The sequence below is a fragment of the Diadema antillarum genome, unplaced genomic scaffold (genome assembly GCF_040938485.1).
Source record: "Diadema antillarum isolate AM-2024a unplaced genomic scaffold, OU_Dant_1.0 seq00000814_RagTag, whole genome shotgun sequence".
In the NCBI taxonomy this organism is placed as follows: domain Eukaryota; kingdom Metazoa; phylum Echinodermata; class Echinoidea; order Diadematoida; family Diadematidae; genus Diadema; species Diadema antillarum.
In genome coordinates, this window is record NW_027271693.1 from 245,408 (window position 1) to 466,136 (window position 220,729).

At 38.8% G+C, this 220,729-nt stretch overlaps 3 protein-coding genes and 1 long non-coding RNA gene across 4 annotated transcripts; 2 read left to right on the forward strand and 2 right to left on the reverse strand.

Moving 5' to 3' along the window:
- Window positions 1-506: 506 nt before the first annotated feature.
- LOC139739740 (uncharacterized) lies at window positions 507-25,144 on the reverse strand. The gene is made up of 5 exons (XM_071650344.1): window positions 24,877-25,144; window positions 20,758-21,055; window positions 5,527-5,560; window positions 2,878-3,138; window positions 507-628 (listed from the first exon to the last, which is right to left on the reverse strand). Exons 2-5 carry the CDS (start codon window positions 20,845-20,847, stop codon window positions 507-509), a joined length of 507 nt encoding a protein of 168 aa, XP_071506445.1. The 5' UTR covers window positions 20,848-21,055; window positions 24,877-25,144.
- Window positions 11,651-14,339, forward strand: LOC139739746 (uncharacterized). The gene is made up of 3 exons (XR_011711524.1): window positions 11,651-11,750; window positions 12,293-12,398; window positions 13,618-14,339. It is a non-coding gene; the product is annotated as an uncharacterized lncRNA (long non-coding RNA).
- A 15,491-nt stretch (window positions 25,145-40,635) lies between the features above and the next one.
- LOC139739741 (xylosyltransferase 1-like) lies at window positions 40,636-172,760 on the reverse strand. Its single transcript, XM_071650345.1, has 10 exons — window positions 172,350-172,760; window positions 90,515-91,151; window positions 79,500-79,669; window positions 64,269-64,471; window positions 53,216-53,296; window positions 47,780-47,999; window positions 46,618-46,794; window positions 45,781-46,017; window positions 44,477-44,692; window positions 40,636-43,160 (listed from the first exon to the last, which is right to left on the reverse strand). Exons 1-10 carry the CDS (start codon window positions 172,587-172,589, stop codon window positions 42,471-42,473), a joined length of 2,871 nt encoding a protein of 956 aa, XP_071506446.1. The 5' UTR covers window positions 172,590-172,760; the 3' UTR covers window positions 40,636-42,470.
- A 13,994-nt stretch (window positions 172,761-186,754) lies between these two features.
- Window positions 186,755-211,496, forward strand: LOC139739747 (dual specificity mitogen-activated protein kinase kinase 6-like). The gene is made up of 11 exons (XM_071650349.1): window positions 186,755-186,920; window positions 193,934-194,139; window positions 196,242-196,311; window positions 199,189-199,351; window positions 201,529-201,648; window positions 205,872-205,991; window positions 206,991-207,170; window positions 208,131-208,208; window positions 209,139-209,278; window positions 210,224-210,269; window positions 211,145-211,496. Exons 2-11 carry the CDS (start codon window positions 194,127-194,129, stop codon window positions 211,247-211,249), a joined length of 1,035 nt encoding a protein of 344 aa, XP_071506450.1. The 5' UTR covers window positions 186,755-186,920; window positions 193,934-194,126; the 3' UTR covers window positions 211,250-211,496.
- The last annotated feature ends 9,233 nt before the right edge of the window (window positions 211,497-220,729 follow it).

Genomic DNA, 220,729 nt, shown 5'->3' on the forward strand with positions numbered 1-220,729 from the left:
ACAGCAAAGTTGTGAGAAGGTAGCAAACTTTGCTGTGACGTAAATTTCATGACAATGCTATGGCTAGAGCTATGACGCTTTTAATGTACTGTGGCATACTGCGATTTACCAATTGTTTTGTGCGCAGTTGCGTGTTTGCTGTTTGAGCAAAATTTGAAAAGTTGGCAAACTGTCTACTGAGTCAGGTGTGAAAACAAGGCATCCAAAGAGTTAACTAGTACCCCTTTCAGTAACTCTCTTGGCTTGGGCCAGGCCTGAGCTAAGTCGTAAAATTTTTAGTTTATGAATAGGTCGGGCCAAAATGGCTCGCGCCAGGCTTGGGCAATTTTGGCCCTGCCGTAAGCTAGCACCAGGAGTGGGCCAAGCTTGGGCCTGGTGCTGATTGAAAAGTTTATGAGCGATAGCAGTGCCAGGCTCGGGCTAAAATTCTTAGCACGGTCGAAGGTCACAATTACATGGCCATGCCTCCGTCAGAGCACGCATTTAGTTACCATGGTAGTTATCCCTTACACGGCCGAGTTGGGGGGACTGAGGAGGGCCAGTGAGAGGCTGGCAGAGTTCAGGTGGAGGATCAGCTTCGGGTGCTTGTGGATGGCATCGCCTTCCACTGGGGACACCTCCCAGCTCTCTGCGCAGGTGGAATTTGTGAAAAATTGATAAATGATGATGACTAATACTGATGATGACAACAATTATGACAATTATAATAAATGACAACAATTACATAGTCTCGTTTTCCAGGGTAGCCTCTTCAGTGTTTACATCATCCTGCCCTTGCTATCAATCTCAGCTGGCCAGATAGCCACTTATACCCCCGCATAAAAACAGCCAGAGGATGAGAAAATTTGGCACAGTACATGGGCACCAAATAGGGATTTGAACCCATGAGCACCTGCTTTAATAGTCCAGAGCTTTATCCCACCATACCAGAGAGCTCTAAATGAGTTGAACTCAAGGCATATGAGCTTCATTTCACCTCCTTTATACAGTTCGTATCCACTCATATGGGCAGTAGTACTTTATAAGGTTTGGGGAAAAAAAATTGACCATATGGAATATGTTTTAGTTAACATGGTGTATAATGTTAAGTCCATGCTTAATAATGATGATGATAATGATGATGATGATGATAATAATAATGATAATAATAATAATAATAATCACCTGATCAATACATCCATATGATCAACATGATTCTGCAAATTGATTATCATTTTAAACAGCCTTTGATATTGGTCATTACTATTAAACTTACTAAGGTCTTACTGAACTTAATCAAAGCTTGGACATTGTAGCTCATATATACACGTAATAATAGTAATAATAATCATAATCATAATACATTATTTATATTTGTAACATGGATCAAACATTCTAATGGTGAAGCTAACCATTTAAAGCCAGAGCTAATTATTATTTTCCCTTCTCATTTCATCTTTTATGCAAACAGCATTAGTATGCGACAAGTTACTGTTGCGCAATATCATATCGTCGCTGGGGCGACAAGACCTCGTATCTACAAAATGTCAAATGTTCAGGAGAGGCAAAAAACATGGCAGCCAAAGCACTGTGGCGAATGGGATAGCCTTTCCTTTGACATGCCGTGGTGGCTTCATTTTTGGAGTAAGACAGTTGGGATTTGGACAGGACATCACTTAATCCATTATTTGACCATTAATCCAAAAAAGTCATTTTCACCAAAATTGCAGATACAAGGTCTTGTCACCCCAGCGACGATATGTCAACTTTAACTTTGCATTAGCTTTAGATGATGACCATCAAGAGATAAAATTTGTTCTACTCCAAAGAGATGGATACAGGAATCGAATCACATGAAATCAAACACAGAATTAAAGTAGTAACATAATGCTGATGTCCCAATGGAAAGTGAAGGTCATATGGGTGATTCTGCTTATTAAAAAGAAAAGAAAACAAAAATTGGGGACAAACCATATGCAACTCCAGAAGAGAAGTCAAAATATTTGTGAGGAAACTGGGTCATAGAATTATGGCCTCCATGAAGGACGCTGAAGAATTCGCGGATTTTAATCTTTTTTCTTCTTTTTTTTTTTTGGTCACAATCTGTCGAGTCAGAGAGCAAAATGCAAGTATTTATGACACAATCAATGCATATTGTGGCTGTTTATTGATACCAAGAATACCCCCTGGCAGGTGGCAGTGGCAAAATAGACTCTGATTCAATAAGCATTCTTTGATGACTGCTCTTCTCACCAAATATGACGTAGTTTGTACCCCACTTCTTTTCACACTCACAGTATACCCTGAAGGACAATTCTTCTCTCTCTCTCTCTCTCTCTCTCTCTCTCTCTCTCTCTCTCTCTCTCTCCACATCTGCAGCATCGAAAGAATAGGATTAGTAGTTTCAAATACTTTTGTAAGAATGAGATGGGGTTTTCCAGAAAGGTTGAAAACTCTTGAGCTTATTGAGCTCAACATAACATGACAGCAAAACAGCCACACACACACACACATACACACACATACACCATCTAGACCATGGTTTCTGGCTGTAAACAGATCTATAGACTTTTGCTGCAGTGCTGGCTCACATTTCATGCATGCGAATGTTTCTGGCTTTACAATACCTATCTATCCTTAAATTGTGAGAGAAAAAGAAAAAGGAAAGAGAAGATCTTGACTGAAAATGACTACCAGGTAGATATCAATCTACCTGTACCTGTGCTGCAACAGATTGAAAGAAAGAAAAGACGACAAAAAAAAAAAAAGAGACTGAAATAACTAGCACAGATATCTACCTGTCTTTCTATAGATTGACGGAAGAAAGAGAAAAGGAGAGAAAGAATGAGAGAAGCGACAGAAAACTGACTAGATGTCATCGGCACTGTGCAAACTCACGGTGTTTCCACAGTTGCTTAATCGTGTCATTCCATTTCTCAAATAAGGACGTGGACTTGTCTGTGGCCTCCTTGTCCTTGAACAAGAGGGTCTCTCCCTTCAGGATGATGGCCCAGTAGAGGACGTTGTTGCGCCCGCCTTCCTTGATGGTGCCCCGCTCCGTGCCGATGAAGTTTGCCGCCGTCAGCTCGTAGCGCTTCTTGAGCTCCGACTCCGTCTGCTCGCCGTGCGTCTTCCGGTATATGCTCAGGTACATGTGACCTACGCATTGGAAGCCACAGAATGCATAGATTGATTCATTTTCAGTGTTAATCACAGGGATTCTTACAGTTAGGAAAATGGTTTATCTACCATGATGCTTGACCATGGAAATGCGGGAAATGAAATGCCGAAAATTAAAACGAAATACAGCAATTTATTTTGAATTTTAGCTGCCCGATCGGGCCACCAAAAGATAGCCTTTTTGGAAATTTGGTTGCCTGAATCAATTCTTAGTGGCCTGGGGCCACAGCTAATGTCGAGCCCTGTATTGCATTGGCAACTTTGAGTTTTACTGCATAACTTATAGTGTAGAAAGACTAAATGGAACCAGTTAAATTCATTTAATACATCTATACAAAATTAGACCAAAGAAAAATGCAGAACTTTGCTAATTTGAGAGAGAAATATTAGTAACTATAAATCTCCTAAATACATGTATGTTGTCAATTCTAGGATTGCCTGTAAATTTAGTGATTCAAAGACTTTTTTCATTAATCCTGCAGTTATAATAAACAATGGTATATGGCTTAAATGTCGTCCAAAAGACTGAGTATCTATTCTACCTTAGAAATACCAATAACTATCATAGTAAGAATTATAATAAAAAGATACAGGACCACACTAACAAATGTTGTTGTTTTTTTTTTTTGGGGGGGGGGTTGTTTTGTTTTGTTTTTGACTTGTTGGGATACTTTGCAGTGTGCCTTACTTTTGTTCATAAAACAACAAGTTAGAAGAGCTGAAATTCTGTGAAGCATTTCACATTTGACATACAAAACTGTGTGCATGGGCTGGGTTCTTATTAAGAACCCAATCCATGTATACAGTGTTAAAAATGGTACTTGGTCTCTCTCCTTCTTTCATACTAGCCCTGCAGTCACTACAGTAAAATTTTGCCAAGCACAAAGTGCGTTCACCTTATTCTATTACACCAACAGGAAGGTGGAACACACATGGCACTATTTTGCGGTGGATGTCCAGTTTACTTTATCGTACCAAATGCTATATGAAATCTGATTCTAGGAAGTGCACAGTTATTGTAACTCCATGTCACAAGATCCTTTCCAACCAAACAAACAAAAGTAGTTGTTCGATACCAGAAACCATGTCCTCTAGTGAGGGTTACAAGTTTTGATTTGGCTCACTGTGTAAAATACTTAACACACGCAATATCAAACACCTATAGGTCCGAATTCACGAAGGTGGTACAAATGAAACCATGGTTTAAACCATGGACAAAAACCATGGAGCACCAAGTGTCGCAGGGAACATTTCGTTACAAAATTGGTCATTTCGTCGACAAAATGACCGTTTCGTTAACAAAATTATCATTTTGTGGACGAAATGTTTATTTAGTTACAAAATATTGTCATTTCGTTACAAAATAATCATTTCATCGACGAAATGACTGATTTCGTAACGAAATATTCCATGCGACACTTGGCGCTCTATGGTTTTTGTCCATGGTTTAAACCATGGTTTCATTTGTACCACCTTTGTGAATTCGGGCCATAATGTTCCCATCAAATAGTCTTTTTCTACCTGTATACAGGACAATCTCCTCTGCAGCAGTAACAGTTTTCTTTTTGAAAGAGAATATATTCTATATCCACACAGTGCACAATTTCTGAATCAAATTTTTGATCACAATGGCTTGGCAGATCTTATCATCAGTCCTCAGAAATTTCTTTTTCATTTTCTAAATCCAACTAACGAAAACAAGGGGGGAAATTTGCAAATTCCATTGATTTATCAAAGCATAAAAGCATCTAAATTCAAGTAAATGTTTGAAGCCAACCACGATTTAAGTATTTAATAAATTCTTGTTTGACCACTGGCCATGGAAATGACACTTGTCGACTAAAACTGAGCACCAGTTAAGTTTTTTAGAACACACACAGTCCAAACATTAAGCAATTACAGTATCTATGAAATATCTTTTAGGTCAATATGAATGCATGCATTATCCCATTTCCTTATGATAGTGTTATTAAAAAAGCTCTATCACTGGTGTTTCATCTGGCCTTACTCTCCAGATGCCCAATACACAACTCAAGGGATATGGACACCAGCCATTTTCCTCCATCGCTCCTTGCCTATATATACATGGAACTCTCTCCCATCATTTCTCTGTGAAATAGATTTAAACTGGAGCACTTCAAAGCCTCACTCAAGACTCACATTTTTTTTACCATGCATTTAATTGCTAACTCTTGGAGGAGTCTGCTTTTTGAATGTTTCCAATAACAGATAAATGGTGCTATACAAATGCTGTGGATCATCATCATCGTCAAACTCATTCATACAAAAAATGTACCATTGTGATAACATAATTAAAAGGAAATATCGCTGGCACATATCGTAAGTAAAAAATAACGATTACAATACCTGTTTCATGATTCATCTCAAGTACCACCCATCTCTGTGGACACAAAAGAACAGAAATAAGGTATATTTTTTTAAAGCTATAAAGGTATTCAAGAAAGAAAAAAGCAATGTGTTGAATACTGTAAAAAAGCATTAACATTTCAACAATTTGCACAGCACAGCACATGATATGACATAATGCAAATTTGATGACGAGATGATGTCATAGCATCACAAGTTTCCCTTTCACTTGAACCATGCAACCCAGGAGTACACAATCTTAACTACAAAGTTAAGTTTCATTCACTAAATTTCCACAACTACAGTAGACACCAATATTTTTGCGCAATAATTTTTTCGTGCTGAGCAGCTCAAAAACATATACTGTAAGAGTGGATATTTTCGCGCGACTAATTTTTCGCGCTTGGCCGGGTAAGAAGAGTTTCGGGTGTTCCACGGATTCCGCGGAATCAAGACAAAACGTACAGGAACATATGGCAAGCAAAAATATTCGCGCGCCTTTATTTTCGCGTTAGTTTCTGGTTGCGTGAAATGCGCGAAAAATTTCAACACCGCGAAAATTTCCACTTTTACAGTACAGGCTTTTTCACAGGTTCTTGAATTCATGCAGAGCAATTGCTTTATACTTGTCCAAGTTCATCCATTCACAGAAAAACAAAATTGTACTGCCCATTCCATTTAAATGTATGGCCTGCACAGAAACTATGAGTACTGCACACACACACATATACTCAAATGAATATTACTGTATTTAAGCCGATATTTTCTTGAGAATCTAATTTTCGCAAATTTAACAACCCGTTAAAAATGACACCATCCCCTAGGGTAAAAGCACATTTACACAATACCCTCGGTGTCAATTTGCAAAAACAACATCTTGCGGAAATGTTTGTGATTTCCTCATTCGTGAAAATATCTGTATGCGAAAAAAACAGCTTCTACAGTACTAGGACACATGCACACACACTCGTACCATACCGGGGAGGCACCACTGACAAAGCCCACGATTCAACCCGTTCAAATTGTGCAGAGAAAATTGTGATGATATTTTCGCAGGTTCTAGAATCCGAGCTAGTTAAAAGTAGTGCAAAATACACTAAAATTTCAGCGTTTACAGTATTCTTTTCGAGTACCGGTAATCAGCATTTACAGTATTCTTTTCGAGTACCGGTAAGGAAAAAAAGGCATAATCTACATAACTTGTAAGAGGGCTGAAAGACTACAATGGGCTGTATATGGGAGAGCAGCTACAGCTGCTGCATTTATTGCCAATAAGAATGATTTTTATAGCAAGGGTTGCAATAAAAACTTTTTTTCTTATGTGGGAGGGCAGCTACATTGCTGCAAGACAATTTGATTTTATGGCATGCAATGCCTATGTTCAAATAGTACATTTGAGGAGATTTTCCAGGCAATGACAGCATGACCTAATCCAACTGAGAAATGTAGGCCGACATTGTACAAATAAACTTTGATTTTGGGTGCATTTATCAACTCTTTTTCTCGGCAGAAATAGGTTTTCCAAACGGCTTTCAGGGAATTTTTACGTGATGATAAACGCAAAGCTGTTTTGATTATGGGGTTCGGAAAGCCCTTTTGAAAACCGCAAATTTGTGCTTTCCGAAACAGGTTCCTTTGAAGTGAGATAAACTGCAGTTACGAACCATGCCTTCTCCTCGGGTCAAAATGCGCAGTGCAACTGCCCAGTGACAAAGCCAGTTTTCGTGTTCGCGATGAGTTGATAAACGCAACTATTTTGAAAGGGCTTTGAAAACGGCTTTTGAAAGCCATTTCAAACAGGGTAAAGATGATAAACGCAGCCTTTGATTACAATAAAAACACAATTCTACAGATCTATCTATAAATCTTTGTTTCTTATCCTACAATTTACTGAAACCTGCACTAATGTATTGTTTCATTACGTACCATATCGTATTATCATATACAGAGCTCAACTACAGTCGGCCCGATATATATAGAGAGAGATAGAGAGAGAGAGAGAGAGAGAGAGAAAGATCCATAGTCAACTTGAACATGGAGTGAACTTTCCATCTAAATGACCATGGGAGGAAGTTAAAACACACAATGCATTATAGGCCTATACATTATATTATAGGTCCATTTAATCCATTAGTCATGCACCAGTATTTCATTACATGTGCGGTGTCATAAATGTATTTGGCCTCTCAGATGTCAGTTTTCTGCGCATCTGTACATAATACTAAGTAGCACTTCCGACAGTTTCCACGAGTGGGCCAAAAGTGATTTCAGAGCTGTTCAATACATTTATGAAGTCCTCGTCATCACAAGATAAAATGCGCAGTATGTGAGTGCGTCAATCTCTCCCTAACTACATGTACATTTTTGATCACAGGCAACAATGACATATATCTCTTCAAATGTATTTCTTTGATTCTGCCCACGGTCTACCACACATCCCAATGTGCTCTGTGCGTGCTTGTGGGGTGCACCTACACGTGTACCAATACATTCATTCAGTATACTGTGTGCTACCCATTAAAAGAAATCCTGCCTGCCCTGTAGAAAATGTCCACTGAATGATATATGTTACACAGTTTCTTACCCCTGTCAATGTCGTGAGGAAGACATGTATCATACACAGCTTTGGAATATGTGCATAAGGGTTCCTGATACCACATCACGTCACGCTGAATCTATTTCAGAAGATATCTAAAACTCCAGATGTTGCGCTTCCGTGTGTGGTTGATCTTTTTTATTTTTATTTTTATTTTTTTTGGGGGGTTGGGTGGTGTGAGGGAGGGGAAACATATTAGGCAATCAAGTTCAAAGTACTTTGATTAGTCTTGTTCACCCTGAGAATTCACGATTGAGTTTGTTTTTTTCTTTCAGCTGTCCAATAAAAGTTTTGGATAGGAATCTGATTCTTTTATGCAACCATAGAAACTCTGTTAAAAGCTTGCATAATATACTTGATTTCTGTACAGGCTTGTTGCTTAGTGTGATACTTTGCCACATTTGTTGTTTTTGTTTCAAATGACCATTTTTACATTTCTTTGACCAAATGATGAAAACATTTTAGAGAATTTTAGAGACAATTTTCATTGTATGGCATTCATGGTCAGAACTTCAAATAAATAAATACACACACACACACACACACACACACACACACACACACACACACACACAATCTGATACTACTAACTTGCCATATAATCTGACTGAAATTTGGAATAAATGTTGGGCCAGCTTCTGGAGGAAGACTATTATGCTTTTGACAAACAAAAGACTTGTGAAAGTCTCTCATTTCTTGCAAGTCATTCATGGCAATTCAGCCGCTGCAGACAGTGACTTGTCTGTGAACAGGTTTTTCCCCCGACCTTCTTGGAAGATGGGTCTCCCTCTTAACGAGCCATAATGCAACAGGAAGCAGAAGGGCAGCGTGGGTCAGAGAAGGGTTGACATTTACCTCTTTTGGGAAAGGGGGGGGGGGGGAATTGGGGTGAGTGCTGTTTTTTGCCTTCTTTGCTGAAACATTCATGTCTACAAGAGGTCTTATACTGGGGGAAGGATCAGTCCTTTTGCCCTGTGTGTCTTTGCAGCCAAACTATATGGGCAATTCCACGGTAAATGGGTAGTTTTATGCACTCTAGACATAGAGCAATTTCATTTGAATATATTTGTTTTAATCATCTTTTTTTGTTTATTTCGTGAATAGATGTGGCAAGGTGAAATAAAGTATTCAACCTCGTTGAGTCTTTTTGTCATTTTTTTGTGATGTGCTGGTTTGTTTGTTTTTATTTAATATTGTTGATAATGTGCAAATTTGAAAATAATAATTGACATAAATTGTAACTTGTATAGAATAAATTTTCTTAGAAGACACGCACCCTGGATGGATTATAATTCAGAATTTATCGCCAATGCACCGAGAAATCATTTTCTTGTTCGCCCTGAACGATTACACGAGTTTTTGAGAGAGTGGAAAGCAAGCTGGACCAAAAAGGTCGGCGTTCTGTCCTACTTCAGTTACGTACGTTCGGCCTCAATTTCGTTTGGTTTCCAGGCGTCAGAGTGCAGTTATTTTGTGTTAAATACACTTTGCTGACCACAGTTTCAAGTTAGGTTTCACTAATTCAACAGAAAATTAAATCAAATATTTAATATCCGTATTCAAAGTTACCAAATTCAATTTTCTGTCCACGCCGCGAACGTACGTAACTGCTAGTTGAGACACTCCAGAGTCGTTCGATTTAACACGGAAACGCCGACACTACCCTGAAGTTAGACATCTGCTTTCGGTTTCGCGCCACAAGCATAGCTGTCTTTTCAGAACATTTAGTTATCTAGCTTCAGCTTCTGTTTCTAATTCTGTCCAGTATGTTGCGTGCGTTCAGTGGGTACGCTCCGCTTGGTGGGACGCACGAACGGTGGACAGAATCGACAATCGGTCTTCGTTACGTGTGTTCGCACGCGCGTAACTCAGACAGATCGTTCCCATGTCTTGCTTACCTCCTTGTTTCGCGCCGTTCTGTCCGAGGTTGCGTATCGTTCGCATGAACTTCCCCGTGTTATGTCTGCATTGCGTACAATCCAGTATCGACTGCTCAGATCTGAATATGACGGAGGTGATTACGACTCTCACTGACAAAAGGTAAATTTTGCATTCTAGAGTAGAATCTTCCGTATTTTTAGGATTAATGGCCCTGCTGGCATTATTAGAAATTCTTTTGAGATTCACTGTATGCTAGCTTTCACTACTCGTTTTCGAGTTCACACGGACGATAACTGAGCCGAGTCCCACATGTGTTATTTTTTGTCAGTAAATTCTTCGTTGCTTCCAGCTTCAAATAATCTTTCTTTTCATCCTTTCGTAATATTTTTTCCTCAAAATAAAACCAAACTGACAGTGACAGAACAGCAATGAACGAAAGCTAAGCCAAGAGTGGTACTTAAAATGGCTGAATACAAGTTTAACTCCACTGCACTGTCCATCGTGAGCTGACGCACTGTAACCGTGTTAACGTTAACTCGCTATTCAGTTTACGAAACGAGTGTAACTGTAAGATTTTAATATTGAATTTCGAAAGCCAGGCTAGCGCTAAGCTAGTGACACGAGTCCTAAGTGCAAGTGTAACCACACGATATCGTTAGTGTATGTAGACACCCATGATCAAACAAGTTAGAAAAGAAAATTTACCAGGCCTACATCGGGGCTTGACTTGATTTATTTCTGCCTAAGCAAAGTGCAAACTCGACTTCTAACGTTGTTAATGTTGTCCTTCAGCCACATGAGCTCATGGATTGCAGTTCTCTCATGATATGATTTATTTATTTAGATTCTATTTCTATGTTTTGATGTAGACTAGACAACTAGCAACTGATGTGAGAAGCTGTGCTGCCCTGTTGTGCACCTTTTAGTGGTGATTCAATCTGTGTCGGGAGTGACCAGAGCGTCCCTACGATCATCATGCTGGTGCCCAGCCTGTCTCCTTTTCAGTGTTACGATGAGGTGTATATACATATTTTTGTGATTTTGCGGGAGGGCTCGTTGGAGCTAAGTGACCCTGACTCAATGTACAATATGTCCATAACACCCTGTCTTTTGTGGCCTGGACAGTTAACTGTGCAGAGCCTCATTCCAGCTGTCGCACCATCCGCCATGTTTGCTCTTTGCTGGCCTGTGTCGTGTCCTAAAAACGATCCCTGTCATGAAATCAGCCCCAAATCTTTCTGCTCTAATAAATATATGACATGACCAAAGTTCCGCAACTTCACTTCGCAGAAATTCTGCGATGTTATGTTTATTTACAGAACTATTTTGTATTTATTTAATGAAGATTATAAATTTGTATGGCATACATGAATTAATGACCACTAAGCAAATTGTGTAGGAGATATTAAATCTCTTTCTACAGTGGAAAACAAACATTACAAGTAACAGTAATACCTTTCAAAGAAGCCATGACCTCCATATTTTTAATGCCATGCTATTATGTATTGTAAATATTTTATTTGTAGATGTCATAGAACTGGTACATGTGTAGTCTTCATTTTGTTGTCTTCCATGATATTTTGGTCCATTGTCATGTAGCCACATGTGTGCATATTTGGGGTTTTCTTCTGATACAATTATCACTATAGAAGCTGCGTGGCCCTGTTCTACAGCTTGTGGTGGAGATTTTCTGAGTGCCCAGAGCATCCCTTCATCATGACTAGCCTGTCTGCTTTTCAGTGATAAGGTGTGAATGCATATTTTCATTTCATTATGTAATCTTCATTTCTTTTTTTTTTTGGCCAAAAAGGCTGCTACATTGGCACTCTTAAATATATTAAGGGTGCATAATATATATATATATATATATATATATTTTTTTTTTTTTTTTTTTTCAGACCATGACAAAAAAAAAAGTTCCTTTTATGTACAGGACTATTTCTTATTCATTTTTAAAGTATATAAATTTATAGTGCATACATGAATAAATGATTGCAGGGCAATTTGTGTAGGATGTTTGTAAGAGATATTGAATTGCTTTCTACAGTGTGAAACAAACTGTGATTGTTACCCTTCAAAGATAGAAGCCATGGCCTCCATATTTTTTGACACTATGGCATATTATTTTCTATTATAAAGATTTTATCATAGATATCTTTTTGAATGATTATGTACAATTATAGTTAGCCCTCCTTTTGTCGTTTTTGGTAATATCTTTATCCGTTGTCGTGTAGCCATATCTGTGGTTATCGGGGTTTTCACCCGATGTTATTATCATTTTATTTATAGAAGCTGCATTGCCGTGTTCTACAGCTTTTGGTGGCAATTTTTTAAATCTCTGAGTGCCCAGAGCATCTCTTCATCATGCCAAGCATGTTTGCTTTCCAGTGATAAGGTATGTATGCATATTTTCATGAAGTTGCAATCAATTCTCGGTATCGCCAGTGCACAAAAAACTTCTGTGCATGCTGAAGAGCTCTGTCACAGATACACTTTGGGATTCTTTTGTGCCCTTGTTCACTTCTGGTTGTCTCACGCTAAGTAGAGGTCGCAGTTCCCATATGATTCAATGGAGTTAACTGTCTGCTTTTCCATTGCCATCCCTTTTTTCTTGGTTAAAATTCAGCTTAAAAGAGTTGGAAGTTTTTAAGTTTTACTGATTTGCGGTCACTAGAGTCCTGGTTCACTACTGCAAGGCTTCAATGTGCTGGTCACATGATGGAAAGCGAAGAAATCTTCAACAGAAATACCTCTGGATAAAGATAGAGCATGATCTGAGTGCATGAGCAGCCAAAACCAGGTCAAGTTTGTCCTGTAAGCTATCTCATAATGCATCTAAAACACTGCTCTCCGCACGGCAACTAGGTATTGGCGATACCAAGAATTACACCTATCCTTTTTTTTTTTTTTTGAAACTTTGGCCAGGAAAGGTTGCTAGGTGGGTTGATAGATTGGAGGTCAACTTTTATTTTCTATGACAAACATACATTGCTTTTATGTACAGAAGTATTCTGTATTTATTTCCCAAAATCTATAAATATTGCATACATTACTAAATAATCAAACAGAAAAGAAATTCAAGAGTGCAAACATTGTGCAGAGGTGTTGATACTTAATTGCTGTCTGCAGCAAAAAATAAATATTACACATTATCTTTCGAAGATAGCGATGGCTCACGGCCTCCTCCAAATTTCTATAATCCTATACAAGTGTATTCAAAACTTATTGGAAATGTTTTATTATTAGATGTCTTTGAATGAAGATTGTTAGATAAAACACAGCTCTTAAAATTGGATGGCTACACATACTTTTGTTGTCTACAGCAACAGTTGTTTTTTTGTAAAATTCCATTTTTTTTTTAAAATAAGAGTCTACTGTATTTGTAGTTTGTGTATTTTATTGCTTGGTTTACGGAATAACTACAATTTTGTATGCAGCAAAATGTTTAACTATATTTCAATTGCGGGTGACATGTACATGGCTTTTGAACAATCTTTTATCTGCACTCAGTATGTAGGAATATTCCAAACTTTCAAAAATTGTGATAAAATGAACTCAGTACATGTATATGTATTTGTTGATTATGTATGTATATATTTTTTTTTTTTTGACAGGTAAAAGACATCCTGGATGATGACTTGATGGGGAAACCAAGGCATGGAGTTTTCAAGTGGTCGTTCAAAGACGACATCTCCGGAGAATCTACAAACAATATCCTGTGCAGAATGCCTGATCCCATTCTCTTGGAGGAGCAAAGCACCACAAGACAGCAGTTGTTGTTGTTTTTTCCTTCAAGTTGTAAACTATATCAGATATGACTTGAGCTTTTAATTTTTTGCAAGATACAATGTACTAAGAAACCACTTATGAAATTTTTATGAGCATACAATTCTACAAGGAATTCAAAGTTTAGCTTATGAAACATGGTCTTCAAATGGCTGAGGTATGAAACCACAAAGTAAACCAATGTTATTGAAATAGAAGATCTGGGTTTCAACTTTTATGAGGATCACTTTGTTCAACTTCCTTTTTGGATATCTCAGCCTTTTCAAAACTGATTTTCACTTAAGTAAACTTTCAATGCCTATATGCTATATGCTATTTCAAAAAGTTAAAAGCTGAGTCATCACCTAAATCAATACTTACCATCCCTTTTGTTGTAAAGCAAGATATAAACAGGGATACAACTGAATAAAAAAAGTTGTTACATTAGCTGCTTTGTTTCTTACTGTGGCTGATGAACATTAAGGTGATACAAGAACGAACAATGTCAGTTTTTATTGTGTTCAGAGCCTGTATGTTGATTGAGTTTGGAATATGATGACTGAAATTCCAGGATGGGCCTTATACACCATTTGAATGCATATATGTATCGAATGGGCGGGCACATAAAAAGGGTGTGTGTTTTTTTGCGTGTGTTGTTGTTTTTTTGGTCTAATTTACAAATCAACTCATAGATTGTAAAATTAAGAGTTCTCCGACAGTACCTGAACATTTCGGAAAGTGTTATTCTTCGAAAACAGTTGATGGCACATTAACTTTTTTATGTTTCTTACTGTGACTGATTTACATTAAAGGTCCAGTTTACCTTTGGGAGCAGTGATTTGAAATATGTTCAAGATATCACATTTGATGCATATGTGTCAGTCTGTTGTATCACAATATCCTACCATTTAAAATGTTTGCAATAAAGCGGAAAGTATAAGGAGATATCAGTATTATTCTTGATAAACCATATGTTTCTTAACTATGGCTGATGGACATTAAGGCGATAGAAGAGTGAACAATGCAAGTTTAATTCTTGTTTATGGAGCCTTTATGAGCCTATATAAAAATGTACACTACATTGAATTGGCAGGCAAAGAAAAGGGCGCTTTCAAATTCATGGAATTTTTCTGTCAAGATGTTTTCATTGCTGTCAGGCAGAAGCTCGGTGGTCTAGTGGAGATGACGCCTGTCCGGAGATCAGGGGGTCGTAGGTTCAAATCCTGCTTGAGTATGTACGTCCATGATTTATTTTTTTTTTTTTTTCTGCTGTCAGGCAGAAACTCGATGGTCTAGTGGAGATGACGCCTGTCCGGAGATCAGGGGGTCGTAGGTTCAAATCCTGCTCGAGTATGTACCCCCATTATTTTTATATCATGGCTACTATAGAAACACTGAACAATTCAGAAAGTGTCATTCTTTGTGTATTGATTTCCTATTAGGATTATTTCCTTAATGAATGTTACAACTATTCATTTTCAAATGAATGTAAATTGAAATGAACAGATTTAACTGTTGCATTATCAAATAACAGTTTCTTTTCACATTGAAATCAGCTATTGGTACATTAACTGCTTTATGTTTCTGACGGTGGCTGATGGACATTAAATGCAATAGAAAAATGAACAATGCAAGTTTTAATTCTTGTTTCCAAAGCCTGTGTGTTGATTGAGTTTGGGATGTGATGACTGAAATTCTACTTAATTCTTTGTAAACTGTATCAATACATTTGTATGTAATTTTGTATCAGTAAAAAAAAAATCACTTTAGTTTTAAATTTGGACCTTAGGCAAATACAATCCACTTGATTTACATGTATGTGTTGTAGGAATATCAATTCAAGGTGTAATGGACACGAAATGGTAACTGCTGACCCAATGACAACAGCAAAATGCTCCTTTGCATACAGTATTTCGATATTTCAGCCTTTGTATATACTGCACATTGCGGTTTAAAATGAACTACACAATATACTGGAGAATGGGAGTGTATTGTATACCTTGGAAATTAGAAAACTGTAAAGTTCAAGTTTCTGTCCTACTCTTGTGTTACATACGTTCACCACTAATGCAGTGATACATGTCATATCATGTACTTTGGAATTTCAAGAAACTCTATGCCAATGAAGCTTTGGCTTTTCCTCACACACACACATGCACCCATACAGATATGAATATGACAACAGTTTGCCCGATTATGGAGGAACTTAGTACAAACATGATCTCACCTTTCGGATATAATGCACAAATTTTCTGGCATTAATCATGAATGCACACTTCAAAATGACACAAATAATGAATGTTTTCACAAATATGGACACCCTAAATTGTTCTTATCATAATATATCAGCACAATAAATAGTGTCAGATGATTTCAAATCAATATTTGTATTCTTTGTATGAGGAATCCATCATTCCAATATTTCTGTCCTACTCTATGTGTTACACGCGTTCGCCCCATAGCTATTACACATGTCTGTCTTACATACCCACTCAAGCTCTATCTGAATACAAAGTTATCTTTTCCTACTTAAAAATATTTAATATAGGTATTAGGCAACCAAACTCTGAAATATGGATACTCTGAAGACAATTTTAATTTTTCATGTTTTTCCAGCCTAAAACTACCCATTTACTGTGGAAATGCCCATATCAAGGGGTAAAAGCACATACCGGTAAAACATTTTCTCACAAGGGCTCAAAATTCATCTCCCACTATTTGGAATTTGCTTGCATTACATTGAAAGGATCCACCATGAAACTTGTCTGGCTAACGTGATTTGCCAGGATACTGAGTTGTTTTGGATTATCATGAGACTAAAAGTGTAAAAGAATTTTGATTGTAGTAAAGCTGCTTCTATTCCAACAGTGCCCTCCCAACTCACTAGTACATATAGGTAGGTAGGTAGAACGTTATGTGATGTTTGATCCTGCCCGACAGGTCGCCATCATATTTTCCTACAAGCTGCATGCAGTTCACTGTCACATAAAAGATCAGTGGATACTGCTGTGGCCCAATTAATGATAAATTATTCAATCAGTCTGTGTTAGTCACAATTTCAGACGTACTGGGTAGACAGGAAATGAAGTTAAAGGACAAGTTCACCTTGATAAACATGTGGATTAAGTGATAATGCAGCAATATCAGTAGTTCAACACATTAGTGAACATTTGAGCAAAATCAGACAATCCATTCCAAAGTTAGTTGTATGAATTTTTAAAGTTTCTGCACAGTCACTGCTGGATGAGCAGACTACTATACAGTTTATGATGCCACTTTTGTATTAAAAACAATATTGAGGGAATAAAAAGATAATTCCACAAAACTTTATTTAAAAAAAAAAACACACATTCAATTGACTTGCTCCTGATGTACAGTTTTATGTTGAGGGTAATACTTTCTCACTGCTTTATACGGTTAAAAGAGGCAAGTCAAGTGCTCTTTTATTATGCCAGAAAATATTTTCTTTATATCATTCCATGCTTGTGACACCACAAGCTGTAGTACTTACTGTAGCCTTCTCATCCAGCGAAGGAGGCACTGAAACTTCAACATTTCATAACTTTTGAACAGCTTGTCCAATTTTCCTCAAACTTTCACTGATGTGTCCTAGTAATTTTGCTACATTCTCTCTATCCCCACGTATGTTATGTTATGGTGAACTCGTCAGGGACTGTAATTTAATCTGGTCACGAACTCCTCTCCCCAAACTATACATGTATGTACAGTGTACCAGAGTCCCGTTTCTTAAAACTTGTTATCAGTGACAACTGCCACATTTCTGTGACAAATTTGCTCTTAGCCAATCAGACGCAAGGATTTCAGTAGCTTATAACAACTATGACAACTTGTCACTGATAACAAGTTTTATGAAACAGGGCCCAGGTCTGCAGTTGTAACCATCCCTATTTAATTTGACTTGATGCTGCTGGACATACATTGTAAATCTGCCTGCGATTGTTTGATATGAGAATGCAACATGAAGTCTGAATTAAAATACAAGTGTACATCGTACAGTTTATTCAAAGCCACAGTTAAGTCAACCAGATACAGGGTGCGGGAGAGATGGACAAACTAAGATCAAAGCAATGAGCTAATAGCAAGTCCAGTACAACTCACTGATGCCGAGCAGTTTATATTTTGCAGGAAGTGTAAACTCTGACTTTACACACAGGGGACAAAAAGTGTGACTTGGCTTCACAGCCACGCACAGTGTATCCATGTAAACACAGTGAAGTAAACTGTTGCCAACCACACAGCATCTTGGCTTCCTGTCTCCTTCCCACTACAAGCTGTTTTGGGGTTTAGGGTTAGGGTACACCATGGGCAGGGAACCCAGGGCAGCAGCAGCAGAGCTGCGCTGTCACAACAGGTCAAGAAAAAAAAGAAGACTCGAGAAGCAAGATCCGAAAGTGTTTGCAAACTGTATTTTGATAGTGGGTATTGAAACTCATTTTTAATGGGAAAGCTGATAAACGCAGCCCATGGTAATTAAGTAGAGATGTCATTTCCAGGAAATAGAGAGAAAGGACTAGAGCAATTACGGGTTATTACCCAAGCTAAATGTACTCTACAACAGTTGGACTTTGACATTATCTCATAAATTGATTGATAATAAGTCTACACATTGTACTCTTCATTTTCTCAAAACTCTTAATTGTGGCAGCACCAGAAATTTAGACATGGATGGGGTTAAAAAGTATCCTATAGCCTCAAAAAAAAAAAAAAAAAGAAAAGAAGCATGCAATTATCATGTCGGTATTAGTAACATGCAGTCTCATGTATACACATACTGTACAATATAATGTTTTGTATCTGAAGATGCTCTTACGAGGTAATATGCAAAGCCAGGAAATCTACTCAACACCTACTAACTTATTCATTATAACTTGTTTCACATAGCACAAACCAATGTTGTCAGGTACTTTTTGCCTACTTTGTAGAGATTTGCAAAGATGCTTGAGCGTGGTAACACTCACAGGCTCGGGTTGTTTTTTTAATATTATTTTCATATTTCATTATTGCCTAGTAGCACTAGGCAACAAAATAAGTTCTAAATTCATAGAATTTCAATTGGATAAAACTGTAGTTTATCAATAATATTTGGATAGCAGGCCAAGAGTACTTCCAACTTTCATAATTACCTGAGTTTCTCCTTATTAGCTCAAGAGCTAAAGTGCCAGCATGAGCCTAAAACAGCCATGCTTCTGCATAGTGAAACCAGCATTTCAAGCACAGCTTTCATTCTACTTGAAATCGACAACTACATGCGTGTTACATCAAGAGGATAAAGCCCAAATATAGTATGGACCACATTCATTTGACAAGATCTGTTTAAGGCTTGTTTCGATCGTATTTCAAAAGGCAAACCATGATAATTTGATCAACCATCAATCAATCAGTGTATAAAAAAAAAAAAACGTACAACGTAGCAAAGAACATGTTCTCTGGGGTTTCTAACCATTTTAAATGCTTAATGCAGGGCAATGTACTACAAGTGTGTGTACATCGGTTATACAGTCAACCTTGCTTAAGTCGACCTCACATATTAAAGTCGAATCATCGCCGAAGTGGAAGGTCTTTTCAAGTCCCCCTCTCTTTACATTCTATTGATTTGGATCCCTCATTAAAGTCAAAATTTATGATTTTTCTTCTGGCCAGAAACAGTGTTTTGAAACACTGTTTCTGGCCAAACAGTGATTCTAGCTCGAAAAAAATTCTTATAATCGCTCGCCGTGATTTGAAACAGTGTTTTGAAACACTGTTTGTAAACGCACAAAATAGTGCATTCAAAAACGGTGTTTCTGTAGAATCAGTGTTTCAAAAATCTTATCAACGCAACCGCGATCGCAAACACTGTTTATGTGACGTCACAATGCCTTGCGCGCACCCTGTTTGACTTTTGCCGAGGAAAAACTGGGCAGAGTGAGTTGCGCAATGGCACAGTCTGAGCGAGTGCCCCAACACGCTCGGAGAAAAAATCTTATAAACGCTCTCCTGACGAAAGTGTGATTTGAAACAGTGTTTCAAAACAGTGATTCTAGGCCCGCAAAATCTTATAAACACACCCTAAGCCGAAGCTATCTCTTCAGTCCAAATAGATTCGACTTAGGCAAGGTTGACTGCAATCTGTTTGAAGTCTGATCAATCTTGAATATCATGACCCAGCATCACAGTACCTCCCCCCCCCCCCAAAAAAAAAAGAAAGAAAGAAAGAACATACGTGTATAATGAGTAATGAATAAAGTCACCAGGTAAGGGTTGTGAAATAAAGGTTCCATTCTGAAACAGAGGATTTTCTGGTTTGTATGTTACTCATCAAGACTGGATGTTCCTAACTAATCAAAATAAATGATTGAAAAAGAAGCAATTATAAAATGTAGGAAACTTTTTTAAGAACAGGGGCAATGAAGAGTCTCTTCATGGGCATAAAGTCATCCTTTATTGTGTTTCAAATACAAAGGATGTTGAAGACTTCACGCCAATTGCTTGGGAGGAAATTTACAAGATAAACCCCAGACTTTGTACACTCATTCATTAAATTCTATCCATGATTATGTTTTATTGCAGCCACTGGTATTATTTATCGGTTTCTAAAGACATTTACACACATTTTCATACATTGTGGGTGAAAAAACAACCAAGATAACCAACTTGAGAGATTTAAAAAAAAAGGGAGTCAACAAAATGTGAAAAAAAGACTACTAGATGCTTAATGTCATTCTACCAAACTTTTAATTTAGACAGAATGAAAAATTATAACTCTTTGCAAAACATTCCAACCCAAAATCAGCCGAATTGACTCTAAAGTATAATTTTCTCTGCCCTACTGGAAAGTGAAGTCTTGAGATGTTTTGTGTGTTCTGTGCTGCTGAGTCACAGTTTGAACAGCACAATTCACATAAAGTATTGCAAAGTCATAGTTTTATACACACGAAGTAATACTTTTATACACATACATAGTAAATCAAAGAAAGTTCGTATCATACCAAAGCCGATCTTGATTCGTTCACATGGTGTAGAAAGCCATCCAGGATCCGCTGATTCCGGCTGGGTGGGGTCGTCATGACAACAGGCATTGGTGATGGCAGGTGGTTATCCACTCCTTAGGCTGCAATAATGTCTGTGCCACCATTAAAGGCAGATTTGTCTTCGTGCGTTTCCCCGTACTATTCTCCTCTATTTAGTCACTCACCGAACATTCATCCACGCAATATCTCAGGGTTTAGTTACATGTTGCAGTCGGCCAACCACGCTTGCTGCGATGACTCATCTTATAGATCACACCTGCAAATCACAAGATACGAAATACTGTAAAAGTGGAAATTTTCGCGGTGTTGAAATTTTCGCGCATTTCGCGCAACCAGAAACTAGCGTGAAAATAAAAGCATGCGAATACTTTTGCTTGCCATACGTTCCTGTGCGTGATGTCTTGATTCTGCGGAATTAAAAACACGCGAAACTCTTCTTGCGCGGCCAAGCGCGAAAAATTAGTCGCGCGAAAATATCCACTTTTACAGTACAAAAACAAATGCCAATATGACATCATAATATGGACTACACTTATATAGCGTCCACTCACTACCATTCATTGACTAATACCAGTTTCCCTCTGACATTGACTTTGCATTGAATGCAGATTTGACACCGATGCTCACTTTACAACGCACCTTCGGTGTCTCAAAGAGGAATGTGGTATCCCATATACTTCACGGGCATTCAATTGTAAATTGGGACTTGCAAACAATTTTGTGAGCTCTTTGATGAAATTGTTGTGTGGCACTAGCAAATACATCACTTTTTAGCTATAGATCTTTAGCTATAGATCAATATCTTGACAAAGTGAATCACAAACGCAATGAGGCTAAGCTGCAGCAAGCGAGCGCCTGTGCTGCAACAGCAGTCGTTAATAGTCAAACTTTGTACATCGTATGCATCGTGCATTCGGTGTGTGCGGCAGCTGTGCAGCAGACAGCCAGTTGGCCACTAATTGTACCATTGCATAAGTTTTTTATTAGAAAGCCTACACATTATTACGCCTCTGCCAAGGAAGGAGGAGGTTAAGTGATCATTGGTGTTGGTTTGTCTGCTTGCAAAATAACTCAAAAAGTTGTGTACGGATTAAAATGAAACTTGCATTAAGAAGTCGATATTGACACAAGGAATCCTTCATTCAATTTTGGTAGTGATCTGAGAATTTTTATGGATTTTTGAAGAATTTTTCATCTTTTGGCATGTAAGGTCAACGAACTTGGGGTTCAAGCTGCGCGTACTGGAGGTTTACATACGCGCAATAAAGCGCGTGCTCTGCTCGGGTAAGGCGCCGTACAATGACTTAATCAAAAGGCTTCTATTTTGGGAATTGAGTTGCTGGCTTGGCGGAGGTCTCACTGCTCTCCGAGTGCTTTTCTAGTTATAAATTCTTATTTTTATCTACTTCGAGAATTTCATGATGTAGGACATAAATCAACTATGTCATGAACGCTTTTCGAGGTACCATTATGGATTCTTCGGTGACAGGTATTGCACTAAATTCTTTGGGGCTGCACATCCCTCAGAAAAAGGTGCATTGCCAGTCACCTATTTAAGAATCCATAATTTCAACTGGAACCTCTCAGTGCACGGTATATTTTGATAAAGTTGAACCTCTCGTATCCGGACAAGTCGGGACCGGAGCTCATCCGGATAAGGGATTTGGCCGGATACGGGAGACTCAATGCTTTATACATGTACATAATTATACATACACATGTACTGATGTAGCCCATTGTAGTACCACATGTAGTACTGCAACCTTTTCATTGTTACACTCAGTAACAGACCCCAAAATAGAGGTTCGTGTTTGCAAGAATGAAATCATTTTCTTTTATAAATTCCAGGGATGATTTACCTAAATAATTATTAAGAAATGTATCAAGTATATGTAATTCATGTGTGTTTGTGTAGGAGTTCTCAAGGAGTTGGGAATCCCCCTTTCCTCCCGTAATTATTTTTTTTTTTTTAAATCACGGCGAGATTGCGTCCGTATAATAGAGAGATCCGGATAAAGGGAGGCCGGAAAAGAGAGGTTCAACTGTAATCATATTTTGGATCAAAAATTTATCCTCTAGTGATTGGCTGAAAGAGCTTCAGGTGATTGCAACTGATTGACAATGGACAATTGACAAATGATTTGACTTCACATGATGATAGGTATTTTCAACTTGACCTGTGTCACAATGTTGACATGGTTGATACTCCATGGCGTACATTTGCAAAATGACATCACTTTTTATGACATTTTCCAAACAGACTAGATGTGAAATGATGCTACAAAAGCAATAATGTGTCGCAAGCTCATCATTTGAATCAACTGCCTGTTTTCCCATCGAACGGCACATACAGTAAATCCAGTGAATGGGCAAATATGTTTTAACAATGAGGATTTTCTTCAAATTTTTTTCCTCCTGTTTCCTGAAGTTATTCACCTGTATCCCCATAGAATCTAATTTCTTTTGATTTGTATATATTCATGTTCGAATGTTCCAGCGTAGGTCTATTGCGCCCGTCCCATGTGTACTTTTCATTTTATATGTGAGAAAGCCATTGCGTGAGGGTGGTCAGATTTAAAAATAGATGGTCGATGAATAGCAGACTTTCTAGAATCTAACGTTATACCATTAAAGGGACTGTACAGTACTGGTTGAGGTGGGGATTCATGTTTTGAACATTCCTAAGTGAGATAATGAGAAACCTCTCGTGAAATATGAAAGAGCATGTAATCTTAAAAAGGATTCAATGTTTATTTGATGAAAATTGGTTTTCAAATGGCTGAGATATCCAAAAAAGTGATAATAGTAAAAGGCGACAGGTCACGCCTTTATTAGGATCTCTTTGTTTCACCTTGTTTTTGGATATCTCAGTCATTTCAAAACCGATTTTCATCAAATAAACTTTTGATACCCCTTAGAATTGCACACTCCTTGACATCTCGTAGAGTGATTATTGAATATCTGGCAAAACGTTAAAAGCTAAATCCTCACCTCAACCAGAACTGTACACACCCTTTAATATTGGAGTCACCTCTGCCCATTATAATATTAATAATAATATCAACTAGAGGTCTAACGTTAGGGATCTAACGTTAGAAACTCTCAAGGCAAGGTATGTAGGCCTATACCGATAACGGTAGGTTCCTACATCATGATGGCCGGTGGACCGGGGGCTGTGGGGGCCTCAGGTGTTGTGCACCATACAAAGGAATACATAAGGTGTCGTCACTTTGCCCCCCCCCCCCCCCCCAGTTTTTCTAACCCAGAAGTATGTAAGTGGCACTAAAAAGAAATAGATAGAGATCTAAGTGTGATCGCGGTAACGTTACGTTTTTCCACTGAAGACCCTTTTTTTTTCCTTGTTAACTCATCAAACCTGAAAGTGCCCCCCCCCCCCAGTTTTTCTAACCCAGAAGTATGTAAGTGGCACTAAAAAGAAATAGAGATCTAAGTGTGATCGCGGTAACGTTACGTTTTTCCACGGAAGACCCTTTTTTTTTTCCTTGTTAACTCATCAAACCTGAAAGTGGCCCCCCCCCCCCCCCCAACTTTTGAAAACGCTCCGCCGGCCCTGTACTCTATTTAAAGCTAACGTTACAAACTTCAGTGCACTTGTAGAAATCCTACACTGACCACTGTTTACTTTAGATCGTTCTATGCAAGACAAAGTTGGTTAAGTTGTACGTAAAGTTACGCATGATTTCGGGGATTTAATAGGTCTATATACCGATACACATGATTTGTTGGAGACTCACGCATCACTTTATCTTTCCAATTTAGAACTAAATTATAAGGTTAGATCCTAGTCAAACTTGATTCTTCACTGTTCACCCCCCCCCCCCCCGAACTTGAAGAGAAGATTAAAGATGGTTAAGGGGGTCTATTGTCAATTGATTGGTATCTAGCCAAGTTTCACAAAGATCTTTGAAATGGTTAAACTATGAAAACATTTGTGCACGTTCAAACCTATAAAACTGCGACCAGCCTGAACAAACCCAGTTCAAACCCATCTCTACAGGAGTAGGCCTACAGGCAAAGTGCAAAGAGGCCTCAGCAAGAGGCGAAGAATGAACTTACGTGGATTCTCGTTGTTGTGACAAAACAAGCGAAACGGCCCTTCGATCGTCTGTACCGGTACTGTAAAACTTTCTGTATCAAAGTAGCCTAACTTTATTGTAAGAATCAGAAAGAGCAGAACACTAACGCACTGTGTTTAGATAATAGGGCAAATAGATCCAAAATTTGTTGTCCGATCGCGTTTATAATACGAGAGTCTCTGTAGCTGTCATACAGTCGATGCAATGAATATCCACGATAAAGAAATCAGGCAAGGAGGCCATGCCAAACACCTCTCGACCAAAGTCAAGAACCAAAGGTTTACCAGTGACCCATAATGCAGCACAAAGTTTGCTTACACAGCTAGCTATGTATAGCTCGCTCGCAAGAGGCTAGGCGAGGGCACGTTCGGCACAACAACACACACGTACAATAATCATGGGATCAAAATAAATGTGAATGTGGTCGCATGGTGGCGCTTGTGGCCATCTGGCTGGGCCATCACCCTTTGAAACGAACACATCGAAATGGTAACCCCAGTCATTGTATCAGTTTTCTTACGATCGTAACAAAAATGAAGACTTTCAACCTTTCGCTAATTAACGTGAAAAGTACTGGGCGTGCATCCATATACACACATTTTAAAATACAAGCTTCTCCTTTTTAGGTGAACTCATACTTAAAAGAAAAGAAATTACATCTCAAGCGGGATCTCAAGTGCATCAAATCATTCTAGAGTTGTAATGAGTTGATTAGCAATGTGTATTTTTTTTTTTTTTTTACAGTATAGTGGCTACTATAGGATGGATAAAAAAAACTGATATTATATTCTTTAAAAAGTGTGTTGTTAATGTGAATCACTGGGGTAATGGCAGGAGGCTAGTATCGTCTCCACATCTTGCAACTTAACTTGTGAGTGCGATGTAAAGAGCATGAAACACTTTTTATTTTTATGTTTGCCCTGTTTAGACTGCTCTCTTTCACATTACTTTTTTAATGAAAGAGACACATAATTCTTTATTATTTATATCAAGTTGGATATAAAGTGCAGGATGAAATAACCCTAGAAAGGGGACCTTAATAAGATTGGGTAAGGCTTGTCACAGCCAAAATAAGAATTAAAAAGTCAATAAAGATTTGAATTCTTTATAATATTACAAATAACGATTATCAGTTCTTTATAGTAGTAGACCTTAATGCAAATCAAACGAGGCGATCGGATGATGCCACTGCTTCACATCTAAATGGTTTGTGCAAAAGAAAAAACCTTTCACCCGATAAAATCGTCTTTTTCTCGATGAACCCTATTTGTGAACTATAGTGCTTCCTGGGGTACATAACCATCATGCGCTAATTGTCACGCAAAAACATGCATGTATAGGGCCCATTTGATTATAGTGTACAAGTTGTTTTTCAACACTGTTCATAATTGTTATTTTGTAGTAATTAATATGATTGCTTTAAATAAAGTGATTTGATTTGCATGTAATTGAATCAATAGTTGAACTGAATTGAATTGAATTGAATTGAATCGAATTGAAATGAATTATAATGAATTGTTCAGGCAAATTAATTGAAGCATGCGTTGTTCTTCTGACTTTCCGTCATAAATCATTTGAACGAAGCTTTTTCTACTGACGAATTGACTTTCTTTGATTTTTTTTTTTTTTTTTTTTTTGAATGCAAAATTCATGAATCGGAGTGAATTTTCAATTCAAAGTCGAATTGCACACAGGGTGGAGGTTGTGAGATAACTATTCAAATTTTCAAACCAATCATGCGCCATCACAGTGAGGAAGTGCGCACTCAGCACTTCTGGGTTCGAACAGCGGTTCTAATAATGATGGATATAACATCAGTATTATGCTTCTTAGATCATGCAGTACTTATCTTCGCACTTAACAGAATATGATAAACATGAAAAAAAAATGACTTGAAAAAAACTGCCACACAGGCCCTAGAAGATTATCGAACGTGACAGACACAAGTAGGCCTATGGTTCATTGAAAACTCTCAGTGTGATTATACAATAACTTGGCATAGGAATCTATACATGCATCATTAACCATACAGATCACTAACATGGATACTATAGATAGACTAATCGATATGTCAATTCTAAGAAGTGATACATTTAAGGCCCTTAGGGGGTCTGCTGACGTCAATGTTGTGCCGCGGTTCCATCATAAATGCGTTCAACTGCTCCTGCTAGACGGTGTCATATCATAAAGATAAAACAAAACTATCAGTCAGTTGTGCATGGGTTTTATTGTATATTCCCAACATAAAGGAAGGGAAGCGCAGCTTATCATTAAACCACACACACACTCGGTGGACAAAGAGCTCAAGAGGGGATTATTTTCCGTCAGGTTGCTGTTATCTATATTGATATGAGGGGAGTGGTGGTGTTCCACCGCAAACAATTTTGAGGAGTCGGGCGCGAGCCACGCGTCAGAGTTTAGTGCGCGGCTCGCGACGGGGAATTTCCCTATTATATATATAGTGACATCAGCACCCCCCCCCCCCCCCCCCCTTGTTGCGGGTTCAAAGCACTGAAAGGTCAGTGGTTCAAAGCGGTCAACATCACCAGAGCCCAGGGCTCTAAACATTACATCACGCAGTTCCGTCCACTGAGAGATCAGTGGTTCCGTAAAGGCATTGGTAGAAGCAGGGAGCCGGGAGCAGGGAGGTTTCCACCTCCCTGATTGAAGCAGGTCCATGATGGTAGGAGTTCCTTTATAGTTCTCCGAGAAACTGCACAAATACTGACCTCCGCGATGACTTTGCAGAAATGAGCGGCGTGTCCAACCATTATGTACCCATTCATTCATTCATTCATTCATTCATTCATTCATTCATTCATTCATTCATCATTCATTCATTCATTCATTCATTTATTCTTTCATTTATCTATTTATTTATTCATTTTATTTATTCATTTATATATTAATTTATTTATTTATTCATGCATTCATTCATTCATTCATTCATTCATTCATTCATTTTGTCCTTTTCCAGCAGAACTTTTGAATGCATAAATTACATCACAATGTTTAACAAAAGAAATGAATAAGTTTGCAGAATACTGAAGTATACAGAAATGCTGGATATGGGGAGGAATGCTAAAAAGCAAGCACCCCCACACGTAAGACAACAAATAATTTTGATCGATATACTCTTATACATATAAGAAGCGGAATTACGAAACAAACTATAAGATATATGGAAACCTATAACCCGAAACAAACAACCTGGACTAACCCCTACACCTAGTCGCTGCCATGCAGTAATATTGAGAGAAGGAAGAAAGAAAGAAAGAAAGAGAGAGAGAGAGAGGGGGGGGGAGGGAGAGAGGGAGAGAAACTCGTGCATTGACAGGGGTGTTAACTTTTTTTTTATGCTTGGCATAAACTTTGCAAATATCACCACAACTACACAACCATGACAAAAAAGGACGTGGAATATATGTTATGGATCATTAATCGTAAAGATGGTATAAACCTATATACTTGTGGGATTCAAGATTTTTTTTTTTCTTTGTCCAAAATAGTTTTCGGAAACCCATCTAATCTATTTTTTAAAAAGTCCCGAAAATTTGAAGGAATAAAAATTGAAAATGCAATTAATTTCATTTGCCTGAGATCGAGGATATTTCAAAATGCTAATTGAAACGAGCACGATAGAAAGGAATATCGTAGATTAGATGTAAAGTACCCTTCTGATAATGTGGAAGTTTTGTCCTCTTGTTCATTTGGCTAATATTCTTTATATATTGTTATATATTATGATATCGCATTACGATCTTGATGAAATTAGAGACATGCACTGGGCAGACTTTTTATGTTTGTTTCTTTGTTTGTTTTGTAGGATTGTCCGGTAGTTCAGTGAGAATGAAGTTTGTTCACTCCTGAATCATTTTGCTGAATCATTTGAGTAGTTATGAAGTACAGGTACTCCATCAGTGGCGGATCCAGAGGGGGGCGCACCGGGCGCGCGCCCCCTCTTTTTTTTTTTTTTTTCCAACAAAAGACATAAAAAGAAAAAAGGGGGCGTGCGCCCCCCTTAATTTTGCAAAGGCACCTACCTTTTACGGAATTCCTGGATCCACCCCTGTACTCTATTATACCATCTTTTTAACACAATTCAGAAAAGAATTGGAGAACGTGTTGAAGGGGAAAATAAATTGGCAATCACCAGAGGGAAATAAGGTTTGCCTTAACCCTAACCCTTTGTGTGCTATACCGTTATTTCCTGTTCATTGAACCCGTGGGTGTCTGAATGGAGGTATGATTATAGGCTTCCACGATTCTAATAGAATGTATAAAAAAATGTGTATATTATTCATCACACGAATGTGGCATTCTGCATATTAACCACTCACGCATAGAGATTTAATCAGAATTGGTCAATATTTCGTGACGAAAATCCATGGAGATGTTTAATCATGGAGCTATAAGTAGCTCCATCTAATTAAATTGGCAATTCGTCACGGATGTATGAAGAATGTAGGCCTATGAATCAATGTGACTGATTAGAAGTGATAAAGTCTCATGAATATCAGACTGGTGTAGTCATATCATAACATTTTGAGTCATTAAGGTTATGCCATCTTGGTGAGAAACGCATGGTTCGATTTGAGAATTCCATCATGGTTTCCGTGCCTGAAGGGGCGGAGAAGAGTCCCGAGATAACCTCAATGCAGGGGCAGCGGAACCGAGGGGAGGGGAGTAGGTGACTGCAGGGGGTTGCAGCCCCCCCCCCCCCTCCCCCCCACACACACACACGTGCGCACAGTCTTTCTTCCATTGTTCTTTCTTTCTTTCTTTCTTTCTTTCTTTCTTCCTTCCTTTCTTCCTTCCTTTCTTTCTTTCTTTCTTTTCTTGAGAAAGGAATACAGAATAATCATGCTTGCCTCAAGTTGTTTCTATCTTGCACTGAGTAGCCTATTCATTAATCTAAATTCACTATTTTAAATGAATACGCATTACCCGCTGGTATTGAAAGGATATAAACCAGCGCTGACAGTCCCGCGAAACGAAGCTCGGTATAGTAAACATAAAGTGGACACGGCGCCGATCTATCCACTAGGGGCCTATACCCTGGTGTGTGAACACGATTTTTTTTTTGCTATCATCATGCTATACTACTGAAACACTGAATAACCGGTGCTTTTTCACGTCGATGAAGAGCAATTTGTCAATAAGTTCGGGGGAGAGAAGAAGAAGAAGAAGAAGAAGAAGAAGAAGAAGAAGAAGAAGAAGAAGAAGAATTAAGGAGAAGAAGAAAAACCACTCGCATTTAGACCAGAACCAGAATTTATCAATTCGAATGTAGGCCTATACATGTTCATACAAAAGGATGGTATCGTGTTGTTATTTCTCTCTCTCACACACACACGTGCAGAAACGTCTCGCCACTCTCCCAACGGTTTGTAGACATGAGGATTTCATAGAACGAATTAAATGACTGTCAAAAGTACTGAAATAACTGTTGATAATTATAAACAAATAACAACACCTGCATGGAGTCTACGCAAGGCTAACATTGATTGAGATTCACCCTTTGAGTATAATACCACTTGCGAATTCAACATCGCTTCCCCAATTTTTAGAATTGAGCGCATCTTTCCAACAGTCCGCAGATATGCACCTCATCAGTGGGAACTCGCTGAAATTGTTTCAATGTGAAAATGTCAATCACAACGTTACATCACTAAAACGTCCAACCACTCTATTGTATAACAGTTTCTTTGTCAAAATAGCGGAAACCTTCGGATCAAAATAGTAACTTACAAAGACATCTGCAAAATGGATTGATCATCAGCGATCAGTACATTCTAAAAGTGAAATGGTACATCAATATTTTGAGTGTTAGATTTAATTACGAAAAAGGTTCGAGGAGTGACAACATTTTAAAATGTTGGATTGACAATTTCATTTTCTGTAGAGTGTAAAATGTTTTTAAAAAAATGTATGACCGTGTTTTTTTGTATACATTGTTTTGTTGTACACTCAATTTGAGAGAATTTGTGAGGTTGGAAATAAAATGCGATTTAAGTCTAAATTGATTTGTATTGAATTGAAACTATCCCAGGGGATTAACACTCATGGTGTTTACTCTTCAAACACACGACCCCTTCTTGTTATGTCAATGGAGGTGATGTTCGTTATTCCGAACATTATAATGTGGCATTACTAGTATTCCGAAAGTTCGTTAAACCGAAACACACAAAGTCCCTATACCTAAATGATCGTTAATCGGATAATGAAAATAGGGTTCTTTAATCCGAATAATCAGTGGGGTTACTGCAAAGGTTCGTTATTCAAAAATGAAATAAGGTTCCTTAATACGAAAGTGAAAGAAGAAGAAGATTAAAGAAAAAAGAAATGTGCGTAAAAACGAGCCCTCGGAATTACGAACGTTATTTATTTTTTTTTGGATTATAATCTTAAACAACTGAATGAACCTTATAGTCCCTATTATATTTGTGGATTAACGAGTCTTCGGAATAATGAACTTTCGAAAAAACAAACCTTATTTCATTTTCGAATTAACGAACCATCGGAATAGCACGTAACCGTGTAATTGGATCTCTATAGGTGTGCAGTGGCTTCCTCTCTCTCTTTCCCTCTCCTTCACACACACACACACACACACACACACACACACACACACACACACAGTCTGACACACACACACACACACACACACACACAGTCTGACACACACACACACACACACACACACACACACACACACACATGTACACACACGGAAAAATACAACTTTTAACGTTTTGCGAGATATTCAGAAACCACTCTATGAGATGTCAAAGAGCATGCAATTCTGGATAAGGGGTATCAAAAGTTTATTTGATGATAGTCGGTTTTGAAATGGCTCAGATATCCAAAAACAAGGTGAAACAGAGATATCTTAATAAAAGGCGTGGCCTGTCACCTTTTACTATTATCACTTCTTCTTTTTTTTGGGGGGGGATATCTCAGCCATTTGAAAACCAATTTTCGTCAAATAAACATTGAATCCTTCTTAAAATTACATGCTCTTTCATATTTCATAACAGGTTTCTCATTATTTCACTTCGGAATGTTACAAACCTAAATCCTCACCTCAACTAGTACTGTATACAGTCCCTTTAAGAACCATTCAGAAGGGAGCTTGCATAACGATTATTGGCAAACATGAACCTCTTATTCATAATTGCTGCCCTATAGATCATGCAAGTACATCGGTATTGTACTTATTTCCACTCGAAGTACAACGGTTAGGCCTACCTGCAAAATCAATTCACGAAAATGTGTTGCATCTATCACATTTCAGGATTATAAAGATAGGACGAAAAACAAAGTCAGAATAGTGCAACACCTTAAAGGGATGGAATAGTATTGGTGAAGATGATTTAACTTTTTTTTTTTGCGAGATACTACGAAACCATCTACGAAATATTACAGAGCATATCATTGTAATAGGAATTGAAAGCTTATTCGATGAAAATCGATTTCTAAATGGGCGAGGTATCCAGAAACAAAGTAAAAAAAAAAGCGATCCTAATAAAAGGTGGGTCCCACTTTTTACAACAATGATCGCTTTGTTTTGGATATCTCAACCATTTCACAACCAATTTTCGTCAAATAAATGTTAATATCCTCTTGGAATTACATGCTCTTTCATATTTCATAAGAGAACGGTTTCTCATTATCTCATCAAAAATTTAAACACCTGAAGCCAGGTTTCAACCAACACTTTACCATCCCTTTAATTTTCAAGACTTCTCAATTATTACTGTTTTTTTTTTTCTTTTGAGCTTGTTTGTGTTTTGCGTATTTACTTCTTATTGAGGTACATTCATCTAAAGAATACCCAAGTGATGATGTCACAGTCTGTTGCTATAACTTAGGTTGAAACAGGTGCACACATGACATTAACCCTCGGGCCGGGTGAGGTTGTTTAGAATCAGTTCCCATGGCGATGAATTGCTACATGACATCACATTTAATGCTCTATGCCCTTTTCACTGTTCACCTGTTCTGTGTATAATGTGTACTATATCAGTTCCACTCGAAACTAATTTTGCAGAAAGAATACTACTACTTCTCAACTTCTAACTCACGTACCATCCTCTGAAATCTCTAACAGTCCTTCCATAAGGACCATACCACACGGTGTTACCGTGAAAATTCAAAATCTGATGCAATGCCCACAGTCCTATATATTATACGTCCTGTTCATCTGGATTTGCACTAAGTAACTTGATGGATATTCCATTTCATTGGAGGCAACTGAGCTTGGTGAACGTAAGAATGGGTGTACAGACTGTTTTCCGTTGTATGGTTTGAATGAGGTGTAGGCCTACATTGATTTGCTCTTGTTTTTCATGGAAAGAAAATGAGGACGATTGCAATGACAGTGCTAGATGATTTGACAGTAATGATAATGGTGAAGCACTATAGGCCTACTTGAACAATTGTTCTCTTTATCACCATTATAGTATAAGCACCATGCCGTAGCCATTCCATTCAATATTACTGTATTTTGTTTTTATAATCGTTTTGATCATTATGGCAATTATTGTAATATCGTAAAAAAGTCACTCCCTACCTGTAGTATTCTTCATATCAAGTACCGATGTCAATGCATTTTACCCTAAAATGTATTCTTGCTTCCAAGTATTAATTGCATTTTAATTTCTTTGTCCGACATTCCCATGAATTCAAAGAAATCGGCCCTCTCTTCAATGGATTTCCGCAGCTATTTTTGTTTTTGTGTCGTTATTGTTGTTGTTGTCATTATGTTTTGTGTGGCTGCATTTATATCTTCCTTTTTGGTCAATTTTCCAATACCTGGCCCAATAGTGTCTGTGCCATAAATGTGGCATGTTATATAGTTTGTTTATTATAGGCTATGTTTTATATTTGCATTCTAAAATCACAGTATTGTTTATAGTATCAGCATCTTATATCAATGAGTAAATGTACAATAGTATATAGAAGAATTCAATATGAATATATTTTATTGGTATCATAACAAATTGGTGCTGTCGCTATTTTGTTCCATGCAGTGTTCCACGTCTTACAAGCTTGGCTTTTTAGTGGAACACTGTTTTCCATCGTTATGATACTTGTGATTATTTAATATTTTTGTTGCCATGACAAAGTGCATTGTTCCTTTTTTTTATGACATCATTCGTGCATATACTTTTTATTGAATTTGAAAAAAAATGCCCTTCAGATGAATGAAAGACAAATCGACAACTTGTACCGTTTTGAATCAAGTTCTCTTTTTCTTTTTTCATGATGGAAATAATAAACTATTGAATTGAATTGAATTGAATTGAACTATATAATCAACAATGAATGCAGGTCCTAATCTCATATCGACTCATTCATGGTAGATCCATTACCAAATTGAGTCTTCTTCTGAATATTCTTTTTTTTTATAACTTTCAATGTTCCTTTGATAACTTCTCAATGTCGGTTAGATACTTGTGTATGGAGAAATGAGGCAGGTTATATGCAGAGGGAAAGTTTGAAATTCAAAACATGGATAAATCTTGAAATGTCAAAATTTTCTCAGGCCTTTGGGCCACTAATCCATTTTACCTATATAAAGTACCGGTACATGAGCATAGTGTAAATAGTATTAGTATATCGATGTCACTTCGCTCTTCAGATCCCATTCAAATCGTGCATTCTATATATCATGTATGTCAATGCGATGGCCCGTTTCACATCGAATTGGAGTAGCAAGGGTTAATCACGCTGGTGTCATTGAAGTTTAAAGGAGACCGCCGGATGATTTTTCAGACTTTTTCATATGAACAACTATAGATCGGTTACACTGAGTGCAGAGTTTCAGAATTCATAATATAGTGATTTTGATGAGGAATAGGACTGTTCTCAAAACTTATAACAAATCACAATGAACAAGGATGATGACATGACAGCCTCACAACAAGAATGCATGAGTAGGGGCTCAAGGAAGCAGAAATAAAGAAGAAGGCATGCATAAATTCTACACAGGTGAATCTGTTAAAGGGGATGGCTAGTAACTGATCAGTGGGAATGCTGAGGGATGATTGTTCCAATCCTTGTGGGATTCATTTAAGAGTACATTATATATCTACTGTTGTGTGAAAATTATTTGCTTCAGAATGGTCTCGTATTCAAGAAATGTGCAGTTTTATGCCCCGTCACTGACCAGGCATGCTAACCTGGAAACATTAAACTACACATTACTTACTAGTTACTAGCCATCCCCTTTAAGCATACAAGGATGATGTAATGGAATTACATTGCTACATTTCTGAAATATGTGAGGCTGCTATGTCATCATCCTTGTTCAGTGTAATTTGTTTTTGGTTTGTCGGAGTATTGATCTCTCTGAAGAAGGACAACAATAAATTCCACAAATCTATACATGGAGCTGTTGATTTATGTACTACAGAATATGAAATCATGAAAATCGTCTGGAATGCCCCTTTAAAGATGGCAGTGATGGCGCTAAAGATCTCATAATTGTAAATACAGTTGAGCCGGAACCTCATAGCTTTTTTTTTTCCTTTTCTTGTTTTTTTTAGTTTTTATTTTGCTACCAAAGATGCTGGAAATAAATCTGGAATAAAGTAGTATATAAAGTAAGTCATACAAATAAACCCTTTATGAACAAATAATCTGTAGTAAATGGGAGTAGGCATAAACCCGTCTACAATAAAGCTCTCATTTGCAGACTGGACACACTCTGTATCTCAATATCTTGACACACACTCTCACAGCTCAAATATTAATACCTAAGTACACTCTGTAAAGTGGATTTTGCCTCCTTTCAGTAAATATAAAGTATGCATGATTAAAATTTTGCTGACAGCCAATATGTTACTTCTAACACTTACACTTCTATGGTGTTTTTCATCAAAGTGTGTTCAGCACCTGGATGATTGTAATACATGAATTGAGATTTACAAGGACAGCATTCTGAGAACACAAATATCAGCATGACATTTTTTTTTCTATTCTCTTTTAAGCCAGTATGACAATGCTCAATCTGTGTGAATCCCCCCCCCCCCCGAATATGGTAACTTAAAAGGTGCATAATCCCAGTAGTGTAGAGGGCGCTGTTGATGATACTGCCAATCACTGTTGGCATTGATACGAAGATTACCGAAGTTGAGCTGTCATCAAGAGTAAAGTGTGTAGGTGTTGCTAAGTAACGTTGCCTTCGTTGTCTTCTCTGCGCATCGCGCAATCTGTAGTAATGCCAGGGTGCGTGCATATGTGCTTCTTATTATGACATCACAAAAGAAGTTCGCTAAAGCTGTCATCCCCCCTCAGCCGAATCATGAGCCGAACTGTGATTGGACCACTGACTACAGTGACTCGGACTTCTTCTGACTCGGGGGAAGTGGGCCACAGCGTAAGCGCTAAAGAGGAGTCGATAGCGTAGGTCTCTATAGGAAACTTGCGCCGTGCGCCCACGTACCCATTTGACTAAAACACAGGGACCATGCACCTTTAAGAGATACACGAAATAAAGACAGGGGATATACACAGACACAGTTTTTAAAAAAGACTCAATTTCTTATAATTCATGATGTCATTTGAGCAAAAACAAAAAAACAATAACAACATGGCATATACAATAATTTTCTCAACATCTGTAGATGTTATCACAATAAATGTTGAAACATGACTCATTCACCCTTGTACTCCAAAAAATGTGACCTCTGTGTTTTATCTTCACAGTACATACAAAATGGCAACATCCATATCTCGCCACTTACTGCATAATAATCAAATATGATTTCGCGTCATCAATGGATGCACACTCTCCTGTGCATCTCAGCATGGGGAGTGACTGTGAGTTATATTTCCATGCTTTCTTTTTCAGCCCCCATGGACCTCAGTGCAGCTAACCTCTTGCAGTTGTATAATTTGGGAGCACACGTCGCTACAAGATAATTTCAGAGTTGATTCGGGTAAGACTCTATGAAATACCCTCTATGCAATCGATTAGAGCTGTGATAATACATGTATATGATGAAAACAATAGGACAGATAACTGTGGCAAGAACACAAGTAAACCATAAATGAGTAATTTCTAGACATGCCAGGGGTATTTGATTAATTTCAGAGAGTTGTTCAAGATATCTTTTGGCATTTATCATTAAAGAACTTAACAACATGGGGTGGGAATGGGGACGAAGAGTGCTTTGTTCTAATTGCAAACAGACACATTTTTTTTTTTTTTTAAGGAGAAGCATGAATGTTAAATGAATGGTATTTCTGGAAAGAAGTGAAACCACATAATATGCTTCTAATGATATTTGTATTCCCCCAAAAAAAGAATTTGCAGAAAATCATAAGAAAGAGTTATTCTGCTTTAGAAGGGGAAATAAGAATATATGATTATCTAAAATTTTTGTATATTCATGCCAAATTTTTTTTTTATGTACTTCTGTAAAGGATATCACAATCTTCAAGCCACTGGCTTTTTAGTGGTTTCCTCGACATTTGATCATTGTACATAAAATATTAGTTGCACTGCTTTTATGAAATCAATAAATCAACTGAATTGAATTGCAATTGTATGATATCCGGAGTACCCTTTTGAGTTGTAATGAAGAACATGCAACTGATCGTCAGGTTTTATAGTGTAAACTGCCAGACACACGCTGGAAGATTTTGGTCACAAGGGGGCGCCATTCAGTTCAGACAAAATCTGTAGAATGCATTGTGTGACACGCAGCTAGCACAGCGTAGTACAAGCACAGACTATTGATGTGAATCATTCTACCAGAACACCATGTGTGGAAGTCAAATTGCTACAGTTTCTTGTGTCTTGTTTCATTTTCTTTTTCTGAAGAAGTTTATAACAAATTACTTAAATGACTTATTGCAGAGAAAGGTGCCAATTCCAATAGCAAGTCAAATGAAAACTTCCCAACATGTTCCCAGAATGCCTTACTGTGAGATTCAACTGAACTCATCACATTCTCAATTAATAAACTGCTCTGGTTCTATTCAAAACATGCTTTGCACCAGTTATAGGCCTACATCACTTCTCAATTTCCTTTGATATAAGTATATAAAACCCCCAAATAAACAATAACAAAACCAATAACACCCGACCACAAAAAAAAAAAAAATTATAAGTGAACAAAAAGGAACATACATGTAACAACATTTGGAATGTGTTCCACTAGCTAGCCATACTTAAAAGGGAGAATCTTACAATAACACAATCACCACAGTCAACTTTAAAGGGAAGCCTTTCATCTTTGATAACCCAAATAGAACAAATCTATATTAACTTCATAGCTCTGGAAGAAAAAGGAAACAAAAACAAGATCAATAATGCTCATGGTTCTGAAGTAGCCAATATTAACAGTAATCTTTTATCGTATTGACAAACCTGTCATAATACTTGCAATTAAAATGCACACAATCATAAAAATCCTCCTGCAGTGTTTAATCGACACACATCACATCATGTTCTGGGCACGCAATCACAACTACGGCATGTGACCAGCAAAGCAATTCTTCCATTGACTCGTACTGACAAAGCCAGTCTGAAAAGGGGTTACACAGAGAGCTGACATTAAATAGATTGATATCACTGCCTGATAATACTTTGGTTTGTATAATGTAGCACATCTACCGGTAGTCTCGCAAAAACAGAGAAGAAATGAGGGGCACAAAAATCTTTTGACTGATGATAAATCTACACACACACAATAAACAAACAAACACAGCAGTTTGCTCAGGAAATATTTGGTAAATCAATAGTGTGACTTCTCTCTGCATTTATCTTGGAAGACAGACAAAATATTGAAGACTAGCACAGAAGTGCTCATCCACAGAAAACAAACAATCAAAGAAGAAAGCCCAATACCCTGACAACTGACATCCAAATTTGATTGTAAATCTTATACATCGATTTGGGTTTGCTTAGTTCACGATCCTCTGCTTCTGCATGGTTTCTACAAAGTTTTTATGTTCTCTGTTCCTAAAAACACATCAATCTTTGCTTTCACACAACTCTAATATTATCACACGACAAAATAAATACTTATAAAAGCACGCGAATATTTTTGCTTGCCATATGTTCCCGTGCGTGATGTCTTGATTCCGTGGATTTAAAAACACGCGAAACTCTTCTTACCCGACCAAGTGTGAAATATTAGTCGCGTGAAAATATCCACTTTAACAGTATACTTCATTATATTAGGTCTCCCAATCCATTAGGGGATAAAAACAAAGAAATATAGAATTGGGACCTGCAAAATCACCTTGTTATCAGAGGGTTTTGTTGTATCGGACCCGAGATTCAATTGTATCCCCTAACCATTAAATACAAATGTATGAAGTGTTGGAGACTTACAGTTGTATACAGCAAGCACACACATTGGCAAATGCCGGTTCAAAATGCTCTTAGTACTTAAATCATTCATAATATGAAAAATTGTAATGAGCTGAGAAAATTACTCGAGATGTTTAACTGGAAAATGAATTTACACTGCATGAACACATCTGTGCAAAAGCAAAAATTCAGTGAAAATTCTGAGCAAAGAGTTGAAATACAGGAAATTCATGATCATCTAATAGGCCATGAGTCCCATAATAGGCCATGAACTCCTGGACAACATGAAGGTGAGATTGCTGCACAATATAAGTTTGGTTTTGTGTAAGAAATGTTGAGATATCATCATTTCCCACAAAGACACACCAAGTATGTCAATGCTAACATCAAAATACCGGTAGATGTCTTTTGCAAAAGCTATTTATTACTTTGGGTACTGTAAAACATGATATATTCGCGGCATGAAATTTTCGCGAATTGGAGCTGACAGCCTTTTTCGTGGCATGAAATTTTCACGAAGTGCCACTGGTGTTCAATGCATAAAGTGTAAACAGGAACTTTCGCGTGCATTTTAATTTCGCGAATCTCGGCACTTGCAAAATTTGCAAAATTAAAGTGCACGCGAAAATTCCTCGTTTTACAGTATTAGGATCTCATGATTGGTCTGTGCAGCTTTTCTGTTTTTTTTCTTTTTGTGTGTGTGTTTTTGTTTTTTTGTTTACCGCCATTTCCCCTCACACAGAAGACTGATTTTTTTTCCCTGTCATTTCAAATACAATCTTTCTAACTTGCTGTAAATGCTGCATCACAGTCACAAGACCATATCAGCAAGTTTGGCATTCCTTTAAGTATGACTGTATTCATGCCGTCATGATTTTTTTTCTCTTTTATTTTTAATATTTGGCAGATTTCACTCTAGCTTTCACTGATCTGTTGCTCTAATTCAGCCAGTTTCAGTCAAAATGATCACATCTCGGGGGAGAATTATCAAAGCCCCACCTTTCAGCGATACACAAGTAATTGCATGCCTTTATAACCTTGGAAACAATCTGAGATGATACATTCATCTGGTGATGACTACTGGCTATTCACAAGCTAGTACAAGCAATGAGACTAGCTAGACATATTCAGACCGTAAGCAGATGACAAGTTGTATAAATAGTTTTTTTCTAAAATGGACGAATACCCTGTTGTCACAACCTAAACCATGAACATTCTAGGTACCCTGGAACACAAAGCCTAGTTTTTCTCAATTCTGAATGGACAATTTTTATTCTGAAATAACAGGACATTACATATACACTGATTGTGCTGATCAGAAAAAAACAACCAAGAAAGATTTACTCCCCTCCCCCCCCCCCAAAAAAAAAGGAAAAAAACAAACAAACAAAAAAACACACCCCATAAAATAACTCATCTAAGTTGATTGCCTCATTTTTCAAAAATCTGTTCCATCATGATATCAGACACAGTTTGGCAAGTTGAGCGTATGGATCAGTGGCCTAATACCATTTTTTAAAAAACCAAATGGGACATACTAGCCAATCACAGTCAACAAAGCACACACATACACACACACATACACATATTAAAAAGCCAAACAAACAAACAAAACAATGAAAGCAATAAGGAAGTACACTTCAGATTGAGCAAAGGTTTCTTAAACCTGGCGCGAACTTTCACCTTAGTAAACTTCTATCAAACTTTGTATGTGTGCAGTCATTTGTCACCCACTGTTCTTAATAGATGTACAAATTTTCAATAGTACTTTGCATGAAGCCTCCCTCACAAGGATTTTTTTTTCCACCAGAGGATATTGTTTCCATCATATTTCATGTTAATGTACCTACAGAGCAACAAAATTTGGATTTAGCATAATTCAACACAGCAACTACATTTATGCAAATATATCTGGTAAAAATACAGCAACATTTGAAGAAAAAGAAAGTCAGTTCTGCTCAATAGTTTATCATGATCATCATCATCAAATGTAATCACGGAGAGGAAAAAAAAAAGAAAAAAAAGATCATTCATCTACATACAAAACTTTAGTACTTATGGAGTAGAAAAAGAAAAAGAAGAAAAAGGCCAATCAGTGCATGAACTGAGTACTGAAAAGTCAAAAAGTATTTTCAATGAGATATAAAGGTGAAAAAAACCCAAAAAGCTTTTTATAAATAAGTGTTTTCTCTTTCAATAATATTACTCTTTTATAATTTAATGCTCACTTGAAAATGTCTAATATTTTAGCAAGAAAAAGCCTACATACAAGAAATGATCATATGGATTCTTCACTCTTGTTATTAATGCAATGTTACATTTCCCTCTGACTGGCTTTAATTGAACACTGGATATTACTGCTACATGGTCCCACTGCATGATAGTGCTTTTAACATCAACATCAATGAAAATACAGACTTCTCATGAACAAAAATAGATATATTTCATTTTTTTTTTCATCTTTCTGTCAACCATACTCTCTACCTTTGCACAATAGCATAATGAAATGTCATGTCGAAAATGTATTCAAATTTGCTGAACAACCTCTTGTTTCTAAAAATGCATTAACAAATAACAGTGTTAATGTAGGAATCTTCTATTCCAGCCTGTTAGAGTGTACAATAGCAGCTGAACTATAGAAATGTACCCAAACTGCAATAATCTTTGCTCAAAGCTTCTCTTTGGAGAGCAATGGCTCATTCTTCCTTGAGCCTGGCACGAAGACTAACATCGGGCAAGGCCAAATCCTGCAGCATTCAGGGCAATGTTGCATAAAAGCTGAGATCAATCATAAGTCAGAAAATAGATCTTAAATCTCTGAATACTCAATTCTGATTGGTTGACACCTGACTTATGTTCGCTTTTTCTGACTTATGCTTGCTTACATCTTTTTATTCAACAGGGCCCACAATGATTGCAAATGTATGATTATTCATACATGACGTCTCCTCCACAAATATAATCACATCATACATCTGTATGTCAGTAACTCTTGATTTGCAGGGCGCTTTCAAATCAATGCTTGGTTGCCATAGCTAAATGGGCACTTCACAATGAGACATGGCTGTACAAATTTGAATACAGTTGTGACAGGCATATTGGCAGACCGTTTCACAACTTACATAATTGTTCAATAAAAAAGTACTGCATAAATGGCAAGTAGGCATTGTTGTTGTTTGTTTTTCAATTGTGTTTTTTTTTTCAGTTTGTGTTTATGTGAGTAAAACACAATTGGCTTTTCATCATCTAATCCTCCCATTTGCTTTCACGAGTCCAAGTTCTGATTTTGGGTCCGGTGATAATGTGCTCCATGCTTGCTGCTCGCAAGGTCTGAATCGGTCACACTGTTCCTCCTCGTAGTCATTTATATCTGTCCTTGATGGCGCTATTGACGTACAGAATGCCATGACTGTCCAGAATGGCTCCACCTCTGCGTCGACCCACGCCGCCAGCTCTGCCCCCTGCCGCCGACCGTTTTGCTCGGCAGTCGCGAGCAGCGCGGGCGTGTCGCGCAGCTGAAACATGTAGCGCATGGCGGAGAAGTCCTTTGCCACGTAGATGTTGTTCGGGGGCCCGTTGTTGACAGTGGCGCCGCCAGCGCCCTTTATGGCGAGGCCGTTCTTAAATGTGAGAGGCACGACGAGAAAGTCTACCTCCGCCACAATCATCCAGTTGAAGAGGAGTTTGACGGACCACTTCCCCGGTCGCAGCGGTTTGTTGAATTCCGGTTTGTGATGCGTTTCCTCCCTGTCGGTCTCCACGCCGGTGTCGTACGATGCCGCGATCTTGTCCGTGGGGTCGATCCACGTTAGAGTCACGGTGTATGCCTCCCCAAGCCTCCAGGTGACAAAAATGGTGGGGTCATCCATGGGGCCAATGATGCCCTCTAATTTCCGGAATACGCGCTCCTTCGGATCGAACACTTGACCAACCTGTGTCAGAGTATCATCAAAAAGGATGAAATCTTAATTTTTTACATATTTCTACATAACAAATTTTTCAAACACTTTTAACAAATATCTCGTAGAGGTGGTACACAAATCAAACTTAACTTGCTCACGTAGAAATCTCACATTCGCTTGAAAAAAAAAATTGAACAAACTGAGCAATAATATTCAACATCCTTGAGTCTCACAAGATTCAGAGTCATTGAATGACTCTGAATTTATTGACGATGGTAATTACTGTCATTGTTGTTCAGCATCATCATTTTTGTTTAGCATTTTCATGGCATGCCTGAGACACAACTATTTTAATAATAGAATCTATCAAATTTATTTCTGGGCTTGTGAAGCATATATTCACAAAGAATTATACAAATGCCTACTTGTCATTTTCTGATTTATAAGTGGGTGGGATAAAGAAGATATTTGTTGTTTAGCAGTTGCAGATTTAAACTTAAAGTAAATATCCCTTGCTTAAAGTATGACTCTTGTCTTTTGCCCCAGGGAAAGAATGATTCAAGGCACTAGTCTCCTGTGCTGTGCATGAGTTCACTCTGACCAAAATATTTGTCAAGTAAATCTCTGCTAAACTTGACCACAGCAAAGCGTATCACTTGGGGAAAACAGGATTTTGAGCAACATTAAAAAAAGTTACACCTGCGACATCCTTCGGGGCTTGGGCATTAAAATCTGATTTAGCAGAAAACCATAAATTTCTGTGTGCACGAAACTTTCGCAAATTTCGCAAGAAGCCAAGATCTGCGAGAGTTAAAAGCACCCAAAAAGTGTTTGTCAACACAATGCATTGAATGCCAGTGGTAATGCACACATGTTTCATGCTGTGAAAAAAAACGGCTGCTGGCTCCAATTCCCAAAAGCTTTACGATGCAAATGTTTCTAGTTTTACAGTAACCCTCTCTCACATTTCAACATTAATCAGACTGCTTGTTTCTTCAAAGATTTTCAGTCTTTTTTGCATATTTTGCCGGACTGATCTGGCACCATTATAAGCCATCAATTACTCCCCCCACCTCGCCCCCCCCCCAAAAAAAAAAGGAGAAAAAAAGACAACTCAAGAACAGCTCGCAACAGATTAACAAATTGCTCTTCATCGACTTAAATAACCACTGTCTACTCAGTGTTTTAGTAGGAGCCAAGATAAAAAGTCATGGGCATATGTAACATGGGTAGGACTTGTTTATAAATTTGACATAAAGACAAATTCATAAGGCATAAAGAAGAAAAGACAAACTCATAAATTTAAATCAATAATAGCTCTCTCGAAATATCAATATCTTTCCCACCTCCATCTTGACAAGTCGCTTGATGGGGCCGATCTCGTTGACGGTGCGGAAGTGTTTCTGGGGCGAGAGCCACGCCTCCATCACGGTGGCCTTGCCGTTCTCCGGGAAGGCCTTGACCGAGGCGACCACGCCCTGGAAGACGTCCTGCCGGAAGAGGTAGTGGACCTCGAACGGGAGCGGCATCACCTTGAAGCGGCACTCCTCCTGGTCACTGCCCTGGTGGACGATGTCCAGATTGGCATCAAGGGAGATGGAAATAGATTATAGGTGATTGAAGAGGAGAGAGGGATTATCAATCCAGTTGTACAGTAAATGAGTACATCTCTTCATTTCTAACGTCCTGTACACTGACTGCTATGCCACAACAAACTAGCCATTGAAATATTCCCCAATGTCACTGATAGTTTCATTCTTTCTTTCTCTCCACTTTACACCTCTCTTCTATCACAAAATCCTATATATACCATATATTTTGCAGAGTTGTCATTTTTGTAAAGTTTGAGTGTCCAACGTGGTATTTGGGAATGTAACAACATGTGAAAATGTCAACTCTGATCATAACATAATGTGACGCACATGTATATATGTACTGAGCAAGGTGCTTGATAATACACAGGAGTTTAGTAGGCCTAAGTTTTGGCGGGCCCACTGTGTTAATGGATGTGCACACTTCCCGATTTCCATTGCTGTACTCCGTGATTGCGAATTTAACCACTCGGGAAATTGTTGGAAAGTCCAGATTTGCGAAAAAAGTTAGACTTGCTAAATATATAACAGAAAAACATCAGCTTCTTATGCTAAATTTGCATGCTTTGCAAGGTGCTCAGTATCACCTTTACACTGCAGTACATTCTTCTTTTTTTTTTTCATGCCAGAAATAACCTCACAAAAGCACACTGCCCTCTTGTGATGATATCAGTAAATCTTTGCAGTACATGTTTGCAGCATGTCTGCTTATCTCGTGGCATTCTAGACATAACATGGCTGATATGCCTTGTTTACCATACCTTCTGGCCAACAAGGCATACCTTCTGGCTAAATACAAACACATTCGTTACATATGTAAAGACATAAGTGACACACAATTCAGTCCCACCTATTGCGTATGAAGTAAGCCTTGCAAAAAAAAAAAAAAAATGTCAAACTTCAAAATTACACATTTTCTCAGTCTGTTAGCTTAAACTTTCAGCATTCCATTTGTATGACTTGACTCTTCCTATAAAGTTAATGTCAACATCGAGCTCAATTTTCCTTTAAATTGAAATTCTACAAGAGCTGGTCTAAAAACTGCCATGTCTGCGTACCCTAATGGCAAGATTGATGTACTTGGCCATGAGCCGCACGAACGCCTGATACACGGACTTCTCTCCATCGGAAGCAATGGTCAGCGTGTCCTCCTCGTGAAAGCTGTTCTGCCAGTAGTATTCAACGCCCGGTGTCCCAAGGGGGTAGTTGCCGTACAGATACGTGTCCAGCTGGTTGATGACCTCCTGGTTGATGACCGGCTCAAACTTACGTGCGAAGAACGCGGGGCGAGTCGTCTGTGCAAAGTGCAGAGAAAACCAAAGGTTACTTAAAATGACAGAACTTGAATACAAAACACTCACATGTCTTATCCAAACTACCATTCACATTTTTTGACTAACGGTACTAAAAACTTTGTGGCAAGCATTTTTCGACATCACCAATGCAATTATTTGACGAGTTAACATTATAGGAACTGCAAAATTGGGGTTGGAGTAGTCCAACCTACACCAGCACAAGTACCTTGAACTTGAGATGGGGCCAACAAACTCACTACCAGGTAGGGATAGTGCCAAGATATGGGGTGTGTTTTTACATTTTCATTTTTGTGTGTGTGTTAGAAGTCTTGCAGCTGAATTGTGCATGTGTTGTATAATTTGACGGAACAGTGACTACTTAATTCCAAATAGCATAGTCTTATCTCTACCTAAATGACTAGTAATGAAAGCATCATCTAGTGTTTCTCGTCCAGGAAGAAAGGTATTTTGCAGAACTTTGAGGGTTGTTAAGTACCTCTGTCAATTTCCCTCTCTACTTCAATCAAGCAGCGATGCTCTGCATATAAAAAAGACAGAAAAAAAGAAAATGGACAGACATCCACGAGGGCATGTCCTCACCTTGATCTTGTAGAAGTCGGCGGGCTTGAAGTCGTTGGGGGAGCAGCCGCACCAGTCCACTATGTGCTTGTACTGGCACTGGCAGCCCAGCTTTCGCTTCCAGTTCGTGACCCGCAGGTTGTTGTCGATGAGCGTCTTGCAGGACTTGCTGTTCTGGATGATGGTGTGGAAGAAAGACTGCAGAAAGAGAGAGAGGAAAGATAAAAAAAAAGCAGAGATAACTTGACCATCCTAAAGGACTATGCAATGGACTTATATGTTGACCTGTACTGATTCATAATACTGTGATCATCATTCATGTGGCCAAAAGAATATCTAAATATTTGTCATATATTCTATAAAACTATTTCTACTACTTTTTTTCAGATTACTTGGATATGCCTATAAAAAAACCTTCTAAATCAGGACTAAATCAGGATTCTGACTGTGACATCATCTGTCAATCATTTCTAAAGTACTGATATGCAAATGCAGGAATGCATGAATGGATGAACGAATGAGTGAGTAAATGAATGAATGAGTGAACTAGAGAAGCACTCTGAGAGCGCAGACCTCCGCCAAGCATGCAGCTCATTTCCATCACTGATCTTGTTCTTCATAGAAATATCAGTGATTTCTACCCATACGTACTTATAACATGCTGAAAGTGTTTATAGTGTGCTGAAAGTCGCCCAATTTCCCAATATAGAAGCCTTTATTACGTCATAAACCCTCAGCTGCATGGCGCGCCTCGCCCTAGCAGAAACTAGAGCACGCACTTTAGTGCGCGCATGCAAACCTCAAATATGCGCAGCCTGAACTCCCAAGTTCATTGACCCTACCTGCCAAAATATCAAAAATCCTTCATAAATTCCCCCAAATTCTCGGATCACTACAAAAAGTTAATCGTTTGTTACTTGTGTCATTCTCAACCTTTCCTCAAAATTTCATCTCAATCCGTTAACTACTTTTTGAGTTATTTTGCACACGGACAAACTAACTAACTAACTAACGAACAAACACACAAACACACAAACCAACGGTAACGAAAAATTAACCTCCTCCCTTGGCGGAGGCAATAAATGAATGAATGCATGAATGAATGAGTGAATAAATGAATGAGTGCATGAATAAATGAATGAATGAATGAAGTACGTAGAAACCTGTGTCCTTCAACACACACCTCTGCAGGTAGGAGAGTGTACTTGTAGAACTCCTTCAGTCCATTCAGTAGGCTGTCGTTGCCCATGGAGATGTACTCGGCAAACTCACGGTTGACGGTCACCCAGTCGGAGCCCCCGTCCATGTGGATGCCCCGCGGCAGCTCGCGCTCCCCGAGGCGCCACATGTGGTTGTCGCACTCGTAGAAGAGGCGGTCTAGACCTTGCTTCTTGATGAAACGGCTGGAGGACAAGGTGTAGAAACAGAAACCAAAATTTAAAAAAAACAACAGAAACCAAAAGTTAAACCCCCCCCCCCCAAAAAAAAAAAAAAACATGTGGCTTCTATAGACAAAGTTCTGTGATGTCTAATGATGCATTGCCTGAAGGGCAAAAGCAAATTCATGTGTGTATTAAGCGCATAGCTCTAGTGCGAAGTACACATACCTCACATTGCCTGCCTGTCTACGGTTGGCTGGCTGTAGGGACGTATAACGCACTAACGCTTACACGCTTGCCCCCCCACATGCAGTTTCTACCCCTCAGCATGCAATGGCTTGATGACGTCATTGGAACCTGTCTATTTTGCCCCCATCCTGATGAATGTATGGTCCTGAAATTTCATCAGTTTTCATGTACGGTACCTAGTGATTCACAGCCTTGTTCACAATGTCTTCTCTGTTGAACCACTGTCCATTTTGTACTTTTCTTTGAGAGCAGAGAACATATCTACATACCAGGTATTTGGATGGTAGAGGGTAGCAACAGGTGTGTTCTCTTATAGAGTTCATGCTTAAAAGCATCTACACCCACACCCAAACACACACACCCACATAAAGGTGGCATACACATACTCTCTATACATGAACATACATGTACGCATGTACATGCACACAACACAGTCAAGAGCACAATTGGCTCTTAGAGGGTGCCATGTAGATTCTTTCTTGGACGAATGTGGTCCACCTGAAGGGGACCAGAAAGTACTGGTCCAAATGAAATATCAAAAGAGTAAGTAACTGTAAAACCAGAAATGTTCACTTACATATTTCAATTTCACAAATTTCGTGAGAGCTAAGATTTGTGACATTAAAATGCAGGCAAAAGTTCTTGTCTGACTATACTACACTGTATACGCCATTCGCGAACATTTCATGCCGTGAAAATCTCTTGCTTACAGTAGGTCTTTCTTCAATACCGGTACCACACTAGTCCACAGAAGAATCTACTTTGTGGGCACCAAACCATCTGAGCTAGAGCCTTCCAATATGCATGCCTTCAGAGAACATCTAACACACGCAAAACAACCTGACTTTCAGAGCAGCTACTAACTACCTAAACAGTACCAGTTACATTAGCAGTATAACAAAACAAAAACAAACAAATCTTAACCAGTGCATTTCTCAAACTAAACACACAAACACATAGAAGGACATTAATTGGTATCTTATCTGGAAAGAACATATCTTTTGCCAAATACCATGCAAAATGTATGGCTAGATATCAATCAAATAAACTCCTTTCTTTAACAAGACCATCACCAGTCAGTATGTAAGGTTTGTGAGTCATGATAAAAATTACCAAAAAAAAAAAAGAAGAAGAAAAAATCCCAGTAAAACCAGCAGCTAGGGAAAAATGTGGGACTGATCAAGAAATGGCCAATCAAACCAATCAAGTCTCTCTTAAGCCTCACAATCATGTCCTCCCACAAAGTCCTACTTTCTGATCGTGTTGTTTTCTTTCTCCACAAAGTTACAATTCAGTGATGAATTACTAGATTTACATGACCCTTCTGCAAAATTTTCTAGACAGAAAAAGAAGTGCTCATTGCAAAACTGGGATGCAAAACTAAATAACTGGATTTGTATGAACCTTCTGCAAAATTTTTCTAGGCAGAAAAAGAAAAAAATAGCATAAGCATTACTATTATCAGTGCTGAATATTCTCCAAAAATTAAATTTCTGAAAAAGACAGATATGGAATTTAAGTTTATCCCTGGTCCTAGACAATCTATAATTCAGGGATTTTCTAGGTAATGCCACACCTGTGGTTCTAAATCTGTGAACTCTATGAGAAGTGGGATACTTGCCTCATTAGTATGCGACAGTATAGCATTAATTGTAGAGACTGTAATAAACTACTTGGCGTACACAGTCAAAGCAATTAAGATGACCGTATTTGAGATTACAGTGCCATAGTTTTTTTTAAAGTGAAGCTTTTGCAAAAACAAAGTTGAGAGCATGATTTTCGTTCCTGGTTTGCTTGTACACTTATGCTGAAAATATGGAGTTACTGAAGCCACTGCAAACAATATTTGAGGTATTTTGAGCAATTTTTTTATTACCAAATTCAAGTTTTATGCTGAGATTTAACAAAGTTCCTGGAGATATCTAAAATCTTGGTTTTTAAAATGCATCATCAGGAAAACTACCTCACCCCCTGATTTCAAATAAAATATGGGGGTAAAATGCAATGGAATGTGTTTTAGATGTACCCGTACAAGAGTGAAGATGTGCAAACACTGTAAGGTTAACAGTACACACTGTATATGCCATATATTTAGCGAGACTAATTTTTCACAAAACAGGACTTCCCACACAATTTTGCAACACTGGTTATATTTGCTATTCATGGAGTACAGCAATGGGCGCAGAAATTGGTATCATTCACTCATTTTCAGGGAGAAGTACTGTAAAACGAGGAATGTTCGCGTGCATTTTAATTTCGCAAATTTCGCGAGCGCCAAGATTCGCGAAATTTAAATGCATGCGAAATTTCTTATCTACAATATATGCATTGAACGCAAGTGGCAATTCGCGAAAATTTCTTGCCAGGAAAAAGGTCGTCGGCTCCAATTCGCAAAAATTTCGTGCCGCGAATATATCATGTTTTACAGTATGCGCATCCACATTCACACAGTAGGTGCACCAAGACTCGGGCCTACTACACTGTAAATTGTATATCATGCACCTTGTTTATGTACAGTAATAGTATACTGCATACAAGTATACGTACATGCACACGTCACATTCATGTCAGGATCGGTTAATATTTTCCCATGTTGTTAAATAAGCAAATAGCACCCAACTTGCAAAATTCGTGTAAAATAAGGACCCGGCAAAATTCCCACAGGATGAATCTAGTAGGGTTGCCATGCAAATCATTGTCAGTGATGCCACACTAGCTACATTCAGACAGTATACAAATGACGCACAGGTCTGAGTGCGTCAGTCGGAATTGTGTGCATAAGGTAACTATGGAATGCTTAACCCACGAGGCGAAGCCGAGTGGGTTTAGGCTAAATTCCATAGTTACCGCATGCACACTATATTCCGACTGACACACGAAAAGACATGTGCGTCATCTGATTTATAGAATGGGTAATTTTCTTGTCAAAAACCCATTTTTCTATCGTGTTACCCGATGACAAAATTACTGGATGCATTTCCTTTTGGCTTGCCGTAAACAAGCATGCATCAGTTTTTACTGGACGCACGGCCAGCCATGCATCAGTATTTACTGGACGCATGGCCAACCTGAGTGTGCGAACGCTTGCTTAGTGCGCAAACCTTTGTTACAAGTACGCGTACTCTTGCTACAAGTGCGCGATAACATGTTTACCACGGTGACTCAGCGTACGTAGCGTGCAGCCAGTAAAAATCAACACATAGCTCTCGACCAATCAGATCGCAGGATTCTCGCTACCCATTCTATAATGATCCATAAGCACGAGGATAGCTAACCTCAAGGGCTCACACCCATAAATATTTCCCCATAGGGATGTGTGTTAAAAATCAAATTTCAAAAAATTATGTAAAATAGCTGGGAGAAATGAGGTGTTTCAGCTTCACTAACCTGGATAAGTTAGATATACCCTTTCATCCATCAAATTCTCAGGGTGGATATTTCAGTTCAAATTCTGTCCAGGGGTCCGCAAAGCCAGACTACGAGTTCTTGTCACTCAAAATATCACCCATTTTCCGTACACGTACCCAATGAAATATAGTCCCCTCAAATTCCACCAGAAAAGCTTTCATCTTCCAACCAAAATGCAATTTGTAGAGGAATTCATACTCAATATCTACAGCTATTCAGTTTTTTTTTGCCAAACTACATCATTGATTTTTAATTAATTTTTTTCTTCATTTATTTTGGTATCTTTGGTACGGATTTGTTAAGGGGTCTGGGACAGTCCATTATATTTATGGGTGTGAGCCCTATAGTGGAGGTCATATTTCTCATTTGACTTTTAAACATCATAAATGTGTTTTTGATGATATTTGCACTTACATCATATGGGAAATTACACATTCAAGGGTTATAAAGCTTCTCAAAGGGACACTTTTGAATCTCATGCCCTTTGAGGTTTTTAAAAAAAATAAAAATGTAGTGTTGATCAGTTCTTCATAAGATGAATACCTAGATGCAGACAGTAATCTTTGATTATGGGGGTGTCATCATCACATTATTGCCTACAAAATACTTGAAAAGAATTTGTTTTGTCAAACAGACTAACTTTATGAATTTTGACCTGTTTCAGTGGTAGCCAAACAAAGAAATACATTAAAATAACACAGTCATTCAAAGTTGTGTGGTACTGATGACTGCTATGTACAAAGATCTATCTGTACCACAACAACATAATAAGAAAACAAATTGTAGCCAAACAGAGTTAGGGGGGGGGGGGGGGTAGCTAGGAAGGGGAAGGGGGAGGGAGGAAGAGATCTGACACAATAGATCAACATAAACCAGCAGAGTTTGTATGGGATGAATACTTCCCATAGACTTGTGTGCATTGCATGCATCCTCTATAGGGCTCACACCCATAAATATTTCCCCATAGGGATGTGTGTTAAAAATCAAATTTCAAAAAATTATGTAAAATAGCTGGGAGAAATGAGGTGTTTCAGCTTCACTAACCTGGATAAGTTAGATATACCCTTTCATCCATCAAATTCTCAGGGTGGATATTTCAGTTCAAATTCTGTCCAGGGGTCCGCAAAGCCAGACTACGAGTTCTTGTCACTCAAAATATCACCCATTCTCCGTACACGTACCCAATGAAATATAGTCCCCTCAAATTCCACCAGAAAAGCTTTCATCTTCCAACCAAAATGCAATTTGTAGAGGAATTCATACTCAATATCTACAGCTATTCAGTTTTTTGCCAAACTACATCATTGATTTTTAATTAATTTTTTTCTTCATTTATTTTGGTATCTTTGGTACGAATTTGTGAAGGGGTCTGGGACAGTCCATTGTATTTACAGGTGTGAGCCCTATAGGATAAGTTCTATGGGGTGCCAAGTGTCGCATGGTCAATTTCACTACAAAATCAGTAATTTCATTTATGAAATTGACTGTGCGACACTTGGCACCCCATAGAACTTATCCTAGAGGTTAACTATCCTTGAGGTTAAGGATCACCGTCTGGATGTAACTACTAATAATGCACTAACCTGCTATCATCTCGTCCGTGAGACTTCAGGAAGTTGTACTGTCTGTTGGTGGTCAGGAATGACACTAGCAGCTCATTGGTCCTGTGGTTACATACAGAGGGAGAGAGAAAGAGGGGGAAAGATAGAAGAGATGAAGAGATGGAGAGATGGAGAAACAGACAGACAGACAGGCAGACATATGAGACAGATAGGCCGGAATAGACAGAAACAGAGATGGACAGAATCAGGACAGGAGAAAATAGAAAGCGCACAACGAAAGAAAGATGTAGATGCAGACACCAAGAGAGACAGAATGGAGGACAAACAGACATATTGGAAAACATTAGAAGTATATTTGGAAGGATCAAGACAAGAGGAAACAAAGAAGGCAAAGGAAGCAGAAAGGAGGCACGAAGAAAAGAGGAAGAAAACAGAAAAGAAACAATGGTTAAATCATCACATTTACAAGCTTTTCATATTTAGATATTAATCATAAACTCATCGGTAGAAAAGTCTGTTACCTTGCAAACCTTAATACTGGAACTTTGATGCATTTCTTCCCAGCATACACAACTTCTTGTCCTGGAAAGAGAGTGCCGTGTCTGAATATTTAAATGTGAACTCTGATCTTTTCCTCCTTGTACAACATACCTTTCCTACTAAAATATTGACCAGTTACATAAATTATATAGATTAGTATTCCACCAGAAACCTATCGGTCCCTGGACTAAAAGGGGGTGGGGAGGAAATGACAAGCTAAGAGATATCACAGTGTCACGTCAGTAAAAAAATTTCATCTTGACTGCATAACGCAATTTTTGGAAGTTTAGACTTTAGATGTTTAAGATGCATAGATGAAACCCAGGCAGCGCGCACAGCCAGAAATACCCGCCGGACAAGAAACGGCAGTCAACGAAATGTATTTGGTAGACAGTCTTCAGACTTTCCATAGCAAGAAGGATATGGCAGATCGCTATGTCTTCATAAACTGTTGATGGAAATCAAAACATCCTGTCTGCGAAGATGAAATGTGCCCATGTTCCCATCCGCTGTGGGAAGGAAGATGCGATCATGCCTGTGATGTCGAGCTCCATGCTGTGTATGAAATCTGCACATTCCAAGGCGTGTTCCTCCACCGGCGTTAACCTCTCCCTGAGGCCACGAGTGTCTTGTCTCAACAGCGGTAAACAACATCCCCACCACCGTCACCCCCACCCTTCCCAGTGAAGTCAAGACGACTTGGAAAAGACAAACAAACAGCAAAACTGAAAACACATACTGTACACGGTAATATTTTCATGTGCAGATATTTTTGCGAATGGCAATCGATCAGACGTTTTTCCAAGTTGTCAATTCCATGGTCTCCTCATCATGATAATAGCAAAAACAACAACAGCAACATAATGTTTGGAAGAAAGCGTGACTTTCGCGAAGCTGAGCGAGCATTTTAAAATACTCATACTGCTAGAATTTAGACTATATCAGGGACCGCTATTAATATATCCATGGCATCAGGGCTGTACACCAAATACAGGTAGCCACTTGATATTACAACGCTATTGTGCTGGCCTGGAACAACACATTGGGACAATTTTCTATTTTGAATCTTGTCAATATTTCGCGATTAAGGGCCCATTTTTTTGTAGACATTTACACAAATAAAACCACCACAAAATACACATGCATACACCCAATTGCAAAGACACCCTTTTCCCTGTCTATTTCCCCTTCCCCCATATTGCATATTTCCAAAATTGGCAACATAGTAATTATACTTCATAGAGTACCATTCCAGGGATGCCAAGTTCAAAAAAATTGTATGAGTGAGATTTTCATGACTCGGCAACTCGGCATGCGAATGTGCACACATGCGAGGGTGTGGGAGGGGTTTTTCCCCCCTGTGGCCTCCCACGGTAGGGAGCTTTTTCAATTTTAAGCCCTTAATGGTGCGATCAGGTGCATACTTACGTGACTATTCTTTACTTATTTTGAAAGACAACAGGGAAATATACCTCCAATTGCAACAATCACTTTAATCTTTTGAGCTAGGCTCATAATTATAGGCCCAAGTAGCAGACTTCGCCCGATGCGTGAGAAAAATGGGTGTCATGCGTGAGATGGCCCCTACATGCTTGACTTGGTAGCTCTGCCATTCCTTCAGTACTGCAGAATGAGGAATTTTCGCATGCATTTCAATTTTGCAAATTTCGCGAGAGCCAAGATTCGTGAAATAAAATGCAGACAAGTTCTTGTCTACACTATATGCATTGAATAACAGTGAGAATTTCCGGAAATTTTATGCCGCAAAAAAGGTTGTTGGCTCCGATTCCCGAAAATTTCATGCCGAAAAAATATCTTGCTTTACTGTTACAGTAGTTCACTCAGGAAGCTTCACGAGGAAGGTAAAACCGACATGAGCAAAGTGTTAAAGCCAAGACCATTGCTGTGCATTTCCACCAGGTCAAAGGGAAAAGGGAGGACCTACCAAGCAATGCATTCCATTCTAAAGTCATACAGGAGTACGTAAATCAACTGACAACGCCAAGTAGGTTAAAGAAGGACAAACTCATAATGGAATACTCATACTACATCAGCATAGAGGAAGGAAGATTGGGGTGTGTGGGGGGGGGGGGGGGGAGGCAGGATTTAAGGTGAAAGAGTACTTGCGGCAAAATAAGTCCAAACCTGAGGCTTTAGAACCAAAGCACCTGAGACCTAATTTCATTAACCCCATTCATCTAAATCAAAATGTATCAATGTGGAGCAGGAGACAGAAGGGTTAAGAAAAAAAAAAGAGGCATTTACAGGCAGACAAGGCTCAAGTAAAACATTATGGCCCAAGCATTTGCGGTCCTAATTCCATCAGTCCCATTCATTAACCCAGCTGGCGAGTGGGACATTCAGTAAAATTGCAAAACAGAAAATGAATAAATCATATCGCAGCTGGTTGCCTGGTATGCCAGCAGATGTGTATGGGGGTGAAGCCTTCTGAACAACATGACCAAGAAATGTTAGAATTTGAATTGTAATAACAATGCAACAACAACAAGAAAGAGCTGAGAGTAACAAAGTGAAAACAACCTTATCTTTACATTTACTGGGATTTAGGAAAAACCAACAACACCCAGCAAACATGAGGATAATGAACATGCAATGCAGGTAACTTGGTGCATACGAATATTAAACTCAGTACGAGGCCCAAGGAAACTTTTTCATATTATTGATATTCCTCACTATTTGGTGTACAACTCTTTTCATGGTCTAGACCTCAAAACCAAATTGAAAATAACGTCTCTCATTTCTCTTTAGAAAGACCTACAACAAAATTTCTGATAATGCATAAAACATGATCAAACCAGAGTTTATTGATCAATGGAAATGTATAGGATTTTATGTGTGCTTGGTGAATGTACGTAGCTTCTATTGTTGTGGAAAGGAAATCATTTCACATCGAACTTGAATTGAGTTCAACTGTGACATTTACACTTCTCTAGAGCACTATGGTAGGGTATCTTCCATAGTTACAGATCTCTGTGTCCAGTTTTGCAAAAACACTATCAAGACTGTGACTTTTCAACAAATACATGAGCTCCAAATGAAAATTATGAGTGTTTTCATGATTTTGTTAATAGTGAGCTTGAGATCTGCAACGGGAATGCTAAGACACTAATTGGGAAAAACCATGCGCAAGACAGGTGTTTCCATTGTCTAACTAGAGAGGCTGCTTTGTCTTCACCATTGTCTGTCCCTATTATAACCACACAGCAAGGACCAGTGAACAGAGAGATATTCTATGAAGCACTTATAAAGGAGCTGAATTTCAAACATTTGACCTGTTTACAACATTATTGATAGAGTTGCAAATTTACACACACAGGAGAGAATAAAAATCAATTTTTTAATTTAAGTGCAAATTTCTTTCTTTTTTGTTGTTGCATGAATACACAATAGTGTCACAAACATTTGCAATTCAAGACTTTTTTTCCCCAATTTGCCATTATATGTTGCTGTTTGTTTGGACTTGCTGCAATCATTTGCCAGGTGCTGCATATCTGAGCAGAAAAGAGAATTGAAAAAATCAATATTTTGTTTTAGCCCATGATTCAAAGCATGCAATTTAACATCTGGTATGTGCTCTATCACCTGTTTGCTTTGTTGCACTACTGTTGCAACATAGCCTGGTTTATGCAAGCAGGTGGATGAGAGAGAGAGAGAGACCAACTCCAGGGTTAACCCTTTCTCTACCAGGGACTTTGGACAGTGTGTATGATGATATGGGATTTTCTGTGACAACCAGCACTCAAAGCACGCCAAGGGTCAATGCCCGCTGCACAAAGGAACACATGCAGAGACCCCAACCCCAAGCACCTTCTGATCTGGAGATTCTCCCGCCCGAAACCCCTAGCAAACGGGAGACTCCAAGTTGATGTGTGCGAAGCGCGAAGTTCCTAGGGTTCTAGACCCTGTTTACAGTGCGAGGCTCGGCCGCGGCTCCACCTTCACTTCAGTGTAAACGCGCAAAAGGCCAAATGCAAGGTCAAAATTGGCCTCGCTCTGGAGGTGGTCTCTGCCGCGGCCGAGCCCGGCCTTTTCTTGGTGTAAACGCAAACTGGGCTAAATGCGCGGCCAATTTTAGTCTGGCTTCCAAACCCTCTGCCTGTATCTTTCGCTGTTCAGGATATTAACCCCCTCAATGTCGAAAGCTAGTATAGTTTAAGGTGGTTTTGTCCTGCAAAGGATTTTTTCCTTCGGCAAAGGTCTTTGCCAAACGGCGACTTCGTCGCCACGGAATCCACTTGGCAAAGGGTCTGAAAACAAGACTATACCAAATTGCGCTTGTTTACAAGCAAAGCGCCACTACGACAAAATATTAAAAGGTTTGAATTAAAAGCGCGGCTGAGCCCAGCAGTGTAAACGGACAAAATTGTGAGGCTTGGCCGCGCAATTGAGGCAGCGCTCGGCCGCGGGCAAGCCGCGGCCGAGCCCGGCCCCGCACTGTAAACGGGGTCTCAGATGCTCTCTGGTGCTATCTAAGGCTTATCTTTTCAACATACGATAGCAATAAATAAGAAATCCTTTCTACCGGGAGACACAGAGCCAGGGCGGGAGAAATCAAATCTCAAGCTGGAGAACGGGAGATTTTGCAAAAATGGGTTTTCGGCGGGAGATCTCCCGTCGAAAACGGGAGAGTTGGAGTCTCTACACATGTGTATAACCATTGGACGTGTGTAATGTTTTGGTACTGCTATAAATAGTATGTACTAGGGCCTAATTTCATAAAAAGTTGATATGAAAGCAGCTCTTGCTGGAATGGCAATTGTCATGGTAATGACAAGAAGCAAGCTTTCTGATTGGCTGTTGCTATGGGAAGTTGCCATTCCAGCAAGAGTTGCTATCATATCAACTTTTATAAAATGGGGCCCAGGTCTTGAATGTGATGTAGTCCTGTCAGACACGCAAATTAGATCCTTTGTTTTCTAAACAATAGCTGAAGTGTCAAGCCATTTCTGGTACACATTGGAAAGAGGAAAATGTAAAGGAACTTTAATACAGAGATACTAGCAGTATTCACACAGAGGAATGAATAGTTTTTGTGTTGCGATGCAAAACTTAAGTTTATTTGCCACCATTCACCCACACTGCGCAGGACAAAGTACTGTAAATATTTTGCTCCGAGGGGCTCAAAAAAATATTCACGAGTTCTTGAATTCACGCTGTGCAATCATCAACCTATTTAAAATGTGCAGATAAAATTGTGAAGATATTTTCGCGGGTTTTAGAATTGGCGCTAGCCTATTAAAAGTCGGTTGAAATATGTGAAAATTAATGCGTTGTAAAAATGTCTTCATTTACAGTTTAGCGATGTTAAAAAAAAAATAATAACCCTTGAATGGAACAGGCAATGGAACAGGCATCCGAGTGTGCAGACCTACAGTGAGTGCATTGCGTTGTGGGATTTAAAACTTAATTTTCTCTTCGTAAACCATTAACACAAATGCTCAGTGCAAATCATCATGATGTTTAAAAAAACAAATCAAGTGGGATCTAGTTTTGCATTGCAATGCAGATCGTGGAAATTAAAATTTTTTGTAGTTGCTTACACAGCGACTGCGTGAGCCCTCATTAGATCTTTATCTTCAGTCCATGCATGGGTCAATCTTGTATCATGTGAGGCCATTGGTAGAGGGCGTTGCACTAAAAGGTCTTTTCGGTTCTTTACCTTGCTGTATCTTGATGACTCATCGCGTTCGTGGATAAATTGTTAAATTACCGTCTCAACGTGAGAACTGAACATACGTGACATACGAGTTCTCATCACTGAAACTTGCCCGAAGAGGCGGAAGAGAAAAAAAACCTTGGCCATCTTTCAGGAAACAAACCAATTAATCACTGAATTACGATACTCCACTCTACTCCCACGTTGATTCAGAAAAAGACAGCTTGTTAATCTGTAATCTTGTATGGATGCACATCTGTATGTATGAATGTGTGTAAAGCAGGTATGTACACACTGAGTATGTATGCATGTATGTACATGTATGTTGGATGTATGTATGCATGCATGAATGTATGTTTGTTTATAGGCATACATATAAAGTAGTGTATGCAAATGTGTTTATATGTGTATGTGACAGTGATTGACTACCATGTTTGAAATCCGATCATTGAAATGAAGACAATGGTGTATTTGAGGTACATTTCTTTGGATATTTCACCTTTTCACTTAGTCTTTATTCTTCTTACCAAAATGAGCTGTAAATTTCTCATATATGCACTGAATTATTTATATGAGTGCATGTAAAAATTCAGGGGAAGTGACAGTGTTCTTCATCTAACACATGTTAAAGAAAATATTTCAATCAAAGGAAGAAAAGTTTTGAAGAAAATGCCAGCCCATAGCCATTTTCTCATATATTTGTTATATTCAGTGAAACATCAGTGTACACTGTATCTATTTCAAGCTTGGTAGTACAGGAAGATTTCAAACACATCTTGGTGGATGACACAATTTTGCTACCCTAGTGACATTATACGAATAATTTATGAGTTGTGAGTGCATAGGGCACGAATATCGCACGAGGCGCGAGATGAGCCACTGGTCTATTCAACAAGGCGCGTAGCGCCGCGTTGAATAGACCAGTGGCGAATCTCGCGCCGAGTGCGGTATTACGTGCCCCAATGCACGAACAAAATCATAAATTATTCGTTTTATACAACACCTTGTTCACAATCACAATACAAAATTAGTGACCGCCAACTCAGGAAGGCCCAAAAATAAATGTAACAATTAGGCAGAGAATTGTAAACCACCCTGTGTACTGCTTTCAAACACTCGTCATGATTCGACCACACAGTCACAGGAACCACGAACTCCGCAGGGTCTATACCCATTCTACGCTAACGTTAGATCGAGTTAGGCCTGACTGTTAGGTCGATCTGAGATGTCGGTAGATCTAGTAGTAGGTCTAGACTTTGTCTATTTCCGAAAATGATTTTGTATAAAAACACAGAAAAATAATCAAATTACGGTTTCTCAACTTGAAATGAAGTCTTGATGTTGGGATCACTGTGGTCCACGTAGCAGATCAGAGTCAAAAGTAAAAACACAGCAGTACCGCTAGGTGTATACAGGCCGCGATACATGCAACTAGCTAGGTAAAGTAACTGCGCGTACACGTTAACGTTGCAGTACTCCGCCGCGCCTGGTCTGTGAGACTTACCGGCAGCGCAGCGCAGCCGGCCAGCACGTACACTGTACAATGTAGTTTGCTGGCGCTTTGCTACGGGTGTGAGCCACAGAACTCTGTGAGCGGCCATGCATTAGTAGCCCCCCGCGAAGCCGTGCTATAGTACCTTCGAGCCGTGCTATAGGCCCATGCCAGGGGCCTATTGTATGGCTGTCACTCTCAATGAGTTTGATAGGTATTTTCTATTGAATGTCATGTGACATGTTCTTGGCCAATCACAATTCGACATCATTCTGAGGTGTTGTATAATGTCTGCTGTCTTTGAGGAAACTAAGAGTGAAATCATGCAATATCCAATTTGAAAGCATCCTGTAGCTTCACATGGCCTTGTGTGAACACGAACAATCAACTCCCATTGGAGACATGTTTTCTTATGGTCCCATCTGATCTCATTCAGGTAAATATGGCCGGCTGTCAATGCTAATCTTTCGTTTTTCGCGACGTGCAGGCATGTCTGTGCGGAAGTAACCCATCTAGGGCACATACAAACTTTAACAATAGCTGGTGAGAGGTGCTTGATCTAGAGCTCTGAGCAAAAAAGAAGAAGGGAAAAAAAAAGGATTTCCACTGAGTAATCTTGAATTTCAGCACACTGATGACCCAGAGGGGAAATGGGAGTAAGCTCTGGGGAGTAGGGAGGGCAGGGGTAAAGAAGGAGGGGGGAGGACGAGAAGATGGTAAGAGGAGATGAGGAGAGGTGGGGGAGGGGAGGTTGAAGGAAGGGGAGAGGAGAAGGGGAGATAGTAGGAGAAGATGGGGAGGAGATGTTGAGGGAAGGAGAAAATTGGAAGTGGAGATGGGGATATGAGGTTGAAGGGAGGAGAAAATGGTGAGAGGAGATGGGAGGGGATGGGGAGGGGTGGGAAGAAGAGGAGAGGATGTGGGTTGGGATGGAAGAAGGGGGCAGGGGAGGGGCTAATGGGAGGAGGGGTGAGAAAGGAGGAAAAGAAGGGAAGAAAAGGGATGGTAAGGGAGAAAGGGATGGGATGGGAAGAGGGAGAGGGGAGAAGGAAGAGTGGTGAGGGAGGGGTGAGGGGATGAGATGGAATGTGAGGGGATAGAAGAGAGGGCTGATGGGAAAAAAAGTTAAAGAGAAGAGAGAATGAGGGTGAAGGAAGGGGGAAGGCAGAGAGGAGATGGGAAGGAAAAGGAAAGGTGGAGTAGCTTTTCATTCATATTAAAGGACAAGTTCACCTTCATAAACATAAGGACTGAGAGAATGCAACAATGTTAGTAGAACACATCAGTGAAAGTTTGAGGAAAATTGGACAATCGATGCAAAAGTTATGAATTTTTAAAATTTTTGTGTTGGGACCGCTGGATGAGGAGACTACTACAGCTTGTGAGTCATATGCGTACAACAGTATAAAGAAAATATAAAGAAAATTCAACATATTTTCACTTTTTTCACATAATAAAAGAGCACTTGATTTGGCTCTTTCTAAAGGCAGGGGGAATGATATTACCCATAACATTTGTCGGTAACGAGTCGGGGGAATGTGAACTTTTTTCATAAGATGAAATTTTGTGAAATTCTCTTTATATTTTCCTTATATTGTTGTACGCATGTGACATCACTGCAGTAGTCTTCTCATCCAGCGGTTACTTCACAAAAACTTCAAAAATTCATAACTTTTGAACGGATTGTCCGATTTTCTTCAAACTTTCAATGATGTGTTCTACTAATATTGCTACATTCTCTCAATCCTTATGTTTATGAAGGTGAACTTGTCCTTTAAGGGAGGTGAAATAAAAATGATGATATCAATGTGAAGTCAGGCAGATGCCCCCAAAACTCTGTTCTCTTGAATATAGGAAAAATCTGGGAGAAAGCAAACCTGAAAGGCAGTACTCATGTGGAGGAAAGAGCAGAAAAGGGCAAGAGACTGGAGAGGCAAAGGAAAGGAGTGAAAAGAGGAAAAGAGAGGAGAGAGGATGGGAAAGAGATGGGATATGAGGGGAGGAGAGGGGAGGGGGGAGGAGAGGGGAGGAAGATTGGTGGGGGGGAGATGAAAGACGGGAGAGTGGTAGACAGGACAGCAGACAAGATGGACTGGGATGGACTTAGTGGTACTGTTTACCATTGGGAGCAGTGTTTAAAAAAAATGTTCAAGATATCACATTTGATGCATATGTGGAGGCCAGTGGTATCACAAAGCCTCCTACCATATAAATATTTTGCAATAAAGCCTAAAATATAAGGAGATATCACTATTTTTTCTCGATAAACCATAACTGTTGACAGTTTAGTCTAGAAACAATTTTATCATAACTATTGTTCACATTTTGTATAATTAACAATACTTAAAATTGATGATACTGATTAACTTTTTTTGTACACTTGTTGTTTCTATCCCTAACTCCCATTTTAGAACTATTTTGAAGCACTAAAGCTGTGTTTTTGTTTCATCTGCAAATGGTTAACAATGTCTTTAAGGAGAGGGGCAAGGGGAGGGGATTGGAGGAGATTGAAGGGGAGCAGAGCGGGGGAGCTAGTGATGGGGCGAGAGAATCCAACAATCCACAGATTTGGTGAGAGAGCACAGTTGTGACAGGAGCTTATCTCAAACATAAACATTTCTATGCAAAAAACTGGCAGCCACAAATACTCAAAAAGCTTTTCTTTCCTATAAAGACAGGGTTAAAAACTTCTGAGAAATTAAATCTGAAGGAACAAAATACCCATAACCCTTTTTCCCCCCTCAGAAGAGTGAAACCAAAGAGAACTTAATATATATGAAGTCAGGAAAATGCCCCAAAGCTATTCTCTCCTGAATATGCGAAAAAATCACACAGGAAGCAATGCTGACAGGTAGTATTCATATCAATAAACTGCCCCCATGGCAAACTCAATGCTGTTCACTTCAAATAAATCAGTGACACATTAAATTCCCAAGGTGATTGATTTACTTGTTCACTCCTATTAACTCCACTTGCCCGCATTTGAGGAAATGATTGGAACGAGGAGAGTGTTTTCAATCTGCACAGTACCTAGAGGTGACCAGCATTCATTATTCTGTGCAAAGCTTTAAAAATTACTTACTGGTACTCGCAAAGAATTGAAGATTATCAGTGATATAGAACATTGAATTGAGAGCAAAATACAGGGTACAGAAATGAATAAAACATTACTTTAAAGCCTCAGATTAGATTATTTACTTATTACTTGGCCTGAAAGTTGGCTTACCGTTCTCAAATCAAATCAAATGATTAGATAAGTTAAATTAGTATGATGAAATTCAGATATGATGGGTATGATACTGTCTGAATCCATTATGTGATTACTGCCTACTTTGGAGCCAGCTACCCTCGAGGGCTAAACTCACTTGATGGGAAAGTCGGACTCGCTGAGGTTGATGAAGAAGTCCCACTTGACTTCCTTCATGGCGACGAGGTCCTCCATGGCGCGCAGGTAGACCTGGAGAAGGCTGGCCCCGCCCCAGATGGTGGCGAATCGCCATGGCGTCAGCTGGATATTGGCAAAGCGCTGCGAGATCTTGCCCAGTTCGTGGTGCAGGTAGTCAGACCTCTGTTGTAGGACAAAACAAACAAACAAACGTACAAAGTGAGGTGGATGCTGGCAGACAGTGATGAAGTGAGATCAGATGAAATCACCATGGTAACGAAACATATTAGATGACGCTACTCATCACCATAGCATCATCTGGATGTGGCATAGAGCTGCAAGATCTTGCCCAGTTCACAGTGCAGGTAGTCGGACCTCTGTCATAGGGCAAAACAAACAAACAAACAAACAAAGTAAGGTGGATGCTGGCAGACAGTGATGAAGGAAGATCAGATGAAATCTCCATGGTAACAAAACATATCGGATGATTACTACTCATCACCACAGCATCAGCTGGATGTTGGCAAAACACTGTAACAACATCTTGCATGGTTAGTTAGTGCAGGTAATCAGACTGCTCTCATGGAACAAAAACAAACATACAAACAGACAGAGTGAGGCAGATGCCAAGACTAGTGAGGAAATCAAGGTAGGGAGATCGGAAGATATCTCCACGGCGACGAAACGGCAGATCAAATGATCACATTCATCCCACTGATACTGGCCTGATTGGAAAGCAGCCATCCGATATGATAATCCACCTGGTTTACCTCGACATCAAGGGAGACTCTGTTACCGGTATTCCTCTTGATGGACTCGCTTCATCCATGTCACTGATATTCAAAGCAGAGGAAGTAGAGATAGATTCAACATAAAACCAAAACAAAAACACTTGCAGTTTTGGTCACCTATGCATTTTGCTGTGCCTTCATACACAACTTTCTTTCATTCTCTCTTAGTCTTTTTCATAATTACAGCATATTTACAGCTTATTTCATAAAATTGTAAAAAAAAAACAAAAAAAACCAACATCAACCACTCTCTTACTATACTCTAAACACAATACCGTTAAATTCCCTTCCTTCTTATAACTTGCCTCACGGAAGGCTAAAGAATTATCAGCCTCCAGTCCGGTAGGGCAAACAAACCTGCCTAACTATGCCTACGTGATATGCAGCATATTAATATGCCTAGATGTGATATGCAGCATAATATGTATGTAATATTGCTTCTTCAGCATTCCTCCCCATCTCCTGCATTTTCTAAACTTCAAAATGTTTTGTGGGTTTTTTTTTCACCTTATCATTCATTTATCCTTAAATATCATTTTTCATATTTTGTAATTGTTGACACATATATGTACTTATGTTTTATGTGAGAAAAAAAATGTATTTACAAGTTCTGTTGGAGATGAAAAAAAATAAATGAATGAATGAATAATATACTGTAGACGATAGCATGCATGATAATAGGCAACATATAGTGTACATACAGTACTTGATCGAGCATTGAATATTGAGTGTGCCTGTGCCATGTTCCAAAGTGCTGAAGTTGTGCATTCAACATAATGAAAATGCTAGGCAGCTAATAATGAATCGCACCCCTGAAACCCACCCTCAGTCAACCTGGCAAGTTTATGGTACGTACATGTATATAGCTACAGTTGACACAAGACGCCGCGCACATACTACACACAAAGATCCACACAACCGTCGACTAACTAGTCTAAATTCAAGATGCATATATTTGGAGCAATTTTTAGTATTCTTCAAATCATTGTTTATACTCATAGAGAGCTTCACACTCCCATATTTTCTGAAAACATTGTTAAAATAGAATATGATGCACTTTAAAAGTGATAAGCCTTGAAATCGTACTAATCAACACTATGGTCTTTCCTATCAGTCATCAAGAGACAAAACACCTTCACAAGACACAAGGTAATTGATAACATGACCACTCAGTCTGTAAACAAGGCTAAGCATTGTAGATAGACAGTATATACTGACCAGTGAAAAAACAACAACAACAGAGGAAATGTGGCTAGGCTAGATGACCTATTGACCACCGCTTTAATTAATTGAGCCAATACATTCTTCAATGGAGAGCTACTGGTCTAATTACTAACAGGATGACACGGGCATACTTCAAGCAAACTGGCCTTTTATTGAGAAAATCCCATATCGGAAGTATTCAGGCAAGAATGTGTCCTTTGGCAAGGTATCAAAATTATGATAAGACAGGAAAGAAAGCTGTGCACACTTGATTTCCCTCTCCTACTAAAGACTGCTCAGTTCATACTGACAGTGACAACGTGCAATCATGTAAAGTTTAAATAATCCTCAGTAGTGTGGGGAGACTGTTACCCCATTGTATACTAAGCAAAAGGTGGGTTCAAAAGCCTCCTACAGCAACCCCAAGCAACCTTTCAGCTCAGTATACAGCAAAGAGTACAGTAAAGGAGATCCAATCTGATCAGGATCTGAGACCACCTATTGACCGATTCGGGTTCGTTGAGGGCAGCAGACATTTTACGGCACAGGGCGCAGCCATAGTGGGTGTATCAGCCGACCCCCCCCCCCCCCCCCTGCTCTCCGCCACCCCCGGGCAACATGTTTATCACGCACTTGTAACAAAGGTTCGCGCACTAAGCAAGCATTCGCGCACTCAGTACGAGACGCCCATTGGCTAAAGCGGTTTTTCATTCTGCGCGCGTGCTAATGTAGGGAGAGGGGTGGGGGAGTGGGGAGGGGGGGGGGTCGGCTGATATACCCACTATGGCTGCGCCCATGCCAAAAATACACATAGCGCGTCACAGAATCGGTCAATACAGCAAAGAGTACAGTAAAGGAGATCCAATCTGATCAGGATCTGAGACCACCTATAGGAGGTGGTTTCAGAGCCTCCTATAGCAATCTCGAACAGCTTTGGCTGCAGTATAAACGCAACGGACTTTGAGAAATCGCTTTTTTGCTAACCCGGAAGTTAATTACTGAAGGTTATTGCCAGCTACAAATGTATAGAGCATAAACAAACCAGCCATCCTGGCTGACCGCTGCACAACTGGCATACTTTGATGCTCAATAACAGTTTTGGTTATATTTAAAGAAATTCAAAAGCCTTCGCTGTTTATCAAATCTAGGGACATTTGGTTACCATGGAAATGGAGCCAGTCAGGGCCTGCTTTGGAGGGCGGCCGGAGCAGTATAAACAGACAAGAGATCGCCTTTTTCGAAAGGGTTTTTGAAATGGTTTGAGGTTCAAAATTTTGACTGCAGTATACTGTATAAACTGTTATTTTTGCGTACAAATATATTAGCAAATTAGGAGGTCACAGGCATTTTCACGGGATGCTGTTTTCGCAAACTGACAGCAATGCTATCTTACATGAATTGTGACCCTAGCTTTTGGTGACATTTTTGCATGTTGCTAAATTTGCAATCCAACAGTGATATGCAAAAATTAAACCCTCACTAAATAACCGCTTATACAGTAAATGGGGTATGTTTTGGCCTGACTGAATTCATCTTCAATCACTGCCCACCTGGCTACAATCCAAAATCGCAACTAACGAGTGAGGCCTGCTAGAACAAAATTTTCTATTTAATAATATATTAGCGATTATAGAATGGGTTCAAGAATGTAGCCAATTGGAAGCGCTGAAAGGAGTCACGTGTACGTGTATTAATTTCTCACTAACATGCACGGCCTGACGTCACAATGTTTACACTGGCAGTGCGCACTCAATCAGTTGTTACAAGTGCGTCGCGCACTACTAAACGCGCTGTCAATCCTGTAAACAACTTCTAGTTCGGGCTGCCAGCAGGCCTTTCTTGTGTGCATAACATGTGTGGCGTACGTATACTCTTATACGTACAGTACTTACATGTGCGGGATTTCCGAATGCGATGTGCATAAATGTTTGGGACGAACATCTTCGGACATCGATTCTTGAGCGAGTGCTACATGTAGCTGACTGGTATTGACCCACAAAGGTACGTGAAAAATGCTGTTAGTTTTCAAACCATTTTATAAAACAAATGATGCACAGGATTATTTCATCGTGCATGTTTCACAATTGTAAATACCCTCGAGTGCGCGACATCTCCACTAACGCACTCTATCCTGTGCATCATTTGTGTAATATGTGCACCGAAGCATATGCTTATCCCTAACATTCGACTCAAGTCGAGATTTTCTGGTTGCTTGTATGCCACATGTAAAGCTCTTCACAATTCGTTACGGGGATTCTCGAGTATATACCAGTTGGGCCAACCTTCAAAATAGACATTCTCTCCATGCTATCGGGTCTTAAAAAGTGGTTGATTTTGTTTTTGCTTTTTGTGTTTTAAACTGAATCTAAAAGCTGACAAGAAAGTATGATGAAAGCCTCCTGAAACATCTCTATGGGCATGTTTTGCTTCTTCTACAGAACATCCTGGGGGATAGCACGTAGCAGTAGAACCAAAGACCACACCTCCATGAAAATTGATTTTAAAAAAAAGTAGAAGAAGGAAGTTGTTTAATGAGGCATGTTTCAGTGATTCAGAGATATTGTTAAATGTCAACGTTGAATTTCACACTCTTTACGAAAAGTTTTGTTTGTGGAATTATCTACATGTGCTTGAAAAATCAAACTCAGAGCAGAACAGAGTTCTCACGTTCTGTGATAAAACAACATGTACTCTCCATTCTCTTAGACAAAGACACTGAATGTGTCACCTAAATAAATGACTTCATACAAATAAGAATCACCTTGGCAAAAGGCCCACTTGCACTTTAATAATTCACTTTACACGTAAATGTCATTACAGTCATTTCCACAGATATTGCTTCCTGAATGATGACGCATTCACCTTTATCATTAAAAATAATCAGTCCTGCTGGAAGGTGAAATGTATCAACGGTGCATTATGAGAGTCAAAAGTTCTCCTATTCAAAATGTGGTCATTAAGAGCCTGCTTCTTCTGGAGAGGGGTATACCTTGTTTTTTGTTTGTTTGTTTGTTCGTTTTGTTTTGTTTCTTTCTTTCTTTCATTCAAGTACCTCTGTTGGATACAGCCTATGATATCATAGAGGGCAAGCATCATTCCTCTTTGGTGTGTAACTGATGAGGCAACATTCTTTTGCATCTCCTGGAAACAGGATGCACAGGACATATGATGCAGTTTTTGGTACCCTAGGGTACCAAACAGAAATCTGCCATTTTGTTGAATTTTTTTTTTCAGCGCTGTACCCTGAGTTATTAAAAAAAAAATGGGTAAAAGTAATTTTTAGCTCCTTATGGTGGAAAATTTTGTTGCAACAATGAGCTCAGCAGCGCAGCAGCATCATAACATCAGCACTCATCACACACTCTACACCAGTTATCTCACTGTCACACACAGACAGCTGCACCACTGCACCAGCACTAAGCATTACCAGTCCACGGAAGACGTAAAAATCATGGGACAAGTTTGTGGATTAAAAGTATCTCATTCCAAATTACTTTTCAAAATTGTAATAACATGCTTCGAAAAAATTATCAAACAATATTATCATTATTGTAATTATGGTAAAAAATGTAAAAAAGCTGACTGAATTTTCATGGTATCATTATTGCCGACTGTTAAAATTTAGCCAATGAAGATGGCAGTATGCAATTGTACATCTCATGAACACAATATGGCGCTATAAAACACTGTATCCCCCCCCCCCCCCCCGAGGTACAGTATGGTGCATCATTTTATCATGCAGGATTGTGTCAATTCCTGATGCACTATCTCCCAAGAAGTCTCCATTTTGCGGGTGTTAGTTAAATGTTTGGACTTAATATTAAATCCATCGGCCAATAGGAAAAGGCTGTCACTGAGTCACGACCAGCCACATCAACATGGACGGGGGTGGAAATGATGCAGAATCAAATCAGTACTCTGTGCGGGAGACCAACAATTTCTCAATTCTTTCCATCAAACTCAGAATATTTCATAACCTGTTTTTAAACTATTACTCATCCCCCCCCCCCCCCCCCCGTTCATCAGAATACTTTTCTTGTGTAATGGGAAAGAGAGAGAGAGAGAGGAAGAGAGAAAAATAACAGACAGAGGGATAGAGATACAGAGAAGGGGGGGGGGGAGAGAAAGAAAGCAAGAGGGGGAGGGAGAAAAGGGAAATAGAATGATTCTTCTTTCCACCAACAGAGACACTTCACTGAACAACATACTTGCATTTCTAGACATAGAATAGATAATCATGACACAAGCATACAATCAGGACACGGCACTCACTTGAAACAGAAAAAGTTTCATAAACACACAAAGCAAATAGCAAAAATGTTGGGCATATGTATATAGATATATATTTGTCCTTTTTTTCTACAAATACACTTTGTGTTTTGTTTTGCTGGTTGTTTTTTTTTTGCTTTGCTTTGTTTCACTCAATTCTATGCTGTATATATTTTATATATTTTTGTACATATTGATTATATGTTTTGTAATATGTCATTTTACCTCATAATGCACGGACATGAGGAAGACAAACTGAATTGGCTGAATCATGTGCTGTGCTGAAATAAATAAATGAAATTATATATATATATATATATATATATATATGTATATATATATATATATATATATATATATATATGGAAAAAGAAGGGGAGAGAGATATACTTTATTGAAGAAATAATGCGACATCTAGAATAAGAAGGGAAGATACAAAAAGAGAAATACAGATAAGAGAGAGAGAGAGAACGAGAAAGCATGAGAGAAACAGAAAAAGAAAGAGAGATCAGGAGAGAAAGATAAAACGGCTAAGAGACAGGGGCATATAAAAACAAACATACTTGAGTATTTGAGACAGTGACAGGATATGAGAGTGTCATATGTCACCTTTGACATTTGACATGGGTGTTCGTGCTGTCAACTACAATTTAGGCTTGCGGAATGAATGCAGAATACTTGTCCAACCAAATCAAAGATGATGCAACCAGGAGAGAGAGATGGAGGGAGAAAAGAAAATGAGAAGACAGAGAAATAGAGTTATTATGACGGAAAGAATGAAAGAAAAAAGACGTATATTGAGTAAACCCCTTTTCGGACAAGAGAGTTTTTGTATACACGTACACGTATGGGTATGGGATGCTTTTATGTGTGTCTGAATGTCTGTACAATTGATACATCATATAAAAATATGTTGTATATCGAAATGATGGTTTGAGCATTGTTTTATTAGACAGCGTATATTCATACGACATATATATCATGTCTGAATGCTTGCATATCCATATGTCTTTTACGTAGGCGGGGCTTATTTGCAGCATGCGCATGGGTGTTAGTAAGAACTACTAATGAATGCAATGCAATGCAATATGTAATAATATTCATACTTTTACAGGCTTTTCAATGACGGTTTGCTTTGATGTCCAGCAAAATACTTCAAGTGAGTGTTTAAAAGGGCAATGTACTAAACTTAGCAGTAACTTCCTCAAACAACAAATGCCCTGGCAGCTGACAGAAATATATATATACAACGGTTGTATATATGAAAAATGATCAGCTGTTGTTGAAGAAGTTGCTAGGTTACCGTTCATCACAATGAGCCTCCTGTGTTGTTGTTGTTGTATGTAATTCTTTTATTTTTCAACACGGGAAAAAGTATTTTCTGAAACTGTTGGGAAATCCAATCCATTGCTCTCACTACCCAACTGTGCAATGCTCACATTATGTTTGGGGTTCAGCTTGCATTAATATCAAGTTATGACAGGAGGGAAAAAGATGAAAGGTCAGCTTGGCAAGTCAGAACCAATCACAGACAAGCATTGATCTAACAAAATTGACATTTTTGTGAGATCTTTACATCACAATAGCACTTTCCTGTAGGACATCATTTTTTTTTAAAAACTGAAAATCAATGAAATTATTCACATAGACAGCATTTCTTGCTGACAATACTGCAGGGAAAAAAAATCCCCTCCTAAACATTTCCTTTAGTTTTTCACACAAGCGAGATATGAGCTCAAGAAGAAAGTTTGACACAATGCGTGCCCACGGGGGATAGATGTCTCTTACCACTTCTCCTTGTTCCCCATACAAGCGCAGGAAATTGACACAAAGCCGGCTGAAGAATGTGCAGGTGTATGTGTGTAATTTCATGTGTGTAGGGATGTTACGGGAAGCACGCTATCGTGAGTTTCCCTCGCACGCTCACCACGCCCAGGATGCTTCCCGTCGCAGTCAATCACGACGATCGTCGGCAGACGAGGCACCCGGGCAGTGACACAACGACACCTCCAGCCATTCCCCCTGACTGAGTTGAACTCCTTACCAACTCTTGACGGGATGATGACCACACATGCCTGTCTCTCAGTTGCCATGCCGATGAGTGTCTGTGTCTGTGTGTGTGTGTGTGTGAGTACGTGGGGGAGGGGAAGATGTGTCATGGGTTCCTTTCCTAACTTCCCATATTCCTTCAGAGTCTATCAGAACACTGTGGTCTCAACGACCCTGGAGTCTGCACTGTGATGGCCGTAAGCTTTTGCAAGTTTTGCATCGTGTAACAAAGTTGTAGCACTTCTGCGCATGGATCAAACCTGAAGAACCATTACCTGGACATCAGGTCACTGTCAGGTCATATGAAAAAACAGGGCTGCAAACTAACCCATTTTTTCTACTGGTCCATTCCTGAAGAAGTTACTGGTCAGGGACCCTCGGACCAGTGCCAGAGTGCAGCATTGACTAAATGATCGATGGTATTTCATTACACAATTCATACTCAAGTCTTGAATGTGTATTTTGTGCTAAGTTTGAAATACAATGTACCACCGTAAATACCACAGTATTTTGCAATGAATTCTGTAGTTTCGTTGCATTCACACTGCGTATTACTGCACTAAATACCATGGTATGCAAACATGAATATGAATACACCCACAGTAGCACATCTTGTTAACACATCATGCGAAAGATGGTGTTTGTAATGTGATCCCGATCATCTGCCTGACCCTATGCAAACACGTATCATTGATTATCACCTTCTCAAAACGGCAACGAAGAATACAGTCTACGACAAAGCTCCTCAACACTGATTAAGAACAGCTCACTCCAAGATGTGATCAGGATGCACTGCCTGGCTGCTGACGACAGACAAACGAGATGCATCAAGACGTCTACAGTGGAAAAATATCTTGCAATTAGAAGTACTCTGGTGTAGGTGTTATCTGGCAAAGTGGTGACATCACAATTGCATTGTTTCCATACGATGAGAAGCAAAGACAAATAAAAAAACAAGTGTGAGGTCTTGGGCTGTCGGGGCGAACTCTTCTCTCCTCCAGCATTGCTTGGGTCCAATTCAGGCCCATCAGTCGGGGCAGGGAGGAGTCATTATATTCTCATTGAGCGACCGATTCCGACGCCCCATCACAAGTGATGATGGAGCAAGGAAGTCCAGAGACACAGAGCGACCTTTTTGATTCAAGTTTGATTAACCTGTACTATGGTGCCCGGGCATCAAACACATTTGCACACACAAGTCATTTCCTTTCATGCCCCCTTTCATAAAGCTCCTTCCTACATGAACTAACAAACAAACAAACAAACAAATACAACAACAGCCGACAGGAAATATCACTTTGAAACTGGGGAAAGAAAATGAGCTTCAACAATGTACAAAGTCAATGCTAAAAAGGCCACTCTAAATCCTACACCTACTGCTTCTTCAAATTTTTGCTGAAAACATGGCATATATACATATATATATATTTTTTTTTTTTTTTTTTGCAACCGTTTATGTAATTTGTATATTTACTTGTGTGTCAATGTTATGTATCATGTCTATTGTTCATGGTGTCATGGAAATGGAAAATCAATTCAATTCAATTCAATTCAATTTGGTACCGAAAAATAATGGGTGAACAGATTTCCCAGTGCAGAGAAAATGACTCAAGAACACCGTTTTTTTCTGACAGCAAAGAAAACAGTCTTTCCAAGCTCATGCTCATCATATCTGTTCTTATGTCAGACTCAATCAGCCTATGGAACTTTTCTTTTAAAAGTGATGTAAAGATTTTGTAAACTCATTTTACAAACAGGATAATCCTTGGGATACATCTATTATGCCCTGTAGAACACACAATAAAGATGAAAGAGGGCAATGGTTAGAATTGCTGTATATGCCAATATATATTTAGCGAGTCTAAATTTTCGTGAATCGGGACTTCCAAACAATTTGGCAAGCAGTTAAATTCGTGATTGTGGAGTACAGCATTGATCCCAAAAATGTATGCGTGCATGTTACATTCATGTCGAGATCAGAGTTAATATTTTCGCGTGTTTGGAAATTCCCGACTAGCACCCGACTCGTGAAGAATTTTGCAAAAATAAAAACATCACAAAATATTCGTCATATAGAGTATTAGGAGAATCAAGTCATGAAAGGATATCTCACTAGGCTCCTGAGTCTATTCACAGGTGTTGCCTTCTCCATGCTTTTTAAATTTCATGGGATTTTATTTTTGTCAATGTTTTTTCAGAGAAGACTGACGGATGAGACTCAAGAATTGCTGTCATGAGCAAATTACTTTTGTGTTATTTGACAGATAAAAAGAAACATAATTTTACTTTACGAATAAGCCATCCATTGTGCCACAAGCTAGAATATTAAAGGGATGGTATAGTATTGGTGGAGATGAGGATTGTGCTTATAACTTTTACATCCAAAAAATGGATAAAACAAAACGATCCTAATAAAAGGTGGGTCCCACCTTTTATTAGGATTGCTCTGTTTTGTATATCTAAAGCCATTTCAAAACCAATTTTTCTTCAAATAAATGTTGAATCCCTCTTGGAATTACATTCTCTTTCATATTTCACAAGAGGTTTCTCATTATCTCACCAAAAAATGTTAGAAACCTGAAGATAGGTCTCAACCACAACTATAGCAATCCCTTTAACGAAGAGACTAGGACATTTAGTCAAGAGAGCAAGAACTTATTGCAAAGTCTTCATATTTTGAACAAGAACAAAATGTTACCAGCAAGAAGGACGGAGCTAACACCTTGCTCTATTTGCCGAGAGAATGTCGCAGCTCAACGCAGAGCAGTGCTGCTCTTAATGACTAAATATCCAGTTTTCTCTGGGTCGAAAACTAATCTGGTCGTATTGACTCAAATGTCTTTCCAGGACCCCCCCGAGGAATGAATTGTGCAAACAACCACACCATCTTGTTAGATCTTTATGATACCTTTGCATCTTGATACCGTTGCCATTTTGGTTGAGAAAAAAATAGGAGAAAGAAGACGTACAAGAAAAAAAAGGAAAAAGCCACAGTCCCTGCATCCAGTATTACTTTTCCAGGTGCTACTGACGTGACTGGTGTAATCACGACCTGATCCCCGGCTGAAAATACCCGCCTGATGCTGTATTTTGCATCATCTCGCGGCCTGCCGCGGGTAATTACGGCGGGAAAAACTCATCTCGGTAAATTGGCAAGGCCCCGCGCCACCGGACTGCAGAAGAGATTAACGCGAACCGATGCCGCCGATGAGGAGTGTGAAGTTTAGGGGATCTTGCATGCATGTTGCATGAGGTAGAGACGAAGGGAGCACGCGGGGAATACGACGGGGAGAGGAAGACTGGAATGAACGGAACTTACCCAACCAAGGAAACATTCTGTTTTAACTTCCCACATAGTATATCTTTTCCCCCATCCCCACTACTCTCTCTCTCTCTCCTCCCTCTCTTAGCTCTCCCTCTCATGAACAGCAATCAGAATCTACCACTGCATTTCATTTAATGTACCCAATAGTCAAAATTCAATTGAACTCCAGCTTACCTCGTAGGAGTTTGAAAGTAGTGTCCGAGGGGTAGGGGGCTGCAGTTGCTAAATTATTGCTTTTAAAAAAGAAAAAAGCTTTAAACACACTATTTGCATATAAACCAATGGAGTTGCAAGGCTTGTGAGGTAGTGAAATAATTGCCTGTATAATTTGCACGTGAGGGTGCAACTAGTAATCACATAAAACACACACACACACACACACACACACACACAACCAACATACTCACATACACATGCATTTTTGGCAACAAATAATGCTGTTTGATAGTTCAAAATTGGCACGGGGCCCATAGCACATTTTCCTTCTTTCTCTGCTATTTCTACCCCAATGGTGGCAAAAGGAAATGTCATTTCCTAAAAGATGTCTGTGCTCAGCTCTATCTCAATCTTGCTGATGTAACCTGCTACGACCTCCTGTGGAGAAAAAAAAAGCGTGTAACCAATGTTGTCTGATCGACCGATCGCTCATTTGCCGCAATGAGACACAGCGCTGCAGCCTGTCACAACACCCCTAGAGACACGGAGACCTCATTACAACACCTCGCATTTTCTTGGTCTGCGCTCAACTCCATCCAGGTTATCCCCCCCCCCCCCCTCCTCCAATATCCTCTCTGTCATATCCCCCAAGTCAGAACAGGGATTTTATTTACTAGTCCACTGGTGCAGAACATCGGGGACCACAAACAAATTGAAGGGGGGGAGGGGGTGAGGGGGGATGAGCAGGCACGGTAATATCTAGTCCCTTTCACGCACGCACCCAAAATTAATGATTTTCAATGATTGATTTTTGCAACGTGATATACACATCGGTTCGTCTTGATTTGTTTTTCTGAAACCCTCTCGCAATAATTTGCCTCATACAGTGAGTGTGAGGGCACATGAAAAAAAAAAAGTTGGGTTTTTTTAATCCCATAATGTAACTCCAACACAAAGTTCCACACTAGGGTGCCCATGATTATGCTCTGGTATTTGCTTCAGTCCACTTGCAGTTTAGAGATTTCAAAAGCTTTGCTTGCAACCGAATGATTTTGTATTTTGTTTTTGTTTTTTTGCCATGATGTGAGTAGTGGCAAATAGCATAGACTTTTGAAATGCGATCCCCAAACCGGTAACTTATGTGTGTGAATGGACCTAAACGTTTCTCAACATGGCTTGCATGCCGAAAAGAATATAATTTTCCCTTGACCACCCCACCCCCCTCACTTCATACCTCTACCTCCCACAAAATAAGGGAGAAACCTTATATGATAAGAATTTCCCCCACTTCTACACCACATATGACTGAAGGTATATTAAGTAAAAGGGAATACTGGACCCATAATAATCATTTAGCACTGGCTAATTTGGGCTTCTGCTTTTCTTATCCTTAGGAAAATTCCTTCAAGACTGTCATTTACATATGCTGCACAGGACTAATTATAGCAAGAGTTTAAAAAAAATCAAGCTGGACTGATTTTACATTTCATGTGTATTGCAAGAATAATAATTTTGTTTGCATTCACAAGCAAGAATTAGCAGTTTTTGAATTTGTATTGTAAAAATAGATTTTTTTAAAAACTATTACTTTTGGTTTTGTGAGAGCATTGCCATATATTGCTTATATGATTGAATATTGAAAATGTGACTATTAAACTGCACCAGTATAATGCAACTGTGGCTATCATACGTGGTCTTGTAATATTCATTCTTCAACTTTCTCTGATATTTTCTTTTCCATCAGGCTTATCACTAGTCTTTACAATCTCTGTATCAACTGCTCTGACAGAACCTGATCTGACAGATCTTGCAATAAAACAATCTTACCATTAACATATCTAAGCCCAAAGCATATATATTTTGTATATCTCTATTCCTTTGGTATCCCAAATTACCCTGTCACTAGTCATTTATCCAATTGTGCTTACACTTGGTAAGTTTATATGATTGTATTGAATTTGTTCCTTTAATATATCTCAATTTCAGAAAGATGAAAATAAATGAATGAAATTAAATGAAATGAAATGTCCCTGTTTCAAATCCTGTTAGGTATGAACATCCTTGGACAAACTGGCTAACTCAAATGTCACTCTTGGCCAATGAGTACAAATGGGTATCTAGCAATGCCTGGAAAAAGACAACAACTGAGAATCTATCCAGGTTGGTCACATAAGATCATTAAAATTTACTACTATCACCAACATCATCATCGTCATCACCTCCTCCATTTTAATTATCACCACTGCTTTCATCATTATCATCATCATCAACATCATCATCTACTTCACCACCATTATCCACATCTGCATTGATCCTCCTCCTCCTCATCATCATCATCATCACCATCATCATCTTCATTCTCACCCACAACCTCATCATCTTCTTCATTATCAATAACATCATCATCATTTCCATCATCACCATACAAATGCTCATCCACATATTCATATCATCATCATCTCCATCATCATCTTCATCCTCATCTTCATCATTATCATCACCATCATCAACATCATCATCATCTTCATCATTATCATCACCATCATCAACATCATCATCATCAACAACAACAACATCATCATCCTTCATCATTTGCATTACCTTTGCATGCATTTGATCTGATCCATCACTCACCTTGCCAACACGGATGTAGAAAAAGCAGTCCTGGTGGTAGTGGGTTGGCCACACAATATCATTACAGGTGTTAATACTATCACAATAATAATTATCAACTTCACATCATCATTTTTCTTCATCATCCCTACTATCTCTGGACCACATTCGACTTGATCTATCTCTTGCATTATCAACATGGATGTAGAAAAAGCAGTCCCAGTGGTAGAAGGTTGGTCACACAATATCATTACTTGTTACTACTATCACCATCATCATCACTGCCTCCATTATTATCACCACCACCACCACCACCACTACCACCTTCCTCATTATCATCATCAAAATCACCATAATCATCACTATCCTCAGCCACACCCTCATTATTATCAAAGTCCTCATTATCATATTCATCATCATCATCATCAACACAACAACATCACCACCATCTTCTTCTTCTTCGTCATCATCGTCCTCATCATCATCACGGCTTGACATCAGTGGTGGCCCAGCAACCTGGGGCCATCAGAAATAGATGTCGGGCTAACACTTTTTATGAAAAGATGTGTTTTGTGGGCCACAAATTTTATTGTCAGGACACCGAAAGTAAAGGTTAGTGTCAAGCCTTGATCATCATCATCATCATCATCACCAGCATTATAACCATCATCATCAACATCACTATCATTATCATCAATGTCATCACTATCATCATCAACATCATCATCATTTATACTCCTCCTCCTCCTCCTCCTTCATCATCCATATTGTCTCTGGACTGCATTTAACCTCAACCATCCCTCACCTTGTCAACATGGATGTAGAAAAAGTGTTCCCGGTGGTAGAGGAGCCGTATGAGGCGCCGCACCTGCCTCAGCGCCCGGCCGTGCACCACGAGGACGTAGGCCACCCGTGCCCTCGGCTGCTCCAGCGAGATGAAGTTACCATCGTTCTCGAGCTCATTGATGTACTTCCCTGAGAAAGAAAAAGGAAGAGGAGGGGTGGAAACACATGAGAAGAGGAAGAATGTACAATGTTAGCTATTCATTTTATCTTTAATCAGTAGAGTAACATGGTATTGCTGTAGATTTGCAGTCTCAAGTATCAAAATCCCTCAACTCTTGCTCCTTGTCCACCAAGATATAAATGGTGTCTGATGATGATTTACAATGCATGCTTCCACATTCTACATCTGTCAATTTCTTGAAACACAAGACAAACTCTGCACAAAATCTCAAGGAAAATACCAAGCTCATGCATCTGAAGCAGCAATTGCCACATATAAGCATTGTAAATCTCACAGCTTGGGAGGAAAAATTTTACATCTTTAAGAGTTAGTATTAAACAGCATCTTGCTTTTGTAATCTCTTGAGACTGCTACACTTTTAGATGCTTTTTCTGGTCAGAACTGACATCTGGCCTTCAAAGTTTAAGTTGTTAATTTAGGAGAGTGATTTAGAAAGAAAATGTATCCCACGAAAATGACACGGCTCATCATGCAACATACAGAGAGTCGTAGAGTGAGTTGTACATGGCTAGTGGCCAGAGTTGCCACTAAGGATACCATAGGGCTGTTCCGTACGAGACACCCATCTCCTTCCCCTCGATGCTTTACTTAGCAACAGGAGGCCCACCCTTCTAGTTGTGGGGCATCATAACCCAATACTCAGGCATTCCACTGACCGGAATTGCAAACATTTACCCAAGAACAGTTAAATTTGTAGAAGGGCACTATACTAGATCAGGGTGCCATAAACATAAAGCCAGTTTTACAATACACTCACTTTGACAGCAATGGTGTGCTTCACTTCTAGAATTCATTTGAAACACTTAGAACCTACAATTTGTACTCTGTTTTCTGCAATTCCTTCTTTTCACATCAGTTGCAGGTATGAGACCTGAAAGTACATAACTTTACTCGAAGACTACTTTAATAAAGTTGATAAATGCAACAACTCGAGAAATGCCATCGGAAAGGCATTAGCAAATGCGTTTTGATAGCGGGTATTGAAACGCGTTTCAAACATGGAAAGGTTAATAAACATAGGCAGAGTTTATTCTTCCATACCTTCAAGCCTTTCGTCAAGTTACAGATCACATTTATCCCCCAAGTTTGGCTCTGGGGGATAAAGATAATCATCAGGCATGGTTTGTTTGTTTGTTTGCTTGCTTGTTTGTTTCTCTTTCCACTGCTGAAAACAATACGGACAACACACAGGGTCACTACTTCGATTTCACATATCTGTTATGTATTCTATAATGAATAAAAAGTTCTGTGTATTAAAAAGTGTGTGCTCATTTAACCTTGATTTAACTATTAAAGCGTACCATAATGCCATATAACCTGAATGCTGGAAAACATCTATCTTTCTGAAGTTCAGATGAAAAGAAAACACATCAGAATGACAAAACTACTTAGCCTTGCTGAGTGATGCCTTCAAAAATAATACCAACAGGAGTAACTGCAAAAACATTACAATAGAACAATGGAATGGCATTACATAAACATGACATGCTTATCGTTTATTTTTCTCATAGTAGCCCTTCTGATCCCTGTCATATCTTATTTCAAAACTACGCATTGTTTCCACTAACTTAATAAGTCCCTGATGACAATTATGGGGTACTTTGTCCTTATCCCTGATTCATTTGGAATGCACAAAGCAAATCAAATCAAATTTGCAAAAGAACTTCCACTTTCTCTCGGCTCAGAATTCAGGCAGCACCTACTCAAGTACATTGTATGCCATACAGGAAAGCTCATTTCTGCACACAAGTCAAGCCACACAAGGATCTGCCGGACCAACCAACCAACCAACCCACCAGTGCGCTTCCATCTGCAGACAGACGTTGCTTGAACTTTCTCTTGACCTCACGTCTTGGAAGCAACGACATGCCGACATGTCGTACTGACTGGCTGAGAGATCCCCTGTAAACATGCCGACACATTACCCCGGCAAAACTCCTGGTGAAAGTTTGAGCTTGTAGTTACTCATTTGTCTTATCATGTTGGCTTTATACTGTCATACAGATGACAGTGAGAAAGTGTCAATTTACTTTTAGTTTCTTCCAGCTTTGTGATTCATCAGCGGCTGTCATTCATTTATTTTTTTCATGGTTCTGCCAGACTGAAAAGGCACGCCATGTGTAATTCAATTGACAGACCATTTTAAGGTTCCTTAATCGCATAATGTTGCTGTCATTCATTTATTTGTTGTTTCTGCCAGATTGAAAAGTCACGCCAAGTTAAAGTCAAATGTAGAGAGTAAAATCAAACAGAGAACAGAGGAAATTTCATTGGTATCAGACATTTCAAAAATACAGTAATTATGGAATTCAAGACTTCTCAAATTTTCACATGACAGTGACACTGATGACAAAAGAACATTATATGGAAACTAGAAAAGGTGATGCCGTCATCACCTCACACTCGGGGTTTCTCACTGACCTGCCCAAATCCTCACTAAATTCCTGTTTAAAAATGCAATCAAATAGAAATAATCATAACAATCCCATAAGATTACTGTAGTGATATGTAACAATGCTATTTATGTGTCATTGATGTTGATGATGATGTTGATGATGATGATGATGATGATGATGATGATGATGATTACTGCTGATGTTGTTGTTGTTATCATTATTACAAACTTAGAACAAATGACTGTAACAGAGGAAAGTGTTGGAGCTGCTACAGCTAAAGCGTGGTTTTTATACTTATTCTGTACAACCCAATGGGACAAATGTGACTCAGGTAATGGCAGGGTCAGCTCTTCCTATCTTAATTATTTGCAAAAACAAGAAGTCATGTGATCATTATTATTTCTTCATGGGACCATGTCAAAGTTAAGATCCCATACCTAACTTAGCTCATATTAATATTTGATGAAACTTCAGTTTGTCTCCTTATACTCTTTTCACTTCAGTCTTTTTGAGATGGATTAGAGTTGCACTTACATTTGATCATAAACCTTTGCAAATAATATCTGTAAATTCTCACAATGTAGTATTTTTATTTAATCAAAGACACACCATCATTCATCTCATGCGCCTTCTACTGCTTGATATGTTGATATTGCTCTATGCTTTATTTTCCTCGGGGGCATTTTTATTGTGTAACAACAAAGTCTTTTATCGTTTTTCTCTCATAATCTCAGGTGCTTTTATTGTATAACGCTGCAGGCATTGCCCTAGGGTTCCTTCTTCCATCTTTATTTTGTTGATAATTACCTCACACAGGCTCTCATACGTATAATTGCTCAATCTGTTTGAATGATGACAGGGAGCATTGGATCAAATCTGTGTAAATTACGCGAGTCGTCAAATACAACACAAGGCAGTCCATCCCACACTGATACAAGTTGGATTCACAAGCGAGGCATGATTTATAATCAGTGTAATTTACAACCACTAACTGGCTTCGTTGACAGGACTATTAATCATGGTTTGAACTGTTAACACTTGGCATTGACACATATGTAGAATGTTCTCTAGAAATCCAGGTCGAGCCAACAAGGATCTGCAACTCTTCTGCTGAGCGAAATGTTTTTGTGGGAGTGCTTTACAGAGAACCAGGCACATAAAAGTGTCATCATAAAAGAAATGATGTTCTAAAAACTATATGTGATGCCGGTATCTGAATGTGTATTTTTTCCCAATTCAACATGACTTTGATCAATGAAACAGTAAAGTAAAATTTCAATAGAAAACAAAAATTAGTTCAAAATCTTAAACTTATGTCATGTATTATTTCTTTGGGGATAAGAACTTAGCTTTGAATTTCAGTAAAGATAAAATCCATAATGAATGTGTCCACCACTTTATACAACACTACATAATCATATATATGCTAGTTAAAAAACCAACAACAAAGAGATAGTAAAAGTAACGTGAAGCTGAATTCTGAAATATGTATCCTCAATAATTGCTCAGAATAGAATTTTTCACAACATATTATTAGGTGATCCGAGTATCCTCTCGGATCACCTTCTGTATCTATACGGATTCTTTCTTCTTCTTCTTCTTCTTTCTTTATTTCTCCCCAAAAGTTGTGCAGAGGTTAGCTCAGAAAGTGCTATGCCTATCAAGTTCAAACTTATACCATGTATGTATCGTGTCCCAAAGACGGCAATCGAACTAAAATCAAAGTGATCAGTCGACCCTGACGTCACTATGACGTCATTATATGAAAACACATTCTCAATCATATCTCATTAATGGAATGAAGTTTTTCAATGAAATTCACGTCACATTTATTTCAAGTTATGCGCATTCTACTCATATTCTCAAAATTCACATTTTCTCTTGATACGTGCGCGTACGCGCGCGTTGAAATATTTGTATGCTCAAATCGAGCTCAAATTTTTTTTGCATACGTTTCAGACCATTTGGAGCATTTTTTGAAAAATTGATAAAATCGGACGGACGCGTACGCGCGCGCACATATACGCACGCACAGCTCATATGCAATAGAAATTTTCAGTTTTTTCACACGGATCGGATGTCCGAAATGTCAAGGAATATTTCTATCAAGTTTCAAGTCGATCCGACTCAATATGACGTCATACGGGCCCGTCAAATTCAAAATTCCGCGCGTGCGTCAATGGGGATACACAGTGCAACTATGCCAAAAAACCGCCAAATTTAAATCGGATTTTACTCGTCAGGATGGACGGTGACCCCCCATTTTCTTGATATATTCTAAAAGCTGATGAGTTGTACATGTCATTTCATAGGTTGGCGATACTGAAAAAATGATTACAAGATATCAAATTTCTTAATAAAGTAAACAAAGTAAATTTTCAAAATGACGTCATCAAATTTCAAATTCACTCGAGCGTATCTCACTTAAATTTCGCCAAGTTTCACCCAGATTTCAGTATGTTGTAGCTTATGAAATGTTCTTTCATTAATATTAAAACAACATTTTGATTGGATAACGTCATCACCTCGTAAAAATGGATTGAAAGTATCCTTGTAAAATTTGACCAGTTTACGTGTTATCTCTATGGGAGAGCAGTTTTTCTGGCAGAGAAAATTGACATGACTATCTTTTTCGAGCACTAGCTCACTTATGCTTCGGTGAATTTTTCCCAGATTTTAGTATGTTGTAGCTGAGACTTTGAGCTATCGTAAGTGTGCCCTCCATTTTTTCATACGACGTCGGCATCACGTCGAAAAACTTGGTTGAAAAATTGCATGTGGCTTCGATGCAGCGTCATTTTGCTTAATACACAGGGCCTATGGAGCATGAAATAGGTCATTGCATAGCGCATCCGACTCGTAATCCTAAGGTCCCTGGTTCGATGCTCACCCCTGCCAGTTTTTTTTTTAATTTTTTTAAACACTTTTTTTTCTTCTTTTTCTTTAGTTAGTCTGAATCTCCTTTCCTAACTTTATCTTTTTCTGATTTTTTCATGCTTCTCCTTCAAATTTCTATGAAAATAACATAATTTTTTCTTTATTTTTCTTTCTTTCTACTACTTTCTGTGCAATAGATGAACAATAACAATGGCTATTAATCCCATATTTTGCACATGTTTTGTTCATGTCACGTATATTATTTCATAAAATAACAATTACTTGATCGGACACCATCTTGGGTATGTAAATTAGGGTCAAAGGTCATAAATGTTCCATCCTGTATCTTGGAGAATACATGTCCTATCTCTCCCATATTTTGCACATGCAAAGACCATGTTACAAGAATCATTTCACAAAATAACGACTTTTTGCTCAGATGCCATCATGTCTGTGCAAAGTGGGGTCAAAGGTCATATATTCTTCTTTCTGTATCTTCATTATGACGTGTTATTTCTAAGGGAGTGCAGTTTTTCTGCAAATGAAATTTGACATGACTATCTTTTTCGAGCACTAGCTCACTTATGCTTCGGTGAATTGCTCCCAGATCTTAATATGTTGTAGCTGAGACTTTGGGCTATCGTAGTTTACCCTTCGTTTTTTCATACGATGTCGGGATCACGTTAAAAAACTTGGTTGAAATTAAAGCTTATCTTCAATGTATTGAGATATGTCTTTCTTTCTGCAACTTTCTTTGCAATAACTCAAGAAAAACAGCGTCTATCACCCTCAAAGTTCTCAAAGTTTGCACATGTTTAGTTCATGTCACGTACATTATTTCATAAAATAACAACTTCTTAGTCAGACACCATATTGGGTATGTAAATTAGGGTCAAAGGTCATAAATGTTTCATTCTGTATCTTAGTGAATACATGTCCTATCTCTTCCATATTTTGCACACGCAAAGACCATGTTACAAGAATCATTTTACGAAATAACCACCTTTTGCTTAGATGCCATCCTGGCTGTGCAAAGTGGGGTCAATGGTCAAATATACTTCATTCTGTATCTTTGTTACAGTGTATACGGAATTTGGTACCAAAGATGGCAGGTCTGACTCGCTTTTGTAAATGAGATTCCAAATATCACACGGCGAATGTCCCTAAACACACATGAAACCTGTATGGTCATGCCTAAATTATGTATTTGTTGCTGAATCTTCGTTATCTAGTGTATACAGAATTTGGTACCAAAGATGACAGATATGACTCCCTTTTTTAAATGAGAATCCAAACATCACACGGCCAATGTCTCTAAACACAGATGAAACCTGTATGGTCATGCCTATTGCGATCAGACCTCGAATCATTGATTAAAAAAAAATCGGATCACCTTAATTTGTCAGTAATGACAAATTACAATCTCTAGTTTTTCTTTATTTCTCCCCAAAAGTTGTGCAGATGTTAGCTCAGAAAGTGCTATGGCTATCAAGTTCAAACTTATACCATGTATGCATCATGTCCCAAAGACGACAAATCTAATGTATCATTGTGATCAGTCAACCGTGTCGTCACTATGACGTCATTCTATGAAAACACATTCTCAATCATATCTCATTAATGGAATAGAATTTTTCAATGAAATTTACGTCACATATATTTCAACTTATGTGCATTCTACTCATGTTCTCAAAATTCATATTTTCTCTTAAAACATGCGCGTACGCGCGCGTTGAAATATTTGTATGCTCCAATCGAGCTTACAATTTTTTTGCACACGTTTCAGACCATTTGGAGCATTTTTTGAAAAATTGAAAAAATCGGACGGACGCGTACGCGCGCGCGCATATACGCACGCACAGCTCATATGTAATTGAAATTTTCAGTTTTTTCACTTTGATCGGATGTCTAAAATGTCAAGGAATATTTCTACCAAGTTTCAAGTCAATCCAACTCATTATGACGTCATACGGGCCCGTCAAAGTTGAAATTCCGCGCGCGCGTCAATGGCGATATACAGTGCAACTATGCCAAAAAACTGCCAATTTTAAATCCGATTTTACTCGTCAGGATGGACGGTGACCCCCCATTTTCTTTACATATTTTGAAAGCTGATGAGTTGTACATGTCATTTCATGGGGTGGCAATGCTGACAAAATGATTAAAAGATATCAAATTTCTTAATAAAGTAAAAAAAGTAAATTTTCAAAATGACGTCATCAAATTTCAAATTTAGTCAAGCGTATCTTATCAATCCTTTATCAATGTTCACCCAGATTTCAGTATGTTGTAGTTTATTTAATGTTCTTTCAAACATAAAATTACAAAACTTTGATTGGATATCAGCATCACCTTGTAAAAATGGATTGAAAGTAATCTTGTCAAATTTGACCAGTTTACGTGTTATCTCTATGGGATTGCAGTTTTTCTGGGAATGAAAATTGACATGACTATCTTTATCGAGCACCATCTCACTTACCCTTCGGTAAATTTCTCCCAGATTTTAATATGTTGTAGCTGAGACTTTACGCTACCGTAAGTGTGCCCTTTGTTTTTTCATACGATGTCGGGATCACGTCAAATATTTTGGTTGAAATTCAGGCTTATCTTCGACGTATTGAGATATTTCTTTCTTTCTGCAACTTTCTTTGCAATAACTCAAGAAAAACGGCCTCTATCACTTCCTTATTTTGCACATGTTTAGTTCATGTCACGTAAATTATTTCATAAAATAACAACTACTTGATCGGACACCATCTTGGGGATGTAAATTAGGGTCAAAGGTCATAAGTGTTTCATCCTGTATCTTAGTGAATACATGTCCTATCTTTCCCATATTTTGCACACGTAAAGACCTTGTTACAAGGATCATTTCACAAAATAACTACTTTTTACTCAGATGCCATCTTGTCTGTGCAAATTGAGGTCAAAGGTCATATGTACTTCTTTTTGTATCTTCGTTATGACGTGTTATCTCTATGGGAGGGAACTTTTTTAATGCGAAAATTGACATGATTGTCTTTATCGAGCACTAGCTCACTTACCCTTCGGTGAATTTCTCCCAGATTTTAATATGTTGTAGCTGAGACTTTGCACTATCGTTAAATTTCTCTTCGTTTTTTCATACGATGTCGGGATCACGATAAAAAACTTGGTTGAAATTAAAGCTTATCTTCTATGTATTGAGATATTTCTTTTTTTCTGCAACTTTCTTTGCAATAACTCAAGAAAAACACGTCCTATCACCCCCTTATTTTGCCCATGTTTAGTTCATGTCACGTACATTATTTAATAATATAACAACTACTAGATCGGACAACATCTTGGGTATGTAAATTAGGGTCAAAGGTCATAAATGTTTCATCTTGTATCTTGGTGAATACCTGTCCTATCCTTCCCATATTTTCACACGTATAGACGATGTCGCGAGAATCATTTCACAAAATAACCGCTACTAGTATTTCATCAGATGCAATCTTGGGAGTGCAAAGGTGGGTCAAAGGTCATATGTACTTGTTGCTGTTTCTTCGTTATAGTGTATACAGAATTTGGTACCAAACATGGCAGATATGACTCCCTTTGCTAAATGAGAATGCAAACATAACACGGCCAATGTCTCTAAACACAGATGAAACTTGTATGGTCATGCCTATTGCGATCAGGACCCGAATCATTGATAAAAAAAAATCGGATCACCTTAATTTGTCAGTGATGACAAATTACAATCTCTAGTTCACTTTGTGTTTCCCTCTATTCTTCTTCTTCTTTTTTATTGGTTTGGTTTGAATGAAGGTATAATTCATGTTGCAGTGTTCATGACTCAATGCACATAATCCACAGTTCAAGTCACACGCACAAAACTTGAAGACTACTTTTTCTAACATCAAAAAGGAAGAAACAGGGTGGAATTGATTACATCAGTCCATGGGAATGGTTAATACCATCTTTTGGAGAATTATCTAATTTGAATGATTAATCCTATTATGACCCCATTTACAAAATGCAGTTGGTGTAGTGTACAAACTGGCAACTGATGGGAAATACAGAGTTAAGTAAAAGGTCAAAACTTTTATAGAGATGTTTGCATCTTTCTCACATATTTACTCAGTGGATGTGAGAAATATGTTCAAACCCTCAAATGATTCAGGATTCTGGAAAAGAAGACACGACAAATGTTTTGTTTGGATAATTAAATTTGGAGAGGATACTGTAAACCCAGAAATTTCATGGTGCATGAAATTTTTAGTGAATTTCACAAGGATCCAATGATCGCGAAAGTAAAATGTATGCGAAAGTGTTTGTCTACCCAATGCACTGAATGCCCGTGGCAACTCGGGAAAGTTTAATGCCACTAGATAGGCCGTCAGCTCCAATTTGCGAAGGTTTCATGCCAAAAACGTTTCTGGTTTTACGGTAATAATGCTAGGATGATAGTAACATGTTGTTGGATGATCTCCAAAACCAGACAACCAATTTTTTTCCCCTCATTTTTGAAGGACCAGAACTATAGAGAAATTTGATGTCACAGTGTAAAAAAAAAAGAAGAAGAAGAAAGAAATGTGCCCCTGGGTAAGGCGCTGCGAGAGCCAATAAGCGTGGGCTGATACCACACAAATTTTTGCCATATTTGGGTGAGATTGGATTAGATTGCTCCAAAACAGTGGATTCATCTACATCATGCACAATAATATGTCTGCATGAATCTCTGTATCATTTCACCTACTATCGCTCATTCTCTTCACCTATCTATATCTATATGTATTTATCTAAAAAACAAAGGTTGATATTATTCTAATATTGTATCCATGTTTGGTTGAAACAATATGTGATTCAAAGTTCCTAACAGTATTATGCACTCAAGGAAGCGTTATGTATACTGCTTTGTATTACTTAATATAGAAATAAAATCATTTGAATTGAAATTGAAGGCACATACACAAGATTTAAAATGATGAGTACTGCACTGTGTTTTGAAGCTCTGATCTCCATAAGATTTAATGATTGATTATTCTGCATGAGGGCACCACAGTCTCTATAAAATTCTCATACATGGCTACGTGTCGTGAGGAAAAGACTTTCAACTTTCAGTAAATGGGGGAAGAAACCGTATGAAATGGCTTTTCTTCATTAATCATTTAGCCTGAAATGGCCCTGTTTACCTGATGCCATGTCGCATTACCAGCGAGAAGTGTGATTCAGGCAGTGTATCCCTCCCTTTTCAATTAAGAGGAACCAATTGCACTGAGCTGCACTGACTTGGATGGAGTCATGAATAACGTATCGACGCGACAAATACCTACAATAGATTCACAGCTGCAGCGGTAATGAAAACCGATGGGGTCCCCGTCCGTGCTTCTAAGAGTTGAAAGGGGGAAGACTGAAAGAAGGGGGGAAGAAGCAGGCGACGTGGGACAATATGTTTTCTCTTTTTGTTGTTGTTTGACAGAGAGGAAGCAGATTTGTATGCATTGCTCCGAAGTTTCTCTCAAGGCAACATCCTTGGAGTGGAATATCACCTACCTGGGTGGGGGCAGTAGCGGGGCAGCTGCAGAGGGTAGAGGGACCGCCGGGAGGTGGCGCACACGATGTCCGTGATTTCCTGCTTGCAGGCGACCGTCTGTGCCCGGCTCAGCGCCGAGATGGCGTCCTTGCTCTCGATGGGGCACTTGGCCTCGTACTCCAGCACGAGGGAGGCGTTGCCCGTGGGCGTGATGCGCACCAGCTTGCTGCGGTAGCGCTGCACCCGGGCGGGGTCGTATGCGCCGCCGGTGCCATTGGTAGCGGTCGCGGCGGCCTGGGCGGGCCGCTGGTTTGGGCTGGCCTTGTGGGCACTGTTGCTCAGCTGGTTTGACACCTCCTGGTCGACCTGATCCGCAGCGATGGCATTATCCCGACCTGCCAATCTACCTGTTCCTCCAGAAATGCTCTGATGAGGTGGTTTCTGCATCCGCCTCCGATCCAGCGGTAATGCCTGGTCCTCTAGCTTACCCTTCTCGGGGGCCTTCCTCCTCTGCTGGGCTTTCTTGTACTCATTGATTTGACTCTCGAGTTCTCTATGGAGTACTAATGAAGGCTGTTCTGTATCATGATGCCTTTTTGATGACGTCTTGCTTTTGGCTGGTGGGTCCTTGCCAGCATTTATAAGTTTTCCCACGTCCTGTATAAAAAGATATAAAAAAGATAGGTATATTACAAAATGCAGTATGATGCAATGCAAATGGTTAGATTGAATAGAGTACTGAAGTGATAATGTCAAAGTCTTTTGTTTTCGCTTGGGTTGGAACCTGGTGTGCGCATTAACACTAGGGTCAGGTGAGGTAGGTTAGAAGCAGTTTCCATGGCAACAAATGGCTATGACATCACACTTTAGAACTCTATACATCATTGCATTTTCCATGGCGATGGCGACAAAGTCAGAGTTTACTTTAACATCAGCTTAGGATGCAAAAATTCTTTCAAAAAAAAAAAATATATCAAAAGCCCTCCTGAAAGAACTTGGCATATTAGTCCAGGCTAGGCTCCATAGAAAGTGCACCTAACCTTGTTTTTTTATATATACAATGTTTTTTGATGGTTTCTTGTCAATTCGAGGGTGCTGATTCCAAATCCGATTGATGCCACTCGCGTAACCTTGAGCATTTTCGGCAAAATGCAAAAATCCAAAATGGCCGCCATATATGCTAATTTGGCCATGATAATCCCAGTTATGTCAATTTTATGACCGATTATTCCATGAAAGTTTTTTAAATTTTTGTTCCTTGAGTAATTCTACTTACACATACAAGAAATTTTTCATTTGGAGAGGCACATTTAGTATTTTAAGCTTATTTTCAATTCAAAATGGCCGCCACTCCTATACTCATGTACTATATGAATGGCAAAAAATATGCAGAGAAATAGAAGACGAATCTTTAGTCACATACCTTCACTTTTATCAAGTTTTGCATGTGCAATGCAAATCTGATGAGTGCCAATAGCAAAACAAGGAAACAAACAGAAAATCTATTGTTTTTAGGCTTATTATATTCTTCTTAATACAAAACTTCAAAATGAATGCCACTCATATACCCCTGCACAATATGAACGGCAAAGTGTACATGGAAATAAACACATTTTCTTTTTTTCTGTCACTCAGGTACACTGTTTATCAATTTGTGTGCTGATTATAAATCAGAAGGTTGTTAGTAAAGCTGTTATATTGTTTGATGCAAACATCTGAATTTGCTGCGTACCTCAATCTGAATTTTTCCCTAGGAATTTGGAAAAAATCCACCAAAGCTTGAATTGACGCCAACGTCAAGATTGTTTATCAGGAATTATTAGATATGAACATTTGACACTTACTTGCCTTGAGATGTTTGACAGTATAATATTCACTCTCATTTACTAAATTAAAAGGCTGAATCCTAGATGATCACACAAATGAAAATTCCAATTACCTGTCCTGTTCTACATTATCTAAAAGCGATATTATACAAACTTTTCAGTCCCCTCATGCGAGAAAGAATATGAGGCAGGGGAAAAAGGAAAAAACGGACCACCTCACTTCCTGTCGTCAAATCTCTGAAATGAAAACAATGCCCCGAAGTTTTTCATGTTAACCCAGATGAATTGTATATGGTAGATGAATTTTATCACCATTTTTTTCGAAGTGAATGTGTTTGCGTATATGATGTCAAGAGAGACTCTGAGATCTGTGCAGTGCTGCCTCATTCTGAAAGCAGTGTTATAACAACTTCACACTGCTTGTCTTTAATCTTCAGCACTTGCAGATTCAGGATTGCTCTAGGTAACCAGACCGGCTGTGTTAGGACTCTGAATGATGGCCTCCTTAATGGTGGCTGTAAACTAACTCCACTAGAGCTCTTTTTAACATATACATGGTGACATAACATTCGCTTCACGTAGGAAGTTTGCAGATGATCTCGCCTTTACGTCTCATAGAAAGTCCTTGGATGACTTCAGCCGAGTACTGACCCATCTCAAGACAATAGAGGAGTACTTCACCTTCTGGCGACTTTGCCCCAACCTTTATAAGATTATCATCAGACCCATGCCTTCCATCTTAATAACCATCTTGCCAACGCTATGTTCAAGGTAGCCCTCTGTGGCAAGCCTTCCAAGCATGGGCTAAGGAAGTCCACCCTTCTTCACTGGCTCTCGATCACTCTCCCTCACGCTGGAAGGAAAGTATGACAAGACAAGTGTCACCACCTCACCAGTGCCGTCAACGCATACCCTGACCTTCTAAACACGATAGCATAGGGGCATTTCATGAAGCGTTTTGTCTGACAAATTTGTCTGACAAATTTGCTCTCGGCCAATAAGATGCAAGGATTTTAGTAGCTTATAACAACTGTCAAAAAGAAAAGATCTGACAAAGCGCTTCATGCACTCTAAAAAAAAAATCTGGGTCAAAACTGACCCGGAACTGGGTCCGTTGGGGTCACACACCTGATGACTTGGAATTTGGTCATGAAGACCCGGAATGGGGTCACCCTGATCCAATCATGACTCTGGATGGGGTCATATCTGACCCCATTCCTTGTCATTTCTGACCCGGAATGGTGTGTGACCACAACGGACCCAGTTCCGGGTCAGTTCTGACTCGGATTTTTTTTTAGAGTGTGAAATGCCCCCTTGAACAACCTGCCATCAATGCGTCTGAAATCCCACAAACCTAGATTTCCCTCCCGTAACTTGAAAGCTTTGACCCCAAAACAGGTTGGTGCAGATGCTGGTCTGATGTCGTCTCTGATACCATCCAAGTTACCTACAACTGTCTCTGGCCTGGCAACAAAGCCATAGGGCTTCAACGGGTGGTGATCAAGCAAGTCTTCATGTCTTCATTTAGTTTCTATGGCAAAATTGCCCTCTGACTCCTGAGGAAGTGCTGAACATCACCAGATGTGGTTGCAATTAAAGCAATTGCAGGACTAATATGCATCTTTAGCCTGAGAATTCTTCAAATATGGGGCTGATGTCGCCTGCTACCAAACATCCAATTGCAGGGTTCTTTAAAGACAATAAAAATGACAGTTTTATTTTTAAGACAAGACTGAAAGAGATCATGATGTCAAAGTGTATATTATCAACTCCTGGGAACTGTGAGAGAACTGAAAGAGTATTTACATTGCTCCTTGGTTGATGTTTAATTAATAATTTGTACCGTATTGCGTTTGGACAGTTTCGTTTATGCCTTCACCAGTTTTTGTTGTTTTAATTCAAGAAGAAAATCAAGTTTGCTCGATAATATCAAGGCGGTACTTCTAAATTATATCATATCAAAGAGATGGAGGTTATGATCCATTTCAAACTCGCCTCAGGACTCCTCCCTCCCCCCCCCCCCCCCACTCCTTGCTGGTAAAAACAAATGTACAATGGAAAGGGTTTTTAGTTGGGTCATTAATGTCCGATGTGTTTTTGTCTGCAACCATGTATCTCTGCACTTACTGTATAGGATTTTTCTGTACTTTGTTGATATGGTTTTAGGGGAATGTATATTAGAAGCTTTGTTTTCTAGCTTCCCCTCCATTTTCAACATTATTTGATAAATACTATTCATGTAGACTTCTTATTATATTGTGTTAGTATTACATTTCTATATTCAACCTGCATGTAGAATGTGATGGTATATTGATTTCTTGCGAGACGTTTAGTGAACTTGAATTCGTTGAGACAAAATGAAGTATATAAGAAATTGTGTTAAACATCGTAAGGTTTATGAATATTAAATGCTCAAATATACATGAAGGCCCTCTATATTGTAAGTGACACCCAACATATTTGTATACACATGCAACACTTCATGCCAGCGTAGGTATACGGGACTGGAAATACAGTAAATTTGTTCTACATTTCCATGCATATGTTTTGCCATTCATATAGCACATAAGCATAGGAATGGCGGCCATTTTGAATAAGAAATGACCTTTAAATACTATATGAACCTATGTGAAATGAAAATTCTCTTGCAAATGCAGATGGAGTAACTCTAGGAACAAAAATGTATAAAGTTTGGTGGAATAATTGGTCATATAAGGCACATTATTGTGTTCATCACGGCCGAATTAGCATATCTGGCGGCCATTTTGGATTTTTGCATTTTGCCGAAAATGCTCAAGGTTACGCGAGTGGCATCAATCGGATTTGGAATCAGCACCCTCGAATTGACAAGAAACCATCAAAAAACATTGTATATATCAAAAAACAAGGTTGGGTGCCTTCTAGCCTGGACTGTATTTGACTGTGAAGGTCACTGCCAAACAAGCATTAATTCATCCTAGACATGAGAACTGACAGAAACCAATTCTCCCTGCCCCCTTTGGTCTTCCAGCATAGCGATGGCTGGTAAACAAGCTGCTTCAACATCCAGGCCCAAGTTTCAACTCTGTGCCCCGCGGATGACATCTTTCCCTTCACTGCCTCATTCATAACGCAATTCAGAAAAAAGGGTTTCTAGCCAAATGGACAACCGCATCTCTGCACATTTCCGCCCCTCGTCCCATTTTTCGAAGCTGCCAGATTTCGGGCACTAATAAATTGCTCATGCTGAACTACCACAATAAAAAGAGGGAGGAAAACAGTTGTCGGTCTGATTTCCATCTCCATCGCTTCTTTTCGTTTGCTATTTCCTCCCTGACGGAAGCGATCCGGTAACGGACGCTGCTATGATGAGTGTCTCAAGGGCTTTTTACACTTGTAAAATTTTGCTTAGCCCCGTACCAACGGTGGGGCTAAGGGGGGCCTTAGCCCCACCGTTGGTACGGGACTATCCTTAGCCCACTTTCTGTTTACACTCATTTTTGCCAAAGTGGGCTAGCCCCACCGATAGTACGGTACTATCTGGCCCTGCAAAATAGCAGGGGTTAGCACCGCAATTGCGGTGCCAAGCAAGTGAGTGTAAACAGAACGAAAAAATAATCCTGGGCTAAGCGACGGAGACGAAGTCCGACCCTCACTGACCAATCAGAAACGAGGTAATCAAGTGCTGCCGGTGCGTGCGTGTACGTGTACAGTACACAGCGTAATTATGAATATTCATGTGGTTTGGAAAGTCCGGGGCTAAGAAATATGAGTGTAAAAAGGTCAGTTTTCTCCTTAGCCCCGGACAAGAGATAGTACGGGACTAATTGGCGAGTGTAAAAAGCTGAAAAAATTGGTACGGGACTAACGATAGTCCTGGGTCAGAGAAAGTCCGGGGTTAAGAAACACAAGTGTAAAAAGCCCTTCAGAGAATTGTGGCCCACATTACTTCTTGTCCAGATTGACGATGCTGTATCAAGGACATCCTTAGGTACGCATTCCATCCCATTTTCATTGTAGGTAACAAATCTCTAAGATGGCTGAGATTTCACCATGTTCAAAAAAACTTTGATCATGTTTGGTCCTCCCTTTACTTTGCTCTAAATTGAGGTTTTGGTTCTGGCTGGTTGTTTGCTTTATTGCATTTTTCTATTATTTTGTTTATTTGTTTGTCCTCTGCTTCAGTTATAACATAATTTTTGCTGAAAAAAAAAAGGTTGAAAATGATAAGGTTTGACAAAGTGGAGGGTATACATGATCTGATTAATGTAGCCTGGTTTTTACAGTATTTTCTTGACATGAATGTCCCAGATGTCTACACATTATCCACTAAGTTGTTCCTGTGGTTCTGTATCCTCCTTCACACTTATGATGAAGATAAAAAGTGATGTAGACCTTTGGAAGACGGGAGGGCTAGCTGTGATTTAATTTTGAGTTCATCAACTTGAGCTGTACATGTAATGAGTTGGTGCTGAGAGACATGGAACTCTGTGCATTTCTAGAAGGGTATACGCGCAAAGTGCAGAGTGTAATATGGAAATTTGGGGTGAGAGGCTAGGAAATAAGTCTTGAGGGTAACACAAGAGGGGCATCAGAGAGGGGTGGTGGAAGAAGAATAAGAAAGAAGAAGAGTGGGGGTAAAGGGTGGCAAAGGAGAAATGGTTGGTAAAGGAAATGAGTAGGAGTGTAGACAGTTGGTGTATATTAGGAAGGTGGAAGAGTGAAGATAAAGGGGTGCAGAGGAGGAGTGGCTGGTAGAAGAGATGGGTTAGTGGTGGTAGGAGAGGGGCAAGGAAGGGAGAGAGGGGGGTAAAGGGTGATCGAGGACTGGTAGCTGGTAATGGAGATGGGTAAAGAATTGTGGAAGAGGGATAAAGGGTAAAAGAAGGGGGTTGCTGGCAAATGAGATGGGTGAGAATTGTGGAAGAGGGGTAAAGGGGATGAGTGAGGGTAAAGGGGGGAAGAGGAGGGGGCTGCTGGCAGACCAGATGGGTGAGGAATGGCAAAAGGGGGTAAGGAGGAAAGAGTGAGGGCGAAAGGTGAGAGAGGATTGGTTACTGGCAATTGAGATGGGTAAGGAATGGTGGAAGAGGGGTAAAGGAGCAGGGGGAGAGTAAGGTAAAGGGTGAAATAGAAGGGGTTGTTGGCAAAAAGGAGGCAGGTCAGGAATGATGAAAGAGAAAGAAAGGGGAAGAGTGATGACACAGATTGAAAGGAGTGGATGAGCGATTGTGGTAGAGGGATAAGGGGGGGGGGCGGAGAGGGAATGAAGGCAAAAGCATATGAGAGATGAGGTGGCTGGCAAAGACATGACACTTATTGCACCTTACTTTCTAACAGTTGTGTAAACATCAACAAAAACAATCTCCTTGCAATTGGGGGGGGGGGGGGATTAGAACTATCCTTCTTTAAGATTAGCTCTATAAATGTGCAAAGTTATACACAGTAAGAAGGTAATGTCTGCAAGCACAAAACACATCATTTAGCTGCAGTTAAGGATACAAAAGCATGAAAGTGCTGCATCTGATCTCCTGCAATGGAAACATGGCTGTCTATAACGGCAAAATAACACAAACAAACAAAGTGTTCCCTCTTTCTCGGGCCATAAAATTTGTCAACATTGAGGTATGGGGTAAGGGGGGGGGGGGGGGAGATTGAAGGCAAAAGGATATCAAAGATACCGCAACCGGCAAAAGACATGACACTTACTGTACCTGACTTTCTAACATTTGTGTAAGACAACATCAACAAAATCCAGTCTCCCTGCACTGGGGAAGAAGCATTACAGCTATCCTTCTTTGAGACTAGCTCTATAAATATGCTAAGTTATACACATTTAGAAAGTGATGTCTACAAGCACAAAACACGTAATTTAGCTGCAGTTAAGGATACAAAAGCATGAAAGTGCAGCATCTGATTTCCTGCAATGGAAGCATGTCTGTCCATCACGGCAAAACAACACATACAAACGCAGTGTTCCTCCTTTCTCGGGGGCCCCAAAGTTTGTCAACATTGAGGCACGAAGCACAGCTACCCCTGGAGACATCTCTACACTAGCCCTACCACCCCTCGGATCCTTTAAGGGGAGCCCTCATATTCCACAATCTAAACAATGCAAAACAATATCTCCACAATTTGGATGATAACACGGATATGCCTATCTGGGCTACTCATGAAGCCCGAAGCCAATGCAGGCACTTCAAAAACTCCACTCAACATGCTGGCTGGAGTCGATATCATCAAACTGCCGATGGGACCGTTGACGATGTAATTCTTTTTTCCTTCATCTTTCTCCTCCAGCGGTTATCTATAAGAGCCTCTTAGACCTATCTTTCAGCACCAGCCTCATCTCTTCTGCATTCTTTAAGGCAGTCTTGTCCTGTCCCCTCCCCCCCCCCCCCCAACTCTTGTTCTCTTCATCTTGAGGATGGCATCAGAGGATGAGGGCGGATAGTGGAATGTATTGCCAACCTAGATGTCTCATCATCTCATTCTCTTTTCCTTCCCCTGGGTGAAGGAACGAGTAAATGTGGCACAGGAGAGCTAAAAATCATGATGAGTGTATTTTTGATACTTGCAAGGAAAGTGGAATAGTTGGAAAGAAAGAGAGAGATGAGGATGGGTGGGAAAGATGCACTCAATTTGGTGTTGAATCAGACACAGTTTTCATTGATCAGTTCGTCGTGATTCTGGCATCTTCTGAGATTTGACAATCTCTGAAAGAAAAGTGCTAAAAACAAGAGTATCATGAACCAAGCCCATTTTGGGATAGATACCAACAAATTCATCTCAAGTATCCTCCCTAATCAAGGAATGAGTGCCTTTGCCATCCCCTATAATGCAAGCTATTTTTGTAGGCAAATCACACCAAATCAGCATTCATATCTTTCAGAGTGGATCCATCAAATGCTTAACAACTTTTCAATTGACAGTGGTTTTTAATACGCAGCTGTAAAACTTCCATGTAAACCAATGAAGTGTCGGAAATCAGTATATTTGTAGAGAACTTTTGAAATGCAAAGACATTCTGTCCCATTTTTAAATGGGAGGTAAGAGACTCCTCATTCAAAAACTGATCTCACATGAAAAAAAAAATCACAAATTGATAAGGATAGATTTATATCAAACCCAACAGAAAAAGAAAATGAACAACTTAATTCCTCTTTCATGAACTCATTAAAAAACAGAAAGAAAGAAAGGAGAATATGAAATGCAGTATAGTTTAATAGAAAAGATAACATTTTGGGAAACAAATATGGCATCATAATAACTGACATTTGGGAGATCATGGAGGGGTACAAAAAGATCATAATGGCCCCACATACCTCCTTTGGTGCTGGTACATTTTCCTTTGTTTGTTTGTTTGTTTGTTTGTTTGGTTGGTTGGTTTTGTTTGTTTGTTTGGTTTTTTTTTTTTTTTTTTTTTTTTTGGGGGGGGGGGGGTTGCTTTTGGCAGGGTATAGGAACATATGTACTAACCTAAAGTTTACCTGTTGAAAAAATCAGAGGGCTTTGCATGTCTAGACATTGTGAACCAAGTTTCCTCAAAATAAAAATCCTGTACTGCAGTTCTGGTGGCTTATTTCCTAAGGATGCTCTTAGTGCATACTCGTGCCCCACATTTGATCACACCGGAAAGGGAAAATGGTGCCACGATGTTTGGTGATGCAACTACTGGTCACAACATCGATTTGCCCCTTGAACAGTCCACAGTAAACATTGCGTGCTTCATGATGGCACTGTTTTCATGACTAATGGCTTTCTCTGGCATGTGCAGGTGTTTTCCTCGACAAAGAAAAAAATGCACATTTCAGTTCAATTTCCCCCTTTCTCCACAGGGCAAAGATATTGTTTTGTGTGTTGAGAACAAATCAAAAACATATCTGAACTGGCTAGTAATTGAGGCATCATTCTCAACTCCTAAAATACATGTGAATCCATGACTTGTGAGGGATCACTGTTTCATATATATGTAACTGTAAATCAAGAATGCCATAGATACGTCTCATTTATTTATGTGAAGTTTGGCATTAACTTGAGATAGAGTATATTTCAGTGTTCTACCTGTCAGTATAGTGACTGATGAAGTTAAAATCTTTTGCAGCCATTTATGGCAGATTTCCACCGGTAGAAAAATAGTGAATTGTTTTCCTTCGTGCAATCTGAACAGGAAACCTTCGTCACGCACATTGAGTGCCCAGGAGATCAGTTCCTCTCAAAGCTTGCAGAAGATTGTGGCTTTTTCAGAGGAATCAAACTAGATAGACATATATGTTACTTGCAAAATTCACAGTGTTTGGTTTTTTTCTCCTTACTTTTTTTTTTCTGGATTTGGTTTTCTGGGTCACTGCCTTGTCAAAAGGGCTTAAACAATGCATCAGTTCGAGCAACGAGTATAACTGACTGACAGTATTTAACCACAAATAACAATAGATTTAAAATCATTGAATCTTGATAAAGAAGAAAAATCTATACTTGGGGCAGGCATTGTGATTAGAATTGGTTTGACTTACGCCAATAGACGATGAGCTGCTCTTGCTATAGATTTTCCCCCATAGATACCTGCCCGAGTATACTTGGGACTGGTCTTCAACGGGTTAAAATGCAGCCTCAAGCAACCAACCTGCATTTGTGTAAATTCCTGAACAAGAGCGCATCACCCCTGTCAGTGCCACTGACATCCTAAACTGTATTTGTATGCAAAGCCCAATGGCAATCTGAGCTGGCAGTTTCAAGTGGGTTAAAGGGGAAATCCAGTCCAAATATAAATTAGTCTGATATTATAAGAAAGAGCAAAATATTACGAGTTCACCTGTAAAATTTCAATTGAAATCAGATGAAAAATAAGGAAGTTATGACATATTGAAGTTTCGCTAATTTTTTAGGAAAAGTTCTTGAACAGTCAATATGAATATGTAAATGGCAAAGTGAGCATGTCATACCCTCACAATTTGCCATATAGTTTGTACATAAAATGTTGAAATTTCTAGTTTTTCATTCAAACGCAATCATGCCTGAGGCTCAAATCCTGATATATCTAACTGATCACTATTTTGAAGTTATTCAACCACGAATGACATCATGTTTCAGACTTCAATGGCAGAAACATTGACTTTTCGTCATTTTTTTTATATGATCAATGGAAAATTGTGAGGTTACAACATGGTTATCTCACTCATTTGCATATTCATATCTACTGTACAAGAACTGTTTTGCAGAAATTAGCAAAACTTCAAAATTTCATAACTTCCTTATTTTTCATCCGATTTCAGTCAAATTTTTACTGTTGAACTCGTAAGATTTTACTCTTTTTTATCAGGCTAACTTATTTTTGGACTGGATTTCCCAACCTCACGTACTGTAAAAGTGGATATTTTCACGCGACTAATTTTTCGCGCTCTGCGAGGTTAGAACAGTTTCGCGTGTTTTTAATTCCGCGGAATCAAGACGTCAACTACTGGAACATATGGCAAGCAAAAATATTCGCGTGCTTTTATTTTCGCGCTAGTTTCTGGTTACGCGAAATGCGCGAAAATTTCCACTTTTACAGTATATGGCCATTGTCAGGGATGAGCGCCCATTAGGATAATTGATATGGCCCGATACTCAAGATCGCTAGAGCACAACACTTCTAGAGCAGGTTGTGCTGCACTGTGATTTACTATTCACTCTAATGACGTATATCATATTTGCACGTTTTATAATTCAAATACTACAGAAATGAAATGAAATACATTGTGTAAGTGTAAATATGCTTTTCCCTTGGTCTTTGTTCCTTCTAGCAACACTTTTTTTTTATCACATAAATATTATGGTACAAGTATTAAAGTAATCGCACTGTCATTCCGACTCTCTCCTTTCCTCATATTTGCAAGAGAATTGTTGTTTTGTAGTTTTAGGAAAGTTTCTCACTGAAAGCCCTAATACTAATGTGTGCCAATCCATGTCAGGATGACAGAGAAATGATGGTCACATGGTAAATAAAACAATAATCTCTTGCATTAAAAGACTGACAGAAAGCACACAACTGTTTCTATACTTTGATGACAACACACATCTGTCACACTGAACAGGGGCGGATCCAGCAATTCTGTATCAAGGGGAGATGTCTTTACAAAATTAAAGGGGGGTGCACGCCCCCCCCCCCATTCTTGAGTTTTTATTTCTTTTGTTTTAAAACAAAAATAAAGAGGGGGGCATGCCCGATGCGCCCCCCCTCTGGATCTGCCACTGCTCCTACAGTTTTGGTTGAGACCTAATTTCAGGTTCCTAACATTTTTGGTGAAATAATGAGAAACCTCTTATGAAATATGAAAGAGCATGTAATTCTGTGAGGAATTCAACGTTTATTTGATGAAAATTGGTTTTGAAATGGCTGAGATATCCAAAAAAGAGCGATTCTAATAGAGTGTGGGACCCACACTTTATTACGATCGCTTTGTTTTACTTTGTTTTTGGATGTTTCAGTCATTCCAAACCTGATTTTCATCAAATAAACTTTGAATTCTTCTTAAAATGGTATGCTCCGTACTATATCAAAAGTTAAAAGCCCAATTCTCATCTCCACCAATACTGTACCATCCCTTTAAGACACAGTGAAGAATTGTGTTTGGTCATCTAGAAACAATGCATCTTGAGAGGTAAGAAAGCATTCCTTCACAAACGGCATGAAAACTAAACTTAGCATCTCGTGGGGGAGGGGGCGGTTGACTGTGTATCTGTGAGAGAGATGGGAGAATCAGAGATGCAGTGGTATCCACTTTCACAGGAAGAATCTTTCAGTCCTCCATCACGAAACCACCTGTGGTGGATTGGTACTCAGATCTCAGCCGACATCCTCCTGTATGCAAGAAGTCGCACCGTCCGTCCGTCCGTTACACTTAATCAAAATATTGGATTACTGCACCGAGCCGCCCCCTCCTGATTAAAACCGGAAAATCCCTCTGTAAACATCGGATGATCCCCTGCCCGCATCCTCCTCCTCCCAAAATCAACTTTGTCTCTTTCGTTCCATTCACAGCATCCAATTTGTCCACGTAACCGCTCCAAATTAATGCACGAGGGAATGTCTAACGACATTTGCACACTGTGATCTTGATAAACCCAAAATATAAAAGCAGCACATCGGGAACAAATGCATGGAGCTCAGCTGTGATTCTGTCAATCAGCATATGTCTGTTTTGGGTATTTGGAGATACCATACATTTTTTGTTGCACAGTTTGTATGCATAAAACCTTGCATCCATTTCATCGTAAATATGATTATCTGCCTATGGCAGATTAAGTTTTTCTGCTTTTGCTGTAAAATTATGTTATGAAACAATTTAAGCACCTGCACTACGGTTCGGAAAAACAATGTTCATCTTAATGCAAATATAGCGATCATGCACTGGTACTTTTATGTTACATATATGCAGCTAAAATTCATGTTGTGGTGTAAATGTGTGGTCCAGATCAGCCCAGATTTCAAATTTTTGGCAAACATAAGTTAAGTAACAATACGGAATGCAAACAATGTTTACAGTGAAAGTGAAATTAGAGTACCAAGGGTACAATCACAAATTTGATGTGGTCATGTTATGGTATCAATGTTTTGTTTTGTTTTGTTTTTTTATTTGGGGGCTTTTTATCGCCATTTGCATTATCACTTAAATGGTTTTAATCTCCTATTTTCTTGGAAGTCCAAGTTTAACGATGACTCCTATCAAGAGTGAGGATATCACATGTTTACACATCATCTGAGACCGAGGAAGTTACTGTCTTCCCCCTAAAAAGGTCCAGAAAAGTCAAATTTCCTCTTCCTTTTGTGCTCATAACAAAAGATGAATTTTTATGTTATACACATTGCAGAACTCAACATGATCAACACAGCAACATATATTTTGTGACTCCATGGGAGCCCACGTCTGACAATCCGATGGCATTCTAACCGTGCCAACTTTCGTCACGCGCGTCTCAATTTCTTCGAACCCTCGTGGATCCGCTCGCTCTTGATTCAAATGATTCTTTTCACAACAAATGTCTCCTCTGGGACAAAAATCTTCCGCCGAGTTCAAAGTCAAGGATGAACATCACCACCTGGCCCCCTTCCCCGCCCACTCTCCCCATGTGGCTAGCCCTCTGTCCCCTTGGTGCGGGGCGGGGGCGGAGTAGAGGCAGAAAGGTGGAGGATGGGTTTGACGCATCTATCAACTCCGACTTCGTTTTCTTTTTTGTCCTTGCAAGATGGCCTTGGGCATGGACTTGGATGATGAAAAGACAAGACAAAAAAAAAAACAATAACGGAAGAGCAAATTCTCCCTATTAAGAAGGAATATAGATTATGCACAATGTTGTATTAGCACTCCTCAGCACATAGAAGCATGTCTCGTTCACAAAGTTTGGCAGTGATTTTGCTCACCCAAGGAGTTCAGTGAGATGCAATTTCCCTGAAACATCTCCTTTTTTTTTTGAGGAGTCACTGTAAGACAAATCCAAAGCTTTCTTACACATTTCTTATTTCCTTTATAGTACCTACCACAGTCCTTAAAAGGGGACTTCAAGATCTGCTAAAATGGTTTCAAAATTATGACGCATCTATGTGAATGATTTTTTACGTTATAATTTTCTACTTTGGAAAAGAAAGTATCAAATGCCTTCTCAGACTGAATCTTTATATCCTCTAAAAAAACTAAAAATTTGTCGCATATTTCACGGGACCTGACACAGGTTCTGTAAAGTCCCGTCATATGACCAACCCTACAAAAGTATTCGATGATGCATAAATGCAGATTCGAGATCATGCTCAGCATTTTGCTTTCGATTCAGTCCAGCTTTTAGAGATACTGAACTGAACATAAAAGTAGTAGAGTACAATCAGAGGAACGGAGCAGTGAAAACTTTTAATCAAAATCAGTCTAAAAAGAGACAGAACAAATTTTGGAATTACGAAGTCTCGCATGTCTTGAGGTACCAGCGACCTCGGTCATAACTTTAATATTCCAAGCTGTGTAATGAAGTGCACTTCTTAGTTCTGTTCACTTCTACATCACATACAAGAATAAGTAAGAAAATTAGAAAACTTGCTTGTGTCAAAAGTGTAGTTAGGAGAAAAAAAAGGAAGGTGTTGGTAATACGTAGGTGAAATCTACAAGATAGGGAGGGAAACGAGTATAACAGTCACTCTGAGCCATCAAACTGCCTTGATCGCGACGTAATCTAATAATGCAGGGAGAAAAAAAACAGTTTTTGTATGATAAGCATTATCTTTGGCTTTGTGTGTGTGTGTGTGTGTGTATGTGTGTGCGTGTTTTGAGGGGGGATAGGAGAATCAGGAGTGTAAAATGAATCATTATCATAAACTATACTAATATATCGAAGCTGGCAAGCATAGATGAAACAAGGTGCCAAAAACTGTGTAATTTCTATTTGGCAAACACAATCTAGAGGGAAATGTTGTGAGCGAGAAGAAATTAGCAGGTGGAAGTGACATATTTCAGACTAGCACGGAAGAGGTGTACTTTAAAGGGTGTGAACAGTTCTGGTCGAGGTGAGGATTTAGTTTTCAACGTTTTACAAGATATTCAGAAACCACTCTATGAGATGTCAAAGAGCATGCAATTCTATGGGGTATCAACAGTTTATTTGATGAAAATCGGTTTTGAAATGGCTGTGATATCCAAAAACAAGGTGAAACAAAGATATCCTAATAAAAGGCGTGGCCTGTCGCCTTTTATTATTATCACTTTTTTGGATATCGCAGCCATTTGAAAACCAATTTTCATCAATTAAACGTTGAATCCTTCTTAAAATTACATGCTCTTTCATATTTCATAAGAGGCTTCTCATTACCTCACTTAGGAATGTTCAAAACATGAATCCCCACCTCAACCAGTACTGTACAGTCCCTTTAACAGTCATGAGGAAGACCATGAGTTAAAAACAGTCAGTGATCTCACCTCTGTCATGAGTAGAGATATGTTGCAATGCAACATCTACACTGTAAGTCATGTCATCATTTCGTCATCACGAAGTATACTATAAACATTGATATTTTTGCACAATCAACTTTTCGTGCTTTGTGGCTCAAATACGTATAGTGAATTGCATGCGGTTTAAAATTCATAATTTCTGAACAGAGAGTCTAAGATCAGTTTTCCTCAAACTTCGCTGATTAGTGTTCTCTAATATTTTTGCATTCACTGTTCCCACACATGATGTACATATATATGGGATAAATTTCTCTTTAAACTTGCCTAAAAAAAAAAAAATCTAAACTAATCTGCACCATGGACAGCCATTTTCTAAATTGCTAACTCTAAGAGGACTTAAGCATACATACGTCAATTCCCACAAGTTTTACCACAACGTGGGATGGGAAGATAAAGAAAGACAGAGAGAGGGGGAGAGAGAACTCGGACGCTGTGTGGCTGGAAAACTTCTGAGCCAGGATTTATGTTACGCTTCAATTTACAGGTATCGATCCGTCTCTTCCAGAATGAGGGTGATGTCAAACATTGGCTGGGGGAAAAAAAAAAAACGGAAAAAGGTGGCATACCGGCCTCCAGAGGAAGAATTTCTTTATTGGAAAGGGGAAGAACTGCAGAGAAACCGTTTGTGTAGGAGTGATGGAGAGAACGTAGGAAAACAAATGCAACATGGGAATTCTCTTTAACTAGTTCATCTCGCTATAACACTTCAAACCTGCCTTTCTCAAATTAAGTTTGGCTTCAATTGTACACTGTATTCCAAACTTTTTTGTTCACCGAATCCCACACCTAAAATCTTTGAATTTTTTAATATCATGGGGGAACAGCACACACAACTTGATTTCTCTAAAAGATTTGACAACAGCATCATTGAGCGTGTTTCTACTGAGAGCACCTCACATCCCTGGCATCGCCACGAATTTTGTCCAATGCAGCACCTCGTATTTTACGACCACTCGAGCTGTTTCTACTGAGCGATAAAATACGAGGTGATGCAAAGGTGACGTGCAAATGCGGCGATTCCGGAAGTCAGGTATTTTTAAGTCACAGATTTGGGTCACGCGCGCATTGCCTGTTAATACGATCCGAACCCTGCCTGCTTTGCTACAACTGCGTCGGCTATTTTTTGATTAGCCATTTCTCTTCGTCTTCCCATCCAATATACCCAAACTAACATACTGGTATCCTGCCACTGACTGATGAGAAATCTTTGAGATCGAGGGTCCAGTTGAGATTTTCTCAAGGCTGCGACATACTAATGTGGTACTCTCGCGATTCGAGACAATATAAAATGAAATAACGCGGTGTAAAATCAAGTAAGTGATGAGGGCTTAGTAATGCAATAAGTTAGGCGAACAATAGACGATGAATGCCACAATTCTCATGTAACGTAACGTATAGGGCCTATAACACATACACAAGCGAGTTGGTACAAACAAAGCATGATGCGAACATGGTCGCTGTGTGTACACACGTATTTTGTACACATGTGTCGAAGGAGTGTGTGCGATGACCCGATTGAAAAGCGCGGGGAGAAATTCTAGACGTCCGATACACCACGAATTTCGCTACCCGGTGTGTTTCTACTGAGAATCGTCCTTCGCGTCACCACGCATCGACCACCTCAATAGATGGACGACGGAGCACCTCGCATCAGCCGGCATCGGCCACTACCTGATCTGTTTCTACTGAGGAAAAATTTGAGGTGTCACCACGCATCGGCCGGTATCGGCCGGCATTGGCCGGTATCACCACACATCGGCTGGCATCACCTCGAATTTTCGTCGCTCAGTAGAAACACGCTCTTTATCCTTCTGGGATGCACAATTTTTTGTCCCTTAACGGAGAAATCGAGTTCTGATGGAACAGTCAACACTTTGCCATAATGTTTTCTACATATTTTTGATTTCCAGATGCCAAAGGAATAAAATCTTTATAGCACTCTGCATCAACTGCACACACACACACAAAAAAAATGCAAAAGGATTCTTCCTGAGCGAGTTGCCATAGATATTATTCTATCGAGTATCAAAATATATCAATACAGGCTACACAAGAGACAAAAACGGCATATGACTGGAATGATACTGTAATACTATGTATGCACTATAGAGATAGCTCGAAGGATGAAAAGAAACTACAGTACTGTGTTACATCTTTGCAGTAATAATCAATGGCTGCTCTTTGAAATGAAATCTACAATGCAAGACTCATTCTCACATTCCTTTTGAATGCTTTTCATTCTTGGCCATGTCAATCCCATACTTGTGCACATTTTTGCAGCTTCCTTTAGGATTCTTCTATTCAAGCTCTATACCACGTTTTTAGCTCTTCTCCTACCTTTTTTCTCTGACCTCTTTCCCACTCTCATTCTCTTCCTATGATTCCCTTTCTTTCTTCTTTTTCCCCTCTCTCTCTCCATTTCATCTTTATGCTCATCTGTTGTTGCTGTTGTTGATGATGCTGTTCTTGTTGTTGTTGTTGTTGTAATGCAAAGGTAGACAGTGAAATATCGGAGGCAAAGCAAAGTGAAGACCACTTGACACAAATATCGACACGAACGTGCCGCTCGTGACTGTCGGCACAAACCGTATTGTTCTCCTCAATTGACTGCCGACACCATTGCTCAAGCGAAGCCAATAAGCCAATATGCATGATACCATACTGTATGCCTTGTTCAACTGCCTAAATAATCTTCAATACCATCAATCTTATAAAATGTAACACTGCAACAGCGATTCTGTTTTTTTCTTGGGAGGCAGATCTCTGTGTCACAACCAACACGCAAAGGCTTTTCGTTAAAATTTGTGTCCCTTTTGCTTACTCGAAAAAATACATTCCTCTTATAAGCTGGTATATTGTAGAGGTAGGTAATTCAGATCTTTCCTCATGATAATAGATTTGAAAAATTATTCATGATGAAGGGGGATACCTATGCTATACTGCCCTACTTTGGCAAAAGGAAGCAAGTGACAAAAGTGACATTTCTCGTAAAAGAGCAAAATGTGTCTGTCAGTTACACTGACGTCAATGGACCATCATGATGTCTTAACTAACATATCTCTTAGTAGGATGAGTGTTTCTGCATGAAATTTGGCCTGGAAGAAGAGGTCATTATGTGGATTATGAAAACATCAATAACTCAAATTTGGATGGTATGTCACTTGCTTCCTTTTGCCAAAGTAGGGCAGTATAGATTGCCAATAAATTTATTGGGACCCCAAAAAAAATTCTAACCATTTTCCTCTGTACAAAGGGGTGTGCATTCTTGAGTGACATTGGGCTAGTTTTTTATTTCCTTTTTTTTTTTAAACTCTTGAGGTGTATTACCAAAAAAGGTTCAACACATAATATTGGGAGGCATTTTTCTTCAACCATGCAAAATTGTGTAACATTTGCAAGAAGGATATATAGGACCTTTTACTATTAAATTTGATGACCATTGTCAGTGAATGTCAGTAAACAAGCTAGTCTTTTCCAAAGATTCATAGAAAACTGGCCAAACAAGACGGGAATAGATTTGAAAAGCTCGGACAGAAGACTGAGGTAACATACACTCGAGGTGACCTGAGGTTGAGAAACCTTATCCAAACTCCTTTGGTGGTTGAAACCGCATTGGAGAGTGACCTTCTTGCGCTAAGAAGAGATGCGTTCAAGTCTTTGGTTTGTCATCTCTCATGTTGAAGCAACTTTGCTTGAAAAATACTGAAGAGTTGAACGCAATTGACATCCTTCAGCTTTTGCGAGGAACACGCAGACAACTTCCAAAGATCACCTGGGTACATTCCGAACGAATACTGACGACACCGACCCTTTAACTGTAAGACAAACTTTGAAAATGCCTTCAGCATCAGATGAAAATGTAGAGCGATTCTCCGCAATCTTGTCATCATCAATCGCTCCTAAATGTCGGCAGAAGTTTGAGCTCAATTTTGATGCATGCTCTTCTGCGACTAACTGCCAACCTCGGATGGCATTTGATGGAAATTCCATAGGTTGTTAAAAAAAAGCAGGGAAATGGGAAGGATATAGAAAAAACAAACAGGGTTACTGCCCTTGGATAATATTTCCAACGGAAAATCTTCTCTTATTTCTTCTGTTTTACATCTAGATTTTGCCAGACAACAGCCCCAGGCACCAACATGATTGTATGGAGCAAGAAAAGAGGAACATAAAACCACTATGCACCATGCTCGTACTACACATACTCGCTTTACGCTGCTGCACAAATAACTGCTGTGCCACAGCCATTTCCATCTCGTCCTCAGAGACTTTGCCCTAAACAATGTCAGCATGCAGAGGGTTAAAGCGAAAATGCGTAACATATTTCAATCCCATTCAATGGAATTATTTCCATTGAACAAACAGTAATATATAATGCAAAGTATACAAGAAAAGAAGTATTAGGTATAGAGTATACTGCAAAATATATGCACAAATGAATGTATAGTATTAAAAAAAAAACGCATACATTGCACGGATGATACTAAGAAGTAAATAAGGCAATAGAAAAGAGTGATCCACTGAAAAGCATAACTTGCAGGGCATGGATCACACAATAAACAAGCTGCAAATAATATATTTATCCAAAACTAAGAATTACAAATGTTAAATAATATGTTCAACTCTGCTTGATACACAATGTAAAGTCAAACCAACAAAGCAATGAAAATGAATCAAGATTTGATCTAAAGATGAGAAAGTTGCAGTACCATTTTGATAATTTCACATGGTGCCCAGAGAAGTGGTACTAGTTAAAGTCACATATGATATGCAAATTAGATATAATCATGGTGATGACGATGTCACAGTTTAATAAGTCTCCCACTCATTTTCACACAAATCTTTGCTAAATTTCCATCTTGTCATGAATTCAAGAAGAGGAAATTCTAAACTTCACAGAAAATTGTTAAATAGATGTAGTGATATATTGTATAGTAATAGAGACTATGTTACTCGGTGGAATAGCTGTTGAGTTACTGACAAAAAAGAAAAAAATTATTTCATTCTGTTTTCATGTACAAACCTATGGGAGAGTTGTGAGGTAATGCCACTACATTGTCAAGTTCACCTAGATGTATTTGTGGCCGATATTCCTGTTAAACTGGGAAACAATGTTCATGTTTTAAAAGTCTGTTGTATACTGTCCCAATTTTGTCCAAATCTTAATGAAACTTTCACTGTTCGGTATGTTTAAAAGTCAACTCGTAATCAGAGAGGAAGTTCCCTTTAAACAAACAAAGCCTTCATTTCCCCCCTCCCGACCCTGAACAATTTTGGCCAACAGGGGAATACGCCTGAACAAACCAACTCCCACAACCGAGTGTAAACAGAGCCCTGGGGCTGGGTGCCTGAAGAAAAAATGACAGGTCCCTGGAGCAATCAAAAAAAGAGGGGAGAAAATGTGACACACAGCAACTGTGCCTCTAAGTCCACATCTACCTGTGACTCTGTCACGGACTGCGCCTCTAACCCGCCGACTCCGACCCCATGATTGTGTTACAAGTTGGGTTATCCCACCAACTTCCTTTCAATGACAAAATGCTCCCCTGCCCTGTTTGTGACATAGATTGCTTTCTCTCCCTCTCTTTCTCTTTCTCTCTCTTGTGTAAACATTCTCTCTCTTTCACTCTTTCTTTCTCTCTTCTTTCAGAGACTTCCTCGCTAACTTTCAAGATATTATGCGTTCAATTAAAAGAAAGGAAGGAGACCAGACGGTGTTTTACATCATCTCACGTTGTGGTAGGGATGGTGACAGAGTTTGCAGAATGTTGTGTTAAGGATCGTGAGAGAATTTGTGGAATAATGCTGTAATGGTAACATTCCACAAAATCAAATGGGAGCATATAATATTTTACATATCAGCCTACACTCTGAAAAAGTGTCCAATCACATTTTTTTTTTTTTTTTTTGGGGGGGGGGGGAAGGGGTAACAGCAAAAACACTTTGTCCCCAAATTCTAACAATCAACTCTTTGCCCATGACCAAAATTTACTACCTATTTATTTTTATGATCCATACGCTTACAGAGTGTTCAGACGCAAAAAAATTATACTAGAACGGTATAGCTATACCAAAACGGTATAGCTATACGATGAATTTATACATCTGAATGCTGTCTAACGAAACGAAGTATAACGAAACGACGTACAAATGTATACGAAATGATGGTCAGAGCATCGTTTTGAACAAGAACTCGATAACGAATCAACATTCCATCATGTCCAATGTGCGTCTGAACAAATCGCGACCATAGAACGGTACAACTGGGCGGGGCTTAATGGGAGCGCGCATGAAAGGTAACCCCACACCCATCACTCATGACCATAACAGAATGCACAGTGAGAAACTGCACATCTATATGACGTTTTCCAGAACGGTCGAAATTAGCATCTGAACGGTCTGTCGGCGATACAATGATTCTTTATACGTCGTTTCTCAATCGAGTTTTGGTATAAACTGGCTTGCGTCTGAACAGGGAGTTTGTTGAACATTTGACTGGTCTTCAATCTCTTTATCAGCGATCTTTTCTACTCTGTTGACGGACATTTTTTGTCATATGTGCAGCTGAAATATTTGTTCTTCTTTTGATATGATGCACTTTGCCCAAATGGTTCTTTCAAAGACTTGCATTCCATGAAGTGCTTTAGAAGTACTACAAGTTGAGAAGAGTTGAGCAGTATCGCATGGCTAATGTTTAAGGGGAACATTCAAAGAAAATTACCACTTGGCACAAATTTATATGCGGTGTTTATGCTAGATCTTGGAATGGACAAAATGTAGGACTTTTGCTCATTCCACAATGGGAATGAGAAAATTCATACAATGTCTGCAGTAATGCAAGCACTTTGGATGAATTTGGGAGAATTTGGGAAAATTCAGCAAAGGTTTTACTGACGTCATAAAACGGAACAATCTAACAGCAGCAGATGACGTTTCCCAGCTAAAACACAAATCATAAGTCCATTCACTACTAAAGAAGAAGAGGTTGAAGTACTTTGAATTACGCTAATTGTGATATTCCTTGAAAGAAAAGGTGGCACAGAATGCTACTATACCAGTGCCCAGCTTAGAAACCATCGCTGGAAAGGCATACAGTATATATCTCAGATTTTAGAATGTAAGAGCCATCACGTTTTAAGTTCGAAAAGTCCATTTAACAATGCTGAATGTGAATGAACAGCAAACCACGCGGCATGGCAGAGCGACCGAATGCATAACTCAAACAGTAGCAAGGCCAAGCGAATGCTGACAATGACTTTAACAAAGTGTTCGGAGTGGGGAAGTGCATGAGTTACATGGAATTTTACCTTCTATTTTAAAGATTGTCATTACTGCTGATGTTCTTAAAGCAGATCATTCAAAATGACATGGAAAAGCATTAAATTCATTTCGCATTGATATGGCATTTATCCTGGTTGAACATCAATAAAACGCTCACGGAGGAAAACAGCTACACATTTGAACCTTTGCATTGTCTATAGGATGTAGTCTGCTTTTAGTTGCTGATTTCATTCACTGATGTCACAAATATCAGGTGCGTTCTGCAAGTTTCGGTAGGTTTTTGAAATAAAAAGGTGAATGGTATTCTCCACGCTTTATGTTGCACAAATCTTTTCTGTGAAATCTGGAATTGTAATAACTGGGGCTGGCTTCAACTCTATTTGCAATTTCATGGAATATCATTCATGTTTAATACATTATATCTTTGAATGTACAGTTTAAGAAAGGTTCCCCTCTTGACCGATCGAAAGCTACCTCTAGTCCCAGGAGCGTATTAAGACAATTACCCCCTCCCCCCCTGCTAAATACTGGTTAGTGATAAGGTTAGAGTAAAGATTAGGGTTAGGTTTAGGGTTAGAGTTTGGGTTAGTGTTAGGTTTAGGGTTAGAGTTTGGGTTAGGGTTAGGATTAGGTTGAGAATTAGGATTAGGATTAGAGATAGGGTCAGGGGAAGGATCTGGGGTAATTGCCCTAGACCCCCCCCCCCCCCCCCCCCCCTTCATATTCATATTCACTGTATGTATTTTTGATCAATGCATTTTATTTACATATTTTGGTGGGGTTTTTTATGAGAGTAGAAATAAAGATTACTGTTACCATAGTTTTTTTTTTTATTGACTGTAACTATGACATTTTGAATGGCTGGTAGAAAAAAACAACAACAAATGTTACAGGGCTCTTCCGTCTTTCAATTGTGTGCATGCCGATTTTCACCAAACACATCACTGGGGAAAATACTGCGACGAAGGTGCATGCACGGAGCCATTCATCCCTTCATTAGTCAAATTATCAGATAGATCTGACATTATCCAGAAATTTGCTACCAATTCCCTTCAAAAGAAAACCATGATTGTTCAAACGAAGCTGCGCGACAGCAGTAGACTTAATACTGCTGGTAGCCAATTTAGTTCAGAACGATCCAATATTCAGAATAATCAAATCAAATGACGAATTTGCCCAGCATATTTCAGATTGAACCAGTGTGTATGACTGAAAGTACTTACTCCACACAACCATCCATATGTATATACATGAGCGAATGTAGAATCAGCCATATACAAACACATCTTAATCTCTGAATATCATGTTTTTAAACTTCTGGCTAGATATTGGTACTTGTATTGCACACTTCAAGTTGACAAATTCGAGGGTGGATGTTAAAGGGAACCCAAACCCAAAGAGCAATGTGAATTGAGTAAATGCAGCAATATTAGTAGAACACATCAGTGAAAGTTTGAGGAAAATTGGACAATCGATGCAAAAGTTATGAATTTTTAAAGTTTTGGTAATGGAACTGCTGGATGAGGAGACTACTAGAGGTTATGATGTATGAGTGGACAACAATAGAAAACAAAATATAAAGAAAATTCCACAAAAATTCACTTTTTTAGCATTATGAAAGAGCACTTGACTAACCACTTTCAGAAATCAGGGGGAATAATTGCTACCCTTAACATACATCAGTATTAAGTTGATGGAATGTGTAATTTTCTTGAAAAATGAATTTTCTAGAATTTAAAACTTCCAGTTTAACCCTTCCTGTGCCAACGAGTCAAATGTGCAAATTTCACACACAAGCATATGAGCAGGTAATATGATGCAGCATGCGGAGGTATAGTAAAAATATAAACAAAGTCAAGCTTATGCACACACTGCTATGACAAAGAGCTTGCCCGTGACTAGCTGACATAGAGACAATTACATACTTCATTTCTAGAATCCTCTCATCTGATTGGTTAAAAGGGGAGTCATGAAAATAGCTGTGCCCTATTTTTTAGTCACTGTGACTGGGGCCCGGGTGCAGTTAGTAAATAGGTTTTAGAGACAGTCGCGACATCATACACATAGATCGCTCATATGTACGCACCAAAGATACGACTGCCGCGCATTCGATCAGCGTGCTGTAAAAGAGACTAGCGGACTGGTTCGGAGACAGTCGCAACTCGCAACCCCGTACATACACTGTGTACACATAGATGATCACTCATGTATTACGCACCAATGATACGTACGACTGCCGCGCTGTCGATCAGCATTGATTACAACTTACAAGTGCTATAAAAGAGACTAGAATCTATATTTTCGGTATCTATATTTTGGGTATATAAAACAAATAATGACTGCTTGATATTCGGGGCACAGTTAAAATTATGTAGATCCTCGGTGATGTGAAAACCGTAACCATGCCCTCAGCTTCGCTTCGGGCATGGTTACGGTTTTCACATCACCTTGGGCCCATAATTTTAACTGTGCCCCTCATAGCAGTCATTATTTGTATACTGATGTATGCAAACGAGGTGCCAAGTTTCAAAAAGTATACAGCATGTGCAGATGGAGGAAAGGGTTTGGTACTAATTTAGTTATTTTAATACAATAGCAAACAAGGCTTTAGCGTACTATAAGCTTTATTACGGGAAAAATCCACTAATTTGCAAACATTGGAAACCAAGTTATTGGAAACATTTGGCAAAATTTTCTGACAATATAATATGGAATCTGTGTATTGCATATCCACACATTGCATGCTTTAGACTAATGGAATACGCATTTGGTATAAAATGCAATATGGTAGGATGAGATTTAGTGAATCCTTTTCAGGATTAGCTATTTGTTTTTATTTTTATCTATACTTCCTTTTTTAATGAATTTAGTTCATATTGAAAAGTGCCTTCATGGATTTGGCTGTTCTGGAATTGAGCAGTCTGCTGCATATGAACCAAATGATATATGACAGATATGATTTCTTAAAGAGAGCTGGGAAAATTCGTTCATAAATGATTACGAGTAAACCTGTCAGCCAAGCAGGTTGAATGACATCCGAGTGTTACTGTTTAAAGGGATGGCATAGTTTTGGTTGAGATGGGGATTCAGCTTTTTAACTTTTTGCGAGATAATGAGAAACCACCTACGAAATGTTAAAGAGCATACAATTCCAAGAGGAATTGAAAGTTTATTTGATGAAAATCGGTTTTGAAATGGCTGACATATCCAAAAACAGAGTAAAACAAAGCGATCAGAATAAAAGGTGAGACCAACCTTTTATATTAGGATCACTTTGTTTTGGATATCTCAGCCATTTCAAGACCAATTTTCATCAAGTAAACTTTGAATTCCACTTGGAATTGTATGCTCTTCCATATTACATTAGAGGTTTCTCATTATCTCACAAAAAAATTCAAAACCTTAAGCATCTCAACCAAAACTATATCATCCCTTTAATCAAGAACTGTATGGACAGTAGAAGGGTGCATGGGGGGAGGGGGGGGGGAGGGGGAGGGGGAGGGGGGTTGAAGGGGCTATAGTCCAGTTCCCTTCAACCTTTTTTTTTTATTAATCTAATCTCCCACTCATAATCACACCAAATATCACACAAAAGACAATCTCAGTACATCTGCATTCATCCATTGCATTCTTCTTCCACTTTCCAAACAACCACCAACACCAAACAGAATATGATACTTGCATCTGCATTCAAACCTTGCATAATCCTATTTCTCTATTTTCCATGCCAACCTACATCTTTGTCATATTTCATTACAGTTCCAATGTACCTTTAAAATAGAGAACAGCACAGAAAAATAATCGTATCTGAGCAAAGGCCCTTTCCGTAACTTGCAAGCATTTTGACACACTTTTTTTTGCTGGATGACCATATTGTACCGACTGACCTCTTCTGTGTAATTGTCACAACACTGAACTTTTATCATTATGCAACATCTGAAGCAGAGCTAGCTATTTTTCTATATGCACAATCACATTCAATGGAGGGTTCAGGTTTTGAAAAACACTGTCCATGGGGCACAGGTGGAAAATTCAGAGCATTTCTTTGAAATTTGAAAAATAAAATAAAATCAACATATTCTTAATGTGTTTTGCCTTTTAAAATAATGGATGGTGTTGTTTACTTTGTATGCAAACTTCTCTTCGCATATAGCAACACAGCTCAAAGTATACAGGCTCGAGCCGACTGTGTTTGGAGTGTGTGTTGACACAATTCAGTATATTTCTTGGGGAATTTTAAACAAATATCCAAACATTTTTGCTGTGTTTTGTCTCTTATATTGGAGATGGTATGGATTACTTTGCCCAGCTGTTTCCTCTTTGTTCAACACAATTTCAACAATGCTAGTTTCACTGCATGGTAGCATTGGGAAGTCTACTTCATGAACAGGTAGCAACAACTTCTACCACTCTCAAGCATATCTTTTGAAACACGGTTCCTGATCATATTTCGCCTCTCCATGTATCTTTTTTTTTTTCTTGTCCGCAGCTTTGGCCCAATTCATATGACACATGATAAGTCCATGTCTGTGCTGCCACGGAGTGCCACAAAAGGATCTGCGCCATCCGATTCCAATGCATTGAGCGCAAGAGAGCGGTCCTTTTTTCTTTAATATATTTAGAGATACGCTCCTCTTCCGCAGAGCACACATGAAATTTTGAAGGGACGAGTCCTCATCCCCTTCTCTCGCTCGGCACCACCGTGAAATCGACACGAAGGTAAATTTCACTCGCCATTGTATGCCGGACAAGTGTTGGTCAGATGATCATGTTCCATCAGATGACACTGAATGGACACGTTCCCCCAAATTCTACTCCAAAATGCACTTTCCAGCAAATACTCTTTCTTAGTGAAGTGTCATCCTTTCTCCTATTTTCTTATCTTTTCTAATTTTCTCTTCTATTCTTTCTTCTGTTTCATCAGGGGCACTTCAGCCAAAAATTAACATACTTTTCTCATTGTAATACTTGGTATATTTAGGAGTAAACAGAAATGATAAGATAGCATATTTTAAAAGAAGCCCTCCTTACCCCAAATCTCTGAGGAGTATGACATAATTGTTCTTTAAAATATCTCGCTCACCCAAGCTCCTAATTTTCAATAGAGAGTTGGATTTCCAATTTCTTTATCAATACCTTATCATCTCAAAATTAATGTTAGGGACCATCCACATAAAATACTGAAGGTTCATCATAAGGCGTGTCTTCATCAGCCTGAAGTTCAAACTAGCGGGACATTTTGCGGTCTTGGTAAATAGCCCGATACAGCGAATGTGCGTCTTCATCAGCTCGAACAACCTGCTTCGGGAAATTAGTCCGAAAATTAATGCATGCGCACTTTGCAATATTACTCTGCCTAGCTCCCCGTTTGAAAGTGGATTTCACTGCTCAAAATCTCCTATATCACCGTATGTACGATACTACAACTAGGGAGGTGAGCGGTACAGCAAATTCTTTCCAAAGGGATATTAATAACGCTACTCTTTTGTCCAGTGAGGCATCTTATGTGAAGTTAACAAATTGCAATGTTTAAACAAATCAAAAATACACACAATCTGCAAGAATCTTCAGCTAAGGAAGAAGTTTACAAAAAAACAGCTAGCATGCACGGCACTGAATTTTATTAGGGAGGTGAGAAAAATCACCTCCCTGGTTTTAATGATGTCAACAACAGTAGACCTACACGATCCTGGATGAATACACCGTGCGTGGGGGTAATTATACTACACACAATTACTAGCTTGTACATGCGTTTTCCATTGCCAGGTGGCTAACCAAAAGGGTGGAGGGATCGAGAAGATTTTGGGCTGATGGAGACGCACCCAAAATAGCGCGCTATTTCACGAATTAGCGCTCTAGTTGACGAACTAGACCAAGATTTTGGGGAAAATTTTCCCGATCAAATAGCGCGCTATCTGCGTCTTCACTACACAGATAGTGCGCTATTTTGACATCGGACTAGTTTGGTAACCGCAAGATAGCGCACTATTTTGAAACTTCAGTCTGATGAAGACACGCCTTTAGTTTCTCTTGACTGAACACGAAGTGACCAATACTGGACAGAAGGCGATGGCATCGAGCACTATGATACCGGCTGCAATAGCAGTGCTCTAATGAATTGCCGTCGGCCTGTTATATTGGACAGGAAGGTGTGGGGCTAGACGAGAGAAATGATGGAGCGAGAAAATAAGAGAGAGGAGAGACAGGGGGGGGGGGGAGATGATGAGGAAAAACACCAAATGAAGACACAAAAAATCAATGCTCTCATCACAGAATTTGCGCAACCAGGCGCGAGCCCACTCCAGCCCCAAGGGCCACCCGCCCCCCTTTCATACGCGCCTGGTGTGCGAGGACTCGCACGCACCCAGTCCCCTAATCACTCCGTGACGGGAAAAACAAATGTTCGCACACTCCCGGTGCCAGACGACACACGTTTATGAATTAAACAAATCACGTTAGCCACGGGAAATTTCGCCGAAGGCAAGGGTGCGGGCGTCAGGATCGAACTTAATCTGATAACGGCAAGAGGGTTTGGGAATTCCAGCAACTGGGCATGAACCTTCTCATCATCAAAGACTTGAAATGTCTTTTTAATCACTTCCTTTCCTTCCATGAAAGTTTTTAGGTATCTATTTTCTCTTGGACATTGTCTCATGTATCATGGTCATCTCTTGAACATTGTTGCTGGGGTGACAAGACATTGTACCTCAAATTTTTGTGAAAATCACTTTTTTTTTTGGGGGGGGGAGGGATTAATTGTAAAGTAATCAGTAAAGTGACGTCGTATCCAAATCCTAGCTGTCTTACCCCAAATATGAAGTCACCATGGCATGTCAAAGGAAAGGCGATCCCATTTGATATAGTGCTTTGGCTGCCATGCTTTTCCACTCTCCTGGACATTTTACATTTTTGAGATACGAGATGTTGTTGCCCAAACAGCAATACGGAATTACCAGTTGGTTGTCTGTCAAGACTAGGCTGTGTGGCACAAGAACTGATACTAGGTAGACTTTCTCAGGTAGCATCCAACAACTTAGAAGAACTGGAACAGCCCATCTGAATGTTTAAAGTACAAGACCAATCTATCTTCCAGCTGACTGAAATGAATTTAGGAAAATGAAAGACAGAGCATGGCAGAAATTCCGCTGCCATTTCATGTGCTAAATCTTGGCTTTCACAAAATTCATGAAATTAAAATGCATGCAAATATTCCTCATTTTACAGTAGTACAGTAGTGTGTTTTCTTCTGTGACCCAACACTTCCAGGCTTAGAGGTATGGGTATGTGCATTGCTTGCCAGAAATACCGCAGTTTTCCTCAAATGAGAATGTGACTAAGTGGATTACTATGGTATCTATTTCCATGGTAATCGTCAACAGTGAATGAGAATGGCGAATGAGGATGTCGCCAACAATTAACAGTGGTATTCCATACCATGGTAATTCCATTGTGAAGGCATCCTCTATGTACATCTCACATACACTGTAGCATACCTCTGCCACGTTGATTATAAAGAAAATCCACCACAAGGTTTTTCTCCAATCACACTAATGGACATATGGATAGATGGATGGATGGATGGATGGATGGATGGATGGATGGATGAAAGGATGGATAGACGGATGGACTGATGACCTGGAAAACATAATGCTTCTTGTACTCGTTGGGGACCCACATCTTCAACTCAAACACAGGATGTTGCCATTAGATGGAGTAAATGGCACCATTTCTGGTACAGAGGCTGGCTGGAAGTGAATGAGCAGACGATCGTCCTTGCATCTCCCTGCCTACCACTTATCCTCCATGAATCCTGCCCCCCCCCCCCTTCATCTTCGCCATCGTTGTCATCATGGACATTAACAGTAGAGAGAATTCATGGTGCCCGAATTCATGGTGCCCTTCACAATACGGTGGGGAGGCAGAGTCAAATAAAGAGCGGTAATTGGCTTCACTTCCTGAATGCTTTACATTAATAATTAAACAAGAATCCCCTCATCTTAATCCAACATAATGTTACTGGTTGAAATAATTAATTGAGAGTGTTAATTTTTATCCAGCTCTCCAACATACCATGCTTAATTGGTGTCACTTCCTAAATACTTTACATCATCAATAAAAATAAAGCCCTCTTCATCTTCATTTTACATAATGTTACCAGTTGAAAGAATTCATTGTGAGTATTCACCTTCCTCCATCTCTCCAATGTACCAGAGGTGATTGGTGTCTCTTCCAGAATACTTTACATCATCAGTAGTTGCATTCACATTTGAGTTACAGTGGTATTAAATACCACAGTAATTTGTTGCGATCATTTTCATTAGTGAAATACCACAGTAATAGATACCGCGGCAATTCACTTAGCACCACTCTCATTTGTAAAATACTGTGGTATTTCTCGCCCAAGAGTAACATCATCACTTCAGCTAGTTTGCATCTGTATTTGCTGCTAAATTCCCAGCTTCATTTCAAATTGTGAAACTTTGAAAACTTAATAAATTTCTAACAGTATTCTAGGTTGATTATGATGGAACTTCTTCCTGATGTTCTTCTGGTATTACTCTACTGATTAAAGTCAAACTGAAAATAGGGTGGAAGTGTACTTTAACACAATTTTGAATATCACACCTTGATGCCTGGCACCGTTCAACTCTAGCATGCAAACAAAAATCACTACCTCTTAGATATTCATGGTGAACTCTCTACCTGACTACTCAGTAATTATTACTACAGATGTTTAGAGTTTAAAACATTCATGTACTTAAAGAAGTTAATGTACAACTTCTCAATATCAATTCTCTAAGATTTAATGGAGGTATATTTCTAGTTACAAAGAATGATTTATTTGGGACAGAATTTGAAAAGAAATCACAATATAGTTTGTCTAACACGCCTTTTGTTTTTCTACTGCTGAAGTATCTCCTACAACAGGAGTTACTGATGTCTGTTTTTATTGCTATTATCAAAGTTATCTGCACAGAACAACAAACAATTACGACTGGCACAAAACTGGGACATTGAACTCTAGAGGGTTTGTCACATAGTTGTCTGATTTATGCTTTTGAGGCGATGATAATACCAGCATTTGTCACTTTTCTTCAGCATGGACATTCATCAGTTCACAAAAATGACTTGCATTAGGTGTCGAAAAATGGGGACATCTTTAAAAGCCTGTGACATGATTGGGGGGGGGGGGACTTAACAATACTTGAGACATTTTTCATCACGAATGAGTAATTGATAAACCTCTATCCTCTCCATCAATCATGCACCGTGACGCATCTAAGAAAAAGAAAACAATTTAAAAAATCAAACAAGGGGAACAATTGTCATAACATATGGCATAATGGAACAAGATTTAATGATAAATGTCGTGAGAAGAAATGAAAATTGCAGGTACGTATCAATGCTTTGCACGGAAAGACAAAATACCACAACCATGTTTTACATGGTACCTTAAAAACTGGTACATTCTGTGATTGGAGTCATAATCAAAAGCACTTTTCTGTGGGAAGGGATTTCTGGCGGCGAGAGATCTTTATCTATCCAAGAGTTCCTTCATCGAAATTCAGCTCAACTCTCTGCCATTTATGACTTCGTGCAAATCTTGGCTTGATATTTCTTCATATTGACGATCCTGGTAAAGCTGTACTGGTGCCTTCAAGACTATTTCCTCCCACCACTATCGCCACCACAAATACTCTCATCATGAATCCATCGGTTGTGAAATATCTTCCTCTTCTTAGAACCCTCCTCCTCCTCCTCTTCCTCCTCGTCGAACGGCAAACACCTGTGGATGCATCTGATTTCGCGTGTGCAAATTCCTGCCCAGTTGTGCATCCTCAACAGAGATTCTGCTCATCGGACATCGGTAACGTTGCATTCATGCGCATAGTCACACTCCTGGTTTTTGTTCTTACAACACAGGCATACATCATTCCTGGATGAAATGATGTCTTTTCATATCTATCAAAAAAATTATAAATCTTAATGATGAAGGAATAATAGAAGAGAAGATGTCTATGGCATTCAATTGGTAAAAATTAAACGGACGTGTTAATCCTACAATATATCAAGAAGGAAGTGTACATGAAAAACGATCCACGTTAAATTCTGTCCTTTCTCTGATATGAAGAGATAAAACTAAAATAATGAATCATTGTTCAGTCATGATTAAAGCAAGGTGATAAGGCAATAACAGACTTTTTTGCATCAATCTTCTGCAAAAGTCATATGGAGGAGACTGCATGAATTCAATATACAGCTGGAATTTGGGATGTCTGATATTTGCAATTTGGACAATGAGGTATTAGCTCTCATGAATCAGATCCCTAAGTATGCCTGTGTATATGACAACTAGATGTAATTGTATTTTCTATTCAATGAGGAAATAATTGAGATTCGCAATGAACTGCCAACAAAATGGGAATACAATTGTTCTTTCCTCTTGATGCAAGTAAGGAAAGCAGTGAACTTGGAGAAAAATCAATTTCACAGCTTTATTAGCAGCAAGGTTCACCAGACCGGAAGATTAACTATTTTTTTTTTTTGTTACTTGTATTCAAGAGGCACACCATATCAAAATACCACTGTTATTGCATGCTACTCAATTGCCAATTATACTGAGAAAATTATACAATCCGAGGCACTCTCCTCCAACAGTGAACTTGTGACCTTTCAATCAACAAATTTGTTATTTCGCTACAAGGCAAGGCCATCTGATTATGTGTTCAAAACTTCATCTTAAAAGGTTAATTCTCTGAAATGTTTGCACTTCCCACCCTTGTATCACATTTCCACGCTTATGATAATATACTCCCATTTATGAAGGCATTTTTTAAATATCAGTATTGATACAACATAAAAACTCTCTACAAATCTTCTTGCTAGAAATGAGCTGGTAGCAGATGATGAAGCCAATATCATTGCTATGGATTACTTGCAATGGTACAACAGTATCATTGCTATCATCATCATCATCATCATCATCATCATCATCATCATCATCATCATCATCATCATCATCATAATTCTCATGTCTTTATCATCCTAACCATTTAGACTATCACCATCATCATTCCGTTACCAAAAATTCTTATTCTTTCAAATCATCAAAGTCTTTTCCATCATTAATGCAATATTCGTGGACGTCATCATCACTGTCATTTCCATCTTCCCCCTCATCATCATCATCATCATCATCATCATCATTATCAATCTAATTTTCATTCCTTTGTTCCTTTTTTCAGCATTCAAGGTGAATGTGACAGCCACTGCTTTTGTGAACGAACACTACCAGCTGGTGTTCTATGCTGACAGCACGCACATCAGGTATAAAGGCGTGGTCGTCGAAAACATGAAGGTACAGAATGATCGCAAACTTAATCAATATTTGGATGCTCATCACCATGTGCCCCAATTCACCCTCATAAAACTGATCGATGGTACCTAAATTGATTGCATTCACAAACAGGAGAGTTTATAAGGACAAGTATGAAACACAAATAAGATGAGATTATTAAACCATGAGATTGCAATTATAGAAAGCTGAATCAATCAATCACGTGAATATTTTGATAATTCAGTTCTTTCAGAGAGGACTTTTGTATTAATATGTGGTGAGCATGGCATGACAGTTTTCCAATAATCAATTTTATTCAGCTCCAGGTATAATGCAGGTTCTAGAGAAAGCAGAGCTAAGCACACAGCAAACACATGCCTGTCCACACAGTATTTTTCAAAACACCTTTGTATGATAACAGTGTTAACTTCATATTATTTGTTTGCTCGTTTGTGTGTTTGTTTCAGAAGGGAAAATAGGGTAATTCCTCAAGGCATTTGTATGAAACTGGTATTGTGGATAGACATCTTTAAATTGCTGCATTTCATCTGGTTCTCATTTGATTTGGATGGTTTACAATAGTTTAACACGGGCAAGAGGCTTAAATGATGTCTCTGGATGCACTTGACCCATATAGCATGTATGTTTGCATACGAGGGAATATGGCTGTGTACATCACAAGCAGTTTGGCTGATCTAATTAGTTAATCTGTATCTTGTGGCTTAAAAGTAGCTGGATGAGCGGAAAGATGGAAGAAGGTTCAGAGTCTTGTATTAATTTTGACTTCAGTGTGAGGTTCATAACATACATAAATCCCTGGGAAAATAGAGAGGGAAAGAGACAGCTCTTCCTTTGACCTCTGACCCCATACTTCTCTTGGCAGGGTGGGTCATGGATGGAAGCAGGGACGGAGATGACCTTCTACTCCCCGACCTTCAAGTGTGCCCTTCCCATGCTGCAGAGGGGAGGAATCTACCTCATAGCAGGTGAGATTTTCTCCGATCTCCAGATGGTTTGCTAGGAAGAGAGGTTTTATTAAAAGTCCTGTTTACCTTTGGGAGCAGTGATTTTAAAAATGTTCAAGATATCACTTTTGATGCACATGTGTAGGTCAGTAGTATCACAGTTAAAACATCCTACCATATAAAATTTTTGCAATAAAGTCTAAAATATATTAAAAATAAGATATCACTATTTTTCTCATTAAACCATAACTGTAGATGGTTTAGTCTGGAAACGTTTTTATTATAACCAGTGTTCACATTTTGTATATTTAAGAATACTTAACCCGTTGAGGATGGGCTGATTTTGCTACAACACGCATTTCCCATAGACCCTTGCCCGAGTATACTCGGGACTCGTCCTCAACGGGTTAACATTGATTATACTAATTAAAATTTTTACATTGGTTGTTTCTATCACTAACTCACATTTTAGAACTATTTTGAAGCACTAATGCTGAGTTTTTAGTTCATCTGCAATTGGTAAATTATGCCTTTAATATGATCTGCACAGGTCAAGTCCGGGATGGGATGTTGACCATCTCCCAGTGTGAAGGACTGGCCATGAAGTGGTCCAGTCTCACACAAGAGCAGCGGCAGGGGTTTGAGGGGCTCTACCAAGAACAGTGTCGCTCCTGTGAGGTAAGTGGTATCATCTTCATCTCAAACTGCACTACCAAATCACTGAAATTACTAAAAAACATAGGACAGGAATTTCACCAATCATAATTTTCATTTTTAAAGGGATGGTATAGTATAGTATTGGTGGAGATGAGGATTGGGCTTTTAATTTTTTGAAAGATATCAAGAAAGCACTTGTGAAATGTGTAGAGAGCATACCATTCTAAGAGGAATTCAAAGTTTATTTGCTGGAAATCAGTTTTGGAATGGACAAGACATCCAAAAAAACAAAAAGTCAAACAAAGTGATCCTAATAAAAGGTGGGTTCCACCTTTCATTAGGATTGATCTGTTTTGGGTATCTCAGCCATTTCAAAACAAATTTTCATCAAATAAACACTGAATTCCTTTTGGAATTACATGCTCTTTCATATTCCATGAGAGGTTTCTTGTTATCTCACTAAAAAATGACAGAAACCTGAAGTTAGGTCTCAATCAAAACTTCACAATCCCTTTAAAGTATACATGCCCCTGAGCAATAACTGAGATATTTTACAGCAAATATCATTTTCCACCCTTTTGGAAGAATTTTAAGTTGTATGCTTTTTTGATGTCCTGGGAAGATTAATTTCTGAAAATTCCTTGTACATCATTCCATGACTGTCACCCTAAAGACAACAGTAAGGTTATTGGTCTCTGCACATCTAAAAGCATACTGATGCATGGCCAAAATACGAGCAAACAAACATATATATTTTGAAGGCCCACATCACATTTTAGCGTAAAAATGTGAACATTGCACATGCCATTCATGCTGAATCGACTTAAGGAGAAAAAAAGGTGTTTTTTTTTCTTAATGTCAAAAAAACTTTCCTATTTTTGTGAAGAAAAAGCATATTAAATGTCATTAAAAATACTATTTGGCAGCCTTGAGGCAGGACATGGAATTGAGCCACACTGTAAATGTCATAAACTTTTTGATGGCTTGCCCATTTCTCCAAACTACAGAGTGTTTCATTAATCTTGCTGCATTTGTTGAATCCACATGTTTAGGGAACTGCCCCCTGTAAATATGGACAAGCCATAATTTTCTTGACAGTCAAACTAAAAATGTTCTTTGAAAAACTACCATCACATTCTGACTGTGATACCACCATGCCATGGATCATAACTAAACAGTTGTGCTGGGCTGTTTTAGTGGGTGAACTTGTGTTGTTTTATAGAGCATCGAGGGCTCCTACCTTACTAGTTGCCAAAAATAAACTTAGCTAAAGAGGAGGTCTAAAATTTGACTCTCAAGACCTGTGTGAAGTGTGAAGTAGAAATGCCCTTTGGCCTATAAGTCGGTTTAAGGTGGTTGACTCCATATACTAGGGCAAGAAAGTATGGGAAATGTTTAAAACTTGTTAAAGGTATTGCTTACCATTGGAAGCAATGATTTAAAAATGTTCAAGTTATCAAACTTGATGCATACGTGTAGGTCAGTTGTATCACAAAACATCCTACCATACAAACATTTTGCAATAAAGCCTAAAATACGAGGAGATATCTCTATTTTTCTCAATAAATCATAACTGTAGACGGTTTATTATTCAACGATCTTATTATAACTATTATTGACTATACTAATTAATATTTTTACATTGGTCCTTCTATCCCTATTAACTCACCATTTTAGAGCTATTTTGAAGCACTAAAGCTGGGTTTTTGTTTCATCTACAAATGGTAAATAATGCCTTTAAAAACCTTGCAAGCCACGAAGTATTGATGCACTTGTTTGACTTTAATACTATAATATCCTGCATACTAAACAGAATCAATCAGTATGAATATTGTCAAACTTTGGTCTATTACAACACCAAGACTACATAAATATGTATGCAAGCTGTACAAAGTTTCATTCCCTATGAATGCACAAAAAAGTAAAGTTATTTAATGCTCTTTCCTGACCATCATTTTTTAGGGACTCAGCGCAGTATAAGAGGCCACTTTTATTTCTTTCCCGTCGATTTCTTTAAAAAAAATACTGAAATCTCACCACCTCATGCAGAAGGTTAGAATTATGAAATGATTATAACAGCGGGAAACCTTGTTATAATGAGTTTGTTGTCTTTGAGGTACAGTTTCAAAAAGGTGGTGAATTTGGCAGTCCAAATTTTCTATTACTGTATGTAGCTGGTCTCTGTTTTTTAGTACATTCCCAATGAGGTACTGGTTATAACGTCGCAAAGTTGGCTTTGCCAGCAACCTCGTTTCAATGGGGTTTTTCTATAATGTTTTCCAATCACCAGATTGAGCCAGCATGGGTGCAGAAGTTTTACAGAGGAGAGGAGGACCAGGGGCAGTTTGAGTCTGGATACTGGAGTCGCCAGGGGTGCTTCTACAACCCCATCGCCTCAGACCGGTACGGAGGAGAGGACTGTGAGACCCTCTACTCCACCTGCGTTCCCATCGACCACAACGGTGGTGCACCCAACTATGGCTACGACCAGATGGGCGGGACCACGGGGTGCATGTGGAGGGACACGCCCGCCTATCAAGAGTGCTACCGGCGGAGGGACAGCGCCTGGTTCTTCACCGAGAGGGCGGAGCAGGCCATCACCTGCCGCTCCCAGTGCGATAGCCTCCCCTCCAAGCAGCAGCGGTGGAGGTGCGTGGCGGAGGTGAGGAAAGCCGAGAGGCGAGGTCACCAGCGGTGCTAAACATGAAACTTACAACCTTCTACCTCCAATTTGCAAAGTATCATGGGTAATCTGTAACTGAAATCTACTCATAGTAGTGCAGAAAAACTGTGTCATATTGTAACATATATTGCAACATTCAAATATAATTCATTTAGGTCACTAGTACTATTTTGCCCTCATATGGACACTTTGAAATGGGACATTCTTTATCTTACAGTAGATAGAAGATGATTCATTTATACTTATTCTAAGTAAATTGTGGTATATTTTCATGTTCTGTGATTATCAAAGCAAAGGTAGAAAGTAGTTTGGTGTGAACCTTTGACATGTGCCAATAGAAACTTGCAAAGCGATCAAATATTACTCTTACAAAATTCAGTACATCAAACCTCTTGTTCATTGGTCAAAGAACAGTGGAAGGATTTCATTTTTATTTTCTTCCTGCATTTGTGCTTAATTCTAGTTGGGAAATACAAATTTTAGAATACTACATAAAAAGATAATCTTCGTAGGACACAGTCAGCCTCCCTTAAGTCCAAATCCAAAGTGACCTCAGAAAATCCTTCAACTTGCGTAAAATTTCAACTTCCACAAAAGACTTAACATATGTTATATCCATTCAGGTAAAATTTTCTTCGACTATGCCAATTTTTCAACTTGTGTGAGGTTGACAGTATCTTGAATCTTGTAATCACATTTCTGTAGTATGTTTCTAATCTACTTGGGAGCATGCAAACTGGCCCTTGCTAACAGAAAAACAAAGAACATTTTGTGTTTTCACTAGTAGTAGGTGTGAGGAGGAGCCTTGGCACCAGTACAATATCTGTGTTTGGCTTATTTCGGTCTGTCCTTTGGTGTGTTTTTCTGTGTCTATACACTGTAATTTGGTAATTTGTTTGTCTAAATATAAATAATGAGTATATTCGTCTGTTCAGTATTTGTTCTGCAAATTATGTCAGTGTGTATCCATGTGCAAGTCACGGGTGGAGTACCATGCTGGAGTCTGTCTGTGTGTGACCACGTTTGTGCGTGTACACGTGTCTGTTTGTATGTATGTGCTTGTAGATAGTGTGTGTGTGTGTGTGTGTGTGTGTGTGTGTGTGTGTGTGTGTGTGTGCGTGTGTGTGTTTGTGTGATATCATAGCTGACTCACACACATATTCTTGTCCCCAACCCCACTCCCTTTGTCCAAAAAAAAAAAGACCATAAGACAAAATGACATTCATCCTCTATTGGGCTTGCAGGAAGAGGAAAAGACAAATGACATCTATTGTGTGGTTAAACAAGCTTGGTGGTAAACTGACAGACACGTACCGACATGAGTTCCACAGACAGAGCAGATTCTTTACAAAAAAATTTGAAAGTTCTTCATTTAAGTGTAGAGGTAACATTTAATACAGTTACCTGCTTAAAAATCTCAACTCCGTGGTCCTACTCAACTCCCAATTGACTCATGACAGAGCTGATGAATGCAACAACTCCAGAAATATGATCCAAAAGGTGTTTGTAAATGTGTTTTGATGGTGGGTATTAAAATGCGGTTTCAAACATGGGAAAGGTGATAAATGCAGCCAATATTTTTCACAGCCAGTGACACCATCAAGACCTGTACAGGGTGTTTAGATGCACAAAGTTTATACTAGAACGGTATATGTCCCAAAACGGTAAAGCTATACGATGAATTTATACGTCTGAACGCTGACTAATGAAACGATGTATAGTGAAACGACCGTCAGAGCATCATTTCGAACTAGAACTCGATAGTGTCCATTGTGCGTCTGAACGTATGGCGACCATAGAACGGTATAATGGGCTTAATGGGAGCGAGCACGAAAGGTGACCTCATACTGCCGTCACTCATGACCATAATAGCATGCGCAGTGGGAAACTGCGCATCTATACGACGTTTTCCAGAACGGTCCAGATTAGTGTCTGAACGGTCTGTCAGCTATATATAAAATGATGATTCTTTATGCTGTTTCTTTTATAGAGTTTTGGTATAAACTGGCTTGCGTCTGAACAGGGGGTATTTCTCACAACTGGTGACACCGCCGAGACCTGGGGACCGTGTCATGAAACTTCTTGTCAGTGATTTACACTGACAACTGTTAAAAGCTACTGAAATCCTTGCATCTGATTGGCTGACAGCAAATTTGTCGGTGAAAACCTCAGACGAACTCGTTGATGAAACGCCCCCCTGTAGTCTTCTTCATGACGTCTGAGAAACATCACGTGGGCATGTTCACACTTTACTCACTACACTGTGTACATACTATCTGATGTCACCCGAAAGGATCATCTTGAGGGAGACCACTTATCTATCAATTCTAGCAGGGCCCACTGTTTGTATACATGATAGCCGCATTTACACTTACTAACATCGCGATTTTTAAAATCGCGATATTTTGGTGCCACCGTTTACACTTGCGCAAAAGCATGCGAAGTTTGAGCTTCACGAAACATCGCGATTTTTTGGTCGGTAGTGCGCATGCGTAATTTACCTCTTTTTTCAACACGGTAGCTGAGTGGAAGCGCGTGCTATTCTGTTTATTTTCACTGCAGTGCAGTATTATTTTGATCACAGTTATATCTGGTTGGAACGTTGAGCCAGGGCTTTCTATCAGTACAATGCACACATAGATTTGTGCTTCTCGAGACTGTTATACTTACGGTAAAACTATATAGCTTGCTATATTAGATCACATACGTAGTAGGTGTGTAAAACTTCATCTACAGCAGCATTCAGGAGGATCATGAAATTTCGCCGATATGACGAAAGTGAAGAAGTAGGACGTGGAAGTTAGGACTGGTATTTTATCAGGCGACAGCAACAACTCACACTTGTTACGTACTCCTGTACTAGTATTCCACAAACAGCGTATATCGAGAGCAGTACGGACACTCCCACAATCTGAATCAACGCATTTCTGGGAGAACATCATTTTGTTAAGTCGTCTTGGGGTGATGATACGTGGTTGGAGAACTTCAGGTTTGCTACTAGTTGTAGTTTTCACGTACTAGTTTCATCAGGGAGAGGGATGTGAGAGACCACGAGCCGATCGAGGATCGGCCGTTTAGACCTGTACACAGCTGTCTATACCGTGTACTAATACTCTGGCCAGTGACCGACGTACTCTCTACACGTTCCAAAGAGGGATCGGGAGCGCGCGTAAACTCCCGGTGCAATCCGATACCGAAAGTCACGTGATGAAAAATCGCGATATTTCTGCAGCTTGGGTTTACACTCGCTAACTTCGCCTCAAACTTTGCGATGTTTCAAAAAATCGCACTCCGGCTGGCGATTTTTCTGGCGATGTTTCGAGGGCGTTTGGGTGTAGTTGCTTAGCAACTTACACCCAAATGTCGCGATTTTAGAAAAATCACGATTTTTCCAAGCAAGTGTAAATGGGCCTGATGCGCGTTTCTCGATAGCAAGTGTCACATTCATGGCAGTGGAACGAACATAATCTGAGCCGACTGCGTGACGGCAAGCAGACCTCCATTACAGTCAAACGTGTCCGCATCAATCACTGAGCCTGCCAATCATAAATGTCGAAGATACATTACAGTCACTTGAAACGCATCTTGAGCTAAAAAAAAAAAGAAAAAAAAAAGGCATAGCCGTCTCCCATGACCGCACTGAAATGTCTAATTACAGATCAACGCAGAAAATCAATGTCACACTGCCATGTCCTTTGCGTCATTCATGATCGGTTGCCAATGGAAGCATCAATGCCTGTTCTTTCTGGCAAATTCTTGAGACTATACCTCTAATGGTAAGATGATTCCTGCCTTTTTTTTTGTTGGTCCCATAAATTTCTATCCTTTTACTCAACCTATAGTTCCCTAAAACTGAGCAAACCACATGCCAAAGTCATTGGCACTCAGGGGGCAAGGGGTCAACGAAAGCGCGATGTTTTGTTTCCAGGAGACAGGTCTCGTAATTCAGATAACTGCCCGGGGAGCACCAATCGTACTAATGGAAGTCGTCCAATTAGAACAGTCAGAAATATTGACTTTTGCCCAAAGAGTCCTACCTCACAACTCTCTCTTTCTCTTTCTCTCTCTCTTGCAGATAGGAAGAATCATACACAATATTCCCATTCACGCCCATCTAAAATTAACAGCTTTTTAAATATAGATTTTTGAAATGTGATGTGAAAAACATTAATTCTTGTGTGGCCACACAAAAAATCTTTTAACTCTCCAGATATGCATTGCCAATGACATACAAAAATTGGTCAATCATCATTTTTTTTTTTAAACTCTTGCAATAATCTGCCTTGCATGAAGTGTGAATGGAACAAAAAAATCCCCAAAACACACAGTTATTTTTTAAAATCCCATAATGCAACTCACCGTCTGCACACTGGGATGTGTAGAGGGTCAAGCTCCGGTCACTGTTTAGACATTCACAGTCTGGAGATTGAAAGTGCTCCATTTGCAGACGAGTTATTTCATCATTTTCTTCTTTTTATTTTGCCACGTGTGAACAGTGGCAGACAAAAATTGATTTTTGCATCATGATGCAAAAACCACCAACTGCTGTGTGTGAATGCCACTTTTGGGGTGGGGAGTGATACAAAGCATCTCAGGTAAAAGTTCATCCTGACTTTTTTAATTTGTTGGTTTTATTTTTCAGTTCGTAAAGTGAGTTACATGGTACTATGTCACTGTCTCTGATGTCGTTAACACACGAAATGAATCGATGAGAAAATCGCAGTTGGAAATGATCACTGAGTGCTTCAAAAAATAGAAAATCTGAGTGACCGGACTTTATACTGTACTCAAATTTTCTCAAAAACACTGGCAATAGAATAAACATTTCAAGAAATGATGTACTATGTACTATGTGTTGTGTCAAACAGACTTTTAAAACGCTTTGTATGCCTTTGGCGTTTATTCATTCATCTTTATATTGTCATACAACTTGGCCAGCACGGTTTAATCACTTATTACATCACAGTTCAATGATATTTCAAAGCGAGTCATCATGATTCTTTTGTATAAAAAAAATGAAAATAATGTGAGACGTAGATGTTTGTTGACAGTTTGGTACCAGCCTGCGAGGAACGGAATAAGACTCATGACAATTATAGGGAAACAAATGTGACATCATTTTCTGCTTGGATTCACTTTAATCATTCATTCCTGGCCTTATCATATTCATGGCAGAATTTCACACATCCCATCACCCTCACCCTCCTTTTACCCCTCCCCTCCTTCAATCACCCCCCTTCTCCGGTGGACAGGCTACAAGCCCCAACCCCTGCGGCCCGGCTCCCCAGTGTCTGGGGCTATCGCCGGGTAATTGGTTTATCTCGTAATTGCATAATTGCAGTGCATTAATATCGTTAAGCAGCACCTACGATTGAGAAAACAGGCATTATGTGTTTCCTTGTCTCTGTTCAGCTGGATTGGTTATTAGCGTGCTTCGGTGATCAATAGGAGATGTGCAGGGTACATTCTTCATGGTAGCGTCTGCTGTTTGCAGTGTACAGTGTTTTGAGTGTACTCAGGGCAGGTTTGAGGAGGAAAATCCAGAGAAACGTGAAATTTATTATGTTGTTAAAGAGATAAGAGCTAGTATCTCTCTTTTTCTCATTATTGTGTCAGTAAGACCCTCATGGTAAGCATCATTTGCCATGCCTAAAGGATATTGACATTTCAGAGTGCTATCAAAATATTCTTCTACCAAGCCTGGCTTGACACATGATTCACACACACATGTCTAATGTTTATCATGGGATGTTTCCCATCGCTTCAACGCTCGTAAAGGTGCGTAACTCTGGCATAATTCCATCACGTCTCAGCTCTCAAAATATTTTCACTTGAATGATAGACAAAGGAGAGATTCACCAAAGCGACATACAGAAAATCAAGGTACAGAAAAATGTGTTCTATTTTACCTCCAGGTGTAAATTATGACCATGAAATTGAAGGAAAGCATGACCTACAATTTGTATCTTATGCCCCAGTCACATATAAACACGGATCCTCAAGGATCTTAATGATGATCTGGGGAGTTCCGGGATAGTTTCGACCTCGATGGAGCGTCGACGAGCTTTGATATGACTGTACACATGGCATCAACACGGCAGCTACACAGATAAGGCCGAAAGAGCACGGCATCTACACGGACCATCACGGCATCTACACGGAGATCAACATGGCAGCTGCACGGCAGCCACACGGACCATCCCGGATTGCTCTGCCAACACGGCAGTCCCCGGATGATGCCGGATGTTTTTGACCTCCAAACCTTGCCGTGTTGGCCTCCCGGCATCAACACGGATCTCTCCCCGGATCATCCCGGGTCAGATCCGGGGTGGTCCAGGGTGGTCCGGGGTGGTCCGGGATGTCTATGTGACTGGGGCATTAACGTTTAGCTCTGTTCAGGCACAGCACGCATTAAAAAAAAAAGTGTGGTACATATGACACGTTTCCATGCTACCCTTGCTTTGTTTACATAAACTCACCTGTTTGACGATGATAATAATGGCATTCATCAGTACGACAAAATGCCGAAATAGAAGAGATTTACGAGCGAGGTGACGTGAATCGCAGAATTGGATCAGTTCCATGCCATGTGGGGGAAACAAAAGGAGAGAAAATGAGAAAACACATAAGCTCCATGAGTCAAGCATCAATGCAACAGAGAAGAATGGTTCATTGTCATTCACTAATACATACATGTAAGGGCAAACATGGACAGAATATTCAAACCTTCATGCATAATTATGCATTAACATGTACGTATATCGATTTTACAATTTCAGTCATGATATCAGAATGGATCACAATCTTATAAATAAAGTACATTTTCCAGCTTGACCTCAGCAAACCTCCTAACTCCTAGAATACCAAGCATATGCATATTTCTCTTAAAGGACATATTCATCTTTGTAAATTGAGGTGAAGTTGTCCTCTTTAGATAAGGATGAATGAAGTACTTGCAAAAATTTGTTACTACGTTCAAATTGTTTGCTGTTTAATATACTGACTAAACCTGGCAAGTATTAAGCCCCAGTTTTCTTAGCTTGACCTTATACCTTTGACCTTTATATGTATATAATAAACAGATCATTTAAATGTGCATTTTTATCTTGATAAAGGGAGGACAAACTGGTGATATCTTTAATATAGATCTGCTAAAGTCAAAACGGCAACCTCGTATATGGGAAAAAGTGATATTGCAGCAAAAAGTTTAATACGTATTCATGTCCTATGAAGCCGTAGGGATCGAAACACGGTCTGACTTCATGCAGAAAAAGCTGAAATACCGTGACACCATTTCTTTGGCAGGTGGATTTATAAAATGCCCATGGTCGGTAAAAAGCCATTTTTAATCCCAACAATTTCGACCTCCTCATCAAGAGGTCAATTTTGAAGAAGTGGTATCCAGTGGAGATGACTGCTGGTGGGCGATGCATCAATTCTAATTTCACGCTTGACTGACCCCATCGCATGACGGTGCCAAATGAGCACAGCTCCACTTGAACGTTATGGATGGCCATGATGTTTTTTCTTTGCTAATGAGGTGTACTTAAGGTACACACTTACGACATAATTGCCGGATATAAAAGCATTTAAATCATCCAATCCATCAAGATCTGTTAGCATTAACCAGGAGCCATCATGATTCCACGCCGACTACATTTAAAATATCAAATTGGATGTTAATGGTTTACTTTGTTTTTCCCCTTTTGAAACGTCTACATGACATTGTAACTTTCAACTGAGACACAATGCATGTCATATTCATCACATTCACAGGATATTGATTTCTTCCGGACCTACACTCTCCTTTTATTTTGAGTACAATCACTCACACTAAAATTTCATTAATGAAGACTGTGCATGAAGTTACTTTGCTTTGTGTTTTGACGGCACATTTTACGTCTAATAACAAACAAACAAACACACAACTGGCAACAATGCAGTGTTCACATCCAAAAAATATTGCCATGCTATCAAAAAAAACATTCATATTGGACAAAATGCTAATTGTTGCTAATAGCTGCAAAAGACAAATATATGCTATTTCTCGTGTCATTTTCATCAGCGCTATAAGTCCAGGTTCACAAATACCAACATTCACTACCACATGATCATCACAGAATTCCATCATCGTGACAACCATCCATCCCAGCTGTGGGGATGATGCCAGATCAGAGAGAAGACCGTCTCACAATCTTCTAAAAATGAGCAAGACTGCTTGAGCAGGCAAAGGAGATACTGCAGACATGATTGACCAGATCCATACATGGATATTACACTTCTACCATCTTTCTCAGGAGTATATCTTTTCAAAGAAGCAAGGGAAGACAAGCTCATAGACAACAACAGGGAAGGTAAAGTTTTGATTGTAATCCCTCTGATCCCATAAAACATCGATAAATCATCCTTGCTGAGCATCACTGTTTATAGAGAGTGGTTCAAACCCACACAACTTAAATCCTTCGCTTATACTTTTAAGTCTCCTTCAACCTGCAGATAAAAGGTGGAGGATAACTTTTTCATGCCAAAGTATATGCTTTGATGCATCTGAAAAGCTCAGGGATTAATTCCAATGCGGGTGGTGAATTACGTTTGCCTCAAAAACTCCGGTCCTCTGACGATGAGTTTTTGTTTCCCATACGCATCCCCCATGAGTGGGTTGGCTTAGCCAAAGCACTCCGATCCATCCCCTTGAAGGATGAAATCTTGGGTATTCTGTGACACATCTGGAATGACACCCACCCAAAGCATAACCAAACAAAAGTAACAACAAGAACAACAACAAACTATCAAAATCCTTGATGCAATCTCAACATTTACTGACTTTTTTTTTCAGTTCAGTTCCATAGTTTATTTCCATCATCAAAACAGAAAAACAAAGCATGGTTCAAAGCGGTACAAGTTGTTGATTTGTCTTTCATTCATCTGATAAGAAAAGTTGTTTTTTTTTTCTTTTTTTAATAAAAGATGCAGGATGGAACTTTGCAAATACAATGTCATTCATTAACTACTTTTTTTTTTTTTTAACCCAGCCTTATACTGACATATATGAAGTTATTGGCATGTAATAGAAAAGTATATCATACACCTGTTGAGGAAGAGTCCTGAGTATACTCGGGCAGGTGTCTACGGGAAATGTGTGTTGGAGCAAAATCAGTACGTCCTCAATGCATTAATAGCTGCATTTTTATTGTTTAAATAACTAATTTCTGTTTCGACTGCTCATGAAATCATTTACCAAAAAACAGTGTGTATACATTATAGACTTGATATTTCAAATTTTGGATGACATTACAAACTGTTTTTATTTGAAGAAAATGTAAACAGTAAAAATTTTACACACAAAATTATTAATAATGAACCAGAAAAAGGAGGTTCTATGCATCAATACAAAAGACTAAGATTTTGCTGATCTTTCAAAATCATAAGAAGAGGATGGTTTTGAAAGGAAATAATCTGGACCCAATGACAATGAAAATGTTTTCTGGGGATAAAATTGTTTACATGGCCATAAAGAATCACTAAAGATGCATTGTGGAGGAATTTGTATTTTCCGACATCACGGGACTCTGTGGACCCATCAAGTTTCATCACACACTCATGAAAATTGCAAGGTGTAGAAGAGCCACCATTCAGTGCCTGATTAATCTGTTGCCATGGCAATTCCAGACGCCAAAAGTTGGGAGTGTTATGAAATGGTGCCTACACATTGTGTTGAACTTTTGCACGTTTTTGTTACATCAGCGTGCCATTCAGGCCCATGAAATTGCAGAAGACCACTTTTGACAATTTGCAATTTGCACTTCAGTTCAATGTCTGAACAGATGGTTGCCACGGCAATTCAAGAAATGGTAAATTTCATTTAGAAGCTCTAGGAAACAGTGCTTGTGAACCAACTTTATGAAACAGGAAACAGAAATGGAAACTTTTCTCTTAAAACAAGAAAATACATGAATATTTGAAACACTAAACTTAACTACTTTTTTTTTTGGGGGGGGGGGGGAGGGGGACAGCAATTCTGGTTTAGAGTAGTTATCTTTCTTTCAACAAAACCTTACCTGCCTATTGTTTGTTATTGGACATCTTCTGTTATCTCGTTACCTAGTGAAAATTCATGTGGCCGTACTCGATTTGATTGTGTCCATAGACTAGCTAACTGTCCTTTGGATAAAGACCATGAAACCAATTGTGAGACAAGCTATCAAATCAAAATGTTTTGTTCTTTTGTCATTGTGGAAGCTCGACCTTACTTCGGTAATGAGACGATTCGTCTCTGGGGTGTACAGCCAATGAAACAATCAATAACCTTTGCATTAATATCAATAATTCTTCGAATCCTTTATTGGTCACAAGATTGCCACTTCAACAAAGGTTATCACATACAGACTATACATTGTACTCACAATGCACAATTAACAGAAAAGTCCTTGCTAACATTAATAAAAACAAAACCTGACCGTGTTTGATGTACCTCAAAGTGTACTCAAACAGCAAGGTACCTGGGACTGTATGGCACTTAAGCTGCACTAAGCATTCTCATATACTGCCATAGGACTTTATTTTTCCATGAACTTTACAGCACATTCACAATGAATACACATGACCTGCCAACACAATGCGGCTGCAACTGAATTGTTTTGATGCCACTCAAATACAGAACACTGTTATTTTTTTCTTCGTCTTTTTAAGGATTGTGTTCCAAACACCCGTAAGGGCTTTCCCTCATCACTGGTAACGGCAAAAGATGATTAAACTCTACATCCTCTCAAGACGATACATTCTGTCTTCATTGGACAAGACGGTTACAGCTCGTTATTCTGAAGGTTCATTATTCTGAAGGCTCTTTAGTCCGAAGATTCGTTATTCTGAAGGTTCGTTATTCCGAAGGCTCTTTAGTCCGAAGATTCGTTATTTCGAAGGTTCGTCATTCCGAAGGCTCTTTAGTCCGAAGATTCGTTATTCCGAAGGTTCATTATTCCGAATTTCAATTTCGGATTAACAAATCTCTGGAATAACGAACCTTCGGAATAATGCCACAAATGTTCGGATTAACGAACCCTTTTTCATTTTCGGATTAAAAAGCCTCCAGGTGTAGGGAATTTGTGTGTTTCAGATTAACGAACCTACAGAATAACGAACCTTCGGAATAACGAACCTTCGGAATAGCGAACCTTCGGAATAACGAACAGCACCCAGACAAGACAGGCATGAGTACTCCCCACTGGATATGGGAAGAGTGCTACACATGGAGGCTGTGCCTGACTGAAATTGTCTCTTTTTTATATGGGTATCACAGAACAATGTCGTATGAGATCAATGAGACATCATATATTAATGCTACATGAAGGTATGAGCATTTAACAAAAGCCAGGTTTGATAAATATTCTACAGTGCACTCCCAAGAAGATGAAAAAATTCATGAAAATTGGTCCCTGATTTGTTCTATTCTCTGCCCCCTGGTCCATCAGGAAAAAAAAAAAATTAAATCTACAATTACAGATGTTATTGGTCTTCACACTAACTTTGCTTTATCACTTCAGGTGCTAAGAAGAAGATTTTCATTGATTCCTTATCTTTTTTTTTCTTTCTTTTTTGGAAGGGGGAAGGGGGTTAGGGACTGGTGCCCATTTCAACAAATTAAGATCCCATCACCTTAGAGATTCTACCTGCCAAGTTTGGTGAAAGCAGGGAGGTGTCTCACCTCCCTGGTGAAAGTAAGTCATGGGGTTTTCAAGAAGAAGCTGAAAATGTAACAAGTTTTCACAGGACTGATGACGCTGAACACCACATGATGAATGATTGCAATAGCTCACTTTAGCCTTTAGCTCAGGTGAGGTAATAATGCAATACTTTTTTCTTTAATTCCAAAATCAACACTCAATTTTATATTCTTCAAGCTTTAAATCAAATGCCCAGTTTTCACACAATGCTGAATGACAAATATTTGCAGATAACACTTTGCTCATGACTGCTTGTCCTCTGCATTCATGCCACGATGCTTCAGATAATTGAATTTTGCCTCGATCAAGACAGTTATATTAGACAGACTCACTCCGCAACAGAAGACCTCTTCTATCAAGTTCAACGAGACAGGATTAACTTAGTGCTTGCTATAGGACCTGCTTTTTCCCCTCCAAAAGAGTTTTATTTGGTGTTTGCTTCAATTGTTGACTTTCATACCAGGTACGTCATATTACTTGCAGCATGAAAGTTCTACGATGGCATACTCTTTACGTGGTGTGACTGTTCATGTATAAACAAAAACGCGCACAGAGCGCTTGTCGGCCAGGCTCCAATGATAAAGTCACGCTGAGTCTTGGATGGAGCCTAGACACAGTGGGCGAGCTGGTATCATTAATTAACGTGGTGACGAGTGGAGGTTTGCTGATGTGTGATTCCCTAACAAGATGTCACCCCAAGGATGACACCGTCACAGCCCGGTGGGCAAAGCCACGGGTCGTAAACCATTCAATTTGCTTAATCAAAGAGACTGAGGGAACTTGGGCACATTTATTACTTTCTTTTTCTTCAAACAAAATGACATGAAAAGGGAAAGAATTTTAAGGAAAAGTTAATATTGTTGTTGCTGTTGTTTAAGAAGGCAGACATGTGCTAGCCTTGCATATTCAATACAATCTACTACTACCACCTCACAGATGACAAGATTCTTTTCTCTATCTTTTTTCTTTTTTTCTTTTTTTTAATGCTGGATCTGGATCAATGAAAGTCCTGAACATAGCCAAACAAGCAAACACATTAAAACTCTGGAAGAACAAATTTGGAAAGAAAAAAAAATTAGCACATCTATATCTCATGTAGCATATAATCTGGGCCCCGTTTTATCAAAAGATAAAATCAATTTTAAATTTCCTCACCACACAGGCTGCCATAGACTTATAATTGAAATCAACTATATAATCAATTTTAACTCTTCATAAAACAGGGCTCTGGAGCAAGCGTCAATGAAATTGGTTGAAAAGATTGTCTTTGATTGTATTCAAATCTGGGGTACGGAGATGGATTGATGGATGGATGAATGAAAGGATGGGCAGATAGTTGGATTGATGGATAGATCGATGGATAGATTGATAGATGAATGGATAGACGGATGGATGGGTACATGAAGATGTACAGGTCAGATGACTGAATAGATAAATAATTGGATTGTTGGATGAAATGATGGATGGATGGATGGATGGATAGATACATTGTAATTGGATGGAGGGATGGATGGATAGATGGAGGATTGGGTGGATGGAGAGATATATGGATAAATACAAAGACAAATGGAAAAACAGTTATTGTTAAAACAACCTGCACTCATGTACCTGCTGCACCTAGGGTGCATTCCAGCGCTCTAAAGCGAACCAAAGTGAACTGAACCAAAGCGTACCGTACTGAACTGTGCCAGTTTTGGAGCGTTCGAGCACTCTGTGGAGAGAGCGTACCTCACAAGTTATTTTTAGAAAAGGTCACGCTTGTTTGTAGCAAGAATGTCATTCACCTGGCGTTTGAACTACTTACAGCTGTCCCGAACAAAGAGAATGATGTCTTTCCATTGTGACATATGCGCATGATACACGCATGCTTTTACAGCGAACTTTTGGTACACATTGGTACGCTTTTGGAGCACATCGGGAAGTGGTCAACTTTTGGCTCGGTACGGTACGGTACAGTTCGCTTTAGGAGAGCGCTCGAACGCACCCCTGGTCCCAAACAGAGGCATTTTTAAGAAGCCTGTCCCATGGTGCAACACTGTGCCATGAGCATTCATCAACCACATACCACTATGTACTGAATGGTTTACATCATGAAATTGACACAGTGCACCTGTTTTCTGATGCTAATCTGCATAACAATGGTTTCTTGGACATACCACAGGTGCTCTTGCCTTATTCTCCCCCAGAAGTACAGAACAACAACAACAACAACAATAAAATTGATAGAGTCAGCAGCCAGTAAACAGTCACCTCCATGCCACATACAAGTAAATGTGTTTGTGGATAGGTAGAGGCTGCTATGAAGGCTTCCTTCCCAATCATTTCCTTTCAGGAAACTTTTATCTTCGGATTATTCTCCTCTCCTGGGTTACCGTGGCATCGCCAACACTGCAGCATGTCCCGAGGAGGTACTTGGCTTGCTTGCGTAGTACCTCCTAGGTGATGCTGTGGCTTTTATAAGCACCATGCAGTACACTTTTCAACGCTACGTAATGCCTAGCAGGGATACGATTGTTCAAATTTCAACTTTACAAATCTGGCCGAATTATTTTGACTTTACAAATCTGGCCCAATCATACATGAAACTGCAAATATAGCCAAATGGGTAAGAGAAACTCTTGGGCACAAAAATTTAGACAGTTTCTAATTCAAAACAGTGCAAGCAACATTTCAGATTTGGATGCAGCTGTGAGAAATCATGGTATATTTCTTGAATGTTAGCTAAATCATCTTTTTACGTTTATGTTTGTATTTCTACAATGTATGCCAAACAATTCAATGCAGCATATCAGCCTCTTGTTTCCATAATGAATACAGTGTTGCCATCTTGCATGTAGCCTGCATCTTCTAAGCTAGAACAGGTTTTGATGTTTGAATGAGTTTTTCAAATGATAACTGGCAGGTGAGGTCAAGTCTCTTTAATTTCTTCCCCCATACTACCTATATGATGGTATCCTGGGGTGATGCAAGTTTGACCCTTTGAAGACTAGCCCAGAGAATACTTTGGCAGGCGTCTACAGGAAACATGTGTTATGGTAAAATCAGCTCGTCCTCAACGGGTTAACGCTTCATCACAGCCCCTCTCTCCTGAAACGGATGCAGCTCAGAGTGGAAAGCGTCCATGAGCCTGTCACGAGTCTTGACATTTTCGTCACGAAACCAAATCCACTACTTCAACGACAAAGAGCGATTGGAGACGAATTTGCGATTCATAAGTTGTTGTTTTTGACAGTCACTGCAAAGTCTGCTTGGGATGCCTTTTTTTTTCCTCTCTCTCATCCTCAAGCATGTCTCACCCCCTGATGTCCTTTATAAAACCAAGGAACATTAGTCAGGCCACGATAATGAGAGGAATTCTGATCATACATACTGTACATACTGTAAACGCTGTTATTTTCGTGTACAGATATTTTCGCGAATGAGGAGGTCACAGACATTTTCACAAGATGTTGTTTTCACGAATTGACACCGTGCTGATGTAAATGCATTATTGCCCTAGCGGATGGCGACATTTTCGCATGTTGGTAAATTTGTGATCCAACTGTGATTTGCAAAATTCGTGAAAATAAAACACTTGCAAAAATAACAGGTTATACAGTATATAGCAAAAAATTCTTTTTGTATCTTTCAGGATGATAGGCAGTTGATCTTGGTGAAAATCATTAGTGCAATGACCAAACTCCCAGCACTGTCAGCTGGATCAGTATGCTCATCTCCTCAACAGCGAGTGTGGCTAGTGCAGCAGCACGCAAATCAATGCTACTGGGCAGAACATTCAAATCCTGCAGTGTGAGTAATGTGAGCTTTAAATCTGCAATGCCAATGCTAAGATGATGCTAATCAGGCCGAAAATGGTGTTCTGCACATGTGCGAGACAGCCATTTTCATTGTCTTACTTAGGAAGGTGCATCGTCTTCACATTCATGTAGCAGATCTGAACCTCTCTACTGTTTTAACAGGGTAGCTCTTTAGGCCAGATGCACATACATGATGGGGTGTGTGTGTGTGTGTGGGGGGGGGGGGGCAGGGTTCAGGTGGACAACTTTTAAGATCAAACTTTCCCACAAGTGTATGATGGATATTTCGGAAGCTAATCATACAGACTATTCTCCAGAGTTAATAAATTCAACTGACGCAAACCTGTGTTCACTGCTGGATATTGACCCATCTGAAAGGGGGTAAAAAGTTCACCTGCCTATCAAGTCTCCACGGAAACGCTGGATTCTCTCATCCAGCTTTGCAGCACACTCCAACTTGACTGGAGGAATCAGGGTCAGACTAGAAATGTCATTTGGAAAATGGGAGGAGATTGTGCATTTAAGTTTAAAGGAAACCAAAACCCAAAGAGCAATGTGGATTGAGTGAAAGCAGCAACATTAGTAGAACACATCAGTGAAAATTTGAGGAAAATCAGACAATCGATGCAAAAGTTATGAATTTTTAAAGTTTTGGTGTTGGGACAGCTGGATGAGGAGACTACTAGAGATTATGACGTATGTGTGGACAACAATATAAAGAAAATAATAAAGGGAATTCCACAAAAATTCAATTTTCATGAAAATTACACTCCATCAACTTGATACTGACATATGTTAAGGGTAGCAATTATTCCCCCTGCTTTCTGACAGTGGTTAGTCATAGTGGACTTTCATTATGCTAGAAAAGTGAATTTTTTGTGGAATTTACTTTATATTTTCTTTATATTGTTGTCCACACATACGTCATAATCTCTAGTAGTCTCCTCATCCAGCGGTTCCAACACCAAAACTTTAAAAATTCCCAACTTTTGCATTGATTGTCCGATTTACCTCAAACTTTCACTGATGTGTTCTACTAATGTTGCTGCTTTCACTCAATCCACATTTCTCTTTGGGTTTTGGTTTCCTTTAATGATCCTCCAAGGCTGCATTTATCAAACTCAAAAGACAGAACCATGTTTCAAAATACATTTCAAAAGGTATAATACATAAGAACATGGCTTGAAACACCTTTCTCAGGCTGCTGCACTTATCTACAAGTAAACATCATATAATCGCGATTTGGGAGTTATCACCCCACAGCTGCTTTGTACAATTTCATTCAAGAAGTGGAATTCAGTACACGGCACGTGCTGTTGTCCAAAACTATAAACAAAACTTGTAAACTGACCTACTGTGAGAAGCCCGACAATATAAACCTGTTTCAAAGCAACTTTGCATGTATATAAAGTTCACAGAAAGGTGTCTGTGGCTTTAACACATTTAAAATTGTTGATTTTTTAATTTATTTATTCATTTATTTATTTATTTTTATTTTTATTTATTTTTCTTTTTTATTATTATTATTATTATTTTTATTTTTATTTATTTTTTTTTATTTATTTATTTTTTTATTTTTTTATTTTTTTTTTTTTTTTTTGGGGGGGGGTTTAAATCTGCATTTTTAACCACGAGCGAAAACATGGTTGGGTCTATCTATCCCAGAAATGCCTCAAACACATCTGGAATGGTAGTTATACCTCAGAAAACTTTCTACATTGTGCACTGACTCCATGAGCTAATCATGGCAAGGACAGTACAAAGAAACATTAGAAGTAACAAAAGTTTGAAGATAGAGTTTCACATTGTGGTAGCTCAATCTTTTAAAGACAAAATATCTAACAGAAATCGTTTAACTTAAAGGACTGGGTTGTATGATGATGATCAAACGCATAAGAAAATACTCCAGCAATATACAGCAGTAAGTTCTGGGCATAACACAATTACTCCCAAGAGATATATGAAAAAACCTACATTATCACTTTTTGAAGCATTTAGGGAGAACAGAACCTGATAGCTGGAGGAACAGGAAATCAAAACACTTGAAAGCTAACCCTGACAAACACACACATACATACACACAAACAAATACATTTGATATCTGAATACTCGATAAATCTGAATACCCAAACAGTTTCCTCTATAAAAGCAAATACTACATGCACACTCTTGTCAGATCCTCTGGGTAGCAAAGCCCTCCTTTGTGAAAAATGATGCTTTTATCTGCCCGCATCTTGCGCTCCATTTGTGTACTTTGCGGGACGCTGAGCAAAACGGCGAGGTGACTGCCACTCCACTCATCAGCCAAGCAGCGAAATACTATCTCACCCAATTCATTTACCCTTCTCTGCCGAGATTTTGGAATCAGAGGGACGAATTTATTCGGTCACAGTTCAATGTCATTCTATATCCTATGGGGAGGGAAAAAAGAAAAATCACACACAGCACACAGAGACACACGAGATTCATGTAAACTGCATTTAAAACGGGGACATACAATAGCTCGGTGATTGAATTTCACAGGGTTCTACTTGTCAAGATTACTCATACAAATTCGATCGAGCAGCCCTGAACTGCTCGATCAGTTTACTGTGACCTTCAACTTGCCTGCATCTCACACTGTTACTCTTAATGCTTTGAGCATATTGGTTAAACATTTCATATTTGTACAAGAATAAATGGATGGTACTCAGATGGTAGCGCATTTTACAGGAAAATTAAAGGGACATATCGGTACAGGTAAAAAATGGAGATGCGATTACAAGCATCTGCTAACAAAGAACAAAAACTAAAATGATGATCCATTCTTTTTTAAAGAACTAACCACTACAAGAGATTATTTGTCCACTGTAGAAATATATCCTGTCATGAACTGTGATATCAAATTAATAGTATGAACAGGGATCTACTTTGATTATAGTGACCACCAGTGAACAGGATTTACTAATAGGGGAAGGGAAAACACTGCCCAGCTTATGAAATCCCTTTGGTAGACTGTTAAACATTGTGGTGGCTCAATTTCAAATATTGTCCAAAGTTGGTCAAACTGAGCTGTATGTTGATCTTCACATGTTTGAAAAAATAAAAACACTTGTAAATAAACAAACAAGAAACACTTTCAGCATGTACAACTTTTAAGAGTTATGCTGTCACTATCCATAGACTGCTTTAATTGAATGTTATATCCTAATAATATTGTCTATAGGAAATATTAAAAAATGGTAAGTCTGGTCATTCTTAAGATTCCTGCCTTTTCGAAGCATTTAGCATTAATTTCAACCTTATTCTTTTGTAGCTTCGTATCAATACAATATCAGAGATACTTGTAGTATGCAGCTCAGTTTTTTTTTTCAAACTAATAGCAAAGTGAAACAGTACTTTCACGATCTTTGCATAATAAGACAGTTTAAAGAAAACAAAGAATGTCAAGGGGTCATCTTATAAGTCCATACTGCCAGGTGGAAAATATCAATTGGTATACACGTAGAGTGTATTGATGAGTTTTTCTTCCTGCTTTACAAAAGTCTGAGAATATATACTGTTTTTTCTGAATACCCACATTAATCACATTGATCGCATGTCAAGTGTAACATATATGAGATATTATATATCATATACTAAATATCATAAATATTACATGTGTATTACATATCAAATGTATTCATTACAGTAAAAATTGATCACAAATCAAGGTTTCATTATTGCTGGGTTCTTTTTCTTTCTTCACGCTCTCTCTCGATAATGCATCAATATTTCAATTTCTACAAAAAACTTGGATTCAAATTGGCAACAACTTTTTTTTGTCCCCCTTACAGGACTTTCAACAAATTGTGAAATTTGTAGCTTCAGGGTATTTGAATGCTACAGAGAGTTTATTTATGATGGGAATGCTACAGCAGCGCATTCAATTCTGTGCGTAAAAAGTTAATCTTGTCTTAAATTAGATAAGCAAAATGCCACCAGCATACCTTAGCAGACAAAGTGTATACAAGCACACCATTAGATGTGTGTCAAGATAATAAACCGATGCCTCTCCATCTTTCTCCCCCTCACATGCATCTACTCTGGTCATGACTTTCAAGTGTGACTAGCCTTATTTCAATCCACACTCGACAATTAATCCAAGTTGTTAAAGAATATCAAAATGTCATATATGATAATACACAATACCTTTCTCAAGCATGGAGAGTTACATAAAGATATACAGATAAGATATCACTCACTTTTATTTTCTTGGTTTATTCCTCTAATCAGATCAATAAGTGATATCCAAAGCTTTACTTCAAACAGAAATCAATAAACCTAGTAAGAGTCTGATACGAAGCCAAGGAAAAAATTACTAGCATATGCACATCTCAAACGCAGACTACGTTATTGGGACATTGTTGAATTTCTGAAAATAAACAGAACTCCACTTCACACCCAACAAACGGGTGCCCTCAGCCACTGCTTGCCTGCGGCATTTTTACAAGAATACCACACAGCAGTACTGGTTGTATTTAGTTTCACAGAAAATGGAGAAAAGCAGACCACACTTCTATTTTGAGCTATAAAAAAGCACATACATGAACCTGTATGATTCAATCCCATAATTATAATTTTCATTTTTCTTTCATGAAATAATCTGAAATATACATACTATTTCATCTTCTGTCTGTTGGGAGGACAGCTCTGAATGTCACAGAAAAATCAATCTTTTTATTTAAAAGATAAATATGTTTGACTATTTTTTTTCATTCACTGAATCAACATGTACTTAAGGAAACTTCTTTACATTTTAGTACCTGTAACTAGTAAGACAAAAAAGAAAAAGAAAAGAATAACTATGTGGGAACTTTTGCACACTATTGAATACATTATTGAGAACACAGCTCAGGCATTCATTCTTCACAATTAAACAAGATAATAATTTCTCTCACCAATATGGTACCGGTGCTCTCACAGTGGTATGCATGAAGAGTTGGCCGCTAAAGCCCTTTACATAGTGATTGAATTAAAGATAATGGAATAATACCTCCATCAACAACTCAAGTTAAACAGGAGGTCCTCAGCTCCAAAAATTTTGGATAAATCAATTTGCAATTGAAAACATCTAGTCCCATCCTCCCCGTGAGATCCACAGGACAGAAAGAAAATAAAGTAATGCCACGAGGCTCGTCTTTTGCGCTCACCGAAGATAATCCATATTCCTACGCATGAGAGGTTGTTCAATTACAGACTAATTGGCCTGATCTTTCCCCCATGCCTTCTAAGGCCACGAGGGTTTAGGAGTGTCCCCACAACTCCTGTTTGGCTTCAACTTTCTTCCCTCTTGCGCACACCCACGATCTAAACACATTTGTGGGGGATGTACTGTACCTTCTTTCTACCCATCCACGGTAAAGGGACATATACCGATCCGCGATCTGCAAGATTTGTTTGCTTCGCATCTGACCGCATTGTTTTTCGACCTACATATCCTGTACAGATGATGTCGCTGTGCCATCCGCGTAAAATTGTCGTTCACTTGAGAGCTTTTAAATGCCGTGTAACAGGGCAACATCCCTGAAATCATTTGTGAAGTTCGGAGTCAGGGGAAAATGAAGTTATTTTTGGAATGGCGGAAGAGTAGTACAGCCATGAATAGCATCAAGCTCCTTATCAGATAACTATTAAAGGGAAATAATGCTCTAATACTGTTATTCCATTATTATTTTTGTACTTCTAGGGTTAATGTGTCATCAGACTTTTAAGTTCTTTTTGTTGATCCCCATTTACATGAAATATGTTCTCCATGTTTGAAGTTGCATGTGTCTTTGTATTTTAATGTATTCTATGATGAATGAAATAAATTGAACTGAACATACAGTGTGTAGCTGAACCAAACTGAAATAAACAGAAGAAAAAAAAATGTGCTGGGATATCAATTAAATATTATTATCCTTGGGTGAGAATGAGAAGGGCGTTAAGTTGCCACTAAACCAATAGTGTTCGAGAAAACTTTAACGCCCTTCTCATTCTCAACCAACATAATGTTATTATCATTATCATTATCGTTATAATTATGGTTGTTGTTATTATAGTTTCTTCTTTTTGCTCCAGTAAAATTAAAGGAGAGGAAATTATAATTGAAAAAAAAAACTGCAATATTTATTCAGAATGATAAACTTTGCAACCAGGACCCTTAGATATGTATAACTTGCAAGAAAAAAAAATCAGATGGATTTGACTGTTTGCTCATTCAATGCGTATACACTTGTAGCATAGACAAGAACTTTCATGTGCATTTTAATTTTGCGAATCTTGGCTCTCACGAAATTCACAAATTCAAAATGCACGGGATTATTCCTCGTTTTACAGTAAACTGCAGAGCAAAGACAAAAGAGCTCCTTTGTTCAAAGGAAATGGATTACAAACAAAAAGTAATAAATGTTTGTACTTACAAAGTGGAAGTAAACATATGAACCAAACCTACAATGTTCTGTAGCATGAAGAATGTTATTAAGACATGAATGCCGCCAGTGAGACAAATAACAAGGCATCCTAGGGCGAAGGGTGGTATTTAGTTCCACAGTGAAGTGATTGTGACACGTTGCTTTTTACACAGCATGCTTGTCCCTCGAGTATGAAATGTCAACCTTGTTTTTCGCTTGTATTTTCCTAGAAGGGAACACATACTCTTCAACTTCAAGATCAATTTTAAGGGCATCATACATTCTCTAACATCTTTCCAGATGGAGGCGGGTTGCTGCCTTTTCTGGGGCAAACGTCAAGGCTTATCATTATCTTGGTCATTTAGCATGGAAACAGAAGAGGATTACTTATGATAGTAATGTAAAACTCATAATGACAATGACAGCTCTTTTGAATAAGCAGTAGTGTCAGATATGAATAATTTTGATAAAATGTTCAAGATTTTCTCTATGTCTCTCCAAAAACATTAATTCTTCCCAATGTCTACTTCAAAGGTAATGACAGCCATCATTAAAAAAAAAAAAAAATCTCTTTGAGGGGATGTACAAAATGTACTTCCCAGGCAGTTTCTTCTATCATGCAGGCATACATGTATACTGAGTATGTACAAAAGATTCTTTTAATGATAATCCAAATTACAAGGACGATTTATTTAGCCTTCCTTTATTCATTTCTAGTATCAAACGAGGGTAACTAATTTGGCAGAATAACGGCGGTGTTTTGTGACAGTCTCTAAAAACACAAACGCACATTTAAGAATAAAGAATAATGAAAAATAATAGCAGTTACACTGCTCATCTTAATTAAAAGAAACAAAAGTCAATAGGTTGAATTTGAAAAGTAATGTACTTTCAGGTGATATGGATACTGTCAATACAGTTTCCATTCATTTGATAGACACTTAGTGGTTATCACGAGAATGAAACAGGTTAATGCCTGTAGGTTTGGTCTAAGGTACATTGTATACTCCCAATGATGACACTAACACTAACAGGTTAAATTAGTGAATGAATATGATGTTAGGAAGCGTTACATCATATATTATCATCATTTCTCTCCAGTGAATGGAAATTTGCAGTTATTAACCAGCACTTAAACAGGCATCATAATGCTATAAATATTGCTTCTTGGAATGAAATACAAGGAAAGAAAAGAGACAAAGCCGGGGATTCTGGTCTAACAGCTATCCACACAAGGTCGGCAGATCAAATTCCATTTCAAGTGGGGTATCATAAAGGAGGAAGTCGGTGGATATTATTAATACCGGTCCTAAACACGCTGTTTGCATGGTGTGAAATTTCAAGAGCACATTGCTACAGTCTGCGACATCGCACAGTATCACATCACATCATAGAAGGAAAATGTGTTCCATTTCTCTCTCACGCATGAAAATTTCCCTGTTTTCATCACATATATAATATATTTACATTTTCTTCACAGAACCGAGGCGTTGTTATGGAAAGGAGACTGATATTTGCATTTTCTTCATGAGACTTTTGTGTTATTGTGCATGTATTTGAAAGACCTCCTTACCCCTACCAAACCCCCCCCCCCCAAAAAAAAAAAAAAAAATCAAGTGAAAAGTACAGATGCCATGTTCAGAGTCGCTCTCTAGACGAGGGTCAATTAAAGACACGATTGTATCTACCTCTAAAAGGTCTGGGCACTGCGCCGAGTCTGCAGCAGCTGAAATTCTTGAGCCATGCTTTCCATTAAGACTGATTAGATCTACTGAAGATATGAGAAGAGGGAGGACATTTTGCATCCTTGCAGTATGATAGTACAGTGTGGCTTGTTCAGGAGGCTTAAATATGCATGCATACATAAAAGAAGGAATGCATGTGTGTGTGTACAATATGTAAGTTTGTATGGCTATACAAGTGAAAACACAAACTCCTGTAAGCAATAGGCTGTGGGTACAGCACTTAAAGAAGAAATCCACTCCAGAATTTTATCAATTTCAGAAGACACAAAAAATTCCCTGCAGAACAGTGCAAAAATGATCAAAATTGGGTAAGATATAAGGAAGATATGACATTTTGAAATTTCACATTTTTTTGGAAAACATTTCTTTTTTTTTTAATTTCTCGACCAATCCTTACGATATATCATTCAAAAGAGCGAGTTAAAGATGTCATGCCCTTATAATTTTTCATGGATGTTACGTATGAAAGTTGAAAAATTGTTGTTTTTAACTCATAATAATACAGGTAGACCTACATGTAAAAGCATATTCCCATACTTATCAAAGGTAACATTTAACTTCTTTTTTATTCTGAGTGGTTTGAAGGCAAGTTTTACATTTATGCTGCTGAAATATGAGATTTTTGTCATTTCTGTATAGGAAATAAATAAGAAATTGTGAGAGTTTGACATTCAAATCTAATCAAATTGCTGATTTGAATATTCATAATGACTGGTCAAGAAGCATTTTTTTAAGAAAAAAAATTCAGAATCTCACAACTTTCTTATTTCTTTAATTTTCATCGTTTTTGCATAATTCTGTAGGGATTTTTTTTTTCTTTCTAATGAACTTGAGCATTTTTTTGAGTGGATTTCTTCTTCAACTCATTGCTCACTACAACCATGTGTGTTATGCCGTTTCATGACATTTGCTTCTGAAAACAGTTGCTCCCCTGAAATATCTGGATGCTAAGGCTAAAGCAAAACATAAATTCTAACCACAAACACAACCCTAATCTTAATCCTCACATCAAACTAAACCTAAAACCCTATCACAACCCTAACCCTAAGTCCTTGGAGAAAATAAGACTGGAGCCATTGTTGCAGGAGCAAATGTTGTGTCATCGCCTTATGTTCTTACTTAGATGCACTTTTGATAATGAAGAATTACAATATCGTAAAGGCAAATGATTAATGACAATGCATTCTGTGTTGTTAAATCCCAGAGGTTGCACACTAATACCAATTGCAACAAAGGCATGCGAATACTGTAAAAGAAGAAATTTTTCAAGCAACATGAAACTGGCCCAGAAATACAGACATTTTCGTTGTTGTTGAAGAATGTAATACTACTTCATATTTTGATTTTGCAGAATTAAAACAAGCAATATTCATCTTTCCCAAACAAGCACAAAAAATCATACACATAAAACAAAAACAAAAAAATCCTTTTGCACTATTGGTGGCATGAAACAAAAACAAAAAATCCTTTTGCACTCTTGGTGGCAGGGACAAATAAAATCACCCCAAGGTATTTAATCCACACAAAACAAATGCCTAAGTCTACGGTTATCTGATGAAATATCACCTTCAGGTTTCATTAACAAATATGATACTGATAAAGTTATGCTATTTTCAATTTAAAATCTTTACAGTAAGCTAGTGCCCATGGGACACACTATCATAACATATCAATAATTCAATACACATACTTTATCTCTATATATATAACCTTGAGTTGGCAAGCACCCAATAAATTCTTCATGAAATACTACTAAAAGGTTTCAAGATGAAATCCAAGGACAGATATGAAAGCTTTCTGTTGGCTCTGTCAGCATTAATGCCATCTCCATCTCACCGCAACTGAATCGGACAGAAGCTGGCCACGAGAAGGGGAACGAAATTGCTCTGGACATTATTCTCCTTAAATTTCTTCCACATTCCTCCGGTGAAAAATATATGAGGGCATAATGGCACACACACACACACAAAAAAAAAATTATGATAAACTATTTGAACAATACGCCCTATATTTCAAGAAAGACTACATTACAGTGTTGTAGTATGACTGACAGTTTGATTTAAAAGGGGGGAAAATGCCCTTTAAGTCTCAGAAGGTAAGAGAGGTTTCAAGACAAAGAACATTAACTGACAAATACAGGTTTTTTTCTTTTTTTTTGCACATCTTTCAAGGAAATAGTGTTAACAGTGATCAGAAAGTTTGCCACATGGTTGTCTCACATGGAAAATGACTACGTACCAATAATGTGTGATAACTGAATATGTGTATAAATATACATAAAAAATTACTGTATATCTGCCAATATAATTATGAACATACATTGCCAAACCCTACCTATTGTCCATGAAACTCAATTGACAATTTGATGGTTAATATTTCACATGATCCAGTCTACACTGTACAATAATCATTGGCATATCATTATTCTGGTGGAGTTGATGCCTGTGTCTCATGGTCAATGGGAAACAATATTATAGTTGGAAGACATTTGTGTAACTGATGGGAAGACTCATGACTCTTAAAGAGAAGATTCTGGGGTCAAACCCACATCTAATGTAAGCTGCCCCCCCCCCCCCCCCCCCCCCGCCCTTGTGATAGACCTTTAGCTCACAGTGCCTCTTCTGTGAACACGAGTGTTGAAATGGGTACTTGGCGTTGACAGTAGTAGAACATTCATGATGGCAGAGGTTCCCTGAGGGGAGCGTGCATACAGTAAAGAGGCTAGCTGCCCTTGGGGAAATTAAACCATGATAACATTTAAAGCTGATTAAAGAAAATAACAGGAATTTCAACTTATATCACAACATGGCTTAAGAAAAGAAAAATATACATTTATAAAAGGTGCTCAGAAGAACTTCCGACAATACACCTTATTTGGAAGAAAGGAGTACAGTTTCAATCAAAGTATTAATGGAGTATTACTGACTTTCAGGCCCTTTTTCCCCATCTGTTCAGAAGTCTTGCCCCCCTTTCAGACTAGAGAGTTCTCGTATGGATATACGCCGTATGGATATAAGACGTATTTACGTGTCTGAATGCTCTTATATTGAAACGTCGTATCAATATACGTTGAATATCGAAACGATGGTTTGAGCGTCATTTCAGATCATTATCCTATATCCATACGACGTATATTTGTGTCTGAATGCTCTCATATCCACACGTCGTATGAGTAGGTGGGGTTTATTCGCAGCGCGCACCAAGCTCACGTATCCGCGGTGCAGACTTATAACAGGCGGCTGACAGATTGATTGTATCGTAATTGAACTTAGCAGGAATTCCTCGCTAATGATCTAGCGCGAACTAGCAAACTACCGGATGAATCCAAGGCAGAGTATAAACACTATGCGCAAAGCCTGCATAAATTACGTACTGCGCATGGACGAGATACACGTCTACTCAAGAAATATCACTTCAGCGCTAGGTCTGAATGCTCCCATTCGATTATTTTATAATGGGGTGCTGAGTCTGAATGCTCTCATATCCAAACATCGTATATCCATACGTCGTATGAATAGGCCTATCTGATAACTTGGTGTGTCTGAAAGCGCCATTTATTGCAAAAATGGAAAGATTAAATGGGAATAAGGGTGGCCTTGAATGTTCAAGTTTTGTTTCAACAGAAATATGTGTGCACAGTATTAAATTAGAACTGATCTATCTCACTTGCTACTTTTATTATGCCATGCATGGCAATATTTCAAAATAAAAAAGCTATACCATGATGTCTCTTCTCATCATCCCTCGCTCCACATTTCTGTCTCAACTTTAAGCCGAGGATACCCACTTCTGAGTGCCGCTGGATTAGGGCTTCATGTCGCAAGGATCAAATATCCCAGCACAAAGTTTTTCCACGGCACAACTTGCTGGCACACATTGGGCATCTGATACAACTAGGGCAAAGCGCTAGCAGCCATATTGCATTATATACAGAATGGAAAGGGGGGGGGGGGGGGGTCAGATAGGAAACAGTTAATGGTCTCGCCTCTAATGAGATCCCATGATATGAAATGAAGAAAAATGTCATCTATCATTCTTTTACATGAACTTCTTGAAGTGACTACCGTACCCTTTGGACTCCCAGCAATTCAGCAAAATAATTCCAGTATCCACTGTAATTTGCAAAACTTCTTTTATACAGACCTATAGGCAATGATGCCAAATGAAAAATTGCAAGTGTTGAAAACATGACCACCATATACACAGGCATTACTGCGTGTGTGTCATCTCAATAGTAATGGGTAGGGCAGCAGTCCATGCCTGGCCATGTAGATACACACATAAAATCAAACCGAATTCAATATACAGTGAAACCCAAACGAGTTCGCTTATAACGAGGAACCGCTTCTAACAAGGTGATCACGTCAGTCCCATTTTTCTTTGAGTGTAAACCTATGGTAAAACGGATCGGTTACAACGAGATTCCGGTTATAACGAGGACATCTTCGGTGCGTCATGATAAAGAAAAACATAAGCAATTTGATCGGATACGAGGAGGTTCCATTTCTTGACCTGCCGCTTTCAAACACGCGACAAACGAAACATTGAAAACCGAATTCACGCTATCCTTCTGTTCTCTTTCCCGTCCTGCAGAGTAATTCTGAACAAATAGCGCGCATTTCTACTATATGTGCATAAACACGTGAGCTTTATTGTAGCGATCCCCATGCCGTCTCTCTACATGAATGATCTGAGGCGGGAAGAGGATACAAACGTACTAGGCACAGTCGTCCTGCCGTTATCCCTCTATCCTCCATTATCAGTGACAGATACCGAGTACCGTTCTTTGCATGTTTTCTTACAATCCATGTGATAAGACACACGGATACCATCCGATGTTCTTCAGTCTTTGAACATAATCATTTGATTTCTTTTCTTTTTTTTTTGTGAGATACGCGTACTTGATATTAGCTCAAAACAGTCCGTAACGTGAAAAAAAAAAAAACTCATTCAAAAACATTTCATCCAATGAAACAAACTGGTGGCAGTACATGGAAAAATATGTTTTTGGAATGCATGTGCAGCTTATCATATTCCTTTCCATGTTCCGACTTCCAGTTGTTTTGCTGGTTGGGAAACATTGATTTGTACACTACGTAAAAGATTACAGGATAAACAATTGTGATGTTCATTATTATTTCACATTGTATTTTACAAATTAATTATTTCATTCTTCCAGAATGGTCCGTTATAATGAGGAAGAGATAGGCATAAAAAGGATCACGAATTCAACCAGGTCGTGTACCTTTCAAGAACACATGTACAAAATGCGGAGAAATTTTGGGAAGAAAAATACAAAATTTATTTTCAATCCCTGCTGGTGCAAACATCATGGAATACAGCCTAAATAATTCATGAAATCATCTCGATCCTGCTGGGCGCACACAGCGTAACTGCTTGCGCCCATGTTCAGAAAGAACAAACGCATTTAATACAATGTGACTTTGTTTATTAAAATTTTATACTGTATTTCACAAACGATATTTTCATTCTTTCAGAATGGTTCAATACACGAGGAAGAGATAGGTGTAGAAAGGATTATGAATTCATCGAACCCTGCCGTGCACTTTTCAAGAACGCATGCACAACACATGCAAAGAGATTTTCGGAAGAAAACAATGAATACGTTTTCAACCCCTTCTTTTTTTTATTCTTTTCATATCAACTCACAAATGATTCCTTTTATTCTTTCTCAATAATAATGATCCATTTACTTGTGTAATAACAACGCAAAGACTGCTCATAAGTTTGATTGCTTGGTATGTGACTCCATGCTTATGTTTTTCTTTGTTTTTAATGCGTACGGTTATAACGAGGAACCAATTATAACGACGCAATATCGGCGGTCCCATGGACCTTGTTATAACGGGGTTTCACTATAGTAGCCTTTTAGGCCCTTGTTTCAGTCATCGCATGAATCAATAATGTTCTACAATTGGGATGTAAAGAAGGATAACTTCCTCTTGGATTTTTCACTGGTGTTTCAGTGGTATTTTGACAGGGGTACACTGGAGAACTTTGACAGACAAAGAAAACTAAATGGAGAGGGGGGCATAGATGTACCCTACTGCCCCTGATTGAAGTTTGCCCTGTATGAAATTGGGGTGGGGGCAGGGGGATGAGTTTCCTCATTTGAAGAGGAGGAGAAAGTGTAATGGAGCGCCATCAAATGTATATTAAACAAGGTATCGGACTCTGGGTCAAGTGATCAATGAATATTCATGAGGACCTGAACACTTAAAAGCATGGTTGCACATGTCACACTGTTTATGTTTAGTTTTCTGTTTCTTTTTCTTTTCCGAAAAGCGTGCTGCAAGCTACATTTTGTTTTATTTTTCTTCTTTTGTTTTCCTTTTTTTTTTGCTTTTTCTCACCATTTACACATGAGTTTGCAAATGGAGTTTGCATATTTGCAAAGCTGTTGCAACCCAGTGGAATTCAAATATACGCTTCCACTACTGCTCCAATCTTTGGAAAGGCATGAGGGGCATGTGTATATCTCTGCTAGAATACGATTTACAGCAGAAAGTACACTTTGGTTCACCGACAGCTGTATAGCAAGTACGTGCTTAACTTTCCTTGCTGGTGGCTCTTATTATACATGTACAGTACCTTATCAGCCCTGTACAGTATTGGTGGAGATGAGAATTGGGCTTTTAACTTTTTGTGAGATACCAAGAAAATACTTATGAAATAGTGCAGAGCATACCATTTTAAGGGGAATTCAAAGTTTATTTGATGAAAATCGGGTTTGGAATGACTGAAACATCCAAAAACAAAGAAAAACAAAGCGATCGTAATAAAGTGTGGGTCCCACACTTATTAGAATCGCTCTGTTTTGGATATCTCAGCCATTTCAAAACCAATTTTCATCAAATAAACGTTGAATTCCTCATGGAATTACATGCTCTTTCATATTTCATAAGAGGTTTCTCATTATCTCACCAAAAAATTTTAGAAACCTGAAATTAGGTCTCAACCAAAACTATACGATCCCTTTAACCTCAATTTGTGCTCCTTTTCTTTGTCTGCCAAGGGGCGACAGTATCATTCTTTTCCTAGTTATAATTCACTGCATATTTTGTCCTTTGTATATAGTTTGCCTTTTGTGTTTTTAATAATTGTATGACCTCGATATTAAGTGAAATATGAAGATAAATCTACTGGAATTGTCAAATGAGTTTTGAGTATAAGACCGGTGTAGTTTCAGTGATGAAATAATTAACAGTAATAGAAATGGGAAAGTTATCATTTTACATTAACATGATTATATTGACCATACAATTGTACTGGTAAAGTTACAATGGTGTATCGCCTGCCATTATGGTACTGTAGTTGGAGTGCAAACTGAGTGTGACTGATAGAAAAGACCTTTTCAAATGTGACCATGACTGTTCACATGGGAATTAATTATGGCCTGCAGATTTGTCCTGCTTGAACACCTTCCAACTGTGTAATTCCGAGCAATTTGAGTCTGTTGACTTCCTGTTGGAAAAATGAAAAGAGATGATGAATAGATAGAAACGTTTCACCCATCCATGCAAAAGAGATTGTTTGCAGGCAACTCTAGTCTCTGTCTCAGACCCTTACAGATTGTTCATGTCAACTCTTTCAATTATTTTGAAAATCAGGTCTATCACCATCTAAATTTATCAATAAATACAAATGTTACATTGATCATGCTAATGACCCACTGGCAGAGGGTTAGCTGACCAAGACTTGTGGATTGCATACCCCATCATAGGATGGTCAGTATTGGGGAAGTTGAATGAGCTGATCACTATCCGTGCTGTTTTGCGCAGACTAGGTGGTCCAAGTGATGACGGATCGGAAGAGAGATCTGCTAATGGCATGGTGGGGATATTTTGTCTGTCACTGATGGATGTTCACCTCTGATGAACCACCTGCTCTCAAGTCAATCATTGTGATTGAAAGGACAAGTAGAAATAACCCTGCAGTCAAGTAAAGTCCTGACATTCAAAGCGTGACTTTACAGAGTTTGGGTGGGTTTTTTTCCTCTTGAATTCTGAAGATATTTCCCAGTTTACCACAGAATAGGTTTCTTCAAAAGCTTTGGGGATGCCATGCTGTCACGAAACAGTTTACATTTTGCTTGAAGGATTCAAAGACTTTTGTGCTGATATTCATTGCAGTGTATGTTTTGCTCTACACAAAGTAGAAGTCCAGTACAAAGCATCATGGGAATGGCAATTCTTATTCACTTCTACAGATCAATGAAAATCAGAACCTACATTGGGATTAAGATATCTATACAGTATTATCAAATGAAACCTCTCATAAATTTGTATGCATATTTATATTTCTCTAGCAAGACACATTTTCTTCTTTATAACAAACTTGCTTTGATAACTCAGCCAATTAATACTTCACAGCATTTAGTAGCCATAGAACAAACAGCATTTAGTAACCAAGAACAAACTGTGCTAAGCCAGTTGAGGGATTATGAAACAGGGAAGCCGTAGGAAAAATGGAAAATGCAGCATGAACATGCAATCAGCTGAGATCACAAATGCACTTGGTTTCTGTACGCAAGCTCAATTGGTGCCCCATTGAGGCAGAAAAGCTTTAGGAGGTCGGAGGAAATGGGAGCGAAATAGTCAAGGAGGTATACATTCATCCGTCACTGGCAAACTGAGTGGCAATTTGATCTAAAAATTATGCAGAGGCATTAAAACTAAGTGCTGTCAACGGATTCGATTTCAAAGAAATTTCTAGAGTGTGTCGTACCGTGTTCACATGGTGTTTTATCTCCCGGAGCGAACCCTGCTCATATTATGGCAGACTGAGCAGACCTTGGAAGAGACCTTTCTCTCCCAAGGCAGGGGGCAGCCCTTGGACCCCATACTCTGCCCGGAATCATTACACTTCAAAAGTGCTTCATTCAATCACTTACACATTTGAGTACTATGCAAAAGCACAGTTCTGTCAGATGTGTGAACATTTCACTCCTTGATGAACATTTCCCTTTCCCTCTAAGAAAAGCCACTATGTGCAAGCCACTTAAAGTTAGGCCCTACATGGCTTTCAGGCATTATAGAGGTGTATGTCATAAAACTTTAACAAACAAAAAACAAACTAACAAACATAAAAGCAGCATACAAGAACAATCATACAAGAACAGAGTACAGTGATAAACACTGAGGAATGATGCTATTAAATGACATCACTTGCAGATCATAAAGCGTTTCAAACTTGCATCCCTGCACACAAGCTAAACCCATAATGTTAAAGGTTGAAACCCCCTCCCCTAATAAATAGTTCCCCATGAGTACTAGTGATTCAGTGGGAAGCATTCTCCTTGATATCATGATGACTTTCGGTGTCTCCTTTTTTTCCTTCTTTTTCTTCTTTTCTTTACTGGTAGACACTGACTGATACCAGATAGGAGTCAAGAGCTAGCTCTGTCCTCATCTCACTTTGAGGTCAACTCAAGGGCAGTGAACAGCTGCCAAAATGTACACATCAAGGTCAGGAAGATTCCAAAATGCTGTGTCTATGAGCTTGCGGTTTTCATGTGCTACACACATCTCAATACTTATAGGCAATGATTTCCCCTAATCAGGTGTTTTTGTTTGTTGTTGTTGTTTTTTTCATTTTAATTCTTTGGTCAGGACATGAGGAAATACAGTAGTAGATTTCAAGGAAGCCCGCAGAATCACACGGACTCGGCAGCCCCAAAAGTGCAGCAGCACACCGCGTCACTACATAGGCATCCTCAGTTCAATCACCTCAAGTTCAACGGGAGAACCGTTCACACTGGATTTTCCCCATTGAATCCCCATTGAACTATTATTAATTACCCATGGAGTGACAGTGGCAACTTTCTATCAAATTGTCTTTGTTTCAATGGCCTTTCAAATGGCAGTTCATGATGTAAACAGACATTTCAGACTAAAAACAAAATGACTGGGGGGCACCAATTGAGTGTTGCCTAGTGTGAAGGGGGTATCAGTTTGGCAGCAATTCAAACTGGTGCAATATTCTGACCTTCAGACAGTCAATGTACATTGATTCCCTCCATGTGCTGTTCACACCTTGTCTTCCTGTCTTCTAGACGTTCATACAACAACCTAATCATCCATGCTTGCAACAATGAATGACATGGGATATTTATTCTCCACGATCTCAATCACACCTCACTTAAATATATCTTTGCTCATAAGACTCTATAATTATATCCACAAGCACCACTCAATCATAATTGCATATGGCTTTTGATAACCCCATGACCCAAGTTTCATGCATGATAATTACGTTCAACAATGTGATGATCCTTAATCTCGAGGATAAACCAGCTTCCAGGATAAACTAGCTTTGAGCGTAAGTTCTATGACACACTACTTGCATCGAACATTTCCTGCTCTCGCTTACAATCACCTGACTTCAATGAGCGATGAAATCAAGAAATGCATCCTTTTACCAATCTTATCATTTGGTCCACATTGCAGAGATCGAACATTTTATGCCACTTCCAGAGCCTCACTTGCATGGATGATCCCTTGCTTTACATTTCTCAACAGGAGTATGCCGAACACAAAATGAAATCACATAAAAGACGGGTTTGCGGCTCTGTTGTATCTCTGATACATGTAGCTTTTCAATTTCTTTCCTGACCCTTTCACACTAGTCATCCAGGGGATCACCCGCAAAATTCAACAAGGAATCCAATGGGACCCCCCCGAAATTTCCTGTGGGGCCAGCCCGAAGTTCATACAACAGCTCTCCAACCAGCCTCAGGTCAGCACTTGGACCAACCACAAAAAGCTGGCGCAGAGGCACGCTTTCATGTGTAAAAAGGACCTACACTGTAGTTTTTAGTGCTACTACAGTCTGCAGCCTACAACACAGTTAGAAATGCATTTCAGAAAAGTGATTGCAAACAAGAATAATTTCTTGTCTGAAACCCTCAGGCTCCCCCAAACCACTGCCCTGCAGGTTACAGCAACTCATCAATATTCCCGAGGTGCATGTTTTGTTTTTGCCTCTGTTTCTTCTCCTAGCCGACCCAAGATCTGACATGCAAGCAGAGTACTTGCCGAATGTTGCTGAATAGCTAAATGCGTTTTTCTGAAATTTTCGGACGGTAGAAGTGACCTTTAAGTTTATGCTGGATAATCCTTGTTAGTTTCCATCCAATTGACATTGATCACGGTGAACTGAAAAATGCAAGAAAGCTAAACAGCGCTGAATTACCTCAAGTTCTGTTTTTGTCTACGATGTTAAATGTTTGTTTTGTTCTCATTCTGACATGCGACTCCATAACCACGCTCAAGTTGAATGAATACATAGAATGAGGATAAGTTGAACATGGCAGCAGAAATTTCATGAAAATTGTACATTATTTCTTTACAAGAAGTTGTGTTTGAATTGAAAATTTCATACATTTTTACCAGACAGGGATACATGGGGGAACAAGAAATGCAAATTAGGAGATGTAATGATATCATCATCTAAATTTGTACAAAAATACACCAGAAAGTCTTTGTTACTGGACTGGTACTTTAGTTAACTACATCCAACCCCTTTCCTCCTACAAATCTCGTTTTGACTGAAATATTACAAGACTACAGTCCACAATTTGAAGAAAGAATTATGGTCTTATGCTTATCAATTTCATGCCAAGACAGGAAATTCAGTCAACATTTGCAGACAGTTCTCTGGGAAACAGGAGGAGAAGATATCAGCACCTTTTTCCAATTTGTGCGTGTGGTTTATACTCCTAATGTCAGTCTTGTGGAAACATGAGAAACTTACAAAAATTCATTAACCTTTTTAAATTTATGGTCAAAATTTAATAAAACTGTTAGATTTTCATTTTCATTTTCATTTGCTGAACTACTTTTGAATTGCAGTTACTATTTAATATTTCTGCCTCACAAACCTTGTTGTCTCACTGAAAATCTGTCCCTAATTTTGATGGCACAGGGGACCCTGTCAGGGGTCGTGGGCAAAGTTGATTTTTTTTTTTTTTCTGGGGGGGGGGGGGGGGGGGGGGAGGTCGTCTCTCTTGTACAAATGTAGGCCTACATGTTGGTCTTACTTCAAGGGAGGTAAAAATCTGTTGTTTAGAATTGCCTTGAAATTGAAAGGATAAGTGCTCAACATTGCGAAATGGCAAATTCTGCACTATTTGGTGTTCTGCAATCTTCGCAATGATCAAAAAAAAAAAAGTTCTATTGACCTCAACAATAAATGTCTCCTTAACCTCATGTTACACTTTATGGCTAAATAACACTAACCTATAGATGTCCTGCAATTCATAGAAAATGGAAAATTGTGACAGAGAGAGGGGGGGGGGGTTGACTACAATATCTGGTTTCCATTTCCCTTCTAACATTTGGCTAAACTTTAATAACAGATGTGGCAATGTATATCTTTCTGTACTGTGAGAACACCCCTGCTCCCCTGGGAAGTTTGAAAATTGAAACTAAAGTGACCTCAAAAATATTACCCTACTATGATCGCTCCTGTGCATCTACACACTCTTCAAAAGGTCAGCATAAACACTGCTTACCCCATCTCCTGGTTTAATTTCTGCCTAAAGTCTCTCTCATCCCACTCACACGCTAAACAGGGATCAGCGAAATTGAAAAGCGGGGCACGTGCCCCCCCCCCCCCCTAAAAAATATTGGTTGAACACTGAATTGCAAAGAGTGTATCGTGATAGTGATTCTGTTCTCTTCAATTTTGAATTCTCATCAATAACAGGATTTCCTTGATGCCTTTCAGCGTCATCCTCATTCCTGAATTCCCGTTTGGATGAGATCAGTTGCTATGACGACATCAATCTTGTATGTTGGCTCAGGACTGGAATTTTATCTAGAGTTTTTCATTTTTCTTTTTTGTAAGTCCGCTTTGACAGAGTTGATTTTTTCCCCATATCTAATTGTTTATGAGAGTTGTGTTGACATGAAAAGGGGGGGGGGGGGCTTCTATGGCAAGGGCTCGGGAGGCCAGAACTTCTCATAAATATGAGACTTGGACATTCAGCTCATATAGGAAACAGAATCCCTCTCGCTAAATAGGATAGGGTGTAGGTTGCCTGCTGAAAATTCATCACATAGCTTTAAAATCACCACGGCTTGAAAATTGGATGCTTGGAATATCTCCTTGTAGCCACATAACACAAACAAGGGCCATGGATACACATAAATGCAGCATGCTACATACCATGTCTGTATGCTTTCCCCTGTAGCGATAAACCAGGGGCAGTCACCAGTGCATCAAGCTTGGTTTATTTGCTTAGCATTAGTAATAGGAGATGATTGTTTGATTCAATTCGTTTCATACTTTATAAATTTGTATGATGATGATAACATCATTGATAATAATGCAATTATAGCAATTATGACAACAATGAAAAGACAAGGAAAAACAACAAGTAGTCATACTGGTAGCAGCAATAGTAATAGCAGTGTTAGTAGCAATATTAGAAATATCAGAAACTTTGTACAGCAACAACACATTGTAGTACACTTTGTACTGTGTCTACCACATGCACACTTCAAGCTTTTATATCTTCCAAATGAAACTTTATACATCATATCAGCTCAGAATTTCAAAGCCCTTTCATAAATATCAATGCTGAATGCAGCATCATTCTAATAAAAAAAAATGTGTGTGTGTATGTGTGTGTGTATCTGTCTGTCTCTGCATGTATAATGTCTGCATTTACATGGCTACATGTACAATAATTGCCATGTAAGGAAATCACCACAGTAGCACTCATCAGTTGAGAATGATACGGGCAAAAAGGGTGCCTCCAACACTATGGCTTCAGAGGCATATGAACGCCCTTTTTCATTCTAAACTGACGCACTGTAATACCAACTCCCCTTCTCCCCCAAACGAAAAGTACTACCACTCATACCAGTATCCCAATTCAATGTACCAGTCCTACAACTTCAACATATAGTACATATTTTGTACCTACTGCATCTTCACCAGTTCATTTTGTGTCTTTTGAATGTACACTGTACATGAAACTACCAAGGATTTTCTTCTTTTTTTTCTTTTTTTTATCTCCGGATGCCTTTTCCCTGTCATATGCTGTTCTCCCCACCACCATCAATAACGAAAACAATGGGTTAGCGTCACGCCGTCGATGGAGCTGTTGGTGCTTCCAATGATGACACTTCCATAGCCAGCGCTTGATGGGCACGGAAAAAAAGAAAATGCAGCAGTTCCACATTAGCGCTTTGTTTTCCTGCCCCAGAAAAGCGCGTCTTCCGAACACTTTCCCCTGAAATCGACATCACACCTGCGCAAGGTCATCCGCATCGAAGTTTCCTCTCATGTTATCAAAATATCACTGTTCTCCGCACATTATTGATCAGCGATCCGGCTAGATTCCCATGCCACTGCAACTGTAGCAATATTGTCTCTCTTTTTTAATTTTATTGTCGTTGTGTTTTTTGTTTGTTTGCTTGTTCAAATAGTCTCTTTCTTTGGATTATGCTGCTTTACACCTGCTGAAGGAAATGTAACCAAGCTTCTTGATGTACGAAAAGCAATGTTCATAATTGACAGCAAACTCAGGGTTATTCATAACTAATTAAACTGTAACCTTCTCTCATCACTTTCTCATTCACTAGAAAAGAATCCTATCCATGATGTGAAAATTTATTAATGTGAAGGTATCACCTGCATCAAATGTACTGCTGGGAGCCACAACATTGTCTCTACAGCTGGTGTCTCTATTATAATGCATAACCTCACATCCAGTCAGGTGGTTGCTTATTAGCATCCTTGAGGTTATTCCTGTGATCAAACCTAATTAAGTACATGTTTGATGCCTACTGCACTTAAAGTCTGATTCATTATTTCTGAATGCACATTCTTTGGCACACTGTAAATGCATTGCCCTTTTTTAAAGGAAACCATAGCCCAATAAGTGTGGATTGAGAAGAGAAAGCAGCAATCAGACAATTAAATAAAAAGTTATGAATTTTTAAATTTTCGTTGTCATCACCAGTGGATATAAAAGGAGACTACTACACTTCATGACATCATTATGGACAACAATTGATATGAAGAAAATCCGACACACATGTGTTTTCACTTTTCTAGCTTCTTGATAGATCACCTGACTTTCCTCTTTAAGAATTAATAGAAAGCAGGGGGAATAATATCACTCTGAACATAAGTCAGTAACAAATACACAAACACACCTTTGTGTTGATTATGCTGCATCTTTCTTTTAGTAAGCACACAGCCTCTATTCTTCAGGAATATGTGTACTGTATAACAGTTAATTCAATTAAATGTGTATAGGTTTATTGGTGTTGTAATGTAATTGTATATGATAGGGCCTCATCTACGTCAAGCTCTGCTTATGAAATTGGTCCCCTGTATTGATTTCTCTCTCTCTCTCTCTCTCTTTTACATACAATGTACATCTACAATATGCATCATAAGGTTGCTCTGATTTTATATGCATTAGGGATGATGTTGTTATGAAATTCAAAATTCCTTTATTGATTTGTATGTTTTTACTTTTATTTGCATATTCTGTACAAATTTGTACTGATTTGTCACTATACTTGGAAACCAAACCATATCACTTTAAACAAGTCAATGAAATGTATATTTTTTTGTGAAAAAAAAAATCAAATTTTGTGGAATTATCCTTATATCTTCTTGATATTGCTGTCCAAAATGATGCCATTAAGTGTAATAATCTCCATATCCAGCAATGGGAGCACCGAAACTTTGAAAAGTCATAACTTTTGAATGAATAATTTGATTTTGCTCAAACCTTCACTGACGTGTTCTACTAACAATGTTGCTTTCAAACAATACACATTTATATTTGGGCTTTGGTTTCTTGTTAATCATTAAAATCTCATATCATGACCTAAAATGAAATTCTGTCACAACAAATCTTCTAAGATGGACATCATCCTAAAATAACTGATTCTGTTCCTCACAAAATGTACAAACTACTGCGTACTCATACAGTCATACACTATAGACGAAAACCACCACCAATGTTGCGAATAACTGCTCTGTTAATTTCAAGCTTCTTCGCACAATACTTAATTATCAATGATAAGCCCCATAATTTGAAACACAAAGTATGTGTACTAGTTTATCTTATTTCATTTCAAATCTGATTCATTATGGAATATATCAAAATTTTTGGTGGTGGCAGCCTTGTGTATTCCATTTCTATGAATAATATGATAATTCATTCCACAAACTGTTTCATTAAATCCTGTGTTTTGTTTGATCAATTATGATGAGTTGAGGCAATGTTAAATTGTGTTCTTTATAAGTATAATACTCAAGTCAAAGTTTAATGAAGTGTAAGATTTTTGGTGGATGCTGGATTTACACATGATATTCTAAGCTTTATACATACATGTATGTCAAAATTGGGCTTACGATTAATGTCTTGTGATTTGTAATCATAATCTTTTTCAACATCTTATGTGTTTATGTGTAAGACTTGAAACAAAAGGATTATTTATATGTATGTTAAAGATTGAAATCAATTTGAAATTGAGGCTTTATAAGCATGTGAAATTAAATTTGTACCATGTATGCATCAGGTAGTGTAGCTTTTAGATACAGTGAACTGCATGGGGGGGGGGGGGTCCCCAATCATCAAAAGATTTGAAGAATATCAATTAGTTGTGAAAGTACAGTATTACAAACAAAAGAGTAGACTGAAAGAATTTCAGGGGTGTGTGGCCTGTAGTGTCACATCTACATCCCTAGGGGCCCTCCTATCATCAAAGATAGCTTAAGAATTCAAATAAACTTGAGTTCCCAAAACACCAACAGTAAAAAACTTCACTGCCAACACCTGAGGTTTGTGTACACAACAACACATTCAAGCACCATTTACGACACCCCTGATTTTCAATCACTTCGCAATATAAATTCTACAACACAAAATCTCCATACCTGAAAATCTACACCATGTACATTGTACATTTTGTACACGCCTCCAATGCATAAAAAGTAAAGACTACCCCTGTCTAATACACACATCTTTGCCATTCTTCTCAGCTTTATACTCAATGGAGATTTTGCTCTTTCTTTGTCAAATTAGCTGATTACTATGCAGTGGTGCTACACACATGTACCTCCCCATCATATGTTGTAAAGTCTTTGTCAGAGGTTACACTTTGGAAACCCTCAGGGGTTTGTTTGTTTGTTTGTTTTTTTTTGGTTCTTTTTTTTATCTTTTTTTTTGCACCATACCTTTCCTTACTGATGATTAAAAGAGGAACCGAAGATTAGAGAAGGGGGAAAAAATGCATTTCTAAGCATTTTACAAGTGGCCACTACTATCCCATCCCCATCTTCCAAGTGCTTTGAACAGTGTGCCTAATCACCACAGAAACTGTTAATGCTCTTTGGCCGCTTTTGTACAACTTGCAAAGCTATAGGCCAACTACATGTATATGTACATGAAAGCTTACTCATTTCAAGGATGTCCCTAACAATGCAGTTGCCCTTCATAGCAGGTAACATCACAAATGACACCAAATCCAGACATGAGCTCATACACTGTATAATGTAGTGTCTGGAAATCATGGCAATTTGTATGACATATCATACAAATTCTATGAACTGTGTTTATATAATTCTTATACCCCCATGATGGGCAAGTGTATATGGTTGATGTTGTTGTTGTTTTCATTTGTTTCTTCCATCCCTTTTAAAAAGTTTTGAGTTCATTATAACAAAATTGAAGAGTAATATGTCATGAAGGAGTCATTTTTTGTCTGACCAGGGAGTAACAAAACAAATCAGTTACTACAATTGCAATTCAAATATGATATCTCTATATCACTGTACTGTATTTCATCAATTTTATACAATGTGGTTTGCATTTCTTTTGTGTGCGTGTATTGCCAAGTACTGGAATTAGAAAACAAAACTGAAAAAAAAAAAAGATATGAGGCCCAATCCAAAGTTCTGATGAAATAATACACATTCAAAAAAAAGTATCGTTGAGAAAAGAGCACTGTGTACCAGGGGCCCGTTGCATAAAAGTTACCATTATGGTAACTTTTATGCAACAGGCCCCAGGTATAAACAAAATTTATGTCAAGTATTTCAGATGAAATATGTCTTGCTTTCATATGATTGGATATGAAAGTTTGGAATTGTTTTCTGATGTAAAAGAAGTTGACAATTTCATAGAAACTTGGAGAGCAAACACAGGGGGTAAAAACTCCTACAAATAATGCACAGGTTTGAGTGCATTGGTCGGGATTGTGTGCCGAGTGGGTTTACAGTGTGGACTAAATTCCATAGTTACCGCATGCACACTATTCCTATTGACACATGAAAAGACACATATGTGCATCAACTGTTTTCTAGAACGGGGGGGGGGGGGGGGGGGCAATTTTCTTGCCAGGAATCCATTTTTTTGCTCATGTAACCTGATGGCAAATTTACTGGATGCAGTTCGTTTTGGCTTGCCATAGTTGAAAGTCTGAAAACCATGCATAAAGTATATGACTGGATGCATGGCAAAAGTATTGGATGCATGGTTTACTATAAGAGTGTTTATAACTATTCAAGAGTTATCATGTACACACTATTTTGTCAGACCCATTATCAAACACAGGACAAAACAGCTTTTCATTGAAAGGAATCAATTTTCAGAATCTGCCAGTAATACGTTTGACATACAATTGTACAATGTACATTGTAGTTTGCAGTCAATGCAGTATTCTTCAAGTCATGATTTCACTGATATCTACATGTACAGTAGGTATTCAAAAATATGAACAGATGCACAGGTACATATATATTCCCTATGCAACCAATGGATGCTCCACAAGTTCAAAAACTTTCTCACTACAATATTTCTGAGTGTTACTTAACTAGTATTGGTGAGGTTACACAAATGTGTGCACATTGCCTAAATTTCTTGTATTTCTTCCTGGTTCACCACTGTCAAATAAATCTGAGCAACAATCTATCAACATCACAAATGATTGTATACAGTATGAACCATTCTAACCGCAGCAGCGACCCCATATGGACAAATATGTACCGTACACGCCGCGACAGGGTTAGAACCATTCATGATTTTATAACATACGATTTATGATGAAACATGTTAGCTCTACTACTACTAATAATAGACCCATAGTATCTGTCTCTTCTCATTGGACTTTTTCTCTCTAGTGTTGGTATTTCAGCTTGGGGGCTGACCACGTTACAAGTGTACATGTACCTATAAATGTTTAGATACAAGCCCAACGAGAAGAGACAGATGCCATCGATCTAATAGTAATACCAGTAATCCATCATCATGATCATGAATCGTATTTGAGGTAGGATTTAATACGGCCACGGCCATTGCTGGTACGATAATACATCAGCTTACATCAGGTCACGATAGTGCCACGTCAGGCATATTAGAATGCAAAACCTATACATCGAAATAAATATACTAGACCTAGTAGATCAATCATCAAGCAGTCACATACCATAACGTCTTCATGATCTGAGGATTTTGATGCCGCTGCAGCTGGAGCCGCATGGGGTACACCGTCTCCTCGTCTCGCCTGCCGCCGGAGCTCTTCCGCTCGTTCGTCGCTGTCAATGGACAGGAAACTCCATGCGACAAGACATTGTATACCTACAATTGCAAGGGCTGCGAACAACACAAAGCGATATCTGTAACAAAATCTCGTCGAACGGTTAATCTGAATGTTGTTCATGGCCATCGTTTTCTCTTGAAATCACGAAATCGGTAGGAATCTCCAAGTTGGTGATGGAATTTGGATACATCAGTCGGAACTGATTCCGCACCGTCAGCAAAAGCCTACACGAATATACCGCACTGGCTTGCACCACGGATCGGATTGCAGTGCCGCAGCCACATCACCCATGGTTATGTGTAGGGGTTCAACATGGACAATTCAAGCGCCCCGATCGCTACGATCTCCACACCACCAGCGTCCGAGTGTCGAAGCTGGCGCTAGTAAACATGAGCTTGCCTACCCCAGTTCTCTGCAGGTGATAATAAGCCACCGTCTGGTCAATTCACGGCGTGAATACACGTCCACACCACCAGTACACACACATGTAATGCATGCATTCAAAAATGACAACTTCCGGGATGTTGTTGTTGTTGTTGTTTTGTGTTTAGTGGCGTTTTCCATTCTCTTTAGAATATTTACGCCAAACACTTATCTATAAATTTCTTTTCCTTTTATCATTTTTTTTTTCAAAAGAAAATTGTAATGAGTATCCTTGGTCAGCTGTCGGTACGTCTATTTGCCTGCTTAAAATATCATATCTTCTGGCCAATCCGGCTCATTGTCTCGAGCAGACTTCTCAGCCGTTAAAACGGCCTAGGCCCCTCCGATATGCAGGCAGTAGAGTCCAATGCTTACCAGCACAGGAACCTCAATTGGTCCGATACAGAGCCAAACAAAACAAACAAGCAATATTAATAAATTACAAATATATATAATAATCACATATACATTCTTTAATAAAGTAAGCAATCTCTGGGCTGTGGTGCGCATGAAAAGCCTCTTCAGGGTACCTCGAGGCAGAGTTAGTGCAAACTATGTACATTCATAACATGTATGAAAGTTTATCTATCAGAAAAATCGTTGTGATCTTTTAACATATAACACGAGAGCTTTTTGGTAAACTGGGTTAGTTGAAATTAGTAAGCTTTGAATGCTGTTCTCATGAATTTTTGTTTCAACTAACATCATAGCTCTGGGTATAATATATCTGGGGCAGAACATAAGAAAATGATCAACTGTTTCTGGGACGTTACAATATTCACACATACCCGACACATGTTGGTTTATATGAAACAAATTGTCATTTAAACCTAAGTTCCCCATCCTAAGGCGATGTAGGATTGTCTCAGCTCTTCTGTCATTCAAGGTGCATAAATAGGTCTGAGAAACATTTCGTTGAACATATTTCAGGGGGGAGTTTGTCTCCTCCCATTTAATTTGCCATTTTGTCATATAACACCTTTTCAGTTTTTTATTAAATTCATATTTATTCAACTTGTTATTCACTTGTATGGAAACATTTTGTAAAGCCTTTTTTGCTGCTTTATCTGCCACTTCATTTCCTGTTAATCCACAGTGTCCAGGAATCCATTCCAAACTCACTAATATTCCCTTAAAGTATAGATTAGTACAGAAACTTAGAATTTCTGTAACAAAAGTTTCTTCTCTTTGAGATCGAATGGCTTCAAGGGCACTGAGTGAGTCACTAAAAATAACTACTCCTGTTTGAAGTGGTGGTAGTTGATCAATCCAATACAAAGCTAACGTGATAGCCGCCAATTCGGCTCTATAAACAGATGTTTGGTTCTGCATTCTTTTACTCTGAACACATTTATACACTGGCACATAAAATGAAGAGGCTACCTTGCCTTCAAGTGATTTGGAGCCATCTGTATATACATGTAAATAGTTTTGCCATTTGTTATACATCACTTCTAAGGAGGCCTGTTTTTGGAAGGCTGTGTTGTCAGTCTTTGACACACACTCTTTTAATTGTGTCGATACACACGGAGGCTTCCACATCCAGAAAGGCACGTTGGGAGGTTTTACACACAATTCAACATGAAATGGATCTAAAAATTCAAATGAGTTTAGAGTCCTTTGTCCGAAAGGTTCTTTTGAAGCAGTGTTTTTACAAAATTCAAATTGCCAACAATTCTTAAGCCCTTCTTTCATAGGATGATTGGGAGTACTCTCAATACGTGCTTTCAGTCTAGCCGAGAGCATCTCTCGACGTAACTCTAGGGGCATTTCTCCGAATTCCACTTGGAGGGTTCTTAGGGCTGTCCCTTTTTTTGCGTTTGCACAAATAGTTAAAGCCTGATATTGTATGGAGTTTAAAACATTCTTGACCCTCATAGTAGCAGAATCATAAGCCTCACAAGCATAATCTATTATGGAGCGTATTAAAGATCTGTATACGCCTAACAATTCTTGTATGCTTTGACAAAAATTTGTATGAGCTAAAACTTTCAGTATATTCAACCTTTTCTTACATCGCAGAACTACGTCTTGCAAGTGTGGTCTCCAAGTCATCCTCCTATCAAATATCACTCCTAAATATCTATACTGAGGAGCAAATTTCAGCTCATTTTTCTCCAACAATAGATGAACGCGCTCATCTTTGTTTCCACGAGAGAAAAGAACAGAAGTGGTCTTCAACGGTGATATTTTCAGTCCCCGTGAAGTGAACCATTCATTCAAAACGTCTAAGTATGTTTGAATTTGAACAGTCATTTCTCTAATATCATTTCCTGATGTCCAGATAACGCAATCATCTGCATATAACAAATTATAAACATTATTCGTTCTGCTTACAGGTACATCAGAAATCATTAGATTAAACAATATAGGGCTCAAAATACTGCCCTGCGGGAGACCGTTTTCCATATGAAAATTATCAGATTTCTCGTTTCCTATTTTGACCTGGCAAGTGCGATATAATAGAAAGTTCTTTATAAACTGTAAAATATTTCCTCCTAAACCCAAATGACTGAGTTTTACTATGAGTCCTTTTGTCCAGAGCGTATCATACGCCTTCTCCAGGTCAATGAACACTGCTAGAGACTTCACACCAGTTTCTAAATTCTTCATTATTTCATTTTCCAAATGTACGATATTATCAAGAGTGCAACGGCCTTTTCTAAAGCCATGTTGAAAATTTGCGAGCAGATCGTGTTTTTCTATAAAATATTGCAATCTGTTTTTCACCAGCGTTTCCATTATTTTCATGAAACATGATGTCAACGCTATTGGGCGGTAAGAGCACAAATGGTGTGGGTCCTTACCCTGCTTGAGGAGAGGAATCAAAATCGAGTGTTTGCATGCTTCTGGAATATCTCCAGTATCCCATATTTGGTTGTACAATTTCAGTAATATCTCCTTTTTTGACTCTGGTAAATGTTTATACACTTCATATCCTATCTTATCTTCTCCCGGTGCTGAAGCCTTTTTATCTTGCAGAACTCTTTCCAATTCACTCATCACAAAAGGCTCGTTTAAGGCCAGTTGCAAGCCTTCCTTCTCCTGAACCTGGATCACATCAAATTCTTCCTCTATCTCTTTATAAATTTTACTTTCTGTATTCCCTTTCCCTGTATGCTTCAAATATCTTACAAATTCATTTGCTTTGTCTTTATCATCAACAATAATACGTTCACCTACATATAACACAGACATGCTATGGGTTTTATTCCGAGGAATACCGTTCATACTCTTAATGAATTTCCACAACGCCGAAACAGACGTGGATCGATTCAGACTTGCACAAAATGCTTGCCAAAATCTGGTTCTTGCCTGCCGTATCGTTCGCTGCGTTTCTGCTTTCTTCTTTTTGTACCTGTACAAATTTTCCTCAGACCAACACCTAGAGAGTCTATTTTTCAATCTATTCCTTTCTTTAATTTTCAAAGAACATTCTTTTGTCCACCAAGGCTGTGACTTTTGGTGTCTATTTTTTCTTCTTTTAACTCCAACTGTATCTTCAAGTACCTCTGTAATGTGTGACATAAACATCTCATAAAACATTTTAGTATCCACGTTAATATTTTCTATATTCATAACATTCTCACACAATTGAGCAAATTTTTGCCAATCCATATTTTTTAGATTCCAACCATTGCTTTCATTACTCATTTCTCGGAGGAGAGACTTTCCTCCCACACACAACTCAATACAAACAGGAAAATGATCGCTGCCTAGTTTGTCTGGCTTAACATTCCAAGTGCACTTACTTGCTAACTGAGATGAAATCAGAGACAGATCCAAACAAGATATTTTTCCTGAATGGGGGTCAAGTCTCGTGCCAGATCCGTCATTTAATATGACTAGATCATTTTGTAAAACAAATTCCTCAATCAATTTACCATTTCTATCCAGTTTATCACTACCCCAAAGGGGGTTATGAGAATTAAAATCACCTACAATCAATAATTTTGCAGGATCTTTAGCTTTACTTATAAATAAATCTACAGCCTCACAGCGTATCTCTCTGCAAGGGTTATAATAATTAACTACTGTGAGGAAAAACTTACCCCAAAAAATATCAATCACTTGCATTTCAACTTCAGACTCGCCGCCTTTATAATCGTAATATACAGAGTCATGTACATAGAAACAACACCCTCCTCTACTTTTTGTTGTTCTATTTTTAAACAAACAAGTATAATTTGGAATCTGCAAAACATTATCACTGTCAAACCAAGTCTCCTGTACACATATCAAATGTACAATATCAGATTTATTTGTACTTAAAAGTTGTACCAATTCTTGTCCGTGTCCACTCATTCCCTGAGCATTCCATTGGAGAACGAGGAAGACCGACATAAAATTAACAAGTTTCCCCAACATCAGCTGTCTTGTCCAAGAAGTTTACCGGCTGCTGCATTTATCAGGAGGCGAATTTCATCCTCTGATTTATCTTTCATGAGATTCATGATCAAAATAACAATGAAGTTGATGAGCTCATTGTCTGTAGCCTGAGCTACAAAGTTTACACCTAACCTGTTTTTGGCAGGTCCCTCTCTTTCTTGGGGTAGCTTTTGCATGTTTTGCTGGGGCTGAGCTTGGTTTTTGCCTTGGTTGGGAATCAACGAAAAGGACCGTGTAGCTTTTGATGGGGGGTTGTTCACTTCAGCTGAATGTGGGGTATGACTCACGGGTTGGCTTGCCCGAGGGGTACCATGCTTCATTTCTTCAGGGCTCTCTTTAGTTTCTTTCACTGCAGGCTGAGGTATGGGTCGTGTCTCTACTGCAACATTCGGCCTTTGCTCATGTTCTTGCCATTTGCGCGTGGCCTGTGCGTAGGTTAAGTTGTTCATTACTTTCAATTTTTGTATCTCTTTAGCCTTTTTCACCTCTCGGCATCCGCTGTATGCAGCCGAGTGGTTTTCTCCGCAATTAATGCATTTTGGAGTGTCTTTCTGAGGACATTCCTCAAAGGTATGCGGGTCGCCGCATCTCACACATCTTTGTTTAGCCTTACAATTTGCAACTGCGTGCCCAAACCTTTGACAATGGAAGCACCTGAGTACAGGGGGTATGTATTGTTTGACCTGAAATTTCTGGAAGTACAAATCAATGTCTTGGGGTAATGTGGTTGCTTCAAAAAATAGTATGACACTGCGTGTCGGGGTGAGCTTCATTTGCTCGTTTCCTGAGTTGTTTTGATTTTTCTTTTGTTCCTTTCTCATTATTCTTTTCACATGAGACACCTTTTGCTTTTTCAATTCCATCTGAATTTCTGTCTCAGACATTTCCGTGGGGATCCCAGATATTACTCCTTTAATGGTGTACATCTGATCTTGCACCTTTACTGGTATTGTACCAATAGATTGGAGTTCCATCAGTTTTCTGTACTGTTTCTCGTTTCTACATTTCACCATAATGCCATTTCGCGTAGACTTAACAAACTCTGGTGGGGATCCACAGCAAGTATGGATGGCTTTAGCTACCGTAGCCAAGCTTGTGTTTTTTAGGGACCTTTTCTTGTCTATTGGACATATGTACAATCTCAGATCAGGTGGTTTAGATCGGGGGGTACCAAACTTTTCATTACCATTCATAGATTTATCATGATGGTCATCCTCCGAAGAGGAGTCTACTCTTGTCGCAAGGTCCTCAACATCAACACTTCCTTCGCGTATTTTCCTCTTTTTCCGACGGACTTGTCTATCAGACACAACAGTTTGAAATTCGTCATCAGGTGTCGCAGTACCCACTTCCGAATCCATAAATGGATCCGGGGGGTTTGCGGCGGCCATATTGGCGCTACTCAATAGAAAGGGCGGGAGATTCAAAATCTATGTGTAAATCTATACTAGCTCTAATAGGTCTATACTAGAATCGTTAGTTGTGCAAAATGGGGTGCAAATGAAGCCCAGAATGATTGCTTACCTCTGAGTGATTCTATCCACAGTCATGAATCCATTTAGCCACAAAAATGGAAAAACAACGAGAGACCAACAACCAGCAACCACCCTGTCCTACGCTGCCCTACTACGGGACAGACGTAGTCTCTCGTCAGTCGCGTTTCTGTATATTTCCTTCCTGCAGCTGCAAAACTCGCACTCGGAAAATACTACTCTCGTACTACAGGGTAGTAGTAAGTATGTATAATAACAAAATCTAAAATTGGCAGACAGTGATCGTAGGTGGCGCTACGTCTAGTAGAGTACCAGTACTTGGTACACTGATAGTGCTGAGCAAAGAGTGAGCGCTTCTATACTCTTTGGAGCTGAGATCAGTGGTAGAGTACATTTTATCATTATTTCCAAAAAGAAAAAAAAAGACACGTGAAACAAGAGAATCAAATGTACTTTCTTTTTTATGCTTGATTTTATTGAAACTTCTTATCTGTTTCATTTCATTGTGTAGTTGCATGCCCGTGAATAGGATTTTTATGGGGGTGGTCCAAAATTTGAAAAAGTGGGTAGGCTATAATGATATGGGGGCAGTAGTGACGGGGGTAGGAGGGTATGGGAGGGGTATTTCGAGGGAGCTCTTGCATATCAACTTTGAATCGAAATTCCATGATATCGTGCACAAATTTCGGTGAAATATTTGAGAAAAAATCAATCAAAAAGTAAAACGAAATTTTGGTTATTCCACATTTCCATTGTGTTTCATGATTTCCTCATTTATGGATCATTACTGATTATATTTACTGATCAAGCCAGACCTGAAAAATAAGCACAGCGACAGAGCAGGGAAGATGTAGGAGGGAGTATCTTCCCTCAAACATGAAGAAGTTTTTGCATAGATAGAATTGATATTGAACAATCTGATGTAGGGTTGGGGGTACCACGTATCGACACCCTAAGGATCTGTAGCTTGTTTATTCTAAAAATATAATACAAATCCGCCTAATTCTTACCTCAAATATGCCATAAATACTGCAGTTTTGAATGTCGTGACCGTCTCGTTGATTATGAATCTCCGTTTTAAAATAGCGCAATTTTAGTGCGTGCGTTCCGTTTTCTTCGCGCAGCTAAAAAGGGAACCTTGCGATCGACACCCCCTCTCCTCCATAGGTATACACGTGAATTTCACAGCATAGGTATACACGTGAATTTCACAGGCCATAGGTAATACACGTGAATTTCACAGCCATGCGTCGTTACTGATCGGATGTGTAATTTTTAGCTTGGTTTGTTTGAGTTTGATTTTCGTTTCTTCGTTTTTATTGTTTTTATAGCTAATGACACTTAATCCCGCGCGTACTTTTTTGTTCTATACGCAAACAGCCATGATACGCAGGGTGTCGATGGGAAGGTGCCCTGTCGATAGGTGGTGCCCCAACCATACACTTAAAGTAAAATATAATGATTTTTTTTTCAATCTAAAGGTATAAGATGATATACAAGGTTACTGATCTCAGTTGCTAAAAGAAAAAAAAAATTAATTGTTTCGTGATTTTCTCATGTTTTTGTGACGCTGATGGAATTATTCGAAATCTACTATCCTATAGTCTAAATAAGCAAGCAAACAAACAAACAAAATAAACATTTTTTTTTAATCTGCATACAGCCATGGGGACCAAGGATCTTAATTTCTTCAGCCTACCCCATCACTAGGGGCCTGATGTGTCACAGTTACATATTAACGTTAAAATGAATAAGATTCCCCAAGAACAATTATATATTACAAGCAGATCGGGCAAACAAGGAAATGTAACACTGTTGGTGAAACTGAAAAGTTACGAATTTGACAAAAAAAAGAGTTTACTGATTCATGTACAGTGCTAGTTCTCTATATATGGGAAGTGAGTCATAATTCATCTAAAGCAGTAGAATGATCAAAAGAAAACATTAACAGAATTACAGAATAAACATTTGCTTCCTTTCAGCGAATGAGACACTTTTCTTCATTTATAACTTTTATATATGTATATTATGCATGTGTGTGTATATAATATATATATAATGAGATATATCGGCCTGGTGAGATATCATGTTAATACACAGAAACTGTTCCGTGTTGATACCATGACATTATACAGTTTATAGCTAGAGAGGGCAGCACTATACCGAAACTTTTGAAACTAGTGTAGTACTGTTAGGAGTTCACTTTAGGGCTTTTTACACTTGTGTTTCTTAACCCCGGACTTTCTCTGACCCAGGACTATCGTTAGTCCCGTACCAATTTTTTCAGCTTTTTACACTCGCCAATTAGTCCCGTACTATCTCTTGTCCGGGGCTAAGGAGAAAACTGACCTTTTTACACTCGTATTTCTTAGCCCCGGACTTTCCAAACCACATGAATATTCATAATTACGCTGTGTACTGTACACGTACACGCACGCACCGGCAGCACTTGATTACCTCGTTTCTGATTGGTCAGTGAGGGTCGGACTTCGTCTCCGTCGCTTAGCCCAGGATTATTTTTTCGTTCTGTTTACACTCACTTGCTTGGCACCGCAATTGCGGTGCTAACCCCTGCTATTTTGCAGGGCCAGATAGTACCGTACTATCGGTGGGGCTAGCCCACTTTGGCAAAAACGAGTGTAAACAGAAAGTGGGCTAAGGATAGTCCCGTACCAACGGTGGGGCTAAGGCCCCCCCCCCCCCCCTTAGCCCCACCGTTGGTCCGGGGCTAAGCAAAATTTTACAAGTGTAAAAAGCCCTCTATAGTGTCATTGAGTACATACTCTTTCTGTATTGGCTAAAACGCAACTCATTATGTTTCGAGAAGCACATTCCATGAAATCCTTCTCGATTTCTGTCCAACATTTTTGAAGGGATCAAGGGAAGCATTCGACAAATTTTAATGAACGACAAGATGAGTGTGATCATTACGGGAACCAAAGGTGTAGGTTTCGTCTATTTAGGGTTTTTGTAGTAGCGAGTAGCATTCGTCATCCCGCATTTTTAGGGTCTGTAGAGCCCACTAATGTCAAAATCGACCACTGATGTCATAACAACCACGAATGTCATAACACGTCGACGACAAATGTCATAACAACCACTAATGTCATAACACGTCGACGACACATGTCATAGCGACCACTAATGTCATAACACGTCGACGACAACACGACAACACGTCGACGACATTTGTCGTGACAAAATGACATTAGTGGTCGATTTTGACATTCCCGCGGATTAAGGAATTCTGTAAAGGGGGGGGGGGGGGCGCAACTAATATTTCTGGTGCCACTTTCGGGTTTCATTTCATTTTTCTTCTTTTCATTTCTTTTTTTTTTTAACGTAAAATAAGGGGGGGGGCGTGCCCCGGTTGCGCCCCCATCTGGATCTGCCAGGCTCTATATGGTCTCTATAATCAGGGTATTTCAACTGTACAAGAAAAGAATACATTATCTAAAAGACTAAGCCTCATCTTCATATTACACCTATTTACATCAGGATGCAATCGGATGCAGGATTTTCTTCTCTCCTTTGGTCTCCTTTATCCTGATTTCATGGTCTAAAGTATAATAAAATGCTTGATGTCTATTAAACTCCCCCCCCCCCCTCCCCCGTTAAAGCTGAAATTCGTCAAGGCATTTCTGTAAAGCTTATGAGGTGCATACATTATTTGATATTCTTTTAAAAAATCAAACAATTATTACAATCTTTGTTTTAACAGCCTTCTGGATATATCTAATTGCTTTGACAACACTTTGAAATTCGATTGTTTTGTTTTGTTTTGTTTTGTTTTCTATATCACGTGCCAATGATGGCAATATAATGGTCAGAAATTTTCCTCTTAAACGTGGCTTCAAAGTTAATCTTACATACTAGATTGATTTATTCAACTTTTATCAGCATTATGACTTTCAAATCAGAGTTCTTGAATGAAAGAACTGAAGACATGCCCCACCCCATCGCCAAATGTTCTGCCTAATTTTTCTCTCGCTTGACTGCTTCGTATCCACATTCTGTGATATCTTGTGGCTATCATTCTCTCGATTGTATCATGGGATCTCGCCAATGAAGTGAGACTAGTCTAAGATCAATGGAAATCTATAAGGATCTGAAGATTAAAAAAAAAACATAATCATAAACTCTTACTACTTTAACAGAATGTGTATATTCTGTGCCACAAATATGATATGTTATATAGTTTATACGTTTGCATCCTAAAATCCTAGTAAGTATTGTTCATAGTATCAACATCATTATATCAATGAGTAAAATGTACAATAGTATATAGAAGAATTTAAAATGAATATGTCTTATTGGTATAACAAATTGGTGCTGTTGTTGTTTTGTTCCAGTGTTCCACGTTTTACAAGCGTGGCTTTTTTAGTGGAACACTGTTTTCCATCATTGTGATTATTTATTATTTTTGTTGCCATGACAAAGTGCATTGTTTCTTTTTTACGACATCATTCGTGTATAATATACTTTACATTGTATTGAAAAAATCCTTTATCGGACGAGTGTAAGAGAAATGAAAAAAAAAATTGTATCACTTTGGATTATGTCAATTTTTTCTTTTCTTTTCTTTGTGATGATGGAAATAAATAAACTATTGAATTGAATTGAATTGAATTGAATGTATGGTATGGTGTTGCAGGACCGCAAAACTTCTAACAGGGGAACTCAAGACGTTGCAGGCAAAGGTTCGTTTGAAAAGAAGGAGTAAAATTTTACAAGTAAAACAGTGAAAATAAAAAAATTCGGAAAGTTTTGAAATTGTGAAGTTCTGCTTAATTTCACGAAAACAGTTGTTGAAAAGTCAATATGAATAAAATTATGATGCAAATAGTGAGTAGATGATGTCATCACTTCGCAACTTGCCATCAGTTTGTACATTAAGTCTTGAATTTCTCAATTTTGTTTTGTTTTGTTTTGCTTTGTTTTGTTTTGTAGTATAAGGCCACAGTCTCAAATCCTAAACAATCTGAGTGATCATTATTTTGAAGTTATTCAGCCAGGAACGCTTTTATGGTGGAAAATTTAATTTTCGTCAATTTTTCTTCTTTTTTTTGTGTTCATGATCAATGGAAAATTATGAGGTGATTGCAGCATTAGCTCACTCATTTGCATATTCATATCAACTGTTGGAGAACTGTTTAGCAAAAAATAAGCAAATATTTAAGATTTCATAACTTCCCTACTTTTAATCCGATTTTGTTCAAATTTCCACTGTTGCATTTGTAACATGTTACGCTTTCTCAGACTAACCTGTATAAGTCAGGGTCTCGAATTACCCTTCATTTGGAGCAAGAATGTTTAATCTGGGGGGGGGGGGGGGGGGGGGCGGAAGCATGAAAACGTAGCGACCGAGCGTGGAAAGTATTTTTTACAAATTTGAAACGACCTGGTACACACTTGGTTGAATATTTCAGAAATTTTCAATTCAAAAAGTAAAACTATTCAATGGATAATACAAATTGCAAATAATGATTATTATAATAATAATAATAATAATAATGATAAAAATGATAAAATCCGAAACAAATTAAACTGTTTAATTTGGTGAATTGTGTGATTTTGTCATTTACTGCTCAAACTATCAGTATTAGAAAACCCGAAATAGATGTGTAACCAAAGAGCACGGGGAGAGTACGTCATGTAATAGGGAACTTTTGCATACACTGTATTTTGAATTAAAATCAAATGATCCGGCGCATATTTTTAGTCGAATATTCGGATTTTTTTCATTCAAAAAAGTAATAATAGATACATTAAAAATTCAAGTTGCAAAGAAAAAAAAAAACACGAAAACAGACTAAACTATTTCATTGTCTCATGTTAAAAAATAATCAACTTTGTTCAAGCGGACACAAGGAGTCATGCTCGCTTGCATCAGAGGGGGTTCGTTCGAATAATATAGAACACCCTCCTCCGCCCTCCCCAAGTTACCGGTCTGTGGGTGTTCTAAACTATTTAAAGGACACAAAAGCCCAAATATCAATGTGAATTAAGTGAAAGAAGCAATATCAGCATAACAAACCAGTAAGAGTTCGAGAAAAATCCGGGCAGTCGATTCTAAAGTTATGAATTTTTTAAAGTCTAGGTGCTATGCTTAAAGTCTCGTCATACTATATGCTGGATAAGAAGACTGCAGTTTATGACACAATTTTGGACAACATAATTCTGTACAAAATATAAGTAGAATTCCACAAAATCTATGTCTTTAATGAAAAGTACACATTCCATTGACTTTTTACGGACATGTGTTAACGGTAATGAGTATTCCCCCTGTTTTGTTTTGTTTTTTTGTCAAAAGAGATTAGTTAAGTGCTCTTTCATTATGCAAAAAAAAAGTGACAGTATGTTGAATTTCTTTATTTCTTTATATTGTTATCCATAATGACGTCATGAAGTGTAGTAAATTCCTTATCCAGCGATGACTGATAGGCTCCCTACAGAAACTTTAAAATTATATTACTTTTGAATCGATTGCCCGATTTTCATCATATTTTCACCGATGACGTGTTCTATAATATCACTCCTTTTACTCAGTCCACATTTATATTTGGACTATGGTTTCCTTAACAAAATACTAATGGAAATGGGGGTGGGGGTGGGGGCTGAGCAATTGTATATAATGGCATGCTATTGTATCGTCATTAAGAAAATTGCATAAGATACCTGCATGGTTAAATTAAGGAGGTGGAAATAGATTGAAATGAAATGAAATGAAATGAAATGAAATGAAATGAAATGAAATGAAATGAAATGAATGAAATGAAATGAATGGAATGAAATGAAATGAAATGAAATGAAATGAAATGAAATGAAATGAAATGAAATGAAATGAAATGAAATGAAACACATTAACAGTGTGTAGGTAAATGTACCAAGGAGTTATAAGTGTATACTTAGTACAATCATGGAGCTACAGCAGACACAGCTCAATGACTGGAATAATCTCCTTGCATACCTACATTGTAACCTCCTTGGTATTAGGGCCTTCACTTGTAGTTATAGGCCCTACTTGAACTTAGAAATATGATCATGTATAATGTACATCGCATTACATCCTACTATGGAAGAGGATTTTCGGGGGGGGGGGGGGGGCTGCACAACGGGGAGGGGGGGGGGGGGGTGGAGATCAAGGTCAATGCCCTCCCGCCCCCTTAAACGGGAAGAATCTAAGGATAAAACCGTTGCAAAATTCATGAATTTTTCCCCTGATTTTTTTTTTCGGTTTGTTTTTTTCCCAAGCCAAAAAAGTAGGGGGCTGTATGCAGTCCCCCCCCCCCCCCCTGTTTCCGCCGCGCTGCCCCTGTGAAGATGCTTGTCGAGTAGTGTACCTCCTCGATCTCACCAGGGAGGTGCCCACCTCCCTGATCCTACCAAGGAGGAAGCCCCTCCACTTTTGTTCTTATGCCTATTTGTTGCTAAAGTATTGTTGTTAAGATATACGTTTCGGATGTATGTATAGTAGTAATCAGTGTAATTCACTGATGGTTTGTTTGTTTGCCTGTGTGATACACAAAGTGGAAATGAATTCGCATCAATCCATCAATCAATCAACCAATCAATCAATCAATCAATCAATCAATCAATCAATCAATCAATCAATCTATCAATCAATCAATCAATGCAATCAATCAAAGCTAAGAAAAGAGTTCACAGGTTGACATGCTATGAAATCTTTATTGATCTCGTTAAAAGTGAGTACAGGCTGCATGAATACATAGCGCCGAACAGTACGTGCTGTTATACGTCTCCGTACATGAACCACGAAACTCGAGTCTCACACAGAGCGCTAGCATGATCGTATACTTAGTACCCTAGTCCTACCCATAGTACTTGTACCGTGGTCATCATCACGGGCAAGCTACGTGAGTGAGTCATCAGAAAAACCCTATGCGTATTCCCATCGTGTGTTAGCTAGCTGTATACCTCGCATGCTTTACGCTGACTGCATGTTATGCTGCACAAACGAGCTAGTTCGCCGGGTGGTGATGACTAATCGGCCGCAAACACCTTACTGCAAAAGGTAGTCCGCTGCTGATGCGAACTGAATGCGTCTGAAGAGGCTGTCCAGGAACGTGGTATGTCATCTGTTGCGTCCGTCGTCAGTCCGAAACCTCAGATAGAATCTTGGAAAACGAAGGTATCTTATCTGCCCGTTTAGAGTCGATTATTTTTATTTGGCAACGCCCTGGGTACTCTGTCATCTGCAAACACGCAGTCTGTATTACAGCAGGTCTCTATGTTATGTGTGTATGAAAGTGAGTGGAGTGCGTAAGATTTGGTGCATGCCGAAACTCACCTTCGGGCAGTTTGGCTTGCGCCAGTGCATATTTAATTTTGTGATGAACAGCATCAAAACCACGTAATATGTTCGATCTAATATGTAATGTGGGCGCTAGTGTACTTTCGCACCTGTTTGTCGACACTAGCGCCTGTAATGTAAGGTATTTCGAGCACTGGAAACGTATGACATGTTGGTTGTAGAGCATCTATTCTAAAGTTACTACCAGATGCAGATCTCGAAATACACAGGACACACAGGTCTGTGAATGACTGTATGTGGGATGATAGTTTGACTACAAATTAAATTTATAGATTTACAATCCTTGGCAGACTAATGTTAGATGCCAAGGCCCAAGCACATATAATAGTATAAATTGTTACACGGAATGATCCGTCTGTCCGGAGGAGTCTTTTAATTTTTTTTTTAAACGTTATCGGCTCTCCTCCGTAGAGGATCGAGTGGATCTGTGTCTGTGATTCTGTGAAGCCAGATGCAGTCTCCTCAGAACTTCAAACCCCAATGACCAGATACAGACCGATCTTTTGGTCAAACAACGTAAATAGATCCAGATCAAACATACGGATACAGAGTAGATTCTAAGCGTTACATAGAATCTTCTTCTTCTTGGGTGCGGTACTCATCCAGTTGCTGAACACAGAGACTCCAACCCCAAGCACCTTCTGATCTGGAGATTCTCCCACCTGAAACCCCGAGCAAACGGGAGACCCAAGTTTATGTGTGCGAAGCGCGAAGTTCCTAGGGTTATAGATGCTCTCTGGCGCTATCTAAGGCTTATTTTTGCAACATACGATAGCAATAAGTAAGAACTCCTTTCCAACGGGAGACATTGGGCCAGGGCGGGAGAAATCAAATCTCAAACGGGAGAGAACGGGAGATTTTGCAAAAATGGGTTTTCGGCGGGAGATCTCCCGTCGAAAACGGGGAGAGTTGGAGTCTCTGTGAACAGGCTTTGATGAGAAGCACCGTAGAAGTAGAGGTACGTGGTACTGACTGTATTTGTGGGTAAACTGAGCCCCATTGTAATGGGGCCATGTATAGGGGCCAAGTTTAGCAGTTTAATAGGCCGGGTTTACCCACAAATACGGTAAATTATTTTCCAACACTGCACTCCTATTCTTTATGCAGGTGCCAACCAAAAGGGGTGTGCGAAGATGTTGGTGGAGCACAGAGAGAAGTTAGACGCTAGACCTAGCTGTTTTGCTCAAAATTGTAGTTTTGTACTTAGATTAGGCAAAGAGTAATTACAGTAGTTTAGTTTAGAGCTATCCCGGTTTGCAGTACAATATACAAACGTAATATTGTAGGGCTCTATAGATGTAGATTGACAAAATCTCTTGCGACCTTGTCCTTAGAAAATCTTCCACCCTCTCTGAAGAGTCAGAAGAAATGATACGATCACTAATTGTAATTACGACTTCGGCAAATGCAAACTCACTCAACACCCAGGATACTCATATCAGCTCATTTGGTGATTTATACTGATTTGCATCCCATACTGTATGGGCAAGAGTGACCAGTCAATGTGCAGTCAGCGTGTCCCTTTAGCTCTTTGCAGCAGGGTATAACCCGGTATATGCAGAGTATTTGTACATGTACATGTACATGTACAATGTAGCAGCAGGGTGCCCGACTTTGCGACAGAGGAGTGTTCCGGTTTGCAATGTGAGGCGATGGGCGGTACGCACAATGAGAAGTTACATGTAGGTTAAAGCAGCACTCAGTAGATTGCAAGCATGCGGTGAATGCATGTCCGATATGCCATCTGATCCAAACTGGAACATGCCCCCTCTATCATCTACGGTAACCCTGTTTGCGGGCTCCTCAAGAAACCTTGTGAAATTGTTCATTTTAAGTATTTGCCGCAATCGTGAGCAGAAGGCCACTCTTACTCTCTACCATTTACTCAAATTGACCTCCATAACACAATACATTTAAATACATACCTAGGCATATATCGTCGGCCTTATGCCAAAAGGGCCGTAAAGAACTTTCCCTGTTATGCCAAAAGGGCACTAAAAGTGTACAAAGTCTGTAGCGTTAAGGGCCTTTTGGCATAACAGTGGAAGTGATTTAAGGCTCTTTTGGCATAAGACCGATGATATACAGTGTGTAGATTAGTAAGTACGATCATGGAGGTAGAATGGAGGTAGAAATATACACGTAAGCTAAATTGTTAGTTGAATCAAGGAACTGGAATTAAACTCACTTGTTGCGACATTTCGCCAATTATCCATTGGCTTCTTTGCGGGTTCTTTGCGGTATATCTTGCACTATGTAAGGGCTGTTCCATCATCGTGAGCGTCATTCACTTCTTCTACATCAATTTCTGCTTTATTTCTATATGAAAACAGCTTGTATTGCAGTGTTATTGAAATAAAGTATGCCCTTGTTTTGTTGTAAAACTCATATAAAGATGGACATAGCAATCAAGGTTGAGCTCAGTAGATATTTGATTTTGCTGACCCCATTCAGGTGCGTCTTTTGTGTATAACAAAAAGAGTTTGTGAGCCCATCAGTGCACGGTCTTTTCGTACCTTGTGTCCGTGGAAAGGGGGGTACATGTACCACTTGACTGCTTTCGCACAGGTGGATTACCAACCTGTGCGTTCTCTGTCAACTTGCAAAAAGAATCTCGTTTAGGGACATTGAAGGCGCTTGGAGAATTGCGGGAGGAACAGGTGAATACTGGGCACTGATATACAACTGTAGCTCAGTTGGTAGCGCATCTGCCTCCAGATCCAAGGATACAGGGTTTGATTCCTAAGTCTTGGTGAGCATTGTTGTGTGTAAGCATTCCGTCCCCTCTAGTAAGAGTAAAAAACATTCTGTCCATCAGATAGGACATGAAATTGAGATCTTGTGTGTGAGTTAGCCGCGACTCGCGCACGTAAAAGGACCCACTTCATTCATTCATCGCAAAGAGCAGGGTGCTAACCTGGTGAGGTAGTCCCCTACCCACCCACACAAGAAAACGGGTGAATGATGCCAACCGCGTGCGGTTCACCCTGGGTGACCAGTAATAGTCAGCAAACTGTATGGACCATGCACATTGTGCCATATGCTTGACTGAATAGCCATTCATACTTTTAGCAAAAAAGAAAAAAGAAAAAAGGATGAAGAAATATTGTGTCATTGTGCATACTGTACATGTACTTATTAGGCTAGTCCTACATACAACAAACATCTATGTACAGTGTATGTATCCACAGGCAGCGTTTGTGTAATTTTAGGCAATTGTAGCCATTTTTTTTGGATCTACACAGAAGGAACTCTTTTTGTACACATATCGTTTGCGGTCACTCCAACATTCAAAGCAACTACATTGTAGACAGCTTCATATTGGTAAATACTAAATTTCTGATGAGTACTTCACATTTGCTGGCAGGAAGAAGCAGTGTCATGTAACATGCACAGGCAATGTGTCACAAGTTCATAGAGCACAGATGAATGTCACTAACTTCCTTCTTCAGCTTGGATTATTTCTTCAGGAAAAACAAAACAAAACAAAACATAAGCATTGTATATGTTACAGTACATGTATACTTTGCATCCATTTTTGTGGCAAAGATGAAATATCAGTGGTGTAATTTTCACTGGTGTGCAGTGCTCCACTGTACAGTGAGTGCCATTTCCAATGAGTACCGGTATATGTCTTGGATTTGATGTGTTTGGATTGAGTGTGTATCTAAGGAAAAATGTTCTTGTCTCGGTTTCGGTGCACCAGACTTCTCTGTTCATATTCTATCTGTCTGATGAGGGAAACCTATTGTCTTCACATGCACACACACTGAGTGGTCATGGATGTAATGAAGCATGGGAAAATTTCTGTGTTTTCACTCATTATAAACCAAGGAATCAAATTACTGTGGTTGGATCCAACCAATTGAAACTTTAAAACTATCATTTTTAGACATGTACATGTATGGTTATCAAATTTTGCTCTTATAGAGGACACATTTCGCTGTGTTTAGCAGTACAGTTCAAAGTTGCTTTAGTTGGTTCCATCATATTTCATACTTTCATTCAATATATAGATCTAAGCTTTGGTTACATTGTACACATGTACGTCATTTACTCATATTTATAGCCGTGTATAGTCAATTCACCCTGATAGCAATACATTTGGCTTTGTAGCAATACGTTTTTGTTTGTGTTTTGAATTGTCATATGATGATTTTGATGTTTTTTGTGCAGTGATATGAATTTTATTTGGTTTTATCATGAAATATGAGAAATTAATTCAGTTTAATTCAATTCTGTTCAAAGTTATGACAAGGTGAATCCACGTTAATGATGTTTTCATTACTATTCTGTTGAGATATTATATCCAGCATTTCACACAGTGACAGGAAGGATTGACATTTTTTCTCAAATCCTTCTGTTTCTTGCTTTTTTTTTTCTTTGATGATTTTGTAACCTGAAATGATAAATCTTGTCGGACAGAATGCTACGAATAAACTAACGCTGCACACTGGTCCGACACTCCCTGACCAGTAAAAATCGCTGTCGGACCAGTAATTTTTTTCAGGAATGGACTGGTCAGTAGAAAATGGAAAAACATGGGAACCTACTGGTCTGACAGATGGGTCGGACCAGTGGAAAAAAATGGGTTAGTGTGCAGCCCTGGCTAAACTTAGGACATGTGTGGTAAACAGCAAACATTTCCTATGAAATAATATACCGGTACTTGTGGTGTAAATCAGGAGGATTATGTGATCATACAAGTGCAACTTCCTGTTTATTGCAGTTCACACACAATGTGAATGATCTCACTCTCAGTGGGTCCACATTAGACCACATACAATGTACTCTTCATCAACATTGTAAAACGTCATGTGCATCAACAGTCTGGGCAACCGCAATATGGAATTGTTATTGTATGTTTATGTTCAGTCAGGTTGTTTTTGAGGGGCAGCTCCTTTTGTTTTTAGTGATAGCTTCCCCCTTCTTTTTTTTTTGAGGAGGATACTAGCTTTATGTTTACTTTATTTCCATAGTGTGTTGCAATTTTTGCCAAAAAGGTGTCTTTCAATGGTGAGGGAACCTAATTTGTGTTTCTGAAAACTAAATTGGATATTTTAATAAAAATGTTGAGTCCTTACAAGTCTGGTCATCGTGTTTTCAGGAGCACTGGAGACGCATTTAACTCCCCCTTACTTTTTCATCCCTTCTGTTTTACAATTCTTACGAAGATGTTAACTGTTTCTCTTTTTTTAATATTTAATAAAAATTTAATACTTAAAAAAAATACAAGTTTCTTGAAAAATGATGTTTTCCCCAAATTATGTCATTGCTTGTATATTGCAGAAAAGAAAAGAAAAATGTTTTTTTTCCACCAAAAGAATACTGCTGTGCTGTTTACAGGGTTGTCATCCCTTCTACAAGTAAAAGTCATGTTTTGAGCAGCAGTGGAGATACATTTGTGTATAAATTCCCCCTCACTTTGGTTGCTTCTGTTTTACAAATGCCTCTTTTGAGGCTACCACCCTATACAGATACAAATTTATATTATCATCCCCATTTTGAATGAGCAAGAAAAAACAAACAAACAAACAAACAAGCAAACAATTCAACAAACCTTGAATTTTCTCTGAATGCATGCAGTGCCTGCCATATGTTTCATTATTGTTTTCTTGGGGGGAGGGGGGGGGGGGTTGATGGGAGTTTCCATGGTCAAGTTGACTTTGAAATGGGATAGTTAAGTCTAGAATTAAATAAACACAGTGATAGTTTGCTTGATATTATTCAAGAATTAAGAAGTTGTTAATTTTTCATATTTAACTTACCATAAAAAAGAACACATCTCTTGATAGGGGGATTTTTTTTTTTTTTGTTCCCTCATCATATTTGTGTACATACAGCATTGTACATATGATTGTTTGTTGAAAATACATGCCCTTTCTCTTGAAGAAATATTACAGCATTAAAAATCAGTGTTTTGGACTTTCGATTCATGCTGTGGTCAAATATTGTAATACTAGTTTCTGCCATTGTAATATGTGCATGCGAGTTGTTGTTTTTTTTTCTCCTGTCAATTTTCAAGACTAGGAAAACCCGATATGTGTTGTTATAGTTTGCAAATATATCACTTCCTGTTAAGATTGGCTTAGATACATTTGTACGTTGAACTTCATAAATGGCCCAGTGTTAGCAGTCTGCAATGTCATGTATGAAAATAGCCAAAAAGTTGTGAAATGCAGGCAAATAAATTCCCCGAACATTCCCCGAAGCGCACAAGACTTCAGTCGCTGTTACTCAGTGCCCCCGTCGTAATGCCTTATTGCTCAATGTCCCTTGTTTTTTCCTTTTCTCCCCATGTTGGACCTAATTACATTAGTTGGTTTCCACAAACGGACACCGCTTAATTTCCTATTTCTCGTTCTGCCCAGCTGGGACACGCCTTTGGTGGTGGTTATCTCCAGATAATACAGACTTGTGGCACCTGTATATTATTTGTTATTCTGATTACTGTTTTTTTCTTTAAGGGGGGGGGGGGGGCTTGTTTATCAGTTTTCCTTGGTTGAATGTTGGATGTGGACAGGAAGGAATTTCTGAATTGTCTGCGGTTAAAGTTTTTAGTCAGTCATTTGCCACTGCCAATTTTATGGAGGGGGGGGGGGGGATGGGGTGGGGAGAGGAGGGGGAGTAGTAACAAGGAGAGAAAAAAAAATAAAGGGGTGAAGGGAGAGATGTAATGCAATGTCACTTTGAACTGTCAGATAAACCAACGAAGCCTCCAAGAGAGGAAATTAGCGCGTAATGGAGATGGAGGGTAAACAAACAGCCAGGACAAGAAGAACTGATTTCGTCCTTCCTTGTTTTTTTTCTCTCCCCCTTCATGTTTGCAGACTTGTCTGTTACAAGCGACCCAAGTCACAAATATCCCGAGTTTGCCGGCGTAGTATGAGCAGTTGAGGATTCCCCCTGGTTGCGAGAAGGACCATCAACCACCCCCCTGACTGTGGCGTTATCAAGAGCCAGAGGAGGACGTCGTGAGCATTCTGCGCTTCCGACTCCGACCGGGATTCTGCACCGTGCGTCATGGCAACCAAAAGTAAGGGAAAATGCTCAGTGTGGGATTCTAAAGTTTGTTCATGTTGTGGAGGAGATGGGAATATGAATTTCTTGATCCCCCCTCACCCCCATAATGGATGTCAGAGATTTTGGAGCAATGTTTGGTGTAGATCATCATCTCAAATATTGCATTGGTGATGGCATAGACATTGGAAATCATCATAAACCATGATCACTCTTTTAACTTCCACTTTCCCCTGTGTAGTATCCTTAGACAGTGCGGTTAAAACATATACTGTAAGCCAGCTTATGTTTATTCCAAAAAGAAATGTAATCAAATTGAATGCAGTGTCATTTGCTAAAGATTTTACTGTTTTGATGGGGGTTTGGGATATTTTATGTCTTGTACTGATGTTGTGCATTAGTCAAGTGTCTCGCAGGATAAAAGTATGCTATTGTGGGTCCATTTTACAGCATTGCTAGATGAATTCTCTCACAAAGATTTGACTCCTGTGTGGCAACACGTATAGATGTATAGTAAATAGGACTGCTGTTATTCTGATGCTGTATAACCTATGGTGGCCCAATTCAAGAATTTTCAAACTATGTTGATGTTCAAAATAACGATCACTTTTAAAAGCCTGCAAAATTTTCGAAAATTATGCTCTGACTATCAAGATATCTATGATTGAAAAATTACTGTGCTCATAAACTGTTCACTCATGCTTTGTACAGATTAACTCATTCTGGATTTATTCTATTCTCTATAAGAATAAATTGAGTACCAGTGAATTTTGTTATAGATATTTGAAGCATGCAGTATTAGATTTCAACTGCAGTTTTTCTGTGGCTCTACTCTATAACATAATATTAAAAACACTGGTAGTTTGGGAGACCATGCAGCCAAGATTGTTCAAAAATGAGTGCCATTGCTGGATAAGTGCTGTTATCTATAGTAGCTTAATGAGAATAGAGCTCATTAACTTGAAGGTCATGGTAAACTTGAATGGCGCGTATGAATGTACTATATTCCACACAGAGCGTGTGATGAACAACATCGTAGTCTTTACTCTTGAAAGTGAAATGTGTACAGCTGTATGTAATGATATGTTCGGAAGACAATGCACTGCATGAAACTAGCATTCTCTTTCTCTCTCTCTCTCTCTGTACGACATATACATTTGTAGTATAGTACAATCAACCGAAATTCTTTTAGTTTACTCGTCTCCTGTGTGCTCACATTAACTAAATCAATCATTCTCCTGTGGTTGTGTCTCGTCAAGTTTATGTGTTCCTGAAGACAACCAGTGTTACTACTCACAGTGAAATATATCCATCACATTTGTGCTATTGCCTTTCTTATGTAGGCCTTTTTGTCTTTATAAATCAAAACTTAATTATATTTGTGCCATGTTGCCATTTAAGTGATTCTGCAGTGGGCTTGCTAAAAAGATATAATACAATCATGTATCTCGATACTGTATAAGCTCTTATTTTCGCGAGGGTTTAATTTTTGTGAAATTTGCGAATCACTGTTGGACCGCAAATTTAACAACATATGAAAATGTCACCACACACAAGGGTAATAGTGCACTTTATACAATAAGCCTCGGTGTCAATTCGCAAAAACGGCATCTTGCAAAATTGTCTATGACCTCATTCGTGAAAAAAATCTGTACGAGAAAATAACAGCTTGTACTGTATTCTGTCAAGAATATAAAAGTCTCCCTGATTTGGGAATCTTTTTTGTCAATTTGGATGCATTCAACTCATCTTCATCTCCCTGATTGTTCTTTGAAATGATGACTGAATTTGAAACGTGAGAGTTGGAAGCCCTTCTTGTATGGTGCTTACTGTTTCCCACTTTGAATTCATGACAGCATTCGAGGCAAGATCCATATCAAATTTTGAATTTCACTTTTCATATCAATATTGATATTGAGTGGTTGAATTGCTTTATTTTTGGTTCATTGTTGTAAGCTTACCACTGGTGATTTTTCTGAAATTGCTTTTAAAGTGCTTTTAGTCTGTTTTCTTTTTTTTTTCCAATCTGTCCATCAGCCCTTAAAATATTCAATTGATAGTAACAAGTTTTCCATTTTGAAATTCAATATTTGTCTTTTCTTCATCTCATGTTTATAGGACCGAAGTTCAAAGGGCCCAAATTAAGATTTGGAGAACTGCCAGAGATTACCAAGCCCGAGGTTAAAAAGTGAGTACTCTTTGAGGTATAGTGAAGTACCATACTGACAATGGTGTAGTATGGGTTAACCCATCCAGTCCCAGAACCATGTTTCTGTACTTTGATGCTGTGTCTTTTGCACTAAACTCTGTCATCATTAAAGGAGACCTCTGGATGATTTTCATATTTTTACATTTGAACCACTATGAATTAGTTATACTGAGGACAGAGTTTCAGTATTTATGATAATTGGGATAAATGATAAGAATATTTTCGAAATTTATAACAAATTGCAATGAACAAGGATGATGACATGGCAGGTTCCCATTAGAATGCATGACTTTGGGCTCTTGGAAGCAGAACAAAAGAAGGCATGCATAGATTATACACAGGTGAAATCGCAAGCAAGCGGTATTGTAATGGAACTACACTGCTACATTTCTGGAATATGTGAACCTCCTATGTCATCATCCTTGTTCAGTGTAATTGGTTTAAGGTTTTTCAAAGAATTGTTTCTCTGCTCAAGAACCACAATAAATTCCACAAATCTATACATGGAGCTGTTGATTTATGTACTACATAATGTGAAATTATGAAAATCGCCTGGAATGTCCCTTTAAAGGACAAGTTCACCGTCATATACATAAGGATTGAGAGAATACAGCAATATTAGGAGAACACATCAGTGAAAGTTTGAGGAAAATTGGACAATCCGTTCAAAAGTTACGAATATTTTAAGTATCTGCGCAGCCACTGCTGGAAGAGAAGACTACTAGAGTGTATGATGTCAAATGCGTACAACTATATAAGGAAAATAAAAAGAGAATTTCACAAAACTTTACTTTTTGAATAAAGTGCACATTTCTTCGACTTCCTACTGACGTATGTTAAGGGTCATATTATTCTCCCTGCCTTCTGAAAGAGAGAAGTCGAGTGTTCTTTTGTTATGCGAGAAAAATTGAAATATGTTGAATTTTCTTTATTCTTTCTTTATATCGTTGTACTCATGTGACATCACAAGCTTTAGTAGTCTTTTCATCCAGCCGTGACTGAGCAGAAACTTCAAAAATTCATAACTTTTGAACGGATTGTCCGATTTTGCTCAAACTCTCGCTGATGTGTTCTACTAATATTGCTGCATTCACTCAACCCACATGTCTATGAAGGTGAACTTGTCCTTTAATTGCTAGTATTTCATATGTTGCATGACAACTTTCTGTTGAGTCCTATCCAGGGTTTGCAATCAAGTGATGGCAAGCTGATAATAATATCTGTGGCAGTATTATTCCAGGACACAATGGGTTAATAGTCTGCTGTGAACATAGATTTTGAAACAAACTGGCTAAGTGTCTTTTAAAGGCATTATTTACCATTTGCAAATGAAACAAAAACCCAACTTTAGTGCTTAAAAATAGTTCTAAAATGTGAGTTTGGGATAGAAGCAACCAATGTAAAATTGTTAATCGGTATAGTCAGTGTGGAATGTTGTTAAATTACAAAAAAATGTGAACAATTGTCATAATAAAATTGTTTTTAGAATAAAATTTTTTAGAATAAACTGTCTACTTTTATGGCTTATTGAGAAAAAAGTGATATCTCCTTAGATTTCATTGTGAAATTTTTATATGGTAGGATGTTTTTGTGATACAACTGACCCACACATGTGCATCAAATGTGATGACTCAAACATTTTTTATATTACCGCTCCCAGTGGTAAACAATACCTTTAAACAATGGGATATGAATAGATCCCGTGTTTATTCTTGGTCAGGTGAACTAGCAAAGTTTAACAAGTCAACATTTCTGTATTATACATATACTACAGTTATAGTAGCTGGTGACTGATGAAAAGAGCACTTTTAAGATGTCTCAGAAGGTTTTCATTGTTTATATGTAATACATTCTGGGGTAGCAGTAGTTTTACTGTGTTTTTTTTTTTTTACAGAAAAATTAAATGGTCTATATTTCTGTGTTAACATAAAAATATCAATACTTATAATCAGTGAGTGTGCAGATATATGTAGTTTGAGATTATGAGTGATATTCAAGTTTGTGGAAATTAGAGCTTTTTGTATCCATGCATAAACACCCAAGTTGGTGTGTGTCGTAGTTGCTTTCAGATCTATCTCATGAGTTTGCAGTACACCTCTCAATGAGGGCAAGGGTTTTACTCTTGAGGCATCCGGATTGGGCCGGGCGGTGGCATCTGATTGAGGATATTGGTGTTTTGACTGTGGTTTTGTCTGTTGTGGTTTATTTTGAACTTTTTTCTTTGAGGGGTGCTCCACTCCCCCCCCCCCCCCCCCAACACTAACACCAACAGCAGTTTTGTGGTTTGTGTACATACAGAGGGAGGAAGGGTGTGGTGAGGTGCTCATTCCCACCTGTTCCATTCTTGACTTGGCATGCTCAGCTGACTTTTACATCAACCTTTTTCCCAGAAGACACACCTACTTGTGACAGGGGAATTTACCTCAAGCATTCAGTAATTCAGTGATTCAGTGAATTCCCATGCAGAGAAATTAGAATGTACCGGTACTAATGAAGTGTTAACTAGGAAAATGACACAAGTATAAATTGTAAAGTTTGGTTTTAACAAAATCAAAGTGCCGATGTAACTACTAGATTGAGAAGGCTACAGACAGTCATGATGTCCCCTTAGTAAGAATAAAATTTATTTAAAAAAAGAATTAGGAGAATTCCACAAAAGTGTATTAATTGAAAAGTATGCATTCCTCTGACTTGTGACTGACATACAATGCATGTACGTGTATGCTAAGCATTTCCCTGAGGTTCTTTTCCCTTCTGAAAAATTTAAAATATGTTGAATTCTCTTTGTATTTTCTCCATATGTGATGCTATTCGATTGGGTATTCATTCTTTGTGTTGTTACCGTTGTTTTGGCAGGCCACCAGTCGGGCTGGACAACAAGGGCACACTAACGATAAGCGGCCATGAATTCGAGGTGCACGCCCGCGACATGGTGGTGCTGGAAATGCTGGGCAGAGGGGCGTACGGCATCGTGGAGAAAGTCAGCCACACACCGAGCCAGGTGGTCATGGCTGTCAAGGTAAGGCACATCCCACCCGCTGCTCTGGGTGACTTGGAGGCAGGCTTAGTGGTGTAGCTGAGTACAGTCACCACTGTTTAATCAGGACTGTGGTTTACCAGGAACACATTTTAATATGACAATATAACCGTAGCACTTCCCAGGCATTTTGTATTTACTGTTTTTAAAGTGGGACAAATTTCCATCAGATATACATGTGTATACAAAATAACAAATTTTGCCTACACTGAATATTACTGAAGGAGGAAAACTGGCGAGTTTCAAAACCAGCTGTAGCCATGGGTATTGAATTAAACCTTTTAGCACATATAGAATTTACACTGTACATATGTGAAGGAGTTTTGATTAAGGTTTGCTTCAGATTTATTTGCTGAACATTGTGTCACATAGTTCACCTAGTACACTGAGCCCAGCATGGCCCCTCAAGGTATGCTGTTACTCACATTGGCATGTATCAGTCCCAGTTGCAAGTTTATTAAAACAAATGTCCTAGTAAAATGTAAGATAAATTTTGTTATCGAAGATGCGTATGAAAGGTACATGTGGAGACGGAGCTTCTTAGGGACATTCATTGTGTCTGTCACTTAGTGATGTTAAGGACCATTTATTGAACTAGTCACCATTATCACCACCATCGTTATCATCACCATCACTATCACCACCATCACCACCATCACCACCATCACCACCATCACCACCATCACGACCATCATCACCATCATCATCATTACCATTATCACCATCATCACCATCATCATCAAGACATCATTTTAATGATCTAGTTTTCCTGTTCTCTGAAGTTGGATGACTCAGTTTCCTTTGTAGTTCTGTCTCCAGGCCGCCTGGTCTGTTGTTGTAAAATAGTGTTTACGTGCATAGAAACATGACTCTGTGTGCCTACAGCATCAAGTGGATGCTATTGTGTGAAGATGATACCAAAGATCAGGAATTAGTGTATTCCACTGGTAATCAGGTATTGCTTTGTAATTGCTTTGTTCTCGAATGAGCCTTTGTCATCCCCCAAATGAAACTGAAACTTATTACTAGTTTACACCGGTGTTTGCATTGCCAGCAATGCAGGTCAGTCTTTACACAGGTATTATGTAAACAGTGGAGATGAAGTCTTGCCAATGTGTAGTGAGTATGTAAGCAGCGCATCTTAGACTCGAGGTTTCGCCCTTTCAAAGGTCAACAAAAGTAGCCACAGAGTAAATTAGTCAGTCTGTGTGTATGTTTGTACGAATTTGGTTCTTATCTATTGATGTGAATGAGAAGCTGCCATTTTGCACCAATTGATTATGGGGCATGCCTCACATGTGTTGAATATTTGCTCCACTGTGTGTATTGTGTGTGTGTGTGTGTGTGTGTGTGTGTGTGTGTGTGTGTGTGTGTGTGTGTGCGTGCGTGTGTGTGTGTGTGTGTGCCTTCAAATGGGGACCAGCCAACAACAACAACAACAACAACAAAACCCTGCTAGCTGTTGATCCATACACGTACCAACCGTAAACATCCTTGCATGAAGAATGGGTCTTGTCAGATCTAAATTGAGCATTAATGCACTTTGCAGGTATTTGTAGGTTTCTTGACGGTATTTTGTAAGTTGGTAGGTATATATAGGATGGCCCATTGCATGAATACTTTGCATTAAGTGCTTTGTATCAAGCACAGTAAAAATGTTTGTTATTATTAGAAGTAGTAGTATTAGTACTTAAATTTGGGTATTCTTCCATGAGGTCTGTGATGATCCAACACTAGGGTTAAAAAGTGGGAGATACCCTGAGACAGGCGGGGCAACAAGCTGGGAAATAATCACATACACAGTATATATGTGGGTACATGACATCAGTTTAATTGGAAATACATCGTTAAGAGAAAGAACTGCAAAATTTCTGGTGACGTTATTCCTTCCTTCTCGTTTGCATAACTGGAGCTGTAAATGTCAGATCTTTCCTTTGAGCTGTGATGGAGAAGGCAAGACATAAAAATTCCACTATTATTGCTTGCTGTTGTACTTTTACTTTTTGTGTTTTGTCTTATAAATAAAACAGTGAAGCATTGTATGACAATATTGATAGTTTACTGTTGACGCTGTTTTGGGGATAGGGATACCATCTCTCTTGTCGGATTTCTTGTCACTTTCCTCACATGGCAAGTTTACTTCTGCTCTCATCCGACAGAAAATGAGGGCGCAGGTGAACAGTACGGAGGACAAGAGGATATTAATGGACATGGACGTCGCCATGAGGAGTTCAGACTGCGGCTACACGGTGGAGTTCTACGGTGCTCTTTTTCAGGAGGTGAGACCCCTTCCCTTACCCTCCCCCCCCCCAAAAAAAAAAAAAAAAGAAAAAGAAAAAAGAAGAAAACTGGTGCAACAAAGATGATGGTTCTTGATTTTATCAGATTTTCATTTGGGACCTTTCGCGCCACTTTGCAGTACTCTCAAGTGCCCTTGCTACGACGAATGAACATCATTTCTTCTTGGAAGCGCACTGCGTCTTGTCCCATATCTTTTTCTTCAGGTGTAATGCATGCTTTTCATTTCCCCATTGATTCAGAAAGAAAACAAAGAGAGTTTCAATGACTTGAAGTATGATGTTCGATGAAGCACTCCTTCATTTCTGTCACGCATGTTTTTCTTGAGACTCTGGACATTTGTCCTTGTTTGACTATTCAAAGAAAGAAAACAGAGATTCAACGGCTTGAAGTATGGTGTTGTATGAAGCATACTGCATTTCATCATTCATGTTTTTCTTTTTTTGGGGGGAGATTCTGTCCATTTGTCTTTGATTGGCCATTACAGAAAGAAAAACAGAGAGAAAGAGATACAAGTGTAGATAGAGGGAGAGAGAGAGAGAGAAATAGACAGAGAGGGAGGTAGATAGATGGACAGAGATAGATAGACAGATAGATAGATAGATAGATAGAGATAGACAGAGATAGATAGATAGATAGATAGATAGATAGAGATAGATGGGCAGATAGATAGATAGACAGAGATAGATGGACAGATAGATAGACAGATAGATGGACAGATAGATAGATAGACAGAGATAGACGGACAGAGATAGATGGACAGATAGATAGATAGACAGAGATAGATGGACAGATAGATGGACAGATAGATAGATAGACAGAGATAAACGGACAGATAGATAGATGGATAGATAGATAGAAATAGACAGATAGATAGATGGATAGATAGAGATAGACAGACAGATAGATAGACAGGTGGATAGATTGAACGATAGATAGAGATAGATAGACAGAGATAGACATAGAGATGGACATAGATGGACAGACAGATAGATAGATAGATGAATAGACAGATCGCAAGACAGATAGATACTGTATGCGCCAAATATTTCGTGAGGTTTTTATTTTCGCGAATTTCGCGAGTCAGCTGCTAATCGTGAAATTGATTAATCCTGGTATGAATGTGATGTGCGCGTACACATTTCTCCGTTCAGTGCAGGACTCCACGATCGCGAATTTAACCACTCGCGGAATCGTTGGGAAGTCTCGATTCGCAAAAATTAAGACTCGCGAAATATGTAGCGTTTACAGAAGATAAAAAGACAGAGAGAGAGAGAGAGAGATAGAGAGATTCAGTGGCATGTGGAATGATATTATTTTCACCAGCAGGAGGAAGCAAGGGATATTCCAATTTTCACTTTTCTTGGAATTGCAGCAGAGATCATTTTGATGCTTTTTGTTCTTTGCTCATGAGTCACATTAGCCGAAAGTCTCAAGCGAGCTATTTTGATAATTCTCCATCCAGCATCCACTATGTGTCTTGCGTTAATCATGCTTTGTCCGTAAACTTTTTTTTTCTCTCACGTCTTCATCACCGTCTTGAAAACTACTGGGTGCATTGGACAGGGCTCAAATACATGTGCCGAAACTAGCAAATTTTGTGATTTTTGACATTTTTATCTTCTTCTGGAAAAGTGGGTGCTGCATTTTGACCAAACTTGGCAGGAATTATCAGTGGAGGGAGGGAATCATAGTTTGTACTAATTAATAGGAGGGGGGGGGGGGAATGGGGAGCTGGGGGAGGGCCAGATACCCTAAATTAAATCCCTGATTCTCAAGATTGTTGTAAGTAGTTTGCATTAGGTGGAGCTCAATGGAGGCAGATTGTAATGCTCAGGTGAGCACTAGACCTGCAGGTCTTTTTGTTTTATGCTAGGTTCATGTGACAGAGCTGTTGTTGTCACTGACCTAAGAGAATGGTTACACACATTGTAGTGGCTAGAGTAGGTAACAAATGGGAACAGTTAGAGGGAGAAAAGGGATTGAGAATAGAAGGCGATGGGGCAGTTTGTGGGATAGGGCTTGCAAAATAAAATTGATAATGCTGTTCATTCCAATGACATTTGAGCTCGAGCATGTTATTCTGTGAAAAGAAAAAAAAATATTTGGTTGAATTGCCTTAGTTGAGAGTGCATTTGGTTTCATTGCCATGTGTTACCATGTGTTGCATGTGAGCTTGCTGCTGTCACTGTGAAGGGTGGATGGTGAGCTTTCGAGGATCAGGAGCAGGTCTGCTCTACAATCAGTAGGTCCTAGGTTCAAGCCCCTCAGTGAAACCAGCTGAGCTCAGTGCGTAGTGTGTCATGCAGCGCCTTCTGTTTAGAGGCAGAGTGCTCTGTCCTTTGGACAGGACCAAGTCGCAGCTCAATTCGTGTTGACAGCATAGATTTCTTGGTGGTTTCATTTTCTTGAATTTTTTCGAGTTGATGATAGCGGAGTCTTGTAATTCGCCATGTCTGTCACACAGTGGCACTCCTGGCGCAGGAAGGTAAGACCTCCTCTCACATTGCTTCATTCAGGAAAAGATCCCAATTGAAAGAAAGCACATAGTTACTGAAACAAAAGGTTTTGAGTTCTTTCTTGAGCAGAGGTAATGAGGTCTCCATTCTCAGTTTCAAAGGCAATGAGTTAAAGAGAGAAGAGCCAGACTGGGTGAAAGCTCTGCTGCCCCATGAATGATGAGTACGGGGAACTCAAAGGGTATGAGCAGTGGGTGAACGAAGAAATCTAGTTGGTCTGTACTTATGGAATAGATCCTGAAGGTAGCTGGGTGCTGTGCCATGTAAAGAATGAAAAACCAGGATCAAGATCTTGTAGACAATTCGCTTGTCAACTGGAAGACAGTGTAATTTATGGAGGATGTGAGAGATGTGTGAAGTTTTCTTCATTAGAGTTACTACATGTAGTCTAGCAGCAGAGTTCTGGAGCAGCTGGAGGCGATGTATTTGGTAGTCTGGTAGGTTTATCAGGACTGCTATTCGAGAAATTAGCGGCACACCAAAACATTACCTCCAGCAACACAAATGTAAAGTATATTGTCTCTAAGGTGGGAAATTGTAAATTAAGGGATAACAGGTGTCATTCTGTGGGTTTTGATTGCAAACTTGACCCATCGCAAAGTTTTCTACCACATCTGCATATTTGAGATGGCATGCTCAGAAAACACATATATTTGGCATTGACAGTCTGCGTAAAAGGTTCCACCTCACTTCCTGCAAAGTGCATGGTAGAGACCCTAGGAAGTGGTCTGTTCCGAACATCTTCCAGGAAATGGGCAAAGAATGCCAATAGTGTATTATTGTCCCCTGGGTAACTAGCAGTGGTCAGTGAATGTTATCACCGAAGCACCGTGGGCAACGCAGCCTAGAATAGATTGACGTCCAGATGGATTAGTGATTGATTGGAAGCAGGGGGTGGGGTTCTTCCTGCCGACCAGTCTTGAACTTCTGAAGATAACTCCATGTTTTATTCGACAAAGAGCTGGGCAAAGGCTGATAAAAAGGAATTTGAAACACTTATTCACAGTAATCAGGAGTTGGTCAATGATGCCACAGTCTGTACAGACAGCTAATTAAAGTCTGCAATTTTGTAATGACTTTTATGGAGCCATATATATAAGTGAAAGAGGAGGAGAGAATTTGTATATTTCTCCTGGGTATGACAAATGATAGTTACATGTACAAGTGTATGTGCGAGGTAGACCACATGTCAAGCAGTTCTGAAACTGGGCAGTATTGCAATGTTGTTGAGACATGCAGTTGTTGTTGTCTTGGCCAGTCTTAGTTCTTGATCAATCATAACCCTGAATCATATTAGGGATGGATGGATGGATGGATGGATGGATGGATGGATGGATGGATGGATGGATGGGTAGATGGATGGATGGATGGATGGATGGATGGATGGATGGATGGGTAGATGGATGGATAGATTGATAGATGGTGGATGGATGGATGTATGGATGTATGGATGAATGGATTGACAGATATATAGATGGATAGATGATGGATGATTGATAGATGGAGGATGAATGGATGGATGGATGGATGGATAAATGGATGGATGAATGGATGGATGAATGGATGGGTTGATGGATGGGTTGATGGATGGATGAATGGATGGGTTGATATAATATAGATGCATGCATAATAATTTGTATTTCCTGCTTCTTATTCCTCATCCTGCCTTGATTCTGTCATTACAGGGAGATGTATGGATATGCATGGAGGTGATGGATACGTGTCTAGACAAACTCTACAAGTACAGACTGAGGCCGCAACAGATCTACATCCCTGAAAACATACTCAGCAGGATAGCATTCTCGGTGAGTCCATAGTAATGCTGATAAATTCTGATATTTCACGTCATGAAAATTTTCCAATGATTTCATTTTTGCTTGACTGCACTCAGCTGCAAATTTTATACAATTACAGGATTGTATGGCAAGATATCCAATACAAGTATACTGTTAGTGCAAGATTATGAGCTAATGAAATTCATTGAACTATTTGAAGATCAACAATATCTTTAAGAGCTTCACCGAAGGTAACGCTAAATAATTTCGTAGTGGCAGCTACTTCCGGTTACATTCGTGTGTGTGTGCTCATGGCCGTCACTTGTGCATCGGTTTTACATGCATCATTCTCCTAATAAAACGGCAGTTGACCCGTTGAAGACGAGTCCCGAGTATGCTCCGGCAAGTGTGTATGGGAAATGCTTGTAGCAAAATCAGCCCATTCTCAACAGGTTAATGGTGACAGAATGTCTACATACAGTAAAAACTTCATCTGACAAGAGTACATAGTGTGTCTATTATGCGCATGCCATGATGTTTAGATGTGAAACAGTGATGTGTTGGGTCAGAGGAAACGAAGAGGGGAAATCTCATCCAGTATTAGTAGACCAAAATTCACAAATGTCCTTGTTTCCCCCAACAACAATTTTTGACAGACATGTTTGTGGTGTATGATATTAAAGTGAAACATGTTTTTTTTTTTTTTTTTTTTTTTTGGTGCCCTCAGTGGATACGATCATAAGTTCTGTCTGTTCTCAGATATTTGAAAAAGATGAAAAGGAGTAAAAATGCTGAGTACAAAACAATTGAGAGCTGTTAAACACGTATATCACACACAAAATTGCTAATTAGTCTTACGCTCTTAACTTTTGCAATATTAACTTTATTGATGTGTCTGACTTTTTTCTTAGGATTGTCACTGATTAACTTCTCTGATCTTTTTCTGCTTTCATACAAAGCAACAAAATACTATAAAGCAAATTTCCTTTAAAAACGTGAGCTATTGCCACTGTATGCTTTTATTCACAGATAGTGAAAGCATTACAATACCTGCAGAGTAAACTCAATGTCATCCACCGGGACGTCAAACCGTCCAATGTCCTTGCCAACCGCAACGGCAAGATCAAACTTTGCGACTTTGGCATCAGCGGGCAGCTGGTAAACTCTCTGGCCAAGACGCAGGATGCGGGCAGCAAGCAGTACATGGCTGTGAGTTCATAGGGTCTCAAACATGGGGGGGGGGGGGGAGGGGAGATGGGCTCAGAGTTAATGTTGTTTGTTTGTTGTTTCTATGTCTTATTTGTCTTTGAGTCGTTAGATCTTTTGAGTGGTCTTGCATTTCCACGAAACAAGAAAATTCTGACCCAGAGGCACACCATTGAACCACTGTGTTCCCCCATTGTCAAGCATCTGATTGCAAAGTTCTTCAGGAATGCTTCACATTTTCATTTCCTTCCTTAAAACTCATTGTCAGATTTCGACCAAATTCCGTGGGGGGGTTATGCATTGGGGCAGGGGGCACAGGGTGGCTCAAATGTAGCATGTAATCCTAAGGGGCAGAGCTTTTATGTGCTAAATAGTTGTCTTTGAAAGCAGTAAAGGTATCTGCATATCAGAAAACAGATGTAGCTACAGTTATGTACCTTTCCTGATAAAGAAGAATAATTGTACTTCAGGGCTCTGAAGAGATTTTGGTACAGTTTACGAAGTGTGGGGATGCAAAGGAGAAGTTGAAACTAAAATGGAAAGATTTAATCAGTGGTAAGAGTGTGAAGAGCTAGTACGGGCTGGTGTCAGGGAATCATTTTGTGAAATGTATGATGTCACTCAATCCTTGCATGACTATAAAATCTGATTATTATAAAGAATTTTTGTTTGTCTGCATTTGTGTCAAGCTAAATCTGATGATGATTTAACACACACACACACACACAACTAATTTGTGCAGTATTTAGATGTAAAAGCCAAAAGAGAGTGAAAATGAGGGGGGGAAATCCAAAGTGATTTGCACTGTCCACAAATTATTCAAAGCTTGAATATACAGACAAGGTGTTTTTGTCATGCGAATCTCCTTGTGACGAAATATTGAAACACACTGCTGAAGTAGACCTTCTTTGTCATTCATGTGCATTATTTTTGTTTATGTTGATTTGAATCCTTTGCTGACAGCCTGAGAGAATAGATCCAGAAAGGAGCTCAATGGGCTACGACGTGAAGTCAGATGTATGGAGTTTTGGCATCTCAATGGTGAGAGAGAATCTGCTGTAACATACAGCTGAGGACCAAGCTCATCAATCGTGAATTAATTCAACTCTGCATTAGTTGCAGTCTTCTTGGTTGAACCATACTTAAGAATATATGGAAATAAATAGAATGAAAAGTGAATATATATCATAAATGCATATATGGCTAGTCAATATATGACAAGTAAAATATCAAGAGCATTTGATGATGACATGAAAGTTTGATGTTGCTGTTCTAAAAATGTATCCCTCAGTCCAAGTTGATTCATGGATGCATGCTAAGATCAATTATAGACTCAGAGATCGTTGATGAGGGAGCGATGAATGTGATGGAGGAGTGGAGATTTCCTTTCACATTCAAATATTCCGGAAGCAGATTGATCCAGGTCTGAGTGCAAAAGTGTGATTTTTGCACTTTGGAAAATGAAAAAGTAGGCTTGGGTGTCTTGGTATGATGGGTGATGGGTGAAGATTTATCCCCCTTGGGCTGAAATTAAAAAAATGCCTCAGAGTCTGTTGTCCTGTGAGGAATTACCCACGAGCATATTATCCTGTTCTGAGGGAAAACTCTTTAGGGATAATTTTCCTCAGAGAGAATAGTCCGTGGGCTTAATTTGTTCTGGTGCTAGATAAACAAGGGTGGATTGTCCGTCCAGGCAACTCCTGTTATAACAAAGTCCCCCAGAGTGGCAGTTTTCTTTCGTTATATCTACATTTTGTTAAAGCTGAACAAACAAAGTGTATAAAGATATGTAGATAATAATATTTTGGTACCTAATTTTTACTTCCTTGTAACAAAATTTCTTGTAACTGTATTTGTTGTGATAGGAGTGCCACTGTACAATTTGAAACCACATCATAAACTATGTAGTCTTTATAACTGGATTAATGTTTCCTTGTCTTGTGTTTTGTTATGTAACTGCTGCTGCTGCAGATTGAAATCGCAAACAACGCCTACCCATACGAGAGGTGGGGCAACATGTTCCAACAACTCAAACAGGTGGTCCACGGCCCCTCCCCCACCCTGCCGGAGGAGAGGTTCTCCTCAGAGATGAATGACTTCGTCAACCAATGGTAACTATGGAAATGCATCATCATAAATGACCAGCGCGAACAATGCAGGCCCAAGAACCCTCCATAGTCTTAGTACTCTTCTCTTCGATATAAGTTTGGACCGGAAAACTTGTAGAAAGCATCAAGGAGATGTGGAAACACTGTGGTATTTTGGATAGGTCTCTAGGTTGACATTTTAGGTGATCCCATGTTTGAATTCTGCCTGTTGTGCACATTTTAGATCAAGAGGGACTCCTTAGTCAAGACTGTATTACCCACAATAATGTTCCTTGGCGATCTTCACATGAAAACACATGGGTAGCTATCAGTGACAGGGTGATAGTAAATGCATGGTCCCTCAGAGAGAACTGTGCTCACACTGTAGAGGTTTTCTTCAGTAATTAAGACCACATCGACATCATCATCATCATCATCATCACATCATCATCATCATCATCATCATAAATCATCATCATGAATTATTATCATCACCATCATCAACTTCATCATCATTGTCATCATCATCATCATTACCATCATCATCAGTCATCATTAGCCATCATCATCATCATCTTGAACTATCATCATCACCATCATCAATGTCATCATCATCATCATCATCATCATCACCGAAAAGGAGAACAGTTGTACTTGTGAGGAATCGATAAGTGATAGACATTGGTTCGTGTGAAAAGTAGAGCTCTGTGTGTATCAGTTTTTGTAAGTGTCAGTGATGTAAACTGTAAATTTTATTAGGGTTATGTGAAATTGCGCGCACACACACACACACACACACACAATCAAGTTCCATCTTTGTGTTTACCTCTGCCAACAGATTTTCATATTAATGTTTTAAGAAAGCTTGCTACACAGTAGATTGATTGAAAGATCAACTGTTGATTTTTTATCGTCTTTCCTCTTTACCAGTGATATCATTTTTTGTGCCCCCTGTTTTCCTCTTTACAGCTTAAACAAGTCATATACAGAGAGGCCGTCGTATAGAAGATTACTGGTGAGTGCGTACTGTAAAGTTTCAAAATATACTGTTTGTGTGTATGTTTGCTTGTTTGTTTATTTGTTTGTTTGTGGTAACACCATATCGCGAGAAGAGATCAGTGGTTTTTACATTGATAGGGATATCAATCAAAAATCTCCATGTCAGTAGGGATTGCTTGGTGCAGCTGAATGTGAGGAATATGACGTGAGTCACCCTTAGGTGATACGTTCTGGAAACAACCAACAGAATTACAGGTATATGGGACAGTGTGCAAGAAGGCACCATAACAGTCTACACCTATTCAGACCAGTCAAGAAATGCTTGGAATTACCATGAACCTTATAATTGGAATATGGTTAACTAGAACAATGACTTGTTTCAAAAGAGTGAATTTTAGCATACATGTATTTCCTTTGTTTCTACTAGAATAGTGTTAGGTAAATATTATTCATACAACGTATTTCGTGTCACACCATAAGTACACTTACAAGTCGATACTCAGGTTTAGTGAGGTGATGAGACTTGTAGAAGGGCAAAACTTGTTTGAAATCCTGTGAGAGCTAGGAATTTCAAGGAAAATTTCTTTGTTGCAAATGCCCATACTGGGTACGGATCAAAAAACAAAAATCAAAACACAAAAAAACTACCATTTATACAAACTGCTTCTGATGTACATTGAGACTTGGAAGACTTATTTCTCAAGAGCCGCAATGTTGTAACCCCCCTCCAAAAAAAAGAGCCAACTTCAAACATTAATCCCATTTGCCGAAAAGAGCTGCTATCATCCTTTGCATGTCAGATGCGTTCCACCACCTGGGCAACCACGTCAAATGGCTTATGCTCATCCTCCTCTCGTATTCTGTCCCGTGTGTGTTTTTGTCTCTCAACAGGAGGACGAGTTCATCAAGAAGCACATGAACGTGACGGAGGAGGACGTGGCCGCGTTCATCACGCCGATTTTGAACGCAGAGCTCCCGGCCGCGGCGACGAGTTAACGCAAGCTCCCCCGCCAGGCCCACGCCCGCCCCCTCTCCTCTCTTTCTTACCTCATCCAGCCCCCTTCACGTTTCACTTCCCGTAGCAATCTTAGTACGTGGCGTGGGGGAGAGGACGCGCGAACTATCAGTTGGCCCTCCCCCCGCCCCTTATAGCTTTTCATTAGAAGCGGGAGTTTGGATGTCATGAGCGGAGTACCTTCCAAGGGATGTCGGAGAGAAAACATGCTGCACAAAAAAAAAAGGATTGAGGAGAACAAGTTGGATGGTGCGACTTTACTTCCTGCATGAGATGGGTTCCTATCTCTGGCAGTATCAGTCAGTTAATTCCCCTTCCCTACCCCACCCCCATCCTATCCCGTGGCTTGTCAGGACTACATCTGCACGAGAAGATTATTTGAAATCAAATGAAAAACTGGTGACTACTTTCTCTCCTTCTTTTATTGTTTGGTGATCTTTTTCTCCTTCTTTTTATGGTGACCATATGTGACTGGGGTAAATTATTCAGTTTGTAACAAACAAGGTTTTAATGCCCAGCAGTCATGATGGAGGCACTAAATTTTAATATGCAGTTGCGCAGCATCTGACTGATTTTTGTCGTTTGCAATTGACTCATCAATTTGAGCAGAACAGTTATGTTCAAACAAACAAGTATGTTATGAGATATAACAACCCCCATATGTTTTTGTGTAGCCTCCAATTTAATCAGATATAACAGATTGTACCATATAGGCACATAATTTGATGGTACCATATCATTAAAAAAAGTATGCATGTGCTTTTTGATGAAAGACTAAAAGTGACGACCTAGGACCTGACGTCAGCACCATGACCTGTACCCCCAAACTCCGAATCCGTGGGTGCGATGTCTTATCAAGATTCTTGTTTGAGCAACTAGAATTTAATGCCAAAATTGTAAACATTATCGAAGGTTTTTAATGTTGAAATACTTTCTCATCCACCTAACCTGCCAAAATATCATGCACCCCAAAATTGTCATTAATTTTGGGGTTTTTTATACATTATTTTTAGGGGGTTTCCTTTTGCACTAGCTCTGAAATGATCCATGACCTCAAAACTTTATATTACGAGGGTTATGAATCTGATGGTGTTCAGGGATTTTTCGAGAACACAAAAGCCTTTTATCTGTGCCAACTTTGGTGGCTATCCAAAGCATCCCGTATGAGAATTCAGCTATGGGTTAGATGCCATTTTGAATGAAAGTGTGTTTATTTGTTGTTGTTGTTGTTTTTTTCTCCTGGAGTGTGTGCCATTTATTATATGTATATGTATATATATTTGAAAAAAGAATAAACTCTTTCTTTCATTTTGTCAGTGTGTATACCAGAATTAGATAGGTAGAGACGAATCTAGACACAGGGACATATTGAGTTGGATGACACAGTATATATGTGTGCGTATATATGTGAGTGATATGAGTGTGTGTGTGTGTGTGTGTGTGTGTGTGTGTGTGTGTGTGTGTGTGTGTGTGTGCATGTGTGTGTGCATGTGTGTATATGTGTGTGTGTATTATTGTTTGCATATATGCACGCACACACTGTTCCCGAATGTGAACAGAGGCATTGCAGGTTGTTAAATTCTCGGTGTCTACTCCGTGCCGTTGGTACGTATGTACATTTGCAAGTGTGTCAAGCCGGCTGCGACCGGGCTTAGACACTCGTTTGTGTTCTTCCCCATCGACCTGCATATGAACCCTTCAAAGTATAGATACAAATCCACCGCAAAAAACTGTCAACATAAGTTTGACATCTTTTCATCTTTGTCGCATATTTTCAGGTTTGTTCGATGCAGTACGTCCCTCCAGTACACATATTTATGAAAACAGTTATCTGCTTTTTAATGATTTCTTTTTAATCACTTTGTAAAATAGAGTTTTTATATGAAGCCCAATTTCAAACTTATAATGAGATAGAGACTCTGCAGGCATAAGTAAAGGGAGGATAAGGGGGGGGGGGGGGTGGGTGGGAATGGAATGAAGAGTTATCACTCGGTTGGTAATTGGAGGGGTGATGGTAATTGTGAAAAAAATGTGAGGACTACTCTTTGTTAGTTGTGTCCCCAGATGGGTGTTCATGAAGTGTGTGAAGTTCATACACACTGATCTCTTGTATTTCACTTGCTTGTAAAGGGATCGCAGCTTCTGTTTGTGTATGTGTGTGTGTGTGTATGTGTTTGTGAGAGAGAAAGAATAGGCGTCTTCAGTATTCAAGCGTGCAGTTCTATATCTTTTCGCCCCCATTCCCCCCTCCACCCCCCTCCCTCACCCCCTTCTGTCTTATCCCAGTTTTCTATGATGTAAGCGATTTAGCTCAAGTGTGGAGGATCCCTCACTGTTCCATAGAAAGTGATCAATTCTGATATTGTCATTTAATCGTACAAAGATGACTGGGAGTGTGTCGAACAAACCCCTAACATTTATTACAACTCGTGATGATTGGCCGTTCTCATGTGAAATTTGGCTAGGATCTATTTAAAGAAATGTTAAGTTTGTCTGTATAGCCTGTAATGGCAGCATGATCTGTTGAGGTGAAATATCAATTATTCTTATCACGGCAATATCGTACCTGTAAAATGTCCAGAAAATGTCCTTATGGCGTGTATCATCATTTTGTGGGATGGTTGGCTTGGTGTTTCAATTTCAAGCAACAGTAATATTTTCATTGTTTTTTTTTTTCCGTATTGCATTAAGTTTGGTTTGTAAAGAATGCAATGTTTATATCCATGTCGCCGCTAAATGACTCCGTAGCCCCATTCATGTATTTTTGCGTCTTCATTTCAGTATTGCAACCGTGAAATATTTATTGAGCACTTGGAATAATCAGTGGTGAAGATTTATTGCAAAATGATATATACATATACTCATTTATTACTTGAATTTGTGCACATTTCTCATTCAAACGATACCAAATTGATTATTTTCTGCCCATTTCATCCTTCTGCAAATTTTGTTTGAAAGCAAAGCAGAGATTTGAATTTGTAAAACTACGATAATGCAAACGGGTAGAAAAAAGAAAGTAGAAGAAAGTTGTATGCAAACATGATCGTGAAATGAGAACGTCACACTTTTTAAGAGTAAGATTTAGGAGCAGTCAACGGTAGGGGAAAATACGGCAACATGCTTCTCTGCTGTTTAATGGGCATTATGGCTGCCATAGTTATTGGGGAGTGTCACCTCAATTCCCAAGCAGCCATTGAATAGGCTGCATATTAACCTAGCAACTTTGTGTATTGGAAACTATATTTTTTTTACACCCTCTTTTAAATCTATTAGGTTCTCTTCAAATTTGTGTCATACTAGCAGGCTAGGTCCATTTCTGTAGTAAGAGAATGTTTTTTATATAGTACTTTTCTGGGGGAAAAATGGCAAAATGACTGGTTTAGCTTGTCATTTTATTCTGTGGTAGAGAGAGTTTAACATCCCTAATATCCACCATTGCATTGAATACAATGTATTTCAACTACCAGAAAGCACTTTTCCCCCTTTCTTATTATCATCTTCATCTGGGAAAGTATGTCCTAATTTTTTTGAATTTCTTTTGTTTAGCATGATATATGTAGCACTTTCCATTTCTTACTTGCCACACCAAGTACGCAACATCCATGCATTTTGCTCTCAATATTTTTTTCGCCCAAAAAATTTAAAAGCCAAAAGTGAAATGGAAAAAAAGAAATGAAACAAAATATGTTTGATGAAGAAATGTAATTCAAGAATTAAGGGCTTATGAACTAGTGTGAGAAAAATGAAATTTTGCAGTTAGATATTTTACATATATCCCACTCCGCCTCCTTTTATTGTTTTTGTTTTTGTTTTTCGTTTTGTTCTATTTCTGTTAACAAATTTGATCCCACTAAAGTGAGCAGCATATAGTGGAGTATACCTACAGTGGTAGAGTCCAGTACAGAGATGCAGTGCCACTTACAGCCACCACAGCTGTTCTCTATTAGTGATGCGTTGCCACGGGCAACTCATCCATTTATTTGCAGACGATCGAGATTGTTAACAAGCGAGAAATTCCCGAAGTTATGAAGGTGTATCATTGAGGAAGCCGGCCTTGGTCATTTTTTTTTTCTTTTTTTTTTTTTTTTTTTAACGAGCATGTTGTGGGCCATCATGAAATCCAGTCTTTTTAAAAAAATCTGGTGTGGTAGAGTAGATGTTTTATGAAGTGGAGAACTCTTTTCTGAACAGCATTTTAGGACTGACAATTTTTGTAAAACTGTGCAGTGAGAATTAGGAAGGATGGATGAAATTTTGTAAATACTGATGATATATTTTTCTCACCAAAAAAAAAAAAAAAAAGAAGAAGAAAAAGAGATGATGAAACAAAAAGACTTGAATATTTGATGATTCTGCTTTAGTTTTGCATAAGATATTATAGTAGCAATAACAGAATATATATTACAACTTTTCTGAAAAAAAAAAGAAAATGAAAATACACCACCAGGACATAATAAGGATCTATTTATATGCAAGGATTATGATGACTGTTTTTTTGTACATACATTGGTTCATGTCCAGATGGAAATTAAACTGAAGACCTCAGAAATATGGTGTTGTTTGCATTCTTTGCGTGGATGGGTCAAGGGTGTTTATTCTTATTTCACCATCGGTATGCTGTGTGTTTACTGTGAATGAAGGAATATTTGCAGTACATTAATTTTCACATGACTTTTGGCTAGCATGAATTCTAAAATCCGCAAAAATATCTTCATGTTTATTTATGCGCATTTTGAACGGGTTGACTCGTACGTTTTGTCACCTGATGATAAATACACGTATGTCTTTGTGTATGCTAGAATCTTTATATAATGGATTGTGTGTGTGTGTGTGTGTTCTGCAGTCAAATTTGTGTACACATTGTACTTGTGTAATTGAAGCGTGATGTGTGTACATCGGTACGCATGTTGCACGGTAAAGTGCGCAGTAGTAAATGCAAGGAAATGTCAATTTTTTTTTTGTGGATTTGGAGAGGCCACACGTTTAGGCAATAAATTGTGCAGCATAAATTTAAGAACCAGTAAATATGTTTTTGAGCCACTCAGCATGAAATTTTAATCATGTGAGAATAGCAATGCTTATATGATATAGTATTTCCTTGTATCATAGATTGTGTTCACACTTACATTTGATTCTGGGAGGGAATATTGTGAAAAATAATTTTCTTCTCAAATTTGCTACAACACTCAAGGACAGACAGACAGACAGACAAGGCACAAACACACAAGCAGGCACTACTTTGGGAAACACTTCCACATCAGAAGAGAGAGAGCAAGCTTTTGGGAAAGACAAAACAAAATTAAAAGAATGTCGAGAGATGAGGGAACACTAGTTACAATACGTTCGGACGGTGATCCTTAACCTCGAGGATAAGCTCTGGCCCCCTAACTACGATGCACTTTCACAGGACGAAGCTTATCCTCAAAGGTAGCTACAGTGCACTCTTGTTTTAACGAACTAGGTTATATCGAAATTCCGGTTACAATGAAATTAAAAAATTCAGGCCGCAACATTATCGGCTCTATATTTCTTATTGTTTATTTGTTAGGTTTATATAACGAAATTTTGATATAACGAAAGAAAACGGCCGATCCCGAGGATTTCGTTATAACAGGAGTCCACTGTATCCTCCAGGATAGGCTCACTGACCCCCATAACTGCACTTATCTTCAAGTTCTGTCCACACGATCCTTATCTACGAGTGGAGACCCCCCACGGCTCGTTTATAGAGCACTAACCCTGAGATATCTCGTGGATAGCTATCTTCAAGTTAACTTCAAGTTTAGCTATCAACGAGTGCAACTACACAGTGCTTAACTACGAGCTTAAAATTCTCAAAGATAGCTATCCTCGAGGTTAAGGATAACCACCTGGGCCCCATTTCATAAAAAGTTGATATGATAGCAACTCTTGCTAGAGTGGCAATTGTCATAGTAACAAGAAGAATCCATCTTCCTGATTGGCTGTTGCTATGGGAAGTTGCCATTCCATCAAGAGTTGCTATCATAACATCTTTTATGAAATGGAGCCCTGAATGTTACAACATATCATGAAAAAGGAAAAGTGTCTTCTATCTTGAATAAATTCCACTCCACCCTGACACTTTTTGCATCTGGATACACTAAGAAATCTGATATTACAAGGTAATCGTCATGGATTTTAGGTCTTCATTATAACAAGGTTTCTTTGTACATTGTATATCACTGAGACACTTGAAATGATTACCTGCCAAATATCAGGGCTTTCTTTCCAGGGTTCAAAGGAGGTAAAGGTGTACTAGGAAGAATGACACAAATATAAAGGAAACAAGTCAAAATAATTTCAAGTTTGTACCATATTTTAATCATTTATGCATAAAAATTGTGCTGATCTCTACCTTGCAACTATTACAGACATGAACAGAGAAATGTTGTAGTCTTACTCAATAGTATATCATGTGTTTGAAGTTACTCATTTGCAAAGTATTTTTTTTTCTTTACAATATATTCTGTGCAAAATAGGAAATGAGTATTTACAGCCATAATCATTTCAACACAAATACATACAAGAATCTATATACAATCAAAATGGCAACAGAATGTATCGACAATTCATACTCGACAGGTCGCCTACTGTTTAGTCCACACGGGTGCAATAAAAACTCATTTCTCATTCGATTTTTGCACCACTGCTTTGGCAAACGAAACACAATGGCTGATCATTTTAAAGAAGCCTTAAGGGAAGTATAGCAGGAACATCACAAAGATAGCAGCCCCACGATGCATTAGCCACACTGCTCTAATATCACAAAACCAACGTTGACTTCAAACAAACACTGACTTTAACGCCATGGCAACAGCATCATACCTACTCTCACAAGTATATAGTTTGTTATGAGACATACAAAAAAATGTTCTTTAACCTCCCACCCTCAACATAAGGAGGGAAAGAGAGAAATATAATGAAGGGCTGTTTGTAGTTTTTCTCAACCTGGGGGGCGTTTCATCAACGAGTTCGTCGGAGGTTTTCACCGACAAATTTGCTATCAGCCAATCAGACGCAAGGATTTACACTGACAACTGTTAAAAGCTAATGAAATCCTTGCGTCTGATTGGCTGATAGCAAATTTGTCGGTGAAAACCTCCGACGAACTCGTTGATGAAATGCCCCCCAGATGATTAATTTGCAAGGCACTTTTAAACTCATTTGGAAATGATTAAAAACTTGTGACAACTTCATGATCTGCAGCAAGTAAAAAAAAAAAGAATGAAAATTGAGGATATGAATGAGGTAAAATGACACAATATTCTAACTTTCCACCCTGAGGGTACATGGGTAAATGTAAAAAAAAAAGTATGTTTGTCATCAGCTCGAATTGAGATCACTTTTAAAGATAATTTGTTAAAAACAAAATTGTTGTTTCCTCAACTGGTTTCATACATTTAGAAGCAGGTTACAAGCTGACTGCATTATTACAAATTTATTCTAAAAGCGGACACTTTTGCATGATTATCATATTTATTTTTTTTTTTCCTGGGGGTTGGCGATTCCAGTGAATGTCACCAGTTCATAATTTTGTAGATAGTATTCCTTTACACATATTTTAATATATCCCCAAGAAAAAAATAAGTACTTACATTCTCTGTATTTGTGTCAGCATTTTTGCCCCCCCCCCCCCCGAAAAAAAAAATAAATAAATACAATTTAAACAAAAACAACTCTCCATACTGTAAAATATTCCACATAAAATGACTGTATGTTCCCCTTCGAGTAGAAGTACATGTACTTCTTGTGAGTGGGGAGACAAATCCCCCCCTTCAATATAATTTGGAGGCCTTGCATATTTTAAACCAGACACTCAAAATCTTGAAATAATCTGTGAATCTTTTAGCACAAGCACTCTTGGAGGAACAGTACAGAGACCAGGACAGGGAAATGTGTGTGTGTGTGTGTGCGTGTGTGTGTGTGTGTGTGTGTGTGTGTGTGTGTGTGTGTGTGTGTGTGTGTGTGTGTGTGTGTGTGTGTGTGTGTGTGTGTGTGTGTGTGTGTGTGTCATACCAAGAGTTGACATTTCATCACATGTAGTGTAAGATTGACGTTATTTTGTACAATGTGTGTGTATAATGCAGTTTGTCTCTGTATGATGTTTTGTTTTCGTTTCTGTTAACGTTTCTGTTTCTGTGATATGAAATTGAACGAAATTCGAATAAAGAATTATCAAAAAAAAAATCACTGTATACACAGTCATCAATATTTATGAATTTGTGTTAGTTTGTGGGCTTGCACATCACCACAACAAACTTCTCAGAGCTTTGTGATAGCGCTAACAAAGTATGCAGTCACTTCTGTACAGATGCTAGCTCATAATTTCCCTCGCAGACGCAAAGCACACAAAGGCTTTCCAGCTTTTTCCAGCTTTTTTCCATTTCAAAGTTTTTGATCATGTACGTAATAATCATTGCAGCATTGCTGACTAGACTTTTCACAGAAAAAAACAAAAACAAACAAACCCAGAGATGCAGATTAGAGTATCATATGAACTTTGACCTAAAAGAGGTAGCATTGCACATAAAAGGCATGGAATCCTACCACACATTCAATGCAGCATAATCAATAAAGGTCATGGAGGAAATATACACAGAAAAAAAGGTTGTTGTTTTTGTTGGTTAATGACACAGTAGTAGATTCCATCACCTACCCTATGTACGGGAAAGGGGGGGGGGGGTGTATTAAAGAGAAGAAACAAGAACTTACATAGATATTGACAGTATTAGTTTCATTCCACAGAGAGCATGATATTGTTTGACAATTCCTGTTTTCAGCCCGCAACATTTAGAACCAACTTCACCAGGGGTAAATACCTTGGGCTTTCGATCTTATTCAAGAATTGAGAAATTAATACCCTAATATAAAAGAAAACAACATCAACAAAGGTCTGCAAACATTTATTTCAAAAAATAGCAAATTCACCTTCAAATGACCAAAATGTCATGCTTCAATATAACAATATTGCACTTCTACGGAAATATGTAGAAATGTGTACAGTAGAGCAGTGTACTGGTTGAGACTGACGTCCAAGACACAGTTGTATTACATTTTAAAATAAAATGAATAAGGTGTATAATTACATGATCAACATTGCAAGTATAATTTGTATATCTATGTACATATGAGATTGTACTATAACTAAAAATCATCTGTTAAGATGTGATACACGTATTTCCCTTTGAAATCTTTTGACAAAATTGGCATGTGTGGATAGTTTTCCTCATATCAAAGTTGGGAAAATGATAGGAAAGAACATTACATATCTTTCTGACTGCTATTTTAGAGAAGTTCTGTCCAATTCCAACGGTCACCAGCAATTTTACATCTTCCAGACATACTCAGTAGGGTGTAGCTTTACAAAAAAACATTGACAGGACAAGTACATTCCAAGCAAAACTGTTATTTCACGAGTCTTTGATACAGAAATAATTTTC

Excerpts from the sequence above, each read along its gene's own strand:
- LOC139739740 (XM_071650344.1), bottom strand. The coding sequence starts at position 20,847 with ATGCCTGTTGTCATGACGACCCCACCCAGCCGGAATCAGCGGATCCTG. Across the intron at positions 3,139-5,526 it reads TGAGATGAATCATGAAACAG|GTCACATGTACCTGAGCATA; the intron begins GTATTGTAATCG and ends TCCAATGCGTAG. Across the intron at positions 629-2,877 it reads TAAGCAACTGTGGAAACACC|AGAGCTGGGAGGTGTCCCCA; the intron begins GTGAGTTTGCAC and ends CCACCTGCGCAG.
- LOC139739741 (XM_071650345.1), bottom strand. The coding sequence starts at position 172,589 with ATGGCCATGAACAACATTCAGATTAACCGTTCGACGAGATTTTGTTAC. Across the intron at positions 46,018-46,617 it reads CCGACTTCTACAAGATCAAG|ACGACTCGCCCCGCGTTCTT; the intron begins GTGAGGACATGC and ends CACTTTGCACAG. Across the intron at positions 43,161-44,476 it reads AGCGACTTGTCAAGATGGAG|GTTGGTCAAGTGTTCGATCC; the intron begins GTGGGAAAGATA and ends ACTCTGACACAG.
- LOC139739747 (XM_071650349.1), top strand. Across the intron at positions 196,312-199,188 it reads ACCAAGCCCGAGGTTAAAAA|GCCACCAGTCGGGCTGGACA; the intron begins GTGAGTACTCTT and ends TTGTTTTGGCAG. Across the intron at positions 207,171-208,130 it reads GCAGCAAGCAGTACATGGCT|CCTGAGAGAATAGATCCAGA; the intron begins GTGAGTTCATAG and ends CTTTGCTGACAG.